Source organism: Ochotona curzoniae, unplaced genomic scaffold (assembly GCF_017591425.1).
Source record: "Ochotona curzoniae isolate NIBS_2020 unplaced genomic scaffold, NIBS_Ocur_1.0 contig_1274, whole genome shotgun sequence".
Classification (NCBI taxonomy): Eukaryota; Metazoa; Chordata; class Mammalia; order Lagomorpha; family Ochotonidae; genus Ochotona; species Ochotona curzoniae.
Window position 1 is genome coordinate 30441668 of NW_024465023.1, and position 283205 is coordinate 30724872.

The 283205-nt window shown below is 44.5% G+C and overlaps 7 protein-coding genes and 1 non-coding gene across 15 annotated transcripts; 2 read left to right on the plus strand and 6 right to left on the minus strand.

The window, feature by feature from the left end:
• Positions 1-6583: 6583 nt before the first annotated feature.
• DLG3 (discs large MAGUK scaffold protein 3) lies at positions 6584-67469 on the minus strand. 8 transcript variants are annotated; one of them, XM_041000720.1, is made up of 21 exons: positions 66763-67469; positions 63582-63635; positions 63265-63315; positions 62736-62860; positions 62359-62528; positions 61928-62064; positions 61466-61610; positions 60666-60825; positions 58982-59138; positions 58436-58538; positions 31450-31564; positions 17020-17196; positions 16724-16799; positions 13855-13900; positions 11906-11947; positions 10750-10800; positions 10137-10238; positions 9465-9637; positions 8613-8722; positions 8178-8269; positions 6584-7183 (listed from the first exon to the last, which is right to left on the minus strand). In XM_041000720.1, the coding sequence occupies exons 1-21, from the start codon at positions 67117-67119 to the stop codon at positions 7077-7079; spliced, it is 2550 nt and encodes an 849-aa protein (XP_040856654.1). In that variant the 5' UTR covers positions 67120-67469; the 3' UTR covers positions 6584-7076. The 8 variants fall into 8 exon arrangements, with proteins under 8 accessions (XP_040856654.1, XP_040856664.1, XP_040856673.1 ...); XM_041000730.1 differs by lacking the exon at positions 11906-11947; XM_041000739.1 differs by lacking the exons at positions 11906-11947; positions 63582-63635.
• Positions 67470-82163: 14694 nt separating this feature from the next.
• On the minus strand, positions 82164-89962 carry GDPD2 (glycerophosphodiester phosphodiesterase domain containing 2). The gene is made up of 15 exons (XM_041002205.1): positions 89858-89962; positions 89430-89533; positions 88973-89066; positions 88748-88807; positions 88400-88498; positions 88205-88298; positions 87902-88047; positions 87752-87834; positions 87125-87275; positions 85726-85947; positions 85391-85542; positions 83173-83320; positions 82913-82995; positions 82641-82669; positions 82164-82531 (listed from the first exon to the last, which is right to left on the minus strand). The coding sequence occupies exons 1-15, from the start codon at positions 89960-89962 to the stop codon at positions 82479-82481; spliced, it is 1623 nt and encodes a 540-aa protein (XP_040858139.1). The 3' UTR covers positions 82164-82478.
• Positions 89963-94330: 4368 nt separating this feature from the next.
• On the minus strand, positions 94331-214377 carry KIF4A (kinesin family member 4A). Its single transcript, XM_041000782.1, has 31 exons — positions 214292-214377; positions 213833-213973; positions 213606-213720; positions 208292-208482; positions 205703-205795; positions 201233-201399; positions 200581-200675; positions 179384-179500; positions 178595-178770; positions 172145-172206; positions 165235-165367; positions 162803-162861; positions 162593-162698; positions 157001-157057; positions 155822-156007; positions 143824-143927; positions 139220-139364; positions 138376-138486; positions 122760-122843; positions 121533-121646; positions 115615-115770; positions 115398-115498; positions 110542-110671; positions 108910-109080; positions 108414-108521; positions 107296-107373; positions 106530-106628; positions 105812-105991; positions 97458-97574; positions 94998-95120; positions 94331-94755 (listed from the first exon to the last, which is right to left on the minus strand). Exons 2-31 carry the CDS (start codon positions 213950-213952, stop codon positions 94555-94557), a joined length of 3699 nt encoding a protein of 1232 aa, XP_040856716.1. The 5' UTR covers positions 213953-213973; positions 214292-214377; the 3' UTR covers positions 94331-94554.
• LOC121171875 lies at positions 119869-119979 on the minus strand. Its single transcript, XR_005886171.1, has one exon. It is a non-coding gene; the product is annotated as a U6 spliceosomal RNA (small nuclear RNA).
• Positions 214378-214505: 128 nt separating the features above from the next.
• Positions 214506-218622, plus strand: PDZD11 (PDZ domain containing 11). The gene is made up of 7 exons (XM_041000791.1): positions 214506-214581; positions 215228-215327; positions 215921-216004; positions 216231-216287; positions 216560-216658; positions 216855-216915; positions 217366-218622. The coding sequence occupies exons 2-7, from the start codon at positions 215241-215243 to the stop codon at positions 217398-217400; spliced, it is 423 nt and encodes a 140-aa protein (XP_040856725.1). The 5' UTR covers positions 214506-214581; positions 215228-215240; the 3' UTR covers positions 217401-218622.
• Positions 218623-221810: 3188 nt separating this feature from the next.
• Positions 221811-233166, minus strand: ARR3 (arrestin 3). The gene is made up of 16 exons (XM_041003395.1): positions 233150-233166; positions 232853-232883; positions 232643-232703; positions 232400-232444; positions 227108-227307; positions 226940-226999; positions 226689-226756; positions 225891-226026; positions 225635-225719; positions 225303-225375; positions 224767-224904; positions 223250-223333; positions 222954-222977; positions 222721-222773; positions 222435-222444; positions 221811-221904 (listed from the first exon to the last, which is right to left on the minus strand). Exons 1-16 carry the CDS (start codon positions 233164-233166, stop codon positions 221811-221813), a joined length of 1179 nt encoding a protein of 392 aa, XP_040859329.1.
• Positions 233167-244419: 11253 nt separating this feature from the next.
• On the plus strand, positions 244420-245406 carry P2RY4 (pyrimidinergic receptor P2Y4). Its single transcript, XM_041003405.1, is given in 4 exon segments — positions 244420-245011; positions 245014-245178; positions 245181-245204; positions 245207-245406. Coding segments are annotated over 4 exon segments (981 nt in total).
• An 11569-nt stretch (positions 245407-256975) lies between these two features.
• AWAT1 (acyl-CoA wax alcohol acyltransferase 1) lies at positions 256976-262738 on the minus strand. Its single transcript, XM_041002218.1, has 7 exons — positions 262663-262738; positions 261016-261123; positions 260715-260785; positions 259761-259965; positions 258984-259155; positions 257854-258053; positions 256976-257130 (listed from the first exon to the last, which is right to left on the minus strand). Exons 1-7 carry the CDS (start codon positions 262736-262738, stop codon positions 256976-256978), a joined length of 987 nt encoding a protein of 328 aa, XP_040858152.1.
• Positions 262739-283205: the final 20467 nt, after the last annotated feature.

The following is a 283205-nucleotide window of genomic DNA, read 5'->3' on the forward strand; positions in this document are numbered from 1 at the left end:
TTCTTTGCACTAATCGAACTTGTCTTTTCCTTCCATTTTCTCCGAAGTTCCCTCAGATAATGGACTCCAATTTTGAAGGTCCCTCTACGACCTTTAGCATCTGTGAATATTTTCTCTCTGGAATGGCCCAACAGCCTGGTCCCTCTTTGGATGGCTCATTGTGCCTCTGCCTCCCCATTGTTTAGTCTGTTTGCTTGTGCGCATTTTGCCCCTCTTCCTGCATAGCGGCATCTCCACCTCTCTGACAAAAACCAGACTAAGGAGGCAGTTCACAAGCCTTTGCACTTGGTCCAGAAAAGGTAAGCATCCATGTAATCTAACGAACTTGAAACCCAGAATCGCTGAAGTACAAGAATCCGGCATCCTAGGCCCTCAAGGGCCTGGGCAGCTGCCATAGCTCCGGCTTTGGGTCCTGCCTTGTGAGCCCAGCCTCCATGCCACCCTGCCCCCAACTCATCGCCAGAGCCCTCTGCAGTGGGGTGGGGCCTCAGGAGCCACCGTGACTAATGTGGGGCACCTCAGTTCTCCTTTGAGGTCATCTAATAGCACCTCCACTTCCTGTATTTCCCCAGCACTGGGGTTTTTTTTTTTTTTTTTCCGGTCCAACTCAAATCAGTGATTCTGTCATCAAGTGTGCTATTTTATTCAAGCTGTCCTGGAATGCAACGCCTCTGCCCAACTAGGAAAAGGCAATTTCCCCTGGAGCTCAGCCAGGCCTCCCCCTCCTAGCCGGCACTGAGCCTGCCTGTGTGTGATGTTGGGTTGCACATCAAGCAAAGGTGCCCGCACGCCGTGCTCCTTGGCAGCTGTATTTAAGTCTGTGAATGTCATCCGCATCACTGTGTTCTTTTTTAACTGCAAATTCACAAAAGACATGAACCATCTTTTTGTGAGGGAGTCAGCGTAATACATGCCCTTTAGGAGTCTCCTATTTTGCCATCCTCTGTGTAAGTTTTCAAGCTGAGAGGGGCCTTCTGTTTCAGAGTAAGAGTGAGTCCCAGAAAGGGGAGCTCCACAACCATTTCTCAAGCACCTGTCATGTCTGAGGCACATGATGAACTTATCTGAGGATGGTCAGATAGACCAGGTGTGCCTCCAGCCTTCTAGAAGCTTTTGTCTCATTGGAGGAGTATATTACGGATAAAATGCTACAGTGTGAGGCAGGGCCAAGGATGCTCAGTGTCAGCTGCTGGTCTAGTACAAGAGAATTGAAACACAAGCTCTTACGTTCATGGAAGCCACCATTTTAGCTGCGCTTCGAGGGCTTTTCTCAATAATGAGTGGGGAACAGGTGCTTTGAGCCTGGTAGGCTGCCTACATCCTGGATTTGATTCCCAGTTTGGGCTCCTAACTCCAGCTGTCTGTTCATGCAGGCTCCAGGAGGCAGTAGCGATGGTTTCTTGGAGCAGAATCCCTGCCCCAGATCATGGGACACCTGGAGTTAGTTTCTGTTTTCGCAGCTTCTAGCCCAGCCAAAGCCACTGCAAGGCATTCGAGGAGTGAAATCAATGGATGGAACTCTCTCAAATAATTTTTAAAATTATAAGAGAGACGGAGACTGGAAATATTCCACACTAATGTCTTGTTCACAGGTTAAAAAAAAAAAAGTAAGGAGTCTAGGCTGGGTTTATACAGAAATAACAGGAAATAATGCTGGAAAAATGAGGGCCAGCAACATCAAGGGCACTAAAGACTCCTCCCCTCCTGCCATCACCACGCCCTGCCCCTGCAGGCTACTTCCACTGGCCCCACAGGTCTCCCTCGGAATGGCATCTCCTCTGGCAGGTGCCCTTGCGGAACAAGCCTCTATCACCACCTTCTGCAGGCTTCCTGCCTCACAGGTACTGTGTAATTCTGCCTTGCCTCCTGCCTTTCTTCTCTGTCCCCTAAGATGGTTACAGGCCTCTTGAGAACAGGACTGCATCTGTTTTTGTCATTGCTTCTCCAACACCAAGCACAAAGCCTACGGTAAGCACTCATACCAAGCAATAGATTTTAACATGCACGGGGACGGTGGTAACGACAACAAAGGACTACTGTGCTGAAAAGAGTGTGGAAGTAATCAACAAGTAGGAGGCCAGATGTGAAGGTCACAGAAGAAATCAGGGTTTGAGCCTGGCTGACTAGCACAGCGGTGGTGAGGGGTCAGAGCTGCAGGCTGAGAGAGCCTGGGCAAGGACAGGACGGGAGTCGGAGAGAAAGGGAGTCCAATAGGAATCTTTAGATTTCCTGCCTGGAAGATAATGGTTGGCCTACAAGATCTTTCCTATGTCCCATCAACTTGTGTTGAATGAACACCCGCTGCTCAGTTAAGAGGGGATGATTGGACAGGAGGTTTGCTTAGGGTGAGAGGCTGCAGAATGAAAAAGGGAAAGGTGCTGAAGGAGCGCAAGCAGTCACAGACGATAACGAGAGGAACCACATTTGTGGAGCCGGATGCAGAGGAAGTCCCAGGCCTCCTGAAAGGAAGCCAGCTCTCCACAAAGAAACCCGCCACTTTCTTTGCATCCGCCGCAGGCTGGGATCATGTCACATCACTTCCTTCACGGCTGAGCCCGAGACGAGCGCAGCTATTGTCTGACCACTGTGCATAAATGCTAGGGGAAAGGGACAGGAGCAAGAGAGTGCTCGCAGGGAGGTGAGGGCAGGAAAGGGTTCTGAACATGGCAAAGTTCAAGGCAGATGCTGCGCTTCCAGAGCCCTCATCTGGAAAACAGAGTCGGAGCATGCGCCCTGTCGGCCCATTAAATATACACCTAAAGCATTTGATGCGGTACCAGATACAGTCAGTGGGAGATACATGAGAGTGGTTACAGGGGTGACAGAAACCTTCACAGATCCAAGAAGACCCAGTCAATCCCAACTATGGGTAAGAGGTGGAAGAGATGGCAGCTCAGGAAGGCAGCATAAAAACAGCAACCCTCACATCCAGTCTGGGCCTATGAAGAGGAATCTTCCAGATGTGGAAGCACGATGGGGGTTGGGGGGAGGGTACAGTGAGAGCTTTTAAGGGTAGAAAAAAAGAAGTGGCGTTTGGAAAACTGACATGGAGGGGACACAGAGTAGCACCACTCCCTAGGAGGGGTGGAGCCCTTGGCTGCAACTTTCGGTAGAGCTGGCTCTAGGACAAGGTCAGCCTTGGCATGGGCAGAAGGGCTCAGCAGTTTTCCCTTTGTGCATGATGTGAACTGTGGTGTAGACAAAATGTAGTTGGGGTTTCAGTGTCAAAGATGCTGCTCTACTTCCTGGCAAAGTCCAAGGTATCAACACCGTGGCCGTTGGAGAGGAACTGAGGTGTGTGTGGAGACTGGTTCTGCTGTTTCTTGGAAGTGATGGTGGAAGAAAAGAGACTTTGGAGGAACTTGGAATTTTGACTTCAGAATGATTTGCAATAATTTAAAATATCCCCAAGGTGCCAGGGAAACGGCTGAATGGATGAAAGCATCAGTGGAATTAAGGCCATGAAACACATCCCAGATGGGAACAGAGATGAAAGACAAACCTTGGGAATCCCAAGGTGGAATGCCCAGCTCCAGGTCCTAGCCGGGGTTGCCCGGCACCTGGGCTCACTGCTGACTATGTGTTCCTTGGCCTTGAGAAGCCTCGTGGCTCTCTGACTTCACTCCTGTCTCATCACAGCAAGTGCCTGCCAGCTGGACCTGCAGCACTTGGCAGCAGGCAGGCAATGCCCCTGTGGAAAGGACTCCACGGGCCTTTATTCCACACCTTCTCACCAGAGCCCAGGGTCCCTTCCCTATCCTAGCCTCTTGCGTGGCCATGGCCTTGCCCTTTTTGGGATATCTCCTCTCTAGGCTCTTGACTCTTAGTTGGTCTGTATCCATATCAGCTTCATCCTTGAACCCTTCAGCTCCCACGCTGTGAGCCAAGGCCTTTTCTTTCATGAGCTAACTAACTTGTACAAGCACGTTTGACTTAAGCTCAAGTTGGTCATTCTGTGTCTGAATATTTTCTTTAGCCCTGGGACTCATTCTGGGAAGATGATCAGGTTTGGTCCCACAGTTCTTCCTCTGAGAGATGGGGCAGAATCAGCTGTGCTATTCACAGCCAGCCCCGGGAGGAGACCCTGGGCTTGCTCCTCCGTGTGGCCACAGCACAGCGCAGCCAGTGGGCACGACCCCCCTCTTGGCATCTCCAAGCTGCTCATGGCTTTATTGTCTAGGAGGGACAGCAGCTGTGAAGACAAAGTCGCAACACGGTGGGATTAACAGGCCACAGCTTGCACCCTGTGCCTCCGGGGGCTGGATTTCCTTACCCCTGCTCCCCAATAGGGCTCTTTGGGGATTCCCTTTCCTTGGGCTGCCTTCTAGCAAGTGAGAGGATGTGGAAAAGAGGGCACCCCGCAAGCCATAAACGACCACACACAAGCCAGCGTAATCGCCGGTTTTCGCTCTTGGGCTTAATTACAGCTGCCCTTGCTCAGACTTCATGGCAAGTTGGCAGTGGCGTCAGCCATGGTTGCAACACCTGCTCTAAGTGCTCTTCTCCCTTCAGGGGCCTCTGTGGGCACTCTCCACCCTGCTCTGTCCAGGGGGCCCAGCGCACCCTCATTCTTGGAAACTGATGACTGGCAGATTAGCAGTTTCCTCACTCAACTCTCTTACTAAGCTGGGCCATGCTTTCTCTCAAAACAAACGCCCTGGCAGCTCCCACCTCGGATACCTTTTGGGAAAATGGCAGCATCATGCCACCAAGTATGTGGCCACCCACCCGGCCGCTGTTGGAGGCAACATCCAGGGCTGTTATGCACAGGACCTGTCACGAGCCCGGGGCGGCTCTACTCATCCCAAGCATTGTCCCCTGTGGGCAGCTGACTCATCGCTAAGGAGAGAGAACATCAGGGCCTTCACATTCTTCCCACCGCTTGGTCCCCGCCCTCCCTTCTCAACTCCTCCAAGAAGGTCTCTGAGCCACAGTTCATTGCAACTATCATTTATTAAAAAATATATGTCTCCTTGGAAGGAACACTGGTAAACCAACTAGTGTCATGCTGACTTTGCCCACTTGACTCTTCTTCCCTGGGAGGGGAGGCTGAGCACCATGCAGACTCTATCACCCAGTTAACACCAGAGGACCACTGCACCCTGCTCACCACCCCTCCACCGGAGTCAGACCTGGCCCTCGCCGTGGCCCTCCTTGCCTCAGCTCCAGTGTGCTGCCCAGGGAAAGCTGCTGCCCTTTCTTTACCCTTCCAGGGCCCCACTTTACAGTTAGCCTATGATGCTGGTGGCACAGCCGTGAACACACTTCCCGGAGTTGGCTGACAGTATTTAAAAGCATCCTCGACGTTGTCTCGTTCACACCAGTCCTAACCCAGCGGGCTCAACCCCAGGGCTGAACAGCTCAATGTTCTCCCCGGCGGCATCCCTCCGGCATGGAGGTGAGGGAGGCACGTTGGCTTCAAAGGAGCACAGTGGGGGTGGGATAGGGCCTGAGCCACACCTGCTCTCTGCCGATGTGGTGGGAGGCAGAGAACTCCCTTGCCCACAGTCACTGCCATCAGACTCTGGGGACAAGCAACAAGGTTTCACACGTCACCAGGAAGCAAATCTTAGCTCGACAGCTCAAATGTACAGCATTAAAGTCTACTAGCTTCTTCAGGGAACAATAAGCAATGGGCTGCTGGTGAAGGGCCTGGGTAGCGCATACGGAGCAGCTGCGAACAAAACAAAACAAAAACAAAACAAAACAAACTCACTCATTGGCTGGCCAAGCCCAGGGCTGTGCCACAGTCCCAGCATGGAACTGGGAGGCAAGTTGCCTCCCCATCATGTCGGCAGCCCCGGGAGGGAACCTCAGCCAGGTCTGGCCTGCTCTTGGCCAGTAAGCAAAGGGCCAGCTTGGCAAAGCAGAGCCCGGGCTCCGACTCCCACCCCTCATCAGTTCCTGCTTAGCCCTTTGGCTGGCTCTGGCCCAGCCCGCGTCAGCTACTCTATCACAAGGCCCTGACTCCTTCACAACCTCCTAAGCCTTCAGAACACTGGCAAACTGGATTCTACGCATTCACTGAAAGAGGAAAAGCAAAAATTGCAATAATGAAAAGGCTGACACAGTAGCACAACATGGTTTTGGTTTAACAGCAGCTTAAAAATGAACAAAAAGGAAAACTCTCATGCAGACACATCAGGTGGCATAAAACAATAGGCCATTTCCTATGGAGCATTGTTAGCCATTCTCTTTGCACACACAGGACTGACTGTACCTCATGGGCAGGGAACGCTCCCCGTGGGCAGAGGAGCCCTCCTGCCCCTGGGCTAGCCCCTCCCCCACCTAAAAAGACCTCTGCTCTCAGGAGAATGACAATATGTGGGTGCCCTTCATAAAGCACTTCACGACTGCTTTCCATTGCTTCCTAACCAGCTGGGACCTAAGATACCATCTGATTGGAATATGAAAATTAAAGCATTTCTCTAATAGCATAGTACCACTGATGAAGTCTCCATAGATTTTTCTAGTCTCAATGTGTGTGGAGATATATATATATATATTATATGAGAGTGTATAATATATATATATAATAATTTCTATATATTTTATATAAATTACATATATATATATATATATCTGTATATAAATAAGATACTTTCTGTTGCCATTATGTTGCACCGTTCGGAGCTGTGCAGACGGGTGGAAATGCCCAGGACGCCTCGGCACGCGGGGCATGCAGCTCACTTCACAGGCCGGGCAGCCGTCTGGAGTTTGGCCATCAGTCCTCCCCTCTTCTCCTCGCTTCTGCTTGGTTTTTATGAAAACAATGGCTCTGATGGGTGTGCACCTGTGCTAGCGCTTGGGAAGGGTTCATGCAGGAAAGGGGCACAGTCACGTGATGAGTGAGATGGCATCATCCCCCCCAAAATAAATCAAACCAAAACAAAAATTTAAAAAAAAAAAAAGAAAAGGAAAAGAACAGGACTAGAAAACTCAATTTTCTTGACATATCTAAAAAAGGAGACGAGAACGGTAGTCACTGTTCCCCCCATGGGGACATGAGGGAAGAGGGAGGAGGGAAGAGGGTTTTGATTTCTTCTGTTCACGAGAGAATGGTTGGAGGGAATTCTTCAGAGTTTTTCAGGGGATGGGACCCAAATGTAGTGCCCAGACTGGTCCTCAATGATCTGTTTGATTTTGTTATAAATCTCTTCCAGTGAGTCACCCTGTACAATGGCTAAAGGGGAGAGGAAAACACAATTATTATGGTGACCCCAGCACACGTCCAATCCCCCCAGCAATTCTGCCTCTTCCAAGGATCCTATAATCACCCCCAGGCACGACGAGTTGGGGCCCGTGGGGAAAGTGGCTAAGGTGTCTCTGAGCACCAGCAAGGGTCTGGAAGTCCACTCGCTCAGCTAAAAGACTGGGAAGCATGGAAAAGTGTGTTTTCATTCACATGACGTTGACTGAACGCCCAAGCAACACACACCCTGCAGCTCATGCTGCTCCATGGCCAGCAGCTGGTAATTCTGAAGCTGGAAACGCTCCTGGGGCTATGACAACTGCTCCAGGTCAGAGGTCAGACCAGCATACACAGACAAGGATGCCAAAGAGAGCACCAGAGACCCGAGGAGTCCGAGTCCATCCATGGATTCTTTCTCCCAGGAACATAGTAACCACCCAGCCAGAATTCTCCAAGAGCTTCGCCATGCAGGGACACGTGTACCACTACACTTCTGAAGGTAAGGAACGTATGACCTAGGAACCTTCCCAATCTTTCAGGAACTGACCTTCTAAAGGTAGGGGATCTCTCTCTCTCTCTCTCTCTCTCTCTCTCACACACACACACACACACACACACACACACTGATAAACAACTTGAACAACACAAGAAGTCACCATCATCAATAACATTTACTCAGCACCTAAAACCTACAAGGTGAAGTGCTGGGGTGGACAAAAGCCTCGAGGAAGGGAAGCAAAATAATACAGGCAGCCTACGACCATCGCAGCAGCCTTTGTTGAGTGGCTGATACTCTCTACCAGCTAATCAGCTTTGGCTGGAAGAAAAGCAACTTGAGGGTGTTGGATGGGTTTGAGCTCAGAAGCATCCAGAAACCCTATGCAAAGTTTCTGCAGTCTATCTACACCTCTGAGACACACTTACAGAAACAAGTGTCTGGCTGGTCCCGTGGTCTCCTCCCCAGCTGGGCAGCACAGCTTCTTACCTGTAAAGTATTCTCCAAACTCCTGCTCCAGCTTCATTGCTTTGTCATAGATCTTATTTGCTTGCTCATATGTCTGCCGTCGGTTCATTTCCCTGCCAGACACAGAAGAAAAACAGTTCCAAACTATAGCCTATGCTGTGTTTAACATAAAGGATTGCCTCCAGTTTCCTGAAAGTTGCTAAGCGACCCTCTCAGGGAGGCCCATGGCTCTTTTCTTCAACCTTTCTTGCTTCAAAAGCCCCACTGGGAACATAGGGACAGGTATTCCAAAAGGAAGGAGTACCAAGTGACAGGCCTGGAGCACAGTCTCCTTGGAGCTTCTGCTTCAGCTGGGTTCTACCCTCCCTCACTCCTCCCCCAAGTCACTTTATTCTGTATTTTCCTTCCAGGGTCCTATCCTAGCTGGGCACATCTGAGATCCAGCAAACCACTTACATAAGCGCTTCAATGGACTTGGGTTTGATGAAAATGGCAATGGGGTAGAGTTGTGCTTGCTGCAGTCTCTTGATAGCGTTGCCGGAGACATCTAAGATGCAGTGCTTGCCCTGCAAAAGCAGACCTGAATCAGCCCACCCACTGCCTCTTCACCCAATCTCAAACCAGCAGCACTCCAGCCACCACCTAGAATACCCAAGGCCACCCAGAGTGGCTTGAAAGACCCTATTCCTGGGTCAAAGGCCCCACTTTTCACTCCTACTACATAGGAAAGGCCATGCATGCCTATAGTCCCTGTTCCCTGGGAGGGGATGCTCTGGGGTGAGTCTCATAAAGACAGACCCTTTCATCAAGGAACTGGGCATATGGAAAGCAACCACAGCTTCAGTCAGCACTACCACAACATACGCGGCATAGTCCCATAGTCCAGGAGGAAGGAAGTGGATCCAACTGGAACATCAGCCTCAACATTTATTTATTTATTGTTTTTATTTTGTGTGTGTGTATTAAGATTTAGTCACCTATTCATTCAAAAAGCAGAGTGAATGAAAGAGAGGGATTTTTTTTTTTCATTTACTGGTTCACTCCCCAAATGCCCACCACAGCCAGGAACCAGGAATTCCATCTGGGTTTCCCATGTGACTGGCAGGGACCCAAGTAGTTGGGCCATCACCTATTGCTTCCAAGCACATTAGCATGGAGTTAGATCAGAATACAAGCTGTTGGGACTTGAACTGACACTCTGGTCACACTGGCTTGTCCCTTGCAAACTGAGGCTTCCACTCCTAGTCGCAGCCTGAGCATCTTCCCTTTGAGGCACATGCTTAACGGCACCATCTCCTCTCTGCTTACCCTCTCTGCGACTGCTCGCACGGACTGGATGCTGGTCCCATAGAGATTATCATTAAATTGGCCTGCCTCGATGAACTTGTTATCCTGAATATCCTTCTCCATTTGTTCTCGGGACACCACAAAGTGGTAGTCTTGTCCATCTACTTCATTGTCACGACGAGGACGGGTAGTGTCTGAAAGGAAGGAATGAGATGCCATGGTGGGGGTGGAAGAAAAAGTTGGGAAGAACCTTGTGTTGTCTACTTCCCTTCTTGCCTCCAGTTTGCACACAAGGGGGCTATCTGTTTCCACTTAAAGTGTACTGAAAAAGTAGGGTTCCCTAAGCCAAGACCTGGTAGAAGATGCTAAACTTGGTCCGGGAGTCAGTGAATCTGTCAAGCCATTTGTTGAATCATATCAACACCTCCTTACCTAGGGTTCCCCGTTTGTTCCATCTTTCACAAGCCTCCCACTATAGATTTCCCTTCTGTACCCAGCAGCCAAGACTCATGCCTCTCCCAGCACCACCAGCTTTGGGGGAATCTTTTGCTCTCTACTTTCTTCCAGGGTGTCATATGTATCCTGTTCTCCAATAAGCCTAGAATCTGATCCCAAATTCTTTCCATAAAACATGAAGGAAGCAACGCCTGGGGCACTAAGCTGCACTCTTTGGGGCCTGAGCCAGGCTCTTACGTGGTACGCAGGATCCAAATTTGTGTGGGAACTCGGAGATCAGATCATCATTGACTCGGTCCTTCATTGAGCCCAGAATGATCACAGGCCTTGCGTAGTGAACTGGGGAGGGAGAGCATCGAGACAGTGAGCAGCTCCGGAGGGCAGCCATGCCTACCTGTGAGTCGGGCTAGAACAACGGATGCTCTGGAACCACCAGTCTGACTGGGTAAAACATAATTGCCATCCTCTGGCTTCTAACCAAGACATCAAAGCAGCCTTTAATCGGAGAATAGCTAAGTCCAAAGCAAGTCCGATACCAGAAACGTATCTTCTTCCAACAGTTTCAGGAGAAATCTGCACTGACACCAGTAGCCGAGGAAGGTTTCTGAAAGTGATCCCCAATGGTGGGGACTGGGACCCCTCTTCAACAAGTAGCTATAAAGCTCTTGCCTTCCTCCATCAATTTTTCCTTGCCTCTGGGAGGCACCTGGCAAAGGCATACTGATAGGTGCACATGAGATGCCCTCTCGCTTCTCTGTGACAGTAGTAGGAGGAACTCAGGGACCCAGGGTGCAGTGAACCCCACAATCATAAGATCAGCATGAAGGCAAGAATCTCAAAGGGGGCTTACTTTCTTGTCGTGTTACTGGCTCGTATGACAAAATGGCATCCTCTTGTCCTTCTGCAACAGAAGAGGAAGATACATCAGCACTTTAGGACCAGCTTCTTTGTGTACAAGGCTCACTGCCTCCTCTCTCCTGCTACCCACCAGCCTTATCAAGTGCCACTTGCTGACACCTATCCTGGGCTCCTTTTAGCTTCCCAGGGTCAAAAAAAAAAAAGCACAGGAAGTCCTTCAGGGCCTGGGCGAGGAGTCAGCGGTTCTCTCCTTCAACAATGCATTGCTGAGCCAAGAGCAGGACCCAGAAGCCATGAAGCTGCCACCAAAACCCACCATAGTGCCTCAGGAACTGTTTTTAATAGTTGCTATGTTTAGTGGGCCCCTTGCTCAAATTAGAGTCACACGGACACTTGAACTAATTGGAGACATACCTGCTGAGCCTCCCCCAACGCCACATCAAGAGTCAGGTACTCAGGCAGTCCCCCAAGGCTGCAGACTAACTTGGCATTCCTAAGGGTCTACTCATCTCGCTACCCACAGGAAGACGTCCAGAAATGGTGTTTGCCTGGGCTAAGGTCCCTGGTGCCCTTTGAGAACAAGTCACTCTCTCTTCTTGGTGCAGCTCTAGTTAGACCAGACTGGCAACCATGTGAGTTTCCTAACCAGCTGCATAGCTACTTGGTGCTGGTCCCCTAGAACTCCCCAAGTGGCTGATCATTTAACTCCCGTCCGAAGGAAAGGGGGTCCTGAACAGCCTGGAAAGGTGGTTCAGGACTACGCCCAGTGGAGGTATTTCTCTTCTGGTCTCTAAACAAGCCTGTAGATCCGACCTCCTCTATAGCCCACAGAGCCTGTGGAAGGGGCTTGGCATCAGCCACTTCACCCTTCATGGGACCCTGGGGATGTATTCAAGTCAGTTCCTGGCCAGAACTATAGGACTCAGCCTCTCCTTCAGTCCACGGGGCAACCCCCATCCAAGCAGGAGAATGAGCCGGCCACAGCATTTCCAGTCTCTCAAAGTGTGCACGGCTAAAAGAAGCACCAGCCTCAGCAGCGATGGCGATGGTGCCACACTGGGATGAGCATGGCTGGGACACATGGCAGAGCTACACGACATGGTGGGTGGGTGGGTGGGTGGGCGGGTAGGGGAATGACACACACTTACTGGAACTGCTTTCGCTGTCACTGGTGTTGGATGTCACTCCCTCTGCAAGCCAACAAAAAAGAGACTCCAATTCAGAACACACTACTGAGAGGTCACATGCAACACACAACTCAAATGGTCTAGGACTGAGACAACTGAACTACCAACTGAGTCAGGCTGCAGGAAGCCTGCCACATCCAGGCTACCAGCTAGGGGGCATAGCTCCAGGCCTGAGGCCCTGCCCATGTCCTGTTTGTCCCAGGAGCTCTCTTCTCTATCTGTTGAGCCCCTTCCTATTTACTACAAGTCTTCCTTCTTATAGTAACATCCTCTTCATCGGATCCCTACAAACTTTATTGGGATGTCTTCCAAATCTGATCTCAAAATGCATCTTCTGGGAATAACGACAGGAAAGAAAAGGCAGCAATAGGAGCAAAGAGAGGCCCAGGAACCAGGCTGCTCATGGATTTGCTCTACAGACAGGATCTCTGAAGTCCAGAAACATGTACCAAAAGGCTAAGCACTGGATGAGCTGAGGAGGCACAGGGAAAACTACCCTGTCCATGGGGTGCAACCTGTACACAGTCCCCCTGCCAGCACTCTTGAGAAGTGGGGGATGGGCTCCCATCCACCGTCAGACAGGACAAAACACAGACACAACAAACCAACAAGAACACCTCCAGGACAAGATGGCCCTCCTGTCTTGAACCACTAGGATCTGCCACCTCTGAGCAGCCGTAGAGACATGTCAAGCAGAAGAACCACATTCACAGGACATGCCAAAGAGCCTCTCTCCCAGGCCACCCCCGTCCAGGATGACAGGTAAATGAGGATGAGACATGGACACACCAAGCCATGGAGTGAGTCGCTGCTAGTTTCAGCCAAGACCACACTGTTCCAGACCGTGAGATGCTGTGGCCCTACCCCAGGAAGGACTAACTGGCTGAGTTCCCACACATGGCAAGTTTCAGAACAGCCATAGTGGCAGCTCCTCTGCCCCTGGCTTCGTTTGTTGAAGGAGAGTATATGCTGATGGTGCCCATGTGTCTTTGCACTGCCCCCTCACAGCTGGTCCTTTTTTCATTGTATTGTGACTTTCCCAAATAGAGAGGTCGTTTCCCTGAGGCAAAGTGCTAGACATAAATGGTCCTGAATTGGTGCTGAGGTGCCCACTTGACTACCTGCAGAGACCCTGCATCTACTGGGACGCCACAGACATAGGCAGAGTTAAGGGGTTCGTAGTACCCTTGCCCCTATTTAGACCATAAGAGCTGAAATTCCTAATCCCAATTCTTTTTTTTTAAGATTTATGTTCATTATTTACTTGATAGGCAGAGTGACAGAGAAAAGGGGAGATACAGACAAAGAGAGAGATCTTCTATCTGCTGGTTCACTCCCCAAATGGCCATAAGAGCCAGAACTGGGCTAGGCTCCCATATGGATGACAGGGGCCTAAGAACTTGGGGCCATCATCTGCCACCTTCCCAGACATGTTAGTAGGAAGCTGAATCATAATTGTAACAACTGGGCCTGGAACCAGCACTCCAATATAGGATGCTACCAGTGCCTTACCCTGCAATGCCACCATCCCAGTCCCCTAAGCACAATCCTTTAGTGTGGAGTCAATGGGGAAAATAATCTAGCCAGCAGGCTCCCCTTTCCTGCAGATTAACTTCTTCTTGGAGAAACACATGGACCACCTCACTTCTAAGGTGGGACCCCCAAGCTCATGCCCTACACTTAGAGGTGCAAAAGCAAAACACGAACGATAGGGGTTAATTAGGGCACCAGGGATCCAGAGCAAATGTGTGACATTCGGAGCCACATGCACTTCCTCTTGCTGTGCGGACAGAGTTTTCCACAAATGCTGCCCTCCCTTACCCTCACCCTCACCCATGTCCCTTATATCCCACCCCCTCTATCTCCATTCATGCCACAAATATAGTTAAGGGTGTGTAAGTTTGACTTACTCAGGTTCTTTGCTCCATAATAATCGTCACTTAACCCAGGGAAGTCCTGATTTCACAGACAGGAAAGACCGAGAACGGGAGAAGGGAAGGAAGGGGAGGAAAAGAGAGGGGAAGGGAGGATGGGGCAAGGAAGGGGCGGGGAGGGGAAAGTAGGAGAAGGAGAGGAAGGATAAAGGAAGGGAGGGGAGGAGAGGGCAAGGGAGAAGAGAGGGAGGGGAGGAGAGAAGGGGGAGTGAGAAGAGGAGGAGGGGAGGAAGGAAGGATCAGCAGGTGAGGGGAGGGGAAGGAATTGGGGAGAAGGAAAAAGAAAGAAAAGACAAGGGGAAGGAAGAATACAGAGGCAGGTGAACATTAGTGAAAGAAGTATGAAATACTATGAAGACCTGTAACTTGCAGTGAGGTTAAGAACTGTGCTACAGAAAGAACCCCCCGGTCAGATAAGGTATCTGGTCTTCGGGCTGCTTGTTCTTATGGCAAGGAGGCATGGAGTAGGCAGCTCTCTGAGGCCGCCTATGGCCCGTAGGCCGACAGCACAGGACAGGTGACATTCCAAGGCTTGGAGCATGTGCTTTGACCAGTTTGGAAGTTGTAGATCCCAGACCCCAGCTTTGTCCCTGGAAAAGGTGATTTACCTCTATGGGTGCTGGAAAGAGAAATGGCTGTGTGTGCCAAGTAGTCACACAGAGCTACCATCACCTTGAAGAGTTTCTGCTCTATTCTGGCTCCTGTGGAATCAACCCTTAAGGAAGATTTCCCGTGGTCTGGGGTGTGAGCTCGGCTCCTGGAGAAGGTACCAGGTGCTTTGGGCTCTGCCCCATCCCAGGTACTCCCAGGCCAGGCTCTGCGACGCATCTGTTGAACCATGGTGGTCTCCCCTAAGATCTGGCTGAAACAGTCTCCTCCTTGCTCATGAGCAGAAATCACTTCAGCTATTGCTTCTCAGTGAGCGACTGCGGGAGGATGAGCCACAACCTGTATCCTGACAAGAGCACTTGGTGGCTCTCAAGTACTCAGCACACAGCAATGACCCACACACAGCACGATCGAGAATCAGGCGGGCCTCTCAAAGGGCTGTCTCCTCTTTGAGCTCATCAGTCTCCTGCCAACAGCTCAGGGTCGCAAGATCCCTCCATTTAAGACAGAGGAGTTGCTGGTAAATGAGAGACATACAATTTACAATGAGATACATGAGGAGATATTATTCAAAGGTGCCCTGGTGCTTAGGGTTAGGGCCAGAATGGTTTGTTTCTGTGGTATATGGTAGAGTAAGAAGATGTGTTGAGATCAACTTAGTTCTTAATGTAGTCCAGCATTATGGAGAAGCTCTTCTCCCAAGTAAGTTCTGTGTGTTTCCATGTGTTTCTGTTTGAACAACACTGAGGATTTTTCTTGTGAAAACTGGCTTAGTTGCACTCTGGGATAACAGCGAGTACCTCACGTGCTTATGCACATGCTGTGGCATTCCAGGAATGGCCCCAGTGCCGGGAATCTGGGGGAGCACAGGCTCTTCTCTTGACATAGACGAATGAAGTTCAAGGAAAAGAAACACAAGAGGAAGAAGCCAGGAGAGCAACATTGAAGGAGCTTCCTAGACCTTGTGTTCTTGAAAACCCATTTTTTTTCCTAGCCCTGGCACTCTGGCTGCAAACCACTCCTTACCACAACAGAGCACCGTCTGGCACTTCCAGCACCAGTGCCAGGGACTTCCTGGAGGCTGTCCCAGGGACAAGTCCCACCTCAGAGCCTCCAGCATTCATTGCAAGCAAGGAAGGAGCTTGACAAATATGACCCAACATCTCCCCGTGCAGACCAATTTCTGCCCTAACTCTGCAGGTAAGCAGGCACCTGCCGCATATGCCCTTGGCCAGACTTCTCAAAGGGATAGGGGCAACTGAGGATGAAAGCACAGGGCTGCAGACGGTCTGCTTTGTGGACTCTGCTGCTACTTACGTTCCTGTATGCTGCTTTCCTGGGCCATGTTTTCTTTGCTCTTGTAAAATGGAAACTTTCGAGAGAGGCGGAAACTCTTTTTACGTTTCGTTTTGACCGACTGTGAAAGAACATGAAGATGGAGGGGAAGGACAAGGGGGGAAAAAAACAGAACAATGGATTTTAAAGCATGCAAGAAAAATAAAAATGGGGACAATGGTGAGCTAAATCAAAGACCATCTCACAAATGGAATCTATGAGATTAAATGAAAGTTGATGTAGGAGGAAAAAATACATTTACAGGGAAATGTTGTGGGGATGTTAGAGGTTTCTAACCTAATCCACATTCACAGAACTCACTGGCACTTCCTAAAGAACAAAAGGCATTGTAGGCTCCTGGACACACACCCTAAGGCGCTACTGACATACAGAGTCATCTACTCCATGTCTCTCTTTCCTCTATTGTTCCGGAAGTCCTTTGGCCTGCAAAGCTCATAGAAGAAAATGGATGAATGGAAGAGGGCTCTCCTGTCTCCTCGGGTCTGATGGAAGGTGGCAGCTCTGGGGGTAGCCCTCCAGGGTTGCATGATGAGGCCAGGTTCCGATTAGGGTCCCCATGGTTCCAACAGAGTCTGTAGTCAGGCAGATACCCACATATGATTTTGTCATCCCCAAGTCAGTAAGCCTTTCAGACAGTCCAATTCTAATACACCTTCAAGAACTAATAAGCTAGGGGGGTGTAGAACACAGGCAAGTTGTGCTCTTAAAATGCTCCCTCTCTGCCTTCGGAACAGAGTCAACATCCTGAGAGGACAGAGCCAGCCCTGAGGAAAAAGCATATTCTTTGGTGCTCCCCATTGCTCTGATACAGCAGACCACACTCCAAGCCTTGGATCCTCTTTCAGGTCCTGGCTGCCATCCCCAGGGGTCCCCCACTTACCCTGTTGGATTCGATCATCCCTGTCCTGGCATGAAATTTCACAGTTTTCAATCGAGCTCTTTCTTTCTTTTCCACCCTGTTTGGGAGTCAGAAAAGATGATTCTCATTCCTGGGACACAGTCTCAGCAGGTGTAGCAGCCATTCCCTGGCTCACTGAGTGAGGACCAACTATCTCCCAAAAAGGAGAAAGAAGGCATGTGAGTGGCTTTCCAGTTAACTTGGACTTCATAGGGAACAAGCAGGCACCATCGGCAAAGAGAGCGAGCCAGGCCTTGCTGCTGACCAGGACAACTCACCTCTTCTTACTGGGAATCACGCCGATCTGCTCACTTTCTCCATGGGGAGTCACCAGCCTTGCCTGCCACCACTCATCATCAGAGGCATTGATGACATGAAGGATGTCACCATAAGAGAAACTGAGTCCCTGGCTGGGCAGGCAGCTGTCCCGAGTCCGGTCATAATCAAACAGGGCCCTGAAACACACAGCACATACATGGCAGCCTTGCAGCGCCCAGATCTCTGGGACATTGCATTCTCTGTTCAGTCCCACCCAGGTAAGCACTGCCACCCCTCCACCTTTTCAAAGAAAAAGCCCATTTGCCTAACAAGGGGCACAAGAAAAATTTCCATGAATTAGTCATGGCTTTGTGGTACAAGGTGGAATTCAAAGTAAGGCACATTCAATGGCCCTTTCCTTCATCCACATCCTAGGAAACTAGCTTGACCAATGGACAAGATATAAACGTATCTTCAAAAGGTAGTTGAAGATACATTAAAAAATACACACACGCACACATATAACGAGATACAATCACAAACAATGAATCGAAAATACCACAGACACAAAACAAGGTATCCAAGGTGGCCAAGAGGAAAGAAAAGGCTGATGCTGGGCCACACAATGACAAAATTGAAAGGGATCCTAGAAGTCTCCTAGCTCAGTCACTTTGCTTTCCATACAGGGAAACAGAAGCCAGGTAAGGAGGAAGTATTTGACCTTGGTCATACAGCTAACTAATCTAGGACAGAACTCAAGTCCCCTAATGAAACATACTGTGACACGTGATAAACCCAAGTGAAGAGACAGAGAGCAAAGTGGGAGAAGGTTGGTGGGGGCGTCATTCAGACTTGTGGAAATGGAGGAGACAGAGTGGGCAGCAGCTTATGTCATAGGAAACGAAGTTGGAAAGAACCCTAGGAACGTTCATCTGAGCTCACATGCAGTGGAAGGAGCGGGGAGTGGGGATTTGGAGGGGACTGAAAGCATCCTTCAGGGCCAACATCTCTCAGGTGCTGCTGCTAGCCCCAGCTCTGGAGAAGCTGTATTGGTATGTGACAGCTGAGCACCCTCCCTAGGGAGCATCAGCTTGGACACAAGTCCCCTTGTTCTCATCCAGTGAAGCCTCTCCTCCTAGGGTGTGAACTCTGGAATAAAGTTGCATTTTATCTTTCTTTTTTTTTTATAAAAAAATTCTTATTGGAAAGCAAGATACACAAAGAGGAAGATCTTCCATCCAATGATTCACTCCCCAAGTGGCCACAATGGCTGGAACTGAGCCAATCCAAAGCCAGGAGCCAGGAGTTTCGTCCAGGTCTCCCATGTGGTACAAGGTCCTAAGGCTTTGGGCCATCCTCAACTGCTTTCCCAGGCCACAAGCAGGGAGCTGGATGGGAAGTGGGGCCGCCGGGATTAGAACTGGTGCCATATGGGATCCTGGTGTATGCAAGCTGAGGACTTTAGCCACCAGGCTATCATGCCGAACCTGAAAGCTGTATTTTTTCCAACAGCAGTCTAGGCTCTGTTTTCTTCATGTGTGTGCTGAGAACAGATGGGTTTTAAAGATTTGTTTGCTTGAAAAGTGAAGTTTGAGAGAAGGAGTTAGACAGAAAGAAAAACCAAGATTTTTTTTGCTCGCTGGTTCACTCCCCAGATGGCCACAATAGCCAGAGCTGGTCCAAACTGAAGCCAGGAGCAGGTAATACCATCCTGGTATCGCAGAAGACCTAGGGCTTGGGTCATCTTCCATTGCTTTTCCAGGTACATTGGCAGGGAGGTGGATTGGAAAGTGGAGCTTGAACAGATGCTCACATGGAATGTCAGTGTTGCAGGCGGCAGCTTAACTGACTTAACATGCTGCGGCACAACCCTGGCCCCAATATGTATTTTTAACAAGCCATCAGAATGCTCAAGCATGACTACTTTGTGCACCCAACACGAAGGACTGCCTAGACCTCTGTTCTAATCCTTCAATCTCTACCTACAATCTGGTGCTCTTGTGGCTCAGCTGGAAGCCATGAGTCAAACATACCATGTCCCCAAGAGCAAGTCCAAATGAAAGAGACACTGCAGCAAACCTACTGAGAGTAAAATGCTTGTGTACCTTTTAAAGTTCTTGAAACTGAGTCCTTAAAAATTAGTAGCAGGTGATTTGAAAAAGCAATATTACCCAAACTCCAACATGGCCTTTATTTTCCTCAAATGCAGTAAGTAAGGAGAGAGGTGGGGACTAGTACACAAGTAGGCTTGCTTTGAGTTGCTTTCTGAGCTGTGTTTATGACAATCAAATCGGAATGCATGCGTGTGTGTGTGTGTGTGTGTCCTAAAGCAAGGCAGGCCTTAGTGGGCCATTCTTACAAGAATGAGTGTGAAGCAGCAACTTCGTTCTAGATGACAATGAGATGCATTACGTGTCATGATGGACTTCATAAATCAGAGCAAACATTGTAAGAATTTGAATTGAGCAGAAACTATGGGAAGGGAAGGAAAGAAGATGTTAAAAAATTAATTAGCATGTCTGTAGAAGATTAAAAGAGTTCACTGGTTCAAGATTTCAAACAGTATACATTTTAGCCCCTAATGGAATCATTACTGGCCTTGGCAAAAGCACTAACAAGCTGGAGTACATGTGTAAAAGTTGACGTAAACATGCTTTCTGATGCCAAAAACCCAACTATTTGGTTTTTATTTTCTTAATATCTGAGGTTTAGGAGCCAGCAGCATGACTCAACAAGCTAATCCTCTACCTGTAAGCACCAGCATCCCATATGGGCACCAGTTCATATCCCACTCCCACATGGGTGCAGCGTCCCAAGGCTTTTGGCCATCCTTGACTACTTTCCCAGGCCACAGCAGGGAGCTGGATGGGAAGTGGAGCAGCCGGACATAAACCAGTACCCATATGGGATCCCACTATTTGGAAGGGGAGGTTTAGCTAATGGAGCCATTGCACTAGGGTCTCATATTTGTTTTATTAAAAAGTACCTACAGGGCTCAGCACGGTAGCCTAGTGGCTAAATTCCTCTCCTTGTATGTGTGCCAGGAACCCTATAGGTGCCGGTTCACATCCTGGCTGTTCCACTTGCCATCCAGCTCCCTGCTTGTGGCGTGAGAAAACAGTAGAGGACAGCCCAAAGCCTTGGGACTCTGCACACATGTGGGACACCCAAAAGAAGTTCCTGGCTTCAGATCAGCTCATCTCTGGCTGTTGCGGCCACTTGCACTATCATTCCCAGTTGAGCAGACAGAAGATCCTTCTCTCAGTCTCTCCTTCCCTCTGTAATTCTGACTTTCCAATAAAAAAAAATACATACTGGGCCCGGCGCGGTGGCGCAAGTGGTTAAAGGTCCTCGCCTTGCACGCCCGGGATCCCATATGGGCGCCGGTTCTAATCCCGGCAGCCCCGCTTCCCTTCCAGCTCCCTGCCTGTGGCCTGGGAAAGCAGTGGAGGACGGCCCAAAGCCTTGGGAACCTGCACCCGCGTGGGAGACCCAGAAGAGGCTCCTGGCTTCGGATCGGCATGGTGTCGGCCCGTTGCGCTCACTTGGGGAGTGAATCATCGGACGGAAGATCTTCCTCTCTGTCTCTCCTCTCTGTATATCCGCCTTTCCAATGAAAAAATAATAAAAATAAAATCTTAAAAAAAAATACATACAAAAAAAAACACCCTACAGCATGAGCTAAAAAAAAAAAAAAAACCACAGATCAAAGCCTCTAGGAATGCTAGTAGTTACCCTGCACATTGGGACTTCTACTACTGATTTTTTTTTTTCATTTAAGATTTATTTATTTGAAAGGCTTAGTTACAGAGGGAGCTTCATTCAGGTCTCCCACATGGGTGTGGGGGTCCAAGCAATTGGGCCATCTCCCACTGCTTTCTCAGGTGCAATATCAGGGAACTGGATCAGGAGCAGAGTAACCAGGACTTGAACCAGCATCCACATAGGATGCTAGCATCCCAGGTTATGGTAGCTTAATATACTACATAATAACACCAGCTACTGGCTTTGCTTTTTAACCATGGCTTGTGTTGCTGTTCTGTTTTTTTTTTTTTTTAATTAAGTCAATCAAACACAAAATGGGGAAACAGATATAGTAGGCAGTGACCTGAATCATTTATTTCAGATAAGGGACATATTTGGCTCAATGTTCTTTGGCAGAAAAAAAAGAAGAAGAAGAAGAAGAAGAAGTAGTTGTATAATTTCAATTTCCTAATAAAAGGTAGTACTCAAATCTATCTGGACTTTGATGAATTTATGAATGGTACATGAATGAGAAATACAGAAGAAGGCGGACAATGCTTCTTTTAGCTGTAATTTTGTTAAAGGACAGGCAAGCATAACATGAGTTTGAAATTCTCAACTGCACCATTATTCCCAGTTGAGAATGTTAAAAAGAAAATTAATTAATGAGAATTTCCTTTTCTGACAGAACTGAAAATAGGAGAACTTTGCAGAACACTGCAGCCTATAGGTCATTTCAGCAAACTTTTTATCTAATAAGAGAAATTCCTTAGATATTCTCTAAGTTTCTTTCTAGCTCTTAGCACTACATGAATCAGGGTCTGTCTTAGTTTTTTTTTTTTTTTAAACAAGCTGAACATTCTTAATACCTCCAACAAGTCCTTTCTTTGTCAAGATTCTTGATTTGTTTTCTAAACCCGTGATGTGGATTTTTCTTTAAATCTACTTTGCCTCTTTTCCTGCAGAAATTTTATTGGATTCAAGAGCTAGAAAATGTCCTCACAGGCCAGGTATGCACAGGACATTTCCTGCAGAAATCTAAGCTTTAAGCCATCGTCATGTGTATTTTAAAAACAAAATAGAAAGCTAATTCCCCACTTCACAGTGCCTAGAAAATACCATTCTTTAATTATTTAAATACTTTCTGTGTACTTTATGTGGAATAATAGCAAAGCATACCTACAGACTTGTGGGGATCCTGTGGTATCTAACAGAGGGGAATGCTGAGTGTTGGGGTGGACAATAGGCACAGGTCACACGGCCACTTAGGATTCTCACATCTTATATCAGAGAGCCTGGTTTGCATCCCTGCTACTCTACTTCCTGCTTATGTCTACACGGCATCAGACATTGGCTCAAGTACTTGGATTCCTACCATACATACAAGGGTTTTAGATAGATTTCTAGGCTCCTGGCTTCAACCTGACCTAGTCCTGGGCTGTTGCAGCCATTTGTGAGGTAAGCCAGCAGATGGAAAAGTTCTGCCTTTTTCTGCTTTTCAAATAAAATGAAAATAAATGCAAATAAAGAAGCTGTATTTCTTAGGGGGAAAATGCTAAGTATGTTGTAACAAGAGGCACAAAAGAAGGATAAACCAAGGCCTACGGGTATTTGCAAGGAATAGAGATTATATCTACTTTGAAGAAGCTATGAGGAGGTACTGCTTTTTGAACTAGGCCTCAGGATTTCAAAAGGGTAAGCTAGGTAGGGGTCCTTCCAGCTGGAGAAAACAGGATAGGCCAGGCCCAGCCGTAAGAAGTGCAGGGAGTGTTCAGGGATCAGCACAGGTCCGTATCTGGCTGCACTGTAAATGGTAACAGGCTGGAGCCTAACTGAACTGCCAGGCTAGGGAGTGACGAACTTTATTGCCTTGGACTTTATTATTAATCATTATCAGGAAAAAGAGAACATTACATATTGCAGTTAAATGATCTCTCACATGTCAGGTAGGTAAATTAAATCTCAATAAATGAAAGCATATAGTAACTACCGTCTTAAAAAAGCATGCTAACCTAACCTGGGACTCTATAAACTGTGATAGATTCTCTCTGGAACAACCAAGTGACAATAGTTTGGTACCTTCTGATAAATGCTTCCTGTGACAGGAAGGAGTTTCTTTCTCCGTAACACTGCTATGCCCTTCTCCTACCCTAGTGATCCTTAGCACAGGTATTAGAGAAAGGCAACATAGACACTTCCACTTAGAAAAAAAAAAGATTTATTTCTATTGGAAAGGCAGATTTACAGAGAAAGAGATATTCCATCCATTGTTTCACTCCCCAAATGGCCTCAATGGGCAAAGTTCAGCCAATCCAAAGCCAGGAGCTTCTTCTGGGTCTCCCACTTGGGTGTAGGGTCCCAAGTCTTTGGGCCATCCTCCACTACTTTTCCAGGTCACAAATAGGGAGCTAGATCGGAAATGGAGTGCCCAGTTCATGATTTTGCACTCATGTGATATGGGCAATTATAGGTAGAGGATTAACCTATTGAGCCACTGCATTGGCCCTAATACTTCTGCTTTTAAAATCACTGTTGAGGGGTTAGCGTTGTGGTGTTAAGCCACCACCTGCAAGACCAGCATTCCATATGGACACTGATTGGAGTCCTAGTTGTTCTACTTCCTATCCAGATCCCAGCTAACGTATCTGGGAAAGCAGCAGCAGATGGCCTAAGTACTTGGGCACCTGCACCCAAGTAGGAGATCCAGATGAGGCTCCTGGCTCCTGATTTTGGCCTAACCCAGTCCTATCCATTGTGGTCATTTGCTCTTTCTCTCTCTCTGTGTCTCTCTCCTCCCTCTTTCTATAATTCTGCCTTTCAAATAAACACATCTTTTAAAAATAAAATAAGGCTTAATAAACCTTTGTCCCAGAACTGAGAACCTCTGAGAACCTGTACTTTCAAGGCCCAAGCATTTCAAACTCTGATTCACAAAAAAAAAAAAAAAGGAATGAGGAGGGAAAAAACTAATTTATTTGTCTCTAAGACACCTAAATAAAATCTAAAGAAAGGATATAATTAAGCAATCTGTCATCCAGGTCTCATCTTGAGTGTGTGTGAGAGAGAGAGAATATGAGTGAGAGTTTATCTGACACTGTGGAATGTTGGGAGACCAGAAGCCTTAGAAACCCCTTACTCTTTCTGCATCTAGATACAATAACTTCGTGGATGCCTTAGAACTAAGGACTATCGGGTATCACTGTCATGAAAGAACAAAGCTTAGGAAAATATTACCAACTCCAGTGCAATGTCAGAGGGCTTAGGACACATGACTGATGCTTTCTCACCCCTGAATGTGCTCCTTCTTGAAGCATACTGCCATGCACCTGTGGGCCATTCCTAAAGATTTCCAAATATGAATGCCAGGCCAGAAAAATGATTATTTTATGAGCAAGTAGAGAATGCAACCAAGAGAAAATATGACCTGTGAAAAGAAAGTGACAGAGGCAAAAAAGCTTTCTGGAGCCCCTTAAGTCCCCACCACCAGAGAGAGCAGATACCCTCTCCCAGAGTCCAGAGGTTCAAGTTCTCAAGCTAATCTTCAGCACTTCAGTTTTTCTCCCTCTAAGGAGAAAGTGCTTCCAAAGGTCTTGAAAGATACGTTAAGAGGTGACCTTTAAAAAATCCCCTATGAGGTGCACATGCTCTGGGGGCATTGCTGAATCTTCCTTTCAGCTAGCTCTCTCTGCCCAATGGAAAAGCAAGAATATAATCAACTCCAAGTAAACAATTAGTGGGCCAGAGTGTTTATAGTTCAGATGTGAAATTGTGAGGTTTGGGTCTTAAAGATCCAAGGAAATCACAAGCACCTAGCACAGCCACCTGGGTGTCTCAGTGAAAATGGCAACCTCCAAGAAAACTGGTCGGACAGGTTTTCTGATGCAAAGCAAAGCAAACAAGAACACTTTAGTACTACAGCCGCAAAGGCTGCACCCAAAACTGTGCCCATTTCTCCAGCTATGTAGCCTGGGATGCTCTGTTAATACCCTCTCCCTGCCCTCAGCCACAACTCTGAGGCCCAGCCCACGTCGCTCTGCTTTACAATTCTACCCACTCCAAATGTACTTTTCCTTAATTCATATCATAAGCCAGGCAGCAACCTCTTTTTATATTTGCTATGTACTGCTATTTCTATCCCTCAGTGTTCCCCACTGTATTTCCCTCCCACTGATCAGTCCGTGCCTTGATTAGTCCCTATAGAGCACACACAGAAAGCTCTAAAGCAGTAGCCATTTATCAGCCCTTGACCTTGGTGGGAGCTTTCCAGTTTTGGACAGCTTCTAAGGAGCATCCTAGAAGCCCAACTGCCAGTGCACAGGCAGATACAGGATGGGTCATCAAATGAGGAGAGAGTACAGTTAGTGCCAAGTTAGGGCACCCAATGCATCTTAAACATGGTTGCACAGAGCAATGAGCATTTGTCTCCCGGGCTGCCTGAAAGTTGCAGGTTTCAGATGGTGATTACAAAGTTGGAGAGGCATTCAAGGACTAATCACTCCATCAGCACCTGACTGTCAGGGGCTCAGAGCACTTAAAGAGAACAAGATAAGTTGAGGGATTCTGAGTCCAGGCCCAGGACCAATGTTTGGGAACAGGCAGTTCCAGAAGTCAGTGTTGCAGGAAACTCTGCCTGGCCCCCTGGCAGTATAGAACACTTACATACATTGTTGTTGCTTTTAAAAAACGCATATTATTATCAGCTCCAAACCCTGTCAGATCATAAAGCCTGCCAATATTACCTTGCTGGCACCCTAATCCACCACTGTTACTCACTGATGAATAAGATCAAGTTGGGCTCTGCCAAGCAACACCTTCAACAAAGCACTGAGTAGTTGCACAGTTAATATCTACTTGTTGACAGGAAGGGATATTCTCCAGCCGTCCTGGATGACAATGCCAGTATTTCTGACACTATTTTTGAATCAAGACTATGGCTGCCCCAACATGATTTCCTCCCAAAAGCAGGTAGTTGACTTGGGTGACGGAGACTCCCAAACTGTCTGAATGCTGTCTGGTGACTTTCATTAATGCGGCCTGGCAAGCCTGAACAGACTTGCCAAAGGTGTTTCCATGACTGCACTATGAAGTGTCTTGGCCACCTGTGGAGGACAAGATCTGTCATTCATTCACTCAATCAATGGATGGAGAAAATGACTGTAGAACCAGGTCTTCCCAGGACCTCTCTGTCGGAGTCTCTGCATTTCCTTCCTTCTTTTACAAAGGCCTACCATTAACCACCTAGCCAGCTCGACCCTGAGCAGAGAAGGCTCCAGCGAGGCCTGTTCTACTTTCCTAGTGGGCAGCACAAATTCACCAGCAGAGCACAAGCCCCGGGCTGCACAGAGGGGCTCTGCTCAGCCCACCCATCCATTTAAGGAGTAATCTAGTATTGATGACAGGTGGGGGAAGGCCCTTCTGCTCAAATCGCTGGTGACTTAAAAGTGCAGTTTCATTTTCCAAACACTGTTATCTTTCCTTCTCCCTCCAGCTCCCTGCTCTACAAATCTCATGTCCCCTATGGTTAGTACAGCTGCAGCTCCCTGAGGTTTCACCTGCTGTGGCCTTCGTGCAGCTGGAAGAGGGTGTTATTTGCTTCAAAACAGATTTGCAAACCATGCACACCAGAGGGGCACAGATACTCAGGGGGAAGGCAGTAGAGGAGAAACATGTCAGAGGGCAAACAGCAAAAAGATTCAGAGGCAAAACCCACACTGGAAAGTTTCCTTCACTCGAACCACCTGAAGCTCACTCTCTCAGGGTCGACGGCAAACCAGGAGAGAGCAGGAACCACACCTACTGCTTCTTTGAACCCACCTCTGCAACCATGCCTGAATTCTCAACACTGCGCTTCACTGCTTCATAGGAACTAAAGCATAATGGTTAGGTATTTTGGTGATGAGGAAATAAATGTCTATTGTGATACATAAGCAACTTTTCTTAAGCATCCTGATTGCCTGTTAAAAAATACAGATTTTGGGCATCCAGCATGGTAGCCAAGCAGGCTAATCTTTTACCTGTGGCACCAGCATCCTGTATGGGTGAGGGTTCTAGTCCTGGCTGCTCCACTTCTAATCCAGATCCCTGCTTATGGTCTGGGAAAGCACTAGAGCAGGGTTCAAAGCCTTGTAACCCCGTACCCAAGTGAGAAACCTGGAGGAAGCTCCTGGCTTCAGATTAAAAAAAAAAAAAAGTCTTTCCAATAAAATCAAACAAATTCTAAAATGAAGAGGAAGGATGGAAGGGGAAACCCCTATAGCCTACAACACTGTATCATGGGAAACAATAACAATTTTTAAGAAAACTAAAAAAAGAGAAAAAGAATGTTAACATCCATAGTAGAATAACGAAGCACCTGACATACACTGCTTGTTCCCTTTTATCCTGAAGACACTAGGGAATCATGGAATGCTCTCGAGCAGAGCTAGTCCAGACTGTTGCTTCAGCTTCACCTCCCTGTGCAACATGCAAGCACACAGTTGCTGGGCCTCCTCTGTTAACACCTTCGCTGACAAAAGATCAAATTTACTATCTCCGGAAGCAGTCCATTCCATTTTCAGACAGTTTTAATCATTAGCTCTCAGTTTTAATCATTAGCGCTTTCTTCCCCACATTGAGCTGAGATATGCCGTGGGTGACAGAACAAATCTAATCCGCTTTCCACATGATGGGGTGAAGCAATTAACTCTGATACAGCAACTGAGGAGGCTGAGGTGGGGAGGGGAATCCATAGTGAACATGTTACTTGTGGAGTCACTGGGAGTGGGTGGGGTGCAGCCTTCTCTAGGCACAAGTAGGTCTGGAGCTCAGTGACAAGATCATTTAGCGGGTACAGCTAGTAAAAGATATGGAGGAATGGTCAGCCAGGTAGACGGAGAGCAGCCTCTCAAGAAGAAAACAGGAAATTCGTGGGAGCGAATGTGCTGGAGAGGTCAGAACAAGATCAGAGAACCAGTGAAGTGAATTGGTGACTGAAGGTAATGAGCAAGCAGTCACACTGATCTCTGACCGAGTTAGCCTTCTCTTCCTCTGGTCTTCCAGAACTGCTTGGAACCACCAGGCTGAACAGCAGTGGTCCACTCCTTCTGTGGCTGCTCAAAGCAGGGATAAGAATTAAATGAAAAATAAACATAGTCCCAACATTTGTCAACCTGGATGTCAAAACAGGTTTCTCAATAAGACCCCATGCTCCTATCTTTTGGGGCGATATTAACTAGTATGGACCCTTCTGGAGACTAATTGCAGTGAAGAATTTTGGTCTCCTCTGCGTAAGCCTTCATTTGCCCAATTTTTTGAGCCATCCATTTTTTCACAACTCTTATAAACATTTTGAGAAATGACTGCTGCCCAGCACATAATTTGACAACTGAGGTGAACAGAAAATGGGTAAGATAATAGTGATAATAGTTTAAGTGATTACTGGTATCAAGAGAATTGTTTTTCTTTTTAAGAATAAGAAATGGCCTCAGGTGACCGGTGAAAATGATTTACTATTCACTTGCTCCGCAAAACCCCCATAAAAATCATGCACATCCAGAGGTTTCAATCTCCATGTTCACGTTAAGCACTTCCATGAACCTGCCCAGCCCATCAAGGGTCTGCATGCCAAAAAACCACAAGCACTAAAAGACATCATGTTAGAGAAGCAATACGTGCTGTTTCAACATCACAAAAGCACAGCTGGTGGGTGTACCCAGGCCAGACACTGGGGGCAGATACAGGGTCAGTGGTCCAAAAAGAGTGCTGGATCTCTGTTGCCCACATTTAAATACGGAGACACTATTGCTGAATTTGAGGCTTTGGATGCAGATCGCCTAGTCCTGAATCATATTCAGGTGAACCAAGCATCCAGGGTGTGCTGTCCCTCAGAGCTCAGGGTCAGATTAACCTGGACATGAGCTCCCCCTGCACACAAAGAGGACGCCTCCTAAAAAGGAACAAACTGTTCCTCAACCAGGACAGGAGGGGGCATGGAAGAGAAAGGCATTCCGGAAAAAATTGAAGAAACAAAAAGTTACAGCACAGGAATAAATTCAAGTATAAAATAAATGTGAATTTAAAAAGAAAGGAGGATGGGCCCAACAGCATGGCCTAGTGGCTAAAGTCCTCGCCTTGAACGCGCTGGGATACCATATGGGCAGCGGTTCTAATCCCGGCAGCTCCATTTCCCATCCAGCTCCCTGCTTGTGGCCTGGGAAAGCAGTCGAGGACGGCCCAAAGCCTTGGGACCCTGCACCCGCATGGGAGACCCGGAATAGGTTCCTGCCTCCCGGCTTTGGATCGGCGCAGTACCGGCCTTTGCGCTCACTTGGGGAGTGAATCATGGGATGGAAGATCTTCCTCTCTGTCTCTCCTCCTCTCTGTATATCTGACTTTGTAATAAAAATAAATAAATCTTTAAAAAAATAAATAAAAATAAAAAAAATGGAGGAAACTTACACGTGCTTAAGTGCCGAAGGAAAGGAAGCAAATGTAGATTGACAGGCCCAAATCAGGAATGCCAAAGAATGTGAGCCAAGTTCCAATGAAGGGTTTAGCTTTGCCAAGGCCCCCAACTCACGGCCTTACCACAAAGAAGTATTTCCTGGTTAAGTCCAAAGACCAAAAATAGCTACTGTTCTAAACCCTACCTACTTTCCTCAGAGGATACAGATGTTATCTCAGTGAGGTTAAGGGCGGATTATAGAAACTGATTCACTAGAGGGCACAGAACCCGGGTCTCCACGCTGTTGCCCAGAGTCCGACTCAATGGAGCCCTCACCTGGACCACAGAAGCATCATCCAGCTCAGGGAGCAGTGCCCTGCTCCCCCTGCCCAGGCAGGGAGAATTCTAGCATAGGATAGGCAGGGGAAATCTAAAAATAAAGCTCTCTGAAGAAACTGTCTTGCCTAAAGAGCAGCTTCCCACACACACTGGAGTGCCACATCTGCGGGGGCTGGAAGCAGGGGAACGGAACAATCCTGACCAAGTCACACAAGTATTACTGGGGGATTTGTTGGGGTGGGTGGGGTGGGGGTGACAGCGCAGTGCTGACTCCCTCTGTTGGCACCCCAGTGTCTGGGCTGTATACCTGGAGAAAGAGCTTCAGTGATAGACTCGGGATTTTATTTTCTGGGAAAACAGAAGGATGGCTAGGGACTTAGGCTGGCTTCCTTGCCATTCTCCTCCCCTCACAGTGGGACGTGAGTACAGCACAAGCTCTCATAACACACACAGAGCGGGGCTGAGGGCTTTCGTGGGCTTCAGGTTCAGGGATGGTCTTTCTCGGCTCAGCTCCCCTACAACAGGGTCAGGGACTACTGACCGGGGAACAATAAAAGCGTGCACTCTGAGCAGAACTGCAATTAGCATTGACATTCGGTTTGCTATCGTCATTTCACACCCCAAGGACAAAGCAGTTGTCCTGTTGCCAGGCAACGAGCAAATGTAGCCTCCCCACCCCCAATAGGTAAGAGGCCACTAGAAAAATTTCAACCTATGAGTTGGATAAAACCCCACCCAGAAACATGGAACACACTCAGTGGCCACTTCTGGTTTAGGAGAGTGATTACCCCCGCCCCACCTCTTTCTGTAAGCATTTTAACCTTGGAGACATACAATGTCCTTGGTACCAGATTGCTGGAGTTCTACCAGGAAGCCAAGGGACGGAGGAAGAAACTATTTCCCAGCTCTTATATGAGTCCACAGCGGTCATGTATCAGCCTTCCTCCCCAGGAGCTCTGTACTTTGGCCTGACAAAGTATTACACTAAGTCTCAAGGGTCAGAAACTCAACCTTGGCCAATGTCTCCAAATAGCTTTCAGCAGCAGTACATTCAATGCTGTATGTTTGCTCTCTCCACCCCTCCCTTCCTAGGGACCATCCACCATAGAATGCCCTGACTCATAGGGATGGCAGACCAATGGGGCGGGTGGTGAGAGGAAGTGGAAACATAATGAGACACCCAGAAGGCAGCATCCTGACAGGCCTTTGGCACTGTGCTGCAGACTGAGCCTAGTTTGCATGGTAGCTCCTTCGCTTCTGAGCCAGCTTCCTGCTAAGGTGCATCCTGGGAGATGACAGATGAGGGCCCAAGTACTCGGGTCCCTGTCACCCAGGTAAGAAACTCGGAGTTCCTGAGTCCTGGCTTCAGGCCCAGCCTCAGCTGCTGGGGGCTTCTGGGGGAAAGCCAGTGGATGAAAGATCTCTTTCTTTTTTGTATATGCATGTCTTTCTCTCTGTTTCACTCTGCCTTTCAAATAAAATAAACCCTTTCCTTTTTTTTTTTTAAGAGAGACTCCCCCTGTACCAGAACACTGTGATAGCTGCTATGCTCAGACACCAATCCTGAGGTCTGTTACACATAGATGGTAGGGGATGGGGGGGTGCCAAGTTTTTCTCTCAAAACACAGATTGCAAGCAAAGTACTTTGAACATTTCGAGAGCTATTTGAATGCTGACTAGCAACAATCACCCAACAGTCTTTTACAATTAGAGCAAACTGAAATTTTCCCGTACTGAGTCATTCATGAGTGAAAAGGAAGAAGCCAGCTCACAAAAGGGAGGAGATACTGACCATAAAATACACAACCTGAGCATACACTGAGAAGGGTTATTTTAGCTGTGGGAGTACACACTCCCTACCCCACTAGTTACACAAGAAGGGCTGGGTTGGCACAGGGCTCCCCTGGCTCTGCACAAGGGCCTGGTGTTCAGAAGGGCAACTTACCTGACATACAAGGACCTCTTCTCACTGGTTCGGAGGGACCCAGACCCAGAGCTCATGCTGCTGTTCATCATTTGTTCTCGCAAATCATGTATCTTTGATTCAAAGCGACTGTACTCTGTCAGGCAAACAAGGGAAGAAACAGGAAAAGAATGAATCCAAGGATCTCCCCTGAACCCGCATGCAGTGGCCAAAAAGCCAGGAGGACGCTTGGTTTCAAAGCAGCCAGAACCAGCCCAGTCAGTCTTCACTTTGATAAGCAGAGTCCCTCCTCCCAGCATAGAAAGGCAGACTTCGCTCCACTCCAGAGAGGAACAGAAGGAAAGAATGCACCTGGAAATGGAGTCCCATTGGAGCATGTCAAATGGAAAAATGCTTTTATCTGCCTCAAAAATCGCACTGAGCATTAACCACAGAGACAGACAGACAGACAGAGAGAGAGAAACATTGGAAGGAGGTTCCAGAGCTGCCTTTATAAATCTTTAGAGCAGGCACTGAGGCCCAAGGAGAGCAGATGGGAAAGGAGACTTTCCCAAAATGCGGACTGCAGAGAGCAGATGGCCCTGAGACAAAGGGGTGGGGGATGGGGGCGGGAGAGGATGGTGGCTGGAAAGGACCTGAGGTCATCCTGTCACCCTTAAACAAGGATGGGGGTGGGGGGAAGCACTATGGCCACACAGTAGGAAGGTAAAAACAAGCCTCATACCCACATAAAAAGGAAAGCTCTCCGGAGCTATTGCCTCTTGGACTCGAGCAACAATTAAGCAGTGACCACGAATTCTCCCAAACCTGGAAGTGTGCTCATACCACTCACCTCCAAAACTCTCTAGTCAGTGAGGGCCTAAGTCCACATCCAGCCTTGCAGCCTGCTGAAACCATTGCAATGGCCGGAAACAGGCTTATCGTTCTGCCACCACAGGTAGCTATAGGTTTATGGCCAATTTAAGAAAACCTGATATAGGAAAATTAACTCTAGCTGTATAATTATTGTAAAAGGCTTTTTATAGTGCTGGTTTACTGTGACATTTTCCTAGTACATTTAAAATACAATATTCACACTTACCACACATACACACAATTACACAACATGTTTCAGGTCTATAATTACTGCAGAAAATGGGGGTTATATCTAAGGCACAGGGTGTGGAAATGGCATTCCTTTACCAGGACAAGCTGACTGTAAAGCGAATCAGAATGTATACTAGGGATTGCAGGTTGGGGAACTGTTTTTAAAAAGACCAACACGATTCCAAAGGGGAAAAAAAAATTCCACAAAAGCATTTTCATGCACCATGGAAGGCTGGCAAGAAACATCCTCACCCAGTCCGTATGGCTCTACAGGGGAAAACCAAACACCTGTTCCAACACCTGACACTCTCCTCTGCCCCAGCAAAGCGGCCTGACCTTCAGGGGGGTAGAAAAGGAAATGCTAAAAAGCCTAAAGGGGAAAGAAAATTGAGTTCTAAGTCATGAAAATAAAGCCAGTTTCCTTTTTCTTCGCTGAGGTATTAGTGGAGTCAACTGGTTAAATTCCTGTGTTCTTTCATTCATCACGCACTGGCATTATGGTGATTTGTCCTCATTACCTACTCCCGTCCCTGAAATCCTGGAGGAAGCAGTGAAATCACTGACTCACTCATTAAAGGGGGGGGGGGGGGAGGAGAGACAACAGCTGGACAATGTTGCCGTTCTGAGGGTTACAAGGCAATGCATCAATATCAATGAAGGGTCCTAATCTAAGGTAGAGAAGGTGGTGACTGCTTGGTTGTGAAAGCCTTGGACTGCCCCCAGAGTGCAGCCAGCTGGTCCACCTCTAGCGATGGCCCTGGCACTGGCCCCACTTGAGGAGTCAACCCTTTAACCTGGTTACAGATTGTTTCCCCTCCCTTCCTTTCTGGAAGCCTAGGAGGCTCCAAGCTACCACTAGGACTTCAGGGAGGAGAGCTGAGAGAGATTTTATTTCTGAACGGCCGGCCCTTTTTGGGGAATATAAGGAAAAGACAAAGCTATGCATTGAACCCCAAACACAAAAACACAATGTATTTTTAAGCCTCTCTCAAAACCTGTTTATATATTTCCTTCTTTGGAATTGCCTTGCCCGCTGAACTCAAACTCAGCAGCAGGTCATCACAGTTGCTTAGTAACTACATTTCTTAAAAAAAAAAAAAAAAAAAAAAAAAACTTTAAAAAATAAATAACCAGCAAACCACCATTTCCTCAAAGCTTCCAATCCAAGGTTGGTCTCAGCCAGTAAATTCACTTAAAACAGACTACACAGAGAGAACAAAGCCACAGCTTTAAGGAATCTACTTTTTTTTTTCTGTGCTAACAAGAGTTTCTATTTAATAATTTTTATTAGTCCTTTTTCTCCCCATTTAGAGGATTCCCTTAGAAGTCCGGTCACTCATCATCCGTCTCTAGCTTCTAATTTGCTAGGCACAGAGTAGCCTCAGAGTAAATGATTCTTGGGAAATGAGGAGCAATCTAGGAAATTGTGTCCAAGTTGATGCTTGTGTGCTCTTACGAATTAGCCTAATGACTTAGTTGACCCATGGTTGCCAAAGGCCATTAAAGAAGTATTTCCATTTTACTTTTATTAAAAAAAAATTTTTTTTTTATTGGAAAGTCAAATTTACAGAGAGAATGAAAGAGAAATCTTTTGTCCACTGATTCACTCCCCCCCCCACACCCAGCAAGTGGCCCTAAAGGCCAATAGCCAGGAACCAAGAGCTATTTCCGGTCTCCCACGTGGGTGCAGGGTCCCAAGGCTCCGGGTTGTCACAAGCAGGAAGCTGGGTGGGAAATGGAGCAGGTGACCTTACTGGAACCTCCCATTTTACTTTCTGTTCTGGAGGTTAATAGTTGGGAGCAACTGGAGTTTATAAACACCCTTTAGAGATGCAAAATAACCCACAATAGGCATCTGGTTAACAGACATCAAAAGAAAAAAAAAAAACATTCTAACAAAACATTGTCTTAGAATGGGCTTAACGTAAATAGTATCTCCTCTTAGTAAAGAGGTAACATTTTCCCAGGACACAGGTTTCCCTGAAAAACCTTCAAAACAGAGCTGACGCAATAACCTAGTGGCTAAATCCTCTCCTTGCAGGCACTGGGATTTCATATGGGTGCTAGGTCATCTCCCAGCTGCTCTACTTTCCATCCAGCTCCCTGCCTGTGACCTGGGAAAGCAGAGGACGGTCCAAAGCTTAGGGACCCTGAGCCCACGTGGGAGACCCAGAAGAAGCTCCTGGCTCCTGACTTCAAATTGGCTGAGCTCAGGCCGATGAGGCCATTTAGGGAGTGAACCAACAGACTGAGGATCTTTTTCTCTGTATCTCCTTCTCTCTGTAAATACATGTGCCATTCCAAAAAGAATGGATAAACTTAAAAAAAAAAAGCAAAAAGCCTTCAAAACAGGAGCTGGATCATGGCGTTGCCTACAGTGCCAGCATCCCAACTATTCTCTGATCAAGCTCTCTAAGGAATGGCCTAAGAACTTGGGCCCCTGCACCTGGTTTTGGGCTAGCTCAGCCAAGACTGTTGTGGCTATTTAGGGAGTGAACCAGAGAATGGAAGATGTCTGTCTCTCTGTTATTTTGCCTTTCTAAGAAAAAAAAATATATTTTTAAAGATTTTTTTTTTAATTTCAAAGGTAGATATACAGAGAAGAGAAAAGACAGAGAAGATCTTCAGCCCAATAATTCACTTCCTAAATGACCACAATGGCCGGTGCTGCACCAATCCAAAGCCAGGAGCCAGGAGCTTCTTTCTGGTCTCTCACACAGCTGCAGGGCCCCAAGGCTTTGGGTCATCCTTGACTGCCTTCCCAGGCCACAAGCAGGGAGCTGGATGGGAAGTGGAGCTGCCGGGATTAGAACCCGCGCCCATATGGGATCCCGGCATGTTGAAGGCAAGGACTTTAGCCACTAGGCCACTGCACTGAGCACCAAAGAAAAACTTTTAAAACAAAGGCATTATAATAACTATAGGAGAGGAATTGGATATTATTTCAGTAGATGGAGATGCTAATTGTTCTAATTTGATCACTACATATTTTATACATATATTAAATTATAGCACTGTACCCATAAATACAATGACATGAATTTAAAAATTGAAATGCATCTAAATTTTGAAACTTCACAACTTGCCTATGTCCCTCCTTTTCTCTACTCAAAACCAATACAGGGCCCTGCATGGTAGCTTAGCGGCTAAAATCCTCGCCTTGCATGCGCTGGGATCTCACATGGGCACTAGTTCAAGTCCCGGGTGGCCCCACTTCCCATCCAGCTCCCTGCCTGTGGCCTGGCAAAACAACCTAGAATGACCCAAAGCCTTGGGACCCTGCACTGGCTTGGGAGACACAGAAGAGGCTCCTGGCTCCTGGCTTTGAACTGGTTCAGTAGCAGCCACTTGGGGAGTGAATCATTGGAAAGATTTTCCTCTCTGTCTCTCCTCTCCGTATATTTGTCTTTCCAATAAATAAATAAAGAAATCTTTAAAAAAAAATATAGTTCTTGCTGAGGGTTTCTCCTTAGTCAAGGTCATTGCCTAGGAAGCCCACCTTGACCTGTCTGTAACACAGAGCGCCCACTTCAAATAAGCTACTTTAAAGACACAGCGTTTTGAGCTGGTATCTTGTCATGGCGGGTCAAGCTGCCACCTGTGACTCCAGCATCCCTTATGGGCACCTGGTCATGTCCTAACTGGTCCATTTTTGATCCAGCTCCTTGCTAATGGCCTGGAAAGCAACAGAAGATAGCTCAAAAGTTTGGGTGCCCCACACCCACGTGGGAGACCTGGATGAAGCTCCTGGCTTCAGTCTGATCTGGTCCAGTTCTGAATATCGTGGCCACCTAGGAAGTGATCCAGTAGATGGAAGATTTCTTTCCCTCGCCTTCTCTTTGTGCCCTCCTTCCCCCTTTGGAGCTGATTTTCCAATACATCTTTTGTTTTAGTAAAGATGCAATATCATTAAAATCTAAACTCTATCAAATTGTGCTTTATTCATCTCTTCCATTCAGATTGAACCCAATCATTTGTGACCCACAAAGATATCCACAGTGAGTCATCCTTTGCTCTCTCACTCCATTTTGCCAGTTGCTAATTACAGAGAGAGAACAAGTGGGAGGGGACGCAGCCAGAAGTGAGTGCCAAAACAGGGTTTCTCACTGACCACCCTGGGGTGCCTCTAAAAGATCAGGATTTTTGGACTCCACCCCAGACACAAGAAATCAGAATCTACTGAATGGGACCCAGAAATCTGTCTTTTAACAAGCATCAAGGTGATTTTGATGCCCAGTACATTTTGAAGCTGTTGGTCTTGCTTTACAGAACTGGGTTTTGTCAGCCCAGAGGAAACGTAAGATGAGGATCTTGTGGTGCGTCTCAAATGGCATACAGGGAGGAGAAAGAGGGTTGGGAAGCCCTCAGAAATAAGATTTGCCAATACAATTTTAAGTCCCAGGGAAAAAGAAAGTGGCCACTGTCCAATGTACCAGGAAAGAAAACTGACCTTACACTTTTGTTTCTTCCTTATAAAAGTATGACATGGCCTGGTGTAATGGCTTCAATCGCTATTCCTTACCTTGCAAGCACCAGTTCACTTCCCAGCTGCTCCACTTCCCATCCAGCTCCCTGCCTGTGGCCTGGGAAAGCAGTCGAGGATGGCACAAAGCCTTGGGACCCTGTACCTACATAGGATGCTTGGTAGAAGCTCCAGGCTGCTGACTTTAAAGTGACTCAGCTCTAACCACTGCAGCCACTTAGGGAGTGAACCAGAAAATGGAAGAGCCTTTTCACTGTCTCTCCACTCTGTACATATCTGCCTTTCCAACAAAAATAAATGAATCTTTTCTTAAAACAGTATGATATCCTTTGTTTTTTAAATTGAACTTTCTTCCTCAAACATGTCTGTATCATTTCTCCATCCCAACATTCAAAAGTAATCACTGTTAGTTATTTTAGTACGTATCCTTCCAGGCTTTCTTTCACAGATATATTGTTTATAGAGATGTGCTCAATTCACATACCAATTCACATACGTACCCTTTTTATTCTCTGATAAATCATTGAAAACCATCCATCTCAGTATATACAGACCTTATTATTTCACTTTTTGCTTCCATCTGAAAGAGAGATATCTTCCATCTCCTGATTCATTCCCCAAATGCCTATAGTGGTCAGCACTGGGCCAAGCCAAATTCAGCATCCTGGAATTCAATTTGGGTCTCTCATGTTGGTAGTAGAAACTCAAGTACTTGGGCCATCATCTGCTACCTTACTGGTTTATTAGCAGGAAGTCGAGCCAAGACTCAAACCCAGGGCCTCTGACTGAGGATACGGGCATCACAAGTGGCATTTTAATCAATCACCAGCCCCAGACCCTGTTATTTTTTAACTTGTAGAATTCCAAATTACAGGCAGACCACAATTTATTTAGTTAAATCCCAACTGATACACATTTAAAATGATTTACAATATGCTGCATTGTATATTTGCATGAACACTTCTATAGAAGATTCATTCCTGCAAGTGAAACTGCAGGGTCACATTATATGCACATTAAATTTGTGATTGGTACTACCAAAGTGAACCCCAACATTCCGAAATCTTTCTGACTGTGAGGTTAAACTATTATTCTAAAGCTTCCAGCAGCTTTCCTGTTTCTGAAGTGGAGGCAGAATTTACCTTTGAGGACAGATTGATCTTTCGTTTGTGGAAAAAACCCTTTAATGAGCATTACTTATACAAAAGTAAAGCCAAGATTTTATTCTGGACAAAGAGGAGCTAAACTGTGTTCTCCCCACATACTAATGGAAAAGGCTGTCATACTGACAGGTGGAGTTGCCAGTTCTCCCACAGAACTTTCTTCTTTCTCTCCCTCTCTCTCTCCCTCTCTCCCTCTCTCTCTTTTCCAGGAGTTGTTTCCTAACTCACAGCTGGTTTTGGCTTCCACCTATAAGACACTTAACAACCTCTGTAAGGATCTCCCTCTAGACATGACCACTTTGTCTCTCCCTCACTTGAAAACTAAACTTTTTCTCCTTCACATCAAAACACCCCATAATTCTTAAAGACGACTCCTCTTTCCCCTGCAGGCCACCCATGTGTTTCCTCCAGTTTTGCTAATGATTCTCCCAAACTGCTTCCCAAATTCATCTTTCTGACTTGCATTATTTGCACCCTACTGTTGATTTTACCTCTTACTTATGAGTGCTGGATATTTGAGCCTCCTATGCCTTGCCGTGATCTAGCTCATTGTCTCATCTCTTCTCTGGGTCATGCTAGAATGTTCTAACTGGACTTGTGTCCCCCCCCCCCCGCCCCAAAGGCTTTTAGAACTCTAATCTAGCCTAGATTCTTATTAATAATCATTCCTGAAACTTCAACTTATAGTCACTTTGTCCAAGAGACTATGTCAACTCAACAGAAACTAAAGCATGTTGAGAGAGAGAAAGAGAGAGAGAGAGAGAAAAAACAAGAACTTCCACTGTCTGATTTGCAACAGCATGCACTAGGCTGGGATGAAACTAGGAACTCCATTGCAGTGTACCCCATGGGTGGCAGAGTCCCAAGTACTTGAGCATCTCTTCGTTACCCTCTCCAGAGCTAGATCAGAAGCAGAGCAGCCAGGCCTTGAACCAGCACTTAAAAATGGGATGTGGGGATCCTAAGCAGCAGCTTCACTTGCCGTGCTATAACACGCGCCCCAGAAACTAAAGCATTTTACTTCATCTCTCAACTCAACGTTAAAGAGCTGATATATACCCGTTCTGCCATCACTCCCAGCCTACCTAGTGCATCTCTCATTATAGGTCCCCTTTTGAGCTAACTTATTTGGAATATTTGAACACAGCTTGTTCATTTCTGCCTGTTTTCTCCTGCTCCTGGAATTTCCTCCACTGCCTGACAAATGAACATCCTTTAGGTCTTTCAACATATTTCTTCCCCAACCCCAAAGTCTCGTTCATTTGAATGTGTATTTATTTAAATATTTATTGAATGCTTAATATTTGCCACTATGCTAGCTCCTAGCACTATAATGGTGATCAAAATTTTCCTGGAAATTACAGTCACACAACAAAAACTACTTAATTACTATTTCAATTGTAACTGTGATAACAGCTATGCAGAAAATGCTGAGAGACACTGACAGGGTGATGTAACCTGGGGGTGGGGGCATGGCAGGGGAGGTTCGGCAAACGTTTTCCTGAGTGGCATTTAAGCTGAGACCAGGGGAAGGGGGTGGTGGGGGAAATGAAAGCAGTCCTCACTGCGGGAACAGCATCATGTGAGGGACAGGAGGTATGCGGTCAGACCACACAAGGCCTTAAAGGCTGTGGTGAGGGTACTTGCCTTTATGTTGGCAGTAACGAATAAGGCGAAAAGCATGAAGAATTTCAAGGAAAGGCAGGACACGATCTGTGTATGGGGGGTGTGAAACAGAGACAGACAGACATCCTCTTGCTACTGTGGGGAGAAATAATGCGGCCTCTCACATCTAGGCTTAGAGGACCCGACTGCGAGTAGCCCCTGTTCTCACGGCACCCAGACCAGCTAGTCCTTCTAGATTCTGCTCAAACATGCCCAATGCTGGTAAGCTAATTCTTAAACTACTAAAGAGAAAAATTCATGTGTTGAGGGCTATTTCTTCCGTCAGCTTGTCTTAGTTCTGACATCTAAAACAGCATAAAACATGGTGGCTTCTCATCTTCACAACATTGTGAAGGAAGAGTTTGAAGAAGGTTGAATAAGTAGAAAAACCTTAAGACTGAGTGGCATGCAGAATGAAAAGAGGGGAAGGTGAAGTGATGGCAGGCTGGAGGCCAAATTATGAGTTTAAGATAGGACTTATCTTCCTAGGCTAAGGGAACACGGTTGTTTTTTCTTGTTTTGGGTTTTTTTTTTAAAAAGATTTATTTATTTTTATTGCAAAGTCAGATACACAGAGAGGAGGAGAGATAAAGAGGAAAATCTTCCGTGCAACGATTCACTCCCCAAGTGACTGTGCCGGTGCTGTGCCTATCCGAAGCCAGGAGTCAAGAACTTCCTCCAGGTCTCCCACACGAGTGCAGGGTCCAAGGCTTTGGGCCGCCCTCCACTGCTTTCCCAGGCCACAAGCCGGGAGCTGGATGGGATGTGGAGCTGCCGGGATTAGTACCAGCACCCATATGGGATCCTGGTGCATTTAAGGCAAGGACTTTAGTCACTAGGCCACTGCACTGGGACCCACTGTTGTTTTAAAAAGTTAACTTGGGGCTGGCATTGTGGCATAGTGGGTTAAAATTGCTGCCTGCAATACTGACATCCCATATTGGCACGAAGATTAAGTCCCAGCTGCTCCATTTCTAATGCAGCTCCCTGTTAGAACAGCAAAAGATGACCCAAGTGTTTGAGTCCCTGCACCCACTTGAGAGACTCAGATGCAGCTCCTGGCTCCTAGCTTATGCCTGGCCCAATCCCACCTAGGCCGTTGTAGCCATCGGGGGAGTGAACCAACCAATAGAAGGGCTCTCTCTCTCTCTCATTCCCTCACCCCATAACTCTGCCTTTCAAGTAAATAAATTAAATAAACCTTAAAAAATGTCAAGTCATACAATCAGAACTAAGTTTGAAAAAATTATGCTGGGAATACAATAGAAACTGGAAGACCAAGAGAAAAACATCAGCGTACAGGAAGCCATTGTATTGGTACAGACAATAATTTCAAAGGGCCAACCTAATTTGGGGCTGATAACAATAGAAAAAGGGAACTATATAGGAGATAGAAGAGATTTGCCTTCTGATTAGAGATATAAGGTGAGAAACGATCAAAGGCAATTTGAGTCCAGGAAAACGTGGGATAATATCAGGCATAATAGAGAATGGTCATGATGTTCTCAAAATAAATTATTCCTTCTACAAGCTAAATATTGTTATTTTCCTAACTACTGTTCCTCCAACATGATTTCCAGACCTTCTGCTACTTCTGCCTTTAAAATCTCCTGCACGAAATTGGTAGTGATGTCATTTCCTTGAGTAAACTACAAGCTCCTTGATGTGGTTTTTGTTGCCGTCTTAAAAGTTTAGTTTGATGACCTGTACCCTTACCGAGCTGATGAACTCCGACTGCATGTGCTAACTCACTGCAGAGATCTGGCAGGCCAAACATGGACTTTTTGAGTCTTAAATGCTGGTTCCTAGAGCAAATTTAAGAAAAAACAATGCAGACTTTCTCCTTCTACCCATCCAAACATGCTAAAAACTGCCCAACAAAACCACAAACCACTTCTGCAAAACACTGACATGTCAGAGGTTTCAAGATATAATTAACAGTCCAATAAACACCAAAGGAGACTGAAACTGCAATGCTCACTAACATAAATTGGACACACACCCAAGTCTTCAAAACCAACTACTCCAGGACTGCTCTGAAATCTATCTACCTGCAAATGACATGAAAACCTGTCTTTTAACAATTGAAAAGAGGCCAGCGCAGTAGCCTAGCGACTTAAGTCCCCGCCTTGCCATGTGCCACTGGTTTGTATCCTGGCTACTCCACTTCCCTTCCAGCTCCCTGCCTGTAGCCTGGGAAAGCAGTCTAGGACAGCCCAAAGCCTTAGGAAACTACACTGTGTGGCAGATCCAGAAGAAATTCCTGGATCCCGGCTTTAGATCAGCTCAGCTCTAGTCGTTGTGGCCACTTGGGGAGTGAACCAGTATATGGACGGAAGATCATTCTCTCTGTATCTCCTTCTCTCAATATGTCTGCCTTTCCAATAAAAATAAATCTTTTTTAAGAAGGAATTTCAGGGCCCGGCGGCATGGCCTAGTGGCTAAAGTCCTTGCCTTGAACATGCTGGGATATCATATGGGCACCGGTTCTAATCCCGCTGCCAGACTTCCCATCCAGCTCCCTGCTTGTGGCCTGGGAAAGCAGTCGAGGACGGCCCAAAGCTTTTGGACCCTGCACCCGTGTGGGAGACCTGGAAGAAGTTCCTGACTCCTGGCTTCGGATTGTCACGGCACCAGCCGTTGCGGTCACTTAGGGAGTGAATCATCGGACGGAAGATCTTCCTCTCTGTCTCTCCTCCTCTCTGTATATCTGCCTTTCCAATAAAAATAATAAAATAAATCTTTTTTAAAAATTATGGCATGTGTCATTAACCTGAAGTAGTTGATAGGTGCTTAGATTTTCAATGTACATTAAGTTTTTTTATTAAGGTAGTTTTTGATTACAGGCAGGGAAACATTGAAGGAACAGAAAACAAATGGTAGCAACAAAGGGCATCTATTCTGCCTACTGTATAGACTAACAATGATTTGAATGAAGATATAAAAAGGAAAAGGTATGAAAAAGAATAAAAGTCATGCCTATCAAATTGGAAATGACAATGTTGGGGAGACAGCTGGATGACAGACTTCCCACACACGGATTGTGACAGGAACAATCAGAATACGCAAATAAAAATAAAGTGAAAAAGAGAATTATCATTTCCTGACCATGAGTCCTCCCACAAGCACCAAGTATGGAAGACATGGCTGAACAACAGCTCGTGTCTTGGGTCACTAGAAATTCAAAACGAAGCAACAGCTACTGAAAATGTTCCTTTACACTTGTAGAAGTCCAAGTATTCAAATCTCAACCTAGAGCATACATTGGGCTTTGCTGCTAGGACACTCTTATCCCCTGCAGAGTTCCTGGGCTCTGACTCCAGCCTGCCTCCATGGCAGACCCTGGCTCAGCCGACTGCATTCCCGCCACTCACACACTGCAGACCTGCACTGTATTCCTAGCGCCCAGCTTTGACTCTTGCTCAGTTCTGGCCTTTGCAGGCATTTGGGGAACAAGCCATCTGACTGGGAGCTCCCTGTTTCTTAAATAACTAAATTTCCAAATCTCAAAGTTACACAGCATTCAATTCCCTTTGTTCAGCGGTCTTGAGGGTCCAACGAATCACTAATTGTGAACAACTGCCCCATTCTGATGAAAATGAGCTTGGAACCTTAGAAAACACTCACAGACTCTGATGAGTATAAATACTATTTTAGGTTTATAAAGTGATCTCTGAAGCAGAAACCCTCAGGAATGTGTCTGAATGACAAGTGCCTGTCCCGACACTATGGCTAATATTTCCAAAAGAAATGGATGGAATTGAAAGTAAGATATGACCATTAAAAAGATACTCATGAGTATGGAGTAAATGTATGAATTACCAAATATCAACATATCTAGGTATCACAAACTTGCCTCTATAAAAATAACTATGATTCCCATCTTGGGTTAGTTTCTAATTATCGATCTACTATTTAGTCTACAAGGATTGGTATTGTGGCATAATAGGTTAAGCTGCCATCCTTAAAGCCAACATTCAATATGGGTACTGGTTTGAGTCCTGGCTTCTCAACCTGGATCAAGCTTCCTGCTATGTGTCTGAGACAGCAGCATAGGATGATCCAAGTACTTAGGCCCTTGTACCCACATGGGAGACCTGGATGAAGCTCCTGGCTCGAGGCTTTGCCCTGGTCCATCCCTGGCCTTTGTGGCCGTCTAGGCTGTGAACCAGCAGAGGGAACATCTCTATCTCTACTCCCTCTCTCTGTAACTCTGCCTTTCAAACTAAAAAAAAAAAAACTTAAAAAAAATAAAGTTGTTGACACCTCTAAATAGCTAAGTGCTAATGTTGCTCTTTTTTTTTTAAGATTTGTTTTTATTAGAAAGATGAATTCTATAGAGAGAAGGAGAAACAGAAAAGATCTTCCACCCACTGGTTCTCTCCCCAAATGGCTACAATGGCCAGAGCTGAGTTGATCTCAACTCAGGAACCAGGAGCTTCTTTTAGGTCTCCCACTTGGGAACAGGGACCCAAGGACTCAAGCCATCCTTGGTTGCTTTCCCAGGCCATAAACAGGGAGCTGGAAGTGAAATGGAGCAGCTGGGACACAAACTGGCCTCTATAAGGAACGGAGGCATCCAGATGGAAGATGAACCCATTACGCCACCATGCCAGGCCCCCTAACGTTGCTTCTAATACTGACATACTTATGATTTTGTAAGCCAATCAATGAGGCTCATAAGGAATCAACCTGGGACAAGTCTAATTTAAACATAATCTAGACGAATGAAATTCTTACATTTGTAGATAGTATTAATCTTTGTGGCTTAAAATTTTTAAAATACCAAATCACTAAGTATAAATTTTAACAAAAGTTCTTAAAGCTGTATGAGGCTTAGGGTAAAATAATGAGAAAATGCCATACAGATCTCAATATGGAAAAATGCTGCTTGAGGAGAAATAATTTAAGCTCTGCCTTTAGAAAAATGGCTGAGAACTATGACTAACCTACAGTAGAAACCCAGGTAACAAGGCCCTGGTCCCTGTCCTGTTACAGTGTGGCTCCTCACCCATATAAACCACAGTCAGGCTTCTAGGTAGCAGCTTGCATGGTACTGACAATCCAAGAAATAGCAAGGCATGCTAGATCAGCCATTAAAAATTCCAGTTTAGGGCCATATGGTAGCCTAGTGGGTAAAGTCCTCACCATATATGCACCGGGATCCCATATGGGTGCTGGTTCATGTCCCTGCAGCCACACATCGCATCCAGCTCCCTGCTTGTGGCCTGGGAAAGCAGTTGAGGATGGCCCAAAGCCTTGGGACCCTGCACCTGCATGGGAGACCCAATGAGAAGCTCCAGGTTCCTGGCTTCAGATCAGTTCAGCTCTGGCCACTTATCCCTGGATGTTTTTGTCCTCCAAAAAGCTTTCTGTCTACAAGTTTCATTATATTCAGTCACCTACTCTGAAATTAGGGGGAGATGAAAGATGTCTGGGTTCCGCATGAAGCTAAGAAAAAGTCTCAAGGACCACACCATTGGCTCTTTTCATCTATTCCAGATCACCCAGGGAGGGCCATTTGGTGAGACAGCAGGACATTGTTTGATACATCTCAAATCTCATACCCGAGTACCTGTGTTCAAATCCCAGCTCTTCTTCTGATTTCAACTTCCTGTGAATGTGTAGCTTGCAAAACAGCAGGAGATGTCTCATGTTATTGGGGTTCCTGCCACCCCACAAAGGTGATTCAGATTGAGTTCCAGGCATCCAACTTCAGTCTAACTCAAACCTGGGTGTTGTGGCATTTGGGAAGTGAACCAGCACAAATCTTTTACCAGAAAATGCTGGTAAAAGCCTCAAATATGGCCTATGCTCCATCTCAAAGGAATGTCAAGTCATATATGCAAATAAATTAACAAGCCTTTGTCTCCGTTAATCCATAAGCCAAAGTATATGTAAAAACTACTGCAAGATTAAATACCTCATCCAGAAAACATGAGAATAAAGACAGTTATACCCTTTCCCTGTTCTCAAGGTAGTGGGTACACTTGTGTAAAGCAACTTAAAAAAAATTTTTTTTTAATTGGAAAGGCATGTATACAGAGAGAAGGAGAAAACAGAGAAAAAGATCTTCCATCCATATGCTAAGTGGCCGCAAAATGAGCCAATCCAAAGCCAGGAGCCAGGAGCTTCTTTCAGATCTCCCACAAGTGTACAGAGTCCCAAGGCTTGGGACCATCCCAGGCAACAAGCAAGGAGCTGGATGGAAAGTGAGGCCGTTGGGACAGAAACCAGTGCCCATATGGGATCCCGGTGGATGAAAGGGGAGGATTTTAGCCATTAGGCTATTATGCCAGGCCTGTATAAAGTAATCTTTTCCACTTAACAGCAATGCTACAACACAGTAACCAAAACATATACATCTTAGGTCGACATGTGCTAATTGGAGCTAATATAACCGATGTCTACATTTTACCAGCTCCATGCAGTCTAGATTCAAACCTTCTTCGAAGTAGTCACTCCCACAAGACCACAAACTCTGACACCCTTGAATGGGGAAATCAACGGAATCTCCTTTTAGGTCAAGTTTCTGAAGATACAGCTTAGAAAGTGGCACCAGGGAGACTTCCCACATTTACAGCTGTCAAACACAGCTGTGCTCATTTTTCAGTACCTAGTAAACCCAGAATCAAATATTGCAGGACAGAATATGAAAACCAACACCCAAACTGTGTGTGCACATAAAAGAATTTCATTTATTATAAAGGTGGTACTTCAAAACAGCAAAGGAAATTATGGATTATTTAATAAATGATACTGAGGTAATTCATTAGTATTTCATGCAGAAGTTAAGTTAGTACCTTATGTTATAAATAAACTGTAGGCAGGTTAATGTTTTAGATTAAAGAAATGCAGAAACATTAAATAATGAGACTTTAACAAGGTGAGTATTTGCTCTCTGGGCAGGGAAGGCCTTTCCAAATCTATGGGCAAGAAGTAAAATACACAAAAGAAAACACTGATATATTTGACTGTATAAAAACATATAATACCTATACATCGAGATAAAAATCAAGTGAAAAAGCAAAACAGAAACTGGGAAAAGGCTTCATGACATAAAGTGTTAACATTCTAACTAAAGTAAAGCCCTTATCTATCAATAAGAAGTGATGAACACACCTGGTACAGGAAAGGGGAAAGGATACGAACAGGTAATCCAAACCACACAAGCACAAGTTCAATGCCATTATTAAGAAATGCATGTTAACATACAAATTAAGTAACATTTACATCTATTAAATTTGTAGATTGTCTTAAATATCCCATGTTAGAGAGGATCTTGAAATAAATCCTACACTGTCAGTGGAGGTGGTAGCCAATTTGGCAAAATGTATCAAAAGCCTTAATTAAACATGTTCTACCTTGTGACTCAATAATTTCACTTACAGAAATTTATCCTGAGGAAATAATCACAGATTCACAAAAACCCAGTACAAGGATATGCATCAAAGTGCTTTGTGTAAGATCAAAACACTGGAAACCACCTAAATATCACCAACAGGGGAATAGCTACATGAATCAAGGGAACTTCAACAAGTTCATGGAAAACTGGAATTAAAAGTCACTTTTATTCTGAAGCAAAAAATGGGAATACATGCATACCTATGTTTCTAATACACATTTTCCATGAATTTTTTGAAATACCCTCAAATTGTGGCTCACCCAATACACAATATTATTTAACTTAAAAACTAGGTTTTGGGCCCAGGATGGTAGCCTACTGGCTAAAGTCCTCGCCTTACATGCGCCAGGATCCCATGTGGGCGATGGTTCAAGTCCCTGCAGCCCCGCTTCCCATTCAGCTCCCTGCTTGTAGCCTGGGAAAGCAGTGGAGGACGGCCCAAAGCCCTGGGATCCTGCACCCACATGGAAGACCCTGAAGCAGCTCCAGGTTCCTGGCTTCAAATAAGCTCAGCTCCGGCTATTGTGGTCACTTGGGAAGTGAAATTAGCAGATAGAAGATCTTCCTCTCTGTATATCTGCCTTTCTGATAAAAATAAATATTAAAACAAAACAAAAACCTTTGGTTTCCAGGGCAAGTGTCTAAGTAGTGTCTACATTCCCATATCACAGTGTCTACATTCAAGTACCAGCTCCACTTCCATTTCCAGCTTCCTGCTAAAGTGCACCCTGGGAGGCAGCAGGCAAGGGCCCAAATGCTTAGGTATCACAATGGGGATAGCCATACTTTCAGTCTTCTAGCTTCAGCTTGGCCTAGCTCTGGCTGTTGTGAGCATTTGAGGAATGAATCAGTGGATGGACAATGAATCATTCAGTCCCAATCTCTCTCTCTCCCCATCCCCCTTTGCCTTTTTCTCTTTGAAGAAAATAAATAAATAAATAAAACCACCATTTTGTCACAGCATACACAATAACCTAGGAAAATATTCATGATATGTTACTGGAAAGAATATAAAATCAGCTAAACAGAAAAATTCTAGCCTTCAAAAAATTCTTCTCATTTTTATTTGGATTATAGACATATATACAGAGAGACAGAAGAGAGCTACTTCCATTGGCTGATCAGTTCCCAAATCAGTTCCCACAACAACCAGGGCTGAGACATGCCAAAGCCAAGAACTTGGAACTCAATCAGGGTCTCCCACATGAGTGGCAGAGACCCAAGTATTTGAGCCATCTCCTTCTGCCTCCTAAAGTATGTACTAACAGAAAACAGAATTGGGCATAGGGTCTGGATTGGTTAAAAGATGTTATTGTTATTCATTTGAAGGGCTGAGAATCACAACAAGAAATAGAGCAAGAGCAGGGAGAAACAGAGAAAAATTCTGCTGGTTCACTCCCCAGGCCGAGCCAAGTGAAGCCAGCAGCCAGGAGCTTTTTCCTGGCTGCAGAGGCCCAGCCATTCAGGCCATTCTCTGCTGCTTTCCCAGGCCATTAGCAGGGAGCTGGATCTTTGGCAACAGAGCTTCCAGGACTGAATTGGCACCCACATGGGATGTGGCTTTACCTGCTAGGCCACATCGCCAGCAGTGGAACGTAGACTTCAACCCAAGCACTCTGATAGGGGATGCGGGTGTCCCAAGCATCACGGCTACGTCAAATGCCTGCCCCGAGTAACTCTATTCTCAAAAAATATATATATGCATACACATATTGTATGCTATGTAAAATAAAAATGTATAAAAGTTTGAAGGGAAATAAACATACGCTAGTGGTAATCTCTGGAGGTAATTTTAAATATGATTTGAAATTTTTCACTTGTACTGTGATGTATTTTTCCAATTTACCACAAATCTAAAGATAATATTCATATCCAGGAGAAAATAAATATAATTAGAGAAAAGTGGCAAGGCAGATTGAACAGCACAGGCTGAAGGACAAAGCCATGTCATATATATATGAAACTTCCCTCCATGTTGCTCTTCACTCATTAATCATTTCCTCTGGAACCGATTATTCAGCCAGCTCCGGACAAATCCATGTACATATATCACTGTTCTTACCCACACATCTTATCCAAAAGCATACTCAAGAAGCCCAATGCCCTGCTGAAATCTAGATGTATTACATCGACCGTATCGCCCTATCTACTGCACACTAACCCTGTCCACTGAAAAAATCTGGTCAGACTGCCATGACTTGTTTCACTTTGGTGAACCAATTCTTCCTTGTGCTCACCACTTTCTTCTGTGTATTTACTAAACAGAACATGTAGTCATAATGATCTATGGAATTTAACCCAACTTGCACAGTTTTGTTGTTTTTTTTTTTTTTGTCTTTTGAAAATCTACATCCCTATTGCACATGTTTACAAAATCGTCATTTTCCTCTCTTGACTTTTTGAATGTGTTATCGTTTAGTTCCATCAAGTAGAAAAGTGAAAGAAAAAAAAAATCTCTAGGGCCTTTGTTTTGTAAAGATGTCTAAAATTCAGAGAAAAGCAAACAAGAATTTGTTTCAAGAGGATGAAAGCCTTATCACTGGAAAGGGAAGGCAATTCAGGGCTGTAATAAGCTCAAGAGTGCGAATTAGTCTAAATACAAATAGGAACGTGTAAACTGAATCCGAAACTTAAGGTTCACTTACTGAACAAAGAATTTGTGTTCGAAATTCAAATTGGAAAACTAAGAGTCCCTACTAGGTAAGCTAAGTACTATAAGATCATTGAGCTACATAAAGTTTCAACTAGAATACCAGACTCTGGCTTCTCTCTCATGCTTTTACACACAGAGATCCACATTTTATAATGAAACGACATCATTCTTATGTAAAGGGAGCAAAATTGTGTTTTGTTTTTTTTTTTTTAAATTTCAGGGACAGCAGTAGGACCAAATTATTCTACTTATCCAATTTCTCTATTTAAAATAAAAGAACAATGGGCCAAGTGCAGCAGCCTAGTGGCTAAAGTGATCGCCTTGATTATGCCGGGATCCCATATGGGCAGTGGTTCTAATCCTGGTAGCCCCGCTTCCCATCCAGCTCCCTGCTTGTGGCCTGGGAAAGCAGTCCAGGACGGCCCAAAGCTTTGGGATCCTGCACCTGCATGGGAGACCGGGAAGAAGCTCCTGGCTCCTGGCTTAAGATCAGCTCAGCTCCAGCCATTGCAGCCACTTAGGGAGTGAATCAACAGATGGAAGATGTCACACTCTGTCTCTACTATTCTCTGTATACCTGACTTTCCAATAAAAATAAAATAAATCCTTAAAAACCTATTAAAAATAACAAAACAATAATCTTATTGTAAAATAGAAGACTAAAGCTTTAAACAGAGCAGCAGTATCAATACCAAGGGCAAGATTCCAACAAGCAACACATTTAGTTAAAAAGAACTTCCAAAAAGCTATAATCAAATAAATAATTCAGTCTCATTACGATATATTATTCTAATCATTCTGTATCATCAGGAAAAGCACTGGATTCCAAAAATCCTAAGAATTTGCCCCAAACCATCTAAACAAGGATTTTGCCCCAAACCATCTAAACAAGGACAAGAATGCTGCTGTCTATCTAGAATCAGAATACTTTGCCAAATCTAGTTATCATGTCCTCAGGCTACACGCAACACAGCAAATCTAGCACGCACACATCCAGCTCCAGGGGGCAAAACTGGAAAAAAAAAAAAAGCTTAATGTTTAAGCCTCTTGTACATTTACAAAACAGGGTAAGCCTAAAAGGGTATAGTCACTTTGGAAAAAGAGTCTCGCAGTTCATCACAAATGTTAAACATTAAGTTACCTTATGACGCAGCAATTCCACTCCTTGACATCTAATTCAAGAATGTCAAAAATACATGTTCATAAAACTTACACATGAATGTTCAAAGCAGTAATACTAACTGCTATCAAAAGGTACAAACAAACCAAATGTCTACCAACTCAAAAGCAGATAAACACAATGTGTATAACCAGAGAATGAAATATTATTCAGTCGTTGAAAGGAAGGAGACACTGAGATATGCTACCCATATGAATGAACCTCTGAATCACTGGAGATTCTTTTCAGGTCTCCCACGCGGGTGCGGGGGCCCATGGCTTTGGGCCATTCTCAACTGCTTTCCCAGGCCACAAGCAGGGAGCTGGATGGGAAGTGGTGCCCCATATGGAATCCCATCACGTGCAAGGTGAAGACTTTTGCCACTAGGCTACTATGCTGGGCCTAAGTCTGGTAATTTTAAAACCATTGAACTGTGCATTTCAAATGGGTGCATCATCTAGCAGGTAAATTGACCCCCGATAAGCTTTTTAAAAAGATAGGCCTGATCTTTTTTATTCGTTCAGTACTCCCAGCTATAACTGTCCACATCCAAGCCCTAAACTCCTCTAACACTTAGAACAGTAAGAATAAGAGGTAGTTATCCTCCTGGTTTCTTCCAATGACTGGAGTAGTAAAATCATTGGCTTGCTCTGATTTCAAGTGAATTTGGAAAACGGATGAGGAGCAAAACAGGGGACCAAGCAAAGCAAATGCAAAACAGAACAGTAAACAACGCGTACATGAAAACACTTAACACCACTAGCCATCCGGAAAATGCACATCAAAACCACAATGAGATATCATTTCTCACCCACCTGGCTGGTTAAAATCAAAAAGATTAACAACAACAAATGCTGGGGAAACTGTGGAAACACTGCAATCCTTACACACTGCTAGAGAATCTGAAAAGGTGCAGCGTGTCCAAAGGTTAAACACAGAGCCATCATATGATCCAGTAATTTTGCTTTGAGGTAAAACACACACCCAAGAAAATGTAAACATCTGTCCATGCAAATATGTACTTACTGATGTCCTTAAAAGCCTAGTCCTGATAGTCAAAAAGTAGAAACACCCAAATACTCATCAACTGATGGGAAATCAAAAGGTGATGTATACATAAGGGAGCACTATTCAGCCAAAAACAGGAACAGAGCACTGGATCCATGCTACAACAGAGACGAGCATTGACAATGCTATGCTAAGTAAATGAAGCCAGTCATGAAAGACCAGAAACAATGCCAATCCATTTATTTTTTTTTTCAAGAATTATTTATTTTTATTGGAAAGGCAGACCCACAGTGAGAAGGAGAGACAGATCCTCTGTCCACTGGTCTAGTCCCCAAGTGGCTTAAACAGTTAGAGCTGAGCCAATCCAAAGCCAAGAGCCAGGAGCCTCTTCTGGGTCTCCCACATGGGTGCAGGGTCTCAAGGCCCTGGGCCATCATCCACTTCCCTCCTACGTCACAAGCAGGGAGCTGGATGAGAAGTAGAGCAGCCAGCACATGAACTGGTGCTCACATGGGACCGCAGCACACGCATGACGGGACCCCAGCCATTAGGCTACCACGCTGGGCCAGACACCAATCCATTTACACGAAATGTCCTAAATGGGTAAATCTGTATTGACACAAAGTGAATTAGTGGTTGCCTAGGGCTAAGCAGGATGAGAAAATTAGGAGGTGACGGCTGAAGGGTACGGCCATGGCAAAAATGCCAAAATCGATTGTGGTGATGGTTGCACAACTCTGTGACTATTATAAAAGCGTTCAAATAAGTGAATTAGAAGGTCATAAAAGAATGAATGACAAATAGAACAAGAAATGAGAAATGCCTACCTACTGCATTAATATTCTTAAGTCTGCACATGTTTGCTATTAAGTCAAACAAACCAACTCCTACTCTGGCTCCTTGGGATTCTCCCCCACCTCCAATATTACTACCTGGCAGTCTTTCTACCTCTTCTCTCTTGCAGGAGAGGAGGGTCACCCCCAGGCTGCCAGCAGCCCCTTTTCCTCCAGATTACTTCTGTTTGGGGAGCAGGGGTTGCAAGTCATCAAGAGAAAAAGGTTATAGTTTAGGAGTTGGTTTTACTCTATTTTTTTAGCTTCGGACACCTGAAGCATCCTAGACCAGTCATTTTCTGCTGTGTCCAGATACAGACATGGGTAGGGAAAGGAGGCTCACAGCAAAAGCCCTAGAGCCAAACTGCTCAGGAAATCTGACTCCAAATGCTCACTCTGCTTTTAGCTGTAAGACCCTCCCCCGCCCCCCCTCCCCCGCGCCAGCAAATCCCTCAGCCTCTGGGATCCTCATGTTCCCCACCTGTACTGTGGGGGTAACCATACTGGTCTCACAGGGATCTCCCGAAGCCTCATGATTACAAAAGTTATCTGGCACATGGAGATACTCAATAAACCGTGTACCAGGCTCCTGATGAGGTGCTAGAGATGCAAAGATGAATGCAACAGCACTTTAAAAATTGCTCACAGTGGGACTGACGCACTGGTGTAACAGGCTAATCCTCTGGTTTCACGTACTGGGACCATGGCATCCCAAATGCGTGCCAGTTCATGTGCCAGCTGTTCTACTACCCACCTGGTTCCCTGCTAACAGGAAAAGTAGAGCAAGATGGCCCAAGTCCTTGGGACCCTGCACCCACATGGGAGACCCAGAAGTCTCCTGGCTTTGGACCAGCTCAGCTCTGGTCACTGTAGCCATTTGGAGAATGAACCAATAGAAGATCTCTCCCTCTTCTCTGTAACACCGATTTTCAAGTTAAATAATTCTTCTAAAAAATTGCCCACAGTGCCCAGCTGTTAATAGGAACTCACGTTATTTCTCCCCCACTTCCAACCCTCATCAGAACTTTGCTGCTTTGCCTTAGTGTATTTTCACTCCTATGCTCTCCAGAGAGCCTGACAATACGGTAGCGACTACCTTTACAGGCTTCATTCTCAAACAGGGACAAATGGCTCGGTTACCCAGATGTTGTAGGGCAAACACCACCTGTATGTTTTCAAGTCACAGTCAGCACTGATCCCCTAACTCTTCCAGGCCTTTCCCAAAGGTATTTCCATGGTGAAAGTATGCTTGTTTGGCACTTTAAAGCTATGGGAAAAAAAATCTCATCTGGATTTACATTCCAGTTGAAAAGTCTGGTCACAAAGGATCGGTTCCCAGTTTAACTACCTTAGTGACCAATTTCTGGCTCATTTCCTGATTTTGAGATCAGGTTCTATTCTAAAAACAAAAGAGCTTTCCAGAAAAACACCTCGTCAGTTTATAACCAGAGACTGACACAAAGTAAGGCGGGGGAGAGATGGAGGAGATCTTCAAATGTTATAATACAAAGCCATCCCCTTTTCTTAATGGAACAATTCTACGAGTCACAGAAAGATACTTTTCATTTTAATAGACCGGAAGAGTACTTTTGATGAGAGGCAGTTGTTGAAATTTTCAATTTGAATTTTAAGCAGGATTATACATGCCCAAGAACATCCTGCTATTTTTAGCTAATAGGTAGGATTTCTGTGTCCACACAGTTTGGAGCAATCAGGAATGAAACTATTAAGCAGCGTCTCTCACTGTGGTACCTTATCATTTAGTATGTTTTATTTTTACTAGAAAGGCAGATTTATGGAGAGAAGGCAAGACACAAAGATAGATCTTCCATCCGCTGGTTCACTCCTCAAATGGCCACAACAGCCAGAGCTGAGGAGATCTGAAGAAGGAGCCAGGAGCTTCTATTAAGCCTCCCACATGGGAGCAGGGGTCCAAGGACTTGGGCCATCTTCTACTGCTTTCTCAGGCCACAAGACCGAACTAGATCAGAAGTGGAGCAGCTAGCAAACAAACTGGTGTCCATATAGAATGTGGCACTTGGAGGTGAAGGATTAGCCAGTTGAGCCGCAACAGTGACCCTGGTAGTTTTGTTTCTATTGGATTATATCCCAAAGCTTCATCATAAAAACATTCATAGAGCACTTACGCTATGCGTGGTACAAAGATCAAATAGAAAGACAAGGTTTCTTGACTTCATTGTGGGCTTAACCACATGAAGTAAACCAGATCTATGAAGGACTCTCGAGGTTGGCATATTCCTGGGTTGCTATCCAGTACTTAAGATTCCAGAGAGATATATTAAGAAGTGACTGTCCTAAACCTATCACCCTTGTAACGCCTTAACTTCCCCTACATGCAGCCACAGGAGAGGCTCTGAAAACGTCCCAAAATGGACCAGGAAGGTGGAGACACAACTCCATATCACTGAACTGCAAACCTAAATGAGGAGCTGCATGGTATGTGAGTTCACGTGAGCTCAAGGAAGCTTTCAAAGAGGAAAAATGTCCTTACCCTGATTGGTGAAGGCTACATTTTACTGTTTCTTGCTAAAGCCACAGTAGCCACTGAGAAGAGCATGCTAACCTTCCGTCCACCTCTACCTTTCTTTTCTACAATCTTTCCTTGGTTTCCTTCCTGCTGGTCATCCACTCTCAACCAAGTTGCGGGTCTCTCTGGTGTCCACAACCACAGTTAATCTCAACTGGTAGACCTGAGGATGCAATGTATTGCTGACCCTTGGCCAAGTTTCCCTTCATGACCTTACGCGAGTCATGTCCTGGCTCTGGTGTAGCTCTCCAGTTTATACAATGAGGGATTGGGCTATGTCATCTCTTCCAGCTCCCACATTCTATGTGGAAAAAATGTCAATAATGAACACTTCGCTTGGCCAATAACATGCCATCCTCACCAATTTTACCAACAGACATATTTGGATCATTCCTTTTGCAAACACCCACTGCGACGCAATCCTCCAAAGAACTGTATTGAATACATTTATAAAACGATCAACATGGAGTCCGTAGTTTTAAAACCTAGCACTTTATCAAAGGAAATGCAGAGCCCAACAAGGAATGCTTGATAGTCTCTCTGGACCAGTCTCCAAGGGTTCATTTTCCAATAGAAAAAAAAATAAAAGCTTTTGCCTGCTGAGGCCCTGTTGAGCTTACAAAACCGAAGAAAGAAATAAGACTGGAGTGGTGGAACCTTAACAATAGTGGCTCAACTAAGCCTTAAGAGAAGAAATGCCTGTTGTAGAAAGATCTAACAGGAGACAGCACGAGTCTCCATTCCAAACTCTCAGAAACAGAGAGCAATAAACAGCCCAGGAACCCTTTCACCCTGGGTAACTTAGAGCTTGTTGCACAGACCAGTTGCATTCCCCCAACCAAAGTCACAGAAACACGTAGTCACCAGTTTGCAACATACCACCACCAGACAAATTCGCAGTATTGTTTCCATGTGGGCCACATCAGAGAGCAAAACCGAAAGAAGCAGCAATTTCTCCCCCCACTACGCACGCACACATACACAAATATGCAAGAGAAACCATTTCCTTTGCACAACCTATGTTGTTTAGGCTGAAGGCACGAAACGGATAAATATTAGCTACTAATAAAAATCAGCCGCTTCCGCTCTACAGAGAAGTAAAGGGCGCGCATGTAAATCATAAAAAAAGAGAGAGAGAGAGAGAAACCCTAAGGTTCCGTCCCTGTCAGGCAACTGAAGCCCAAACACAGGGAGTGCTCCAAGTCAGCATTTCTGTCCCTCTTCCCCATTTACCTCAGCCCCACAAGCCCTGCTGCTAGCGACTTCCCTCCACTTCTGCAGTGCTTGCAAAGCCCCTCGTGCAGGAAGGTGGCAGTCCTCTGGCTTCTGGGCTCTGGATCCGGCACGGGAGGGGGTGGGGGTGGAAAGGACAAAGGTAGGCGCTCGCGTCCCTAGCTGCCAGGCCACTGCGCTCCCAGCCTCTCCCCTTCTGCTCACGGAACTAGAACACCTGCCCGCCCAGGAGGGTTCGCTTCCTCCACCGTGGGAAGTGGCCCGCCTGGCCTTGGTGGACCCGGGACCGGCACTGCAGTCCTAAGCGACAAAGGGAAGGCTACCAGAGGGGCAGGGGCCAAAGAAGTCGGGAAAGGCTGGCCAACAAAAGTCAGGGGGGGTTCTGCGGGCACCCTGTGCCCAGAGGTTAGGCTGGTCGGGTGTGGGGGGAAGGGAAGGCTTGGCCAATGTCTCCAAGGAAAAGGACCAGGGAGGTGCTGCGGGCGCAGTGGGCAGCGGGAAGGAGCCTGCGGGCAGAGCTTGCGGTCCTGCGGTGAGAAGGGGGCACAGCTGGCGGGTGGGCAGGACTGATGGCAAAAGAGAAGGCCAGCCAAGAACCCCGACGAGGAAGGGTGGGCCCGAGAAGGAGCCCTCGGAAGGGACTCAGGATGAGGGCTGAGACTTTCGAGGGAGAACACAGAGTTGGGGGGTAAAGCAGTGTTGGAAAAGGAGCTGAGAGCAGAACCGTAGAGAGGCTAAGGGGGACTATGAGGGGACTTCACCGCAGTCCGTCCCCACCTCACCTGGCGCCGGATGGGAGTCCAGGTCTAAGGCTGCGAAAGCGCCCGCTCCGGCCGGTCCCTCCGTCCCGCGCGGGAGACCACGGACACAAAGCGGGGCGCGCGGGAGGAGAGGAGGTGGGCGGCGGGGGAGGGGAGGGAGGAGGAGGAGGAGGAGGAGGAGACGCCTGAGGCGCGCGAGGGGGGGGAAGGAGGGGCGCCCGGCGCCCAGGGCCCGGGTCAGGGGGCGGGGCGTGCGGCTGCAGGCCCTCCGCGGCCGGCCAATGGTCAGCACGCCGGCAGGCAGGCTAGGGCGCGCCTTCCGCAGCTCACCTCGGCACCTGGGCCTTGGCTGGCTGCAGCCAATCAAAAGCCTTCATTTCCATGGCCAGCTCCGCCCATTCTCCCTCCGCCCCAGGACTGCTCCTGGAGACTACAAAGAAGGCCCCCCGAGAGGGGAGGGGTCGCCGTGCGGTCCCCCCTCCGCCCCCCGCCTTAAGGGCTTTGTAACACCTTTCTGACGCCTTCCTCGGGCTTTAGCAAACATCTGCATGAGGGGAGGGGCCTGAGGGGGGGGGGACGTCTTAGAGGCCTGAGCTGAGATCCCCGAAAAGGTCGGACCTCCCCTCCTCTCCCAGTGACCCGAAAGCCACTCTGCTTTTCCAGGGAACGCGGTTCCTCTCTCCGTCTCTGAGCCCCTCCGTGTCTCCTCCTCCCCTTTTCCAGTTGCCCAGTTCGCTTTGCTTCTTCCCAAGGGCTGCTGCCTACTACCGGCGCTGTGTTGCATTGCAGCACCGATGCACAGGCTCAGAGCACAGCCTGGGGTTGATGCTTCCAGGCCGCCCCAAAGCCAACCCTCTCCTCGTGCCACGGTCCAGAATGAACGGGAGATAGGAGGTTACTGACCAAGGGCACGATGGAGCTGCTCAAGTGGCTCTGTTATCTATGATGGCCAAAGGACAGCACTTAGCGAGCTGCCCACACCATCCTCTCTCCACCTTCCCTTCTCCTACCTTCAGGTCTGTACTGGGCCACAATGGTGACTGACTGGCCAGCTCGTTTCAGAGCAGCTGCGGCCTGTTCATGAGTTGCGTTCCTCAAGTTCACTCCATTCACCTGTCCAAAGAGAGGAGCGGTTGAGTTACCCCAAAAGCACAAAGGGAAACGAGCTTTCTGTGCTAGCATTTAGCAGAGAGAGAGAGATCCATAGCCCATCCCTGCGCCTACTGAAATCCTTTCTCTAATATTCCATCTTTTCCCAGAATACAAGGCCTAAAGGATATGACCTCTCTAGTGTAGTAACTATCCTTGTGGAGGTCAAAGGCCGATCGGGATTGACATCCAAGAGACATCCCCCCTTGAGAGTAAGGGGGGGGGAGGGGGGCCTTTAGTCCCTCACCCTCACTGAGGCCATCCAATAAAGACAAAAGCAGGCTTCTCCACTCCTCAGCCCCTCTCTCGCATCTCCAGAAGCATTTCCCCACAGGAAGCAAGGTCTCGCCTCCGTCTTTCGAGACTGGCACCGCTCCCATCCTCCCACCTTGCATTTGTCTGCTCACCGATAAGATCCGGTCTCCCCTGCGCAGCTCCCCACTCAGGTCGGCTGGGCCTCCTGCCAGTATGAAGGAGACAAAGATGCCTTCCCCATCCTCTCCTCCCACGATGTTGAAGCCCAGGCCTGTGGAGCCCTTGTGCAGGATGATCTTGCGGGGCTCTCTGGTGGGAAACAAGCGGAGGGGTCAGGAGGAGCACAATAGCAAGTGTTTGTTGTCTCCGTGCGAGCCAAGGTAGAACAAGGCATACCAGCTGCAGGGAGGCAGGGCTGACGTCCCTGGACGTGATACCCTGTTCCTCCCTCCATCTCCCAAAACCGGCTTGGCTGCTATTTTCTGGCAAGTGCCAAGTTTCAGTTCCTCTTCCCTCCCTTCTTCCCCAGGGCTTGGAGTCAACTTTCCAATGGACAAACCTCTACCCTGAACTCTAGTGGCCAAATATCCCGGGTCCTATTGCACCCCCGCCCCCCACGTCCTCCTACCCTACCAACCAGTGTGATGGACCCTGGGCCACAAGGCAAAGGAAGCAGTTAGCGTCGGCGGAGCCGCCTTGGGGGCCGAATGGTGCTCACCATCCCCAAGACGTACACCCTGCATTCCCCCACTGCCACCCCCATCGACTCTGACCCGTTCCGCCTTCAGCAGCAGCATATTTAGTCGGCAGCTGCTACCATGCATCCCTGCTAGCTGATGTGGGAGGCAGAAAGACACCCTAGCTCCCCTAAAAGGAGTTTAGGGGCTGGACTGCAAAGAGGAGACAAGAACTTAAAGAAGCGCTCTCCGAGTGGCGGACGCCAAACAACCGCCAGTGGTGTCCATCCAAATCCCCCTCCCTCCCCTCCCCTCCCCTCCCCTCCCAGTCCCCCAGCACATGCATCATTCCTCCAGGAACCGCAGCCTCAAGCCACACGCTTCCTATATCGCGCTCGCGCGCAGTCTCAGATGCCGGGCTTCCTCCCAGAGTCCCTGATCTTCTTGCTCAGGGCCCTTCACTCATACCTGACATCCCCTCCAGGCCGCAGGGAGCGAAGCGGCCAGGCCCATCTCTGCGAAGCCCTCCTCCAGGCCGAAGCGGAAGCCGAGCCCAAGCCCAGGGTCAAGCCGGAGCCTGAGAACTTTCGGGTTCTCTCCATGGCTCCTCTGACTCTACCCAGTCCTCCTACCCTTCCGGCTCCACGGCAGCTTGCCCAGCAGCCTACCAGGCCCCACCCCGCAAACCTGTCCCCCTGGAACCCCAGCCGGCCCGACCAGTTTCAAGGTAGGCTACGGCAGAGGCAGGTGTGTGGGGGGTGTTAAGGTGGGGGCGGACCGTACCCCCACCCCTCCCACTTCCGCCTGTCCTGGGTGGCAGCCCTAGTTTCTTCACTAATTCGCAGAGGGGAGGGGGCTGTAACTACTGCAGAGCAGGAAGGCTAGCAGCCCACACCATCCTGAGCCCCTTAAACGTTCCACCCCACGCTTTAGCGGCACTTCCCCACCGGGGCTGCTCACTTAGCACTCCCCCTAATGGCCGAACTGGCTCCTGCAGCCACCTCTGCACCTCTCCAGCGGAGGCCAGAGAGAGGGAGGGCCAGACCTAGGCTCTTCATGGCCATGCCACAAAGAGGCCCATAGCCAACCACAAATGGCTTTCTTCCCCACCCACCCCCACCCCCTGACCTGCGTAAGACAAACAGGGCGAGGGGCTTACCTGGTGAAATCCTCCTCCGCCAGCATGTGCCTGGGGATAGGCGAGTAGCGGGTGGGCGGAACCTGGGGGGGAGCAGGGTAGCTGACCTTGCTCTCCACAGCCCCTAGATAACCCAGGCTAGAATTATGGCTTATATGGTTGTCAGCCAAGGCAGTAAAAGCTACAAACAAGGGGGAGAGAATAAACAGTCAGACACCGATCCAGTTGGGTACCCTTCCCTGAGCCCTTCCAAGGACTTAGCACCACCACCCCTCACCACCCCCTAACACCTCAGGTGCACAAAAGACCCCAGGATGCCACTGATTCCTCACACCACTCCTCCCCACTCCATCCACCCCCCAGTGTTCCTCCTCCGCAACCCCTTTCTAAATGCTGGGCTCACTCCTGTGACGCTTCGAAAAGGTTGAAGTCAAGGCAGTCTACAAAGAAAAGCATGACTACAGGTGTGACTAATAATCTCTCACATCTCTATAGCCTAATACAGTGTTCCAAGGGTTTTCTCTGCCATGATCTCATTTGATCATTGTACCAGTCCTGTGAGGAAGGCAACACGTGTGTCTATGTCCTTAGCACCTTCTTGCCAAAGAAGAACGCCAAGGCAGGGGAAGGGGACTTGTCCAAGGTACCTAAATCTGGGCTCCTCTGACCAACTCTCCTTTGCCCTTGCTCTCTCTGAGGGGTTTGAGCTGAGCTTCTCCCCTTCCAGAAACCCCAGGGTTTTTTTTGGGGGGGGGGCTGCGGGGAAGGGCAGAGCTTCAGGGCAGGAGCGAGGGAGTGGAGGGTGGCCAATGGGTACGTACTGCTGGCGTAGTCGGGGGGAGCGTACATGTCGTTGAGGTGGATGCTGCCTGGCTTGGCCACCTTCAGGTAGACCATATCAGATGTGTTCTTCAGTGAGGCCACAGCTTCCTCATGCCTCACGTCCTGCAGATTGGTGTTGTTCACCTAGAAGAGGAGAAGGCCTCAGAGCAGGGCCCTGGGAGAAGGGAAGCCTGCCCAGGGGTTAACCTGGAGGGAGGCCTTTGCCAAGAGATCCAACAGAGCTCCAAGGGTAGTGCTACAAAGAACAGAGAAGCAGTAGGTAGGAGTATGGCATGCATGAAGGGCCCCTAGCCAAGACCAGGGCCTTGATATCTGGGGCACCACAATTCCTGAATCTCCCATGATGCCTCAGCCCTGAGTGAGGTTTCCATAGAGTGAGAGGGTGCTGGAACTCCTCCTCCCCACCCCGGCATTTGGCCATCCCTGTGGATCTGTCTCACCGCCAGCAGCCGGTCCCCGATCTGTAGGCGTCCATCCTTCTGAGCAGCTCCGCCCTCGATGATCTTGGTGATATAGATGCTGTTGTCTCCTGGGATGTGCTGGTTGCCAATGCCCCCAGCAATGCTGAAACCCAGGCCTGCTTAGAAGCCAGCAGAGAAGTGGGAGAGAGCCACAAAGAAAGGTTAGAGCACTTAATTCAAGGTCACATCTCACCTGCTGGTTCTGCAGTTCCTCCCAGGGATCCCCAAGCACAGGCTGCCATCCTGAACTCAGTCAGGGGGCAAATCCCAGGTCAAGAAAGAGAGGCATGAGCTGGAACTGCAGGTGTCAGGCTAGGAATTGGGCCTTTCCCCTCCAGTTCCCTACAGGGCCAACTGGGACCTGGGGCCAGGGGCTCTGACTAGAGCAGCAGGAAGCTGGAGGGCCGCACCTTTGGGTCCTTTGAGTAGGTTGACCTCCATGATGGTCTCAGGCGGGGGCTGTCGCCTCCGCACCACCAACCGCACCACGGGGCCTGCCTCCTTCAGCGCCTCAACAGCCCGGCTGTGGACCACCTCTGACACGTCCACCTCATTCACCCGCAGCACACAGTCGTTCACCCTGAAAGAAAACCCAAGAGGCGTGACACTGTGCCACCACCCCTCCCCCCCTCCCCCTCTCCCACCCCTTTGTTTCCTCCCCGGCCCCCCTCCTCTCCACTCTCCCCATTTGGAGATTTAAGGCAAGGATCATCCTATCAAGCCAGTCCTCTTCCCCTCATCTCCTTCCTGCCGTGCCACCCACAGCTCTGCTTCCAGGCCATCTCACCCCAGCCTCCCGTCCATGGCGGCTGCTCCCCCAGGGATGATCTTGGTAATAAAGATGCCAGGGTCATCGGGGACATGCGGGTTGTCGATGCCACCTGCAATACTGAAGCCCAGGCCAGAATTGCCCTGCAGAAGGGAGTGGAAGGGCACAGTCTGTTCAAACTGAGGGCACAAAGGAGGGTTTGGGGCATTCCAAGTCCCCTTACACTTCAAAGCAGGGTCTTTGAGCCAGAGAAGGAGCCATGGCAGGCTAGAGCCTGTCAAGGCAGGCTGGGGCCATTCTGGCCAGGAGACCTCAGGAAACCCATCTCCCCTCACCCCCAATTCCCCAGGCCTCAGCGAGCAAGGTCAATTAATATTTGTTAGCGCTTGATTGATCGACACAGCGATGCAGCCTCAGAGGGCTGCTGTTTCCCCATCCTTTCAAACAGGTCCCCCACAAGCCTGAAAACCAAGGTTCAAGGCCCACCCCCATCCTCTGGCTCCAAGCTTCTCTTCAGTCCTTACCCCCTGTGTACCGGCACACTCACCCTCTCAAGTACTATCTCCTCGTATTTGAACATTCCATCGCTGCCGTTGACCTAGGGAAGACACGGGCAGCTCCCTCAGTGTCACCTGCCCTCCCAGCCATGGGCCCCTTGGTCAACCCACCACCTCCCCCTGCCAATTCCCACAGAGTGGGAGAGCCCAAGCATACCCCAGGGCACATCTTTGCCACAGATGGGGACAGGCTGACCCCGAAGAGGCCACTTCCCTCCCATTGCTTCCAATCATATCAGGCCAAACCCAGCTGCTCATTTTGCCCAGATCAATGGTTCAGGACTGAGCCAACCAGTGACGCACTCACCGAGAGGCTGGGCTCCAGGGCCTCGGGGTTCACTAGGAGGGGTGCAGGGCTGCCCTAAGGGGGATGGCAGAGATGGAGGATGGCGGGCAAATCACACCACACCCAGCATCCATAGGGGGTACCCAGCTGCCAGGACGGAGAATCCCTCCCCTTCTGACCCATGACACTCCCTGACCTTGGGGTCCATAGACTCTCACACTCATGTCAGAGCAAGTAAACCAGCAGACACCATCTTGTCCAAGCCCTTCTCGTGTGATGGATAATGACACTGAGACCCAAAGAGGTCATAATATGTGCCTAAGGGCACCCTAAGAGTGGGGAGCCCAGTGGGGAATAGTCCATGGAATTCTGGGTGCTCTTTTGTGCTTATAACAAGCTGTCTGAGCCACTAACGTTTTGATCCCTCATTCTCTTGCCCCAGCAGAGATCATGGAAAAAAGGAAAGTTGCTCCCCTTTCAGAGCATCTTGTGAGCCCCCATTCTACACCTCCTTCTGTGGCTCTGAGAACCCAGTTGCTCAAATGGGCAGAAGGAGGCATTTTTCTACCAAGGGACTTTTGATATGGAGCACTTCAGGCTTCCCAGTGCAAAGGGCCAAAATGGGATCTGGGCAGGAGGCAGAGGCAGGGCTAGGACTAGAGTAGGACAGACAAAATTCTTCATGAGGGAGAAGCTGATGACCCACACACTGATGAGCAGCACGGCAGCAGAGTCCAGGGCCTTCGCCAAGATTGCAACAGCCACAGGGAGACAGGCAGGGGAAGGGGTTGGAAACACAATCGGGGTGACTGATCCACAGAGGAGCTCGCCTTCGTACAGAACACACATGTAGCCACTTGATGGAGAAAATGTGATTCTGGATTGACAAGTATCACCTGCTTCCTGACTCCCACTCACATCCCCCGAAACAGCTCCTTTTTTCTCTACCCCCAAGTATCTCATATCTTAGAACCCCTATCCCTCTCTCTTTCTCTCTCTCGCTATGTTAGCCCTTCCCTGACCGCCACCCCTCCACATCAACCTCATCCTCTTCTTCAGAAGGGAACTAGAACTCAGGCGGGGAGGGGGCTCCTCCGCATGCCTTGGGTCTGCTTTGCCCTCCTATCTCCACCCCACGCAGTTTTGGCTTCAAGCAGCAGAGAGGAGGAGAGGGCTGGCTAGTCAATGCCTCCACCATTTCTGGGTCTAACCCCGGGGACTTGATGCCCTCAAGCCTTAGGAGCTGGTGGGCAGATTCCAGCTATAGCTTCAGCCAGGCCCTGCTCCCGGGAGGAAGAACCCGTCTGTGGTTCTTCAGGGACACAAAACCAACACAGCTGCCTGGAGTAGCTTGCAACAGAACCCCCCCCCCAAGCAAAAGAACACCCCTATAGCTCCTGAATGCATCAGCTGCTCCGTGTGTGATAAGCCATGCCTCACATCCAGCCTGGGTGCTACCCAGAGGCGCCCAGTTCCAGCACCTCCATCCTCATGCCTCCACCCCACTTCCACTCAAAGAGCTTGCTCCCATGGCCAGGAGCCATCTAGGGATCAGCCCTGGCAAAGAAACCTTGGCCAACTGGCCCAGCCCTCAAATTGGCACTCGCCTCTCGGCTGGGCAGGACAAGTATGAGAAGGTGTTGGCAAGGAGCGAGCCCCAGGACAGAGGTGAGAAGGGGGACATGCTGGAAGAGGGCAAGGGGCCAGAGCTAAGGGATGAAGGAAGCCGTGAGTGTGGCTAACAGAAGGCAAGGAGCCAGGGCTCCTCTCTCCAGCAAGTCCCCACCTTAGCTTTGGAGCAAGAACACATCCGATCCCCAGAGGACAGAGGCAACCAGAATGGTCACCAGCTTGGGCCACTCAGCACCTGCTCTCCACAGCGAAGTCTCCTCCTCCTCCTCTCCCCCACCCTGGGGGCTGCAGAGCTGCCTTAGCAGACCGGCCCTCCGCCATGCGTGCCAGGGACCTAGCTCTGCCGGCCCAGCCTCCATTTTGCTGCTTCTCCCCACAGATGCTCCTTCCATTTTCTAAGCTGCCAGTTTAAGCTGGGAGTGGAAGCCGGAGTTGTGTCCGGCACCCAGGGGCTCTCAATCTGTGCCAAGTCAGGACTGGGGCTGAGCTCTCCCACATCTGGGGGGTGGCCAAAGGGGACATGCCCCACTGGGAACAGTCCCTGCACCCGAGCAGCTGCCTCTTGTCTGCTTCCAGGCACCATGCCTGTTCCTGAAGCAAGGGAGCTTGCTTCAGTGCCCCCCCCCCGTACCCCTTCACCCACTCCCCCCCCCCAGCACATACACTTCAGAGCTGCTTGGACAAAAGCATCCATCCTTCTCAGCAGCCTCTCAGCCTAGCTTGGGACGTGTCTCTTGCCTCCTTCCTTCCTCCCTTGCCTGTCAAGCACTTCTCACCAGGGACACCACACACACACACACACACACACACACACACACACACACACACACAGGCACATACATGCACACTCTGGCAGCTGCATGCTCACACACATAGACATGTAGCCACACACACACACACACACAGGCAAACACAGCTCTCCCTGCAGCCCCGTCTACATAGATACCTCCAGGTTGAGGGAGACAGCTCCACACGTCCGTGCGCACATTCACACACAAAGGGACTGGGACGGAGAGGGACTCATGGCATCGAGCGATGAAGCTCAACAACCCCGGGCACATGGGTGCCTCTACATGGGTTCACAGGAGCCTTCCTCCACACACCCCGACATGCACACACACACACACACACACACACACACACACATGTCCCCCCCACACTCACAGCACCATGCCCCCTCCTCCCCTCCTGTGGAGACACACACCATCCACAGCCCCTGCAGAAACCTCCCGCCCCCTGCCAGACACAGAGACACTGCCAAACCCCCGCACTAAGACAAACCCAATTCTCCATGCAGGAAAATGGGTCCCTCCGCCATACCTTTACCCCTTGACACACACAGCTCCTCCCAATCCCCTCTAAATAGAGACCCCCTTTCCCCAAACAAATATACACAGGGAGCCACACATTTCCCACCACCTCTCTGTGCCCTGCTGCAATGCTAGGGCTCAGGGTTCACAGGGATTGGAGCCCCCACCAATCCCAGCTGCACCCCCAGGTCTCCAGCCCCCCAGTCTCCAGCCCCTCCTGGGTTGCCCCCACCAGCCCCCTCCCCTCCGTTGATCCATACCTGCTCATACCAGTCCCGGTTGGTACAGGTGCACTCAGGCCACCAGCCGGGGCCACTGCCGTTGAGTTTGGGGGTGCTCTTGCCCGGGACTGGTTTAGGGGGCACTGGCCCCACATCCCGACCGGTGGGGATGAGCTTGGCCTTGGTGCGAGGGGTGGGGGTGGCCCCCGCCTGCGAGGGCAGGGTCTGGGAGCTGTAGCCTCCATAACCGGTGCTGGCCCCATTGCCCCCAGCTGGCCCGTAGGGGTCGGGCACCTGCCAGTCCCCGTAGCCCGGAGGCTCGAGGCGCCGCAGGGCGGCCAGGCGGGTCACCTCATAGCACTCGGGGCACTTGCAGCAGTGCTGGTGCTTGTGCATAGCACTGCCCCCCGCAGCTCGGACCCCCCAGCCCACGCCGGTTTCCACGCCGCCGCCGCCACCACTGGGCTCCCGGGCACACTCACACTGCTCGGACCACGAAGGGGGGGGCACCCGTTGGGGCGCCCGGGCGGAGCGGGGCCTGGGGCCGGGCGGGCGTCCCGGGGCTTCTGCCCCCACGCTGCCCCGCACCCAAGGCTCCCCCTCCAGCACTGGCGGCTCCGTGTCGCCCGTCGTGGCTCCTGGGCCGAGGCCCAGCGGCTAAGAAGAAGCGGGAGCCCTGGCAGAGGCTAGGTGCTGCGAGGACCGCTTCTGCTCTGGTCCCCAGGATGGATCTGAGTGGAGTCTAGAGCATCTCTCCCTGGCTCCCTTCTCAGTTGACTCCAGCCAATCAGCGTGCAGAGTCAGGCAGCGGCAGCAGCAGCGGCAGGAATGCTAAACAGCGGCTCCTTAAAGGAACAGAGGCTGTAGCGCCCCCAGGCTCAACCCCAGCTCCCCGGATCTTTGGAGTATTGCCGACCCTAGGGTGGAGTCAGGGGACTCTGGCCGAGGGACAGCTCAGGCACAGGGTCTGGGGCCTCGTTCCCCTAAGATTGAAACCGTCCTCGGCCCGCTCCACCCCACCCCCACTCCAAGTGGGAGTTGCTGCGAGATGCTCAATGGGTCCCCGGGCTTGCGTTGAGCTGGGGCCACCAGAAGTGAAGAAGGAAGCAGAACAGACCTAGGGGACTGTGGAGCCAACCTGGGGAGGGGGAGTGTTCTGTCCTGCAGGGAATCAAGAAAGAGGGGGGAGCCCAGGGGGCTGGATCTCTGGTCATTGCTTCCTTTTCAGGACTATTGTTCTCTCAACCTAGGCCCAAAACGGAATGTGACCTCATGCTAGACCTTCTCCCAATTCCAGGGAGGAACTCCACACAGAGACCCCAAGTAATAGAAAACTCAAATCTTTTCCCTGGTCCACAAACCCCTTTCTCCTCTGCCTCCATCCTCATGGTTACGATGATGGAAAGAGCATAGAGATGCTAAGCGGAGTCCAGGATGAAAAGAAAGGCAAAACGACACTGAAGCGAAAGAACTGTGCACCGATACCCCCTATCCTGGCTCAGCCTGTTGGGGGGGGGGGCAGAGCAATAATGACATATGAAGAAGACTATATTATTCTTTAGTCTTTAGCTACCAATCATTGAATCTTCACAAAGCCCAAGCGCTTCGCAAGCAGAACCTCTCCCAAAGCGACAATAATATATAGTCTTGATTTTACCTGTGACAAGCTGAGGTCCAGAGATGTGAATATAGTTAGGTGACACAGCTTGAAGCCACAGAATGGGGATGCAAATCCTCGCCACCTGAGTCCAGAAGTCAGGCTTTAAGCCACTGCAGCGCAAATCATCTATTGTAAATCCTCCTGCAGACCTTAGAGCTTAGCTCACAGCAACCAACATCCAGAAGAAACCCCTGGCTACAGACTGACAGCTCTGACCATTGTGGCCACTTGGGGAGTGAACCAGAAGATAGTAGATCCATCTCTTTCTCTCTCCCCTCTAATTCTGCCTTTCAAGTAAGAATAAATCTTTTTTTTTAAGATTTGTTTTTTCATTTATTTTTATTACAAAGTCAGATATACAGAGAGGAGGAGAGACAGAGAGGAAGATCTTCCGTCTGTTGATTCACTCCCCAAGTGGTTGCAATGGCCAGAGCTGTGCCGATCCGAAGCCAGGAGCATCCTCGCAGCACCCAGCCTCTGCCTAGGCACCCGCTTCTTCTTTGCCTCTGGGCCTCAGCCCAGGAGCCATGACGGGCCCCCGCTCTACCCCACCTGCACTCCAAGTGGGATCCCAGCATGTACAAGGCAAGGACTTTAGCTGCTAGGCTACCACGCCGGGCCCAGAATAAATCTTTAAAATTTTGAAATTCATATATATAAGCAGTCTTCAAAAAGTTTATGAAATTATGTGTTATGCAAAAATTTATATGGCTTTCAAATTTTTTGCATCTATCACTTAATTCCATTTCTCATGAACCTTTTGAATGATCCATGTACTCATGGCAATAAATGCTACCAATAAAAGAAAAAAAAAGTAAAGTCCAATAAAATGAGTTGGGAGAACACTAATCTGTGATTTTTTTTCCTTTAAGTTTAAATATATATATATATATATGTATATGATTATTGAAGGGAGTGTCTGATGGCTGGGGCTGGGCCAAAGGCAAAGCCCGTAACTAGAAACTTACTCAGGTCTCCCACACAGATGATAAGGACCCTAATTACTCCTCCATTATCACTGCCTCCCATGATTTGCATTGTCAGGCACCTGGATTCAGCAGCCAGCGCTGGATACAGCCCTCTGATGTGAGGCATGGGCATCTTAAACTGCTGGCTGAATGCCTGGCTCCATTCAAGTGTTTGTGATTGTTTGAAAGGTAGATTCCTAGAGAGAAGGAGACAGAAAGATCTTCCATCTGCTGCCTCACTCCCCAAATGGCTGCAATGGCCCGAGCCCGACCTATCTAAAGAAAGCTAGGAGCCAGGAGCCTCTTCCGTGTATCACTCAGAGATGCAGGGGTCCAAGGCTTTGGGTCGTCCTTCATTGCTTTCCCGGGCCACAGACAGGAAGCTGAATGGGAAGTGAAGCAGCTGGGAAATGAACTGGTGCCAATATGGGATGCCACTGCGTGCAGGTTAAGGATTAGACAATTGATCTATGTGCCAGCTCCTCCATTCAAGTCTTTTTTTTTTTTTTTAAAGACTTATCCATCTTTATTGGAAAAGCAGATATACAGAGAGGAGGAGCGACAGAGAGCAAGATCCTCAGTCCGATGATTCACTCCCCAAGCAGCTGCAACAGCCAGAGCTGAGCCAATCAGAAACCAAGAACCAGGAGCTTCCTCCAGGTCTCCCACGCAGGTGCAGGGTCCCAAGGCTTTGGGCCGTCCTCCATTGCTTTCCCAGGCCACACGCAGGGAGCTGGGTGGGAAGCAGGGCAGTGGGGACCAGAACCACAGCCTACATGGATTCTGGCGGGTTCAAGGTGAGGACCTCAACCACTATGCTATCAACCCAGGCCCCATTCAAGTCTTCTTTTTTTTTTTTTTAAAGATTTATTTATTTATTGGAAAGTCAGATATACAGAGGAGGAGACAAAGAGAGGAAGATCTTCCATCCAATGATTCACTCCCCAAGTAGCCACAACGGCCGATGCTATGCTGATCCGAAGCCAGGATCCAGGAACTTGTTCCGGGTCTCCCATGTGGGTGCAGGGTCCCAAGGCTTTGGACCATCCTCGACTGCTTTCCCGGGCCACAAGCAGGGAGCTGGATGAGAAGTGCCGGGATTAGAACCAGCGCCCAAATGGGATCCTGGCGCGTTCAAGGCGAGGACTTTAGCCACTAGGCCACGCCGCTGGGCCCCCCATTCAAGTCTTTATCCTCACATTTTAATGTGAAAAATGTTCAACAGGAAATTTTAAAGAATTTTAAAGTGAACACTCCATTATCCACTAACTGGATTTTCATTAATATTTATTATATTTGCCTCAGTACATGTCTGTCCTCCACATATTTCCTCTAAGTTTTTTTTAAGTGAAAATTTAGAAACATACAAAAATGTTGAAATGATAGTATAATGAATATTACTGTATATCATATTCATCCAGTTAACAATTGGTATTATGGTGTTGTCTTTGATCTATTTATCTGTGTATTTCTCCTGACTTATTTCAAAGCAGGTTTCATTATACTTTAAATTCTTCAGCATGTACCTCTCTTTTTTAAAAAAAAAGATTTATTTTTAAATTGGAAAGTCAGATTTAAAAAGAGAAGGAGAGACAGAGAAAGATACTCAATTCGCTGCTTCGCTTTCCAAATGGCCATAGTGCTCAGAGCTGAGCCAATAGGAAGCCAGGAACCAGGAGCTTCTACCAAGTCTCTGGGTCTCCCACACAGGTACAGGGTCCCAAGGCTTTGGGCCATACTCGAGTGCTTTCCCAGGCCACAAGCAGGGAACTAGAAGGGAAGTGGAGCAGCTGGGACACAACTGGTTCCCAAATGGGATGCCGACACGTGCAAGGCAAGGACTTCAGCGGGGGGGGGGGGGGGGGGGGGGGGGGGGGCGGGGGGGGGGGGGGGGGGAGGGGGGGGGGGGGGGGGGGGGGGGGGGGGGGGGGGGTGGGGGGGGTGGGGGGGGGTGGGGGGGGGGGGAGGGGGGTGATAGGGGGGGGGAGGTGGGGGGGGGGGGATGGGGGGGGGGGGGGGAGGGAAATGTGGGGGGGGAGGGGAGTTAGGTTGGGTTTTGTTTTTATGGGGGTGGGTTGGGGTGGGGGGTGGGGGGGGGGGTGTTGGGGTGAGTTGTATTTTGTTGGGGGTTTGTTATGGATGTAGTGTGGATGGGGATTTGGTAGAGGAGGGGAGGAGGGGGGGGGGGGGGTTTGGTAGGAAGTATATGGTAAGTGGTTTGAAGATAAGGGTTGTGAAGATTATTATAAATGTGAAGGGGTAGTTGAAGGATGGATAATATTAAAGAATGAGAGAAAGGAAGGGGGAAGGGTTTGATTTAGTTGTTGGACAAAACATTGTCAATGATGTAATTGGGGGGGAAAAGAAGAGGAAGTGGCTCAGGCTTCGGATTGGCTCAGCTCTGACCACTGTGGCCACTTGGGGAGGGAATCAGGATCTACTCTGTCCTCCTCTCTGAGTATCTGACTTTCCAATAAAAATTTTTTTTAAAAATAGATGTACTTATTTTTATTTGAAAGGGAAAGAGAGAGAGAGAGAGAGAGAAATGTATCCACTGATTCACAGAGAGAGAGAGAGATCTTCTCAACAAGCAGAGCTGAGTTGGTCTGAAGCCAGGGGCAGGAGCTTCCACGTGGTCTCCCACGGGAATACAGGGACCCAAGGTCTGGAGTCATTCTCCACTGCTTTCCCAGGCCATCGACAGGGAGCTGAGTTGAGTCAAAATTGGAGCAGCGGGACAGGAAACTGATGTCCCTATGGGATGCTGGCAGGCTCCCCAGGCAGAGGGTTAGCCTGTTAAATCACAACACCAGCCCCTAATTCTTCTATTTCTCAATCTTTAAAATTCATGTATTGGTTGGAGAGGAGAACAACAAAGGGGGACTGAGAGAACAAGAGCCAGAGACTGAGCACTCCTTTTTTCCACTCTTTTTTTTTTTCTGATGCACTCTCCCACACCGATGCTCACAATGATCCCAGTCGGGCTGGGCTGAAAGCAGAAGACGAGCTCTGAACCCACCCTCCTTCCGCGTCACCATTGCTGCCACTCAGGGGCTGAACGGGCAGGGAGCTGGCACTGGCAGTGGAGCCTGCATCCAAAGTCAAGATGGGATGCGAGTGTTTCAACTGGCATCTTAAGCAGTAGACCAACACCTGCCACTTCCTTTTATATCGTTAAGAATCCGAACCCAATTTCATTTGGGGTTTCAGCCACTTTTGATCTAGAACAGCCCCCAAGTCTCTGAAAACAAATTTACTTTGAAATACTTTGACAGCAAGTTGTAGAGATAGCACAGGGAGGGCCTGTGTACCCTTTGCCTCGTTAGCCACACAATGATTAGGTATCTTAGGTAGTTGTATCACAATGTCAAAACCAGGAAACTGACATCAATACAATGTATGTCTGATTCTGTGCTATTTTACCACAGGTGGAGAGTCCTGTAACCACCACGGCAATCAAAATACAAAACCATGTCATCATCACGAAGATCTACCGTTGTCTTCATTCCGCCAGGCTTTAGAAGAGGAACTTCCCTTCCTGTTAACTCTTCCTGTTCGCCCCCACTTTCGGCAGAATTATTTAAAATTTTTTCTTTATATGTAGTATTTCACTTTATACTTTATATGCAGTATTACACTTATTTCAACTATCAAACATAATTTAGACTGAAGAGAAGGAACGTCTACAGCATTTTCTTTCTTTTCTTTTTTCTTTTCTTTTTTTTTTTTTAATTGCAAAGTCAGATATACAGAGAGGAGGAGAGACAGAGAGAAAGATCTTTTGTCTGTTGACTCACTCCCCAAGTGATGGCAACAGCCGGAGCTAAGCTGATCTGAAGCCAGGAGCCAGGAGCTTCTTCTGGGTCTCCCATGTGGGTGCAGGGTCCCAAGGTTTTGGGCCATTCTTGACTGCTTTCCCAGGCCACAAGCAGGGGCTGGATGGGAAGCGGGGCTGCCCATATGGGATTCTGGTGCATTTAAGGGGAGGATTTTAGCTGTTAGGCTACAGTGCCTGGCCCAGCATTTTTTCTTTCTTTTTTTTTTTCTCAGCATTTTCTTTTTTCCCTTTTAACATCCCAAGATTCCTCAAAATTTTCCTTTAACCATTTTTTTTTAAAGGATTGCTTTTATTTATTTGAAAGGCACAGTGACACAGAAAGAGAGAGGGACAGAGAGGGACAGAGAGATTCTCCATCTGCTGGTTCACTCCCCCAAATACTGCAAAAGCCAGGGCTGGGTAAGGCTGATGCCAGGAGCCTAGAACTCCATCTGAGCCTCCTACATGGGTGGCAGGGACATAAGTACTTGGGTCATCCTTTACTGCTTTCCCAAATGTATTAGCAGAAAGCTGGATGGGAAGTGGAACAGCTGGGATTTGAACCAGCACCCCTATGGGATGTCAGCAATGCAGGGAGAAGCTTTACCAATCATGTATGATGCCGTCCTCTTCCTTTAGAGTGATTCTGGCCGGTAGAAAATTCCCTTAGCTTTCGTGTTTCTGAGAATGCCTTGATTTCTCCATTTTTTTGAAAAAAATATTTTCACCATACACAGCATTCAGTGTTAACAGCTCTCTTGAAAAACAAGAATATTGAAGGGGACCTGACTTTGCGGCATAATGGATTAAGCTGCCTCCTGAAACAACGATATCACCTATGGCTGCCAGTTTGAGTGTTGGCTGCTCCATTTCTGATTCAGCTTGATGTTAGTGTGCCTGGCAAAGCAGCAAAAGAATAGCCTAGTGGTTGGCCCGTGCCATCCGTGTTGGAGACCTGGAAGAAATTCTTGGCTCCTGGCTTGTGGTCATTTGGAGAGTGGATGGCAAAATCTCCATCTCTTCCTTTCTCTCTCCGAAGCCCTGAATGTCAAATAAATAAATGAATGAATCTTTAAAAAAAAACAAAAAGAGCATTATAAATACATTGTGTGACTTCCTTCTAGCCTCCATGATTTCTGAAGAGAAATCCAGTAACACTTTGCGTTTTTTTCCCAGAAGGTAGGTTATCATATTTTCCCTGTTACTTTTGAAATTTCTTTGCACTTAGTTTTCTGAAGATTGATTATGACGTGTCTTGTGGATTTCTTTCAGTTTATTCTGCTTAGGATTTATTCAGCATGTTGAATCTATAAGTTTATGCCTTTTGCCAAATTTGGAAATTTTACAGCCATTGAGTTTTGTTTTTTTTTTTTCCAGTCCCATTATCTTTCTGTTATTCTTCTGGGTCTCCAATGGTATGTTATTAACTCTTTAGTTCTAGACCCATAAAGCCCTGAGACTTTGTTCTCTCCTTCCACCAAGTTAATTTTCTCACCGTTGTTCAGGCTGAGCAATCCTTAATGTTCTATCCTCAAGTTCACTGATTCTTTCCTGTCTTCTCTATACTGCTATTGGGTCTGTCCGCTGACATTTTTAATTTGGATACCCTGGTCTTCTGTTCTATTTGATTGTTCATTATATGTCCTTTTCCCGTGCCACAATTTTATTTATGTGTCACAAATGTTTGTAATTGCTCACTGAAATATTTTATTTTTAAAATTTATTTTTATTGGAAAGGCAAATGTACAGATAGGAGAGACTGAAAGATCTTCTATCCGCTGGAATGGCCAGAGCTGAGCCAACCCAAAGCTAGGAGCCAGGAGCCTATTCCGGGTCTCTCATGTGGGTACAGGGTCCTAAGCCTTTGGGCCGTCTTCTGCTGCCTTTCCAGGCTACAAGCAGGGAGCTAGATGGGAAGTGGAATCCCTGGAACATGAATCGGCCACCATATGAGATGCCGACACTGCAGGTGAAGGATTAGTCCATTGAGCCATCATGTTGTCTCTTGAAGCATTTTTAAACGTTGACCATTTAAAATTTTTGTCCGATAATTGAAACCTGTCCTTTCAGTGTTGATGTGTGTTGATTTTTTTTTTTCTCTCTCTCTCTCATTCAAGTCAAAGATCTTCTGGTTCTTGGTATGACTGTTTTCTTCTTTATTATTATTATTTTGTTTTATGATACAGTTTAATAGGCACTGGGGCTTCCCCTCCCCCTCCTCAAGTTCCCTCCACTCCTCACCGATTTCCTCTCCAGTTTTACAACGGGCGCCTTTTGTGAGCATTCGCATGCCCATCCTGCTGCCATCGAAGTGTTTCCCGACAATCCAGGCATGGACAATGTCAGAGAGTCCAACATCCAACTGTCGGGACGTTTTCAGCCATTTCACTGGAAGTCCATCCTTGTACTGTATGCATATAGACATACTGCTGCTCTGTCTCAACCTCTAAACATATCAGTTTCTGCTATACTTCCATCATGCATCCCCTTAAATGCAGAGCCGGTGTACACAGTCCACGGGGAGAAAAGTACTCTCTCCCCGGTGTGATGATTTTCTATTGCAACCTGGGAATTTAGGGACACTGAATCATGAGACTCTGGATTCCACAGAAATCTTTTGTGTTGGGTCGACTTCTGACGTCATTGCCATCCAAGGAAGTCCTGATTACTGTCAGGTGCATGTTCAAGTTGAAGACTCTCTTTGCCTTGGAGAAGTAAGGACAACTTGTTACTTCTGCACTGGGTTGAAGTTGCTACTCTCTATCTGACTTCCACTCAACTTCCTGGATGGGAGAAATTGAAGTACTGTTCTCCAGACCAACTTCCATCGACACCACACAGGCAAGAGGCGGATAAAAGGTTGGCGAAGGGAGAAGGCCGAAGTTCCTTAATACTCCATTGTGGTGAAAGTCCTGACCAGGCCTCCTCTGACACTGTTGAAAACACCCCACACGGAGGAGAGAGTGCGTTACCCTACAGGTGTGGAAGTCCAAGCTCCCTACTCGGCCTTCTCTAATCTGAGTTCACGGCTTGGCCTTCTCTGGCCTGGGTTGTTTTCCTGGTGTTTGATTCCAGTTATTGCCTAAAGCATTTTATCTCAATAGGCTGACCTTATGACTAAGAGCAAGTTTTGACTGGGGCATGTTCTTATTCTAGCAGTGTTTTGAGACTACTCAATTCTCTGGCATCCAGTATGGGATAGGTGAGGCAACAAGAAAACTCAAGGAATTCACCACCATGGTTTCAGGTCACTGAAGTTCCTGGTCAAACTTTCCTCTTGTCTTTCAGAGACGTTTTGTGTTTTCCATATAACATGCATTGTTTTAGCCTTAGTGTTAGAAACAGGGAGAAGTGTATCTATCGCAATGGGATCCAAAACTTGAAGTCCTCTCCCTTTTTAAAAAAAAAAGATTCATTTCTTCATTTGTTTTCATTGGAAAGTCAGATTTACAGAGAGAAGGAGGTACGGAAAGATCTTCCATCCGCTGGTTCACTCCCCCAAGCAGCTGCAACAGCCGGAGCTGAGCTGATCCGAAGTCAGGAGCCAGGAGCTTTCTCCAGATTTCCCACATGGGTGCAGGGTCCCAAGGCTCTGGGCCGTCCTCCACTGCATTTCAGGTCACTGGCAGGAAACTGGAAGGGAAGTGGAGCAGCTGGGATTAGAACTGCCGCTCGTACGGGATGCAGGCGCATGCAAGGTGAGGACTGAGGCCTTTACCACTAGGCTACTGCACCAGGCCTGGTTTATTTATTTTTATTGGAAAGTCAGATATACAGAGAGGAGTAGAGGCAGGGTGTAACATCTTCCATCTGCTGATTCACTCTCCAGGGGGCTGTAACAGCCGGAGCTGAGCTGATCCAAAGCCAGACACAGAAACTTCTTTCAGGTCTCCCACGCAGGTGCAGGGTCTCAAGGCCTTGTGCCATCCTCCACTGCTTTCCCAGGCCACAAGCAGGGAGTTGGATGGGAAGCAGGGTGGCCAGGATTAGAACTGGCACCCAAATGGGATCCTGGCACATGCAAGGCGAGGACTTAAGTTGCTAGGCTACCACACTGGGCCCAGTCTTCTACCTTTATTAAAAAAAAAGTTAATTCTACTGATTTTTAGGAGTACAAATCAGTTGTTTCATAGAATATCTTAGATTCTGAATAAAATTTCCTGATGATATCATTTATTTCTCTCCACCCTGTATTTATTGTAAACTGGATATGAGAAAAGAGTAGATCTTAAATAGGTTGATGAGTGATGATTTAGGCCTTATCAAGAAGCCATCATGTGAACCAGAACTTGCAAGAGGTAAAGAAGTAAGGCACACAGTAGAATAAAGCTGGCAAGGGTGCCATCATTGCAAAGGCCATGAGTATGAAAAAGCAGGAGCAAGTGGCTCCTGGAGAGTACCAGGAGATGAGGTCAGACGTTTAACAGGGAACCAGACTGTGTACGGCTTTGTAAATCGTTATAAGGATTCTGACTTTCATCTCAGTAAGACAGTAAGTTATTGGATGGTTTCCTACAGGGAACTAACATGCTGTGACTTGGGTTCAGCAGGATTGGTCTGGCTTCCTTCTGGACAACGGGTCACCAAAGTCAAGGAAGGAAGCAGTGAGACCCAGTCAGAAAGCTCCAGAAGTAATCCAGTTGCCAGGTGATTGTGGATTGGACCATGCACTTAACATGGAGGTGATAAGAGGCAATTGGATGCTGGATGCCTTTTGCAGGGAGAATGACAGGATTTGTTTACAGTTCCAGCTCTTTTGTGCCATAGCAACTGGAAATGTGAGAGTGCTATTGACTGAGACAGGGGACATGTTAGGAGGAAAAGCTGAGGTGCTCAGCTTTGGACTGTTGCATTTGACATGTGTGTCAGACCTCCATGTGGAGATGAACGCAGGCCCTTCCATCAAGGAGTTCCAAGTCAGAGAAATGAAAATATAGAAGCAGAGTGTTACAATAGCTGTCTGTCGGGGCAAGTTATCAACTTTGCTGTGTGTGTGTGTGTGTGTGTGTGTGAGGTAGGGTGGGGGTGGGATACTAAAGAAGGACCTATAAATAAAGGACAGGGTATTTTCAGTTTGCTCCTGAAAGGTGACAAGGTGTTCCTTAAGCAAAGGACAGGAGAATCTTGTTTTCTGTATTCTGGGGCCCTGGTATCCAGTGGTTGCTTCATCTGACCCAGCTCACTTGCTAATGGGGTAAGTTTGGACATTATTTAACTTATCTGTGACTCGGTTTCTTAATCTGTGAAATAGAGAGGACTGTTTTGTTGCAGGGAGCATTAAATGGAAACACACCTGGCACATTATTGCTGAATGAGTGAAACAATTTTTTTTTTTTTGACAGTCAAGTCAAGGCTAGGCTGTCAATCAGGGGCTTAAAGCACTTTGTCCAGCGCTTGCTACACTCTCTAAATACTCCAAGTGGCTCAAGGGGAAAAAAAGTCCCGACAGCCTGAGCCCTCTGAAGGGTTCTGATCGGAGACCAAGCATTAAATGGGGACGAATTGGTCTTCCTTTGCCCTCCCTCCTCTCCTGTTCCTTTCCTGTCTCCTCACCTCCCTCTCTCCACCCCTCCCTGCTTTCCTCCCTTCTTCATTTTGTAATGAGCCCGAGTAAAATCCGTCCAAATTCATAATAAGCATCTCCGTACTGCCAAAGGCTGTCTGTCACTCCGACTGGACTGGGTTGACAAGCCTGGGAAGAAGTCAGCAAACGCTGAGACGCTGTGACACTTCACAAGGGAATCCCCACCCAATGGCTAGGGCTCCAGCTCAGGGCCCCAGGGAGTCAGGCGCCCCCTACGGGCGGAAAGCAGCCTCACGCCCCTGCAGGCGGCTCTGGTTGCTAAGCGACCAGGCGGCCTGCCTTCGCCGAGTCTGAAGCGATGGAGGAGTTCCGTCAGGGATCTGAAAGGAGACCATTTCTCTCTGCTTCCATCGCCTCTCCCGCCGCCTTCAGTAAACAGCCGCGGCTGGGGCGGTGTGGCCCACTGCTGTCTTCATAGTGTGAATTCATTCTTAAAAATACAGCTTCCTGGGGGTAACCTCACTCTTTGTGTGCGGAGAAACGACCACTCTGTTGTGAAATGTGAGGCCACGCTTCTGGTCGGCAAGGGCGGAGGGGAGGGTCACTGTTGAAAGATGCGTCCTTAATCCACGAGATTTCTACCAAATTGCACATGGGTGAGAATGGTTTTGGTCATTACTCATGTAAGGTATCAAGATACTTCAGCATTCCCAACGTATGCATCAGGAAATTCCCACTTCCGCTCATTAGACGAAAAAAGTCCCACAGGAACAATATATAAGGGACCAGTCACACCTCACTGGCTTTCTTGAAATGCATTTTTCTACAGAGGAGGTCTGAGGACCCTTGGGAGGACAGAGCCCGGCACAGTGGGAGAGGGGATACACTGAGAATCCTGCAGCTTTCTAGTCCAGATCTCATTTGGGAGGACGCCAAGTGTGACCTTTCTGAAGCACCCCATCTTTATGAGGGTCTTGGAGGAAGGACCGGAAGCAGACATCCATCGCCTTTTCCTCCCAGCAACTAAGCATTTAAGGTCGGGGAGCAGCCGCAGGCAGGCCAAGGCCACAGTAACCTGTCCGCATGGAAGTCCTCTCTTTCCTCTCAGGTCACTGAACAGAGAGACTCCACCGCGGCAGAGTCTCAAGCCATGGCCAGCTTAGGGGACAGCTGTGGCCTGCAGTCTCCTCCCCGGGCTTTCCCTCAAGAGTTCCAAGGCAGCAATCACGGCAGCCAGAGAACGTCCGCCCAGTCACAGGCTCAGGTCCACAACATCCGCACAGGGCAGGGTGGCAGGGGCAGGCTCCCTGCTCTCTTTGCAAACTGAACTGGGTCGGGGCTGTGCCTCTGCTCTATTAATAGCCCCCTAACCCAGCCTGCTAGCCCCAAACCCGGATGCCAGGAGCTGTGAGTCAGCAGCTAAAAATAACGGAAAGCAACTGCACCCGAACCCCAATGAGCAGCTCCCCCTGGTCCTCCGCCCTCAAGTTTTTGTCAGTCTGTTTCCACTTCAGGGCCTCGTAGAGGTTAAGTGCGCTATAGCTTGCCAGTCCTGCTGGGAACACCACAGCAGTGGCAGGCTAGGAGTTGAGGACCCAAATCCTGGGGGCGGGGAGGGGGGGGGCGGAGGCGAGGCAGGGAGCCAGGCGCAGGGGCACCGGGGCTAGGGCTGGGACCTGAGTGCAGGCATCTGGGACGTTCAGCTTAAAAGACTGCAGCTGAGAGCTTGGGAACTGCAAGCTGAGGCTGCGGGGGTGGAGATGCCGGAGGTCGTGGGCGTGCGGTGGGAAGGGGAAGGACAGCCAAGGGTGCAGGGCTGCGAGGTGAGGCGACTTGAGCCGGGACAGAAAAGTAGGGATGGGGGAGGAGGTACGTTGCTGAGCGCTGGGAGCCCGGCAGTACCTTTTCAGGCTGGGGGGCCCAAGAGCTGAGGTTGGTAGTGGGTCTGACTGAGGGGGCGGGATCAGGAGACGGGAAAAGTAACACAAACGTAGCTCGAATAGGCGGCAGGTGGACACCTGCCCCAGGCAAGGCGCCGTGGACCCTCTAGAAGCCTAGCACCGGGGCAGAAGCCGCGCCGTTCGCTCCCCGGTGCGCCCCCGGCCTGTCCGCGCGTCGCCTGCCGGGCCAGCTGCAGGTCTGGTAGGTACGCTGGCGTGGAAGGCCGCCCGAGTGCGTGTGCTGCTGTTTGAGTGTGCCAGGGTGTGCGGGCGGGGGGCGGGGGCGACGCCGAAGGGGAAGGGGCGGTGTCCGCGAGGAGGAGGGGGCGGGAACACAAATTCAGACGCGTCTTGGTCGGCTCGAGACCGGAAATGCTCAGGGGCACCCTGGGGATTGTAGTTTCCATGGCTGCCCAGCATCGCGGGGTGGGGGGCGGTGAAGGGTCTTGTCCCGAGGTGGCAGTGTTGCCCCAGGTCCCAGTCTGGCGAGACAGGAGGAACGGAGAACCGAGCCTCTTGCCATTGCCAGCGCTTTAGTTCTACTTCCTTTGGTGTGGAGACAAGAAGCAGGATGAATGTCAGTGCACGGAGGATGCTGCGGGGTCAGTCACTGAACCCTCCTCCGGTCCCCATTTTTGCCTCAGCCATTCACCCCTTGCCACTCACCCTAGTCCGGCTGTGCACTGGCCACCTCCAGTGGTTAGTCCAGAGGCAAGTACCTAGCCGATACAAGTACCCTGGAGCAACTTGGGGCCTGGACGGTTGAGCCAAAATAGCCCCCGCGAGCAGCCCCAAGCAATGGAAACTCGTGGAACTCGGAACCGTGCCCTTTTTCACAGAACAGAGTCAAGGACAAAAGTCCCCGGTTGGTGTGGCTAAAAGGTGGCAATCTGCAAGGACGTCCCGGGGACAACGGGTGCGGCCTTCCTCTTGGGAGCAGGTGACCACAAGGTGGAGCTATAATGCAACCCGGCACAGGGAGCCTGGGCCGACGGCAACGCCCCCTCAGGAAGGCCACTATCCAGCTTGCTTCTGGCAGTCCTCCCCTGCCACGGGTGGTGGCCTCCCTTGTACCCCCGCCCCCATCTCTCTGTGATGACCCTTCAGGGTCAGGTCCCATCGAACTGAAGATGGCAGGTGCACCTTCTTTCCAGGCCCTGAATAGAAAAGATTAGATCATGACCAAATGGGAATTGAATTCATTGAAGAACAGATTAACACGCCTGATACAGGAGCCAACATGTCTGAAAGAAAAGGCTTGGCACAGCAAAAAGCCACCTGTAGGCACTGACTTGCAATGGCTCATTAGACTTTTTAGCTCCTTGCCTCTAGGCAGGAAAGTAGCTACACTGTTAAGGTGTGTGTGTCGGGGGGAATTGTGCAGCAAGGAAGGATGGGGTCTCCAACGCCCTATAGTTCTCCAGGAAAGACCATTCCATCATCTCCTTCCCTCACTGACCCCAGCTGACCCACCCCGACACACCCCGTCCCTTCTATACGAGAGAGCTTGCACGCAAACTCCGAGACAGTATCTTGACATACTACTCTCTTTTACTTCCTCATTCTGGCTGCGCGTTAGGAGAAACTGCTCATGACTCATACAGTCTTCCCAGCCACTTCAGGTCAGAACCCCAGAGGGAGCAGATGCCGTGGCAGCATGTGGGCATGCCCGCTCTTGGGGTGGAGAGACCTGATGGTGCTTCCAGTTCTCTTGTTGGCAAACACCCCCACCCTCGACCCAGTAGCTCCTGGATATAGTCCATGTCAGCCACTCTCTCTGCCTTGTTCATGAACAGTACACACAGGTCTCAGACTCCAGTAGGTGACAGCTGTGGGGACAGGCCATTCATTCCCTTGTGAGACTGTTGATTCCGGTGAGTAGCACCGCTGTTTCTAAGCCTGGGGAGAGAGGAGGGGCAGAGAGAGAGAGGCTGGTGGGCCACATGAAGAGCCAGCAAGCAGGAGGCTAACAGGAGGTGAGTTGGCATGGGGGTGTGGGAGTTCTCACCAGTTCTCTCTCTCTCCTTAGCACACCTCCTAGGGGGAAGAAAAGCTTCCTATCATGAGTTCAGCCAGCTTCAGGTAGCACCTTCTGACCCTGGGGCCCCCTCCAGCTACCTGCCCCGGGTCCTAAGGAAGTTGGTGGCTTAAGGAAGTGCCAGAGAATCTTGAAGGAACCAGGAAGCGGGCTGCAAGTGCTGGGCAGTGCGTCTGAGTCTGGATGGGCCTCACCAGAAGGGGAAGGAAAGGACTCGGAAGGCTCCGACAGCAGATACTTACACTTGGAAGTGGAAGATACATAAAAACAGCAGGATGGAGACGCAGTTCGTGATGGTCCACATCATTAGGTAGGTCTGAGGGGACTGTGGGAAGAGGGAAAGAACCCTGTTGCCCTGCTGGTGGCCAGGGCCCTAAGAGCTGTATATAGGGGGTGAGGGTAAAGGGGTTGGGAGGCTCAAATAGACAATGCCAGTAGGATTAGAGAGAAGGGGACTCAGGGAGGGGGAGAAGAGGAGCAGGGATGACTCCAGAGCCCTTACAATAAGCCAGACAGGGTAACGCATCTGCTGCAACAGCTGGCAGTCATTGGTGGTGACCGAATCCACCCCTGCACACCAGAGCAGGGAGAAGAGCCAGGCCTTGTTCACTACAAACAGGTTCACGGAGACGTTATCCTGGTGCAGGGCCCTGTGCAGGTGGGAAAGTCACAGGCATCATCCAGAATCACGGTGTGGGAGGCATGGGAGGCAGCTTCCCACATGCGCTCTCTGACGGTCACTGCTGAGGAGGCAGCACTTCTACCTTTGCCTAAGAAATCCCTGACCAAAAGAGGTTTCTTTGGCTTAGCTCAGCTCTAACTTCCAGTGCACTTCATGCACAGGTCCTGGCTTTGGTATCTGGGGTGACATGACTTGTTGTCTCTCCTCGGTCCTGTGACACTCCTGCAGGGGCCACGGCTCCCTGCATCTTTCCCGTCTCCAGCACCAGTCCCTTCCACTATTACTCTGCGGGCTGGGGTGATTATTTCCTTCCCTGGTAAAAATCTCTTCGATGTGATCTTCCTCTAACTTACCAGTGTTCCTAGGAGCCTATGGGGCCTCCCTCTGAACTGCAGAGTCCAGATAGGCCCGGACTGGCTTTGCATGGAACAATATCATTTCCTCCTACTTTCCAGACACTTAGGTCTTTAGGAAGGCGGACCAGTGTCAGGTTGGTCTTCAGTGATGTTATGTCCCCCTTGAGGAGTCGCTGTGCCTGTTGCTCTGTTGAAGCCATGCTTAGTTGTCATACCTGTTCCTGCTGATGCCACTGTCTCCTCTCTGGTCTTTGTACAAGTGAAATTCTTTTAGGCCTCAACTTCAAGTCTTTGCATCTCTATCTCTGTTTCGTTTGATCTTTTCGGAGCCTCTGTTCCACTACCAGTGTGTTTATTATCAATTCTCATCTTTCAGAAACAACAGCAGCAGCACCTCATTGATGAGGACAAGACCGAGGCAAGGGCTAAACTCGACGTCATGTCTCCCTCCACGAGGACAAATTGGAGAAAGGTCTATGAAATCCTTAGGGTACCTTGGCCGGTATTCAGCGCACATCTGACCCACACGGACATTGCCCGAGACCTCGGGCAGCACATGCTTTGAAGTGTAGCATGTTTACTGGTTCCCTTGGCTTCCTGCAGCCCGACTCCCACCTGGAACTCTCTCTCCATTGGGTCCGTCCTCTCTTACACACAGCTCTTTGGTGTCAAATAAAAACTGAAGGCTTTCTAGAAGATCCCATCTGATTAGATCCCTGTTTCCCTAGCTTTACCATTTCCTTGTTGACCAGGCTGCTTGTTGCTAGCTCCTTGTGACAATTTGGTACAGACATCAGCTCTTCAATTCTAGCACCTTCCCTGCCCACCATCCCGCCATCCCAGCCTCACACCCCCCACCCCCACTTCCAACCTCAAGCATGCTAGTTCATATCCCCATTTGGTCTTTGTAACATGTATCACTATCCAGTATATGAGAGATCTGCAGAAAATTCATGCAGGATACACATTATTTTTGTGCCAATGGGCACCAGTGTTATGGTGCAGCAAGTTAAAGCTGCTACTAGTAATGTCAGCATCCCATACCACAGTGCCAATTTAAGTCCCAGCTGCACTGCTTCCAATTCAGGTTTCTGCTAGTGACCGTGGGAAGGCAGTGGATGATGTCCCAAGCACTGGGCCCCTGCACCTATATGGGGGAACCACAAGGGATTACTTGCTCCTGGCTTTGGCCTGTCTCAGTCCTGGCTATTGAACCCATTTGGGCAGTTAAACCAGTGGCTGGGACAATGTCTCTCTGTGTCTCTCTTCCTCCTTCACTACCTCTCTCTTTCTTTCTGATGCTCTACCTTTTAAATAGATAGATAGATAGATAGATAGATAGATAGATAGATAGATAGATAGATAAATTTTTGTGCCAAAACCCAAATTTTCTTTTAATTCTATTTTCCATGAACTTTCTGAGTTATCATTCATTGTGTGTCTGTTTTGTGAGGTCTCTTTTCACTAACACATAACTTGTACAAATGCAGGGACCTTATTTATGTTGTGTCTTTAAAACCTGCAATGACTACTCCCTATTCCACAGCAAGAGTTCCATAAGCCTCCTCCGAGTGAGTGAGCAAGTGAAAAAAATGAATGCCCAGTTTTTGCTGTCCCCACCAGGGTTCCTCCCTGCCACTGAGCCCCACGTGCTGCCTCCCATCCTTTCCCTGAGCACTCACTTAATGTCCAAAAGTGGCAGATCTTGATAAGGAAGATTGAGATACTGGGGCTTCTCAGTGCCGTTGCCTCCTCCCCGGTGTCCATATATCTGGCGCATTCCGGGTGCCCGTTGTTGGACATTAGCCCGATCCTCATCTGGTAACCAAAGGACCTGGGGTTCGGGAATGGTGGGTGTGAGGCTAGAGAAGACTGAAGGACCCGGGGGTGGAGGATACGGATAGAAAAGGGGGTGGTGGGAGCTGGGACACAGCCCTAACATGTCATGATGGTAGCTAAGGGAGGGCAGGGTGGAGAGTGAGGCCCGGGGGTGGGGAGGGCGCCCTGGGAGCATCACCATGGCTTGGGGCACGCTTGCGCTCAGCACAGTGTCCAGGGTCTGATTGACGAATGTGTCATAGTATGTGTGATTCCGTGGGGGTCGGCGCAGGTCAAACATGATGGAGAGGTTGAGGGCCGCTGCTGCCTTCAATAGTTCTTGCAGTGCTGGCACGGTCTGGTTCTCAGCCTCTTTGCGGTCTGCACCGGACAGCTGCTTGGTGCCCCAAAATGGCTGCCTCTGGAAGATGGCAACACTATTTCAAGACCAGAGGTGAGGCCTCAAGGCAAACTTTGTGTTTAAAGCTCTTTAAAAAGTTTTGGGCCTGGCACAGTAGCTTAGTGGCTAAAGTCCTTGCCTTGCATGCACTGGGATCCCATATGGGATCATGTCCTGGCTGCTCCACTTCCCATCCAGCTTCCTGCTTGTGGCCTGGGAAAGCAGTGGAGGATGGCTCAAAGCTTTGGGACCCTGAACCCATGTAGGAGACCTGGAAGGAGCTCGTGGCTCCTGGCTTCAGATAAGCTCAGCTCTGGCCATTGTGCCAGATAGAAGATCTTTCTGTTTCTCCTTTTTGTCTGTAAATCTGACTTTCCAATAAAAACAAATAAATATTTTTAAAAAGTTCATGGCAGGGGTAGGCATAGCCCATCCAGCTCCCTTCTAATGGCGTGGGAAAACAGTGGAAGATGGTCCAAAGGCTTGGGACCCTGCACCTGCATCGGAGACTTGGAATAAGCTCCTAGAGTTGACTTGACCCGGTTCTGGCCGTAGTAGCCTTGTGGGGAGAGACCCAGTGGACAGAAGGTCTCTGTCTCTCCCCTGACCCCTGTAAGTCTGACTTTGAAATAAAATACTTTTTTTTTTTTAAATAAAAGCAACAAAAACTTTATGGCAAATAAAATGGAAACATTTTTCACACAGGATATACTTTTAAAGAAGTCCTGGGAGGAGCCATTATGAAAAAAGAAAATCAACTATGCCTAGATTTCAGTAAACATGGGTACCAGCACACACTCATCTTTGAATGTCATTTTTCCCACCAGGTTTTTGAAGTCACCTGTGTTCTTCCCTCTGCCTATGCCTCTTTTTTCCTTGCCCTGCCCATCTCTCGGGAAATGCTCATGTTATATGCTGCCCACGTATGCTCTCCATCCAGCAGCGACCATCAGTAAAGCAATGACTTCCCTGACTCCCGCTCTCCTTTCTGGCTGCAAAAAACATTTTAAAATGATGTTTAGCTTTTTCTATCTTAATTATCTCTGCCTGGGTTGTCTTCTTCACTAAGCGTATGTGTGTGGAGTGACTTGAAGGCAGACAGCACTCCCCTCACCCTGCCCAGACCCCAGTACAGGCTCGTCCATGGAATGAGTTTGGCCCTGCTGCTAAAGTACCTCCTGCCAGAAGCTGTCCTCACCTGTAGGAACCAGGCCCCAGCGTTGAGTCTCTGCAGTTCAGCCCAGGAGAAGTCACTGCTGTGGGCGGTGACTCGGCTTGGGAATACTGAGGCCACATCTGTGGTCCTGCTCAGGTGCTCGTCATGCATGAGGAAGGGGACTCCGTCGGAGCTGAGGGCACAAAGGGCGTCAGGGGCCAAGTGCAGTGCTGCTCATTTAGTCCTGTTTGTTCTTTATATTTCAAAGGCAGAGAAGGACAGAGACAAAGGCAGAGAGAGAGAGAGAGAGAGAGAGAGAGAGAGAGAGAGAGAGAGTCTCCCATTTGGTGGTTTATTTCTCAAACGCCCACAGCAGGCAGGACCAGGTCAAAGCTGGAGCCAGGAGCCAGGAAGTCTATCCAGGCTTCCCTCCTAGTGGGCAGAGACCCCCAACTCCTGACTGCCCCCCAGCTCCTGACTCATCAGCATTGCCTCCCAGGGGGCTCAACAACAGGAAGCTTGAGTCAGGAGCGGAGCTGCTTGTGGATCCCAGGCGCTCACTCTGACCAAGTATCACAAACCATTAGGCTAAAGCCAGCCACACCTGGGCATCTTGCACTGCACTCCCGTGCTGTGTCCCTCAGCCCTCAGCCCCGCAGCCTCTGTCACCTGACCATCACATCTGTCTCGAACACAGTAGCTCCACATTCTGCTGTCTTCCTCAGGGACATCAGAGTGTTCTCAGGGGCTAGCTGCGGAAAGAAATCAATAAGGTGACCCCCATGCTGGCCTGCTCCCAACCTCCTGCCCAACACTCACCATGGGGGCGCCTCGGTGTCCTATCAGTTCAGGTTTGCGGGGTAAGTCACTGGATTCCATGATGCAGGGGGAGGAGATGCATAGGGGTGCCAGATAGATGACCAGGGTGACCCCCAAAAACAGGAGCAGTAGCAAAATCTTGGGACCTGTGGAGTGATGGGGGGAAGGGAGGGGACAGGATTTGGGAAAGGGCAAAGTGTGTGTGTGTGTGGGAGGGGCAGAGTTGAGCTCAGACACATATGCAGGAAAGCAGGTAAGTTAAGAGAGACAGAGGCCTTGCAGTGGCCCGGGCAGAGTTGGCACCTCTTCGGTCCATGCGGTGGAAGGTATCAGCCACAGGCCAGGCCAGGAGGGTAATTCCAATGACTGCTCCAATGTGAAGGAATGGCGCTGTGGCCTGTGCACACAAGGGAGAGTGAGGAGGGCTCCTCTTCCCAATATTCTGGAGCTGACCCCAACACAGGGGCTTCGCCTAGGCCCTGGGGCTTGGCCACTCACCTGCAGGGACAGACGTAAGCTATGCCACTCCTGCCGCCACTGAATGTCCAGGCCCACAAGGCCAGCCACCACAAGAAACACGACGAGAAACAATAGCACCTGAGAGGGCAGGGAACAGCAAAGCCGGGGAAGGGGTTTTTGGTTGACGTGGTCGATTTGTGGATAGTGGGGGGAGGGGAAAGCCTTTTTCTTTTTTTCTTTTTAATCGACCCTTCCAACAATGCATCATTTTCCCCTTTGGATCTTGGGTCCGACTCCAGGCATAGAGAAGTGAGGTTCTGAGAGTGAAAGGCAGCCAAGGCTGGGGCCCAGGGACCCCCTCTCCCGCTCACCCCACCCCAACTCTACCTTGTGCATACAATGCAGGTGCAGGGGCTGTCCGCAGAGCTGCAGGAACAGGGCCAGGAGCTGGTGGGAGAAGGGGGAAGGGGGAGGGGACAGTGACAGGTGCTTCCCCGCCAGGCCCCTCCCTCCCACTCATCAGTGAGCTTCCCCGTCCCAGTGGCCAAGGGGGGAACAAGCGGGGAGGGGAGCGGGTGAAGTGGCAGTTAGCCCAGCAGCCCCTGGACGCACCAGTAGCAGGGACGCGTAAGTGGCCAGTAGAGAGATGACCAGCAGCAACACTAGGGACCAGTCTACCCAGTGTCCCCAATGGCGAAAGAGGAATCTGTGGGAAAGGAGGGGGGGGTTGTCCAAGTGGGGGAAGGGGTGTCTGATTAGTAATCCCTAGGGCACTTGGGTAGGTGAATCCTGGAGGACTACCAGGTGGAGGTGAGGGCAAGCTCTTGGTGATGTGTGTATGTGGAAGAGGCAAGGGACCCCCGGGGATTGGGAAAGTTTCCTGGAGGGTTTTCCTAAGGCGGCGGAGTAGTAAAAGAGCGGGGTTGGAGGGGCTGGGCAGGGCTGGGGGCTAGGCATCCAGGCTCCCTCTCCACAGCGCCCCTCCCCCCCACCCCAGGAGGGGCAGTGGGGAATAGTAGGTTGATACGTATGCTGAGGCACGGGTAGGGCAGGGGAGCTTGTGACACACTCATTGAAGTTGTGGAGGTCATTGAGAAGGATGAGCCCGATGTACAGCCAGCCCAGGGACAGGAGGAAGGTGAGGAAGAGCAGGCCAAACCACACGCAGTCGCACTATAAAGGGAGGAAGGAGAGAAGCTCAGGACCCAGCCTGGTGTCCTGCTCATAATTTCCCAAGGCTGGCAGTTCCAAGCTTCCTGCTACAGGAGGGGCTGCCCTGCTTGTGTATGTGTGTGTGTGTGGGGGGGGTGTCCCATTCCATGGGTGAGGGATGGGACACCCCATCCTGAGAAGAGAAAGCCCCTCTTCATCCCCCCTCCCCCGCCCACTGCCCCTGTGTCAGCTCCCTCTGAGCACAGGTGGCCTCCTTGTCCCCAGCAGCCTGTCTTAGGTTTTTCAGCCTCTCCCCACACACCACCACCCCCATCCCCACCCCACCTTGCTGGTTTGCATCCTCTCTTTGGGGCTTTTCTTCCAGTGGCAGCTATACAGGCAGTGGAGGCAGCGGGTCCAGGCAGAGCAGCAGCTGGGGGACTCGGCCATGATGAAGGCCTGGGGGAAGGGCCACTTTGACCGAAGGCAGACCTCAGCCTCCCTCCCAGTGTGTCTGAGGAGCCCAAGGGAGGGCCAGCCCGGGTGCTGCTCAGCAATGGAGGTGGCCCTGAGGGCCAAGACAGGATGAAGGGAACAGGGCTCATTATTTCTGGGTTCTTCCTTTACCTTTCTTCTCCGTACCTGGGGAGCGCGAGTGAGAGGGAAGCCCAGACCTGCAGCCTCTGTGCTGGCAGAAGGGATACCGGCTCTTTGCAGCTCCTCCCTACTTCCTGGACCTAGCCCTGGGGATGGGGTGCTTGTCCACGATAGGGAGCAGGAGGAATTGCCCTGGGCAGGAGCCGACTCTGCTCAGCCAGGCGGGGCTGAGCTGACGCAGCTGGAGCTTGCCCCTGTGTCCCTTGGCCTTCCAACCCAGGGAGAGCAGGAGTAACCTGAAGCAGAAGCTCCAGCTTTGACCTGGGGCTATGGGAGGCCCAGCTAGTTGGCCAGTTGCTATGGATACCGAGATTGCACAAATCACCAAGCCCTGACTGAAAGATTCTCGCTGTCCACTACCCAGAGGGCAGAGAGTGCTGTCAGCAAAGAGGAAGACTCCAGGGGCCAACAGGTGGCCTGGCTCATGCCCGGGAGCCTGTTTTTTAATGTGCACACCTGGAAAGCCAAAATCTTCTCCCCGCTGCTCCCAACTCCCTCCACCCCAGTCCTGTCTTTTCCTGCCTAGTCACTCCCCCCCAGCTAGAACCCCAGGCCCCGCCCTCCCTCTTCCAGGGGCCCCACCCTCAGAGTTAGCTTTGGTGAAAGTACAACACATGCAGGGCAAAGGTATGTGTGTGTGTGTGTGTCTGTGTGTGTGTGTGGGGGGGGGTGTGGTTGTCTTCGGACAGGGAATCCCTGGACCTTGTGCTGCTGGGGCTGGTGGAGAGACCCAGCTGATCTCCAGGCCGGCTGCTTGTGTGTAGTTGCCCATACTTGAGACAGCGGTGAGCGTCTGCTGGCAGCTGGCAGTGTGAATGGTTTGCTGCGTGACTGTGAGTATGTAAAGAGCCCTGTCTATACACTAAGTTTGTGTGTGTGTGTGTGTGTGTCCAGGGGATGGTCTGAGCTCTTCTGAGGCTGTGGAGTCCTAGTGAGGTGCATAGCACAAGGCGGAAGGGTTTGCGGTTCCTAGAACTGCCCTTTCTTACTCTACGCTTGCCTTGAGAAGGGAGGGTTGGGGTAGGGGTGAAGGAGTTAGGGGTAGCAACCCCAAGATCTGAGCATAGGAAACCTCTTCCCTTCCTGATACCCTTCCCAGAAAAAAAAAAAAAAGGAATAAAAAGAAAAAGGCAACCCAAAGGGAGGCCCCTGCCTCTGTCCTGCCCGGGACTGGATTACAGCAGCCTATTCTGAACCACAATCTGTACCACTTGTACTCCCTGACCCCAGCACCCCAGGGTCCTATCCCTGCACCGGAAACACTGCCTCTGAGTCCCACCTCCCTCCCTCGAGGAGCGGTGTGTAGAATGGGATCAGGAGCTGAGTAGCCTGAACCCCACCCCCCAAGGCAAGATTGGTGGGAAGGGGGGGCTGACAGGGGGTGCCGTTCACTCCCTGAGCCCAATCCCCACGGGGTGGAGCTGGCCTCTGGCCCACAGCTCCCGCCTGCAGACCCCAGCCTTCCCCGGCCCTCACACCTTTTCTCAGGCGCAGCAGCTCAGCTCTGCTCTCGGCTCTGCACTCCTTGCAGGATCCTCTGCGAGTTGTCTGCCTCCTCCCTCTTCCAGTTCTTGACTCAGTCACACCGGTCAAACAGGTGACACTGTTGCCACCTACAGGAGGATGTGCAGGTCCTGTGTGCAAGCCAGCCCCTGCTCCGTAGCCTGGGCCCAGCCCCGGCTGGGAAGCTGGGAGGTGTGTTACGGGGAGGGAAGAGGAAGGAGAGCAGATCTACTTCTTTACTTGCTGGCGGTCAGGGGGCTCAGGGTGAAGAATTCCTTTGTGCAGCCTTCCCCATCCCCTCGGTCCCCCCTCCTGCTTCCCTCCCAGTCACTGCTGGGGCTTTGTCCTGGCTCAGGGAGGCGAGGGCTGAGGGCACAGGCGGGCGGGGAAACTGGGGGGAGGTGACCACACAACTTTGCAACTTGGCAGGGAGGAGAAGGGGCCCTGCCAGCCCCCTGGAAAGGGGTGTGTGTGTGTGAGAGAGAGTGTCAGAGCAGTTTCCCGTCAGCTTTGATTCGGTAGCCTCCCTAACCCATTGGGCTCCCTCTAGCACCTCTAAGAGGTACACAGATGACAAGCTGAGTCTTGTGGCTCTTGGTGACACTAGTAGCCCCTGCCCCACCTGCTTCCTCAGCCCCTGCCGAGGTCTGCGTCCTCCCCGCTGCCTTGTCCACGAGGGGTGTGAGGTCTAACAGTCCTGGGGTGAGTGTACAGTGCGTTCGGGTGACAGGCTTTTGGAAAGTGCACCCACACTAAGTTGCCTGTTACTGTAGCCTCAGTAAGGAGAGGGCTGGAGGGTGAGCTGCGTGAGAGTCAGCTTAGCCTTCTGGCACGGGCGTGGGTCTGTGTGGGCTGGGGTCTGGGGCTGGTGTGACTGTGCTGCTGTATCTTTTCTGCTGCAGGGGACTAATGGGAAAGGGTCTTCTCTGGGGAGAAGCCTGGCTGCCCCTCCCCCCAGGCACGCCAGATTTCTAACAGTGAGAAGGAAGACTGGCTCTCTTATGCCAAGAGCCAGTCCCCCCGCCCCTCCGCCTTCCCATTGTATACAGGGGCTCTAGTTGGCAACAGCAGAGGCACCCTTGCTCCCTTGGAATGAAAAAGCACGGAGAAGCAGGGTTGCTGCTGGCAGGGGGCCAGGGAGGGCCAGCAGGTCACCTCATCCTCTGCAAGCTTCAGCTTTCTTTCCCTCTGCTTGGGCTCTGCGGGGGGTCTATAGCAGTTCTTGGGGGCGGGGAGGGGAGGGGGCCTGGGTTGGGAACTCTTCTGCAGAGGATGCTGGGACTCAGAAGGCACATGTGCTGAGACCCAGGGCTTCAGGGCTCTTCAGAAAGCTCCCCAGTCAGTGAGCAGCCTGTGTGGCATTGCAGGCATTGCAGCCTCCTGTCAGCTTTAAGTAGGAATGGAGAGCCCTGGTGCATAGTAAGGAGTAAGCCTCATGGCTCCTGTTTGCTTTCAGAGAAAGCAAGGAAGCAGTGCTGTTCTGTCCTGGGACTGAACAGCAGTGTGGTCCCAAGCCCAAGCAGGCTGAGAAGTCAGGCTGCCGGACCTCAGGAAGGGGGTAGTGCTGTCACTCCCATCACACACAAGTTCTAGGTCTCTTTGAGAGGCTATGGAAATTTAACTCCATACCCTGATCTCACGTGCACAACGGGGATGTGTGTAGTTGACTTTCATTTGCAGGGAGTGAGGGAAATCGTGGCAGGAACCTGGGGATGCTTGGGAAACGTGGTTTCTCCCCTCCACATCTGGAGGCCACAAGGATTCCACAGCGGAGGTCAGACCTCTCTCTGGTCTTGTGAACATTATTTGTTTGTTAAGGCAGCAAAGCAACAGAAAGATTAACACCATGCTCCACACTAGCGTCGGGAAACTGGGCAGTTTCAATAAAAAAGGCAGGAAGGGGTTGGTGTAGAGGGTTAAGCTGCTACCTGTGATGCCTGCTTAACATATGGACTCTGGTTCAACTCTTGGGCTATTCCACTTACAACCAGGCTCCCGATAATATACCTGGGGGAAACACTGAAGATGGCCCAAGGGTCTGGGTCCCTGCTTTCCACGTGGGAGACCTGGATGAATCTCCTGGCTCTTGGCTTTGGCCTGACTCAGCCCAGGCTATTGTAGCCACTTGTGGAGTGCCCACAGGTGGAAGTGTCTGTCCCTCTCTTTGTACCTCTTTCAAATAAACAAATACATCTTTTTAAAAGGCAGGGAAGGGGGGAACAGGTGCTTGCAGTGAACTGACAGCTGACCCAGGGCCGAGGAGCAGAGGTTGGCATTGGCCGTCTCTCCGGATAGCACAGAATGAAGGCTCTTCCCATACAGTAGGCGCACGAATGTTTATTTCTTTACTTAACGTTTAAAAATATTTCATTGACTTCAGTTAACACAGCAGACAATTGAGGGAACTAGTAAACATTTCAAATATAGGGTAGGGTAGGGCAGGAAAGATCCCAGGTCCATTCCTGCAGTGGGATAAAAGCCTGAGGCAGGTTTCTCCAGTGACCTGGGGCATCGTAGAGAGCAGAGCCCCAGGCTGCTGCCTGGCACAGGGCTTCCTTCTGCGCTCATAGACAGCGCTGCACCGTGCTGGGCGCTGGCTCCCAAGATGCCTTGTGTCAGGCGGGCTGGTCTCTCTTCGGCAGGTGGCGTGGCACCTTCCGGAGCAGGCTGATGAGTTCTTTGGGGCTGGAGATGGAGGTCGGAGCCAACACAAGTTCCCTTCCTTTCAGCACCACTCCGGCCCTTTGCCAGAGAGAAGCCTGAAACCCAGGGAAATCATTAAGTGGCAACGACAGCACCACCACCTCCACCACCGCGCACACACGCACACTTCCGGCTGCCTTGTGGAAGCATGTTGCGGGCCCCAGTGGTGGCCTTGGACTTCAGTGGGCCTCTTCTTCGATGGGGGAGTAGCCAGCAAAGAAGCTGGTGTTGCTGGCCAGAGTGCGCTTCTTTTTCTTGCCCGGAGCCTTATTTTCTTGGGGTTCTCTTGCTATGGATTTCTCCTCTGGGAGGTCGAAGGAGAAAACTGGAGCAGCTGTCTTTGCCAAGACCTGCTCCTCCTCACACATCTCCTTCATGATCTACAGAGGGTACAGACAGGTAAGAACACATCCTTAGGGCGGCTGCTTGGGCCAGCTGCGCCACCGTGAATGCTTAGCACTCTCTCAGCAGTTTGTGGTGTCCCCACTGATTGCTCTAGCCTGTGTGCCAGATTCCCAAATTCCCAGCAAGCTGATGGTATCTGTCTCTTCCACGCCCTGCCTGTTTCCCCCCCACCCTGCCCCGCAGCTGTCGCAGCTAATACAGATAAGGAGGCTCATACCTTGCTGTTAGGAGTGGCACAGACAGGGTTGAAGAAACTCAACCCCGGTGTCACCTCTGTGGGATCCTCCAGTCTGCAGGAGCCTTCAGAATCCCGGGTCCGCTCAACAGCAGCTGAGCTATCCTGAGGGTCAAGCACACAGGCATCTCATCAATAAGATCAGCCTGTGCAAGTTTTCAAGAGACCCTCATGGGCTGGGGATGGCAGCGGTTGCCAGGCTGTGTGCTTGAACCAGTGGAGCAATGCTTGGAGGCAGCCTCCAAAAGCAAAGGACTGGGTAGGATGGTGGCACAGGACACATCTGTGAGGCAACGTTTAGAGCAGAGCCAAGCCCTGCTGGTCTCATTGATTACCCTTCCTCTCACTACAAACTGCACATTTTTTGGTAGCTCTCTGCCCATCTTTTATTCTTTTCGGATACGGAAACTGAGTCAGGGAGAGGAGAGAAAGCGAAAGCAAAAAGTTGCTTAGATCACAAGGTAACTGCAGTAGAGCCCGTGTGAATATGTTTGCCTGCTGACATGGAGAGAGCAGGACTGACAGGCAGGAAGCCTGCGATGCTTGTGAGGTCCTGTGTATACTATCAATGGCAGTCACTCAAGTTTATCTCTGGGCCTTTGTTTTCCTTCTCTGTTAAATGGAAGCCCTGGACTAGCTCAGTGGTTTGCACACCTGAAATCCTCAGAGCAAGCTCAAGATAGGGAGTCCAAAAAGTTTACGGAAAGCTATGACAAACTATTCATGGACTGCAAAGATTTTTATGCTAGAATAAACTTTTTTAAAAGAATTCATTCTTTTCTAGAAGGAGCGGAAGAAGAAGGCAGAGGTGTCTGTGTGTGTGTGTGTGTGAGAGAGAATGAATATCTGTAACACACTGGTTTCATTCCAGATGGCCACAGGGCCAGTGCTGGGAGCCAGTAAATTTTTCCAAGTTTCCAGGTGGGTGCAGGGTCTCAAGGACTTGGGCCATCCTCTACTGCTTTACCAGGATATCAGCAGGGAGCTGGATCCAAAATGGAGCATCCAGGACATGAACCAGCGCCCAAAAGGGATGCGAGCATCTCAGGTTGCAGCTTTACCTGCTATGCCACAATGCCAGTCCCTTAAACATCTTTTAATTCCATTCTTCCAGGAGCTTTTTGAAGTGCTCGTATATATAAACAAGAGCAAGTTGCTTTGGCTGAAGGGGAGTAGAACCACCAACAGGCCTCAAGGATTCAAATAAGAAACCCCAGGAACAGAGCAGCCTTAGAGTCCCTGTTGCTTCTGTGATTCTCAGCCTCAGCTCTGGCTTGCTACTTTGGGCCGCTGGTGCTCATCTAACTTAGGTGTCTTTTTAATAGCAGACACAGGACAAAACTGTTCACATGTAACTGTTTCGGAAATGCAGGAGACCATGCTCACTGGGATTACCAGTCATCATCTGAGGAGCTGCAGGGCCAAACTTTGGCCCCGGGGGCAGAGGCTTGGTGCCTGGCACGGACAGGAATCTGATCTGTTTGGTGAAGCACTCCTCAGGGCACATTGTGCTGTTCCGGGTTCATTATTCCTGGGGGGATTATGAAGGGGGTCTTGGAAGAGTTCCTGGAAAATGTGATATGAAAAAAAAATGCACATGGATTTTAAAAAAATTGTTTTTTTTTTTTTTTTTTTGGCAGCACTGTGATACAGCCAGTTAAAGGTTGCATCTGTAATACCTGAATCCCACATGGGTGCCAGTTTGAGGCCTGGCTGTTTCAATTCTGATCCAGCTCCCTGCTAACGTACCTGGGGAAGCACGAGATGGCCCAAGTCCTTGGCCTGGACCCCTGCCACCCTTGTGGGAGACTCGGATGGAGTTCCCTGCCTCTTGGCTCTGACCTGGTCCAGCAGCCCTGGCTATTGTGGCCTTGTGGGGAGTGAACCACTGGATGGAAGGCTTCCTTCCTATCCCACCTCTGATCCCCACATCACTCTGCTTTTCCAATAAAGAAAAGTTTTTAGAACATCTTGTTTTGCCTGAACTTTTGGAAGTACCCTCAGATAAAGAAGACAGCTCTAGGTAACTGAGTCCGCAAGAGTGGCTGTCAGAGGGCCCTGGCTCCTGTGGATCTTTGCCAGGATCTGTGGAGTAGCTCATTCCTGTGGAGAGGGTCTAACAAATAATGCCTCAGGCAGCAGAAGGATTCACTTTCTTCCTGGAAGCTGCCACCTTAGCCCGTGGCTCTCACCAGAGTTCAGTCAAGGCCCCGGACTTGTTGGATCCCGCCAGTGTGCAGCCCTGTAGCTGCATGCTTTCGTTTGTCTTGTGGCTGCCACGGAAACTGCGGAGATCTCCCAGCCCGCGCTGGGGGCAGGGACGTGCACACCTCGGAAGCTTCCGGGAAGGCTGGTAGTGTCCAAAGGGGATTATGTGCACTTGTGGGGGTGGGGGCATGCAGGAGACTTCAGGTTTCCAGAGAGACACAGTACCCATCCTACCTTGTCTTGCTGGCGGTTCCGACACTTCGCAGGGTCACAGCTGCAGGTTACACCACAGTCTAACTTTTGCTTCCTGCACCCACACTGTCTGTTTCCACACCAGCCCTTGCAGGAACACTGTGAAACATATTCGCAGAAAAGCGCATTAGAAAAATCAGAAGACGACCTCAAGGCACGTTCCTTTCATTTTGTAAGGCTTGAGGAAAAAAAAATGGAAAATTCCATCATCTTTACCAAGCTTTGGTCTCCTTAATCCTCTTTTCTTCAGGTGAAGCAATGATTATCAAGAACCAGCACCGGTTTACCAAGAACAAATCATGCCAGTTAAATCCACTGGCTTTTGGGGAGAGTAGTATACTTGAAGGAGAGATGAGAGAAAAACTGCAATAAAGCAAGGCAGGAATGCCAAGTCTGAGGACAGTTTTATGGCCAAACTAAAGAACTTCAAGCTGGATGGTACTAGAGTTAGATCTATTTAAAGGCAGTAGAGTTGGGGTCAGCACTGTGGCACGTATGTGAAGTCATCATAAGTAAGCTACATCACCACGCTGGTTCTAGTCCCTGCTGCTCTGCCTCCAATCCAGCTTCCACACCTGGCAGGGCAGCAGAGGATGGTCCAAGTGCTTGGATCCCTGCTACCCATGTGGGAGATCTAGATGGATTTCTTGGCTCCAGCCTGTTGCAGCTGTTTGGGGAGTGGACCAGTGAATGGGAAATTTCTTTCTCTTTGACTGTTACCCCATCTTTTAAATAAATACATAGACAAATCCACTTAAAAAAAAAAAGCCAGTATAATTGCCTGTCATCTCTGTCATTATCCTTTCATCTGGCTCGCATTTCTACAGTAGGTCCGGTGTCAGCTAGGCTTTGTCCTCAGCACTTTAATCATTCAGCATTTTAATGAATCACTGATGATATGAAATGTAGTCATTTACATTTGAGAGCACTTTAATTTCCAGAGTACTTTCATGATTCTCATTGGAATTTCACCACCGGTCAACAAGGTGGGCACATTTATCAGTCTGAAGCACGGCGCTAAGCGGATAGGATGATTAACATGTAACAGAATCACAAAAACCAAAACTATGTCGATAGGCTGAACTGACGGGCTGAGGGTAGAAAGAAAAGAACAGGGAGAAATATAAGCTTGGTATTTGGGTTTTCCCTTAAATGAGACAGACATACAATATGGGAGGATGGGGAGAGATCTCGGCTTAACAGTAGTTTGTGGAAACGGGGCCTAGGGATTTGAGGTGTCAGCAAGTTTTGTGAGGCAAAAGAAATGGTTGTCAAGAAGAGAATGTAGTCAGGCAGAATATGGAGCTCGGGAAACTTGGGGAGCAATTATTTCACTACACCCTGGACCAATCAGATCTCATTTGGGACACAGGATCCTATTTTAGGGTACTATGTTTTTTTTTTTTCCCTCATGCATGAAAAAGGAAAGACAAATTAAAAGAAAAAAAAGCAGCCACTCATGTACCTGCTGTACTCTCCCCCCTCTCCCCACCCCATGGACTCCTAAGGCCAAGGCAGACAGGAGTCTCCCGTGTACCCACTTCCTGATCCTATTTGCCAACTTCCCTCCCAGGGAGAGGCTCCTGAGTTAGATGTTTATCATTCCTTCACAGGTCTTCTTTTTTTTTATCACATGCGTTTTGTTCAAAAGAAAATGAGGAACTGGGCCCAACACGGTGGCCTAGCGGCTAAAGTCCTCGCCTTGAACGCGCCAGGATCCCATATGGGCGCTGGTTCTAATCCTGGTGGCCCTGCTTTCCATCCAGCTCCCTGCTTGTGGCCTGGGAAAGCATAGCATCAGCCATTGCGCTCACTTGGGGAGTGAATCATCAGATGGAAGATCTTCCTCTCTGTCTCTCTTCCTCTCTGTCTATCTGACTTCCAAAAAAAAAAAAAAAAAAAAAAAAGAGGAACTGGCTTGCATATTTTCAAACCAATAATAAACGGTCTCTTATTGTTTATTGAGTCCATTCATTTTCTGTTTGCGCGCGTGTGTGCACGCATTTTGGGTCTTTCTTAATTTTATGGTATAATTCCATAGACAATTTTTCATTTGCACTCTAGGACCACACCACGATTTCTCTGTTCTCCTGATAGTGTCATTTTTCACTCGTTACAAACAAGGCTGCAATAGCGATAGCTATGTCGTAAGGGCTTTTGCTAAGGCAAATCTTGAATCAGGAAGGAGATTTTGTTGTGCACCTACCTCAGGGAGTTTGCTGTGTATATATTTAAAGATAAAAACAAAAAGGGGTGAGTGACCAAAATGATAGGAAACAAAACTAATATAAGAGAAATGGTGCAAAAAAAAAAAAAAAAAAAAAAAAAAAAAAAAGAAGGGATAGTTAGGCTTGGAAAAGATGTGGAGCTCACAGGATGAAGTGTTAAGGGTTTGGAGGGTCCTTGGCAACTATCTAAAACATGATTTGAGGTATGAAGCCCCTCTTGAATGTTTCTGGTCTAATTAGCCAGAGCGCTACATATTATGAGATGATGATAGTTCCTACAGAATTTCCAACTGCAGGAACTGATTCTGCCATCCAGAATGACATGGCATCACTTCATCCTCACTCTCACGCGTAATTTTGCTCCTGATCCCCCCCCAGTCCAAATCCTCTCAAAGCTAAATATACCTTGTTTCCTCCATGAGTCACCACATAACATGGTTTCCAAGCATCCTCATCACTGTAATGATACACCAGTTTGTTAAAGTTCATCTCTAATTGTGAGAGCCAGAAATGAGCACAACTTCCTCTGGGTAGTGTGACCGTTTGTGAAGTGGATGGGGACAAACACCCCATCTATTATGAATCCTAAGATCACAGTTGTCTTCCTCTTTGTGGATTCATACCAAGTTTACAATCAAATTTAACACTTTAACTCTTCTTCTTCTTCTAAGAATCATCACTTTTTTTTTTTTTCTGGTCTTGTGAAGATAGCATCTTTTTAAAAATTTTGATAACCTTTACATAGCTGATTAGGGCACACAGGGTCAAGGGTTAAGGAAAGTGGGTAAGTGCATCTTTTTTTTTTTTTCTGACTGTGATGACAACATGTTGATTTATAAAAAGTAGAAATCATAAATATGATTTTAATGATTGCACACATTATTTCACCATGTGGCTACACCACTTTTTAAAAAACACATTGTAGTGACTCCCCTTGTGTATAAATCTAATGTAAATTGTCCCATGGCTGACAAGGCCCTCCATGATCTGACCTCTGAGTATCCCTCTGACCTTACTGTATGCAATCCTCTCTCACTTCCTACACTGCAGACACAATGGCTATTTTAGCCGTTCCCCGAGACACACAGCCCATTCCTGTGCTAAGGTCTTTGTGTTTGCTGTTCCCCTTCTGTGAAATGACCTTCTGTGCCTATTCTGACTTTCTCCTTTGCTTTGTTATGTTTTCAGTGTAGATACCTCTTCCTCAGAGAGGTCTCTCTTCTGAGGTGCTCCTTCCTCATCCACACATTTTCTAGGATTTCACTGTATTTTCATTTCTTCCTCCATATCACCATCTAACAGTATTTTGTTTCTCAGGCTATTGTGCACTCTTCCCACAAGAATGTATTTCTTGACAGCAAGGGTCTTACTGTCCTGTTTATTATATTTTCAGCCCCTAGAAATAGTGCTTGGCATACAGGTGCTCAGAGAAGCTGGGCTCAATGAATAAACCTATTTACATATCAATATCTACTTCTTAACTATAAGTGCCCATGGATACAATTACTGGGTCAAAGGTCAGAAGCATTCTTAAGGCTTCTGATCTGTATTTTTCCTAGTTCCCTTCCCGGGGAAAGGTCTATTCATCTCTATTCCCAACTGCAGTAATGGGAATGTCCATCTTAGTCACCCTTGCCAATGCTAAATGCCAGAATTAAAGGATCTTTGCTGCTTTGAATAAATTGGGGCACAAGACAGAATTCCAGAAGAGCGTTCAATAGACACTGGACAACTGATTGTTGTGGCCTGGGTCTGGTCCTCTGACTGCTTACACATTTATCTAAAGGCTCTTACCTTGTTCACATTTCTTTGATCTAAAAGGATCATCACATCCTGAAAGTGTTATGGGAAAGGTTGTCACAAAGAAGGATTACATTTTTCATAGCCAAATCCAACCGGGATGAAATAGAGGACAGTCTATTTCAGCTCAGCAAAGAACAACTTTCTAATAGAATGGCCTGTCCTGTGAGAGGGTGACCTTCCTCCTCCAACGCTTCTAGCAAGCAGAGGCTAGATAAACACTGGCTAATGGCAGTACAGGATACACACAGCAGACTAGCTGCACGAATGCCACAGAATGTGTTAATTTCAATCGATTCTCTCTCGCACCAGGAAGCAGAACACAATGTTAAGAGAAGGGGACCAGTGTTGTGACAGAACAGATTTAAACTGCCACTTGCAATGTCAGCATCCCATTCGGGACTCTCGGCTGCTTCACTTTGGATCCAGCTCCCTGCTAATGTGCCTGGGAAATCAGCAGAAGATGGCCCAAGTGCTTGGGTCCCACAAGGGAGACCTGGCTGCAGTTTTAAGTTCCCAACTGTGGCCGGGCCTGACCCTGGCTGTTGTGGCTCTCTGGGGAATGAACTAGCAGTTACAGATATGTCTCTGTCTCTTTGCCTTTCCAATAAATAAATAAATAAACCCTAAAAAAATACACAGGGTATATGCATGAATATACCACAGCTGTTGGCAGCTCACTGGGGTGACCGGACACCACAGTTGAGAAGCAATGGAAGGATTCTTTATATAGAATGAAAAGCACAGCTGCAGCATCTCTGGGGTTCCCTTAAGCTTCTGGTTCTTAACCTTGGCAGCATGCAAGAAATCTCTGGGAAGCTTTTCAAAAGGGCCAGATATTACCTCAATTCAATTCAATTTAGAATATCTGGGGCTTCCTGCGTTTAAAAGCTCCCCTGGGGATCCCACTGCGGTGCTAAGGCTGAGAACTTCTGCTCTGGAGCCTGCACCTCTTCTAGCCTGAGTACACTGCTTTGTGTCTTTGCTTTTCCTTTTAAAGATTTATTTATTTTTATTGGAAAGGCAGATATGCAGAAAGGAGGAGAGACAGACAGGAAGATCTTCTGTCCGTTGATTCTCTCCCCAAGCGACTGCAACAGCTGGAGCTGAGCTGATCCAAAGCCAGGAGCTTCGTCCGGGTCTCCCATGTAGGTGCAGGGTCCCAAGGCTTTGGACTACCCTTGACTGCTTTTCCAGATCACAAGCAGGGAGCTGGATGGGAAGCAGGCTGCTGGGATTAGAACTGGTGTCCATATGGGATCCTGGAGCATTCAAGGTGAGGACTTTAACCGCTAGGCTATCGCACCAGGCCCCTGAGTTTATTGTTAACACTGTATCTCAGAAGGATAGATCTGGTCAAAACTATAACACAGCACATTAAGCTGCTGCCTGTGACACCAGCATCCCATGTTGGAGTGTTGGTTCAAGTCCCACCTGTTGTTTCTGATTCAGCTCTTTGCTAATGTGCCTAGGAAGGGTAGCAGACAGTGGCCTAATTGTTTGGGTCCCCTGCCACCTTTCAAATATTTATTTATTTGAACAGCAGAGTTACAGAGAGAGAGGAAAAAGACAGAAAGATCTTCCAGGTGCTAGTTCACTCCCCCAAATGGCCACAATGGCCAGGTCTGGGTGAGGTGAAACTAGGAGCCTGAAGCTTTATCAGGCTCTCCAATGTGGACTTAGGGTCCCAAGCACTTTGGCCACCTTCTGCTGTTCTCCCAAGCCATTGTCAGGGATCTGGATAAGTAGAGTAGCTGGGACTTGAACCAGAGGACATCTGGGATATTGGTACTGCAGGAGGTGAGTTAATCCATTGCCCCATAACACCTAAACAAACAAAAAACTCAGAAAACAGGGTAAGAACTGGGACACCTAGACCCTATTCCTATTAATACATGGCATGACCCAGGGCAAGTTATTTTACTAATTCTTTTTTTGTTTGTTTGTTTCTACCAAATTAGACAAATGGGAATATTTGTAAAATGCTGACAGTATTTTAGCAACAATATTTGAATGGTATTTTGTATGTATCCCTTCTTTTACGTTTCAGAGGGCATATAAGGCTGTGTATAAATATGCATCATAAAAGCATTTTGTACAATTTTAACTGGTTCTTTGACTCAGGATATTAATGATGGGAGAGATCTTATGTGAGGACCAGGAGACTTACTCCAAACCACCCAGTGAAACAGTGGCCAACTCTAAACCAGAACCCACGTCTATCTGGCTTCTAGGTCATTACCTTTTCTACTATAGCACGTGACCTATCCTTCAGCATCTCCATAACAAGCACGGGAAACATGACTGAGCAAAGAGCTATTCACTCGAACAATCTGCTGCGGTAACTTAAGCAATAATAATTAAGAAGGCTTTTATGCAAAGCATTCATGTCTACAGCTAATGTACCTGTGACCAGTCTGATCAAAAGACCTGTGCTAACACCCACACACTCTGACGTTGCCAAAAGGGAAAAACTAGACTTTATATGCCAGCTTGCTCCCCGTAAAGTCCAGTTAGACTCAGCTCGCACATTATAAAATCAGAAGAAATGTCGAGAAAAGAGTCATCTCTTACTGTTCTAGAAATTGGATTTATCACTGATAACACACACATAATTTCCGGCAATATTTGTTATACTTCCAAACTTCCCTTTTAACCTTAGGGCAACAGTGCTATAACAAATACGCTTTTCTCAAGGACATCGACACCCACATGTGCCTGACATTTGGAAACTCCTTTCTAGAGATTTTTAGGCCCTTTATCATTTGTTTTTCTGTGTGCTTCTTAACCCTGCCTCCAATTATTTGGCTGACCTTTTCATCTACATTCAGCTTGCATTCTCCACTTCAACCCTGGCAGGGTTTTGTCAAGGAAATGAGAGACCGACACGTTCTGTCCCATTTTCTTGAAGTATTCGAACCCTCTGTTCCTTTACTGTCTTCAAGTGTTTGCAGTATGCTATTCATCTGTGCCAGAAATGTTTTTCTAGTCACACTCAAGGCTGTATTTCCTTTCTCATCTCATGGGGCAGCAGCAGTTACCTCTGTTCTGGAATGTTCCTAAATGATATCTTCCTGGTTTGACAGTATAGGTGCTACTGAAAACTCCTTAGTCTATTTCCCTGAGATGTATATACTGAGGTTCTATTGTATGCTTCTATTCTTTGCTCTGTTTTCCTATTAGATTATGAGCTGTTGTGAGGCTGTGTAAGGCTAAAGATGAGGCCATGGTCCCACCGGAACACACCATGCACAACAGACTGGGTTCTGATGACTGACCCTGATGTCTTAGCTCCATAAGGTTGCCTTGGAAAAGGGTTTAAAAAGCTCATGTGGACAATGGGCATTATGAGAAAAAGAACTGTAGAGATTGAAAAAAAAAAATGCTTTGTACCTGAAATGATCTTTCCATTCTACCCTTCTGCACCTTAGGACTTGCCTGCTCTGGTGGTGTGGTTTTAGGAGGCTCAGTTCCCCATGGGGTGTGCTGTCAGCTAATCAAGTCAAGCAGGCATCTGCCAGGCAGGCTAAGGTAATTTGTGAAGTGTTTCCTGTAAGTGGAATGTGGCTGCAGGGCACAGCTAGGGTAGTGGTGGTGAACCATAGGACCTGGGAGGTTAATGTTTCAACATAACACATCAGCGTTTGAGAATTATGCAGGACTGCCATTGTTCAAGTAAACAAAGCATGCCTCCAAGTCAGTCCGTTCCTAACTAGCCTTAACTCTATGTGTTCGGTTTTCATTATTAGCTTTTTTCTGTAATTTCCTTTGCTCCTTTAGTTGAGTGACCAAAATCATTCTATTACAGGAGAAAGACAAAGTGGCCACTCAGTTTCTGGCATATAGTATTTACTGTCATGACCACCCTGCGGTAGGAACAGACTGGGGCTAGGGTCAGAACATTGATTTGTTTTCAAGTCCTGGCTGTCCTTTGGCTAGATGACCTTGGACAAAGTCATTTCCCTGCTGTGGGCCTGAAGTCCATTCTGGAAAGCAATAAACATCTCACTGGATTCTTGCTGATAACGGAAAGAGTTAACATGTGTGAGAATGTCTGAAAAATTGCTATAAAAAGCTGAAGGACTGCGAGGACCACTTTGGAATCAGCTTTCTATTCAGACTGGTAAGAAGCTGAAACCAGATGAGAAGTATGCGCACACAGGCAGCCCTTTCCAGAGCCCCAACCAGCTCCCGCAGATTGAACTTGATGCCTGTGACTCAGACGTGGGGGGTGTGGCCAGCGTGTTCCCAGCTTTCTTACTGGCAAAGAATGCTACGCATGAGACCCCTAGTGGAGCTGGTGCCTACCCCTTGGATGTTCTTCTTGGACATTTTAGTTAATTTTGTTGGCTTCCATTCTTCATCATCGGCATTGTCATCGTCGCCATCAGTGTCCTCAGGATCATTCAGAGAATACTCTGAATATTTGATATCCTCAATGTCCATGCTCTCCTCTGGGAACTTTTCTTTAATGCGAGAAGGTTTTGGCTAAGTAAAACAAGTTGGAATGGTTATTTAATAAGATTTTTAAGAAAATACATATGGCTTCCTATCTTCCCAGTAGCTGTCGCCAACTGTATTCTCAGAGCAGAGATTTTAAACGCCCTCGGATATACCCCTCTTGGCTTTACCAATGAGAAGAACTGTGCCTCAGCCTTTGACATCAGTCTTCGGAGGGCTAGAAGCTGGCAGCTCATCAATCGGACGCAGGAAGGGAGGATGCACGGTATAAGAGATAAGGATCTTTGGATGGACAGCTGAACATTATTTTCTCCTCCTCTACTTCCTCCTTAGCTGTGTTACGTAACGTCTTTGCATGACGCAAACTGAGTCCTCTGGGAGACGGGAGGAATGCCTATTTACCTTAGGATTCTACTCCAGTTTTATCTGAGACTCCCAGGAAAATCGAGATGTCAGAATTTCGGAAGTTTAACTCTCAACTCCTTAAAAATAAACCCTGCAGACTCAAACACTCACATGAAACCGGGACCATGCAAAGGCATCTCACAGGCACCGAACACTTTACCTTAGGTGGGATATATTCAAAAGATGAGTCTGGAGACAGAAATGAATCTCTAGGCAGAGGAGGTTTCTGTCTGCTGGCTACTTGGAGGAGGGTCAGCTTCTGTTTGAAAAGAAGAGACAACGTGTGTAAAATAAGGTAGCTCCTGGGGAGTGTTTGTGGCGAATACACCAACATTCCAGATTTAAGCTAACTCAATTTGAAACTATGGTCAAGTGAGGCAGGCTTATGGTAGAGGAGCTTGAAGGACCCTGACATTATAAGATCAGTATTAGATTTAGAAAAGGGCATGAGGGGCCAGTGTTGCAGCACAGCATATTAAGCCACGACCTGCAATGCCTGCATCCCACACAAATGCCTGTTTGTGTCCTGGCTACTCCATTTTTTATTTAGCTCCCCACTAATGTGCTGGCAAAAATGGAAGACAATGGCCCAAGTACTTGGACTTCGGCCACCCATGTGAACCTGGATGGAATTCTATGCTCCTGGCTTCAACACGGCCAGCTATTGCCAATGCAGTCCCATGGGGAGTGAACCAACTAATGGAAACGTGCTTTTTCACTCTCTCCTAACTCTGCTGTTCAAATACTATATATATACATATATAAAGAAAATGACATTAAGAACTTGTATTTGTACTACTTTGAGATTTACATGACTAGATCACATGGAAACTCACTAGAGATTTCATAAAATAGAGCTCAACCACCAAGCTGATGCAGCAACAGGCTCTTCCAAGGCTCGTGAAGTGGGTAGGAAACTGTATTACCTGCTTGATGAGTTCATTCTCACGGAGAAGCTGCTGATTTTGCTCACACAACTCTTGCATCTTCTTAAGTTCTTCATCCTATTTACAGATAGTGCAATGATAGGTGCGGTTATTTTGGGTATTACATGTGGGTTACCAAACAACTCACAAAGATGACAACATACTGCTGCCAAGTTGCTGGTAACAGATGGTTTTGGCACAGCAGGCATTGGCACCCAGAAAAAATGTCTTATTCCCAGTTTCTAGGTGCCCTGAATGTCACTTCTATTCCAACGCTGTCTGGCAGTCCTGGCCACACTCGTAGGGATCACGGCTCTGCCCTACCAGGGTAATTCTGTTCTCTAGCCTCACAGGTTCTCTTCACTTCAGGATTCTGGCTAGGAAGCCCAGAGTCAGCTCTGCTTCTTGTAGACTACAGATGCTTCTGTTGGCCCTTCTCAACATGGGCGAGACAGTGTATGTGCTATTCCAAGAAGCCTGAATAAACTTCCTGGCCCTTAAGATAACCGTATTCATGCATATGAAGGCACTTCAACAAGTTTGTGCCAAAACAGAATTAGAAGATAACGCCCATTTTTCTATAAACCTTTTTGAAGTGCTCTCATATAATCCAAACTAGTTTGGTTATGCCTTGGATGGGAAGTGCCAAGGAAACCCTACAGACTTGGGAAAAATGATTCCAAGTTGTACTAAAATAGTACTCAACATGCTACTAAAGGGTGTGGTGTTCCCACCCCCTGGAAGAGAGTCAGACCCCAGGCATTTTACCAACATGTCAGGTCTCAGCTCTGAGCAGGTTCAGGAAGACATGGGTGAATGCTCCTGGGAGTCTAAGATACTTTGGGATGACTTCACTTGCTCAGCTCTTAAGAGCTCAGGTTAGGGCAAGGAACCAGGAGGCCTCAAGGTCTGGTCTGAATGGGGTTCTGCTGTTTCCATTCCAAAAGCAGGTTTGGCTGATGTGTGGCTACACTCTGGGCACCCCTCGCCAGATCAAACAGGGCCAAAAGGCAGGAGAGGCACCCGCTGCAGTTCATTGCTCTCTGCTGCCAGGAAAACGGGTTAAATGAAGCAGGACGCCGGGTCAGGGGTGTGAAACCTTTCCCTTGTTCTCTTACCTGACACTTGAGTGTGCTCAGCAGCTGCTGCTCCTTGCCACTGGTGGACTCCTCTAGCTGCTTCTCGGCCACTTGGCTTTGCTGCAGCTGGCTGAGAAGGTAGAGCACCTGCGGAGAGACACCATCTGATGCATGGCCTCAAAGGAGGAAAGGGAATGTTGACTTCTTTCAAGCAGTGGCCCAGTGACTCCTCTGCGATTTGGGAGTCGAGTGCTCTGTCCCGGGGCTCTCAGGGCCTGAGGTAGTAGGCGCAGCAATGGCATTTCCCATTGTGTGCCTCCTGGCATCCAAGCTGGGTGCTGGCAGCTTTTCTTGGCTAGTATGTGTGAGCTCAGATAAATCATTTCTCTCTGGTTCTGGTTGGCTATTTGCAAAATTCGAAGATGAGCACATGGCCCTTCAAAGGAAACGTTATATGCCCCCACTACATTTTAACTAACCACAATCGGCACCGATTGTGGCTTTCTCAGGGTAGTGTGTCAGCTCGTCAGGCTACCTTCTCCTGATGCTGCTGCTCCACTCGCACCAGCTCAGCTTGTAACTCTGTCTCTATCTCAGCAAAATGGTTGCGCTCCTCAAACAGCATCTTCTGCATGTCTGTGCAGCTGGCCTTGCTCTGTTGCAGGCTGCTTTCAAGCTTGCTGACCTGTATTTTGGAGGAGACGAGCTGGAAAAGATACAAGATCAGTTTATTCGGAGAATGGCCACCTTTGCCAGCATTCATTAGGCACAAAAGGTCAGCTGTGCTGAAATGCTCTATGTGGAATTCTTCCACATCCAAGTCTGTTCATATTTTTTTCAAGTCGTTTGGATTCTAACATTGATTACCAAAAATATGACTGTTCTAGTCCCAGGCCAGGAGTCCAGGTTTCTGCTGAGAGATGTGTGTCTTAAGGCTAGAATCACCACTAAGGTCCTTTTATTTTTTGCTCAGCCTTAAGGCAATAAAAAACCTGACACAAACAGTAACTGACAAATCCAAATCCTGACATTTAAGAAGCTCTTACTTCATTTTAAAGAGAAATCCACAGGACACACCCTATGGCCAATTATGTCCTGTCTCGGAATGCCTGTTCTCACGTGTCAGAACTCGTAGACACACTAGCTGAGACTGCAGATCAGGTTCTTTAAGCTAGATTGATATCCTACACTGGCCTACTTTTACATCCACTCCGAGCTCAGATGGCGAACATCACAAATACCAATGTTCGCAAAACGAATCAGGATTTTCTTAGTAGAACATGTGTGCTCATCCCACACAAAAATATAGAAAGGCTAACATGCTCAAACTAGTAGATTCTTGAGTGAAAGAGCCTCCATCATCAGAAGTGATCAACTTTCGTCTCTCCTGTGACCATGACATATGTTATATTATTTGAAGGTCAGGGAAGATTTTTCCTTAAATGAATATTTATATGTGAAAACGTGCTTAGGTTTTCTCTTTTCTGGATCCTATGTCAAGCTTTCTCAATGTACAACTTACAGGTCTTAGAGGTATTTATAAAGAGTAGTACATATGCCAGCTTTTTTAAAGATTTATTTTTAATTTTTAAAAGGAAGATTTACAGAGTGAAGAGACAGTGAGAAAGTCTTCCTTCCACTGGTTCAATCTCCAACTGGCTGCAATGGCTAGAGGTGAACCAATCTAAAGTCAGGAGCCAGGAGCCTCTTCTGGGTCTCCCACATGGGCGCAGTGTCCCAAGGCTTTGGGTCATCCATCCTTTACTGCTTTCTCAGGCCACAAGCAGGGAGCTGGATGGGAACTGGAGCAGCTGGGACATGAACCACTGGCCATGCAGAACACTGGTGCATGGAAGGTGAGGATTTAGCCAGTAGGTCATTGCGCTAGGCCCACCAGCTTGTTTAACCAGTAGTCCACCATGGCATCCTGGTGCTTTCCTAATAGCTGTTAATATTAATCGGGTACTTCTTATGCATGAGGCACAAAAAGGTTTGTTTTTTTTTTTTTTAAGTGACTGGCATGCTATTGTTTCTATCAAGCTTTACCTCAGTGTATTCTCTGTAATGCTAGGTGACAATAAGCTGACAACAGAATTCCAAGCCCAATATCTTATTTGAAAGCTCCCTCACCAGACCCCACCCTGCTGGCAGGAAGAAGGATGTTTACCTCTGCGATTAAATATTTGAGGGCACACTTGGCTTCCAGAATGGTAGCAATATTTTCCCACCGTTGCTTTGGTCTATCTTCGCTTTCTGCATCCAGCAGCTTCTGCTGTAGGTCAGCAATCTGTGCACTCCTTAAGGGAGAGAAACGGTCAGCCCACTGTGGACAGCCCAAACACCAGCGAGAACGGCAGGGACCCCTCAAGAGCTATCAGGCAAACGTCTTTTGAGCAATGATTTAGAACTTTCTATAATATCTCAAATCCTGTTACAATGGAATGCCAAGAGATTACACAAGTTGTACTACTTTGTTAAGTGCAGGTAGAAATAAATGACTCATGGAGTGGGAATTGGGAAAATAATAGTAAGACTTGTGGTATAACAGATTGGTTGTAATTCAACTTTATCTTGACAGCCTAAGAGCCCAGACTGTGATGTAACCCACCCATGCAGGGTGAGATTTGGGTTGGAGACCTGAAGGAAAAAGCTCCAAAATAAAACAAACAGGTAGGTACACTATCTAAGCCAGAATCAAATATCAAATTGATAAGATTTTTTAGTTATTTGAAAGGGAGAGAAAGGGAGAGAGAGAGAGAGAGACAGTCAGCCTCCCATTTTGCTGGCTCGTTTTCCAAATGGCTGCAACAGCCAGGGCTGGAGCTAGGAGCTTCATCTGGGTCCCTCACATGGGTGCAGGGTGCAATCACTTGAGCCATCTTCTGCTGCTTTCTCAGGCACATTAGCAGGGAGCTGGTTGGAAGTGGAGGAGCTGGGACTTGAACTATATCCTATGTGGCAGCTTTACCCACTAAGGCACAATGCTGGCTCTCAGATCTAGACTTTCTAAGATTAGTGATGCGCTGACTGAAGTGATGGCTTAGAGATACTTTCAAATCAAGTATGGCCAAGGTGCATACATTATTTCCACTTCATTAACAGTCTCCTCAGATTTGTTCTGTGTCTGGTGAGACAATGCATACCAGCATATGATTAAACATGCAGTGCTATGTAAGTAAGGTGGGTACAAGACCAATCTTAAAGCAGTACTTTTCAATTTTAGGGATCTTAGGACCCATTTATGTTTTTAAAAATTATTGAGGATTCTGAAGCAATTTTGTTCACATATATTTCATCTATAGACATCAATATAATTAGAAGGCAAAACTAAGAAAAATTTTAAACAATTATTCACTTAAAAGTAATAAGCTCATTATATCAACATAATTTAATACTATCTTTTCTAAGACAAGAAACAATTTAGTGAGAAGAGTGGGATTATTTGACATTTTGGCAAATCTCTTTAAGGTATGATGATTTACTAGAAGACAGCTAGGTTCTCACATCTCTTTCTGCATTCAGTCTTTTGTGATTTATTGCTCAGGGTGACGTCAATTAAAACAGTCTGACCTTATGTGGATATATAATTAGAAAAGGAGGAGTATTTTAATAGCTTTTTTTTTTTTACATAATTATAGGCATTCCTGTTTAAGATGACACTGAAACTCAACAAGTGTTAGTTTCAGGGCCGGTACTGTGCTACAATTGCTACTTCTTGGAGTCCCTGCAGTGGTGTAGCACGTTAGCTGCTGCCTGCAATGTTTGCATCCTAAATGGCTTCCAGTTTGAGTCCTGGCTGCTCTACTTTTTTGTTTTTTAAAGATTTATTTATTTTTACTGGAAGAACAGATTTGCAGAGGGAAGAAAAGATAAAAAGATCTTCCATCCGCTGGTTCACTCCCCAAGTGGCTGCAATGGTCAGAGCTGAGCTGATCCAAAGCCAAGAGCCAGGAGCTTCTTCCAGGTCTGTCACACAGGTGCAGGGTCCCAAGGCTTTGGGCCATCTTTGACCGCTTCCCAGGCCACAAACAGGGAGCTGGATGGGAAGTGGGCCACCAGGACATAAACCTGTACCCATTATGGGATCCTGGCATATGCAACACAAGGATTTTAGCCAAACAGCCAGCAAATATGAGAAATGGTATCTCATACCTGGCACAAGAAGTAGACATCCTCAGGACATTCCCCACCCCCTTCCTAAGAGTCCCTGGGATGACACAGGGGACTATCTCTGTCCTTTGGTATTGATGTGATCTGGCAGCAAGGAGCGGCTTAACCTCTCTACCTCCCTGCCCCAGTGGCCATAGCAGCGAGGGCGGCGTCTTTTCCCTCATCCTCACGCTCCCGCCATCCCTTCCCATCCTACCCTACATGTGTCTGCAATCCCCTCAGCTATGTAACAAACATTTAAAATAAATAATTTAAATAAAAAACATTGTTGCTGTGACGCTGGAATCTGACATCAGAGAAATATTTCTAGATCTACCTTCTCTGATTCAGCTCAAGCTTCCTGCTTAAATGTGCTAGGAAGGCAATGGAAGATGGCCCTTAGGTGGCATTCTAGGCTTCTGGCTTTAACATGGCCCAGCCCCAGGCCTTGTAGCTATTTGGGGAGTGAGCCACTAGATGTACGATCTTTATCTCTTTTTCTCCCATTCAAATAACTAAATCCTCAGCAAAGTACTTTAGCTATCAACTGCTGCCTCCCAGTGTACATATTAGCAGGAAACTGGAATCAGAAGCAGGGCTGGGTCTCAAGGCCAGCACTGATACAGGGTGTGGGTGTTGTACACAATTTCTTTTCTTTCCTTGCCTCTTCCTACCTCTCCTTCCCCCCCCCCCAGACTTGTTCTATTTATCTGAATGGTACAGTTCAGAGAGAGTGGGAAACACAGAGAATGGAGAGATAGAGATCTTCCATCTGCTGGTCTACTCCCCAAATGCTGCAACAGCTGGGGCTGGACCACAATAAAGCCAGGTGTTTAGAATTCCATCAGGGTTTCCCATATGGGTGGCAGGGGTCCATGTCCCTGGGCCGTTTTTTGCTGTTTTCTCAGGAGTATCAGTACGGAGTGGAACATCTGGGACTCAAACAGGCACTTCTATGGGATGCTGGCATTGTAGATGGTTCTTAACCTGCTGTACCACAATGCCAGGCCCATATAGAATCGTTTTCTTAACTGCTGCACCAATTCCTGTCCCCAAACTTACGCTTTAATTTCCCATTTTTTTGATGCACCCTCATAGTGAAATCTATATATTGAGTTAATTTTTTATCTTTAAATTTCCAGGACATAAAATATCTCCAAGTGAATATGGGAGTGTGTGCTTAAAACACATATATGCATATATGGATTCAGTCTCAGAAACATCAGGAAAGGCCCGGCGTGATAGCCTAGTGGCTAAGGCTTGCCTTGCACCTGCCAGGATGGTTATTAAAGTGCTGGTTGTTAAGTCTTTACCTCCATACACGTACTGAGTAAATGGGTCAGCAATTTTGTCCGCCATTACTTTTGCACTGTAAGTGTAACTGCCAACATAGTAAAAACAAAAACCAAAAAAACCCGGAAAAGGTTAATTGTGAATTCATGTCTTACTTCTATTATGAAACTAGTTTTGATTGCATGCAATCCTGAAAGGGTATCAGAACTCCTTAAGAGTCTGCAGATCACACTTTGAGAACTCTAGTTGAATGTATAGCCCTTCCCTTCAATAAGGTTCCAAAATATCTATATATTTGTATTTATATATACAAAATTTGTACATGTAAAACAGAACATATACATGACATATACCATTTGCAGCATATAAAACTGAGTGTGTTCAGTTGTGAAAGGGCATACTAGAAAGGAAGATTAGTGAGACGGAGTCATCATCTAATCATATGCCACATTCCTTATTTATTCCAAAATTTCATTTAAGACTCATCAATTTCGTGAAAACTTGCCTGGTCAAACTCACCTCGTTCTAATTCCTTCTACTTGGCATGGTATGGAGGTAAATATTTAACAACCAGCATTTTAAATAGCCAGCTCTGATTTGCCAGTTGCTGTGGCAGAAACACCTCACCATAATTCACTGTAATATATCCGTTGTTTATAACAATCTTGAAATTTTCACAACTTCAGCCCTATCACTGTAAGTAATTAGTCTATTCCCATTTAAGAGCAAGTGTAATGCCATCTACTGTTTCTGTATGTCCTAATTGCATTCAACTCGGCACAAAGCAAGAAATGGAAGGTTACTTACAGATGTATGCCAATAGCTAAAATCAAATTAAGTTCCCTCTCTGGCTGAGCAATCAAACTCTATTGTCATAAGTTGGTATAAAATGTTAAGGCTCTGTTCTTTCTAGATTTCATTAACTGCTTAAAAGATAATAATAGTGATTAGAGAAGCTGTGTAGCATAATGTTTGGCCTTAAAGCCAGAAGGGGAGAGAGCGAGCACCTAGCAAATACTTCTCACAATGCCATGGACGATGCTATGCAATTGACTTATTAATCTCATTTATGCTCATGATAAGTTGACTCATACATCATGTGCATATGAGTATTACAGTATCTCAACGTGTTCCACGTTGCAGTTTACCGTGCTGTGCCACAACAAGCACCCCCACTATTGCTCTTCTATGATTACGTCTTGAGTTCCTCTAAAATTCTGTTCGTACGTTCTACATTTTGGAGATACTACTGAATCAAAAAATTGTGGCATGTGGTAGAAAGCAGGAGCTTGGGAATTAGATAGTGGAGTTTGAGTCTCAGTTCTGTGTTGCATAATTTCTTAAACCCTCGGAACTTCATTTCAGGTCTCTAAAAAGAACGATACTTCATTGGGTATCAGTGGGACTGAATAAGAGAATACATGTAACATGTCTACCAATGCAGTTTAAAAAAAAAAAAACAAAACTGCGGTTTCTCATATTGCAAAGCTACTGAAAAGCAAGCTTTCCAATCCTTGGATTATTAGGTTCTATTTTTATTCCAAGCATCAATTGGTATTGGCTCAGAGACAGTGCCTTTACCTGAGTTCCATTTCCGTCTCTAGGCTTTCAATCTGCTTCGTAATCGAATCGTCTGCCTCAGAACCTTGATCACGCACTTCAGCGAGTGAGAATGTGCGTCTCTGTAGAGAAGAGAACGAGGGTGAGGACCTACAAGGCAATACTCCTTCCCAGAGATGAGGATTCTGGGGGAAAGCAGAGTCTGCGGATTGCTAAGGCTTCTCCAGAGGGCACTTACTCGCAGTTTAGGAGGTGGATTCTCTCCTGATTCCTTTTTTTCTTTGAGTTGAGCCACATCCTGAGCCAGGATCTTTCTGTCCTCAAGAAGGTCATTCAGGTGGCGCTTGGCTTCCTCAGTACTGACCATAACCTCAATTTCATTTGCAAGCCAATTCTAGAAGAGAAATCAGCGTTGTCTGGTTTAGGGATGAGGAACCAATGGCATGATGGGCCAGATTTAGCTCCAAACTTCATTTTATTTGGAGCCAACTTACTAGAAATAAAATTTCCATTAGTTCCTATAATCACAAATGGGAATACCTCCTCTTTTTTTTTTTTAAAGATTTATTTATTTTTGTTGAAAAGGCATATACACAGAGAGGAGGAGAAACAGAGAGGAAGATCTTCTGTCTGATGGTTCACTCCCCAAGTGACTGCAATAGCTGGAGTTGAGCCAATCCGAAGCCAGGAGCCAGGAGCCAGGAGCCAGGAGCTCTTCCGGGTCTCTTGTGTGGGTGCAGGGTCCCAAGGCTATGGGCCGTCCTCAGCTGCTTTCCCAGGCCACAAGCAGGGAGCTGGATGGGAAGCGGGGCTGCTAGGATTAGAACCAGCGACCATATGGGATGCTGGGACATGCAAGGCAAGGACCTTAACTGCTACGCTATCGAGCTGAGCCCCAGGAATACCTCCTCTTTTAAAGCCTGCAGTAGCAGTGTCCAAAAAGGCCACAAAAGATTTTTCTCGAGAAAATTTTTCTCTAGACACCTTATAATTTCTACCTGTTCATATTTGTTTTCTTTAATTTCTCCTTAACATTGTCCTTTACTACTCAGGATATAAAACTGAATAGTTTTTATATATTCTATTTACTAGATATCCATTCATTCTTTTCTTTTAAAATGTTTATTTTTTTATTTACTTAAAAGAGGCACACAGAGAGAGTTCTTTCATCCACTAGTTCACTCCCCAAATATCTGCCACAGTAGGGCTAGGCTAGGCATGAATTCCATATGGGCACCAGTTCGTATCCTGGCTGTTTCACTTCCTATCCAGCTCCCTGCTTGTGGCTTGGGAAAGCAGTTCAGGATGGCCCAAAGCCTTGGGACCCTGTACTCACATGGGAGACCTGGAGGAGGCTCCTGGCTCTGGATTGGCTCAGTTCCAGCCATTGTGGCCATTTGGGGTGTGAATCAGTGGATGGATGATCTTTCTCTCTGTATATCTGCCTTTCCAATAAAAATAAATAAATCTTAACAGAAATGAGTAAACATAAGCAAGCAATCAAAAAGCTCTGCAGGGTAGGGGCAGCGTTGTGGCATAGTAGGTTGAGTTGCCCCTTACAGCACTGGCATCCCCTGTGAGAGCACAGGTTTGAGTCTCACCTACACCATTTATGACCCTGTTCTCTTTTAATACTTCTGGAAAAGCAAAAGAAGATAGCCCAAGTACTTGAGTCCCTGTCAGCCATGTGGGAGACCCAAATAGGAGCTCCAGGCTCCTGTTTTCGGCTCAGTCTAGTCCTGGCCACTGTGGCCATTTGGGGAGTACGTCAACAGACTGAAGATCTTTCTCGCTCACTTATCTCTTTGTCACCCTGCCTCACAAATAAGTAAATAAACCTCAAAAAAATTATTGGAAAAATTAGACTTTTTTGTTAAACAAACAAACAAAAACCCTCCTCTCCATAGGGCAATACGGCTTTATTGGTGAATTCTGTCTAACTTTTCAAGAGGAAACAAATGTAATTTTACAATTTTCCAGAAAACTGAACAGGAAGGACTGTATCTTGACTTCATTTATGATGTCAGCACTGTCTTGAGAGCAAAATTACAAACTACAGCCAGATATCCTACCTCGACACAGATGGCAACAGTTTTCTACAATTTGTTTTTATATGAGGCAGATTTTGAGAGATAGAAGAAGAGACAGAGAGTCATCTTTCACCTGTTGATCCACATGCAAATAGGTTGCAATAGCCAGAGCTGGGCAGGCCTGAAGCCTGGAAGCCAGGTTCCCCACATGGGCACAGAAGCCCAGGCACTTGGGACTTCTGCTGCTGCTTTCTCAGGCACATTAACAGGGAGCAGAATCAGAAGTGGAGCAGCCAGGTCTCAACTGCTGCCCATATGGGACGCTGGCACCACAGGTGGAGGCTTAGTTTACTATACCACAGCACCAACCCAAACATTTTAAACAAAATTTTTATTTTATGTACAGATGGTCCTTGACTTGTGATGGGGTTATTTCCAAGTCAATCCGCAGAATGCTAAAAATATCCTAAACCAGAAATAGATTTAGTGCACCTCACTCAACAAACACCAAAACTTAGTTGAATCTTCTTCAAGATGCTCAGAACTCTTGGACTAAAAAATCTAACATGAAGTGCATTTTATGTATGTATTTGATTTCTTTAAAAGGGATAGCTACAGAGAGAATGGGAGGGAAGGGGGGAAAGGGAGAAGGAGAGGGAGAGAGAGAGAGATCCTCCTCCATCCACTGATTTACTCCCCAAATGGCCCCAATGGCTGGAACAGGCTGAAGCCAGGAGCTTCTTCCTGGTCTCCTATAGGGGTGCAGAGACCCAAGAACTCAGGCCATCTTCTGCTGTTTTCCCAGGTGTACTGGAAGGGAGCTGGATTGGAACTGTAATAGCTTGGCCTCAAATGGGGGCCCACATGGGATGCTGGGATATCTGGTGGTGGCTTTACGTGCTATGCCACAATGCTGGTACCCAAAGTTCCTTTTATAATAAAGTATATACTATCACAGATGATTTATTGACTATTGTACTGAGAATGAAAATCAGCACAATTATTTGGGTACAGATAACCTAGATGGGTGCTGTGTAGATGTGATGGGATATGAAAACACAATATGCAATACACAAAAAGTTCCAGCAACACAGCACGCACTGTAGGGTACTGGTTTGCTTACCCTGCTTATGCCATGACAGGCTGGAGCTGCAGTCTGCTGCCACTGCCCGGGACCACAAGAGCATCATATAACATAATAACATCCCCCAAAAGATCAGAATCTAGAATTCAAAGTATGGTTTCTATTGGGCCTGTCCTTTTCACACCAATGTAAAGTTGAAAAACGGTTAAATCGAACCATCTTGAGTCAGACATTTTTTTTGTATTTTTGAATTCAACAATATATACCACAATCAGGTGGAGTTTATCCAAAAAATACAAGGCTGGCTGAAAGTAATTTATCACATCACCAGAAAGTCACTTGGCAACACTGGACAACCTTACATGACCAGCGACGACAGTAAACTGAGAATAAGTTAAGAATTTCCTCAACTTGATAAAGGGCAGTTATGAAATGCCCACAAATACCAGCACACACAATGAAAAGAGAGAACGTTTCCATTTAAGATTAGGAAGAAAAGGTACCTACTTTCAGCAATCCTGTTGCACATCATCCTGAGGGCAATGCAATAGGCCATGCTATAAAACTGCATGTACAGACAGCATGACTGCCCATGCAGAAAGCACACAAAGAATCAACGAAGAAGCCGGCAGACTAGTAAGGTCATATGAGCAAAGGTTAATAGGCAGGGAGTTGGTGCAGTAGTGTAAGAGTTAAACTACTGCCTGTGCTGCTGGCATCCTGTATCAATTCCAGGTTGAGTTGCAGCTGCTCCACTTCGAATCCAGTTCCCTAATTATGGCCTGGAAAAGTAGCAGAGGATGGCTCAAGTCTCCCATGTGGGAGACCCAGATGAAACTCCTGACTCCTGGTTTTGGTCTGGCCCAGCTCCAGCTGTTGTAGTCATTCGGAGAGTCAACCAACGGCTGGAAGATCTCTGTGTCATTTTCTCCATCTAACTCTTTCAAATAAAATAAATAAATCTTAAAAAAAAAGGTCAACTGTTTTTCACATACCAGCAATGGAGAACTGGACAATTTGGCAGTTTCTTATAAAGTTAAACCTACATTTATTGTATGACCAACAGCAGTCCCAGCCCTAGGTAGTTACTCCAGTAAAATGATTATCTTTTATTAAAAAAAAAAAAAAAGGCTGCTATGCATTTTATGGAGGGAGGTACGAAGTGCTTCAATGCATCAAGAATGTCTTACTTCCTCATTAGCATAGTGACTCATGTCAATGACATTTTCATAATGTAAAGTACAGTGTGTTAGACCTCAAAAAGGAAACTTCACAAAGTTTCCTGCAACCTAAGACACCGGAATGGTTCCTTAAGTTGTTTTTACCCATCATATTTATTCTAATAGTTCCAAGTGGTATCTAAGGGAATTAAAAAATTAAAAATATGGAACATTCCAAAAATTTGCATATCATCCTCGCTCAAGGAGGGGCCATCTTAATGTTATCTGCATCATTCCAATTTTAGCATATGTGCTGCCAAACCAAGCACTTACTTTTGTTTATATAGAAACTTGTATGCGAGTTTCTTAGAGCAGATTTAGCTACGTGATAGTCAATTTTAGGTGTCTGCTTGGTTAGATTAAAGAAGCTGGAGGCAGTTGGTGAAGCAGCATTTCTGAGTGTGTCTGTGAGGGTAATCCCAGGGGAGACTGGTGTGTAAATGTGAGAACAGAGTGAGAACGATCCATACTCCACATGGGTAAGAACCATCCTGGTACCCAGACAAGACAAAAATGTACAGGAAGGGATACTTTCCAAGTCTCCCCTGGAGATGAGAAAGTCTCCTGCTCTGAGGCACCAGCATGTTGGTCTCTCCGACTTTCAGATTCCAGAACTTAGAGCAGAGGCCCCACGCATTCTCTAGCCTTCAGACTGAAGGGGCCACGCTGCTGGCATTCCCAGGTTTCCAGCTTACACATGGTCTATCACGGGACCTCATAGCCTCAATAATCATGAGCCAGCATCCCTAACAAATTTCTTTCATACAAGACAGTTTCCAAAAGATTGTGAAAAATGTCTAATATGAAGAAAACTATGCGCAGTTTTCAATTATTTTTGTAGCAAAAACAATCTTGTCTTTTCAATTCTACTTTCCATAGTTTTTGTTGAGATACTATCCTATGCAACAATCCTATTGCTACTACTTCTTTCGAGAACCCTAATACTACTCACAGTTGTTAAAAGTTGGGAAAAAAAAAAATCCTGACCACATCCTTTAGTAGGTGACTAAGTTGTGGCAAATATACACAATAGATAACTGGCCTGCAAAAAAAGGGCACAGACTGTTAAAACACGATAACATGGACGCACACTGCCGATGCAAAGGGACAGGTGTAATGGCACAATACAGATCGGTGTTTGCCAAGGGACAGGGTTAAGTGAAGCATTCACTACAAAGAGGCGAGAGAGGGAGTGTTGGGGACAATAGAACTACTCTTATTAGAGCTATAGAAGAGAGAAATGTCTTCCATCCATTGACTCCCATCCCAGATGGCTGTAACAGCCAGGAATGGGCCAGACCGAGGCTGGGAGCCAGGAGCTTCTTCAGGGTCTCCTCTGTGGGTGGCAAGGGCTCAAGCACTTTGGGCCACCTTCTGCTGTTTTTCCCCCAAGCCATTAGCCGGAAGCTGGGATGGAAGTGGAGCAGCAGGGATACAAACTGGCACCCACATGAGATTCTGGTGTTCGAGGTGCTGGCTTAACAGCTATGCCATAAGGCAATAATGAACACTGTCATCACCTTGATTGTGTTGATGTCATGGATGCATACCCAATCCGTGTCAAAAGCCATCACGCTTTAAGTGTGTGTCATTTATTAAATGTTAATCCTACATCAATAAAACTGTTTAAAAAACGAAATGAAACTCAGTAAGAACAAGCGTAGCAAGAATTCTAATACTCCTTGTGTTTACCAACAGCGTTCTCATGTACGACTTCAGATCTTGCCACGTTAATTTCTAACCCAACAGAAAGCTACTTCTCCCTTTTTCTTTCCCCATCCTTTGTGAAAATCAAAGCAACGGCAGTTCACTGGGCTCATACCTTCACTCGAGCCGCGGTGCCTTCCATCCCACGGCTCTGAGTCTCCTTCCGCTTCTCCGCAACTTCCCGCTGTTTCTGGAGAGCATCCTTGAGACGCTTGTTGGCAGCAGCTGCCTAAATAAAGATGGTAAAGAGTTGAGCAAAGGCTGAAAATGAAGAACATTTTAATTTAGAGCCATTAGAATAGTAAGAGAAAAATTCTCTGGGTTTGACATCTATATGAACTACATTTATAAACCTCCATGGCTATAATATTGGTGAATAGTGACTGCTTTAGGGCCTATGGGAGGAATGTATTTCAAGCTAGTTCTGTCAATGAAAAATGTCAGGAAATGTCCATACATCAATGTTACTCTGGGTTTCTGTTGAAATAATCAAGCTCAATTAAGACAAAACAAAAACTGTGCCCGGTGCAATAGCATAGTGGTTCAGTCCTCGCCTTGAACGCGCAGGGATCCCATATGGGCGCCAGTTCTAATCCTGGCAGCCCTGTTTCCCATCTAGCTCCCTGCTTGAGGCCTGGGAAAGCAGTTGAGGACAGCCCACAGCCTTGGGACCCTGCGCCCACATAGGAGACTGGGAAGAGCTCCTGGCTCCTGGCTTCAGATCAGCTCAGTTCTAGCCGTTGCGGCCACTTGGGGAGTGAATTATCGGACGGAAGATCTTCCTCTCTGTTTCTCCTCCTCTCTGTATATCTCACTTTCCAACACAAATACATAAATTTTTTTAAGATTTATTTTATTTTTATTGGAAAGGCGGATATACAGAGAGGAGAGACAGAGAGGAAGATCTTCCGTCCAATGATTCACTCCCCAAGTGAGCGCAACAGCCGATACTATGCCGATCCGAAGCCAGGAGCCTCTTCCGGGTCTCCCACACAGGTGCAGGGTCCCAAGGCTTTGGGCCGTCCTCAACTGCTTTCCCAGGCCACAAGCAGGGAGCTGGATGGGAAGCGGGGCTGCCGGGATTAGAACCAGCGTCCATATGGGATCCCAGCGCGTTCAAGGCAAGGACTTTAGTCACTAGGCTACCACAGAGGGCCCTAGTATCAAGTTTTTATCTGCCCACAGTTAATAACATAAACAGTAATCAAGATTTAGGAATTATTGATCAATATCAGTATCCCTGGTATCTTCAGATGATGGTTCATTTAAATGATATTTTGCTGACATCTGGCTAAAAAAACAACAGTTTACTTTGTATACTTAGTAGATTAGATTTTCTTACCTCCTCCGTTTTACGTCTGAGTACATTAGCCTGTTTCTGGAAGTTTCTTTCAAGTTTGAGCAGCTCATATTGTCTCTTACGGTCCTAGCAATAAAAAAAGTCAAATTTTAATTATTGTTCATTTAGCCAAAATAAAATTGCATGATATAATTAGTCTTTTCAAACACCCCTGTTACATAAGACTAAAGACAACAGAATAATCTACCTTTATCTTCTGAAATTAGTCTAAATCTGAGGTTCAGAAATCATGGTTTAAGAATGGAATGCCTGTATCATATATTTCCTCTATGTTTACTTAATATTTTAAAGAATTTAATTCCTTTTCCAAGGAAGCATCACTATCTTCTCATCCCACCACCAAAGGACTAAGTTTGCAATATCTCTAAACTTTTGCCAACATTGCATTTTGGCAGCCATCCAGTTGTAAATAACATTGAACATCTTTTCATGATATCATCAGTCACTCATCTAAAACCTTTTTCTTTTTACTGTATTATAGGTTCTTCATACTAAGTATATTCTATATGCAACATGTATATCGGCTATATCATTTGTAAATATTTTCTCCCACTCTGTGGGTTGAATATTCATACTTTCTTTATTGTAGAGTTTATAATTTTGCCTTATTTTTGACTGCCTGTGCTTTAGGTTTGACAATAATAAAAACTTGCCCTGGATCAAAATCACAAGAATTAACACACTTTCCTGTAATAGATTTATGGCTTTAATTTTTACATTCAGGGCTTTGATCTAAGAGTTAATGGTTGTGTGTGATATGAGGCAACTCTAACTTCATTATCTTGCATGTGACCATTGCTTCAGTACCGTAAGTTGAAATGTACTTCATTTTCAGAATACAAAACCTGCCCATTCATGAACATGAGATGTCTTTCCGTTTAGATTTTAATTAATTCAATGTTCTGTAGTTTTCAGCACACCAGTCATACATCTTTGGATAAGTTTATTCTTTTTTTTTTTAAATTAATGTTATTTTTTTAATTGGAAAGGCAGATGTACAGAGAGAAGGAGATACAGAGAGAAAGCTCTTCTGTTTGCTGGTTCACTACCCAAGTGGCCACAATGGCCAGAGCTGAGCTGATTTGAAGGCAGGAGCTTCCTCCGGGTGCCCCACCTTTCCCAGGCCATAAGCAGGGAGCTGCAATGGACACGAACCAGCATCCATATGAGATCCCAGTGGATGCAAGGAGAGGATTTAGCCTCTAGGCTATCATGCCAGGATCTGGCTAAGTGTATTCTCAAGCAATTTATTTATATCAATGCTATCCTGAATGAAATTGTTTTCTTAATTTCAGTTTCAAGTTATTAATGTCTAGTTTATGGAAATACAATGGATTTTTAAAAAACACTTCAATGACAGTGAACTTCTTTGTGTAAAGATTTATTTTTTTAAAGACTTTATTATTTTTATTCGAAAGGCAGATATAGAAAGGAGAAGAGACCGAGAAGAAGATCTTCTGTCTGATGATTCACTCCCCAAGTGGCCACAATGGCTGCAGCTGAGCCAATCTGAAGTCAGGAGCCAGGAGCCTTTTCCAGGTCTCCTATGCAGGTGGAGGGTCCCAACACTTTCCCAGGCCACAAGCAGGGAGCTGGATGGGAAGCGGGGCTGCCAGGATTAGAACCAGCACCCATATGGGATCCCAGTGCGCTCAAGGAGAGGACTTCGGCCACCAGGCCACAGCACCGGGTCCAGGGTCTCTCTCTCTCTTTTTTTGTCTCTACAGATCTTTCAAATAAAAAAAAAATCTTTAAAAAATTATTTGAAAATCGTACATACAGAAAGCAACACACACACACACACCTCTTCCATTTGCTGTTTCACTCCCCAGATGGTTGCAGCACCAGGGCTGCACCAGGCTATAGCCAGAAACCTCATTTGAGTCTCCCACATGTGTGGCAAGAGTCCACCTTCTGATTCCAGGTCATTAGCAAGGAACTGGATTGGCAGTGGAACAGCTGGGAAATGAATCAGCCCCAAAGGGGATGCCAGTGCAACAGGTGGTAGCTCTATCAGTTTTGTCACAATACTGGCCCATGTATTATCCTTTTATATTTTGCTGGATTCATTTTGCGAGTATTTTGTTGATGAAATTCATACATATTTTCCTGAGAGATACTGGTAAATAGGTTTTTTCCTTGTGCATTTTGGGGGAGAGGGGGTCTGGTTTTGGTGTCAGAATGAGCTGTAATATGTTTTCTCTGCTTTTATTATTTTTTTTTCAAGAGCTGCTGAAAAAACTAGCATTTGTTCTGTATATGTCTGACAGAATTCACCAGTGAAAACATTTGAGCCCGAGTTTTTCATTGCTGGAAAACACCTAATTGAATTTCTCATTTTAAGTCTACAAAGATTTTCTATTGCTTCTTGAGTTCGGTTTGTCTTTTCAGGACTTTGTCTATTTCATCTATGCTGTTTAATTTGCTGGCATACAGTTGTCCACAGCTGTGCTTCTACAAGGCTGGTAGTGATGTTCCTTCTTCATTTGTAACTTTGCCATTCTTTTTGCTCTTGTTAAGTTGATCTATGTGTTTGTCAGCAATTGGTCTTCATTTCCAAGGAAAAACTTTTGCATTCACCGATTTTGTCTATTGTATTACTATTCTCTATTTTATTAAGTTTCAACCTCATCATCTAACATTTCCTGATAGCTTTGGGTCGCCTAATGTGAAAGGTTGGGTTGTTGATTTGAGGCCTTTTTTCATTTTTAACATATGCATTTGTAAGTATAAAATTCCTTCTAGGGGTCAGCATTGTGGCACAGAAGGATAAGCCATCTATTGCAATGCTGGCATCCCATATAAATGCTGGTTCAAGTCATGGCTTCTCTGCTTCCTTTCCAGCTTGCTGTTAATGTACCTAGCAAAGCAGCAGAAAATAACCTGAGTACTTTAGCCCCTGATACCCATGTGGGAGATCTGCATGGGGTTCCTGCTGTTGCGAGCATCTGGGAGTGAAGCAGTGGACTGAAGATTTCACTGCCTCACTTTCTCTCAGAGAAACTCTGCTTTATTTCAAATAAAAATACATAAATATATGTAGAATAACTGGAACAAAAGTTAAAGATTCCCTCTAGGCACATCTTATCTGTATTCATGTTCTGCCTTTTTTTTTTTTTTAAACCTATTCATATTTCTTTGTAAGGCAGAGTGAAAGTGAGAATCTTCTGGGCCCAGTACAATGGCTCAGTGGCCTAATACTTACCTTGTAAGTACTGGGATCCCATATGGGCTCCGGTTCATGTTCTGGCTGCTCCACTTCCCTTTTAGCTCCCTGCCTGTGGCCTGGGAAAGCAGTCAAGGAGTGCCCAAAGCCTTGGGACCAAGCTCCCCTGTGGAAGACCTGGAAGAAACTCCTGGCTCCTGGCTTTGGATCAGCTCAGTTCTGGCCACTGTGACCACTTGGGAGTGAACCAACAGTTGGGAGATCTTTTTTTCTGTTTCTCCTTCTCTCTATAAACATGCCTTTCCAACAAAATAAATATTAAAAGAGAGAGAGAGAGAACATTCCATCTGTTGAATCATTTCTCAGAGTAAAAGCTAGAACTGAGACAGCTGAAGCTAGGAGTCAGAAACTCCCTCTTGGTCTCCCACATGGGTAGCAGGAACAAGTACTTGAGCCATCATTGGTTGTTTTTCAGATTGTGCATCAGCAGGAAGTTACACCAGAATTGGCAGCAGGACTTGATTTTAGGCACTTCCGACACTGGACTCGTGCATATCCCAGGTGGTTGCTTAACTGCTTCACCCACACCTGCCTGTCCCTATGTCCCAACTTTTATTCATTTCCAAGTATTTCCTAACTGCTCTGTGACTTCTTTGACACCAGCATTTACTTAGAGATATGCTTGCTACCTTTTTCATATTTCAAAATTTCTTTCTGCTATTGATTAAATTCCAGTGTGGTCGGGGAATAGATTCTGTACTGTTTTAATCTGTTTCAACTTTGAGGCATAAGTTCTACCCTGGATAATACATATTTTGGTATTAGCTGAAGTGTTTTATAGGTATCTGTTAGGTCTTGATTATAGCCAATTGTGGTGTAACAACTACAGACTCCTATCACTTAAGAACAGGGATGAGAAAATCTTATAGTATTGTTGATGTCTTTTTGATCCTCGTAGTTTGATCCAGTGTTGAAAGTGGGACATTGAAATCTCCTGATCCCAAATATAGTGTTGATTTGTCCATTTATCCCTTAACTTCTGCCAGTATTTGCTTCACATAAATCGGGAATATGCTGTTTGGTATACATTGGACTTCCAAAAGATTGTGGGAAGGGCACAGCAGTTAAGTTGCATTTTAGCATACTTGCATCGCATATCAGAGTCCATCAATTTGAGTCCTGGCTCTACTTCTGATCCGGCTTCCTACTACTGTACACTCTGGGAGGCAGTAGGTGACAGCTCAAGTACTTAGCTTACTGTCATCCATGTGAGAAACTTGGATTGAGTTCCTGGTGCTTCGTTAAGTCCCAGTTATTGTGGGCATTTTGGGTAATGAACCAGCAGATGGAAAATCTCTCCCTCAGTGAAACATATAATAAAAGGCAAAAAAGTTCATAATGTCTTTTACTTCCATTTCCTTATGAACTTCATAAATAAATATATAAGTATGAAATATATATATAAATATATATTTATGAAATATATAGAATTATATACCACTTAAAGAATGTTTCAGTCAATGATGGACCACGAACACGATGGTGGCTTAATGATTATGATGGAACAGAACAATTCTTATCACTTACAGATGTGACAGCCATCATCACGTTGGTGTGCAGTACGTTACCAATGTGCTTGAGGTCATGATGGTGTAAACCAACTTTAACTTAGTATGCTTCCAGCTGTATAAAAGTACAGCACCTACAATTACGTATAGCACAAAGTAACAGATGACTATGCTACCGGTTATGTATGTGTAACACTTTCTTTTTTAAAGTTTGTTTTCATATACTTGATAACTTCAGAAATGTTTCATTCATTGATTCACTTCCCAATGCCTGCAATACCCAGTGGTTGGCTAGCTTGAAGCCAGGAGTCCGTAATTCCATTTTGTCTCCCATGTGGGTGGCAGGAGCCCAAGCACTTGGGCCATCATATGCTGCTTCAAAGAATGCATTAGTAGGAAGAAATTCTGAAAGTGGAATACCTGGGATTCAAACCAGCACTCTGATACGGGATGTGGTCATCAGAAGTGGTAGCTAAACCTGGTGAGTGATAAAATCTGTCCCTATTACACTTGTAATTGTTTGTTTAGAGTGCATACTTTCTACTTAACATTTTACTGAAAATCAGTATTTTATGCCAGCAACAGCCTCACCCATCTGGAGTTTACTGTGTTCCTTGATTGTATCAAGAAGCTATACTATGTAACTAATCTATAGCATCTAGGTTTGTTTAATAAAATTGCCTATAATGTATTGCTTAGGGTACTTCCCCATGATTAAGTATTGCTCCATATCTCTAATAACATTTTGTATTTAAAGTCCCTCAGTTAATTATAGTATAGTCCCTTCAACTTTCTGATGGCTGATGTTTGAATAGTGGGTTCTCTTTCTATCCTTTCACTTTCTTTTTTTTTTTTTATTGTTATTAACATTGTATTATGTGATACAGTTTTATCCTTTCACTTTCAATTCATATCTTTTCATCTAACTGTATGCTTTTTTGTAGATAACTATCTGGTTACAGAGCTTGTTTCTGTAAATTCAGTCTGGCAATCTGACTTTTGGATTAAATTGTTTAATCAAAACTGAAAATAGTGCTTTCTCATATATAACTTTAAGGAAAAAATTCTTTCCTTTTTATATTAAGTCTAATAAATGTGAATATATTATACTTTGGGACATAAAAATAAGACCTACTGTAACTTTTTTTTATAAATAAGTGTGATTTTACTCTTTTCAGGAAACAAAAACAATAAACATAAATTAATCCTAATAGAATTTCTCAAATGCTTGCTCATGCTAGGAAATAGCTTACCATGATCTCCAGTTCGGCAGTAACAATCTGGTTTCTACCTTCTGGGGGCCTTACTATATACAATCCAATTTTTTTTTGAAGGTAGATTTGGGCTGTTGCTCTCTGTTTTAACTAGTACTTTATTCCATGAAAGACAGAACATAGAAAAGTATGAGTTTCTGGCACTCATATCTGCTGGGAAGATCATGACAACACAAACAGCAAAGAATATATTCTGCTTTCCCCAATTATCAGAAATTCACACGTATCCCTGCATACATGTCATTAACATCCCTACTTATTCCTTGAATCTAAGACTTCCATACTCATTGGGGAATGGCAAAGGGGCAACCAATATATAAGACTGTAACAAAGAGTCTTACTTTAGCAGCAATCTCCCTGATGTGATGAAACTTTCACACTTATTTTTCACTATTTTTAAAAAAGATTTATTTTATTTTTATTGGAAAGTCATATATATAGAGAGGAGGAGAGACAGAGAGGAAGATCTTCCATCCAATGATTCACTCCCCAAGTGGTCACAATGGCTAGAGCTGAGCCAATCCAAATCCAGGACTCTGGAGCCTCTTCCAGGACTCCCACGTGGGTCCAGGGTCCCAAGGCTGTGGGTCGTCCTCAACAGCTTTCCCAGCTCACAAGCAGGGAGCTAGATGGGAAGTGGGGCATCTGGGATTAGAACCAGTGCCCACTTGGAATCCCAGAGCGTGCAAAGTGAGGATTTTTAGTCGCTAGGCTACGCAATGCCATTTCCTCCTAACTTTTTTTTTTTTTGCTATTAAAGAATTGATTTACTATAGCTTATACACAAAAATTGAGTACTTATAAAAAATTATACTTCAGTAACAAAAGTTTACTTCAGGGCGGACACTGTGGCACAGTGAAGTTAAGCTACTGCCTGTGATGCTAGCATCCCATAAGAACATAGGTTCAAGTCCTGAGTGTTGTGCTTCTTAGCCAGCTCCCTTGCAATGCATTTGGAAAAGCAGTACAAGATGGCCTGAAAAACTAGACCCCTGCCACTAAATGGAAGGCTTTGATGATGTTCCTGGCCCCTGACTTCAGCCTGGCCCAACTTGGGCTGTTGTAGCCATTTGGGGAGTGACTTAATGGTTGCAGAATTTCCTTCTGTGTGTCTCTGCCTCTCCCCACTCCCGCCCTCTGTAATCCTGCCTTTCAAATAAAGCAACAAATCTTTAAAAAAAGATTTAGCATTCACACAAGGGTACAGCTTGTTGGAACACTCAGAAAGGCGGTGTATTGTCTAATCCAGAACACTGATAAAGATAACTTCCTGATGAATAAACTGTTTCACCAATACTTCTATTCTGTCCAACATCTTAATGATTGTGCTTGCGTGCCTGGAAAGAAATTATTAAGTAAATCTTTTCTTAGGCTAAACAATACAACTTGGTTTATAATTCAGGAGAAAATCAAAGTGCTAAGTGAAAAAAATTAAGTGTTCTTTAGAGACGAAGGTAAAATCAGGCTCATTATAGGAAACTCAGCCTCTGCATGATAACAATTCAATTTTCAGTGTTTTGTTTGCTTTGGGAAAAAAAATCAAACAAGACAAACCCTAACCTAGGTCTTCTTAGAGCATACTATTCAAATCTTATGAATTCAAATGATTAATGTTTTAAAGTCTCCATGTGTATCACTGCTAGGAAGATTATCACCAAAAGTCACTGACTTCTACAGTTCAAAGAATAATGATAGTTTTAGTCCCAAGGGAAGGAGGCAGTGTAAGATTTTAGATTTGCTAGAGACAGCCTATACTTATATGTGTCAATCATATAATACTGACAAAATAACTATTTTCAAGGTGTGTCTCTATTTAGACCATTTCCACAATAATTCTGCTTGTCAGATTTTGCAACAGGTTGACTAACGTACATCAGTATGGGAGGTGTGCTAGATCCTGGTGATCCAGGTTATCAGCATACGCCATTGCCTACTATGTTCATGTCAGGCTTGGTCCTACACTGTGAACCTATGTCTCTCCAGTCCTGGTCAGATTCTTGAGTTTCTTAGCTTTGCCTCTGATGAACAGGCAGTTTGTAGGAATGCTAATCCCATCTTTCATAGCTTTTCATTTTCACATCTTCTACTAAATTAATTGCATGTTTCAAATTTGGTCCCTTTGAAAAGTATCCTGAAGTTAACACTGGCTGTGAGGTGTTAGTCTCTGAATGATCCTTCCAATTCTTTGTTGGATGTAGCAGGAAGGCTTAGGAGAGATGCTTAGGAGAGGGCGATGCCAGCTCTCCAAACTCTGAGCCAAATAAACCTCTATCCTTTAATAAAAAAAAAAAAAAACAAAATAAAACAAAACAACAAAAAAGCAAACCAAAATAAAACCCTTTTTGTTTATTCTGATCACTAAGGATCCTCCTTACTGTTTTAATCTCTTTCCACATGGATGATACAGTAATTGCAGAATTTTCTCCCAGACAGCATTTAAAGCCTTCCTTCTTCCAATATCACTAAGTATCCTTCAAGGTGCTCATTAAGCTACTTTTTCTTTCGAACACCCAGATTGCCGAGGATTCTTACAGCATTTTCTACTAAACGATAATACAGCTAAGCAACATACCTCAACAATCCAGAGTAGTGAAGGAGGACTGTCCAAGGGATTAAAAGGTATCTCCTGGGGTTAGTATCACATCCTGTTTCACAGAGTTGTGCAACTAATGTCACAATCTAACTTTAGGATACTTTTAATTACCTAGACAAAATCCATACCTAGCACAAGTTACTCTCCATTTCCCCCACACTCCCAGACAACCACTCTTGCTATTCTGGACATTTCATATCAATGGAATCACACAACACATGAGCTTTCATAAGTGGCTTCTTTCAGTATAACACAACTCCAAAGTTCATCCATTAAATCCTGTTGCAATCCTTCATTCCTTTAAATTGCCAAGTTAAGATTTTATTGTATGAATTACAGTAATTGTATATATAACCTTTGGAAGAACTGACAATCTGTTTTTCAAAGTGGCTGCACCATTTTACATCTCTAACAGCAATATGTGAGGGTTCTCATTTTTCTACATCTTCGCCAATATTTATTATTACTCCCCCGTTTTTGATCACCTCTTCCATTAACTCACACATAATCATGTCTCCTGAACTGGTGAAGCAGTAAGTCAGATATCATTTTCCACAATAATGTTTATCAAAGTGGCTGGCCATAAAAAACGCCACGTATACCTCAAGAGTGCTCTTAACAAAACATTGAGTAATTTTGCCATTCTCCTTATTCTTATAGTTCTTCTAGTAATCCAGCATAACCATCTAACCTTTCTGTTATGCTTATTCTTCTTTAGAGTGATGTAAGAGGCTTTTTTTTCCTTTTATAGGATGTATTTATTTGAACTGAACAACAAAGTGAGAGAGGAAGAGAGAGGTCCAGTAGGGGTTGAGAGATAGAGATAGATAGATAAATCGATCTTTTATCTACTGGTTCACTTCCAAATAGCAGTCAGAGCTGGGCCAGGCCATAGGCAAGAGCCAGGAATTCTATCTTAGTCTCCAAAGTGGATGGCAAGGACAAGTATTTGGGCTATCATCTGCTGCCTTCCCAGCTACATTAGCAGGTAGTTCGATCTACAAGCAGAGGAGGCAAGGACTGGAACTGGTTCTCCAATATGGGATGTGAGTATAGTGTACAGTAGCTTATCCCAGTGCACTACAATGTCTGCCTCGGGGTTTCTTTTCATTAGCACTACCATGAAATCTGAACACAAGATGTAGAAAGGACTCGTTTTGAATACTGAAGCTAGAGTATGTCTTATAATTGCTTGCCTGCAAAGATCAGTCTGATGATCAAGATGGGTTCCCTCTTTAGTGTAGGTATTGGCTTTTGCATTTTTTATTGCATCTGAGTCTTCAAGTTTGACAGTGACAGTCTTCCTGGTAAGGGTTTTTATGAAAATTTGCATGATGATCACAGTTCAAAAACAGATGGCAGCCTGGAAACAGTTCTGTTTTTCTTTTTTTCTTTCTTTTTGCAATGTTAATTTAGTCTCATCTAATTGAGTGATGGGGAGGGAGAGGAAGAGAGGAAGAGTGAGAGGGAGGAGAGAGAAAGGTCTCTTCATCTGCTGGTTCACTCCCCAAATGGCTGTAACACTCAGGCCTGGACAAGGCAGAAGCCAGGAGCACAGAACTCTGTGCAGGCCTCCTACCTAGGTGGCTGGAACTCAAGTCGTTGGCCAGCATCATCCATTCATCCCCCCCACTCAAGCACATTAGCAAGAAGCTGGATAGAAATTGTTAAGTAGCATGCTTCACAAAAGGCAGCTTTTGTTCTGGTCTTAATGATACACATTACCCTGGTGATTGTGTTGGGCATCTTTTCGTTAGCTAACTGGCTACTTGGTATATTCTGCTGCCAACAAAAACTATTAACACACATAGAAACATTTTCAAGACTCAAGAGTATGGGGACTGGCGTGATGGCCTAGTGGCTAAGTTCTCGCCATTCATCCACTGAGATCCCATATGGGTGCTGATTCATGTCCCGGATACTCCAGTTCCCATCCAGCTCCATGGTTGCGGCCAGGAAAAGCCGTAGAGGATGGGCCCAAAGCCTTGGGACCCCGCACCTGCATGGGAGACCCAGAAGAAGCTCCTGGCTTTGGATCAGCTCAGCTCCAGCCACTGTGGCTATGTGGGGACTGAATCAACAGGTGAAGATCTTTCTCTGTCTCTCCTTCTATCTGTAAATCTGACTTCCCAAACAAATAAACAAGAAAACCCTCAGAGTATGTTTTGCAGTGATAAGGTGACTGTTTGATAAACTTTTCTTTGCTTTCTATGACATACTACACCCCATCTTCTGTTATTTTGCCCAAATATTGTATACAGTTTTATTTGGCTTTGGATTGTCTATTGTGAGGCCTAAACTCAATAAAACGCATGAAGACTTTGAAAATCCTTCAGCACAATGTCATCATTATGATTTTTGCTCAATCAAGTGTTTTATTCCCCCACACTCTTAAGCTGTATATTGCTTTGAGCAATCATTAAGATTGTGTCCTCTTCAATGGCAGTTTTGTTTCTTTTGAATTCTTCTCTTGCTAGTCCTTTAGGTATTTGTAGCCAGAATCATTTGGAACTTGCCTGCAAAATTCTTCTGCTTTAGCTTTAGGGTTATTGGGGGTAAGTGGGAACCAGCCAATTTCATCAAACAGGTTGTCCTGCTTAAACCTCTGTTGTTACTGATATGGGTAACTTCACATTTTCACATTTGCCTTTTGTTTCCTATATGTCTCATATTTTCTGTTTTTTCCTTCTCTGCTTCATTTTACCTTAAGCAAATATTTCCAGTTTAACACATTAACACTTCAATTATTCATTTACTGCATCTTTTGAGCTATGTTCATAGTGACTGCTCTATTGTTTATAGTAAACATCTGAACTCATTAGAATCTACTTCAGATTTATACAAACTTAAATCCAGAGAAATATAGAAACATTTATTTCTATGTAACTCTGCATCTTCTTCCCTTTTTGTACCATTGTTAACATATCAATACATAACCCCAAAACATATTATTAAAGTTATTACTTCATATTCTGTCTTTTGAGTAAGCTGAAGGAATAAAAGAGAATAAGTATATATTTACAGTTTGTTATACTGACTTTCTTATTTACCTTTTCTCGTTCATTTCTTCCTACAGATTCACAGTACCGGCTGATAGCATTTCCTTACTGAAAAACTGCTTTGCTCGCACCCACCTTCTCTGAGCTGTTACCATCATACATTACATTTTTATGTTATAGGCCCATCAAAAGAATCAGATATGTGTATGTGCATTATTGCGTGCATACTAGTTTCTGTGATTACTGCAAAGAGAAGGGGAAGGAATGTGCAATTATATTCTCTTCTAGAATGCCTATGTAATCACCTTTACGGTACCCTTTGTTCCTTTTATTATTGTGCTGATTCAAACTACCGTCTGGCATAACTTGTTTTCAGCCTAGAGGAGTTCGTTCAGAATTTCTCACGAGGTAGGTTTGCTGGTAATACATCCTCTTGGTGTTTATCTGGGAATACATTTTGCATTCATTTTTGAAAGGCAGCTTTACTGTATATAACCTTCTTGGCTGACAGTTTTTACTGCAGCATTCTGGGTATGTCATCTCACTGCCTTTTGTCTTCCGTTATCCCTGATGAGATTTCAGCTATTGATTTTTATCATGATGAATTGTTCTCTCGGGGCTTTCAAATGTTTTGTCTTTGTCTTTCAACATTTTGACTGTGATGTGCTTGCTGCAGATCTCTCTATGTATCCTACTTGGACCTCACCAAGTTTCTTGGATGCACACATTCACACTATTCATCAAATCTGGAAAGTTTGCAGCCACTAAATCTTGGGATATTTTCATCGCTGCTTCATTTACTATTCTCTTAGGGCTACTGATCTCCTCTTAGTTGTCCACTAGCAAAATCGACATTGCTCTAGTCAGTAAATTTATGTTTGGACTTTCCTAAATTTTGTATCTCTCAGAGACATTGTCTCCTATGGCCTGCCTCCTCTGATGGTAAAATCTACGCATCACTGCTCGGAACCTGGGGCTGGAACCAGCATACCCCATTTTTCTTGGCTTACCTCTCCTGACACAGAATCTACAGCCTATGATTAAGTGGGCTTGAGGTATTCCTGGCCTTCTGCTGCATGCGTGGAGCTGCGCCATACTCCAGGGAAGAAGTGACTGCCAGACTTCTGAGGTGTTCTTGCTTGAAATAGGGCTTTAATAACACAGAACTTGAGGGCTTGATGTATGTTGCAGGCTTGTTCTTACTAGGAAGAAACCAGTCACAGACTGGAAGCTGGTGGTTGAGGGAAATGAGGTTGGCTGGAACTCAACTGACCTAGATACTTGTTGTTCTTAACAAGATTCAGTAGATGTTCTGGAATAAATGTTTGTCCATTTGTTGTGTGCCCTTAAGACAGTTTCCAGAGACTTTAAATAACTATTTTTAAAAATAAATGCCACCAGTTGTGACTTTTTCTGGGAAGAGAGTCCATGAAACTCTGAGCTGCCATTCTGGAAAGTGCTTTTCCTTTCTTTAGCTCCTGACTCAACATATTATATTTTGGCCATTTCTCATAAGACTATTCCCACATGACTTTTCTTTCCAAGAACATTGTCCCTACTCAAATTCAGGCGCCAATTATTTTCTTGATCACACAGTATATTTTCTTATGTTCTAGACTCCAGGTTCTCAATACTTTACTTTATTCTACAAATTATTCCTAGGTATATCTTTCTAAAGTAGTATTTTGCTGATTTCACTTTCTCAAAAGAACATTAAAAATGTTTACTAACATGCTTCAACGTTCTTGGCATCTTTAAGAGTGCAGCTTCAATTTGCCTTTAACAGAATTTTCTCTTACTATTCTTCAATTCACCTGGACCACTTGCCATTTCCTCTGAATACAGCTTCAAAGTTACCATTTCTATATTTTTGCTTCTACTGTTCCCTTCCATCAGGAATGCCTATACTTCTCTCCTTCAACATTCTCCCTACTAGAAAGGCACCCTCCTTCACTGCTGGTGGGAGTGTAGGCTAATACAACCACTGTGGAAGTCAGTATGGAGAGTGCTTGGAGAATTGCAAATAAATCTGCCATATGACATAGCTATCCTGCTGCTAGGAATATACACAATAGAAATGAAATCTGCATACGAGAAGGGGATCTGTAATCCTATATTTGCAGCAGCACAATCTATAATATCAAAGACATGGAAACAATCCAGATGTGCGTCCAAAGAAGAGTGGTTAAAGAAACTGCGGTACAAACAACCAGGTGGTCCCAGGAAGAGACCATTACGCTCACTGAAATGAGTCAATCACAAAAGAACAAATACCACATGTTCTCTCTTAGATAAGGAAACCAGCATGGCAAGTATAACTTCAATAATCTGGTCCATACTGTTTTTTTTTTTTTTCCACCCATGTGTTGGTTACTCAGTGTGCATTTTTTCATGGTGCTGTAATTTGTTGTTGATGTTGTTTTTATTATTGTTGTTGTGGCTGTTGTTCTAACTCATACCAGTTGTTGACCTTGTTTCATGGCTTCTCAATTATGACAATGTATAGTGATGGAGTACTGGGGTCTACCATATCCAGATGTGGGGGTATAATGCAACATGCATCCCTGCTTCCAGACGAAAGATGGATTCCCAATGAAACTGTTGGGCCTGTACAGACAATGGGATGCTGGACTGTCTGACATTGTCTGTACCAGCAATGTCGGTGTAAACTTAAATAAGAGACTGACGGAATTATGATTCCTTATGAAAGAGTATACCAGTGTAGTAAAATGGGGAAAACCTGTTGGGGGTGCAAGTTTGGGGGGAAATCCCAGTCTATATTAAATTGTACCGCATAATTCAAAAAATCAAAAATATATATATATAGTGAAAAAAATTTCTCCCTATGATTCAGGGCTTGTTCAGATATCACTCTTTAAAACTCCATTATTTTAATTGTACATATTTATGGTACAATGTGATAACTCAGTACATGTATTCAATGTATAAGGAAGTGATGATCACTTTTCGTTCCCATTAAAAGAATGTTTTCACTTCTCTTAGTTATTTTATATCATTCCGATAGCCCAGATCTTTCTTTTTTTAAATTATGCATGTATTTGAGTAGTTGAGACAGAGAAAAAAGACAGACAGCAGGAATGCTCCCATCTACTAGTCAGCACCCCAAATGTCCACAACAGCTGGGAAGGGCTAGGAATGAGGCTGCAAGCCAGGAATTCAAGCCAGGTCTCCCTTGTGGATCACAAGAATCCAGTTACTTGAGCTATCACTGCTACCTCCCAGGATTTATGCTGCCAGGAAGCTAGAGTTAGGATACGGAGGTGGGTATGGAACCCATGCACTCTGCCAATGGAAACATCAGCGTCTCTGCTGTTAGGCCAAACAACCACCCCCTAGACTTCTTTATTCCTTGCATTTTAGAAATTCATGCTATGCCTTCCTTGCCTTTTAGATAAGCCATTCTCCAAGAGAAGCACTCACTCACATGCTGCTCATCTTTCTAGTCCTTATGGTACCAAGTAGGAAGTCCCTTGTACACAGCAGGTATCTAATATGGAGCTGTGAAAGTCATGAACTTGTTATATATTTTTCAAGATACGAGGTATGTGGGGGCCCGGCGCAGTGGCGCAAGTGGTTAAGGTCCTCTCCTTGCATGCCCGGGATCCCATATGGGCGCCGGTTCTAATCCCGGCAGCCCCGCTTTCCATCCAGCTCCCTGCCTGTGGCCCGGGAAAGTAGTCGAGGATGGCCCAAAGCTTTGGGACCCTGCACCCATGTGGGAGACCCAGAAGAGGCTCCTGGTTTTGGACCGGCATAGCATTGGCCGTTGCGCTCACTTGGGGAATGAATCATCGGATGGAAGATCTTCCTCTCTGTCTCTCCTCTCTGTATATCCGCCTTTCCAATAAAAATAAAAAAATAAATCTTTAAAAAAAAAAAAAGAAAGAAAACATAGGGTGAAAAATTCTTTAAAAAAAAAAAGATACGAGGTATGTGAAGGGGGGCATATTAGATAAGTTTTTGAAAATTTTACTTACTCGTTCTTTTAATTGGATTACTTCTTTGTCTTTTTGTAGTTTCCACTGTCTAAACTTCTCAGCGTCCTCTTTCATCTGACGCATTAACTGTACTCGCTGGCTTTTCATCATCTGCAAAGACAAAAAACCAGTACAAGTATTAGTCATCTGCATTTTATTCAAGGTTGATGTATACCTGGACAGGCACACCAATAAGAGAGAAAATCCAGAGCTAATCTGAGAAGGTTTCCTGATTAGGCTTATAGTATTTCTTGCTATGGTTGCACAGGGTTTCTCAGCCTGGACTACACAAAATTAGCAATATAAAAAAAACAAATCAAAGAAAATGTACCCATAAGCTGAATTCTGCTGTAAAATCACAGTATATAAAATGAAACATAACAGAAGTATCTACTGATCATAAGGGCCAAGTCTAACTAGCAACCACCATATTTCATAACTCTCAGTGCAAGCAGCTTATAATCACATGACAGATATGAAAAGATGAACATTCAATAACCAATAATTTTTTCTAGATGTCTGTCACCTTGCTAGCTACTTTATAAAATCATTCCACATGACCATGCAAGCTGATCAGAACATCAGCATTAAACACTGAGATGTCTTCATACTTTGGTTTCAGAGAAGCTAATATCAAACTCTGAATGCCAAAGTGGGGTTTAATTATTCAGATTCTAGATGACATCCAGCACAGTGTCCTGCAAAGGGAACATCTATGGTGATTCACACACTTGAAATAATTGTTCTTCTGATTGTTTTCTCACCCAAAGACACCTCTGTATTATAATTTTTAAGTAGAATGACTATGCTTTTACTAAGTTCGAATGGGATGTGAGTTCATTACCCGTATCTCCTGGTTTAGTTTGGAGACAGTATGCTCTGTGGATTCTTTCAGTTTCAGAAGTTTGGACTGTTCATTCAGTTTCTTCTTCAGGTCAGCTATTTGACCCTCCAGCTCCTGGAGACGTTTGCGGCGGCGCTCGCTCAACCTAAACACAGAGGCTGTGGGAATGACCAATACCAGCAGCAAAGGCAAAATGCTACATTCCCAGGCTCACAATCCATAGGTTACTAGTCACAGAGCTAGCCATTCATCACACAGCTAGCCCAAACTGTCTCAACAACAGGGGTTTAGCATAAGAGTAAAGCAACGATTTTTTTCCCCTGAGCATGTAACAATGCAAAGTGCCTTAATACCTGTGTCCTTTACTACCATTCTAAGGAAAGGATGGTTCTTTGAGGGAATTTTGTTTCATTTCAGCTGTAAGTAATAATTCTGTTTATTGTACAAGTGAGAAGCATAAAGTAAACATCCAGCACAATTTTGAAGAACATGAGCTTTAGAGTCAGCAGAGAAGAGTCCACTGAGTAAAAGGGAAGGTAGAATAGTTGTTATAAACGTTGAAGGAAGAGTAGATTATTCTAGATATCTGCCTTGGTTTTGTCCTTAGCTGATTAAAGGATGATGATTTGTTTATTTTAAAATTCTTTATGGGAATCCAAGGTGGCTGAGTAAGGTGTAGGTACACTAACTCCAGATGCTCTGGGATAGGCCGAGAACAAAGGAAGGACCACCTTTCCAGGACTCTGTTGGGAATTTGCAGCAGCAAGTGAAAACAAAACAAAACAAAATGAAGACTCCGTGGTACAAGAGCCATCTGTGAGCTGCTATCTTCCCAGATCGAGGTAGGAAGGCACTACTGTACGCCCCACTACCTGCAGTTTTAGCAAAGAGGGAATTGCAGAGTCATGTACTGATTTACTTCAGCCTGGGGAGTGCCGGGGTTCTGAGCAACAGTTGGGCTCAGAGCAGAGAAACTTCCTTCCCCTGCACTGCTGTCGCACAGCACCAAACCTGGCAGCAAAAAGTAGAGCAGCACGCCTCTGTTCTGCTCCTACCAGCATCAGAGTCAGAGTCTGGGCAATGTGTGGGGCAAAGGACAGATTCCCTGCATCCTGCAGCTCTGGGAGTTTGGGGCATTAGCCCCTGAGCTACACTCACACACTCCACCTGAGCCCGGCTGATTCACCGCCTCTGGGGGTTAACACCAGAAGCAGCCCATAAAAAAAATCTTCTCTTACCTTAGGAGACTTAGATAATGATCCTGCTATATCCTGCAGCATCAGGACTATAACAACTAGTTCTAAATTTCTCAGTGCCACTGCAAACTACTCAATGAACATAGGGAAGAACGTGCCTGCATTCCACTTCTCAGAATTCAAACCCTCCCGAACAAAATCTCGTATATACTTTGTAGCCACTCTGTAGAACTGAAGCAGAATTTAGTTCATATTCCTAGTCCTAAGATTAGGGTTGCTGGTGTGATAAGCCACAGCAACAATTTCACTCTCCCAGCAGGATCTAAGGAAGGGGCCATCTCATCCACCAGTCCTAGAGCCACAGTCCTAGTGTCACAAGCCCTGGTATCACTCAGGCTTGCCTGCAAGAAAAGAGGATAGCCATCTTTGTCTTAGCACCAAGAACAAAGCCCTGGCCATCACAATCACCAGATACCAGACTCTGTGAGCCCAAGATGCATACCTAAGAAACTATATTCATTCAAAACTACACTTATATTCCTACTAGCTGCAGTTGACTAGACCACCATGTCACTTACAGATACTACTGGTTAAGACAAAAGAAATAACTCAGAGACTTTGGGCACTCCTAGAGCCAAAGCTACAAGCCAAGAGATACGCTTCATTCCATAAACTTTTTTCCCATTAAAATCTACTTCATAAGAAAGGAGTGATTATTCCAGATGTATATACATCAATATAGGGACACAGGAAACATAAAGACATCTCTAAAAAACACAATAAACCTCCAGAATTCTGAATTAAAGGAAGTCTATGAAATGATAGAGATAGAATTGAAAACAGTGATTGTAAGGAAGCATGATAAGTGACATGAATGAAAATATCACTGAAACATAATTCATTAAGAAAAACCAAACAGGGGCCAGTGCCATGGAAAGCCAGGGGAACCAGTGGAGAATGCCTGAGGTGCTTGCATCCACTTGGGAGACCCAAACAGGCTCTTGGCTTTGTATTAGGCCTGCTCCAGCCACTGCAGTCATTCGAGGAGTGAGTCAGAGGATGGGAAATTTCTTTGTCTCTCCCTCTCTCTGTAACTCTGACTTCCAAATACATTTTTAAAAAATGAACCTTAAAAAAAGGAAGAATAAATTTTGGAGCTGAAATTTTCAATCAGTGAAATAAATGCAATTGATAGCTTTAACAGCAAACTAGACCAAGTGGAGAAAAGGATGTCTCAACTAGAGGTAATCCATCAGACAAAACAAAAAGAATGAAAATAAAGAAATGACAAAACATCTATGTTACAGGTATTTTTGGAAGAGAAGAAAAGGGAAAAAGGAGTTGAGAACCTGTTAAATGAAACAACAGCTGATAATTTCCCAGGTCTTGAACGAGAGACATAGATATTCAGATATAAGAAGCACGAAGAACCCCAAGCCAACTTAACCAAAAAAAGATCTCTAATGCATACTGTTGACAGTAAAGGGAAAGACAGACTTCACCATTCTAACAGTGGGTGACTCAAACCTCTACTGCCATCAATGAAAAGATCATCCACCTAACAGAAATCCAATAAAGATATATCAGAGCTGAAACATGATATTCAGCAAATGCACCTAACAGAAATTTACAGGACATTTCACACATTCTTCCTATCAGCACATGAAGTATTTTTTAGAAGAGATCACATATTGTGCCACAAATCAAGTTTCAGAAAAAGACTGAAATCATACCATTTATCTTAGACCATAACGGAATAAAACAAGAATAAAATTAGATCCACACCTCTCACCATATAAGCACCTATTTTAAGACCCCAAGATTATGAATTTGCTGGAAGAATGTAATGGAAAAATTTCAAGACACGGACAATAGAGGACAACTTATTAGACAACATCCCCAAAGAAAAGGCAACAAAAGTAAAACTAAACAAGACTATCAAATTCAGAAGTTTTTGCACAGCTAAGGAAAGAGACACTCGAAAGGACAAGCTAAAATAAATGCCTCTATCAGTATTGCTGTAAATATATCTATGTGAGACATTTTTTTTACATCTTTGTCAGATCAGTGGTTAAGAATGATACTATAGTTCTGGTATTTATAGCAGCACTTTTCACAACAACCAAACCTTGGAATCAACCAAGGTGTTCATCATCAAATGAATGGATAAAGACCATGAGGTGTCTATACATAATAAAATATTAGTCAACTATAAAGAATGAAATTCCACCATTTCCACCAAAATGGATGCAACTGACTGAAACAACCTGATCCTGAAAGACAAATACCACATTTTCTTCCTTATACACAGAAGCCAAAATTTAAAAAGAAAAAATGCCTGTATCAGTATTGCTGTAAATATATATATATATATGAGACATTTTTTATGCCTTTGTCAGATCAGTGGTTAAGAATGATACTATTGTTCTGGTGATCTGTGACTACATTTGCTGTATGCAGGTCAAGTAGTCATTTTTTTCCATTCAATTATTGTTTATAGTCATTGCCTATATTCCCACAAAATTGAAGAGTCTGTTTTTAGCAAACTCCTTCCTGAGTGAAGATATTAAACCTTAAGTTTAAAGCATGCTATCTAAAAAACTAAAAAAAGAAAGGGAGAAGAAACAGTGGGAAGGAAGGACGGAAGAAGGGAATGTCGTATTTTTAGAATTTTTACCTACAAACAATATTGATCTGTTAAGAAATAATTTTAAAAATTTAAAAGATCTTTTCAATGCTTTAGTTAGAAAATATGAATGTGGGAACACTTGCATACCTTTTGGAAAATCACAATAAGAGGGCAGAGCGCTGGTGGATTGCCCTTTGACAAATATCACCATTGATTTGTATGATAATTAAAAATTATTAAATTTACTTTTGAAGTATCAATAAATTATTTATTTATTTGAAAGACAGAGAAAGGAGATCTTCCATCTGATGGTTTATTTCCCAAATTCCCAAAAGAACCATCACTGGGTCAGGTTGAAATCAGAAGTCTGTAATTCAATCTGGGTTTCCTACATGGTGGTAGGAAATGGTTTACTTGAGCCATCAGCTGTTGTCTTCCAGGGCATGTATCACCAGGAAGCTGTGACTTGAACCCAGGCTCCCAAGCAAAGAATTAACTGCTGTCCTATAGCAGATGTGATAATCTCTAAAGCCAGCAAACTTAACCTTTCATATGGCCTTCCTTGATGATGTCAGCCTGAATTGCCTCAATTGCTGTGTTATGGCATTCTGTTACTGCCACCTTTAGTACATCAGTTAACATCTCAATTATTTAACTTTATTTGTACTTAGATCTCCTCTCCACACTAGGTTTAGAACCTGGGACAGCCAGAAGAGCCTTCTCAACTTCATCTAAACTTTTTGCACTCAATAGACACTTAATATCCATTGACTTCTTACTTCGCTTGGTTGGCATCCTTCTTCGCTGTCTGAAGTTCAAGAACCAATTCTTCTTTTTCCTTTTGCAGATTGATGACTTCCAATTCAAGATTTTTTATATTGTCCTGGAATGTAGTCAAAGAGAAAGAAAGCATTACAAGACATAGGAAGCAAACTGTCTCAGCTTTTGATATCTCAACAAGCTATGCGTGAAATTTTATCATTCAACTTGCACATTAAAAACAGTTCTTGATTTGATGGAGATTAAAGCTTCTGTGCAGAAGCCTTGATGTACTAAGTCTGAGACTGCTAGCCTTAGGAAAGTCCACTTGCAAGCTTGGCCCATGGCATATGTCTAGGAACTATGGCTTCCCCCTGCTGCTAAGACTGGCTCACTGAGAATCTTCCTGTTGTATCACAGGACTTCACATATTTTCCTACCCATGCAATTAATTAGAATGTCTAACTCACAGAATTATTGGGAAGATCCTGTTGTCATAACCAAAAAGATTAAAGGAAACTGGCTTAATCAGTGGTTGGCAACTAAACCAGATTAGCCATAGGCTCCAATATAGTGTCAAATGGACACAAAGAAGCAGAGGGGGGGATTGGTGCTGTGGCTTAGCCAGTTAAGCTTCCACCTGCAGTGTCAGTATCCCATATGGATGGAGGTCCAACTCCCAGCTGTGCTGCTTCTGATCCAATTCTCTGCTAACACACCTGGAAAATTAGCAAAAGATGACCCAAGTTGTTGGACCTCTGCAGCCACATGGGAAGCCTGAAAGAATCTTCCGGCTTCAGCGAGACCCAGCCCTGGCTGCTGTGGGTTTTTGGAAAGTAAACCAGGAAATGGAAGACCTCTCTTACTCTGTCTCTCCCTTTCTCCCTATACAACTCTGATTTTGAAATAAATAAAATCTTAAAAAAGGAAAAGAAGGGCCCAGCACAGTGGCCTAGCTAAGGTTCTCGCCTTGAACGCACTAGGATCCCATATGGGCGCCAGCTCTATTCCCGGCAGCTCCACTTCCCATACAGCTCCCTGCTTGTGGCCTGGGAAAGCAGTTGAGGATGGCTCAGGGCCTTGGGACTCTGTACCCATGTGGGAGACTTGGAAGAAGCTCCTGGCTCCTGGCTTTGGATCAGCTCAGCTCTGGTCGTTGCAGTTACTTGGAGAGTGAATCAACAGACAGAAGATCTTCCTCTTTGTATATCTGATTTTGCAATAAAAAAATAAATATTCAAAATCCTAGCCATGAAAAGACAGAGGACAGAACATGTCAATCAACCACCTCAGCTATGTCCATCAGTGGGTTCCTCAACGACCGCATAGTGCTTGGAGTGGCAAGATTGGCAGCGATTCATAAATGGTGAACTATCAAAACTACTTGAGCAAGTATTTCAGAGCATGCCCCACATCCAGGACTTGGGGTGGGTGCAAAACTGAATGGGGCTTCTCCTCAATATCCTCCTTTATCTCAGATACATGAAGGAAACAATATGGAAATGGTGGTCTTACCCACTTCCCTATAGCCCTTGAATGTTTTTGACTGGTTAACTATGTAAGGATTGTCAAAAATATAATATAATAAAAAAAAAGAAAAATGTGTTTTCAACTACAAAAAAAAAAAATAAATATTCAAAAAAAATTTAAAAAGAGAAAAGAAGCAGAGGTAGATTGGGTGGGGCTCTATTACTGAAGCTTTCTAAATAAAACACAGCTGCTTTCCAAACAATATATTGAGTCACATTGGTATAACCTATGGAAATAGTACACTTCATAGGATCCTTTGCTTATTTAAACTGGTCAATAGTATGTATGCATATACATATATATTCTTTATTTTTACTTGTATAAGTTATATACGAATACGTTCTTAAAAAAAAAAACCGTAATCTTCCTGACTGTCTTACACCTGCAGAAATTCTAGTCCCTTCTAGAAGTAACCAGCACCACCAACTTGGTACATATCTGCCAGATTCTTCCCCAGTACTTACACATTACATATACATAATGTATGCATACATGCTATATATAATCAAACATACAAAGATACATGTATACAAGTGTCTAGATCATATGTATAATAGTACATATATGAAATATGTATTACATGTATATGTATGAATGAGGCACTTTACAAAGTTCATCGAAATTGGAATTAAAAGAGTTTATTTTGGTGCAAAAAGTTTTGAATCTTATGTATAGTTTCCTTAAAATATTTATTTTTCCTGAACTCTTTGAATATCCCTTGTATGTACAACCTTTTTTACACCCAAATACACTTATTTTTCAGTTTTTCTCATGAACTTTTTGAAGTATTCTTTTATACATGTGAATGTGTGTATACCAACGTAAATGTGCTAAATTATTCTGTAATATTCCTTACATTTAAAAAAAGCATTGTTATTTATTTTCATTTTATTTGGAAGGTAGAGAGAGAGATGTTTGTAACCACTGATTTATTCCCAAAATTGCTGCAATAGTTAGGGCTCGGGCAAACCAAAGTCAGGAGTTGGGGACTCTTTCTGAGTCTCCCATGTGGGTGGCCAAAAACCAAATTCTTGAGCCAACATCTGCTGCTTCCTGGTATTTGCATTATGAAGAAAATGAATCACAAGTGGAGCCAAGTTTTGAACCAGGAATTTGATATGGGATGCAGAATCCTAAGCCTCTGTTCCAAAACATCCACCACTATAATTTCCTATCTTAAATTTGACTTGATTTTTGGAAATTTATTCATTTCAGTGCACAGAGATCATTATTTTTGCCATCCTGAAATACTTTTTTTTTAAAAAAGTAAATTTTGTTTATTTTTCTTTTTAATTGGAAAAGCATTTACAGAGAGAAGGTGAGACAGAAAATTCTTCCATCCACTGGTTCACTCCCAGAATGGTTGCAAAGGCCAGAGTTGAGCTGATCCAAACCCAGGAGCTTCTTCTGAGTCTCTCAAGTGGGTGCAGGGATCTAAGGATTTGGACCATCCTCTACTGCTTTCCCAGGCCATAACTAGGGAGCTGGGTGGTAATTGGAGCAGCTGGGACATAAACTGACTTCCATACGGATGCTGGCAGTTGTAGGTGGAGGATTAGCCAATTGAACCATTATGGAATATGGAATTATTCCTATATATATCTTCTGTGCACATAAACAGCTTTACCAGAGTAGAGACAAGTGGAATTACAGGGTCATGAAAGAACACATTTTCAATTCTAACAGACACTACCAAATTGTCACCCAAAGTAATACTTCAATTTCTCTTCTCTAGCTATATATGAACACTTGACTCCCTGTACCCCAGGCAACATTTAATATTATACTTCGGACTTGCTAGCAAGCTTACGAATGAAAAATAGTATCTCTATGTTACATGTACCACATTTAGCCAGTAATTTTCTCAGCAGCTCCATTGGGGGAATTATTCAAATATTTGAGTCTTGGTTTGCTGTAACTTAAGGTAATTTAGATTAATCAGAAGCTATATCCTGTCCAAATTTTCCTCACCAATTCTTCAAGGTAATAGGAAAAACATGATTTAAAATGAAAAACTGCCTTATTTCTCAGAAAAAGAGAGAAAATGATAAATGTGACTAAAAGGTATTTTTTCAAGTTTTCTTCTTAGTTTTCAGATTTAGGAATTCAAGCAAATTTAATTCCAATGGGAAAAAGACTGGGTCTCTCATTAGCACTGCTTCATGGGATTAGAAATGCACTGGGAATTTCATGTACCCGTGTTTCTTGGCAAGACTATAAGAGAGCAATAATTTTTCAGCCTTATTGGTAATCCTTTGTTTACCCTATAAAAGGGCTGCATTGTACATATTGAACTTGCTCCCTCCTGAAACCCAAAGTCATAAATTAAAAAAAAAAAATAGAGCAAAATAATTGAGAAATATCAGCATTTTCAAAAAGAAAACAGTTTGGTAAAGTGGTAACAGACTTCTAGAATAGAAAAATTTAAAATGTAACTCTGATAAGAAAGAATGACTAGGCATTAAGGGCACAAAAAACACACAGCAACAGAGAGGAGCAGAGAGTGCCTTTCTGGAAGGGCTGAACCTGACAAACAGCAGACAGTCACAGGCAGCAGCCATAGAGACTCACAGCAGTGACAGGAAGTAAAGCATGCAGTGATGCAGCGGCTGCACCCTCCCTACAGTCCCCAGATTCCAAGGAGCATGCAAGCCACCACTCTGCCCACATAACACTGGCAGGAGACTGGCTCAGCAGAAACCCGTGCACACACAAGGTCTTGCTGACTTCAGTGCTGTGCTCTTCAAAATGGACAGACAGCCAAACAGCATTAGAAACTTGAGGAAAGTGACTTAGGAAAAACAAACCAAAACTAACTAAAGAAAAGAAATTTGGGGAAAACAGGTGAGACAGAGAGAAGAAAAGTGTGACTAAATTTATTTTTTATTTTCCTATTCAGAGATGGGTAGGATCTTCATGGAAAAAAAAAAAGTGGGGCTGGTGTCATGGCACAGCTGGCCAAGCCACCGCCTGTGGCACTAACATTCCATAAGAGCATTGGTTTAAGTTCCTGCTGTACCACTTCTGTTCTAGCTCCCTGTTAATGTACCCAGGAAAGCAGTGGAAGATGGCCCAAGTACTTTGGTTCCTCTTACCCTCAGGTGGGACCCAGAGGGAATTCAAACATCTTGACTTTGGCTTGGTGATTGAGGCCAGTTGGAGTAAAACAGTAGATGGAAGATCTCAAACTCTGCCTCTCAAATACATATATCTTGGAATGAAAAATGAAGGACAATAAATAGAAAAAAGGAGGGATGAAAGAAGAAAAACAGAAACTAAATTTAAGAGATCCAATATTGGGGGCCAGGGCCTTGGCATAGCATCTTAAGCCTCTGCCTTTGATGCCAGCATCCCACATAGGCAGCTGTTTGAGTCCTGGCGGCTCCACTTCCAATGCAGTTTCCTGTAACTACACATGGGAAAGCAGTGGATGGTCCAAGTCCTTGGGCCCCCATACGCATGTGGGAAGAAGGTCCTGGGATCAGACCAGCTCGGTTACAGACATTTCAGCTAACTAGACAATGAACCGGAAGGTGGAATGGGTTAGTCTCAGTCTCTCCTTCTCTCTCTCTGCAATTTTTTTCTTTCAAATGATAACAAATCAATCTTAAAAAAAGAGATCCAATATTGGAATAAGAGGGGTATAAGAAAGAGCAAACATAGAAATGTACAGAGGTGGCATTATCAAAGAAATGATACAAGAAAACTTCTGAGAAAAGGGAAATACAAATTTTCAGATCAAAAGGACCCATTTAAGCACCGAGCACAATAAAGGAGAAAAAGAACCATACCAAAGCATATTATTGTGAAATTAAATAACTCTTGGAGACCAAGAAAAGATACTGAAAAGTTTCCAGTTGCAGAATCAACAAATCAAAATATCAAGACCCCTTAACAGCAACAATGGAAAGAAAAGACAGTGACACAAAGCTTTCAAAATTCTGAAGCAAAATGATTTTCACAGAATTCTAAACCCAGCTAAACTATCAAGTATAAGGGGGAAAAGCCATTTTTAGCTAAGCAGAGCTTTAAAACATTTTCCTTCCACATGTGCTTTTCCAGAAAGATATCAGGTTATATTCCACTAAGACAAAGTTATCCCAAGAACAAAAAAGACATGGATTTGTTTCAGGAGAGAGGAGAAGTGAAGCAAATACACAGCATGATAGCTCCAGGTTGATGGTCAGGCAGTGGGTATTAGAGAAAGCAAAACCAGGACAGAAGGTTCCAAGAGGGTTGTTTTCTTTTCTTTTCTTTTTAAGATTTATTTATTTATTTTATTGGAAAGGCGGATATACAGAGGAGGAGAGACAGAGAGATCTTCTGTCCGATGGTTCACTCCCCAAGTGGCCACAATGGCTGGAGCTGAGCCAATCCGGAGGTAGGAGCCTGGAGCTTATTTCGGGACTCCCATGTGGGTCTAGAGTCCCAAAGCTTTGGGACTGGAGGGAGCTGGATGGGAAGTGGGCCCACGAGGATTAGAACCAGCGCCCATATAGAATCCCGGTGCATTCAAGGCGAGGACTTTAACTACTATGCTATCATGCCAGGCTTGTTTTCAAGAAAGAAAAGCCCTAATAAAATTATCTGGTATAAATTAGATCATAATATGATGAGTCTTACCAAAATGTTTTTTTTTTTTTTAAAGATTTATTTTTTAATTATTTTTTATTGGAAAGGCGGATATACAGAGAGGAGAGACAGAGAGGAAGATCTTCCGTCCGATGATTCACTCCCCAAGTGAGCGCAACGGGCCGATACTATGCCGATCCGAAGCCAGGAGCCTCTTCCGGGTCTCCCACGCGGGTGCAGGGTCCCAAAGCTTTGGGCCGTCCTCGACTGCTTTCCCAGGCCACAGGCAGGGAGCTGGAAGGGAAGCGGGGCTGCCGGGATTAGAACCGGCGCCCATATGGGATCCCGGGCGTGCAAGGCGAGGACTTAACCACTTGCGCCACGGCGCCGGGCCCGTCTTACCAAAATGTTTGCAGTAAAAATGATAGGCACATAGAAGATTAAGTAAATTTTAAAAACTGAGATGATTAGCACAAGAAAATACAAAAAGTTGAACAAGAAATGTCATCACATTACACTATGCAGCTCATTTGTAAAGTATATTTAACAGAGTTAGAAAAATTTAAACACAATGAATGTGTGGAGGAATATGGTAAGGACACATTTAAACAGACAGAGAAACACGAGCCAGTGTGAAACAGAGAGGGCACATTCCAGGAAGTAGGAGAGGACATAAAAACAGCAGAGGGGCACCTGGAGAATGACAGACCTGGGAAAGCAGTGGATACAATGGTTTGGTGTTGCAATGACCAATACCCCAGCAGCATTCAGCAAACAGCAATTTGAACTACAAGAGCAGGTGGGAATTGACCAGCCAAAAGGTGGGAAAGTGTATTCATTGGGAGCTCAGGGGGTGAACCTAGACAAACAACTACCCATCCTGCTGATCTGTTTGATTTGACCAGGAGCAGAGACAGTGTGGCAGGTCCCAGCAGGGTGGCGCGGGAACAGGGTGAATTTCACAGTCCAGTCCACCCTCTACAGCCGAACTGGGCACCATTTTGTATAGGGAGGCAAAAGCTATAGGATGGTACTGCTCATGTACTAAGCTGAGAGTGAGCTCATTTCTGCCTCAGTAAGCTGTAACAACATGGCATCCTACAGGTTCTACCCAAGATAGGTCTGGGTAGCCCTCAGACCTGACAGCCAGAATATCAGGAACTCTAGTAGTGGCATGCCAGGCACCATTTTGTACAGTTTGGCAAAGGCTTTAAGACTGCAGGGACAACAGTGAGCTGCACATGTGAAGAGCTGGGAGTGAACTCGCTGAGCTCAGTGCATTGCTCTAGTCCCACAGGGAAAATAATACTAACTTAGCGTCGTACGGGTCAAAAGAGGTCTGTGTAGCTCTCAGACCTAACAGTCAACAGGTTCAGCAAGACCAACACCACCAACAACCTAGTTATATAGGACACCTGGTGTCTCCCTAATCCTGGGAACTGCTCTAGCAGGAAGTGGGAGAAAGGTTGTACACAAAACAGTGTAGCCTAAGGATGGTATCACAGGAGGTGAAGAGTGGTGAGCCAGGAGCTGGGGATAAAGAGACCATGAGGGAAGTCTAACATAAGATCCCAGATCTGGAACTCGCTGGAGGGAGTGGCACAACTGCAAACACAGAGCCGTGTGCCAACCATAGTAAGTAAAATCGAATTGTAGATTTGTGAGTGACACAGCTTAGAAACCTGCCCCAAGGAGAAAAATCTGCTAACCAGAAGTACAATGACCAAGAGCAAAGAAGAGACAGAGGTACAATGAACATTACTGAAGACGCCCCTGCAAAGGATTGGCCTTTGCCAATCTCAGAGTTCACTGAAGAAGACACTGAGAAAATAGGGGATGCAGAATTCAAACACTTTTTTTTTAGATTTATTTTATTTTTATTGGAAAGGCAAATATACAGAGAGGAGGAGAGATGGAGAGGAAGATCTTCTGTTCACTGACTCACTCCCCAAGTGGCTGCAATGGCTGGAGCTGAGACAATCTGAAGCCAGGAGCCTGGAGCTTCTCCCGGGTCTCCCACATGGGTGCAGGGTCCCAAGGCTTTAGGCTGTCCTCGACTGCTTTCCCAGGCCACAAGCAGGGAGCTGGATGGGAAGTGGGGCTGACCAGGATTAGAAGCAGTGCCCACATGGGATCCCGGTGTGTTCCAGGCAAGGACTTTAAAGATTTATTTTTATTATTTTTTCATTGGAAAGGCGGATATACAGAGAGGAGAGACAGAGAGGAAGATCTTCCGTCCGATGATTCACTCCCCAAGTGAGCGCAACGGGCCGATACTATGCCGATCCGAAGCCAGGAGCCTCTTCCGGGTCTCCCACGCGGGTGCAGGGTCCCAAAGCTTTGGGCCGTCCTCGACTGCTTTCCCAGGCCACAGGCAGGGAGCTGGAAGGGAAGCGGGGCTGCTGGGATTAGAACCGGCGCCCATATGGGATCCGGGGCGAGCAAGGCGAGGACCTTTAACCACTTGCGCCACTGCGCCGGGCCCGAGGCAAGGACTTTAACTACTAGGGCATTGCCTGGGCCCTGAAAACACTTGTTATAAAGCTTCTTATCAACAACAAGAAGCACATAATACAGGAGTTCAAGCAATTTAAGCAATATGTCATACAGGAAATGAATCAAATGAAAGCTGATATATCAGAAATGAAGAATACAGTGGAGCAAATTAAAAGTACAGTGGAGCGTCTCCAAAATAGAATGAAGGAGGCAGAAGAAAGAATCTCAAAATTAGAAGATTTCCTGGGCTTGGAGACATGGCCTAGCAAGCTAAAATCCTTGCCTTGAATGCACCGGGATCCCAAATGGGTGCCGGTTCTAATCCTGGAAGCTCCACTTGCCATCCAGCTCCCTGCTTGTGGCCTGGGAAAGCAGTTGAGGACAGCCTAATGCTTTGGGATCCTGCACCCGTGTGGCGAGACCTGGAGGAAGATCCTGGCTCCTGGCTTCGGACTGTTGCAGCACCCGCCATTGAGGTCACTCGGGGAGTGAATCATTGGACAGAAGATCTTCCTCTCTCTATCTTTCCTCCTCTCTGTATATCTGACTTTGTAATAAAAATAAATAAATCTTAAAAAAAAAAAAGAAGATATTTCCTGTCACCAAAGGGAAAAAAAACCAAAAATCCAGAAGCAGAGCTGGATCAGGCTAAAAAAAAAAAAGTATTCAAGAGTTGAAAGACACTATTAAAAGGCCAAATGTAAGAGTTATGGGAGTCCCAGAAGGTACAGAAAGAGAAGCTGGGTTTAAAAATATACTCAATGAAAAAATAAGGGAAAATTTCCCTAATCCTGAGAAATTGTGAAACAACATGCAGGAGGGGCACAAAACTCCCATTAAGGTTGAACAAAAAAACAATCTTCACCACGACACGTGATCATCAAGCTCTCTGCAATTGAACGTAAGGAAAAGATCCTTACATGTGCATGTGAAAAAAAAAATCAACTGATATATGAAAGAATGCCAATTAAATTCACAGTTGATCTCTCACAGGAAATTGCAAGCCAGAAGAGAATGAAGTAATATATTCTGGATTCTAAAAGAAAAACTTGTCAGCCCAGGATAATGCAACCAACATAGCTTTTCTTTGTCTTTGAAAATGAAATTAAATTCTTCCACAGTAAAGAAAAGAAAAAAGAATATGCCTCTTCCCAACCTGCCCTACAGATGATACTTAAAGATGTTCTCTTGACAGAGAAAAGGAATAGCGCCACCAAAACCAAAGGAAAATGTGAGGAACATCCCAGTAAAATAACAACAGAAGACTAAATCAATGAACAACCCATTCCTAAAATGACGAGACCAAATTACCACCCATTCATATTAACCCTGAATGTGAATGGCTTAAACTCATCAAGCAAACGTCATAGATTAGTAGGCTAGATTAAAAAACAAAACCCATCTACCGGTTACCTACAGGAGACACAGTTCATCAACAAAGGACAGTGGAAACTGTATCTCATGGATTTTGATTTTTTTTTTTTATTTTCATCTCATGGAAACATTTTCTCATTAAATTCTCCACTGACTCATAGATCATATAGTAGCACCATTTTCTTCAAGGTTCTTTATTTTCTTTTTCATTTCTTCAGCAACACATTAATCATTCAGTAGCATGTTATTTAACTTCATGGCATTTTAAAATTGTTTTTCTTTCTGTTGCTGATTAATAACTGTGTAATGGAGACTATCATATCCAGATGTGAGGATACAATGCAGTATGCATCTCTACTTCCAGATCAAAGATGGACTCCCAATGAAACTGTTAACTATATCTTGACAATAAGATGCTGGACTCTCTGCCATTGTCCATGCCCGCAATGATGGACATATGACTATTCATGAAGTACTATAATGTAGTAATAATATAGGGGAACTCATTGTGGGGGAGAGGATTTGGGGAGAGGGCAGGGGAAATCCCAGAGCCTAGGGAACTGTATCACAAAATGATAATAATAAAAAAGAAGTAAAAAAAAAAAAAAAAAGAAAAGAAAAGAAAAGAAAAATTTAAACACTAAATAATCATCTGACCAAAAATTACAAGTATTTTGAAATAAAAAGAGATATGGTGTGCAGGGTGGTGGGATAAGAGAACTATCTTCTTGCCTTCACAGTGGGAAGTCAACACACAATGTCTAAATGTTTTAAATTAACACAATTATATTGTCAATTCTTTGCTAGAAATATGGAGGTGAATGTCAGAATAGCTTGAAGAATTAAACATATTAGCCTAAGAAATAGATGGGAAGGTAGTAGGGGAAGATTGCCTTTCTTTATCTTTCTGAGTACTGAACTGTTTTGACTTTGAAAATCATGTACACACATTTGTTTGACAGAAATAAAACTAAGCTTAAAAAAGTTTAGCAAGGCTAAATAAAAGAGAAAATGAAAATGCCCCTATTGAAAACTAACTTATCATTTAGGAAATAGTCTCTACTCTAGAGGAAATAAGGGTGAAAATTTATTTGGAAAAATACCTTTATTGCTTTTCATGATTTGTCTTTACTTTAAAAATGAGATAGAGCTGGTAAAGTGTGAGCATTGTTGCACTACATGAACTGGATAGGAAAGCAATTCACTCTTTCACTACCACCCACCTCACCATATCTTTGGGATCACATAAACCATTGAGGACAACCTGAAGGCAAAGACTCGCCTTTACATACAGACTTGAGTATTAATTAGCAAGGGTCATTTACAACAACCACTAGGGGGCCCGGTGTGATAGCTTAGCAGCTAAACCTGACCTTGCATGCACTGGGATCCCATATGGGTGTGGATTCATGTCTTGGGTGCTCTATTTCCCATCCTGCCTCTACTCACAGCCTGGGGAAGCAGCAGAGCACGGTCTGAAGCCCTGAGACCCTGCACCCATGTGGGAAACCCAGAAGAAGCTCCTGGTTCCTGGCTTTGGATCAGCTCAGCCCAGGCTGGTACAGCCACTTGGGAGTGAACCAGCCGTTGTTAGATCTCTTTCTGTATGTTTGCCTTTCCAATAAAAATAAATAAATTTTTAAAAAAGAAAGAACCCCTAGGACAAAAACGTTTAATCATTTGCCAATTCATGTGATGTCTACTTTCAGTCTCTTCCCAATTCACACCATAACCCAAATAATCTGTCGGGACAAACTCTTCTCAGAATCCAATCATTTATCAGAGTACCATGTCTTGACAACTAGGGACCATGTTTATTCAATATTCTCAAACTTAAATGTCTGTGCATAAGGGAAGGTATCAGATCAAATGGAATAAAAAGTACAGGTCCTTTACTCTGAATTATATTTCCTTTATAAACCAATATAACTCGAGCTGCACTACGCATAACTGTGTTGTTTTTTCATCGCCAAAAATGGCGTGGTGTCCTCTTCATGTTCAGTTAGACACAAACGGCAACAAATGCTGCTCTCGGAAACAGTTTACCTGGTACTGGAACTGAATGGGCTGTAGCTGGCTGTCATTCTGGGTGATCTTCCTAGCCAGGGCCTCCTTCAGAGCAAGGGCTTTATTCAGCTCAATCAGCTCCTTGGACATCTGAGCTTGCCGCAGAGCATGCTGAGTGGTGAAAGCATCAGACGACCTGCTCGTGTCTGGACTGCTTTCTGCCTGCTGCAAAAGAACAGGGTGACGATTTGTAAGAGAAATACAAAGCAACTGCGGTTTCTGAGGCACCATGTCACCAAGTCTTGGCCACTCCTCCCCTAGCAGCATGCCTGCTCCTTCAGCACTGTGGCTTCTCATACAACATTTGCGTCAAACATTTTGCAATCAATGGAGCTCGCCTATGCCTCTACTCTCACAAGTACTGATTTCCTGCACGTTTTAATTGATTCCTTTAGATTCAACTAAGTTTGTTGCTCATCCATCAAGTGATCTGGTCAGCATTTTTCACGTACAGCTTATCCCAGGGAGTTCTCAACGTAAATGGTGGAAATGAAGGGCAGGGCTCATCCTATCTTACATAGCTGACCTGCAGCACCTGAGTGATTTCCTACCTTCCTTCTTGCAGAATACAAAAAGTATCAAAGAAAATTCATTTTAGAGGTAAAAAAACAGTTTTAGTTTGGCTAGTCTTTGATTTTGACTTTATAACTTTTATTCCATATAATACATTATTCTATTCTTGCAATCTGAGCTATCAAAATATTTTCCTTGGTTCTTTTACCCCCTAATCATTTCATCTATAGAAAAGTATGTGGAGGGGGAAAAAAAGGCGTCTCGCATTTTTCCTCTAATGATTTTCTGCCTTGACCATAATTCCCTAGTATTTTTCTTCTCTTCCTACTAACTTAGTCAATAGGTGATAGAGCTCACTAGCATCTGACAAGAACTTAGAAAGCCAGATTGTAAATACAGCTGTGGCATACCTGAAAAGCCCTCCAATCCATCACCAGTTGCTATTACTGTGACAGAGCAAGCCTGTGCCTATCCATAGCTAGGGATTTTATGAAGCTGAGATTTATGCTAAGGATTTCTGTATTTCCATGGCCTTCTATGGAGAATGGTAACAATCACAGATTCTTTTATTTAGTCTAGTAGTAAATTATGGAAAGTGGCACAATTAAGAGTTCCCAGTTTCCCACAAAGGGACCCATTACTTACAGCTTCTGGTTCTACCGCAGTATCAATGGCTGCAGCCATGCAAGCAGCAGTTTCATCCTGCAAAGACAAATAGCTCAATTTAGGAAAAGATTTGGAAATACAGCTAACTAGTGGAGCTGATCCTGGTTACTTAATTTTTTTTTCAATTGTACATAGTCTTAGATACCCCAACAGCCACAAGTTTCCATCCCCTATCTCTCAAGAGTCTTTTCTTCTTCATAAAGGGCAAATGTGTGGTCTTTAAAAGAAAATAAAATCACGCGGCAACTAACACATTTACAGAGCTTCTGCTCTGCCATCTGCCAGAGATCACTGGGCCAGAGTGAAACACTTCGCCATTCGAACAAGCCAAAGTTTAAGCCATTTTATAAGCGCTAGCCTTTCTTTTTATGCTCCCACCACCAACTGTCCTATTAATATACAAACCTAGCCATTTCTTATGGGCATAACACATTAACAGTAGACACACAAGATAATGGCAATGAAGCAGAAAAGTAAATAGAAAATGTTAAAGCTTAATTACAGGTAGTCAAGGTAGCAATATCTTCATTTATGACGAAATAAATTTTACAGGGTGAATACCCTGAAAAAATGGGCTCGTGAGATCAGACAAATGTACTGCAGCCTCTGTGCAAATAACATAGATAGATAGAAACTGATAATACGGAGTTATTCCGTATGTAGTTACTACAACTGGTTGTTGCTAGGAGGGAAAAGCTAAGCACTGATTTCCTCCCAGAGGATGGCAAATTCCTTCTCAGGGCAGTAGAACAACCACTGTTTAGAAAGAAAATCTGAAACCACTTATTAGCACCAATTTGTTTATAGACTATCATACGAGCAAGCTCTGGTCTCACCATTGGAATTCAGGCCTAATTTGGTATTCTAATATATGGATTACTGCAAAGCCTTTGATTCTTCAAAGCCTTGGGAAGAATGGATTATTTCCAGGAAGTCATGTGGTTAAGGAGGTCATAGGTCAAAGAGCTATTAACTTCATAGCAAAGAAAGAATTCAGGGTCAGTACATGGAATAACCTCTACTTCAACTCTGAGAAACAAAATGTAACGGTTGAAATTAGAATTTCAGTCTCTTTAAGATAAAGAGTGAAGCAGTCCTTATTAAGGGCTACTCAGAAAGATTCCCTTATTCTCCTAACGAGGTGCAAAGAGAACTTAAAGGAAAGCTCCGGGGTTCCTACCTACTTTCTACCATGATTGCAGTACTGGTGATCCTCCAACTACAGGACATACTACATCTTTCTTTAAAAAAAAAAACAGTGCAGTCAGTTGGTTAGTGGGTAACCATTGCATCCTTCTGCATTACAAGCTTTAGAGTAAGAACTAGCTAGACACACATCCTAGATTATTAGGGATTATTGTGCTGGGTATTGGAGATTTTTTTTTTCCTAATAACTTTCAGTCAGGATCAAAGTAGATGGATTAATCCTTAAAGAAGCCATGTTGTCACTGTGGGGTTTTTCCTTTGACTGTTGGCCCAGTGAAATTTCACAGTGTTAAGGTTTAAGCTTAGGGCAGGTGACATGTTCTGTGTGAATATGGTAGGAATGTGTCATCATAATCCAAAATGTAAATATGTAACAATGGGATCTATTCACTTTTCTCTGTGTGCCCACATTCTAAGGTCATATCTGAGAACCTCTAAAATAAAAAAAAAAAAAAAGAGAGAGATTTAAAGGATACCAGGGGAATGAGACTAGGGTACATTATATTACATTAATCAGCAAAACTCTTAAAAATGAGGTTTGTGCTTGTAATAAGTAATATCATTACGGGGCATGCAAAAATGCTTGATATAGAACTGGTCTTGGAGGAAGGAATCTAAACGACCAAAAAAATGTTTTGATTTTGTGGGACTGAAATGACTGCATGAATTTCCTCCTAGGTAACTGTAGCAAGGAGGCTTGCTCGAGTTATACTTAAAGGAAGAAATGGCACAGTTTAGTACTCAGAGCCCCAGGAGGAATATCCAGGAACAATAGTTGCCTTCCTGACGAGAAAAGGGGTATTCACCCATCACTAAAAATAAAAAATGGTTTTAATCTAGAATGAAGGGCACAAGCACTTACATTTGAAACATTTTGCTTTTACTGTAGTGAGCCTTAATAAAAGCCACAGGATACACTGTTATGTATTTTCAAAAAAAAAAAAAAATGTAGCTAGGCGGGCCTACAAACAATAGATGTGAAGAATTCGGATTCGAGAGTCCAGCAGGAGCCAGGGATAAAAAGGTTTACTCTGCCTAAGTGTGAGAGTGGATGGAAGCCAGGGACTTTATCAGCTTGTGGCAATCTTTACAACCCTCCTACTGTGTGTGCTGAGTGCATTTTTTGTGGCAGACAGCAATTGTACAACATTCTCTTGAGCCAGGCACCAATAGCGACTCTCTCTACGGGCGCACCAGGAACCAGTCAGACTGCCAGCTCCTTACTGAGGATGCTTTACCTTATTTTAGTAATTTGATTCCATGCCTTTCCTACATGTTTCCCATGTGGCTCAAAGCCCCAGAAAGCAGGTGGTGGGAAATCCTCTAAGATTGCTGTGGTGGCTCTGAACAAAGGAGCCCGGGATCACTACTGTCTGAACTTAGACATGTTGGCTGCAGCGGGATTCTGCAGCTGAGGTTCTCTTAATCCTGAGGCAGCTCACGTGATGTTTGTATATATCAGATGTTTCAAATATGTTCAAATAGAATTACAGATGGTGAAATTAAACCTTGATAGTTATTTTCTAGCTCACGCACAGCTTCAGCCACACTGAAATTCTTACCATTTTCTAAAACTTTTAATACCTCTTGGTTTTTGCATTTGCCTTTTCCTCTATGTGGATTGTCTTTATCCACTAGTCCGCATGGCAAGCACTATTGTTTTCTTTCAATTAATTATCTTTTAAGTGAAAGGCAGACCAGAATTACAGAGAGAAGGAGAGACACAAAGATCTTCTATCCATTGGTTCATTGGTTCAATGAATCTTCTATTTGTTGCAGTCCCCAGATGACTGCAGTGCTGGAGCCAAAGCCAGGAGCTAGGAGCTTCCTCCGGGTCTCCTATGCGGGTGCAGGGTCCCAAGGCTTTGGGCCATCTTCTACTGCTTTCCCAGGCCACAGCAAGGAGCTGAATAGGAAGTGGAGCAGTCAGGACACAAATAGGCGTTCATACAGGATTCTGGTGCTTGCAAGGTGAGCATTTAGCCATAGAGCTATTGCATTGGGCCCAGCTCCTATTCATTTTTAAGACTCTATTTCTTCTATGATGCCTTCCTGATTGGAAGCAGAGGTGTTGGGACTTCCACAGATCCTCCAATATAGGATTTGGGTATCCCAACCTGCAGCCTAACCCACAATGCTATAGATGTGCCCTTTCATTTACTGCTTTTTCTTTAAGATTTATTTGTATTGGAAAGTCAGATTTACATTTCGAAAGGAGAGACCTGAAAGAAAGGTCTTTCATCTGCTGGCTCACTCCCCAAGTGGCTGCAATGGCTGCAGCTGGGCCAATCTAGAGCCAGGAACCAGGAACTTCTTCTGGATCTCCCACATGGGTGCAGGGTCCCAGGGCTTTGGGCCGTCCTCAACCGCTTTCCCAGGCAGGCCACAAGCAGGGAGCTGGAATGGAAGTGGAACAACTGGGACATGAACCGCTGGCAGGATGGGATCTCGGCAGATACAAGGTGAGGATTTAGCCACTAGGCTATCATATTGGGCCCAATTTTACTCCTTCTAAAAATTGTTCGTTTATTCATTCTACTGGCTTTTCAGGGTTATTTTCACTTTAGAGCTATCTGAATAATGCAGCTTGAAGCATTCAGATACAAACCCTTTAGGGACATAGGCACACATTTCTGTTGAATCACAGTGAGGGAAGGTCATAAGGCATGTACATACTCTTCCTTTTTGAAAAAAAAAACATTTATTTTGAAAGTTATATAGAGAGAGGGAGAAATAAGGTAAAAGGTGAGATCTTCCATGTACTGGTTCACTCCGTAGATGGCCACGACAGCCAGGGCTGGGCCAGGAGCTTCATCCAGGTTTCCCCACGTGTAGCCAGGCCATTAAGGGAGTTGGATCAGAAGTGGAGCAGCTGAGATATACACTGATGTTCATAGGTGATGCTAGTATCACAGGTAGTGGCCTTATTCGCTTTGCCATAACACCATTTCCTTATATGCTCTTCAAGGGTAAATCTATGTGTGGATCATTTTGTGATAACCTTATTTATAACCCTACAAAACACTGGGCAAAACCAGGCAATGGGATAGTTAGTGTTCTGGTAAAAATTGAATCTCTGTCCAAGGATGGGGACTGGCCTAGTGGACAAGCCTCTGATTCAGATGCCTACATATCACAATAGAGTGCCGGCATTTGACTTCTGGTTCCAAGCTCCTGACTCCAGCTTCCTGCTAGTTAAGATCTTAGAAACACCAGTAATTGCTGAAGTAGTTGTAACTACACTGGAGACCTAGATTGAGTTCCTGGCTCCCAGACTCAGGCCCCTGCCCCACTCCCTGTTGTCGCAGGCATTAGTGGATGACATGGAAGATCATGTATACAGATATATATTTAAATAGAAGAAAATTTAAAACATCTGCTCAAGAGCTAGAAATTATCACCAGACATTCAAATATATACTACTTTTCCAGAGTAATAGATAAGAGAATTGGGGCTGGCATTGTTGCATAGTGATTTAATCTGCGGCTTGCAATGCCACCATCTCATATCGGGGTGACAGCTCAAACCCAGGCTGCTCAGCGCCTAATCTAGCTCCCTGCTGATGTGCCTAGGAAAGCAGTGAAGGAAGAACCAAACACTTTGGCTCCTGCCTTCCACATGGAAGATGCAGATGGAGTTTCAGGTGGCTGGCTTTGATCTGGCTCAAGCATAGCCCTTCTAGTCAATTGCGGAATGAAGTTCAGGATGGAAGATCTCTTCCTCTCATTCTGCCTTTCAAATACATTTTGTTTTAATTAAAAAAAAGAATTCATATGTAATAAAACCACACTGCATGTTATGACTCCAATATTTATGAGACGGATACATGATTAAAGATTAATACAAAAAACCATAACAAAAATTCAATTTTTAAGGTGGTTAAAAGGTAAGATTTTTTCTTTGAGGACAAAAAAAGAATTACCTCATCCCTGAAACATACCCACAATGACTATAATAGTTTGAAAAATTAAATAAAAATGGAACTTATAGCAGAACAATCATACAAATGTATTCATGGTCATAAAGGAGAGTTATGGTATTAACCGGTCACCTCTTATTAAGCTAGCCTACACTAAGAGGACAGCAAGTCAATGCCTATATGCTTTTGCTATCTAGACAATTTTGTATTACTATGCAGCCACTTGTGGCATTTGATTAGAATACTGAAAAACTAATGTGTCATTACATATGCAAGCATGAAGGTTTTAACAGATCCTATCCAATGGCCTATGATTTTTTTCTGTTCTCAGGTAGCTCAGGTAGATCTAGTTGTTTCAGCATAAAGCTCTGTTAGAAACGCTTAAATGCGTCAAGGGAAACAGCCAGGACTGGTACGCTTGCTTACGGTGCCCTTACGTGGCTTACCGATAGCTGAGTAATCACTTGCTGCAGGTTACGAATTATCTCTACGTTTTCTTTTAATTCTTCATCATCCACAGTCTCCACTAGCTTTTGCAGATCCAGCTTGCACCTGAAATTTCAAGCAAAACAGCCCAAGGGTTAACCAGATGATGCATGATCATATACGAAAGCAGTAGATGGCACTAACAAATATATATCAGGTAGGACACTTACGCTGCGTGCTGCCTGAGCTCTTCTAGCTTGGTGTTCATTTTTTCATTCGCTTGCTCTGTCTGCAACAAAGACCCAGGAGATCATCAGTGGCAGTACCTTGACAGCTTCTCCTAATGACGCTCTCTTTCTCTTACTCCTATGGATTAAAACCTACGTAGAAAGACTGCCTTCTGGATCATAATAGAGGATTTAGTGAGCTTTGGTTATTTAGTGAGAAATGTGTTTGTTTTTTTTTAACATTCATGAAAATTAGCCCTTCAGTCAACATGAGCTACTAAAGATAGCATCCAAGCAGCTGGGTTTTATCCCTGCCTTCTAACTGAGAGTACGGGGTGGAGTGTGAAGTCTTAATTCCATAGAGAACTTTGCAACTGGGGATGGGGGAGGAGGAAGCAATAATTCCTGGCATGCTACTCCTTGCTGCTTGCAAAAGAAATAAATAAATCACTTTAAACTGTCTTTTACACTATTCTGTTCCCTAGCCCCAGTAAAAGGGCTCTGGGAATATTAAGGTGCCTCACACTAAATCTGAGCCAAGATTTTTTTTAATGTTACGCTATTTGATAGGGTAAGCTAGTTTTAGCAAAAGAAAGCAAGGAAAAGGGTGAGGCCCAAGAACGATGTTAGAGAAAACGGAACGGCAGAAAAAAGAAACAGCAGAAGGCAGCTACGCTTTGGGAAGAGCGATTGATATTCTCGGTTTTATTTCAATCACAGTATCTGTAACATGCTGGATCGCAACAGATTTGGGAAGGACAGCTTATATAGGACAAAATGTTGTGCTTGTCATGAAGTTGCCACAGAATCTCAAGCAATAAGCCTATCAGGCAATCATTGTAACAACCTTATAAAGGTCAGGTGTGTACGTGGCTAGATTAACAAGTGCTGTAGGTTAGGTCAGCAGCACTCCCAGACGTGTAAAACATGCCTTCTACAGTGCCGCAAAGGCTTGAAATGCAGCACTGGACACAGAACACTGGATATGAAATTCCTCTAGATCACATTTTCACTCTTGCGCTAGTAATGGACAATACAGTGGATGGAAAATTTGGCTCCATTCAAAGAAACCTTCTCGCAGTTTACCTTCCCTGTTTAGAGAGCACACCGATGCATGCACATGCATACTCTGCAAAGGTTCGGTTACATTGCGCTGAAAGCTCATTTTTGTTCCTGGCAATAGTTGTGCTATCAGAGACCGAGCTGCACTCAGACGAGTAGAAAAATGTTAGTGACAGAGCCAGCACATATGGACCCAGGAGATTAGCTATTATCAGACAGACAGGTAGCAAGATTCAGATCTGGTGTAATCAATTACATAGTGATCCACTATTAGAAAATTAACCATATGGAAAATGAATTGAAATTAATTTCCCAGCTGTTATATTTCACCATGGCAGCTGTTCAGAAGGGATACGAAATGTGATAGCATGAGGGGAAGCAAGACACGTAAGAATTAAAATGAACGAGGAACAGTAACTTGGTACAGGTTAAGAATCTCTTAATCCCAAGTGTTTTGGATCTCAAATTCTTAAAAAAGTTTTTGGAATGCTCATGTATGCATACACATAATGAGATGTCTTAGAGATACGGCCCAAGTCTAAATGTAAAATGTATTCAACGTTTCACATATGCCACATATAACATACCCTGAAAATAAACACATGGCAGGGCCCGGCACGATAGCACAGCAGCTAAAGTCCTCGCCTTGCACGCACTGGGATCCCATATGGGCGCCGGTTCTAATCTTGGCAGCCCCGCTTCCCTTCCAGCTCCCTGCCTGTGGCCTGGGAAAGCAGTTGAGGATGGCCCAAAGCCTTGGGACCCTGCACCCGTGTGGGATACCCAGAAGAAGCTCCTGGCTCCTGGCCTCAGATTGGCTCAGCTCCAGCCGTTGCGGCTACTTGGGGAGTGAACCATTGGACAGAATATCTTCCTCTCTGTCTCTCCTCCTAATAAAAATAAATAAGTCTTAAAAAAAAAATCATGGCATTTTAATGTACTCATATTTTTACTGTAACCTGTCACAAGAGGTCATATGTGGGCTTTCAACTTGTGGCATGGTATTGGCATTCAAAGAGTTTCAGATTTTTTAGCGTTTTGAATTTCAGATGAGGCACATTCAACCTGCACTAAGGAGAAAAAACAGGCAGGACTTAAGTGACAGGGGGACTTGGTTCTTTCCTTCCTGGTCTTAAAGGGAGATACATGTAGAGTCCTGGTGGTGCATATTACAGGCATTCACTGCTTTTGCAACTTTTCTATGCATCAGATGACAAGTTCATGTGTTTATATGCAAAAGACTGCCCTGCGGCGACACACACACTTCTCTTTCCACATAACTCATCTCTCACAATGAGAAGCAATTGAAATATTTTGGAAACCACAAGTTTTAAATTGTGCAGGCTGCTGGTAGTTTCCTCTTGGGGCCTCACCAAAATGATCCTCTCCAACATCTGAGCTGTCTGACCAGCTGCCTCACTCAGCCCACGACTTAATTTTTCATTCTCCTCTGCCAGGGATTGATTCTTCTCCATCAGGGATTGTAGATTCTCGGATGGTTCCACACTAAAACAAAGAAAGTGGTGGATTAGAAAAATATCTGCCAAATAATGCATATATCAAAAGTGAATAAACACATAGCCTATAAAATCTGTTGGTGGGAGTTAGGATAAAACCACCTCCCAGAAGTCTGGGGAAAAGGCTAAATTTTCCTAACCTCCCTGTAAGGTGGTATATTACATAAACAGGAAGCACATCCCTAACGTTCTTAAGTGGTGAGCCTGGAGCAGTAGCGTAGTGCCTAATGTCCTTGCCTTGCATGTGCCAGGATCCCATACAGGCGCTAGTTCTAATCCCATCGGGTCCGGTTCCCATCCTGCTCCCTGCTTGTGGCCTGAAAAAGCAGTTGAGGATGGTCCAAAGCCTTGGGACCCCACACCTGCATGGGAGGCATGCAAGAAACTCCTGGCTTCAAATTGGCTCAGGTCCAGCTGATGTGGCCACTTGAGGAGTGAATCAGCAAACAGAAAGATCTTTCTGTTTCTCCTCCTCTCTGTATATGCCTTCGAATAAAATAAATGAATCTTACAAGTTCTTAAATGGTGTGAGGAAGGTACTAATACAAGTCAGAAATCATTTTTAATGAGAATGCTTTTAAAAAGATTTAGGAGCTAGCAGGCAGGCATGGTATTTCAGGCTAAGCCTCTGCCTGCAGCACTCCATATGGGCACCAGATTATGTCTTGATTGTTCCCATCCAGCTCCCTGCCTGTGGCCTGGGAAAGCAGTCGAGGACGGCCCAAAGCCTTGGGATTCTGCACCCACATGTGAGGCCAGGAAGAAGCTCCTGGCATTGGCTCAGCTTTGGCCTTTGTGGTCATTTGGGGAGCAAGCAGATGGAAGATCTCTGTCTCTCCTTCTGTTTCTGTCTCTTTCAAATAAAAATCTAAAAAAAGCTATTTTAAGAATCTTATTTGAAAGGCAATGTGACAGAAAGGGAGCAAGTCCAAAGCGAGGAGCCCTGAACCCCATCCTGGTCTCCCCCCCCCCGAGTGGCATGGACTCAGGCACCAGTGACATCCTCTGCTGTCTTCCCAGTAATATCAGCAGGAAGATGGATCAGAAGCAGAGGCGTTAGGACTCGAACTGGCATTCTGACATGAGATTCAGGCATACCAACTGACAGCCTTGCCTGCTCTACCATAATGTTTACTCCAACCAGAGTGATTAATCGTTAGCCTGGCTCTTGGTTTAAGGTCTTTCTATTTTATGTTATATAAGTAAGTAACTGACTAAATACTGTTAAAATATGTTCTTTGCTTCTTCTTCCTACCTTAAATCTTTTTTTTAAGTGAGAGATTAATTAATGTATGTATTTGAAAGGCATAGCTACAGTAAGAGGGGACAGAGACAGAAAGAGGGGTAGAAAGAAGGAGGGAAGGAGGGAAGGAGGGAAGGAGGGAGGGAGGGAGGGAGAGAGGGAGAGAGGGAGAGAGGGAGAGAGAGAGAGAGAGAGATATTCAATTCACTGGTTCACTCCCCAAAATGTTCACAATAGCCTGTGCTGTGCTTCGGCAGCCCGCAGCCAGGAGCTCCTTCTGGGCCACTCATGTGAGTTCAAAGCCCGGTTATTTGAGCCATCTTCTGCTGCTTTCCTAGGTGCATGAGTGAGGAACTGCAATAGAGCAGTTGGGGCTTGAACCAGAGGCCTGGCATTGTAGTTAATGGCTTAACCTACAATGTCACCCCCTCAATTCCTCACTAAAGGCTAGGGAAGTAAGAAAGGAACAGGTCTGGAGCAGGCAGAAGGGTAACTACTGAGGATTAAAATTCAACCTGACCAATACAGGCTGATTATGCATTTGCTGTAAAGTTAGGAAAATAATATTTAAGAAGTCAGAAAGCTGAAATGAAGTCCAGTGGCCACTAAAAACACATCTCATACATTTTTTTACCAACAAGTGCTCCCTTCTAAATTCATGTGTAGCTTGGAAATGATAATCCATGGTTTCCCAATTTCAAACTGCTTAGAATGGTTGGTGGCCACAATCATATTCATTACAGATATGATTAAAAGGGAGAGACAGAAATAGCTTGAAGGGATACATGCAAATAAGAATCTTTGGAACATAAGCAAATTGCTTGATTACATCAGCCCTCAACTAATGAAGTGGATCAATAAAAAGCAGTTTTGCTTTGCCTAATCCATTGGGATAAAATGTTCAAAGGGCTAGAAAATCTGGTTAAAAAAAGATCAGAAGAAATACGAAGATTTGATCTGAAGAAGACCGAAGGGAAAAGGAATAGTTGTCAAGGCTATGATAAAGAGGAAAAAGGACAGGGAGCAGCTGCTGTCAGTCTCAATAAAGGACAAACAGGGATTTTAGGAATAAAGTCAATGCCCTCTTGCTCAGCTTAAGGCCTCCATCAATTTCGTGTAGAGTATCTTCCTGCCCTTTCTCAAAAAGTTAATGGTAAGGTCACAGAATAAGGCTTTATAATCACAGTAGTAAGACTTCTGAAGGAATGTTCAATTAAATATGTGGATTTTAAACTGTTAATAAATTTCATATTATTTCTGATTGCTCTTTGTTTTTCAACTGAAAGCTTCCATGTGTTATTCATGTAAGTCAGCAAGCTCCAATGTAATTGAACAGTTTTTGTCCTCTGAAAAACGTTCAAGGTTTCTCTAAATTGAGGACTCACATTTAAGTCAACCGTTGATTTTTGCAGGGAAAATCCAGCACTTAGGGGTGGCCTCTTCACTGAAATCTGAGGCTTATATCTGAATATTTCAGTATTACAGGGATGAGCATTTAACCCAGTAGTTCCCAACCACATCATTATCCTAGGATGGAGAACAGCCACCCGAAGCCATGTAGGGCATAATCCAAGGGCACTGCTCAAGAGGTGTTGATAGTTCAATAGCTCTGAATTACTGCCGATCTTGCCATTCCAAGCACAATGAAATCTCTCCAAATCAGAGTAACTGGGTTCAGTACCCAGCTAGGGCTCTTGACCCCAACTCCCTGCCAATGTGGACTCTGGGAGTCAGTGGTAAGGGCTCAGTGAGGTCCCTGTCACTTAGGCTGGAGACCTGGACTGAGTTTCCAGCTTCTAGGTCAGGCATCTGGAGAGTGAACCAGAGGATGGTAGCTCTCTCTTTTTGTGTCTCAAGTTAAAAACAAAAACTACAAATCTATATACTTCTACAATTGATAACAAGAGCCAATATTCTTTTTAAAAACAGGTATCTTTGTTCTTGTTATTGGAGAAGCAGGCTACAGAGTGAATGGAATCAGTCTTCCACATACTGGTTCACTCTGTAAATGCTCTCAACAGTCACAGGTAGGCAAGGTCAAAAGCAGGAGCCATTTAGGTCTCCCATGTCACAGGTGGCAGAGTATTTAAGCCATCATTTGCTGCATCTCAGGATGTGATTTAGCAGGAAACTGGATGCAAAATGGACTTGTTGGGACTTAAATCAGGCACTCTGAAGCGGGATGTGTGCATCCCAAGCAATGGCTAACCCACTGCACCACAATGCCCACTTCAATAGTGGCGTGATGCTCTTACACAGCACTATGTGATCAGCTATATTTTAAGTGTTTTTCTGATAATAAACATTTTTCCCTCAACCGCCCTATGAAGTAGGTTCTATTGTTGTTACAATTTTACAATCAAGGAAACTGAGGCACGAAGAGACTAAAATAACTTAAAATGAAACAGTGAAGCTGGGATGTGAGCTCAGTATTTAATCTATGCAGTTAGAGATACTATGTGAACACAGAGAATATAGACTATAGAAGCTCTCAGAATATTAAGGACAAAAGAATTCTTTGCACAAGTTTTAAAGCAGTACAGGACCACCCCATGAAATAGGACACGCATATGATGGGGAAGACTTTAAGAGTTGCATGTGGATGTCTCAAGTGACTACTGTACCAAATGCCTGTCCCATGAAATTATTTTTTATAGTACATTCTAGATATTCAGAAGTCTAGAATGGTTTTCTTTGATCTTGTTTTTGTTACTCTGTCATTCATGAGATACATTTGTGTTAGGTTGAAAGAAAAGGAAGAGGGGCCAATTGCTTCTAAAATCAGTGCAATGAGATTAAGGTCTTTAAGAAATCCTATGGGGCCAAATTCTTTTCACTTAATCCATCATTCTTTTTTTAAAAAAGGTTTATTTATTTTTATCGGAAAGTTGGATATACAGAGAGGAGGAGAGACAGAGAGGAAGATCTTCCGTCAGATGATTCACTCCCCAAGTGGCTGCAATGGCTGGAGCTGAGCCGATTCAAAGCCAAGAGCCAGGAGCTCTTCCGGGTCTCCCACATGGGTATAGGGTCCCAAGGCTTTGGGTCATCCTCGACTGCTTTCCCAGGCCACAGGCAGGGAGCTGGATAGGAAGCAGGGCCACTGGGATTAGAACCAGCACCCATATGGGATCTTGGCACATTCAAGGCAAAGGCTTTAGGTACTAGGCCATGGTGCTGGGCCCTAATCCAACATTCTTAAAATAGTATTAGAAAATTCAGATTAAATTATCCAAAGGGGAAACATTAGAAATGAAAAGGAGGTTATCGATGGATTTTAAAATTATGGCAATTTTATGTGTTATTAGCACTTTCACAATTGTGCTGCAAGAGCAATGCACTACATGAAAAAATGGGTTATTGGAAACAAGGACAGTAAAAGAAAGCAGGCTCACATTATGTACAAGAATAAACTCCTAACAAAAAATAACATGCAAATAAATTAAAAGATAAATAGAATATTAATACTAGATGTAAACATGAGATAATTCTCCTTTTAACTCCGGTATAAAGACTTTCTAACTATGAATCAAAATCAGAAGTCTGGGGAGAATGTAAACAGTGTAGCCACTCTGAAATGTATTTTGGCAGTTTCAAAAAGAAGTAAATACACCACGAAGAAATTCCATTCCTGGGGATTCACCCAGTGCAAACATATGTTCACATAAAAACCTACAAGTGAATGTTTACAACAGCAGTATTTATCATAGCCCCAAACTAGAAAGAATAAAAAAAAATCTATTAACTGGTAAATGGATACACAAAATGTGTTCTATCCGGATAATGGAATACTACTCAATATTGGGAATGAACTATTGATACATGCTGTCATAGGGATGAGTCTGAACAACAGGAGTAAAGAAGCCAGGCAAAAATCAGCACAAACTGGATGATTCCAAGGATAGGAAATGTCCACAAGGGGCAAATCTACTGAGACAAAGGCACATTAGTAAATTGTCTTGGTCAGCAGTGGAAATGGGACGATAGCAAATGGGAATGAGAGGCCTTTCTCAGATGATGGCCATGTTCTACAACTGGATTATGGCCTAAGTCCCAGCTGCTCTGCCTCTAAAGCAGTGCCCTGTTAATGTGCCTGGGAAAGCAGCAGAAGATGGTCCAAGTGTCTGGGATCCTACCACCTACATGGGAGAGCCACATGGTGTTCCAGTCTCCTGCCTTGAGGCTAGCACAGCCCAACTCTTTCTGTTGCAGCCATTATGGTAGAGCTCCTCCTGTCTGTGTGTCTCCCACTTTTTAAAAAGATGTATTCATTTTTAATTGAAAGGTAGATTTTACAGAGAAGGAGAAACAGAAATCTTCCACAAGCTGCTTCACTCCCCAAAGGGCTACAACAAGTCAGAGCTGTGCCGGTCCAAAGCCAAGGAGTCTGGAGCTACCTCTGCATCTCCTGACGTGGGTACAGTGGTCCAAGAATCTGGGATATCTTTTGTTGCTTTCCCAGGCACATGAGTCAATCACAAAAGAACAAATACCATATGTTCTCTCTTAGATAAGGAAACCAGCACGGCAAGTGTAACTTCGATAATCTGATCCATACTGGTTTTTTTTGTTTTGTTTTTGGCTGCATTCCATGTGTTTTGATGTTTTTCATTTTAGTTTTATTCATTCCAAATACTTTCTTTTCTCTTGTTGAATCCATTGCTGGCTCATGGATTTTATATATATATTATATATTATTATTTATATTCACATATATTTGTATATTATATATACACATATACATGTACATATATGTAATACATATAATTATATAGTAATATAATTATATAATATGTATATAAAATAGCTATTTAAAAAGATATAAAAAATATGCTGCTTATGCATATACACATAGGGTGGTATAAAAAAGATGTTGCCACGCTCTACCCACGAGCAGGCCTGGAAGCAGTAATGCTGCAGTGAAAAGGAGTATATACAGTTAATGGTAACTAGCATTCAGATCTTGGTTCTGAATACCACTTTCCAAAAACGAAACCAGGGATCCTTAGAGATATGATTGATTCTAGAAGTGGGACATGGAAAATATGAGTTTGAGAAATCTTGTTACAGAATACAGGAAGCAACTGGAAAGTCTTGCTCAGAACAATCTGAGCAATAATACAAATGATCATATGGATATTAACCCATAGACTAAATATCCACAAGCCTATGCAAATACAACTAAATCATGTAATAAACAAACAGGGGAGAAGAGACAGCTCTTACTCATAGTAAAATTCCTTAACAAATTTTTGAGGCCAGAAGATCTTCCTAAGTGTATCAGGCTATTTCAAAAATAAAGTCCCAAATAACCAGCAAGGCTGGTAAAATACTTACCTTGATGCCATGTGCTGCCAAAAACCTGAGCATAATAAGAACAACAGCTCTCAGGATAAACAGCATCTACTAGAATACATATTTAAAATTGATCTGATTTTTCCTTCGGTTTCTTTTTCATATTTATTAATTTTATTGGTGTTGCTTGCATAGCTGACAAGAATGTAGAATTGATGTAATTCTTACTTTATAGATCCTGGCAGGGTACCTCCATGGGCTTGTAGCAACATGACCTGTAGCTGTTGTACCTGGAAGAAACAAAGAAAACTAATCAGCTAGTCACCAATCAAAAGCTATTCATCCATCCCTTGGCAATGAAATTAATACAATCAGCACCAGGGTAATTTTACTTAATGTCTATGAATTCTAAGGCACATCATCACAGATACTCCAGAAGGCACCAAAGGCTGATGAATCAAGCATAAGTGGTCAATCAGCGTTAATGAACAACTATTTAGAGTGAGTTGCAGCTTTTAACTAAACATCTCGATGAGCTTATGTTGAATGCCTAGCTTTAACATCAAACTGAGGACCAAGGTAAGCATTTGTGGGGACATACAAAAATCAAGTATGGTCCCTACTTTCAAATTCGTAATTTAGTTGAGGAAGACAAGCCTGAAACCAGAAATAGGAGGAAATAATGTTAAAACAGACATTGCCCGAAAGGTTCTACCTGAGTTATCAGGTAGAGTTCAGGGCTTTAGGGTTCTGAAAAGAAGCAGAATTAAAGAAACTCCACAAGGACCCAAAAGAGGCTTCCTAGAAATGGACCTTAAACTACAGCACAGGTGCAAGCTTCCTCTCCCTTTTCACCTGTGAAGGAAGGGTTGCTCTGTCCCCCGAGACAAGTCTCTAGGCTTGTGCTTTGGGGCCCCACTCTTCCTGCCTCCTTATGGAATCCTGTCTGTGTTATGCCTTATATCTTCTAGATCTTTAGTTTCTCCTTTTTCTTTAGGATTGTTCCGAGTAAGTTTCTCTCCATCTTAAAACAAAAGCACCTTCCTCAACCTCACTTCCTATCTTGCTTGCACTATTTCTGTTTCCACAACATTTGAGAATAATTTCCACCAATTCCCTCTGATTCCTTTGGCTCCTCTCTCTTACTTGTTCTAATTTTTTTTGGGGGGGGGCAACATCATCCCAACGAAATTCCTTGCTAAGATCACCAATGACTTATGTATGTTACTAAATCAGCAACAATTTCCAAGTTCCACATTTCCTGGCTGACTGGTAGTATCTGGGCTTAACAAAACACTATGCGTCACTGGTTTTCTTTATGCTCTTCCAGTTGATCTCCTGAGTCTCCTTTTTGGTTCATTATCACTCTACCTGTTCTCAAAGTTTACTATCAGTTTTCTCGCTTTAACGACTAGGGCTAAGCTGATCTGAATCCAGGAACTTCCTCCAGGTCTCCCACATGGGTGCAGGGTCCCAAGGCTTTAGGCCATCCTCGACTGCTTTCCCAGGCCACAAGCAGGCAGTTGGGTTGGAAGTAGAGCAGCTGGGACAAGTACCAGTGCCCAAATGGGATCCCAAGGTGTGCAAGGCAAGGACTCTACCACACTGGGCCCTAAAGACTCATCTTAAAGTTTCAACTCTGCCTATTGTTTCAATTACTGTGTATAAACTGATGATTCAAATTTGGCTCTAATACAGATCTTTTCAAACTCTAGACCTTCATATTCAACACTGTACCTGCCATTTCCACAATGTTCTGTGCTATCCCCAAACCTGGTGCTCTTTCAGTGCACACCAAGTCAGTGAATACCCAATTCTCAATTCCACAAACCTGAGTGTCATCCCCACATCCCTTATTTAATTCTGATTACTTCTGTCATCAACAACAGCACCAGTATAAAACCAGTATCCCTCACTTGGATTACTGAAGCCCTTCTTTAATGATCTTCACAAATCTAATCCTGTGGCACTAACATCCATTTCTATACAGCAGCAAAATCATCTTTTAAAAGTGAAAATGAGTGGGGTGGTCATTTGATACAGTAGTTTAGAATGCTGTTTGGGATGTCTATGTGCCATACTGGAATACCTAGGTTGGATTGCCCCTAGGCTAATCCTGGCTAGTACAGAGCCTGAGCAGTGATGATGGCTCAAGTAGTTGGGTTCTTGGCACCCATAAGGAAAACCTGCCTGGGGTTGCAAGCATATGGGCTATGGATAGATGGCAATTTTCTCATTCTTTCTCTCATTGCTCTGACCCTCTGCATCTCAAATAAATAAATACAAAATTTTAAAAGATGTAAGTGATCAATTTTAGCACTCAGTGGAAGCTCAATTTAAAATTTATTTTCATTTTATTTGAAAGGCAGAGACAAAGACATGCATGGATAGACTTCTTCCAATTGCTGGTTTACTCTATCAATGCTTCCAATTTCCAACAGCCAGGGTTGGGCCATCCCAAGACAGGAACTCATAATTCAATCCAGATTTCCTACACAGATGGCGTCAACCCAAGAACTTCCTCTGCTGCTTCTCAGTGTGTGCATTAGCGGGAAGTTGATTAAGAGGTAGAGGAGCTGGGATTTGAACCAGGCACTCTTATGTGAGATGTCTGCATCTCAGGTAGTAGCTTAATTGTCCTACCCCATTCTCACTTCTTAAACCATTTTTAACATGGCCCATAAACCCTTGATCAGGACTCTCTTGTCTAGCCTCATACTGTTACATTCTGCGTTTAGTTTCTACATTCTAATCTCACTGACATTGTGTCCTTCAAAGGCTCCTTAACTTAGACCCTTTTGGTACTTTCTATACATCAGGTACTGTCCTCTAAGTATTTTATATATATATTAATTCATTTAACCCTCACAAAAACCCAGGGAAGCAGGCACTATTATTTCCGATGTACAAATAGGGAAACTAAAGCACAGAATGCTTACCCAAGGTACACATATATCTAATTTTAGAGCCAGGGGGTAAAACTTGGGCAGTTTGGTTCATAAGCACACTTAGCCACATACACACTCTTATGTATCTAATCTGAGATATCTTCCCTGTGTTAGTGCTATTTGATGTGAGATATTTGGAATTGGGTAGAACTATGCAGAGAAGTAGGACAATCAAGGAGAAGCAGAGTATATGGTAATGTTCTCCTAACACATTATGTGTAGTATACTATCGCGGTTTATAATTACATATGATGATTATGTGGTTAATGTTTGTTTCGTACCAGACAATAATCTCCATGCTCCATGAAGCCAGAGACTATATCTGCTTTGCGAAATAATGTATCTAGCATAGTACCAGGCATGTAATAGTATCCAACATATATTTATTGCAGGGAAGAAGGACCAAATAAACATCAGAAAGAAGGAAGAACATCTTGGACACAGGAAAAAACATGAAAGGAAATGGGGAGTAGAACTGAGTATGGCATATTTTTGGGGAAAAGTTTCATTTATTTATTTATTTTCCTGAAAGAGAGAGCCCGCTGTGGTAGCCTAGTAGCTAAAGTCCTCACCTTGCATGCACCAGGATCCCATATGGGTGCCAGTTCGCATTCCGGTTGCTTTGCTTCCCCCTTCTAGCTCCCTGCTTGTGGCCTTGGAAAGCAGTCAAGGATGGCCTAAAATCTTGGGACCCTGCACCTACATGGGAGACTGAGAAGAAACTCCTGGCTCCTTGCTTTGGTTTGGCTCAGCTCTGACTGTTGCGGCCACTTGGGGGTGAACCTGTGTATAGAAGATCTTTCTCTCTGTCTCTACTCTTTCTACATCTGGCTTTTGAACAAAAATAAGATAAATATTAAACACAAAGTTACAGATAGAGAGGAAGAGATAGAGAGAGAGAGAGATTGAGAGAGAAAGAAAGAACCTGCATCCACTGGTTCACTCTCCAGATGGCCACAATGACTGGGGCTGGACCAGGTCAAAGCCAAGAGCTTCCTCCAAATCTCCCACATGAATAACACGGGCCCAAGCACTTTAGGCTTCCTCTGTTGCTTTTCCCAGGCCATTGGCAGAAGTTCATCAACCAGGATTTGAGCCAGCAGCCACATGGGATTCTGGCATTGAAGCTGGTGGCTTTAATCTTGATTCATAACGCCAGCTCTGAGAATCGTATTTTTAACATGTAAATGATAATTTCAAATACACTACTTATATAAAGGGTCCCTGGCCAAAGTTCACAAAGGGGCAGGATTTAGTGCAGTGATTAAGAAACTCCTTGGACATGCACATCCCATGTCAAAGTGCCTAGGTTCAAATCCCAGCTTTGTTCTCCATTCCAACTTCCTGCTAATACACATCCTGAGAGGTAGCTCATAGCTTTGGCTGGGCCCAGTCCTAGCTGTTGCATGCATTTGGTGAGTAAACCAGTGGTTGGAAGATCCATCTCTCTACCTTTCAAATAAATAAGAACTAAAAGAAATATTGATAGAAAATGAATATTACGAAAAAAATCAATATGGATTGTAAAACTTTTCTTTATTAAAATGAACATCTCTATAATTTCATTTTGCCCTCTACTGTGGCCACTAGGAGAGGAAGTATTAATGGAAAAGAAAAGAGAAAAGAAATTCATTTAACAGTATTATCACAGTGGAGGAATATCATGAAAGGAGTAGGTCTGGGCAGCAGGAAAATGCTAGATTTTCAGTGGAAAGAGTATTCTAGAAGCTGGAACGCAAGAAAAACTGACTTCTACAAAAATGTATATACTTAATTCCCATCTGCTTGGCTCTTACCAAGGCTAACAGAGTTGTTCCACAACCAGTCATACTGATAGCTCCTAATCAGCTACCGCTTCCACACCTGTAACAACGATCTCAGACCATGTATGTACTTTGCAAGCCACCCCTTTGCCTTCTACTTAACAATCTGATGACCTTACATTCTATCCCACTGAGAAGATTGGGCTGAAAATCCTTCCATTTCCTTTCCCCTCCCCCCTCCAAAGTAGCCTTGGTGTATTCTTCCTAACCTAACCTCTTTTCTTCTAGCCTTGGGAACAGATAGCATCTTCACTGCCTGGAGCAAATCTTTCTTTGTGTTTAGGATACCAGCTACTTATGAAACTAGTCCTTGGTCTCAGTGCCAGCCTTTCCCTACTGGCTCTTTAAATCATTTAAGTCTCTTCCATATATTAAAGACAGAGACCCGCATTTCTTGATCCTTGGCTACCAGCCTATTCTTTTCTTGCCTCGCCTTCTTGACAAAAGAGCCTGTCAGGGATGGTGTCATGACAGAACAGGCTAAATCTCCACCTGCAGTGCCAGCATTCCATATGGATGCTGGTTCGAGTACTGGCTACTCCAATTCCAATCCAGCTTCTTGCTGGTGTGCCTGGAAAAGCAGTGGAGGATGGCACAAGTCCTTGGGCCCCTGACCACATGGGAGACCCAGAAGAAACTCCCAGCTCTGGCTTCAGTCTGGCCCAGATCCAGCCACTGTGGCCATTTGCAGAGTGAACCAGCAGATGATCTCTATGTCTCTCCTCTCCGTAACTCTGCCTTTCAAATAAGAATAAATACATCTTTTAAAAGAAAAGAAGAAAGAACCTGTCAGCAGTGACCTTCGCTTATTCCCTGACCGTTTTCTCACTAAGGTCACTGACAGACCCCTTGCTGATCAAAATCCAGGAACACACTTCAATCCTTAATTTACACTTCCTTAAATGTATACTTTTGACCCCACTCCATGAAATGTTTACTTGGTTCCCATGTATTCTTTCTGTCTACTCCTTATTAGTCACTCCTTTCGTCATTTCTTAGATGTGAGTTCCCCAAAGTTCTGATCTTGACCTTGTTTGCTTTTTCAATCACTCATTCAGCAAACATTTGTTGAGTACCTTTAATGTGTCAGACACTCTTGGATCTCATCTCCATAGCTTCAGATACCATCTAAATGCTAATGACTCTCACATTTCTACCTTCACCTCATCACTCTTTATTAAACCCAGCTAGCCAGCCTCCTTTGACTATTTCCACTTGCATGACCCTCAAGCCCTTCAAATTAAAATGCCCCAAAATGAACTCATCATTGCTTTTTTCCTGTCTTTCCTCCTGTAGTCCCTGATTTGAATGATTAGCACTATCATTTGCTCAGTTATCCAAGCAAGAAACTTGAGTACCTTGACTCCACTCACCCCTCTTTTCCCACATCAGAATCACTAAGTAAGACCTATACATTCTTTTTTCTTTTTTTCCCCCCTCTTATTCTTCCCTTTCTCTTCATGGCTACTGCTACTGTTCTTATTTCAGGTCATACTCTCATTTGGTTTATTTGAGCAGCCTAATTTATTTTCCTACTGCTAGTCATGCCTACTTCTCACCTACTTTCTCTACACTATCTGGGGTGATCTCCCTGAAATACACATTCCATCATATTGCCCTCTCAAAAATCCTGGTCTTTATTGCTGTCGGGTTGAATTCTAAATTCTTCAACAAGTCATATAAGGAGCCCAGGGTTCAGCCTCTGTCTACCTCTACTGCCTCATCTTTCACTGCTCAGTTCTTCATCCCAATCTGAAATGGACAGTGAACATGATAACAGGAGTTATTTTAGGAGGCCCCCAAACTAACATAATGCTTAACCAACATCTCAAAATTTCCAATAAGAAGCTCCATCATCCCGTTCACATATCAGTAATTTTTCCCACATAAGTTTAAGTTCTTCATACCTGTTGTTTCAGATGGTTAAGTTCAGCTGTCTGGGGATCAATATTAATAACGGGTTTGTTCTTGATTTTTCTTGCTCTGTCAGCATAGCGAAGGGTATTCAATGTTTCCTCTAGATTGGAATCAGCAGGACTCACGCAGGCTATCATAAGAGTATGGCTGTTACCGCCCAGAGAATCTGAAAAAGAACCATAAAGAACAATGGAGGGAAATGAAACCAAAAAAGTAGGATGCAAGCAAAGCTGTCCATTTGGGTTGATGATTTCAAACAAAGAGATACATGAAAATTCTTTGCTGTCTGTGTCAATACAAAATAAAGATTTCTGATGTGTGAAATGATATTGTTTAGGAGCCTATCACACGTGTTCCCATTCATAAGCAAGACTACGATTCAGTAGTTAACCAAGTTAAAACTAGGGCCTGGCCCCAGTAACATAAGAGCCACTACTGGGGTAAAACATCCTAGGATGCCCTCTCAAGAAGAGTAACTCTCCAGGAAATTCTATTTGGCAGTGCTGATCATTAAAGAAAAAGCAACCAAGTTCATTTTCAGGTATAAAGTACGAAGTACAGCTGGCACTCTGAACATTTCTTGGCTCTCAAAGTCTTATATGATGACATCCTGTCTATTATTATCATAGAAACCTTACTGCCAACAGTTGTATGTATCAATTAGACAGCTGTGAAGCCATCATCAACGAACAATTGGCTTTTTAACCTGTTGTGTCTTTGCTTTCTTAGCACTATCATTCTGAATTATTCTCTCATATTTAGGAGCACTTTGGGCTTACCTTGAAGTAGTCGAGTCAGCTTGGAATCTCTGTAGGGCACAAAGCCACCCTTTTTATCATCTCCAAGTGCACTGATTACATTTCCCAAGCAAAGAAGGCCTCGATTAATATTAATACCTAACAGTAGGAAACAGAATTTAAATCGCTTGGTAAAGCATCTAATAAATACTGACACGGTCTGCTGAGAAAATTTTGAGAAAAAGATTCTATAGTAATATTGTCATCAACTGAAAGGAAATTTCTTAACCCTGTTCACTTGTGAGACTGCCTCTTAAAGTTTAAAAGACAAAAGTCCAAATGTTGGGTGGGTATGCACAATTGAGAACATTAGTACTTCTCACCCTTTGCCATGGAAACAAAGCAGACAGATAAGTATCACCATGACAACCACCATCTGTATAATTATTTACTTTTTATAATCATTAGCACAGTCCTTAAATGAAAGCCATGAAACTGGATAATTTTCAACCCAATTTTTGCCATCCTGTTATTATTTTTACTATCATTCTCAGCTTACCTTTATCTCAGAGGTTAAATGGCTTGCTTAAGGCCACTTCTAGAAAGTAAGCAGTGGGTCTGAGATTCCAACCTAGGATTTCAGTCAGGTCCTATACTCTATCATCCCAGAATCCATGTCCCCTTTGCTATAAAAAGGTAAAATTCTTTTCCACCTAATTGCAAGGCTTGCTTTTTAAACAGTTTACTAATCTCTGAGGTCCCAGTAAAGAACCTACCTCCCCATTAAAGTATCTGTGGAAAGATTATACAGTATAATGGCTAAATGTATGGCTTTGGTGTCAGATGGGTCTGAGGTCTGATCCTGGCTCTGTCACTGATCAGCAACATGATCTGGGGTAAGTGCCTTATAAAATGAGGTAAATCTGGGGAAGGCATTTAGCTTAGTGGTTAAGACACAGGTCAGGATGCCTGTTCGCCACATCACAGTACCTGGATTGGATACCTAGTCCAGCTCCTGACTCCAGTTTCCTGCTAATGCAGACTCTGGGAGGCAGCAGGGATGGCTCGAGCACTTGGGCTCCTGCCACCTGCGAGGTCTGGATTGAATTTCCAGCTTCAATGCTGTGCAATCTCAGCAGCTTCAGATGTTTGGAAGACAAACCTGTGCATGGGAGCTCTGTTTCTTTTTCTCTAAAAATATTAAAACGAGGTAAGTCTATCCTTAAATAAGATATTAGATAAAAGAGTACTGCAAAATGCAGTATGTGTTGCAATGAGTAAAGTCACTGTTTACAGCACCAGCATTCCATATGGGTGCCAGTTCATGACTCAGCTACTCTAGTTCTGATCCAGCTCCTTGCTATCGCACCTGGGAAAACAATGTGGGGTGGCCAACTGCTTGGGTCCCTGCACCCACGTGGGAGACTAGCTCCTGACTTCAGACCTGCTGAACTCCAGTCATTGTAGCAATTTGGGAAGTGAAATAGTAAATAGAAGAGTGAGTGTTCTCTCTGTCTCTCTCTCTTCTTGTCTGTTTCCCAATAAATACATTAAAAAAAGAGAAGAAGAAAAAAGAAAGTAGGCCTAATGGGAGGTCATCAGATGCTCTTTGGAAGGCAATGCTTGTGAGAGGTTGCTTACAGCAGACTGAGTCAGGCCCATTCCGGTCCCTGGGTCCGCACGGGATCCTTCCTCTTGCATGTCTTCTGCTACCCACTGCCTTTGTCAGATGCCAGACCAGTGAGGCTCCCTGATCTTGGACCCTATAAAACCATGAGCCCATAAAAGTTTTCTTCCTCGAGAAGTAGCTTTTCTTGTGTAGTTGTTATAGTGATGAAAAGCTGAATAACACACACATTATGAGAAAAAAAAATATGCATAAACTTCAGAATTTTTCCTACTCTCAAACCTTTTATATTCTATTTTCTACGAACATGTTTAAGTTCATGGAAGTAGGGCATTGAGGAAGGCCACAGCCTCTGCTGCCATGGATGGTACTGTAATGGCTTATGAGGTCCTGGAGGGCACTAGCCAGGACCCCTTTTAAGATTTACTTGTTTGTTTTGAAAATCAAAGCTACACAGAGAAGTAGGGAGAAACAAAGAGATCTTTCATTCAATCTTTCATTCAATGGTTCACTCCCTAGGTGGCTAAATGGCCAGCGCTGGGCCAGGCAACAGTCAGGAGCCAGGAACTGCATCCGGGTGTCCCATGTGAGTGTCAGGGAAACAAACACGTGGAGCAAACCTCTCACTGCTTTTTCCAGGCCATCTGTTACCGGATCAGAAGTGTAGCTACACCAAAATATCTGTCCCAGCTAGGCTAGTGCTGGTATCCCAGCCACTAGAAGCATGAGCAATACATTTCTGTTCATCAATGAGGTCATCTAAGGTATTATAACAGCACGAATGGATTGACACAAACGACATTACTGTAAGCTCTACTTTACCTTTTATTTGTTGAGACATACTTAGTATTACATCATAACCTGAAATTATCATACTTACAAGATTTCAAACCTCAAATTCCTGTCTACATCCTTCATGGATCCTGTTTTTAACCCTTATTGTCACCACCAGTTTAAGGACATTTTATAACATTCTCAGTAGATTAGGCTCTTCCTGTCCTAAAAGTACCTATTCTAAACCTGGTGGTCAGTCATTTCAGTTCACAGGGTTCAGGGCCTTGATGCCTTCCCACCATATCAAGTCCTAACCATAGATTAAACCAGTTGCGTGTATGTCCAGGTACACACATGCACACATGGGCCTATTGGAGGCTATAGTCTTGAAGAACTAGCATAACTAAATGTGTTGGATCCATCGTAAGCATGCTATGTGACCTTAGCTGCATCCTTAGCAGTTAACAGTTCTTTCTTTCTCAGTTCCACCTAACCTAGTCTAACTCACTGTGGCAGTTATTTGAAAAACTCATCATTTTCAAGACTGGGGGGCTACATTCCCTCTTTATTAGCAGACGATTTCACCGAACATTTTGCAAGATGAGAGTGATCCTTCAGGGCTCCCTAGTCTGCCCTCTCCTCACCTCGTACTCTTTCCTTTGCTGTTACTCATTTCCTCTTCCTTCCTCTTTCAAAGTAATTGCCTTTATTTGCAGGGCTCTGCTTTTTGCCTCTGCCTATGTCTCTATTTCCTCCATTTTCCCTGGGACGCAGGATCCTTTGAACTTCCCCCTCGTTTACTTAGATCTTATTTTCTCTTCATGAATTCCTTCCTTTCAGTCTACACGCATATTCAAATCTCCCTAATCGAAAACAAAAACAATTTTCTAAAGAAACCATTCCTTTCATTTCGTTCATTGCCAATGGAAAGAGATGCCATTTTGCAGAGCCATTTATTCTACCTCAAATGGGAAAGGAGAGCCTGTTTGGATTTATCAAGCCTATTTGCCAATATCTGTACTATTCTCTGTATCAGACCATTCCTTTCTTTTCCTTTTAAGCCAAACAGAACATTGTGTGATCTTATCGGTCCACATCCCATTCAGACATAAACAAGAGATGACTGAGGCTTTGAAGGCTTTCAGCAAAATTTCCACCTTTGATTTTATGCAGAAACAAAACAAAACTCCAGATGAACCCTGAGAACAGTCAATCTATAGCTAGTATGATCTAAGCAAGAATTATACAATTGGGCCTGCTGCACTAGCCTAGTGGCTAAAGTCCTCACCTTGCATGCACCGGGATCCCGTATGGGCATTGGTTCTCATCCTGGCAGCCCTGCTTTCCATGTGGCGTGAGAAAGCAGTAGAGGATGGCCCAAAGCCTTAGGACCCTGCACCCATGTGGGAGACCCAGAAGAAGCTCCTGACTCCTGGCTTCAAATCGGCTTAGCTCCAACTGTTGCGGCTACTTGGGGAGTGAATCAGTGGATGGAAGATCTTCCTTTCTGTCTCTCCTCCTCTCTGCATATCTGTCCAAATAAAATAAATAAATCTTAAAAAAAAGAATCATAAAATCATAAGACTTATGGATAAAGTGAGTTATTCCCCACTCCACTGAATGGGAGTCAAGGCTTTGAAATAGAAAGGAGCTAAGAGACCTCAATGTCTCTCTGGAAAGAAATCATCAGAAGATAGGTTGCGATTCAGCAAAAATAAGGCATTAAAACAGTAAGCTCTAGACAAGGATGGAGTAAACAGCATCAGCCTTAAATGTTCTGAGCAAGGATGACTTTAGAGAAAAATCTCCAAATACAATTCCACAACCAGAAGTTTTCTGTACGACTGAGAACAGATCAAACAGTAATAAGGTTGAGAACACTGCCCAATAGATTTGGGTGTTTGTTCACTATGGCAAAAAAACAAAAGATTTTTAATTTCTTGAGAGTAGGGACTATGACTTACTCATCTTTGTTATCTCTAATACCTAGCATAGTCTCACAATTACATATAAATACATTAAACGTTCAACGAACAAAGGACTCAAATGTTTGGCGTGAGAAGAGACTCCAGGACTGTTCAGTGTTTTTATGCAATGCCATGTGGGCATAGCTCATTGCAAGTATTCAACAGGCACGGAAAATAAAGCTTTGGGCATCAGGAAAGTATTTGGTTTGATTTAGGAAGTCAGGCTGACACATCCTTGCTGTTTGTTGGAGGATAGGTTAGATGGTGAGATAATGAAGAAGGAACACTGCAGGAAGTGGGGTAGGTCTGCATTTATACTGCTGAATAGTATTTCATGACATGGGTATACCGATTAAAGCATTCACCTGCTGAAGGATATGTGGATTCCTCACAATTCTAGGCTGTTTTCAATTACAGCAGCTGTAACTTTCATCTACGGGTTACTGTGTGAACACACATATTCATCTCTCCAGGATAAATGACCAGGAGTACAAAGCTTGTACGTATGGTAAACACATGTTAAAGTTTGTAAGTAACTGCTGGGCTAATTTCCAGAGTGGGTGCACCATTTTATATTCTCACTGGCAGTATATAAGTGATTCAATTTTTTCATAGTCTCATCAGCAAATAATATTGTCACCAGTCATCCTTGAAAAGAGCAATGCAGTGGTAGCTTTTTATGGCTTCTATTTGTATTTCCTTAATGAATAAGATGTTGAACATCTTTTGATGGGCTTGTTGGCAACTGTAATATCCTCTTTGGTGAAATAAGTGTTAAATGTCTTTTGTCCATGTTCTAACTGGATTCATTTTGCTTCTGAGATTGGGGAGATATTAATACAATTAAGATACAAATCCTTTGTTGGATGTATTGAATTTTTTTAAAATGGAAAATTTTATTATATTCAAGTTAACATAAAGAAAGAAACGATGATCATAAAATAGCTATAATATTCCTATGGTTTAAAGATTGACTTAATATTATAACTTTGAACTTACAAAATATATTTACATGAGTTTAAAATCTGTTTTTAAATTTATTTTAAAGGTTAGAATTTGTTATAAAATTTCATTAAAAAAAAAAAGAAACACAGTTCCTCTGATTTAAAAAGAAGGCAACTGAAAATCTGTTGTGGATGAAGAGAAACAAACGAAATGTTTTAAAGAGGGAGTAAATATGACCAAGGTTGGACTTTAGTTATGCTACTTTGAAATCATTTGCAAAGTAGATTTCGGAGTAAAAACTGATAGTTAAGAAACTAAGTTTTTAACAGCTCAGGTGAGAGGCCTCTTAAGGACTACAGCTGTGGAAATGGAATGCAGAGGATGGAAATCAGGGGTCTTAGGTGAGAAAAAAAGATTGGATATGACATGTACTAATATCCTAGAAATAAGGTTGATGTTCATTTGTCTCAGTACTCAACAGTTATTGAACAGCTATTATGTGTGAAGAACTACGTTGGACATGGGTGACAGGGAAATAAGAACTGCCAGGGCCAGTGTTGTAGCATAGCAAGTTAAACTACTGCCTGTGGCACCTATATTCACACAAGTTCAAGTCCAGCTTGCCTCAAATCCCTTCTGGCTATCTGCTTATATAGTTGAAAAAGCAGCAGAGGATGGCCCAAGTGCTTGGATCCCTGCATTCAAGCAGAAGGGAACTCCTGGCTTCAGCCTGGCCTACTCCAAGCCTTTGTAGCCACTTAGGGAATGAGCCAATGCTTTAAAGACCCCCTCCCTCTGCCATTTCCAACTCTCTTCTATCTCCCCGTGCTTGTCCAATAAATAAAATAAGCCTTTATTTACTGCTAAAGCCTTTATAAACTGCTAATTAGGTTGTGCAATTTTATTTCACAAAAGATGGCCCAATGGCCTTTGTATACACAAAAAAAAATGCTGTGGCTGAGAAAGGACTTCTAAGAACAGTCTATAACAACAGCTGCCAAAAAAAAAAAAAAAAAACTTAAATATCTTGAAATAAATTTAACACAGGACATGAGGGATCACTACAATGAAAATTACATTAAACATTAAAGAAACAGAAGGCCACTAAAAGTCGCAAAATTGTCATGTTTGTGGATTGTTTAAGTTAATTTTTCAAAATGCCTATAATACTGAAAGTATGGACTTACAGACTCAATACGATCTCAATCAAAACACCTGCAAAATTCATTTTGGATCTAAGGAAAAATGATGCTAAAATTCATATGGAAACATAAGGGACCTATGTTTATTTATGTTTATTTATTTCTATTGGAAAGTCAGATATGCAGAGAGGAAGAGACAGAGAGGAAGATCTTCTGTCCGATGATTCATTCTCCAAGTGACCACAATGGTCAGAGCTGAGTCAATCTGAAGCCAGGAGCCAGGAGCTCTTCTGGGTCTCCCACATAGGTGCAGGGTCCCAAAGCCTTGGGTCATCCTCGACTGCTTTCCCAGGCCACAAGCAGGGAGCTGGATGGAAAGTGGGGGCGCCGGGACATGAACTGGTACCCATATGGGATCCTGGCATGTGCAAGGACTTTATCCACTAGGCTACGACGCCGGGCCAGCTAGAGCAATCAAACAATTAAAGCAGGGACTGGTACAGTGGCATAGCCAGCTACTCCACTGCCTGTGACACTACCACACCATATGGTCACTGTTTCATGTCCTGACTGCTCCACTTCCCATCCAGCTCACTGCTTATGGCTTGGCAATGTAGTGGAGGATGGTTCAAGTCCTTGGGACCCTGTGCCTACGTGGGAGGTCCAGAAGCTCTTGGCTCGTGGTTTCAGACTGGCTCAGCTGTGGCTGTTATGGTGATTTGGGAAGTGAACCGGAAGATGGAAGATCTTTCTGCCTCTCCTTCTCTCTGTAAATCTGTCTTTCAAACAAACACAAAGCTATAGATACTAACAGACTAATAGACTGTCACACTAATAGTCTTTAAAATGTACTATAATAATAAATGTTGATGCGAATGTAGAGGAAAAGGCACTCTATTCCACTGTTGGTGGATATGTAAACCAGTGCAACTATTATGGACAGTATGGAGATACCTTAGATATCTGAAAATAGATCTGCCATATGACCCAGCCATCCCACTCCTGGGAATTTATCCAAATGAAATGAAATCACATATGAGAGTTATGTTTAGAGCAGGTCAATTCACAATAGCTAAGAAATGGAGTCAATCCAGAAGCCCATCAATAGATGACTGACTAAAGCAAATGTGGTATATATACACTACAGAATACTACTCAGTCATAGATTAATGAAATTTTGTCTTTTGCAATGATGTGGATATAACTGAAAACCATTTTGGTTAGTGAAATTAGCCGTCCTCAAAACACAAATATCATTTTTTTAAAAAAAATTTGTGATAATACACCAAATACAAAAAAATGTAATTTATAGGTGTGAAAGCAACATTCTGGGATTTGATTATAGTGTACAGCCTTTGTTTTTTTGTCATACTTTGTTATATTTGCCATGTGTTGATATCTTTACCTAATGGAGTGTTAATCCAGTGATTGAAAAATGAGAAATATGTGAAATTAGTCCCATTTCTATAAATAAACAAAAGCTTTAAAAAAGAATATTGATTGATGAGTGGATATACATGTGATAAACCAAATATAGTAAAATATTAATGGTGGAATCCACATGCTGGGTATTGGGTATTCTTGTATAACCTTTCTATATTGTAGTAACTTTGAAAATTTTTATTATAAAATCTTAAGGGAAAAAATACAGTTGAAAGGTCAATTTCTGAAAAGACCCTGACCCAGAGAAGAAATTTCTTAGGTGGGTGCATCTGAGTTATGATTTGAAGTACTAGCAGGTGTTGCCTGCCAGACCAAAAGGGAGAAAGAGGCCAGGCATCCAATGAAGACCTACAACATGGCAGGTGCTATGCCAGGCCCTAGAGATTCAATGATGAATCCAAGCTGTGCACTGAGGGAGTCAAGGGAGGGAATGCTGTCACACAGGGCTGGGGTAGTGTTCACAAGGGACAAAGATGGGCCCTGAATGAGGGGCACCTAGTCCACAGTGGGGACACCAGAGGGAATCAAATGCAGTTTCCTCAAGGGGATGATGTCAGAGCTTTAACATCAGAGTGTTAAAAGACACAACTGAGTTGGCCATGTGAAGACAGGGGGAAGGCACTTTAGGTACAGGGAGTGGAGGGTACAAAGATGCACAGGATTATCCAGGCACACTGTGGGGCACATGGACCTGCAGTAGAGAATGGGTAGGGAAACCTGAAAGATGGCTGAGGAGGTAGACTGGGATCAAGGAACAAGGGTTTAGCAGGCCCGTCTTTAGACTTCATCCTACATGTAGTGAGTGACATGCTGCTTCAAAGTTTCTATTCAGCAGAGGTTCCACAATGCAGTATGTTAAGGAGCTTAACCCAGCTCCTTAACATTGAGAATGGGATGCTGCTAGGTGACAAAAGAGCTAGGAGGCCACAGTCCAGATATGCAGGAAAAAACGAAGGACTTTGGGGCCTGGAGTGGTGGCCTTGTGGCTAAAGCTCGCGTCTTGCACATGCTGAGTTCCCATAGGGGTGCCGGTTCATATCCTGGATGCTCCACTTCCCATCCAGATCCCTGCTTGTGGCCTGGCAAAGTAGTTGAGGATGGCGAAAAAGCCTTGGGAACCTGCACCTGCATGGGAGACCCGGAAGAAGCTCCTGGCTTCAGATCAGCTCAGCTGTGGCCATTGAAGCCACTTGGGGAGTGAGCCAGCAGACAGATCTTTGTCTCTCTTTCTCTCTGTACAATCTGACTTTCCAATAAAAATATGCTTAGGGCACTAGCTGCATATTTCAACTATAGCTTATGTGTTATTCATTTGTAATCTAATTATAATCTATCTGACAATGACCTAAATATGTCCTATATTCAAAATGACAAAAAAAGTAGGGAGAAACTTAATAGGAAATATATAGCACCCACACTGACTAAAGGGAGAACATGCTGAATAGGTAATTTAATCAGGGATGCAAATTGTCTGTAAATACAAAAATATATTCAACTTCACTAATGACCATAATAATGAAAATGAGATACCATTTTTACTTAGGTTGCTAACAGCACTTAGTAAAGAAGTCAGAAAAGTGAATAATCTTATGTCGTGCTTTTGTGGGAGGTTTTTTTTTTTTAAATATTGTTTACATAGTTGACAAAGATGCACATCCATGAGGACCACTGATTAGAGTGGGGAGGGTTGAGCTATGGGGGAAGGTGGGTGGGACAAATGCTTCCAGTTTTCCTTTTCTTCCCTTTCCTCCTGTATCTGGGTGGGGGAGAGGAAGTGGGAGGGGGCCAGCCTTCTGTGGGTGTTTGATAGCATCTATTTTAAAATGTACATAGAACTGTAGAAGGTGGTAAGTTGAAGATATTCCAGATTCCCACCTTTGATTCACTCACTGCTGAGCCAAACAGGCACCGAAGCCAGCCAAGACTGAGGTAGCAGGACTGAGCAGGGAGTGAGGCAGGTTTGTTTCTCTGATTATTCTTCAAGGGTCTGTCAGACTGACTGATGCCGTACCTGCTGCTACAATGAGAGGTCCTGGCAAAAACACTGTACCTTGTCCATACTGGCTGCTATGACTTCAGGAGCCCTGGCAATAGAATTGAGTCTCAATGAACAGGCAAGAGACAAGAATAATAGACTGGGGCTAGTGCTATAGCACATTTGGCTAACCCTCTGCCCTATGGTGCTGGCATCCCATACGGAGGCTGCTTTGAATCCCAGTTGCTCGACTTGTGATCCAGCTCTCTGTTTATGACCTGGGAAGTAAGCTCAAGTCCCTGGGCCCCTGAACCCACATGGGAGATCTGGAAGAAGCGCCCATCTCCAGCTGCGGATCTCCTCAGCTCTGACCATCGGGACCATTTGGGGAGTGAACCAGTGGATGGAAGACCTTTCTCTCTGCCTCTCCTTTTCGCTGCCTATCAAATAAAAATTAAAAATTCTTTAAAAAGAGCAAAGAACAATACACCTAGAAAACGCAAAAGCCAAAGAGAATACTTTGCAAAGGACTTTAAGGAAGCAGAATTGCTAAAGGAAATAGGACAACTGCTCTAAAGCGTCTCTTGATCTAAAAGAATTAAGTATAACTTACCAAAACCATTAGTGATTATCACTCCAAATAATAAAGCACTAATACCATTCTAGTTCCAAATCAGAAACCAGATTCTCCTGAGGAAAGCAACTTTAGAATAGCCCAGGACTAGGACCAGCGCGATAGCTGAATGATTAAATCTTGCATTGCATGTGCTGGGACCCCATATGGGCATCAGTTTGTGTCCCAGCTGCTCCTCTTCCCTTCCAGCTCCCTGGTTATGCCTGAGAAAGCAGAAGAGGCTAGCCCAAAGCCTTGGGACCCCGCATCTGCATGGGAGTCCTGGAAGAAGCCTGTCTCCTCATAACTTTGCATTGGCTGTTGCAGACATTTGGCAAGTGAACCAGTTGATAGAAGATTTTTCTCTGTCTCTCCTCTCTACAAATCTGATTTTCCAACAAAAATAAAAATTAATAAGCAAAAAACAAGATACATGAAGTAGGAAAAAAACTTGCAACTTCATTCTCATCTATGAAAAAAAATACTAGAATAGAGCTATATGATCAAGATGATTGAATCTCAACAGCATAATATTGAGCAAAGACAGTCATTTACAGATGAAACCATGTGTGTAAAGTTCAGAAAAAAGCTACAGATCACTCCAGATTGTTAACAGATACAGGAAGAATTGATCAAAAAGGGAAGCATCCTTTAGAATGGTAATTAAAGTCCCCTCAGCCTGATGCAACTTGCTCCAATCCCTCATCACCCAAAGTACACTGCTCTGGCTAAGATGACTAAAAACCACAATGGGGCCTGGTGTGATAGCCTAGTGCCTAAAGTTCTTGCCTCGCATGTGCTAGCATCCCACATAGGTGCCAGTTCTGCTTCCCATCCAGCTCCCCGCTTGTGGCCTGGGAAAGCAGTGGAGGATGGCCCAAAGCCTTGTGACCCTGCACCTATGTGGGAGACCTGGAAAAGGCTCCAGGCTCCTGGCTTAGGATTGGTTCAGCTCTAGGTATTGCGGCGGCTGGGGGACTGAATCAGTGGATGGAAGATCTTCCTCTTTGTTTCTCCTCCTCTGTACATCTGACTTTCCAATAAAAATAAATAAATCTTTAAAAAAAAAAGAAATTCACAATGGACAAGCCCATGTGCTGCTTCTTCTTTTTCAAGACATACTTATTTATTTGAAAGTCTGAGTTACAATGAGAGATTCCCTTCCAAAGAGAGATAGAGAATGTTTCATTTGCTGGTTTGTTCCCCAAATGGCTTCAGTGGGCATAGCTGGGTCAGGACAAAGACAGGAGTCAGGAGTTTCCTTTAGGTCTCCTGCAAGGGTAGAAACGGCCCAAACACTTAGAGCATCCTCCACGGCCTTTTGCAGGCCATTAGCAGGAAGCTGGATCAGAAGCATAGCAGCCAAGACTTGAAGTTACATCCATTCAGAATGCCAGTGTTACTGGTGGCAGCTTTACCTGCTATGGCACTTGCTTGCCCTTTTCACCTCTTTTCAACTCCCACCCTGTATAATCACACGGATGATGTTAATACTTAAGTGTCATCCTATGCTCTCAAATGGGAATGAAACTCTTGCTAGATACAATTTACTAGATACAATTCTCTACTGTCTCTTTAACCTCTTTGAGTCCTTTATCTTGGGTCCTGGATAATGCACATTCCATGCTAATATGTAGTGTTGGCTCCCTCATTATGTAGTCTTCTCCTACACAGTAATTCCAAAAATTGATTCCAATATTGATCTCTGGCGCAGATGCTGCCTCTGAGCTACTGTCTTGATGCCATTTTTTCTCTGGACTACTCTAACACGCACACTGGATCAGTCACGTCCATATTCACGTTCATTATCTTTCCCTCTGCTGTCTGCTTCCTATATCTAGCCCCACGTTACTTCACGGCAGGGGATACAGTCTGAGAAAAGCACCATTGGGCAATTTCATCACTGTACAAAGATCACAAGTGTACTTCTACAAACTAAGATGGTCACTACATCACTAGGTGTGACATCATCTTATGCGACTCCTGAGAGATATGTGGGTCACCACTGAGTGAAATACCATTATGCTGCACATACTTCTTGCTTTCTTTCTAGCTTTCCTTCAGTTCTTGGCATCACCTTCCACTTGATCTGAGACTCAACAGTGATGCTGTCGTCAACTTCTTTGCCTCACAGATCAAATCTAACCCATCCTCTTTCTCATACCCCCAAGTAATGCAATATGTGACAAAGTCAGGATGGGTTGTGTCACCCTCTGAAAATACCGCAAAGAGGCTGGCAACTTCCCTGTCTCTCCACAGGCAGAAAATTATTCCCTCCCACAGGAGAGGACTTGCCTTTGGGAATGGCAAGCCAAAGAAATCTTAACTTCCACGGGTATAATCCACACCCACAAAGGCCCTTTTCACCCTCAAAATCGATTTCAAATGTTGACAAGTATCCTAGAAAGCTTCAAATGGTCTTAGTTTAGGTGAGATTGTGTAGATGAGCATTAGTATAACCAGTATTCTTTATTAACTACACAGTGCAAGTAAACACAAACAAGAAGGAGTCCATTATGAACAGGCTAATATTTACGAGAAGCCATACAATGTGCTTTACAAATATGAACTCGATTAATTCCTTATGGAGGTATATATTTAAATTTTACTTTACAAATGAGAAAAACAAAGTTCTAAAGCGAAGATATGAAACCCAGAAGGGGTATGTAAAAAAAACCCTTTAATGCAACTGAACGAAATTCCTGTAGGAATCTCTGAACTTGTAAGCAGATGCTGCCAAATGGGAAAACCACCAGACACCTGTGAATCCATCACCTATGGATTAGAAACTGTAAAATCCCTGAGAAACTGGCCCAGCACGGTAGCCTAGTGGCTAAAATCCTTGCCTTAAAAACGTGCTGGGATATGGGCACCGGTTTGTGTCCTGGCAGCCCCACTTCACTTCCAGCTCCCTGCCTGTGGTCAGGGAAAGCAGTAGAGGATGGCCCACAGCCTTGGCACCCAGCACCCATGTGGGAGACCCAGAGGAAGTTCCTGGTTCATGACTTCAGATTGGCTCAGTTGTAGCCATTGCAGCCACTTGGGGAGTGAATCAGCAGACGGAAGATCTTCCTCTCTGTCTCTCCTCCTCTCTGTATATTCAACTTTGTAATAAAAATAAATAGATCTTGAAAAAAAAAAAAGCAGGGGGATGCTGTGGACAACGGGTGTGGCACCAGAGCAAAGAGTAGGCAAGGGGGCTAGTAGACAATGAAATGGCATGAGTAAATCTAAACAAACACGTAACAATACATAGCTTAAAGCCCTTCTAGGAACATTAGATTGGGAATAAGTGAATGAACGCATAAGTAAAATCAAGTTACATAAGACAAAAAACACCAAGCAAGGACTAACAAGTAGGTAAAGGAGTATTAATGAGATAAAATAGCTACCAAGTCATAAGATATATGGCAGGATACTTTATGTAGCTAGCAGCAAAGCTTCGAACCATGTAACATGGCATTGTGGCTTAGCAAGTTAAGCTTCTGCCTGCAATGCCAGCATACCACATGGGCATCGATTTGAGTTCCAATTGAATCCCTTTCTGATGAAACTTACTGCTCGTGTGCCTGGGAAGGGCCAGGTCCCCAATGGCTCAAGTGTTTAGTCCCCTGCCACCCACTTAGGAACCTGGGTTGCATTCCTGGTTTCAGCCTCACTGAGGCTCAAGTATTGTGGACATTTCGGGAGTGAACCAAAAGATGGGAGTTCTGGCTCTCAAATAAAATAAGCAAATTTGAAAACGAACAAGAAAGGTAAATAGCAATGTATTTAATAGCCTACACAAAATGAATACATTTCTAAGAAAATGTCAATTACCAAATGGCTCAATATATAGAAAATCATATCATCAAAATTTCTTCAGAGGTAAGTAATTCCTATGTTATATAAATCCTACGAGGGGGGGGGGGAATGAAATCTTCTCAACTTGCTTTATATTTATATTTTAGTTCAAAGCTAAAGCTGGTCAATGAAAACACATACAAAAAAATAATAAAGGCTACTCTCATAGGAAAAAAATTGTTAAAGTCCTAAACAAAAAATTAAATTCAGTACTATACACACAAAAAAAATCAATCAGATTCAGTTTTGAAAAGGACAGAAAATACGTTCGTTTTAAAGATTTTATTTATTTGAGATGTCGGGTTACAGAGAGACAGACAGACAGACAGACAGAGACCAATCTATCTTCCATCCACTGGTTCACTCCCCAGATGGCTGCAACGGGGAATAGGCCAAGTAGCAGTCATGCGCAAGCATTTGAGTCATTTTGTGCTGCTTTCCCAAGCACATTAGCAGGAAGCAGGATCAAAAGTAACTGGCACCCAGATGACATGTCAGCTTCTCAGACAGCAACTTTACAGGCCATGTCACAGCTTTAGTCCAGAAAATATATGTTCGCAATCTGTTCTCTCCATAAGTTAAAAATTGAAAAACTATGTAATTATTCATTCTCAGTGATAAAACCCAACACTCCTTTCCTATTTTTAAACTATGCAGTTCCTGGAGCTGGTGTAGTAATATAATGAGCTAAATCCTCAGCATGTGGTGCCAGCACCTCATATGGGCACTGGTTTGGTTTGTGTCCCGGCTGCTCCCTTCCCATCCAGCTCCCTGCTAATGGTCCCAGAAAGCAGCACAAAACGGCTCATAAGACCTTGCATCAGCTCCTGGCTCCTGGCCTGCACAGCTCTGGTCATGGTGGCTACTTGGGGAGTAATCCAGCAAATGGAAGATCTCTCTCTGTCTCTCCTCTGTCTCTCAGTAATTCTGACTTTCAAGCAAAATCAGTCTTTAGAAATATATATTTCTTGGGGCCTGGTGGCGTGGCCTAGCAGCTAAAGTGCTCGCCTTGAGTGCGCCAGGATCCCACAGGGGCACTGGTTCTAATCCCGGCAGCTCCACTTCCCATCCAGCTCCCTGCTTGTGGCCTGGGAAAGCAGTCGAGGACCACCCAATGGTGCACCCATGTGGGAGACCTGGAGGAAGTTCCTGGCTCTAGGCTCCAGATCGGCACAACACCGGCTGTTGCGCTCACTTGTGGAGTGAATCATCGGACAGAAGATCTTCCTCTCTGTATATCTGACTTTGTAATAAAAATAAGTAAAGCTTTAAAAAATATGTATTTCTTTTAAGATTTAATTATTTTTATTGCAAAGTCAGATATATAGACAGAGGAGTAGAGACAGAGAGGAAGATCTTTTCTGGTTAAAGATAAGGACATCTACTACCACTGATAATATTCAATTGGAAAAAAGCAAGATATTAAATATTAGAAAGGTAGAGGCAGTATCTACATAAAAATAATATCAATACCCACCCAGAAAAATCCTACAAATCATAAGGCAATTCATCAAAGTGGTCAGATGATACAAAAGCAAAATTTAAAAAGTAATACTTTCCCTAGACAAGAACAAAAACCAGAAAAAGTAATATTCAAAATAGTGACAAAAGCTGTAATATCCTGATATAAGCCTAGTAAGATACTTGGCATATGAATTACATAAGAAATAAATATACCACTGTTGTGGACCAGTGTTGTGGTGCAGCACATTAAGTTGCCACCTGCAGAGCTGACACCCCACATGGGTACTGGCTCAACTCTAGCTGTTCTACTTTTGATCCAGCTCTGGGCTAATGTGCCTGGGAAAGCAGCAAAGCTGGTCCTTGATATGCTTGAAACAGACAGAAGATCCCTATCTCTCAGTCTTGTCCTCTCTGCAACTCTTTTCAAATAAATAAATTAACCTTTCAAAAAGAATTACATTAAGATCACAGAACTTACTAAGGGATATCAAATAAGAATTGAACAAAACGCAGAGAGATCATGCTTCTGGATGAGAAGACTTGATCCTATAAACTGAATTCAGCTTGCCATAAAGATACTGAAAGGAATTCATATCACTTGACAACCTGATTCTGAAATTTATCTGTGCGAGAAAATAAAACAATTCTGATAAGAGGGAAAAAGAACTTGCCCTCCCACATATCAAGAAAAGTACAAGCTAGACAAGTCTAAGAATAAACGAATCCACTAATAGAGTACAACAGAGTCTAGAAATAGACTGCATAGACAGACAACTCAATGAACCAAGACACTAAGTTAACTCAGTGGATGAAGGGACTTCTTTTTAACAAAAGGTGCTGGAACAACAGCCTATCCATCCTTGGGAGGTGTGGGAAATATGATGCTCAATCCATTTCTCACATTCTAACCAAAATCTATGTTAAAAAAGATTATAGAAGCTAAAATGATAGAGTTTCAAGCAGGAAACACAGGAGAATACATATGATTCTGCAGTAGGCAGCTGTCTTAGGACACCAAAGGCACTAAACATTGAAAAAGTTTTTGATAAATTAGACTTCACTGAAATCAATACTTTTATTTATCAACAGGCACCATTAAAAAGACAGACAAGCTGCAGACCAGAAAAAAAAAAAAACTGTCATATACAGAGCTGACACCACTGGATCCAAATTATATAAAATATTTCTATAAATCATCAAGAAAATGATGAACAATTCACCCTCTTAAAACGGTTGAAAGACAAATGGATACTTTAAAAAGATATACAAACATTCAGAGAGGACATGAAAAGGGGCTCAACATTTATGATCTCAGAAATACATATAAAAACCATAATGAGTTGGTATTTGACATTAGTAGAATTTTCATGAAGTAGTGGAAAACTGGAATTCTCATCACTGCTGGATATAAAACAGTAAAGCTAGGTGAGAGAACTGTTAGGGACTTCATTATAAACTTGGGCTTACATTTACCCTTTTTCATTACTAGTAATTTATTGGAGTGGGCATTATGGCACAGGGCATTAGGCCATTGCATCCCATATCAGTGTGCCAGTTTGAATCCCGGTTCTTCCACTATTGATCCAACTTCCTACTAAAGTGCCTGGGAAGGCAGCAGATGATATCAGGTACTCAGATCCTTGTCACCTACATGAAAAAGCCAAAGGGAGTTCTGGGCTCTGGGCTTTAACCCCCCCACAGTGCTGGCTGTTGCAATTGTTCAGGGAGTCAACTAGTAGATTGAAAACTGATAAACTGATCTTGCTTTTTCCTCTCTCCCTCCCTGTCATTTTGCCTTAGAGAATGTATACTGAAAATAAAAAAAATAACAGTGCTACAGATATAACCATAGAATGGAATAATACCCAGCAATAAAAATAAATCAATCACTAATGAAACAGGAAGATGAAAAAATTAAAAATGTATATATTAAGCAAAAGAAGCCAGGTGGACACAGACATAAGAAAGCATTCTATCATCATATTTCTATGAGGTCTGCAAATATGCAAAACTAATTTATGGCAACAGAAATCAGAAAGTGGCCGTGTGACATAGAATAGGGAAAGGGTACTGGAAAGGGCTGTCTCCTCTTGGGGAGACTGAAACACTTCATATCATGTTTTGGGTGGTAAATTCACGAATGCATATAGCTATGAAAAGCCCATCAATTGAGAATTTAAAATGTTCAAATTTTACTGCATATAAATTTTACTTCAAGAAAAAATATATTAAAATGTAACTTCAAGCCCGGCGGTGTGGCCTAGCGGCTAAAGTCCTTACCTTGAACGCCCCGGGATCCCATATGGGCGCCGGTTCTAATCCTGGCGGCCCCGCTTCCCATCCAGCTCCCTGCTGGTGGCCTGGGAAAGCAGAAAGAGGATGGTCCAAAGCCTCGGGACCCTACATTCACGTAGGAGACCTGGAAGACTATCCTGGCTCCTGGCTCTGGATCAGCATAGCTATGGCCATTGCAGATATTTGGGGAGTAAACTAGCAGATGGAAGATCTGTCAGTCTCTCCTTCCCTCTGTAAATGTGCCTTTCCAACCAAAAAATAAATTTGAAAAAAATCTACACTCTGGAAATTAAAATTATTACAAGATATTAAAGAAAACTTAAATAAATGAAAAGACCATGTTCGTGCATTTAAAGACATTGTTAAGATGGCAGTATTTCTTAAATGATCTGTGGATTTAACAGAATTCCTATGAAAATCCCAGCTGGTGTCGTAGCAGAAATTGACAAGCTAATCCTAACATTCATATGGAAATGCAAGGGACCAAGAACAGCCAATCTTAAAAAAGAACAGAGTTGGGGAACTCACATTTCCCAATTTCAAACCGTACTATAAAGCTAGGCAAGTACGGATGTATAAAAGACTGATGGAATACAGACTCTAATTGCTTCTTGACAAGGATGCCAAGACAATTCAATGGGGAAAATAGTCCTTTCAAAAATGATGTTGAGATAACTGTATATCCACATGCACAAAGACTGAACTTGGACCTGTGTTTCACATCACATACAAAATTAACTCCAAATGAATCAAATGTAATACGAATGGACAAATTACCAATAAGCATATGAAATACAAATTGCCAAAAAGCACATGAAAGGATGCTCAACATCATTAGCTGCCATTGAAATAAAAATGAAAACCATAATGAGATACCACCTCACACCCACTGGACTGGCTGTAATTAAAAAGACATAATAACATGTGAGAATGTAGAGAAATTAGATCCATTTTACATTGCTGGTGGGAATGGAAAATGGTATAGTTGCTTTGGAAAACATTCTGGCAGCTCTTCCAAAAGTTAAACATAGCATTATCAATATGACCCAGCAATCCCACTCTTAAATATACACCCAAGAGAGATGAAAACATGTGTTCATGGAAAAATATGTACACAAATGTTCATATAGCAGCATCTATAGTAATGGAAAACAGAAACAACTCAAAATGTCACCAGATTAATAAAAACACGCCATTTCCATATAAAGGAATGTTGTCTGACGATATAAGGGGATACAGTACTGACAGTGCTGCAATGTGGATGAACCTTGATAATCTCATGCCACGGGAGGGGAAGACAGTCACAGAACAACTCTGAGTGTGATTAGATTCACATGAATTATAGGTTAATGGCTGCCAAGGGTGAGGGAAGGAGATGGGGACTGGGGAGGGACTGCTAAGTGGGTGTGGAGCTACTTTCTGGGGGGATGAAATGTTCTAAAGCCAAACTGTGGTGACAGACTTCTGTGAACACACTAAAACCCACTGATGTACACAGCTAAATGAGACAATGTTACAGCATGTGAACTGCATCTCAATAAAGCTTCTAAATAAAATAACCTTGAAATGCACAAAAAGGGAACGAAGACTGTGTAAGAACCTTTAAGATAGTATTAAGGTTAATTCTCAAAGTACAAACATTGAACAAAAAAAGCTCTTTTAAAAATGTTTAGAACAGGGCCCGGCGCCGTGGCCTAGTGTAGTGGTTCAAGTCCTCGCCCTGAACGCACCAGGATTCCATTTGGGCGCTGGTTCTAATCCCAGTAGCTCCACTTTCCATCCAGCTCCCTACTTGTGGCCTGGGAAAGCAGTTGAGGACGGCACCTGCGTGTGAGACCTGGAAGAGGCTCCTGGCTCCTGGCTTTGGATTGGCACAGCACCGGCCGTTGCGCTCACTTGGGGAGTGAATCATCAGACGGAAGATCTCCCTCTCTGTCTCTCCTCCTCTCTGTATATCTGACTTTCCAATAAAACTAAAAAAATAAATCCTTAAAAAAAATGTTTAGAACAAAGAGCTGAATGTAAAACAGGTCTCTGCCCTGTCTCAGCAATATAATAATGACAAATGACAAACAGATGCCAACTCCTCAATTACTATTTTTGCTTTGGCTTTCTCAGTTCCTACACGAGAAAGGAAGCCCAGTATAATTGGCAGTGAGAGTGCAAGCACTTTTAATAAGAGTTCAAATATTTCAAACTACATGACCTATAGCCCAATGAAACTGGGAGTAATTTCAAATGAGACCACTGAAGCTATGTTGATAATTTTTGAGGAATCAGAGAGAGAAATGTTCCAGGAGATTGGGCAGGTGTAATTTTATGTTTCAAAAATGGGGTAAAAGTTAACTTCCATAAATCACAGATGTGTGACTTCAATGGAAGTCTAGAATAGATTATTACAAGGATGGCCTGCAAAAACCTCAAAAAGGAAGAATAAGTACTAGAAGCCAGATTGAATCCACCATGGAAAACTCAATTTAGGTTAACTCTGATTTTTTTCTCTATACTGTTACTAAGCCAGTAGCTGCAAGAAAGGCAATCAACATAGTACACCTGGACTTAGCAAGGCAAGGCATCTGACAAGATCTTTTATTATAAAATCCTGGAGCTCAAAATTGAGAAATAGGATCTAAATGTTAATTTTTGTTAGCCTATGTTAACGATCACTTGAAGGGCCATTCTCAACGCATGCAGATTATCAGAACACTCCCATGCTAGATGAAGGTTTCTAAGAGCATAAACCATAGGGTTCTTCTAGCCTTAGGAGCCTCATCATTTACATTCAATGACTTGAATGACTGCACGGAAGCCATGCTGATGAGATTTATGTGATAACATCTGGAAGGGATAGTGAATACTTGAAATGATAGGACCAGGACGTTGATTTTGATTAGAAGTGGTTGCAGGTAAAACAAATCAAAAACTAAAACTGGCTTGGACCGGATGAAATCAAGCCAAGGGCCAGATCCAAATCTCATACCTGAATTAGAAGAATGAGTGCAAGGGAAAGAAACAATTTTTCACATCTTCTGAAATCATCCTCAAATGGAATAGTTTCTGTTAGAATGCGATCTAAAATAACTCAGGCAAAACATCAACAATAGCAACAATAGTAGTAGAAGTTCTGCGAGGATCTTAATTACTCTCTCACCCTCTTTTAGACGATCTCCTTCAGCCTTCGTTTTTTTCTGCCTTTCTGATCCAGCAAGGTCTACCAGATGCAGCTTGGAGCGAAAGCTACTATTCCTGTGATAATGATAGAAAGACACATATGAGAACCGTACACAAGTCTGACAGTAGCTGAGTTTCAAAGCTGATGCTCTCATTTATTTCCTTTTTAAAATATTTATTTCTATTTGAAAGGCAGATTTACAGAGAGGACAGATGCAGAGAGATTGGCTGTTTTTACTGCTGGTTTACTACCAAAACGGCCACAACAGCAGGAGCTGTGCCAGTCTGAAGCCAAGAGCCAGAACCTTCTTCCAAGTTTCCCATCCTCCCAGGGCCTTAAGCCATCCTCCACTGCTTCCCCAGACCATAAGGCAAAGAGCTGAACAAGAAGTGGAACTGTCAAGACACCCACTGGCGTCCATGTAGGATGCTGGTACCAGACATGGAGCATTATTCTACTATGCCATGGCGCTGGCCCCACATTTTTCAAGTCACCCCAAATGGCTTCATTGGTCACTAGTGCTCACAGTACTGATGAATGCTGATTTGTTAAATCAACTAAAGAAGCTGTCCTAATTTCAATGTTAAAAGAACTAACATTAAAAATCTTGACTCCTTCAATTTGAACTTACTTGTCATTTTTCTTTCTTTGCTCTATGGAGATTGTAAAGATGGCATGAGAACGTGACGACTGGGAGTTCATGGCTGTAGAGGCCACAGTCCTGGAGTTGTTGCCCTGCTCCAAACAGGAAACAGTATCCAGTGCAACAAAAACAGTCTTCTCGGTAAGTCCTACAATCTAATTCCAAGGGGAAAAAAAAAAGTTAGGATTCGTACCTCAAATGCTTAATCAGAAATTTAAGGATTGGTTGTTTGAAACAAAGGCTTTATTTAATAAATATAAGTCATGGTAATAGAGCTGTTTGAACTAGCAACTCTGAAAATCAGTGGGAACCAAGGTTTCTTTTTTATTTTTTTTTAAATTTATTTATTTTCATTGAAAACGCAGATATACAGAGAGGAAGAGAGAGACAGAGAGAAATACCTTTTTTGTTGTTGTTGATGAAATAATTTTATTAATCTGTAAGTCTTATTTCCAAAATAAAATGAGAAAACAATTCTGTGTTCTAATTTTTAAAAAATACATATCTGGAACCAAGGTTTCTGATCTTCCCTAGGAACCCCACTAACAATGGTGACAGCTGAAAGGAACTAGCGAAGATCTTTAGATTTCAAAACAAACAAAAAAAATACAACAGGTTGATTGTAATGCTTCTTCTACATACACATGTACCTACTACTAAAAAGCGAAAATGCACATCAAAATTTGCTTTCATTGCAATTCTAACATTTGAAAACTAGAATATTTAATCATCTGCCCTAACTATTATACTCAAAATATCCAATGTTTTCCAATGTTTACTTTCCCTTAGCACAAGTGACTTTGCACATCAGTTCTGGGTTCTGGATTTCATCTCACCGACTTTAGTCTTCTAAAACATGTGGAAGCACCTGACTCAAGGGCTCAATGGTTAAATCCTTACCTTGGAAATGCCAGGATCTCATGTGGGCACCAGCTTGTGTCCCAGCTGCTCCACTTTCCATCCAGCTTCCTGCCTATGGCCTGGGAAAGCTATAGAAGATGGCCTAAAGCCTTGGGACCCTGCACCCACATGGGAGACCCGGAGGAAGCTCCTGGCTTCAGATTAACTCAGCTCTGGCCATTGTGGCCATTTGGGGAGTGAACCAGCAGCTGGAAGATGTTTCTCTCTGTCTCTCTTCTCTGTAAATCTGCCTTTCCAATAAAAATAAATAAACCTTGAAAAAAAATCATTGCGTGCTCTTTTTTAAGCTGAGAGTACATGTATGTTAACAGGCATCTTGGATTGACCAGTCATTCTCTCTGATCAGGTAAAAATGCCCTTCCCTTATCCTCTCCTCATTTTGGACCTCTGGCATACCATCTGCACACCTCCAGCAGATTGTTGAGGTGGACCTTCTGTTCCAGGGCAAGGGAATTTGGCTGTAGAATTGAGCATCAACTTACTAAGGTCCTTAGTTCTTAGAACTTTCTCCCAGAGACATGCAAAAAGACTCTGGGCCAAGGTTGGATTATGTGTATGAGGTGGGTTCATAATAGTCCAGTTATACCTCGGAGGTGTTTGCCTCTCAAGTAAAGGAATGCTGAATTCTAGTTAGTCCAAAGTAGGTTGAAAAGAACTAAACATCCCCGAAAGACACAGAAAGAGCAGCCTCCAACACCAAGTATGAAATGAGCCAATCTACGAACTCTAGATTTTATGTTAACCAGGGCTAAAGGGCTCTCCCGAGAGCCTGTGTAAAGGCAAACTTTGGCTCCAACAACAGTACCAACAACTGTGGGATTTCTTCTTGTTTTCTGATACACTTGTGATCCCATCCATATTCCTCCTATAACTCTGATTCTTTTAATATTTTAAATTTCTTCACTTATTTGAAAGACAGCCGTCAGAGAAAAGACAGGTAAAGTTAAATCTTCCATCTGCTGGTTCACTTTTCAAATATCTGTAATAGTGAGGGCTGAGATGGGCCAAAGCAGGAGCCAGAAATTCAATTTAGGTCTCCCTAGTGAGTAGTAGGGATTCAATTACTCCAAAAAGCACTTGCTACTTCCCAGCGCGTACCTTAGTAGAAAGCTGGAATTGGGAGCGGAGCCACTATTCAATCCCTGGCACTACGACAGAGAATTCAGGTGTCCCAAGCAGAGACTTAACCACCAGGCCAAATGCCCAGGCTTGATGCATTCTATTCCTCATTTTTACCAGAAAGAAATGACACGGTACAGTATTCACTGTAATGAGGAGGCAAGGAAAAAATGAACCCAGGCTTGTATCTAACTAGGGGAACTTAAGTCAAAATCTCGTGGAGGCCTTTGGGCAGACTGAACTCGATGGTTATGATTATTAGCCCCAATCTACCAGAGCTACATCTGTGGCCCTCATTTTTAACCCTTTATTTTTCCTACCTCTACTTGCCAGCTACTTACACATTGGAGTCAGTAAATTTATAAACTAAATTCATTTTCTGTCAATACGGATTCTCTCTACTACCGCTCCATTTCTATTAACATCTCTCTCCTCAGTCTGAAAAACTCAGATTATGTTCAACTCCTTCCGTTCATATATTCCACCAACTCCTAGTCATTCTTCCTTCATTCTCCCATCTTCTTTTCCTTTTCCCAACTACTTGCCAAGTAAAAAGTTCACATTACTTCATGCCTGAAAAAATAAGGTGACAATGTCCTCAACTGGTCTTACTCATTCTAGTCTTTCTCTTTTTCAATCCATTTCTGCCTAGACTTCCCAACATCTTTTCTCCTAAAATGTCATCAAACTACCAACCCTTGGGCAACATGACAAAGAGATTTTCTAAATATTGGAATCTCTTACATGAAGAAAAGCTTTGCTTAAGGGTTGCATACTTTTATTAGCGTAAATGTGAATGATCCTACTCCTTTGGAGTAAAACGCTTACCACTTCCCAATTATATTAAGCTTCTGATTGGAATTTGAAAAAATGGAAACCTAAATAAAACAGGTGAAAGTTTCCTGACTATGCAGGTGCATACATACACAAATTGTAATTTCTAGGAACTGATGTGCTTACAAAGACATACACATTAAATAAAATTTAGTAATAATAAGTATCCACAATAATCCATGATTTTGAGGTATTCCACAGTTTATGTACATTTTTACAGGGACAGATATAAATTAAGCTTTCAGCCTGGCTTCCTATTCTGGTCCCAACATACCTCCTTTTACTTACCAGCCCAGATCCTCCAATCAAGACACTGAACTAGTTGTATTAGCTTAGATATATATTACCTGCTTTCTTGCTGAAGTCGGTCCTTATGAGAATGCTCTTACTTCTTTTTACTACTTGTTAAATCCCAACCATCCCATCTGAAGAATGTTTATAAACTCAGCCTTATTCACCCTAGTGTGTGTCAGCAACTCATATCTGCTATGCAAATTTCACCTCAAACAGTGGGTAGGATTTAATTTCTTAGTAGGGGGCACATTCAAACAAAAAGCTGGCTCTATAGCAACGTTCTTTCTGGGCAAATGTGTTTGCCCAGGTTTTTTATTTTCACCAAAAAAAAAAAAAAAATCATATTCCCTGTCTAATCCCTGAACCCAGATTTTAACATCTGGTTAACAACTTAATGATCAAGAAGGAAAAAAAAAAATTCTAGACAGCATAGATATTTGCTCCTAACCTGTAACACAAACCTTCAACTATCTTTTTTTTTTCCCCTCTGTTTAGAGAAAGAAGGGAATAAGCAGATGAGTAAGACAGTATTTTTCCAAGTTTCCCTAAGTTTGACTATCTATTTTCCTTACTTCCAGCCTCTGGTTTTCCCACAGCTGAATACTGCCTGTTTTAAATTGGGCCCAGCCCATATAAATAAACTACCAATCTTACCTCAAACTTTTTTTTTTCCAGCTCTAGCTCCTATATCCTGCATCTGTACATATGATAGAAGGCGCTCAAAGAAGTCACCTCGTCCTCCTATGGTACTCTTTTTTTTTTAATATCACCCAAGAGCCTAACACCCTGTCTATCACAGTGCTGACAGAATGTTGTGTGATCATAGACGCATTCTCTATCCATGCCGTCTACTAGAGCTGTCACTAGCCACATGTAGCTATTGAGCGTCTGACATATGGCTAGTGCACAGAAGGAACTGAATTCCAAATCTGATTCAATTTTCATTTAAATTTAGTCATTTGTGACTACTAGCTACCACAGTGGACAGCTCAGCTTCCGAACTCCACAAACAATGAACTATTACTTAGTTGACATTAGGATCCCTTCAAGGAGTCACAGGCAGGTGATAGAAACAAGTGTGACCCTTCCACTTTTCTCGCTTCCCTCTCTTCCTTCCTCACAAGAGCTCCCAGGTAGGAACTCCACATTAACAGAAAGAATTAGGATCATACAAACTCCAAAACACTAAGATGCTAGTAGGCGTTTAAAACCACAGTGACGAATGAAAGGGGTTTAAAGTTCAGTAGTGACTTTCATTTTAAAATAGCATCAAATGACAGAAAGACACACCTTTATGCCTTCCTTAGGATCTTCTCGAATGTTTATTTGACCGGCTTTCTCACGAGATGGGCACAAAAGATCCAAAATTTCTTCATTGTAAATCTAATATTGAAAACAAAGTGGCAAAAACCAAAATATTAATAGAGGTAATTTCTGGATGGCAAGTCAGTTAATTTTGAAAACTCTCCGTGACTTCCAATATTTTATTCTTAAAATATTTATTCATTTTTATTAGAAAGTCAGATATACAGAGAGAAGAGACAGAGAGGAAGATCCTCCGTCCCATGATTCACCCTCCAAGTGGTCACAATGACTGGAGCTGAACCTGGCACACGCAGGCAAGGACTTTAGCTGCTAGGTTACTGTGCTGGGCCTGTGACTTCCAATATTAAAAGATTTCTTTATAATGAATTTGTTAATATATAGAATTAAGACAAGGGGCATGGTGCGGTAGCCTAGCAGCTTAAGTCCTCACCTTGCTTGCGTCAGGATCCCATATGGGCGCTGGTTCTAATCCTGACAGCCCTGCTTCCCATCCAGCTCCCTGCTTGTGACTGGGAAAGCAGTCGAGGATGGCCCAAAGCCTTGGGACTCTGCACCCTCATGAGAGACCAGGAAGAGCTCCTGGCTCCTGGCTCCAGATCGGTGGAGCTCTGGTCATTGTGGCTGCTTGGGGAGTGAATCAATGGACACAAAATCTTTCTGTCTATCCTCCTCTCTATATATCTGATTTTGCAATAAAAATAAAATAAATAATAAAAAACATATTAAGAAATGGATGTTAGCACTGTATGTGACATTTGATATTTCAGAAGACTGAATTCACACTATTACCTATAACAAAATTGAGACTGCTTTATTTTTGAAATGACATATATATTTTTATTTGAAAAAGTTACATAGAGAAGAAGAGACAGAAAAAAACTCTTCCATCTGCTGGTTTACTCCCCAGATGGCCAACAGTGGGCCAAGAAGAGATTCATCCAGATCTCCAACGTGGGTAGCAGGAGCCAAAGCACGTGGTCCATCCTGATGCTTTTCCCAGGCTATTAGTCGGGAGCTGGATCAAAAGTGGAGTAGGTAGGACATGAACTGGCAATCACATGAATGCTGTCATTGCAGGACACATACTATGCCATAGCTTCCTTGGCTCCAAGATTGCTGTTATCTTAAGACAGATTCTTTGGGCTCAGAACAGTAGCTCAATTAGTTAATCTTCTGCTCACAAGCAGAGGGAACCCTCATGGGCACCAGTTCATGTGCCAGCTGCTCTACTTTCCACCCAGCTCCTGGATTATGGCCTGGGAAAGCAGTGGAAGATAGCCCACAGCCTTGGAATCCTGCACCCCCAGGGGAGACCGGAAGAGGCTCCTGGATTCGGATCGGCTCAGCTCAGGTCATTACATCAAACAGGGGACTGAACCAGTGGATGGAAGATCTTTCGGTCTCTCCTCTCTATAAATCTGCCTTTTCAATAAAAAAAAAAAAAAACTAAATCTTAAGAAAGACAGAATCTTTTAGAAGTAATGGACACACTCAGTTGCACAGGTGCCAAAATTCAGTTATTTGATTAGTGTCACCAATTTTGTTACAACGTGAATAGCAGATTCTTGCTAAGAGGGTGAATCAAAAAGCAAAAGAGAAGTGACAACTAATACTTAATCAGCAGGACACTGTTGAGCCATACTAAACACTAAGCTTGCTATTATTGCTGTTATTTTTATATTCAATTGCTTTGGCCACAACAAAGCTAATCGAGACACAAGTGGACTAACCTCAATGCTGCTTAAATCCCTTCCAACTCTCTGTACCTCCAATATCTGCTCACATATGAAGATTCAACTTCAGCATGAAGTACTCACATACAGTATCTAACTGCATGCTTAAATGATGTAAGCTGAGTTTTTGCTCCTCTTCCTTAACATATTCCTACTATATAACCAACCAGCTGGTTGCTCAAAAGCCATATAACAAATTTCTCACGCTTGTGTTTTTGCTGTCACGAGGTTAGATGTAATTTGCCTATCTACTTGTACACTACACTAAAATGCAAATCCCCATAAGGGTGGGGACTTATTTCTGTTCACTGACATGATCCCCCTGCCTTAGAGACCCAAGTGCCTAGAACGGAGATGGGCATACAGTAGATGGCCAGTATATATATGTTGAATAGAATCTCATTATTTTACCCAATCCGTGTATTCATCAAGCAGCAGCTTGATTACTTAGGCCTCAAAACACACACACACACACACACACACAAATAAAAAATAAAAAGGAAATCAAATACTTTTCTGCAGGCTTTATAGGGAATCAGAAATGGAGGCCAAAATTGGAATCATAAAGAATTCCTATCATTTTTTCATACAGCAATGCCAATTCCCCTAACAATCAGATTAAAGAATCCTAACAAGGAAAGAACTGGGTGGGGGCCAGATCCTATTGAGCCAGTAAGTTTTCTCTATCAATTTATTAAAATGCAATTTAGTAAAAATGCTGTTTACCCATGTGAGTCATGCCAGGAAAAATCTAATTTTGATTTATTTTCCTACCCATAGATAATTTTGAATTCAGAAAAATTCAAAATAAATCACTTACCTCCAAGTAAGATACTTTCAAAGTAAATTCGAAATCACTCTTTTTATCCATTTCTTTGAACAGCAGCTGTATTACCCTAGGAATGACCCCAACTGTTGGTTCATTCTCTTGATCTGCAGTATATGCACCCCCCATCGAGTAAGTTTTTCCAGAGCCAGTCTGCCCGTAGGCCAGGACAGTTGCATTGTATCCTGCCAAAATACAAGTTACATGCATGGTGGTACTCAAACATTTTAATCCAATCCACATACTCCAGTTCCTTCAACAATTCCTTACAACACTGAGACTGCTCTCTGAAGACAAAGAGTTTCCTAAGGAAGATCAGATGTACAAAAAAAGTTCTGAGGGCATCATCACTTTCAATCATCAAAATAAGAGAAGGAAAAATACAATCTCTGAATGTGTATCCTTATAGATAATTCTTAGAACGTTAGGTCAGGGTCTGCTGCAGTAGCCTAGCGGGATAAAGTCCTTGCCCTGCACACGCTGAGATTCTATATGAGTGCTGGTTCTAGTCCCAGCAGCCCAGCTTCCCATCCAGCTCCCTGCTTGTGGCTTGGGAAAGTAGTCAAGGCTGGCCCAAAGCCTTGGGACCCTGAACCTGTGTGGGAGACACGGAAGAGGCTCCAGGCTCCTGGCTTCGGATTGGCTCAGCTCTGGCCGTTGTGTCCACCTGGGGAGTGAATCAATGGATGGAAGATCTTTCTGTATATCTGACGTTCCAATAAAAATAAAATAAATCTTTTTTAAGTTGGGTCAAACACTTACAGAGATGACTGAAATCATGAAAGTGGTCAAGGCACTGTCAAAAGGCATTCAGATTTCTAATTCTACTATTTCCCTACCTGAAGCAATTTCATGGAAAGTAAAATCTTAGAGGCTGCATAAACAGAATGGATTCTAGCATGTACTGCTGAGATGAACAATGCTCATATAAAAAAGGCAACAATTGTTTTTCATGCTCAATGAGAGTATTCATATCTGAATTCTCACAGCACATTTGCCAACATTTTTACCTAAGTATGATTTACTGTCGAGCATGTTCTTTGCCTTTTATAAAAAAACTAAAGAAGAATCAAGCATTCAAAGATGTTCATGATATAGTTAACAGAAAAAAAAAACAAGCGAAAAGTTCATTATTAGGGGCTGATTCAGCACAGCAGTTGAAATGCAGTTGCGCATGCCTGCACTGCAGTGCCTGGGTTTCAGTCGAGGATCTCTTTAAAAAATAAGTTTTTGAGTATGTATATACACATAAGCATGTATATATACACACATATGAAAAAATCAAAAGGACAGCCATTATTGATATGTTGACATTCATCTCTGAGTAGTAGGAAGTAAACTAGCTTCTGTGTTTTCCTTTTTTCTTGGCTGATTGTAGTTTTCCAAATGACTAATTAGAATGTCCTATTGAAGGGTGGTGTTGTTGTAGTCATATGTGATCAGTACTATTTGCAGAATGATCCACAAAGTTACATTCCTGTTTGAGTTCAGTTCCTGTAAAAATGTAGATCAGTATATATATTTGTCAAAGAATCCAAATTACTAGCTACTTGTGCATTTTTCTTGCTCTGTATAAGTTAAGCTTTGATTAAAATTAGAGGTAGATAAGCCCAGCTACAACTGAAGCAAGACTAAAACCAGAGTAGGCACTAAATGGGCTATTCTCACTGTAACTTCAATTGTTTTTTTTTTTTTAAGATTTACTTTTATTATTTTTTCATTGGAAAGGCGGATATACAGAGAGGAGGAGAGACAGAGAGGAAGATCTTCTGTCCGATGATTCACTCCCCAAGTGAGCGCAACGGCCAATGCTATGCCGATCCGAAGCCAGGAGCCTCTTCTGGGTCTCCCACGTGGGCACAGGGTCCCAAAGCTTTGGGCCGTCCTCGACTGCTTTCCCAGGCCACAGGCAGGGAGCTGGATGGGAAGCGGGGCTGCCGGGATTAGAACCGGCGCGCATATGGGATCCCGGGCTTGTGAGGCAAGGACCTTAAGCACTTGCACCACCATGCCGGGCCCTGTAACTTCAATTGTTACAACTCACTGACAACAGGGTAGTAGTTACTAAACAATAAAGCATGGTATTGGGAAGGAAACACAAATCCAAATTTACTTAAAGGCTAAAAAAATATAACCTTAGGGAAGTTGATCACCAAAGTGGCAAACAAAGTCTAAATTTGAATATAAGGCAGGGTCAGCTTTGCGACACATTACGTAAAGCTATCACTTGTGATGCCAGCATCCCATATTGGCTGGATCCCCAGTTGCTCCACTTTCAATCCAGCTCCCTGCTAACATGCCTGGAAGGCAGCAGGTGGTGGCCCAGAGACTTGGGCTCCTGCTACCTATACAGAAAACCCAGATAAAGTTATCAACTTCCGGCTTCGGCCTGGTCCAGCCCCAGCCACTGTAACCATTCTCTCATTCTCATTCCTTCTCTCTCTCTCTCCTCCTTTCAAATAAATAAATCTTTAAAAATATAAAAATAAGGCAAAGTCTCTCTTAAATGATCATCATGTTCGTATTGCCATATTCATATTCACATTCCCATATTCATGTCAAAGCTATTATCTACCATAATTTTGGAGTCTGAATTCAAAACTTTAAAATTGTTAATAAAATCTTTAAAAAAAAAAACAATGTTAATACAAATGAAAACCTTGAGGTTTTGAAAAGATTTGCTGGTAAAATTAACATGCTAAACTGGGATTCTCAGGGTACTAAATTGTTGGTGTCACCTGGCATGACTAAAGAAAGTCATATTGTATAATTTTCTACAATGCCACAGATATGTATAGATAGTAATAATTTGGAAACGAAGTCCTACTACAACTTATAAAACATTCAGGGCCCTGTAGTAATAAAAGTTAAAAGTACGAGAGGGTGCCACTGACTATGCAAAATACAGACTTTGTTCTTGTAACAAAGGGCAATGTTAACCAAACGGATGTTTATTACCTTCTACTTTAGATTGCCTTTCTAAAGGCTAAAATTCAATTTTCAGGTGCACTAGAACACAAAACTTAACTAGAAGAAAGGATTTAGGATGGTTTCATCATAAAAAGATGTTAAATGGCTGAAGACAGCCATTACACAGTGTATATATGCATCAAAACATCACATAGCACCCCATGAATAAGCATAATTTTTACGTATCAGTTAAAGGGAAAGGAGGAACATGAAAGTAGAAGTACAGTGCTCTGACTGGAGCTGTGGAGGTACATTCTAGGCAAGATAATCAGTAAAGATCTAAAAAAAAAAAAAGTATTGTTTCAGGAATGGATAAAAGAAAGGGGGTGATTAGAAGAGAAACAGAATCATAGAATGGTGTTCCAAATATGTAACAAGACGAAAGACTATCTTCATAGTGGAGAAGCCTGGAAGAATGACACCTTAATCCCAGGACCAAAAGGAACATTAGCAATAATGGAGTAAGTCAAATCCATGCACTGTCTGATACGATCCAAAGAGAAAACCATAGCTTCCCTCCTGCCAGAAGAGGCACAACCCGAATCCCATCAGAATCATCACATAAACTAAAGAAATTGTTTACAAAATAATTGGCTATAATCTTCTGAAGTGTGAAGATTATCAAAGAAAAAAAAAAAAGAGAGAGAGAGGAAAAACCACTGTAGAACGGCTCTTTGAAACAGCACAGCTAAATAGAACATGAGTCTGAACCATGGCTTAGAAAGCTGATGGAAATAGAGATGAAATTTGCTTCGCTGTGATGCTAACTTATCCCTTGAGACAAACCAAAAGCATCTTCCTGGAAATACCTATTCGTATGTTTTTTTTTCCCCACTTTTGCTATGCTACTCTGTAGGAAATCTGAGTTACTTCTACAGCAAGACTGACTGTATTGTATATTTTTAATAGTTAAACATTTAAAACTTAAAAAATCGATGCTGTGGCTCAGGGCATATTGAACGGTTTAACAATTTTTTAAATATTAAAGTAACAATCTCAAATGTATGGAAATGTAGCAAGAACACCACAAAGAACTGTCTTTTTCCTTAACCATTTTTAGAGGAGATACTGACTTGAGAGTCCTGGAAGCCTTTAGTATTTCATGTGTACAGAGAGGGATTTTTTTTTTTCCCCTAAATTACCAAACTAAAAGCATTGGACTCTTGACACTCACATGGCTCTGTTACAAGCATCTAAGCCTCAAACCCCATTCCGGCTTAGCCAGTTTTCCTGAACGTGTCCTTCACTGCAAAAGGACATGGTTCAGACTCAAATGTTAGATGTGTCTAATTGTTTTGGAATGCCAGCTCTTCCGAAGCAGACGTTCCTCCAAGAGAAGTAGGACATGTCAAACTAGGGGCTACCTGTTAGAAAGGGGCACTTTGCACATCATCTAGTTGAACACCCCAGGTAAAGAAATTGCCTCCTAGCAATATCCCTATTTTGTGAACTTCAAGTGTCTGCTTTTGTCCTTCAGGAACTCTGAATCACACGGTGGGTTTGGTTGACATCTGAGAGTTGGTAGCTGATATTTGCCATCAGACACATCTAACAGGCACTAGGCCTTTCTTTAGAACCGCACTCTTAGTCAGTCAAACTATGAAAGCCTTCCCTTCTGCAACAGAGATTAGTTACCAGCTAGAGTAGGGACCTTTAGGAAAGCTGCTTGCTCCATTTAAAAGCATTCTACTCAGCACTGGAAAGCTATCTCCAGGGGGCTCTATTCTGTGAAATTCGTCCCAGCTCAAGTAAGCAGTTAGTTGTGTCCTTTTTATTTGCTATGCTACTTTAGGGGAAATGTAACTTACTTCTACAGCAAGACTGTATTGTAATTTTTACCATTTCAAACTTATTTTCTTAAAGATACGTGTGAACAATTTCTAAAACCTTTTCTGTATTCCACGTTACTTTTCTATTCACAAACCCACACTTCCTATTCAGTGGACTTGAATCGTTCAAGGCCTGGGAGTGATATTTATCTATGTCTGAGTAAATAATACTGAATACTGAGGGCAGAATTCCAAGTAAGTGGGCACCGACCACAGGGCATGCAATCTAATGAGGTTCCAGGACAGACGAATGTAAATCCAAAACGAACAGAACTAAAAAAGAAAAAGGAAGGACAAAAAGAAAAAGCAAATCGTCTAGAAGGAGCTTCAGGGGGACACAGAGTTCCAGCAAATGTTACTGAGGACAAACCTTTGAGATCACATCAGCGTTTCAGAAGATGTGATCAGGCTGTGCGTCTTTTGTCCCTGTATTTTCAGCACCCAATCACCATTCCTGCTGGCACATAGGAGATGCTCAAGAAAACATTAGATGAATTAAACAGCCTCACCTTTAAATATGCCTCTTATGAGTGGGGCGACTGCTGTATTGAAAACCTCTTCCTGTTCAGTAGATGGGTCAAACACAAAATCGTAGGTAAAGGATTTATCGGTACCAACCACCACCTAAGAGAGGGCAAGGAACAAGGCATAAGAAAAAGAGAAAGGCTAGAACACGCCCCTCATTGCCTTTTTGGCCCCAGCTGTTCCGAGATAGGTGGTGGGCTCGGTTACGCACCTGCGGCTCTCCGGGCACGAAGGAAAGGCACATCTGGCAGCCCTCGCTTATCTCTTTGGGGACCAGAGGGCGGCAGCGCAGTGCCACTCGTACCGGAATGCCTTTCACCTCTTCTTTCATGATCCTACCTCGGCACAGTCTCTAAGTGGGTAATAAGAGGGAGCTTGCCGATGAATTTTGGTAGCCCGACTGGTCGTCCTCCTGAGAGCCTGCGGAAAGTGCGGAGGGTTCCGGAACTCTGCAGTAGTGATGGTAGCTTTCCCGGGAAACCGGCTCGCTGCCTCCGGAGGTTCACTCGTCCTGCCACGATGGACAGCCAGTCCACACTGCAGAGTCAAATGGCGTCTGAAGTGGGGGGCGGGGGGAACTTCCAGGGAGACGGTGACGAAAAGCCACAGCCCCAATGTACCAGACCAGGGAGAGTCCGAGCTAAGATGCGCCCCCACTCCCTTAACTCACCAAACTAAAGGTCCCTTTCCCGGTCTTTCCTGGCTTCCCCCGTCTCCCGCAGCCCTTTCCTAAACGGAGCTTTAACCGCCAAGTTTCAAATCAACTCCCGAGGCGCCAGCCAATCGGAACACCCACAGCCTGAGGGCGGAGCAAGCGCGTCTGCGCGCACTGATGCCGCGCTGGGAAGAGAGAGGAAGCCGCGCCCCTTCTCGACCCCGGCACTCGGCCGAATATCCGCTTCCGGTTCCCAGGCTTCACCGGCGGTACCCCAGCCTGGAGGTGGTGCGTCTGGCCCACTGGTAAGGCGGTTCGGCGTTTACGCTGTCTTGACAGCGGGCCTCAGGTTGGATGCGGGGCGGGAATGTAGAAAATGTGCTGGTGGAGAAAATGGGTCCCCACGATGTGGTGGGGAAGATAAACTAATTGCATCCAGGAAGTGCAGGGCGGGGCTTGACTCCCGAGACCCTGGAGCAAGATGGAGTTAGCTTCCCTTGGGACTTCCAGATCAGGTTTTTTTTACGAAAAAAAAGTTGTTGTTTTTAAGTCTTAGTTTAAAGAAACTAAAACAAGAGGCATGGAGTGGGATTGAGGAAATGAAATGTAGTTAACTTCATAAAATTGTACCTGTGATATACATAAAATCTGCTTAGGTTCATAAACACATTTTTTAAATTCAAAAAAAGGATTGTTTTATACACGACCCCAGTTTTCCTTTTCTCTACGATGGAGACGTGGAAAATGAAGTCGTCTCCAGAATACCTAGCAGATTGCTTGGCATCCAGAACCTGTTTAGCAAAGGAACTTGTTTTCTTCGGTCCTACAGCTTAACACATAGATGTGGGCTGGGCCCATACACTGACAGCCTGGCAGTGGGTTGGACCTGCTTTGTAAAACTCCCTTGACTGTGGTGCAGTTCTTTGGATCTGACCTTCCCTTCCATTCCAGGGCCTCCCCAGAGATGGACAGTCGCATCCCTTACGATGACTACCCGGTGGTTTTCCTGCCTGCTTATGAGAATCCCCCAGCGTGGATCCCACCTCATGAGGTGGGAATGATTTGTATTCTTTTTTCTTTTAATTGATTTACTTTTATTGGAAAAGTAGATATACAGAGAGGAGAGAAAGATCTTCCACCCACTGGTTCACTTCCCAAGTGACCTCACCCGGCCAGAGCTAAGCTGATCTGAAGCCAGGAGCCAGAAGCCAGAAGCATCTTCCAGGTCTCCTACGCGGGTGCAGGGTCCCAAGGCTTTGGGCCATCCTCTATTGCTTTCCCAGGCCACAAGCAGGGGGCTGGATGGAAAGTAGGGCTGCTGGATTTAGAACCGGCACATTGGATCCCGGTGCATACAAGGCAAGCACTTTAGTCACCGGGCTATCGCACCAGGCCCCTGTTTGTATTCTTGCCTATGCTAATCCTCCCCCGACGTTCCCCTCCCCAGGTGTGAGACGATGGTGAAAGGTAGCATGCTAGAGTTAGAAAGATCAGTGTTAATCTGGATTCACTGTTTATGAAGCTTCCTACCATGGTCCGTTCATACCAGAGTTCTAGTTCCCTTTGGCGTTCTGGATAAAGGCAGAAGGTGAGAAGTCTAAAATGGATAGTAAGATTTCTGGAATTGCTATTACTATGTTGCAGAGAGTGTACCACCCAGATTACAACAATGAACTGACCCAGTTTCTGCCCCGAATTGTCACACTGAAGAAACCTCCTGGAGCTCAGGTGAGCTGCTAAGAGCCCCATTCTCTTGCCAAGCGAGATCCGTCCATGTTGGAAGTTGGTCATGTTTAAGAAGGATGGATTGGGAAATTGAAGAGATATTTTGCTTCTTACCTGCAAAGCTAAGCTTTCGCTTTTACGATTGACTTCCTGCTTAGGGTTACACTAACTCGATGTTCCTATGTCTGTATTCTGTATTGAGTACCTCTTCTGGGCTCTTGTCTTACAGTTGGGGTTTAATATCCGAGGAGGAAAAGCCTCACAGCTAGGCATCTTCATCTCCAAGGTACGTGTGCCCATAAGCAGATAGCTAACTTGGTTTTGTTAATTAACCAGCTTACATCCGATGTCCCAAAGACTGAAAAAAAAAAAAGATGATTTGTCTTCCAGAAAAGGGGTATGATGAGGGCACCTCTTTCCACTTAAAAGTTCTTGTTTGATAAGCCATCTGTCGAGTTGTCAGAAAATTAACAGCACATTGCATTTGGATGACCCTGGCTCCCTTACAGTCTTCTGGTCTACCTTTATCCCAGGCACACATGTTCTCTTCCCCAACAGGTAATTCCTGACTCTGATGCACATCGAGCTGGACTTCAGGAAGGCGACCAAGTACTGGCTGTGAATGATGTGGATTTCCAAGATATTGAGCATAGCAAGGTGAGCACAACACCTGGGCTGTGGTGATAGCAAGGGATCATCCTAGGTAGGACAAGTCCTGCAAGCCTCACCCAATGTGTAACTTGACAAGGAAGTGTCTTTCCTGGAGTAGTGTACCAGAGGAAAGCAGCTGTTAGTGACCCGGAATGCGGGATAGTTTTGTCCTCATTTGTATAAGCTGTTGTGTTCCTTCCAGGCTGTTGAGATACTGAAGACAGCCCGTGAAATCAGCATGCGTGTCCGCTTCTTTCCCTATAGTAAGTTTCACCCTTTTTTTGACTTTTTTTTTTTCTACTTTAAGATTCAGCTAGAAAAGAGAACTGTCATGGTGGTTTGGTCCCTAAATTTCCATAGTGGCCCCAGGCAGTGGGCTGAGGCAAGGATCCCAGAACACAACCCAGAATTTCCATGTGGGTAGTAGAAACCCAATTAGTTAAGCTGCCACCATTACCTGCCAAGGTTTGCCTTAGCAGAAAGCTGGAATTGAAACTCGAATCCAAGCGCTCTAATGTGGGATGTAGGCATCTTGGACAATGTTTTAACCACTAGGCCCAATGCCATACTCCCAGTTTTTTCATTACGTGGCAGCGCCCTAGGTACAAAATGCTTATGTACCAATGGCTAGAGGTCCCTCAAGTTTGGGGTGAGGAATTGGGAGCTCAGGCCTGTGAATAACCATCTCTCTTCCTCTGATTTTCTTTTTATAGATTATCATCGCCAAAAAGAGAGGACTGTACATTAGAGATTTGCATCCCAGAACCCTCCATGTATAATCTGCCAGGATAAGCTGGCCAGGTCCAAAGGAAGCCACTTGAGACATTCTCTCAATCTCTCCCTAACATAGTGGAGTGGGAACATCCGGGCAGCTAGCCAACTATGTCACCCAAACCATATTGTACTTTCAGTTCCCTAGTTTGCTAGGTGAGCTTCATTCCCTGAATGGGAAATGGTGATGGTGTTTTATACAACCTAGCCTGAGGGGAACCCCGCTGGCAAAGGCAACTGACGTTTTTATTGGATACCATGTACTAGGACTTACCCATGTCCTATCATTTTAATTATAGAAATCATTAGAAAAAGAATCTTGGGGACCTTCCATCTGATTTGCCTAGGCATCTCATCCTCTCCTTGTATTGCCAGAGGTCTCATACACTTGAAGGACTCATGAGATGCCTGCCCCTTCCTCTTCCTGTTCTCGCAAGCCAAAAAAAAAAAAAAAAAAAAAAAGTAAAGCACAATGCTGAAGAAATGTTGGTATGATTTTTGAATATTACTTATTGGATGTTAGATGCTATTGGGGAGAAAAAATATATATATATTCTAAAGAGCCACTGGAAGAAACAGCAATACTAATACCTATGTCACAATTGTCTGGCCAGAATATTAGGCCCAGGGACTTTCACCGCAGCACAACCAAGTTAGAGCATAGAATGGAGGGTCCTGGAGGGAACAGTGCTTTGTCCCCTCAGCTTTGGACGTTTCTCTGCACAGGATGATAGTAATCCTCTCCCCTTACCCAGAGTCTTTGATCTAGAATAGAAGCCAAAGGAGGGCCTTAAATGATTTCCTTCTCAGAGACAGCAGTAAGGAATTGATTCTCAGCCTCTTAATTTGTAGGCCGAGTTGTGTTAACTGCTAGCTTCCAATCCTTTGCTTCCCTCAAACCCTGAATAACCTCTTCCCATGTTCTTAGACCTTATGTTCCAGACGCATTGTTGGTGTTCCCCTGCTCACATTCCTCCCAGCTCCTTTGGCAAGTTCAGGATGCCTATTCAGAATTGAAATTTTTCTAGGGAGCTGTATGAGGTGAACTGTCCTTAGGATGAAAGGAGCAAAAATCGCCGTGAAAGGATTTGGGGAACTTAAATAATTTCTCTTAGGTCTCTACAATGGAATGTGATTCTATTGGTCTGATGTAGAACCTGGAAATATGAATTTTTAAATAAAGAAGTCTTCAAATACAAGAAAACATGTTCAATAGTAATAATGCATCTCAATGGGGAATTGCTGTCTTTCTGTATACCCCACCTCAGTTCTAACAGAGGCTCTGCCATTGTTAGGGAGCAGCATCCCTTGTGAACAGAGCTGGAGGCAGAATCAGTTCAGCTGTCTCTAAGCTTCCTGGGAAATCCATGCTATGCTCTGCTTTGCTTTCCTGCTCCCCATCCCCTCAATGGCCACCTGAGAAAGAAAACAGGCTCAGATACTTTCAGAAAAACAAATTGGCCAAGTCATCTCTCTCTTCGGTTAATGGGGTTTAAAACAACTCACCTAAAAGAAATACGGTCAATGTGGTACAAAGAAAAGTCATTTTCACGTGCTAAGGATATAAGACAGAATCCCTCCTCTGCCTCAGGTTCTTTCTCAATTTTGCGTGGTTTTGTAGAGAAGTAACAGCACGAGGCAGTTGTGAGGGTAGAAGTCTGGAGAAAGCACAGGCAGTAGTGGGCTGAGGTGTAAGTAGCAGTCATTTGTTGAGGGTAGAGATAAGGAAGTAGTGGGGAGTAAGTTGAGTTGGCTTTTGAGGTAGCTCAGCTGTAGAATAGCATCCCCTACAGATACCTTTTAGCTGTCAGAGAAAGGTGGAATTCCTAGGTACTGCAAGAAGCTTCTACCCAATAGCTGTGAGATGCAGTCAAGAAGAAAAGCACTTTGAGGCGTTGCACTTCACTCCTAAATCTGGGAATTGGCCAAGGGCTTAAACCTGGGAGGCACAGAGTATGGGATGGAACACCCACATTGCAATCAATGCAGCAAATTGGGCAAAGATAGACTAAACTAGGAACAGAACAGTGGTTTTTGATGCCCAGCTCCTTGAAGGGCTCCGGTTTGATTTTTTTTTTTTTTTTTCAGTTGGATTTCAACCATTGAAGTGCATGTTGAAGTAATAGAGTAGAGTGGGGAGCTAAATCTTGACTTCCAGAAGAATTTTGATCTCAATGATACCATGGAGCTTCTTGGGGTTAAATTTGGTCCCATTTTCCTTCAAGTACCACTCGGACAAAAAAAAAAATTGACCTGGTCATCAGCTTGGCAAAGGAAACCTGCCTTCTCTGCTAGTACCCTCCTACCTCAGCAAAGCTGGTAGAAAGGCTGTTCCCCTCGACCTTCCATGGAGGCTAGGTATTCCTAGAGGGAAGGGCAGAAACTATGTGATAGATTAACTCTGTGTGTGTGTGTGTGTTTAAAGGTGAAGTTTAAAGGCTAAGATGGTTCTGGGCCTCACACCCCATGGTACGACAAGCTGAAGTTACCCAAAAGAATAGCTGGTGTTGGGAAGATAACAGGGTACCATGGAAAGAGAAATGAGCATTGCATTTTTCATGTAACTAATTATAGCACTGGTCTTAAGAAACATCTGTTGAGGTGGCTGGGTTTTTTTTTTTTTTTTTTTTTTCCTTCGTCCTCTTCTGCAGAACTTGTCTGGACAAGTTAGAAATGATGAAAGGGACCAGAGAATGGAAACACAGTTACCTGGGATCTCTGAGGTCTAACAATACTATGCTAGAGCCAGGAGCCCTAGAAACCTTGAACATAAACTTCAATAAAATATTACTTAGCACCAACTTATGATGTCCTGCACAACGACTGAATCCAGGAGCTGCAGCCAAAGCTGTATAAAACAAATGTTCAAGAGGAACACAGGGAAAGGTAGAACCCAATAGAGAAAACTTTAAAAAGCAGACGAGTTCCCTGAAAAGTGGCCAAGATGGGCTCAAACCAAGGGGCCTATTTTTCCAGGACGGGTCGAGTCAATCTTGCTGTACTATTCGGGTTAATTAATGAATATCCTAGAAATACCCTAGAAAACAGCATGTTCAGGGATTCAAGGGCTCTTGAACTTTAACAGGAAACATCTTGACCAAGAAACATCATGGTATTTAGTAATTTGGAAAAGCTTCAGGTTCTCTCTCTCTCTTTTTTTTAATGTTTATTATTTGAAAAAGGAAAAAAAAAAAAAGATTGATGCACTGGTTCCAGCAAATGCTCACAATAGCCAGGCTGGGCCAAACTAAAGCCAAGAACCCAGAACTCCGTCTGAGTCTCCCACATGTATAGCAAGGACCCAATAATTTGGGCTGTCATCTGCTGCCTCCTAGGATGCATTAGCAGGAAGCCGGATTAGAAGCTGAGGAACCAGGATCTAAACACTGGTACTCCAGTATAGGTTGTGGGTTTCTTATGCAATAGCTTAACCAGATGCATCACATCACCTGCCCCAAATGGGCTTTTACTTCCTTTTGTTTTCCCACAGATAATGTGGGATGGTGCTACCCTACTGTGCTGAATAGGTCTAAGGAATTGAGACCCAGGGTTCATAAGTGCCATGAGCGTGCACTCTCATTATTCAGCTCTCTAAGTGCATGGTGTTAGATGAGCTGTCACTCCCAATAGTTGCCTGCGTTAAAGACACTCACCAAACCCTGCCTCTCTGCCCCCAGTTCCAGACAGTCTTAGAGCCAGAGAGAATGAGCCTTGAGGTGGTTCTGATTCAACTTCTCAATGCTTATAGTTGATAACTTTGGGGAAGAAATGCCCTTCCCCCCTGCCCCTGGTGCAGTGAGAGCCAACATTGGCTCACCTGACAGGCACAATGGAAGCTGTCCTGTGTGAGTTGGTTGATAAATGATGGCCAATCATCACCCTGGTGCCCTATTTTTTCACTGTGTGTCTCTGAGTTTCCCCTACTTATATGCTTTACACACTTTTACATGCAAAAGTTTCCCAAGAGAAAGAGCTAGATTCCCCAGAGAGCCCACCACCTCCCACCTTCCCTTTCATATTTTCCCCAAAGTCCAACCCAGGCCCACTGAACCTGTTTCTTGGGGGCCTCTGCGTTCTTCCCTACTGCAGATGGGGGGTGGGAGGAAGCTCTTGCATCTTGTACTCAGCCCAGTGGGGTGACTACCAGTGGTTGGGAGATAAGGTATGGGCAGGGGTAGCCAGGACTTGAAAATTTAAGAACCTCGGGAGGTGAGTGACTGTCAGAAGGAAAGGTGGGGAGGGGAACCTGTGTAGGGGCAAAGCACAGGTTAAGGGGGCAATACCCTCCGGGCGGTGAAATTTTGCAAAGAAAGCACCTGGCACTTGGGACTGGTCGGTTTATTAGCATTATAGTGGAGGCTCTCAGGGACACCATAGCCAGTGTGGCTCAGCTCCTTTGTTCTCCCCCCACTGCCAAATTCTGGCTTTCCTCCTCGCCGGGCTCCTGCTGTGCAAACTCCTCGAAGACTATGTCCTCAGAACTTGCAAAAGCCACAGAGGAAAACACAAGGTTAGGAATTGCTTTCCCAGCGCCCTCCACAGTCACTCATTCTTCCAATCCATAATCCCCAGCCCAGCCAATCGGTCCATCTCAGTGGTTTACTTCCTCTACCACTGTCCCAAGCCTCTGTGGACCATGCTGCCTCCTCTACTTTTATTCCCTCCTGAAATCTCCCAACACAAAGGTTCCCCAGGCACACTGGAAGGCAAGAAGAATGGTAGTTGCGGCGGAGAGAGGACATGGAAGAACGGAAGGCAGGAGGAGTAAGGGTGAGGAGGGCAGGGGAGAAAGAAAAAAGGAAAGTAGAAGGGATTGAGGGGGGAAGCAGGGTACTGAGGAGAGCAGGGGTGGAAGGAGGGCACATGAAAAGCACTGAATTGCAGTATGAAGTGAAAGCTTGTTTTCACTGCACACATATTGAAAGCGACACCCAGGGAAGCCGTTTTACATCCCCCAGCATCAGAAAATGGGGGGAGGAAAGCGGGACTTCCAGGCTTCTCTTTCCATTACCTAGCAGCCTCTGTTGCAAGCATGGAGAAGAAGCAAAAAAATGCAGCCTAAGTTAGTAAAGGGCTCTCCAGGTTCCTGAAGAAATTTCTTTGCTCCTCCCCCTCCCCCTTTCCATCCTTTGGCCTGGCCTCCTGTGCTTGCTCCCCCAGAAAACCTAGACACTCCTACCTTCCTGTGGTTTTTCCACTTCTACCCAAATTACCAAGTTTCAAATTCATGAGATCAGAATTGTTTGCTCCCCAACCTTCAGAACTGCTGCTTCTATGAGACCCACTTGGTCACTCACTGTGTGATGGCTTTGGATGGCTCAGGATCAAAGGCAGCTCCACAGCAACATCACTGCAAGAGTTCCGAGGTGGAGCTACTGAGCTTCCTGCAAGCCCAATCCCTGAACCCACTTCCCTGGGCTTTCCAGACGTAGGGTGGCCTCAGACTAGCCATGGTCATTCTTGTGGCCTCCTTATTCCTTCATTCTCCTCTTCTATTCCAATCTACCCAGCCCACCCTGTAGACTCTCACCTGGCTGTCAGATCGCCTAGGATGCTGTGGGTAGAATGATACTGAAAATTAACTGCAGGAAATGGGGAGGGGACAGCTTCTTTGTACTGGGAGATGAGGGATCCTAAGGGTAATTCAGACACAGAATGGATTTCTGGAAGGGTAGTTGACTTGTTCACTGTGCTCACAGGTTTGGGAACCTGGTCTGGGAGACAGGGAACAGCTTGATTGGATCAATCCAACTGGGAGAAGGATTGAAGTGACTAATCCTTTGACTTCCCAGCCCCTGCCCAGACAGATCCAGAATACTCACTCACCCCCCATAGGACACCATCAGGCTGACTCTGACTTTGTAGGACACCAGGATCCCCAGCAGCTCCTTGTTCACTCCAGGTCGAAGACTGAGAGCGATAATATTCATTTATAGGTGCTTTGTGTGTTCATGGTGTAATCCCTTTAATTCTCCCATTTCCTTCCTGTGTGTTCCCATCACCATACACTGGTTTCTTTCATCAAGAACCTCCTAGAAAATCTATTCTCTAACCCATGCCACCCATCAAGGCCATATTTGTCTTCCAAATGTTTAGTTACATTGGACTGCTCTCTGCTTAAAAGCCCACTTTATTGAGTACATGACTCTGCCTGACTTTTCCAGGCCATCAACAGTCTGCTCCATTTAGCCTTTATTTCCGTTCTAACTCCCTAACACCTGGGATACAGCCAATGTAGATCCAGCCTCTCTGTGTGCTCAGAACATGCAGTGGCTCCCCACCTTCTAGCCTCTGCCCATGCTGTACTCCCAGTTTGGAACATTCCTTTCCTTCTCTGTTGGTCTCCAGATCTTCGAGATCTAGCTCATTCTATCTCCTTCAGGAAGCCCTCAACCAACCCTGCTGATTTCTTTGAACTTCTAATGGATTTATAATCTGAATCATCTGTACTAACATTCAACTGTTCTTTTATGTTTGCATTTCTTTTTGTTCCTCATTTAGGCCATAATTGCCTGAGAGGCGAGACTGTCTTAAAGGTCCTTTGCATCCTCCACATTGCTTAGCATTAGAATGAGTGCTCAGGTGCTCAATAAAAGCCTGCTCATTGAAAAGTCAGACATTGGAAACTGAACAATCACAGAAAATTCTCTTCATTGCCCTGGGCTGCTGATCCCCTAAGTATTAAAAAATACTTTCTGGATGAGTTCTGAAAGTTTTTCCAGTGATAAAAGTCTGTGATTACTTGATTGATAAAGCACAGGGAGAGGCAAAGGCATCAAGGCTTGTCAGATGGCAGCAGGCAGCTTTTGGTAGGAGATATCTAAACATCTAGAGACTATGAGGGCATAAGACCAAAGCAATGACAGTTCCTTCATTTCTCATCACCTAGTCTTCCACTCCATTTCTATCATCTCTAAAGAATAGTGTTTATAGAGACCACAGTGTCACATCTAGATAATGTGTGATACACTCTTGTCCACCTCTACCACTCTGAGCCTCTGAGTTCTTATGGGTAAACTGGAATAAGAACACCTATCCTGCCTACTTGAATGGGATTCCTACAGAGGCAACATGGCACATTTGTTTAGGAACTGTGAACTTTTATACAGGCTAAGACTTTTTCCTCCCTCATTTTTTCTTCTTGCTGCCTAGGACCTAAACCTGTCCTTGGTCCCATGATATTATTTCGCTTGCTGCTGGCCCTCAGGTCTGGAGAGCTCATTGAATGTTGACTTAAAGGCCATTTAAAACTAGGTAGACTTCACAGCAGATGAAGCCTCTAAGCTATGCATAGACTAGGTTAAAGGTAGGAAATGGAAAACTGAGGTTACATTTGAGCTTACATTGTGCTGGAGGCTAGATTGGTATCTTCATGCTTGAGTTTGCCGTCCAATGCCAGACCCTGTTTCTGGCAGTTGTTAGCTAGGAGTGGGGTTACTGCAAAACTCTGGGTAAAGCTGGAGTTAGCAGCTATGGTCTCCCTTTGAAAGGATAACAAGAGAAGAACTCAGGCTCTGCTTGACAGCCAAGTGACCTTCCACTCCCGACAGGATCTGGCAGAATCCCAAGAGCCTAGAGGAGTGTCCATGAGTGGTCTGTCTAGCAGTGAGGAAGAGGAACCAGCTCCAGGGAGAGGTCCTCAAACCCCTTCTTCCCTCATAGTGCTGTGACATTCCTCCTGTGGGGAAGTCATAGCCCCTCCCACTCATCCTCCTGGAAACTCCGCCCTTTCTCTGCTTCAGCCTTCACCTCCCCACCCTTTCCTTCACTCAGGCCATTTGCACCCTTTCTTTTTTCCTCAGCCCCCTCCTCTGCCTGCTGGTACTTTTCTCAACATCCCACCACTTGCTCTGTGACCCCAGCCCCAGCAGCAGCTCACGTGAACTCTTGAATGAACACAGTCTTGGTGTACTTGTCTAGGGAATACAGGACAACATCTGTAATCTGGTCCACTAAAGAAGCAGGGAAAGCACATGACTAGAATCAGTCAGTCATCTTCCAGATCCCAATGCACTTCCTCAGATGGGACCTTACAAGGGCACGCTCTACGTGATGCAGTAAGATGTGCACATTGGCCAAGAGCTTGGCTGCTTTCATCAGCCCATTTTAAAGGGAAAGCCATGGTGAATGCAGATGGCTAAAGGGGCAAAGACACAGAAACAGACCTGTGACTTTGAAGGCATGTGTAGGAAGATAGGAAAAGAAGCTCACCTGAAATCTTGATTTTTTTAATGACCTTGCTGGTGCAGTTGTTGATCGAAACATTGACAGGGATGGGTTCGCCATGGTAGTGAACCTGAAGTAGGAGGAGAGGCCCAGTGCAAAGTTGAAGGAAAAACACCCAGATGAAAACCTAGTGTTCTCAACACCACTGCTGCCCTAAAGTAGGAAAGCAGTAGAGAAGGGATATTGGAAGGAGGGACTTGTGGGGAGGGGGACAGGAAGTGTGGGGGCAGGTGTCACAAACCTCCTTGTCCATCCAGGCCTGCAGTTGTAGTGGTTGAGCCGACAGGAGGAAACGACGGGTGGTCTCAGCCCGGGGCCCGGGGCCTGGCTCCAGGGGTGCAAACTGTACTTTCCGGACAACCAATCGCACAGAGTTTCTGAGTGCCAGGGAATTAGCCAGAACATCTTCTTTGGGATCCACAGACCTCTCCTATGCCACCCCCATAGTCCAGGTTTTGCTTCTGAGTAGGGGAGGGGGACGGCCTCCCTCCCAGAATGCCTCTGGGGCCTTATTGTAGCTGCCTAAACCAAGGGTCAGCAAGCTAGGCCTCCCTGGCCAGATCTGGCTTGTTGTCTTTTTATGTATGGCTTATAAGCTAGTGATTACATTTGTAAATGGTTGAAATAAATCAAAGAACAGTAATGTTTCATGACACATGCATATTATATAAAATCCAAATGTCTGTGTCCATAAATAAATTTTTATGGGAACCCAGCCAGGCTCACCCATTTCTGTACTATCTGGGATTGCTTTCCCACTGCAGTGGCAGACTTCAGTTGTTCCAACTGAGATGCAGTAGCCCACAAAACCTAAATCTTTATTTATGTTTTTGGCCCTTTATGGAGAAGTTTGCCAACCCCTGCCCTGTAGCAAAGAAGAGATGTCAGAGAAGGGACTCAAATTAGGCATCTGAGCGGGCGGCGATGGTGCTGTGGAGGTTAAAAGTAAGGCTGTTCGTGGTCTGACACCAGGATCTACTTCTGGGCAGAAGCTAGAACAAGGAATTGGGAGGGCAGGAAGGAGAGAAGCAAAGAATACCCCTTGGGGATTTTCTCCTCCAGATTTTCAGCACAGAAACTCTTCACTTCAAAGTCAATCCCACAGGCCTGTAAAAAGGTAGGGCAAAGAGAGCTCATTGCCAGTGTTGTCCCTGCTTCCCTCCTGGGCCTTTAAGAAGCATGCCTAGCCTCATTCCCTAGCTGGTCGTTCCTTTTGTCTTGCCTATTCCTCCCTGTGCTTCTTCCCTGATACCATCTGTCCAGCTCTCATTCTCAGGACCCAGACCTCACCTTTCCTGAATCCTCGGGACCTGGCTGCAGGGTCATCGAACAAGGCAGGTTGGCCACCATCTAGGGGACCAAAAGGAGGTCAGTGGACAGGAGAAACAGAGACTCCTGTCATCTGCTCTCCTTCTTGCTCTTCCCTGAAAACCATGCCGAGGACTTTGGGGTACATACTTGCAGGGTAAAGGGGTAGGCATTTTCCCCCAGCTTTTGCAGTAGTCGCTCCTGTAGGACTGTGAGGGGCACCTGGGGACTGGTGGGGTCAGCTGGAGCCACTTGCTGGACCTGTACATATAGTTCTTTGTGGAATGTCAGGCCAATCGTATCCAAGTCTTCGCGGCCATAGTGAAAGGCACAGGTCAACATGACAAACACTGCAGGCAAAGGAGGAGGAAGGGAGTTGTCAGGCCTGAGCAGGAAAGATCTGAATTGGGTCATGGAAGGACACAGAGACATGGTGTAATACCATATAAACAGTGTGACCACAAAGAAAAAAGACTAATACTCCTACATGTGACTACATGTGAAAGAACTTCAAATGGTTTGTGCTAAGTGTAATCAAAAGAAAGCACATGGCCCAGCACGATGACTCAATTGGCTAATCCTCCCCTTGCAAGCACCACGATCCCATATGGGTGTCGATTTTTGTCCCAGCTGCTCCACTTCCTGTCCAAGTCCCTGCTTATGGCCTGAGAAAGTAGCGGAGTATGGTCCAAATCCTTGGGCCCCTGTACCCACGTTGGAGACTCAGAAGAAGCTCCTAGTTTTAGATTGGCTCAGCTCTGGCCATCGCAGCCATTTGGGAACTGAACCAGTATATGGAAAATCTCTCGTCTTCCCTTCTCTATAAATCTGCTTCAAAAATAAACAAATTTAAAAAGAGATTTAGGGTCACAATAACTGGGCTTCAATAGGACTTGAGCAAATTCCTTGAGTTCTCCAGACTCTAGTTATTTGGCCTGTCCATAACAGGATGAACCTAGGATCTCTACATATGTTATCCAGACTATACAACAAACCTCTGAAATGTTTTGTTTGAGATTCATTTAGAGTTACAGAGAGAGGGAGAGAAAAACATCTTCTATCTACCGGTTCACTCCCAACATGGCTGCAAAAGTCAGGGCTAGGCCAGGCCAAAACCAGAAGTCTCATCCAGGTCTCCCATGTGGGTGGCATGGACCGAAACACTTGGACCATACTTCATTGCTTTTCCTAGGCTATTAAGTAGGGAGCTGGATTGGAAATGGAGCAGCCAGAATAGAAACTGGTATGCATGTGGGGCAGCAGCTTTAAGCACTATGTCACATGGCTGGCCCGAGTCTTTGAAGTATTATCATCCCCACTTCACAGGTAAAGTAAATGAGCCCAGAGTAGTTATGACGCAGGATTTCAATTCAGGCCTATGTGACTCCAAAGCCCAGTCTGATGACTGCTTTGAACAGCCCAATGGGATGATTGTGAGTAGTTGCTGTAGATGAAATCCTTTTGGAAGTATTTGTAGATGTGGATGCTAGTGGTGGTGGTGATGATGATGGGAATCTTGGCAAATGTGGAGAAATTATCAGTTGAATTCAGACTTAGCAGTTATTGCCTATGATTAGGGACAGATTGAAAGTCCAAAATGTACTGCTGGAGTGTGAAGCATCCATAGTCAAAGTGACAGAGACTAAGGCAGGGAAAGACATGGAACAGAGGAGAATATACCTCCATCAGGGGCCCTGACTCAAGGGAAAGGGAACTGCCAAGAGGTCTTTATTTTTGTTTGTTTTTGTTTTTTACTATTTTGAGATCCAAATATTAAATACCAATTTGACTTTTAAAAGAATGCAGAAAATGAATTTCTATATATCCCTTTCTCTGTCTCTCTGCCCTCCCCACCCCATAACTCTGCCTTTCAACTAAATTGCAAAGATAACAAAGGTTAAAAGCAATAACACTAGGGTTGTAACTAAGGACCAGGGCAACAGTCCTTATACACTGCAGGAGGGAAAGTTAATTGGTACACACTTTGGGAGAGCAAGTTGGCAACAGGTATGGGAATCATTAAAAGTGTATGAATGCCCTTTGATTGTTAATTCCTCTTCTAGGCATTTAGCCTAAGGAAATAATTGGGCAAAGATGAAAAGATGCACATACACACACAAATACAGACATGAGCACACACACACACACACACACACAAGGATGTGCTTTATAGGGTTGTTTTTATAACAGCAAAACATTGAAAACAAAAGGAATCTTCAACAAAGATTGACCAACTATATTATGGTACACCCATGTGTTAGACAACTCAAAAACTTATAGATTTGAGGGCCAGCAATGTGGCATAGCCAGTGAAGCCACCATGTATACTACTGGAATCCCAGGTGAATGTACCTGGGAAAGCAGAGGATGACAGCCTGAGTCCTTGGAACCCTGTGCCCACATAGGCCACCTGAAATAAGCTCCAGGCTCCTGGCTTTGGACCAACCCAAATTTGTCCACTGCAGCCACTTGGAGAGTGAAGCTGTGACTGGAAATTTCTGTCTGTCTGTCTGTCTCTCTCTCTGTGTATTTGTGTCTGTCCTTCCCTCTCTGTAACTCTGCCTTTAAAATAAAATTAAAAAAAAATAATAAACCTTTTAAAAAGGCTGAGTGGGTTAAGTGTAGATGTTGGCATCCTGTTTGAGCACCAGTTAGAATTGTGGTTGTTCCACTTCCAATACAATTCCTTGCTATTAGCATGGGAAACAGCAGAAGACAGCGCAAGTCCTTGGCCCCCTGCTGTGTTTGGGAGACCTGAATGGAGTTTCTGGCTCTTGGCTCTGCCCTGGCTGATTGTAGCTGTTTGGAGAGTGAGCCAGTAGATGGAAGAGTGTGTGTGTGTGTGTGTGTGTGTGTGTGTGTGTGTGTGTGTCCAGACACCCTGTTTTTCCAATACATACTTTTCTAAAAAGCTACAGATTGGGGTTGGTGTTGTGGTGTAGTGGGTAAAGCAGCCACCTGTGATGCTAGCACTTGTTGGGCCCCATGCTCCATTTTTGATCCAGCTCCCTGTTAACCTGACTGGGAAAGCAGTGGAAAGTGGCCCAAGTCCTTGAGCTGTTGCACCCACTTGGGAGACCCAGAAGAAACTCTTGGCTCCTGGCTTCAGCCTGATCTAGTCTTGGTTGCTGTAGCAATTTGGGGAATGAACCAATGAATGAATGATCATCCTTCTCTCTGTCTCTCTGCCCACCCCCATCCCATAACTCTACCTTTCATCTAAAAAGAATAAATATAAAAATATAGAAAGTTACAGACTATTACATATTTGCATAAGTTCAAAAGATTATATAATTTATAGTATAACATTTTAAAACACATACAACCACCTTACATGCTATGACTTCTCTTACTGTCTTTTTAAAGTTTTGCTTTTAATTTTGAGATTATTATAGATCCATTTGCAGTTAGATGATACAGATGGTCAAATAATTTGTTCACACCAGCATGTACTCACACAGGCTTCTTCTAAGTTCATTGAAAATTTGTGTCATGAAAAAAACCACACATGGATTTCAAATTTTTTGCACCATACTTTCATTCTGCTTTTCCATAAACTTTTTAAAAAGTTTGCTTATTTATGTATTTTTATTTGAAAGGCAGAATAGCAGAGAACGAGTGCAATCTTCCATTCACTGGTTCACTCCCCAAATGCCTGCAATAGTCAGGACTGGACCAGGTTGAAGCCAGAGCCTCAACCTTGATTCAGGTCTTCCACATACGTGGCAGGGATCCAAGTACTTGGATCATCTTCCATTGCTTTCCTAGGTGTATGAGCAGAGAGCTTGATCATAAGTAGAGGCAGGAACTCGAAGCCAAGCACTCCAACATGGGTTATAAGTGTCACAAGTGGCAGCTAAATCTGATGTGCTACAATACTTGCCTGTCCATGTACTATATTTTAAGATTGATTTATTTGACAGAGATAGAGATCTTCCATCTACTGGTTTGCTCCCCAAATGGGTGCAACAGCTGGAGCTGGTCCAGGCTGAAGTGAAGAGCCAGGAACTCCATCCAGGTCTCCTATCTTATGTACACTTTGATGTACCTTTGTATACTGCTCATCACTGGTATGTATCATTGAATGATATAGAGTAAAGCATATTTTACATCAATAAATGCACCTTGATAGAAAAACGCATTAGAAAATCCATTACAAATGAGATGATCTTCATAAAAGTAACAAAACATTTTAAATAGCTAAAAATAAACCTTGAAATATTTACAATTTAAAGGAATAATAAAACTCTACTAAGGACATAAAGATTAGAAAAAAAAAAGAAGGAAAAATACATCTTATTCCTAAATCAGTGTATGTATCTTTTAAACTGGAGATTTGTTTCATAATTTTTTTCTGAAGTTTTTGTAGGAATGTAAGAAAACATTAGAGGTTTTAGAAATATAGAGTCTTTGGAAACTTTAAAATAAGCTTGTTAATTTATGGCTATATCCATAAGTTGCTCTGATATTTACAACGGAACAGATTGCTTATTCACAGTGCTTCAGTTAAGAGATGAAAGCTGCTTTATCGCTCAATATTTGAAAGTTACCTATCTGAACTACCATTTGTCAACTTGTTCTTGAGCCTTTTCCGAATCAACCTCAATTTTCAGTCTTAGTTGGATCACAGTGGGGTTAATCCATAGTGAGAATGAAAAGGAAGAAAAAAAGAGTGAAAAATATTTCAGTGCAATCTTGATCTATAGTGCTGCTGCCAGAGTAGTGCCTCTTGCTGTTACTTCCTGTGGTGGTTGTTTTAGTTCTTTGTTTGGGGCTTTTTAATAGGAAAGGTTAGGCTGTTTCCCTACATATACCAGAGGCTGCAAAATGGCAGCATGATGATCACATCCAGCCTACAGAAAAAAACATATTTTGATCTATCCAGGCCTTTAAAATCTTTTAATGAGTTGCCTACATGTGAAAATGGGGAAATTTGCATTAAAATATGGATTTCTAATGTATTGGATCATTCCATTGGCGGACTAAGCCCATATTCAACTGAATAGCAAAGCAGGGACACCATCAACAATAATGGAGAAAACCAAAAGTTTTAGCAAGAGGCTGTTTTAACTTCAGCCCACACATAAATTTTGTGTGATTTAAAAAAAAAACAAAATTCTACTTCTACTTGGGAAATGTATTCTTTTTGAATCTTGATTGAGGAAAAGTGTCCATGGTCTTTTCAGAGTTTAGGTATCTAAAGATTGTACTCTCACCTTCATTTCTAGCTCTTCTTTAACAACCAGAATAAGTGGCCACGTTGGAGCATAATTCTCAGCTGCCAACCCCTATTAGACAAGGCATTGACACAGTCCCTGTCATTCTCTGGCTTTCTTAACCCCCCTAACCCATTCCACTCAATCAGGTTATCTGTCTGGAATGGAAGACATTTCAGTTTGGGACCTCTGAAACATACAAAGAACAACAAAGCTCTTCACTTACTCTTGCGACCTTGTAAGTAATCAGGGTCAACTAGGACTACACCATCTGTGGAAAGAGGCAGAGATGGCATCCAAGTAAGGGAAAACTCAGACTACCAAACAGAATTTGATCCCTGAACTGGTTTTCCCTATTTTCTCCTTTAATTGGCCTCCATTTTCAGCATGGTACTTTCTGTGATTTCTTCTACTTCCCAGCTCCCGTTCCCTTCTCCCCCAGGCTCCTGTGCTTTCTGGACTCACTGACCAATGGGTTCCACTGTGTCCACATGGTCCACGAAGTCCCGTTTCCCCAGGTAGATGGAGATCTGTTGTGGAACAATCTCCCCTGTTAGTTTTGCAACCATCTTTGATCAGACTCCCCTGACATCCCCAACCCAAATCCTTGAGACAAAGGAAGTACCCATCTATATCCCCTTTACCCTCTTACTTGCCCATCTGGGTAAGGTTCTCTTACCTTCCCATTGGAGCTAGTCTTCTTAAACACTCTATGGGGAGAAAACCAGAAAGATGATAGGAAGTGGTAATGGGAGAGCAGGAAAGAGAAGAGAAAGAGACAGGAAAGAGAGAGAAGTGGAGAAAAGGAAATATTCCTAGGGTGGAGCAAAGGTAGAGGTAATTGGGGTAGAGTACCAAGGCCACAAGTTAAGAAATAGTTGAAGGCTCACTCCCCACTCTCTTCCCCAAAGCAAATACTTGGGTTTGGGTGGGGAGCAATTCACAGGTTTAGAGCATGAAAATAGTTCTTACTTACTTGGTGCTCTTGGCCATGGAGTTTATGTTGAGCCTTTTCTGGGAAGATGAAAACCAGAATCAGTTTGCTGCTGTTTTCCTTCTGTACTCCAGTAAAGCATCCAGACACATACAAGAAGTGTGACAGAATGTTTCTTCCATAGTCACCTCACCACCAACAGTTGCCTTTGATTCTCCCTCCTGGCAAGGATGCTTCTCCAGCCACACTCTCACCCATGTCAAAGGGCAATGACCCTCCCTACTTTGTCCACATCATTAACTACCATACTGTCTATTCTAAAGAATGGACTGGTTTTCTGGAATAACCGGGGGATTCTCGAGATTCTGCAAAGGGAAGAAACACGTATAGAAGGGGGCTGCATGGAGTCTTCCATCCAGAAGAATGTGAGGGAAATGCGCTTCTTGGACTGGAAGAGGCTGAGGATCACCAGACAGCAAGGCATGTTTGTTGGTTACATGGGTGAGTGAACAAATGGATTCTGTCTCCTTCTGCTCTTGTAATGGATCTTGAGCCAGAGTGAACTGCATTATGACCTTGACCCTCATCTGGTAAGGTATGAGAGAGAAGGGATTGATACTCTCTTAGGGTTTAAGTTGTTGGTGGCAAAGATCTTTGTGGCAGTTGAAGCTGTGCATCCCTCTTAGCACCCTCCCCAGATTTTTCCCATCCTTATCCCCATCCATGTTCCCAGGTACTATGCTTTGGGATAAGGACCCTTGGAGAGAAGATGTCTTTAGTGCTTTGCTTTGAAGCTTACTAAGCCTGGCTGAAGGGATGAGGTTAGAAGAGCTTCTAGAGACCTCTTGCAGGGTCTTTCAGCCTGAATGCCTGCTGGTTGTGTCAAGAAAGGTGGTGCTCCCCCACTGGCTGCTGATAGATAAATGGGAATGCTCAGGACAGGGGATGCAGCGCCTGGCATGGGATGGAAATAGGGGGATTGAAATCTTACCTGGAGAGAGAGAGAGAGATGAAATTCACATCAGCCTCAGCTCTGACTGCTATGCTTACCTCCCCAGCCTCTTATACCCACAGTGTGCTGAGTGTTTAGATTGGCAGGGGTCTGAGGAGAAGAGTAAGGGGCCGGTGGTGGGGGCATAAAATACTGCTATAAATAACTCAGGTACCATTAGTTTGAAAAAGCAGCTTAGTGGCTACAAGATTAATGTCTAAAAGATTAGCAGGCTATTGCTGCTGGGACAACCTGGTGAGGATGAGGGATTGTTTCTGATGATGTTGTAAGCAGAGGAGCTTGTGAAGGAGAACTACAGAGTTTGGGCCTTATGAGGTCTTGAATCTGAAGCCTGGGCTCAAAGTGGAGTTGGCGGCCTGAAAGGTGGAACATCGTGGAGAATAGACACTGGAGGGCTCAAAGTATAAATGCTTGTGTTTCTGAAAGGAGAGCTTGTGTCACACTCTAGTTGCTGTGTTTCTTGATCGACTGTTATAGGCCACATAAAAGTCAAAGGGATTGGAAGGAGCTCTTCCTTTATCCTGGCATCCCTTGAACTCTTGAAGATAATGACAATCAGGAAGCTTGATTATCCCAGCTTATGTGCCCAGCAGGAGTCGATCCTCTGTAGACGGTGGGGGTGGAAGGGGATGGGAGTCATGAGTATGTTGGGTTATGTGTGCCCATGACTATGACCCTTGAGCATTTTTTTTTTTTCTTAAAGGAGAGGAAGACAAAAAGGAATCCTAGTCTGAGAGGTTGCATATGGAAGGTATAGGGAATTGAGAGGTCTGTTGCCCCACCTAGATTAACCCCCAGCCTCCTGCTTTTGACTCCCTCCAGTCCCTGAAGCTAAGTCTCTACCCTAAGCAGCTTCCCTTGCCTCATATGACTACTCATGGAATTAAGCTATTTCTGTGTCTGCAGCTGCCAGGACGCCCACAATGGCAGCAACACAGTAATCTTCCTTTAATATTCTTCTTGTACAGCCCAAGCCAAGGCTTTGTGAGCCTGGAGAACATTGAGATAGAATCCTTCAGCTCTGGGGAACCCAGCACCTTGACCCCTCTCAATTCTTACATCTGGCTGATCTATGATACTTGTCTACCGACAGCCCTCCGTACCTCTGGCCAAGGCCTTCCCTAACACTGCTCACCATGGGTCCTGGAGGGCTGTCCTGCATTTCTCTTTCTGTGTCATTTCCTTCCACTCTTTGCCAGTAGGCACCCTTGTCATTTGTTTGCTGTAACTCTGTCCTTCTCAGGCGTTTCTGGTATTCTTCAGAAGCCACAGTGATTTAGAAGCTAATGCTGGACATCCGGACAAGAGTCTTGCACTCATCACTGTGGTATCTGCGGGGTAGGTGAAAAGTCAAAGTGAATCGACCTGTGGACTAGTCTGTATCAGATCCATATTTTGAGATTCCTGTTTCCCTTTAAAGGGCTTGACTCCTAGTTCAGTGCAGCTCCATGGCTCCCTCAATAGGAAGAAAATAGACTTGGAAGGCCCTTAATTTGTTGTTATGACTGAACTTAAATCACTGTGTCTTCTAGGAACATATGCATTTCTTCAGTAACAGTAAAACGCACACATCTTTTAAAAAAGTATTTATGTTGGAAGTCAGAATTACAAAAAAAAAAAAAAAAAAAAAGGAGAGAGAGAGAAAGAAAGAGTCTTACATTCACTGATTCACTTCCCAGATAGCCAGTGCCAGGCCAGGCAAAGCCAGGGACACAAGCTTCATCCAGGTCTCTCACTCAGGTGACAGGGGTCCAATGACTTGGGCCACCTTCTGCTGCTCTTTTCTTTCCCTTCTCAGGGATCTGGATCCAAAATGGGGCAGCTAGGTCTTGAACTGGTGTCCATATAGGATGCTGGCATCACAGACAATGGTTTTCCCCACAATGCTGCGATGCTGGCATCCTCATTTATTATCTTACATGTCGGAAGTGCAAAATTAGTTTCAATGGGCCAAAGTCAAAATGCTGGTCAGGCTATGCCAAGACTGTAATAGCCACTCTGACCAAGAGACACCACAGGGAGAACCCTGAACCTTGCCTTTGCCAGCTCCTAGAGCTGCAGTCCTTGCATGCCTTGGCTGTTGGTCCCTTCCTTTGTCCTCAAAGACAGCAGTGTAGCTGCTTGGGAAGAAGCTCCTGGTTCCTTGCTTTAGTCTGGCCCTAACCTGGCCCTTGTGGCCATTTGGGGAGTGAACCTGAAGAAGGAAGAGTGCTCTCTCTCTCACTCTGTCTCTCTCTCTAACTTTGCCTTTTAAATAAATAAAAGAAATCTTTAAGAAAAAGAATAAATGCATATTGTTTTAAATCACCAAGTGTGGTAATTTGTTACAGCATCCATGGGAAGCATAACCATCACACTCATCAAGATCCTGAACATTCCCATCTCCTTTACAAAAAACAACTTCCTTTGTACCATTTTGTAGTTAGAAGTCAGCCAAAGAGAACTCTTGCCATAGTTTCCCATGAAGGTGCAAGGTCCCAAGGCCTTGGGCCATCCTCGACTGCTTTCCCAGGCCACAAGCAGGGAGTTGGATGGGAAGTGGAGCTGCCGGGACTAGAACCGGCGCCCATATGGGATCCCAGCACACTCAAGGCGAGGACTTTAGCTGCTAGACCACCACACCAGGTCCATCCCTCCCACCCACCTTTTTAAAAAAATCAAACTGAGTTGGGATTTTCTGTTGCTGAAACTGGAAGCATACCAATAGATTCCAGTGGCTGTGGACAAAGGCTCTAGCTCAGTAGGAGAGGATAGGAAAGATCTAGAGGGTCAAATGGTAGAAACAGACCACCTGTGCTGTCTTAGGTGCTGGGCAAAGAAGTTCCTGTCTCTGCTGTAAAGTTGATAGCCTTGCTAGAGATAAAGAACAGACGGTTAGAGAGACAAAATGTGCACTTGACAGAGAAGACACATGGAAAAGCTAACGATTCTATGGAGTCAGTTACAATTCCCTGCATCATTCAGGGCTTCAGATTCCTGCCCCTTCTCATTAAGGTCGAGCAGGTTTCTGGTCCCTCTTACTGTGAGCAGAGGGCCCCACTTTTTCAATGCGTAAAGAAAATGCAGATCATTGAAGTGAACCTCTAGCACCCTCCAAATACACCTGCATGTTAATTCATAACAACCATGCAGAGGACAGTAAATACCACACGCCATGCTAGGTCCTTCACATTCATTGTTTCATTTTCTCTCCTCAATGGGCTCAGTATTCATTCCTTGTTCCACCTGCAAGGACTTGGGGAATAAAAAAGACTTAGCCATAGATACATAGCTGGTAGGTGATGAAGGACCACCAGGGGTCGATCTGGCTTCAGAACTTGCGTTTGCCCCATATCAGTTACCATCCTGCCCTCTCTTACTTTTCTGTCCTTTCTTCTCCCTCCTTTCCCCCATTCTTTCCTCAACCCTTCTTTCCTTCCTTTTGACCTCAGAGAAACAGGTTAGAAACCATGCTTTTCTCCCCCTTTCCTTTTTTCAGGCTCCAAGGAAATAGCAAACACTGCAGGAAAACTGTCATCAAGACATTTATCAATATCAGATATAAGGAGCCAGGAAGGAGAGGACTGGAAAACATGGTGGTGGTGAGAGTAGGGAAATGGGAGGGTGTCGGCAATAATAGTAAGCATACTTCCTATTTATCTGTCAGGGCAAAGAAGACAACAAACTTCCAATGTTTTCCAAATTCCATGGTCCCATTGAGGTACCAAATAGATGTGTCCCATAGCAAACAACATAGATGTACAGGACTTAGATTAGAGATTTGGAAATCATTAAACTCAATAAACTATAGCTACGGTATCTCATCCTAGGCGGTCTGTAGCATGTGCCATGGCCTTTGTAGAAACTGAATATGCTAAGAGTGTGAAGGGGGAGACATTCCTGTCAATGAGAGAGTTTTGGAGCTGGAATTTCTGTCATTAGAATCACTGATAACCTCTTAGTGGCAGCTGAAACCTTGTGAATGGATGTGCGGAGGGGGCAGAGAGGGAGGAGAGAAGAGAGAGGTAATAGAGAAGAGGAAGAGAGGGCACAGATGAGAGAAGAAGCTCCTTGGGGAAGGAAGACAAAAGGAAGCCAGAGATAAGTTAGAAGGAACAGTCAACGGCCAGTGCTGTGGCAGTGAGTTAAGCTGCCACCTGTGAGGCTGGCATCCTATATGAGTTCAGGCTCAAGTCCTGCCTGTTCCACTTCTGAGCTAGCTCCCTGCTCTCTGTTGCCTTGAAAAGCAACAAAATGGCGCAAATGTTAGGGCCCTGCTACACATGTGGGAGACGTGGAGCTCCAGGCTCCTGGATCTGGCCTGCTGCAGGACTGATGCGATTAGAGCCACCTGAGGAGTGAACCAGCGGATGGAAGCTTGCTTTCTCTCCCTTTCTCTATCACTCTGCCTTCCAAAGAATAAATCTTGAAAAGAAAAAGGAAAGAAGCATCATCCAGAGGACCAGGAGAACTAGAATAATGTAAAGTCACAGAAATCAAAATCAAGTTTCCAAGCTGAGGGCTTCTGGTGGGGGATGCAGAAAGCGGTCTTTTCCCAAAGTAGCCACTGGGTGGCAGTGGAGGTAGCAGTAGATGCTGTACTACCTCCAGGGAAAAACCGGAACACCAGCTATGCTGTCAGACAGGGTACAGCTAAACCAGCTTGCAGCAGGAGGAGCAGGAAGTGGCTCAGGCCAGGGCTTCTCTGGTGTAATACTTCTTCTTGGGTGTATAGCAAGCCTCAAGTCACAGTTACCCTCTTCGGCAGAGGCCAGGCTCATCCAGGGCAGTGTAGTTGTAGTAGTAGTGATGGTAATAATAATAATAATAATAATGATAATAATACCTTGTAGATTTGCAGCATCTTCTGGTTTGCAAATTTTTTAACGATTTTTATTTATTATTTTTATTGGAAAGGCGGAAAGACAGAGAGGAAGATCTTCCGTCCGATGATTCACTCCCCAAGTGACCCAAAGTGCTGCACCAGTCCGAAGCCAGGAGCCAGGAACTCTTCTGGGTCTCCCATGCAGGTGCAGAGTCCCAAGGCTTTGGGTCATCCTCTACTGCTTTCCCAGGCCACAAGTAGGGAGTTGGATGGGAAGTGGAGCTGCCGGGATTAGAACTGGCATCCATATGGGATCCTGGAGCATTCAAGGCAAGGACTTTAACCACTATGCTATTGAGTCAGGCACTGCGGTTTGCAAATGTTTTTACATCTATTAACCAATTCAGTATTTAGAGAACCCTAGAAGATTGGTGATGAAACTAAGTTACAACAAGATGTCGGGGGTCACACAACTAAGTGGAAGAACAAGGACTTGAACTCATGTCTGCCTGACTACAAGAACCTGGGCCTTTTATGCATCGTACAGCAGTCAGCTTCCCAGTCTTCAGCTCTATCACTGCATCTTCTACTCCTGGCTTTGATCTCACTTCTTGCTTCGCCACAGAGCAAGGAACTCCTGATTTCCCTGTCCAGGTGTTGGGGCCTTCTAGGAGCTCTCAACCCTGAATTCCAAGAGGCTGTCTTGCAGGCCTGCTTCCTCTTCTCACTCACAGGATGCAGCTGAGCAATAATCTCAGGACCTGAAGATCAAGTTCAGAGGTCTCATTGCTTCTCAGCTGTACTCAAAGTACATTCCACTCCTGTCTGCTCACCCTTCCCCAAAGGGCACGGCCTGCTTCAGCCTCGAGTTGTCCGGTCTTAGAGTTTGTCTTAGACAGCCGTACCCATGGGGCCTCACAGCTGGAACTACCAGCCATTGAGTGTTTCCTTGGCACTGGGCTCTCAGTTGCCTGGGTTTGCTCTCTGTGCCATCTCCACTGTATTCAGACCACAGTCTCTGGGAGTGAGGAGAGAGGTGGGATTGGGGTGGGGAGGGCAAAATCTGTAAGGGAAGCATGTTGTCTTGGCTTTTTAGACAGGAATGAATTACCTCCTGGCCATCTCTTACACATGTAACAGTCATCTCAAAATTTACAGTCTAGAAAATGAGTTCTGGCTCTTTCCCCAAACCTCCTCCTTCTCTATCAGCCTTACTCATCCCTGTCAGCTGAAACTATTTTTGCAGTTGCTCAGGCCAAGAATCTTGCAGTCATTCTTGATTCCTCTTTTTCTTTTCTTTCTTTTTTTTTTTAAGCAAACATTTATTTATTTTTATTTCAATGGCAGATTTACAGAGAGAAAGGCAGACAGAGAAAGGTCTTCTATCCACTGGTTCTTTCCCTAAATGACCACAAAGACTGGGTCAGGCCAGGCTGAAGCCAAGAGCCACAGACCTTACCTGGGTCTTCCACAAGCGTGCATGTACCCGAGTACTTGGGCTATTGGCTGTTACTTTTCCCAGGCCATTAGCAGGGAGCTGGATCAGAAGTGGAGCATCTGGGATGTGAATCAGCACCCATATGAAATGCAAGTGCTTGCAGGTGCAAGATTAGCCTGTTGACCCACTGTGCCAGCCCCTTAATTCCTTCTTCTATCATACATCATATTATTAAATCTTTTAGCCTCTACTTTCTTCTTTTTTTTCTTCTAAATTTTAGTTAGAAAGGCAGATCAGATTTACAGAGAGAAGAAGAGACAGAGAAAGCTCTTCCACCTGCTGGTTAACTCCTTAAATGGCTGCAACAGCCAGAGCTGAGTTTATCTGAAGCTTGGAGCCTCTTCTGGGTCTGCCATGCGGGTGCAGGGTCTCAAGGCTTTGGGCAATCCTCGACTGCTTTTCCAGACCATAATCAAGGAACTGGATGGGAAATGGAGCAGCTGAGGCATGAACTGGTGCCCACATGGGATGTTGGTGCCTGCAAGGTGACGATTTAGCCATTGGATCATTATGCTGGGCCCTTGTATTTAAAAAAATTATTCATTTATTTGAAAGGCAGGTTTATAGAGAGGACACCCAGAGAGATATTTTCCATCTGTTGATTTACTCTCCAAATGGCCACAAATACCAGCCTGGGCCAGACTGAAACCAAGAGCCAGAAGCTTCATCCAGAGCTTCTCCTACGTAGGTCCAGGGGCCCAGGTACTTGGACTTATTTTCCGTTGCATTCCCAGATACATTAGCAGAGAGCTGGATTGGAAGTGAGGCAGCTGGGACTTGAACTGGCACTCATGTGGGATGCAAGTATTGCAGGCTATGGCTAACCTGCTGTGCCCCAGTGCTAACCCTGCCTCTACTTTCAGTCTGTTTAGAATCTGGCCACTTTTCCCAAAGTCCACCACCCTGGTCCAAGCTACTATTATCCTTATTGGCAAGATCTCTCTCTCTATATCTTTACATTTATTTGAAAGGCAGTGTTACCAAGAGAGAGATTGAGAGAGAGAGAGAGAGGGAAAGAGAAAGAGAGCCAGGAACTCAATCCAGATCTCGTGTGTGAGTGGCAGGGACGCAGTCCCTTGAGCCAACACCTGCTGCTTCCCATGGTGTCCACTCTCAGGAAGCTGGAATTGGAAGCAGAGCCATGTTCACCTCAGGAATTCAGATATGGGATGTGGGCATCCAAAGTGCCAAATGTGCATCCCACTCCTTCAGCCCCAGAAAGCCTTCTAACCTATAAATTAGATCATAGTACTTTTGTCCTCTGAATCCTCAGTGGCTTCCCATTGACTTCCTAAGCCAAAGAGCCCTTACCATGTCTTCCAAGGACTTTCACAATCCAGTCCCTACCAAACTCTTGGACTTCCTCTTCCACATTCTCCTTCACACACTTGGCCCTCACTCAAAAGTTACAACAAGGGGTCTGCGTTGTGGTATAGCAAGTAAAACCTCTGATAGCAATGCTGGGATCCTATTTGGGCACTGGTTCAGGTCCCAGAGGCTGCTCTTCTCAGATCTGTGCTAACAGCTCAGGAAAGCAAGGGAAGATGGTCCAAGTCCTTGGGCCTCTGCTATGCACATGGGAGACCCAGAAGAAGCTCCTGCTTATGGCCATCTGGGAGTGAATCATTCAGTGGAAGATTTTCTCTCTCTCTCTCTCTTTCCATCTCTCTGTGCAACTATTTAAAACAAATCGGGCCTGGCGCGATAGCATAATGGTTAAGGTCCTTACCTTGAATGCTCCAGGATCCCATATGGGCACTGGTTCTAATCCCAGCAGCTCCACTTCCCATCCATCTCCCTGCTTGTGGCCTGGGAAAGCAGTCGAGGATGGTCCAAAGCCTTGGGACCTTGCACCTGCATGGGAGACCCAGAAAGAAGTTCCTGGCTCCTGGCTTCGGATAGGCACAGCACCGGTCGTTGTGGGCACTTGGGGAGTGAATCATCGGACGGAAGATCTTCCTCTCTGTCTTTCTTCCTCTCTGTACATCTGCCTTTCCAATAAAATAAATACATCTTTTAAAAAAGTAAAATCAATCAATCTTTAAAAACCAAGAAAATTGTTTTTATTTTTAAATTTTTAAAAGATTTGTTTCAAAGGCAGAATGACAGAAGGCATGGGAAACACAGAGGGAGAGAAAAAGAGCTTTCTTCTGTGGGTCCACTTCCCAAATGACTGCAGAAGCCAGAACTGAGCCAGCCTGAAGCCAGGAGCCTGGAACGCCACCTCAGTCTCCCACATGGGTGGCAGGAACTTGGCTTCATATACTGCCTCCCAGGAACATTAGCAGGGAGCTGAATGGGAAGCAGGGCAACCAGAATTCGAACCAGTCCTCCAGCGTGGGATGCAGACATCCAACCAGTGGCTTAACCCATTGTACCACAATGCCTACCACAATATTTGTAAAAAAAATTAATGAATTAGCTATTATTCATGAAGCAGAGAGACAGAGAGAAGGGAGAACATGCTTTCACCCATTGATTCACTCCTCAAATGCTTGCAAAAAGGCCAGGGACTGGGCCAGATTGGATTTAGGGTTGGTAACTCAATCCAGGTCTCCCACTCACACATGGGTGGCAGGCACCTAGCCACTGGAGTCCTCCTTGCTGTTTCCTGGGCTGTGATAATCCTAACGTTCAAAGCAGTCATCCTCTCTCCCCCTTTTCCTTCCCTCTATTCCTCTTCCTTTTATTTTTCTCCATAACAATTGTGACAATTCACATATTAATTTTAGGGTGGGAGTTTTTGTCTGTTCACTTCTGATGAGCTATCAGTGTCTAGAACTAGCCCAGGCACATAGCAGGCTTTCAGTAAAGCACTTGGTGATCCTTTCCAGGGCTGTGGCACAGCAAGTAGATGATGAATGCTGGAGCCTAGCTCTTAGGCAGGTTTGCCTGGGTTCCAGTCCTGACTGTATCCTAATTAGCAACATACTTAAAAGTCTCCATGCCCTAGTTTTCTTATCAGGTGCGATAGAGGGCCCGTGGAGCTGTTGATAAGTATAAAGGCCATAAAACATTGTCTGGTAAATAAGTGTTATGGAAGCATTTGTTATAACACTATGCATGTAGAGTTAAGATTTAGATCTCTAGAGTTTCTAAAGTCTTCCAATATGTTTTCTTACAGATGTCCATGTTCAAAGTCTTTTCCTGTGCTTCTGCTCACTCACAGACTTGCATGATCATCCTGTAGTTTGGTTATCTCCAGTGGCCTGGCTCTCCATCTGTAACCTTGGATGTTTCCTTGTGTACTCTCTCCTACAGTCGGTTTGAAGCTGCTAAATAGTAATCTCACTGGTCCCTGGTTACCCAATCTATACACACAGTGGGTGGAGCTAGCTAATGTCCAAGGGCCTTTCTAGTTCTGACAATCTTCCAGGGTGGGAGGAGGGGCAGGTCCTACCCCTTCGCACTACCCCCCTGGGATATGCCCTCTGGCTGCCAAGGTAAAGGGTGACAGAGTCAGCTGGGCTCAGCCTCAAGGGGACCGGGTAGGAGATGTGCCAAAGTTTTCGGGGAGTGGTAGTGATGGGCTGTAGGCAGGTCGGGGGAGACATCCGAGGAGAAGAATGTTGTATATACACAGACACTGGAACCAGGGTGAGGGGAGATGGAGGCAGGCATCAGGGGTCAGACAGCCTTCTAGCTAGAGGCATAGCTGTGATGGGAGCTGAGGAGACACTTTGGGGCTGGGCATCTCCCCACTCTGGCTGGTGCTGCTAAGCTGCCACCCTCTCCAGCTAAGCAGGTTCTGAAGATCATGGTTGGCTGCAGAATGCCAACATCCAAGCCCATTGACTGCCCTTTTGGATCCCAACACTCTTCGTTGCTCACCATTCCCCAGATTGGACCAAGACAGCTCCAGTAAGGGTGAGCATCCGAAGGAACTCCTTTCAGTCTTCCGTTTAGTCCTTCAGTCACTGCTCCCCCTCTTCTCTACTTATTTGGTCTTCAGTCAGGGCTGTGGAGGCAGCAAATTTTTTTCTCCCTCCAGGGGGACCATGAGCAGTGTGGAATTCTCACTGTTCTGATCCCTGGACCCCAGCCCAGGTCTCGGCGATGGTGAAGTGGAGCTAGACTGCTGGTTTGATGAGGAGTTCAAGTTCATCCTGCTACCTGTGAGCTGTACAATTGTCTTTGTGCTGGGCCTGGGCATCAACACCCCAGCCCTCTGGCTCTTCCTCTGCTGCCTCCGATCATGGGGTGCAATAGCCACATACATGTTCCACTTGGCTTTGTCTGACACCTTGTATGTGCTGCCGCTGCCCGCCCTCATTTACTATTATGCAGCCTGCAACCATTGGCCCTTTGGCACTGGCTTCTGCAAGTTCGTGTGCTTTCTCTTCCACTGGAACCTCTACTGCAGCATTCTTTTCCTCATCTGCATCAGTGTGCATTGCTACCTGGGCATCTGCCACCCACTGTGGGTACTATACTGGGACCGCCTTTGCCTGGCAGGCCTTCTCTGCCTGGCAGTTTGGTTGGTCATGGCTGGCTGCCTTGTGCCCAACCTCTTCTTTGTCACAACCAGCACCAGTGGAGCCAGCATCCTGTGCCATGACACCATTTGGCTGGAGGAGTTTGGCTACTACGTCACTTCAGCTCGGCAGTCATGGGGATGCTCTTTGGCTTGCCTTGCCTGGTCACTCATGCTTGCTATGGGGTCATGGCCTGGCACCTGTATTGGCCCTTGCCTGGAGCTGTCAATTCAGCTTCTCGGCTCTGTTCTCTACACACCATCGTAGTGGTACTCAATGTCTTGACTGCTTTGTGCCTTTCCACATCACCTGCAGACAAGATTGGCAGAGGCTGATTGTTGAGTGCTGAACGTCGTCAATGTGGTCTAAAAAGTGACTCAGCCCCTGGCCAGTGCTAAAAGCTGCCTGGACCCTGTGCTCTACCTGCTCACTGGGAACAGCTGTCAGTTCCGGCAGCTCTGCATCACTGGCAGGCCTCAGTCCCCCACAGCTACTTCTTCCTGGCGCTGATGTCCCTACTTGAGGAAAGCACCTGCAGGTGGCCAGTCACTTCCCAGGATGGCTGCTGCCCTGCCCCTGCGGATGGCAGATCATAACTTTGGATGCTGGTAAGTGAGCAGGAAAGGCAGGGGTGGGAGTTGCTAATAGTGACACCAGATAAGTAAGGCTCTTGCTCCTCTTTTAGAGGCTCTGGAGAGAAGCTTCCCCATCTCCCCACCTCCAGCCCTGAGGGCTGGGAGCTTAGCAGGGAACTCCTGTGTGGCCCCATCTCTCTCATAAACCCCTCTGGGTGTCTTTTCCTCATGAGCCAAAGGCAGCAGTGCCTACTCCTCTGCCTCTGCTGCTTCTTTCTTTTTGGACTCTGTCCATTCTTGGAGTCATGGGGTCTGCTTCTGGATCCTTGCAAGGCTCCCTGGAATCTTTGTCCCCTGTCCCATCTCTCTCTCACATAGCTTGTGTTTCTCTGGCCCCACCAGACAGAACATACAACTGGAAAGGCAGAGAAGGTGGACTCTTTTGGGGATCAGCCTGGCTCATCTGATGGCGATAGCTAGGATCGAGTGGATGTGAGGACCCTGGCATACCCAGATGCTGAGGCTATACCAGCCATAGCACCTATGCCCACCTCCTGGTTTTCCTTCAAAGACAAGCCAGTGCACAACCCAAGAGAGACTGCATGCCAGAGTGCCCACATACAGCTGAATGCTTTGTCCTGTTGAGCTGGTATGCAACCATGGGATAGAGTTCTAGCGTGGGAGTTCCCCCCACCCCGCTTAGTGGCAGGGGAAGGTCCCAAACTGATTATAACAGCCTTTGAAATACAAGGGGCTGGGCCTCCTGAAAAGCTGCTTGTTGAGACCATGCTGGGCAGCTCTCCTGTGCTCGCTGCATGACTGAATGGCTGGGCTGGAAGGAGGAGCTCATGAGTTCTGGCACCTAGGGTCAGAACAAGTTTTCACAGGACAGGGATGGGTGGTGGCAGGAACTGACGCCCAAGGGTGGCTCTTTCCTAGTCACTCCCTGTTCTCTTGTCCCTGTCCCAGATAAATGAGAAATCTAGTACTAACTCTTTCAGATCAGACTTCTGGACTTGCAGGCCATGGTGGAGTGCTGAGTATCAGCAGGGTTCCCCTCTGAGTTTGCCACCTACTGACTCCCCTGTCTCTCAAGTTCAATGGATTGGGTAGGCCTGGTGGAATTTGAGACATTGACACCTGCCTCTTGGGAGTGAGGATTTCTGAACAGTGGAGATGCCTGAGAAGGGGACTCCTTCTGAAATTGCTCCTGACTCCCACTGCAGCTTGCCTTTCTTTCATCCTGTCTACACTGATTTGTCACTTATTTCCTATTGTCTAGTGATACAAAATTGTTCTTGGCCTCTGAGGAATCTTTCTTGGAGAGTTAAGAATGGGTCTGGGGCCCGGCGGTGTGGCCTACCGGCTAAAATCCTTGCCCTGAATGCGCCAGGATCCCATATGGGTGCCGGTTCTAATCCCGGTAGCTCCACTTCCCTTCCAGCTCCCTGCTTGTGACCTGGGAAAGCAGTGGAGGATGGCCCAAAGCCTTGGGACCCTGCACCCGCGTGGGAGACCTGGAGGAGGTTCCTGGCTCCTGGCTTCAGATCGCCATTGTGGTCACTTGGGGAGTGAACCATCGGATGGAAGATGTTCTTCTCTCTGTCTCTCCTCTATGTATATCTGACTTTCCAATTAGAAAAAAAAAAAAAAGAATGGGTCTGGACTGCAGAAAGGAAATGACTTCTTTGTCCTACTTTGTCCTCTTGTCCCCCTTTCATTCTCTGATGGTTCCCTCCTTCTTTCTAGGCCCCAGCCTGCTACCCAGGACCCTTCTTTCATTGGAAATAACTTGAAGTGGCCTTCTTCTCTCTTCACTCCTCACTGATCATGAAGTCGGAAGTCTCATGACTATTGCCTAGAGTGTCTCTCACCTCTCTCTCTCTCTCTCTCTCTCTCTCTCTCGCCTATGACCACAGCCTCCTTGCCATCAGCTCTCATGCCCTCCAGCCCCACTCAGGAAAGCAGTTGTCTCCATTAGAACTAACTCAGCTTCCTTCATTTCTTAACTGCCTAGGCCTCCTGGTCTGCTGCTTTGTGGACTGCATTCTCTTGCCTACTAAGTTGAAAACACTTTGACTTTCACCATGATCTAACCTTCTCCTCATTCCTGGGACTGCGTAGCAGATCAAGCCACAGCACAAGAATGGCTTGACTTACTAAAATTTCATGACCTGAAATTTCACCTAAGCCCTCATTCCTCTTAACCTGCTGCATTCCTGACAAATATTTCACAGCAGCTCTTTCCTATCTTTTATAGTTTCTCAAGGTACCGATCTCATCACATCTTATGAGTTACTTTGCTTCTACAAAACATATATGGTATCTCAACTTTCCTCTGTTTTGTTTGTGATAACTCTGCTTTTATTTCTGCCTTGTCTTTGTTCCTTTTTGTCGGGTAGTTTCAGAGTAAGAGATGATTCTTTTTTTTTTTTCCTTTTTTTTTTTTAACATTTCCAACCTCTTCTATCAGGTCCCATCTTAAAAACAAACAACGAAATCTAACCTGATAAACACAAAACATCACCATTGGACCTTTAAATCTGCATGGCTCTTCCACCTGCAAGTCTACCCACCTTTGTTCACTTAACTGGCAGATTTCTAGAAAGAAGCCTACTTACCTCATTTACTCACCACACAATGACCCCTTACTTCACTGAATCTTGTTTTTTTCCTACACTTCCCTGTACTTAGAACACAAATGACCTCTTAAGCAAGATCGTTAACACTCTTTTCTTTATTTGCATCATTTTTCATTTCCTTGCTTCAGTGGTAACTGTTTTTTGTCCTCTTTAAAGCTTTTTATAGAAAACATTAAAAAAGTCAAATGTGGTACCATTAAAGGAACTTCTGAAAGGAAATACCTATACTTCCAAATGATTATTTTCCAGTCAATTATTTTCATTTATCTGTCTTCTATTCTTTTTCAGCTCATGTTCAAATATCTGATTCATAGACATGCGATTATCATAATGTACATATTTTTTAAGAAAAGATTTACTTATTTTTAAGTGGAAAGACAGATATACAGAGAGAAGGAGAGACAGAAAGATCTTCCATCTGATGATTCAGTCCCCGATTGGTCGCAACGGCCAGAGCTGAGCAGATCCAAGGCCAGAAACCAGGAACTTCCTCTGAGTCTCCCCTGTGGGTGTGAGGGTCCCAAGGCTTTGGGCCATCCCCTACTGCCTTCCCAGGCCGCAAGCAGGGAGCTGGATGGGAAGTGGAGCAGCCAGTACATGACCTGGCACCCACATGAAGTCCTGGCACTTGCAAAATGAGGATTTAATCACTGAGCCATTGTGTAGGGCCTGATTTATATATTTTTAAAAATCCTGTTCTTCAAAAGCTATTGTGGGGGTGGTGTTGTGCCACAGTGAGTTAAACCATTACTTGTAATGCTGGCATCCTATACTGGAGTGCTGGTTTGAGTCCTGGATGCGTTGCTTCTGATCCAGCTCTTGGCTATTGCTCCTGGGAAAGCAGTAGATGATGACCCAAGTGCTTGGGCTCCTGCCCTCCATGTGAGAGTTCCTGTCTCCTGATTTTAGGCTGGTTTACCCCCTGGACATTGCTGTCATTTGAGAACTGAACCAGAGGATGAAAGATTTTTCTCTCTGTTTCTCCCAAACCCCTGTCTCCTGCCCTTTCCATAACTCTTTCATATAAATTATAATAAATCTTTTGAAAATCGTGTTGTAAACATTCTGCCTCCTATTATAATATCTCATATTTATCATTTTAATGATACCATTAAACAGTATCTATCACTGGTTGATATTTTATTTAACTATTCTATTATTGCATATTCAGTAATGCATATTTTCTGTGCTTTATGTATCTTAATGCTTAAGGCTTTTCTTCTTTGTAGTTCCGTCTTTAGGACAAGTTCCCAGGAGTGGGATTTGCAGAACTAAGAGTGTAGCCACTTTTATACATTATGACTTCCAAAAGGGCTGCACACAATTTTAGTGTCACAATGATACATGAGTGTTCCAGTTCCCTTGCAATTTTAGCATTGGTTTTTATAGGAAACCTTTTTGGATGGTTAATAATTAGTGTGTTAATTTCATTTCTTTGTTTACTCATGGAATTGAACGCTTGCTCACATGGTTACTCATTACATCCTTCTCCAATAGACGTCTTAGTGGCATTCTTTTTAAAAAATAATATTTTAATAATATTCTTTTTAAATAACATCTATTTTGTTTATTTATCTATTTATTGTTTGAAAGGCAGATTTACAGAGAGAAGAAGAGACAGACAGAAAGACAAAGAAAGATCTTCCATTCACTGATTCACTCCCCAAATGGCTGTGATGGCTGGAACTGAGCCTACCAGAAGCCAGGAACCAGGAGCTTCTTCTGGGTCTCCCACATGGGTGCAGGGTTCCAAGGCTTTGGGCCGTCCTCGACTGCTTTCCCAGGCCACAAGCAGGGAGCTGGATGGGAAGTGGAGCTGCTGGGATTAGAACCAGCGCCCATATGGGATCCTGGCGCATTCAAGGCGAGGACTTTAGCAGCTAGGCCACGCCTCTGGGCCTGAAAATTAAAATGTTGAAGGCTGAAAGTACAGCCCAACATCCTATTTGTTATTTGTAAATCATTAGTGATCTGCCCAAATGTTGCTGCCCAGCTTGCGTTGTGTACTTCCGCATGGTTCTCCTATTCACTCTGATTTGTGTGTAGGCTGCATCTTATCAGATTGCATTCAGCCTCCTCTGGTTTCTAACATGCTCAAGTTAACTGTAATGATTTCAACTCTTATTCTACATCATTGACTGGTATGGATATATAAAACATTGAATCCTAGGGGAACAAATGCAAAGCAAAGGCAAGACCACGAGCAGAGTCTATCATAGTGTATTGGAGTCATATTTGATTGGATGTGTGTGGTATGATTCATTTGGAAAGGAGGTTTTTAATTTCCTTTTTACCTTATTTATAAAAAATAATGTGCTTTTTATGAACTTTGTGCTTTGGTTTTGGGAGGTTTTTGAATTTGGTTCTAGTTTGTAGTATGATTTTCAAATCAGAATGTATATTTTCCCCTTTTCCTAATAAAAAAGCAAAATATTTTTCCTGTACCCTTATGGAAGTAATGCAACAGGACTGCATTTGACTGCATGTTACAGAAATCCTGGATCTCCGTCATATATGGAGTTTTTAAGAAAAGCTCATCTAATAGAAGCCGAGTGTATAATCCTGAGTACAGTGGCTGGAGAGAATAATGAAGAAGGAGGAAGGAGGACGGGTAGGCTAATGGGTACTAAGTTCTTGTTAGATAGAAGTAAGAAGTTATGGTATTCTATTGCATAGTAAGGTGACTGTAATTAATGGTACTGTACTATATGCTTGCTTTTTAGAGCAAGCTAAAAGGAGGGCTTTGAATGTTTTCATCATACGGAAATGATAAATATTTCAGGAGATTCATGTGTATATCCTGATTTGAACATTACATAGTGAATCTATGTTTTAAAATATTACATGGCACCTCATATGTGCGATTTTTATGGGTTTGTTAAAAATGTGTTTGTTAAAAGGACTTCTAATATGGGAACTCAACAAAACAGACATTTTTGTTGTTGTTGTTTAAACAGAAAATTCCCAGGTGGGAAGTTCAGGGTAGACATAGCTACTCAAGAAAATCTTTACAGGTTCTTGCATTACCATTTTCTTAGTGTCGCGCCCATAATCTGCACGGGAGGAAAGAGCTAAGAGCATAAGCATAGGGCTAAGGAATCTGGCATAGTAAATGCCATTTTGTTCACCAGAATAGCAATAGCCTTTCCAAAAACTTCTAACCAGTAGACTTGTGCTTATACTTCAATGGCCAAAGCTAGGTCATGTGGCCACTCCCAGCTATGTGTACGGGAAGTTGGATGCATTTTTGCCCCAAAGTTGAGATTCTCTGAGTGAGGAAGATGGAGGGAATGGGTATTGTGTACAAGACTAGCAGGGACTGTTATGTCCTATTTCTGATGTACAAGCAAGGTTTCCCATGGCAACTTTCTGTAACACAAGCTCCTTTCTGAGAAAGCCAAAGTTGCAAAAGCAAGATTAGCAACATACAGGTTTTTTTTTTTTAAATTCATATCCATTGTGAAATTAAGTAAGTTTTTGAAACCCAGAAAATTAATGAATCTTGGGTTCAACAATTTAAACTCCTCCAGATTATTTCGAATGCATTGTGTACACAGTCTTATAGTCTGACGTCATCACACCCTTTTTACATGCAAAGCCTTACATGATAAAGTCTTCATGTGAGGATGATACGTAGTCATTCAGCAATATGTCATCCAAAAGACTGAGCATTCATGCAAAAGACTGAGCTCCTTGAGGACACGGTAGGTGTCTGACCTATTTCTGTGTCTCTCCCAGTGCCTCACACATAACATGTCATCAGTAAATATTATTGAAGTGATTACAGAGTGAGTCCCTGAGATTTCCAAGAAATACCTGTCAGGTCAGGGCACTAGGTTATCAAGAAAGATTCAGGCCTGAAGTAGTTAAGGATCAGTCAATCTAGTAGGTGAGAAGATAATAGAAAAACAAAGTGGTCAGTAGTTGATTTGAAAGAATATTTGCAATTGATACTTCACATGGTGGTTTCAGATGTTTTTTGTGACCTTTTATGTCTCTTTTGACATTGTATAAAATTTAGTTTTTGAAATTTTCTTCATTTATGAAACCATCACCAATCCAGCAGGACTTGGCATAACTATGTAAAGATGAAGTGAAAATAAAATTCCAAAAAAGAAGAAGAATCTCGCATCTGAAAAATTACAGATTCCTTTTATTCAGTTCACCAAGATTGTTTTTGATGATTACAAAAGAAATGTGTTCTCATCACAGAAGGACCAGAAAACACAGACATGCCAAAAGAATCCCATCTGGGTAGGCAAAACTTCCCCTTCCTCTGGACACAGAAAACAATAACCACATGAAATAATTTGATCAATTAGCCTTCATCAAAACATTTTTAAAATTTCCTGGAGACAAATCTCCAGCAAGGAAAAATTCCAAATAAATCCTGTTGGTGCTGCCCCCTTGGGGAAGGGAGCATATCCCCTGGCTTCCTACTTTGGGACTTCTCACTGTGACTTCTTTTCAAGGAGCAGTGTGGAAGGGTGTGAGGATTGGGGCAAGGGGAAGAGTAACTACACCAACTCAGTCACATGACAACATCAATGCTGCTAAGTCATTTTGGTAATATGTATCCCAACTATGATGGGATGCCAATGGCACTTTCCCTGCTTAAAACCCGTAACTAGGGCTAGTGCACTAGCATAGTGTGCTAATCCTCTGTCATGTGGTGCTGTTTTGCACCTTGGCTGCTCCACTTCCAGGCCAGCATGCTGCCTGTGGCCTTGGAAAGCAATGGAAGATGGCCCAAAGCCTTGGGACCCTGCACCCATATGGGAGACCTGGAAGAAGTTCCTGGCTTCTGGCTACGGATCGGCAGAGCTCCAGTTGGGGAGTAAAGCCAGAAATGGAAGATTTTTCTGTCTCTCCTTCTGTCTATAAGTCTGACTTTCCAATAAAAATAAATCTTAGAAGGGAAAACTCATAACTCCAGTCTAATCATGGAAAACAAACAAACAAGCAGACAAACAAACAAACAAAACCAGGCAAATCCCAATGCAGAACTATCCCGCAAGGTACTTGACCAGTTCTCTTTAGAAGAATTGAGGCCACTGAAAAACACATTTTCAATTTCTCGTACATCTAAAATTATTCCATCACTAAATTCTATGAGAACACAAACACTTTCTCATTGAAGGAAACATTGATGGATGTCAGACTGGTGGAAAATCTTCACAATATACTTATCTGACAAAGTACTCTTGTCTAAGATATATAAATGACTGCTGCTAAAATGTAACAATGAAAGTGCAAACTCATAAAGTAGGCTAAAGAGGTAAAAAGATGCTTTAAGAAAAAAGCTGTATGAATGCCTGCTAAACAAGTGAAAAAGTGCTCAGCATCATTAGTCATCAAGGAACTGAAAATTCACACCATGATGAAATAACACTGCACAGTTGCCAGAGTGATGAAAATTAAAAAGATTGATAATACCAAATGTTCGTGAGAGTGTGAAGCAGCCCAAAATTTCATATTTTAGTCCTTGTTGATGGGAGTGTGAAAAAAAATGGTACAATCACTTTGGGGAAAAATTTGTTAATTTGTTGTAAAACTAACCATCTTCCACTTATTCCATTAACCCAGAAATGAGATTGCCAGGTATTAACAGAGGGAAATATATGTCCATGGCAAGATGTTCATTGTAAATTCGTTTATAATTGCCCGAAATTGGAAGTATTGCATGTGCCTAAGGAACAGGCTAGTAGAGTACAGTATATTTAAACTATACAGTAATAACAAGAAATGAACCACTGAGTTACACAACAGTATGATTGCATCTTGGAAATATTAGGCAGTGTGAAATGAGCCAGACATAAAGAGTGTGTACAGCATGAATTCCATTTACTTGGGGGAAAAAGGTGGACAAAATGAATATATACTCATATATGTGGCTTTACAAATCCTTTTTGTGCACCCAGATAAACTTATCTTTTAATTCATTTTTTTTCCATGAACTTTTTGCAGTCACCATTGAAGTCCACTCCATAATGGTTGGGCCTCAATGGTGAATTCTCTTGTTTTTTTAAAGAGCAGTTGCATGAGCTATTTTTAGCTTTGGTAATGTGGGGGTGGGGGGAGGCAAGCAAGAGGGGAATCAGAAGCAAATACACAGTGGTTAGTTTTTGGGCTATTATAATCCTTGCAAATTCCTGAGTTGTTACAGCCAACATTTCCTTATCTCCTTCCTTATCCTCAGCATTCTGGACTTTACCTGACTTTGCTGTTCCTGAGAAACCTGCTGTCTTGCTAAGTGACTGCTGTGTTCTGCATGTGAGCTTGGTTTTTATTCATAGAAAGGCCGACCAGTTTCCACTTTACTATCACATGCCAGGCCCTGATCTAGACATTGGGGATACTAAAGCAAAATACAGCATTTCTGCTCTCAAGAAACATTTAAGCTATGATGAAATTTCTGCGTAGAAGCAAATTATGCTGTAGTACATTATGCTAAGTCCCAGTGTAGAGACAAGTTAAAGGTGGTGGAAGAATTAAGGAGCAGATAATTCATTGTGCTTAGTAAAGTTTTCATTGAGAAGCAGTATTTGGTGTTATCACAGAACATTAACCCCCAAACTAGCTGGAGGTGTGCTATAGAACCCCAAACCAGGATCCTCTCGGCTGATATGCAAAAAGCCAATCACTAACATCAGTGTGGTGGAAGAAATTAGGTATTTATTGCAATGTGCCAGGCAGCCTTCATTTCATTTCTAGGCTCCCTGAAGGAGATAGGGGTGAAAGTTTTTATAGCTTGAGATTTGGGCTCAGAGGCATGTGTTCAGCTCATGTTCAAAGCTCATGGTTGATCAGTGGTGCTCATGATCTTTCTTTGGTTGGTCAGTGGCATGTGTAGGTTAAGGAATTTTTAATGGTTTCAATTGGTCTGGGCAGGGGACTTGCCTCAGATCTGGAATTTTCCTACCTGAACCTGGAATTTCCCTGTCTCATCCTGGAATTCCCCTATACAAGCTACTTGGGGTAATACTGGCCAAGGAGGTTTCATTTACTGGGGAAGCAAATGACTCTTATAGACTCCTAGCTAGACAGGGACTGGGGCAGGTGGGCAGGGAGTACTATCTGGAGCTGAGTCACAGAGGACCTGAGAAAAGTCAAACTGACTTCTATGTAGGACTTCTGTTTTTGGTGACTTAACTTTCACCCAGTTAACCAATCAGAAAAGTCACTCATCAATTTTCTTTATATCTCCAGTTTTGACAACTTAAATCTGTGATTGGAAACTTCTCAATGTCTCATTTGCATTCCTCTTAAACCAATCAGGCTCTGCTAGCTCCCTGGCTGGCTCATGTTGAATCCTCCATTTATATATTTTCTGATCAAGCACAAGAAATTCCTTTTTTCCCCCATGAAAACCTTTATACTGGGATTGGCATTGTGGCATAGTAGAGTAAAAGCTACCATTTGTGATATTGGCAACCTATATAGGCACTTATTCATGTCCTGACTACTCTATTGCCTAACCAGCTTCTTGCTAATAACCTGGAAAAAGCATTTATAGATGGCCCAAGAGTTTGAGATGTTTCTACTTCTGGTTTCAGCCTGGCCTGCTGCTGGCTGTTATGATCATTTAGGGAAGTAAACCAGTGGGTAAAAGATCTCTCCCTGTCTCCGTTTCTCTCACTATAACTGTGTCTCTCAAATAAGTAAATAAATCTTCTTAAAAAGATTTATTTTATTTTTGTTTGAAAGAGCTACAGAGAGAAGGAGAGATAGAGAAAGATCTTCCATCTGCTGGTTTACTCCTCAAATGGCTGCAATGGCTGGAGGTGAGTTGATAGGAAACCAGGAAGAAGGGGTTTCTTCTGGGTTTCCCACATGAGTGCAGGGTCACAAGGACATATAACCCCTTCTGTTGCTTCCCCAGGTGCATTTGTAGGTAGCTGAGTAAGAAGTGGTGCAGCTAGGACTTCAGCACATTGCCATGTGGGATGCCAGCATTACATGTGGCAAGTTAATGTGCTGCAGCACAATGCCTGTCTCTTTGAATCAAGTGCCTTTTATCCATCCCGTTGGTTTCCTTGCTGTGGGTCAAACTCTTTATGTTTCGGGACAGCAAATTATTACATGAAAATTTGTGTATGCATGTTTATAGCAGCACTATTTGTAATAATGAAAAGGAGGAAACAACTCACACATCCATCTACTGGTGAATGAATACAGAATACACAATCTATTGGGAACACACAATAGACTATTATTCACGCATAAAAAGTAATGATGTATGCTACAACATATATGAACCCTGAAAACCTGTTAAGAGAAAGAAGCTGGTCACAAAAGACCACATAGTATATTGTTCCATTTACATGAAATGTTCAGAATTGGCAAATCCATAAAGACAGAAAGTAGATTGCTGGTTGCCTGGGTCTGGGAGCTTTGGGGGAGACGAAGAGTGACTGCTAATGGGTACTGATCTTAGACAAAGGGTGCTGAAAAATGTCCCCAAACTGGACAAAATATGCTGAACTGTATACCTCGAACATGTTTGATTTACAGGATGCAAATTATTTCGCAATTTTAAAATCGTGTTAAGAGTAACAATGAACAAGGAGTGGTGGCTTCCTGGCCATCATTTAAGTCCTTCAGGGGTCCTTTGGGACCTGGGTGTCAGGCTCAGGAATGAGGGTCTCAGGGATACCCTGCTCTGGGGAATGACTTAGGGCGAAGGCGACAGGGAGCATTCTCCTGAGGACAGAGTGGCTACAAGGCAATCCTAATGCCCTCCCCCGCCCCACAGCTCCCTCAGCGCTCTTCTTCCCCCATGTCTCCCTTTGGTTAGTGTTGGCATTGAGTCTCCATTCCAAGACATGTGCTCTCATACTGTGGAGTATGTGGTCCCTGCAGTCACAGGAAAACCAGCTTTTGGGTCTCTGGGCAGCCATGCTGAGTCTTATGCTCATCAAAAAGCTTATGTAGGGCATCCATGTAGAGTGCGTGGTATTTATCCACCAGCTCCTGGCTTGGCTTTTCAACTTTGGGCAGTGATAGAGGCTCACCAACTACCAAGAGAGATGGGAAAAGAGAAGGAGTGTTAGAATCTCTTCTTCATTTTCTTCCTCCCCTCCCCTCCCCTCCCCTCCCCTCCCCTCCCCTCCCCTCTCCTCTCCTCTCCTCTCCTCTCCTCTCCTCTCCTCTCCTCTCCTCTCCTCTCCTCTCCTCTCCTCTCCTTTCCTTTCCTTTCCTTTCCTTTCCTTTCCTTTCCTTTCCTTTCCTTTCCTTTCCTTTCCTTTCCTTTCCTTCTCTCCCATCCTCTCATGCCCCATCTCAGCACTTAGTTTCTCCCCCTCAGGTATAATCTTCTTCCATGGGCAGAGGAGTGGGAAGGAATGACATGCAGGTAAAGAAAGGGCTAAGTAAGGTGGGGCTGGGGAGTAGGTAAAGCTGCTGCCTGCAGTGCTGTCATCCCATATAGGTGCTAATTTGAGTCCCAGTTGCTCCACTTCCAATCTAACTTCCTGCTAATGTTCCTGAGAAAGTAGTAGAGGGGACCCTGTACCTATGTGGGAAACCTAGAAGAAGCTCCTGGCTCCTAGCCCAGCTCCAGTCATTGCAGCCATTTTGGGGAATGAACCAGCAGATGGAATCTCTCTCTCTCTCTCTCTCTCTCTCTCTCTCTCTGTCTTTCTCTCTCCCTTTCCCCTCCCCATCATCTTTCACATTAAAAAAATTAAGTCTTTAAACAAAGGAGCTAACATGATCTTGGGGCTGACGATGACACTCACCCACAGTGACGATAGGTCGGGAGTATGGCAAGAGCCCAGTGGAGTCTTGGCTGAAGCCTTGTCCGTAGAAAACACAAAAATAGAAGCCAAAGACCCGGCGGAAGAAGCTCTGGAACTTATACATCCTGCTGTCCTTATGGAACAGCACTTGATCATACACCTCTGTTTCTCCAAAAGTGAAAGTGGGGACCAGATGAGCCCTGTAGAAAAACCCAGATTTAGCACTCAGACACAGGGTGGGATGGAAATCACCCTAGAGAAACATTTGATGCTAGTGAGCCCTTTTATATCATAAGCAAATCTCAGTGGGTTAGGGCAGTTCATCTTGTTCTAAACAGGGCTCCCTGGTTTAGGGTTCTCTTGTCCTGAAATATTCTAGGCCAATGAGAGTACTGTCTTGGGCAGGATACAAGAACCCAAAATGGGGGTGCAAGGTGGGAAGAGGGCTTGGGCAGGGGTCCCTGGAGGCTGACATTGTGAGAAGTTTCCAGAGGTGTCCAGGAGGGGAATGCGTGCCACTGTTCCTAGCAATAGGAAGCACAGATAAGAATGATTTCATCTAGATGTTCGTATACTAGAGTACTTCAACAAGTTCATGGAAAATAAAACCAAAAGATAAATTTATTTAGATGCAATTTTTAAAAATCCATGCATAGAAGGAGTCTTCAGAAAGTTCAAGGAAAAAATTTTCAAGCAGGTGTGATTATTAGTAATACCCTTAAGAAGATTCAGAATGATTAAATAACTTGTCCCAGAGGGCACAGTAAATACAAAACTAGGATTCTACATCAGACTCCTCCCTCCATATCCCACCTCTTGCCCTTATCATTGAAACACAGATGTCAATAACAGTATTGATAATGGGGTCATCATCTATATGCTAGTGCAACCCTAGACTGCCCCCCACCTCTGATACTGAACCTGAGGTGGCAGTTTAACTTCCTGGGAACTGGTCCAGCTGGCTCAGAAGGAGTCGATGATCTCAACCATTTTGAAATTCTATGCCCATCTCCCCTATTTAGCAATAGATTTCCTGAGGGCAAGACTCACATGTGATTCACCTTGGCATTGCCTGCAGGGTCAAGGCGCTCAGAAAAGGCCACCCACCCCTCCTATAGGGAAACACTTACCCATGCTGGAGGGCTGTGCGCACAAAGCCCTTGCGCTTCTGGAGAATGAGGGTGGTGGTGTTGGGCACGCTCTGCAGGGCCTCTCCCACACCTCCCACTACCACACCCACGAGGTTGCCAGTGCCATGGCTCAGCAGGTAGTCAATGGAGGGCTGGCTCACGGAGCACAAACCTGGGCGGAATCAAAGACCAGAAGAGAAGCAGCAGTTCAAGAGAAGAGCAGATGGCTCAGCGAGCACCCTCATCCTGCCTGTTCTCCATGGGCGTGTTTATATGCCCTGGGGTCCCAGGAGGAGGCTTGGTGAGATGGGGTTGAGGAATATGCAGGAGAGAAGGCTGCGGATCAACAGATCAAGCCTCACTTGGTGTTACTAGCTTCACTTCACAGCATGCAATGAATCAAAACTAAGGTAGGAAGGTCTCTGGTGGGATAAGCGGAAGGATTTTCTGACTCTCAATTGTTGTTCCTGATGAACCTCAGGCTGTGACAGGCTTTCTTTGCATGGTCTTACTGAGTCATCATATCACATCTGAGGTCAGACTATTTGTCAGTAGGACTAGTTTATATGGATCAGGGAAGTGAGGCTGTGAAGATTAGCTGGTCTGCCCAAGACCTCAGAGGAAGTGACAGAGGTTGGATTCAAATCCAGGCAATTTAGCTGCAGAACATATGTTTTGGACTAAGAGGCCACGATGCTGCTGAGTCAGTGTGGAGGAAATCGGGCTTAAAAGTAGAGAAATGCACCAAAAGCTCCAGCTAAATGTGGCCAGAAGCACCTTTGGCCATGAGGTAGTCCCTAATAATGGGGACCTTGAAGAACCAGGACAGCGTGGCCAGGTGAGGTGTGATGCCTGGGAAAGTTTTGGAGAAGCCTGTGGCCTCGGTGCAGAAGTTGCAAAAGGCGCCAAAGGTCAGGAGGCCATGAGGGTGGACGCCCATGAGGTAGTTGTTCTCAGGTGGCAGGTCTTGGGTCTTCAGGATCTGTGGGTAGGGGAGAGGAATGTCAAAGATGGGGACATGAGAGCATGAGGGAAGCAGAATGCAGACACCCCAGGGGTAATGGTGTTTTCCAAAGTGGAATTTTCCAATAGAGAGACCATGAGTGGACCTGGGGTGGGAGGGAAAGGAGGAAGGCAAGACGTTCTTCCCAGCCCTTGGGAAGCAGGGTAGGGTGCCAGGCAGCTAGAGCTGCCAGCCTCTTGCCTTTATCAGCATGCTTTATGCATGTTACTTATTTATTTTTTTCTATGAGCACCATCATTATGTGACAAAGGTCAGGAAGCTCTGCTCTAAAAATTAGGGAAGAGTTTGTAATCATCTCGAAGGACAGCCAGGATGGGCACAGCATTGCATTTTCAGAAACTTTTTTGGGTACTGTTCCTGCCCACCCCCCTCCCCCCTCCCTGGAACTTTTATTGAGCTCTGAAGAGCCTGCTTGCATAGTACCATGTCTGGGATGCCTTTCTTTATGCCCCCATCTAAGTTGTCTCTGTACTTTGAACCAGACTATAATTCTTCTCTTGTCTGCCCACTCCATTGTGTTGTGTCCCAGATAACAGCAAGAATGTCCAACGTATCCTAAGAGATTAGAGAGTGCTCCAGGGAGATGTGGGCTAGCCTGCACTGAGATTTCTCTAGGATGCTTGCCTTCCTTACAGATAATTTCAGCCATCTGATAGAGGTGCTTAGTAGTTTGGAAGTTGTGAAGGGTGCTGAGAAGAGATACTTACTGTAATGGGGAAATAGTCCCTCATGTATGTCCACAAATTCCAACTTCTTACCCAGGCTGAGCGTCTGCCACCTGAAACAAAATGATCAGCAGGGGATGACATCACAGTGTGCCATCAAGTAATTCCTACTCATCCAGGAGGCTCTGCTAGAAAAGAGGCAAAGAGAGAGATCCCAGGATGGTCCCGCTGGCTCAGCTCCTGCAGCTCTGAGAAATTAGATGAGAAACCTGTGGCTTGCTCTGTGATGCTTACTGGGCTTCAGATACAGGTGGAACATTCTTTATGGGTGCATGAATCTTACCTTGATCTGGGGTCTTCCAGTCCAGGAACAGCCAGACAAAGTAAAGCGCTGGGAGTGGCCACAAGCGTGTAAATAGCAGGGAAATGAACAACGGCTGCAAGATCCAAACTGACAAGGGATTGGGTCAGACTAAACTTGTGATACAGAACTTGACCATGTCCAGTCCCATTGCCAGCTCTCCATTCTAGCCAATCCTTTGGTATTGGCCCTCAGCACAATTGGGATCCTGCCCCATGCTTCACCTATGTCCTGCTGTCCTTCAACAGTGTCTCTTGGGACTGGCATTGTGGTGGAAAACAGGTTGAGTTGTCACTTATGACACCGATATTCCATTTCAGAGTGCTGGTTCGAGTCCCAGCTGCTTTGATTCCAATTCAGTTCCCTGCTAATGGAGAAACAGTGGATGATGGCCCAGGTAGTTGGGCCCCTGCACCCACACTGGAGGTCTAAAAGAAGCTGCTGGCTTCTCGTTTTGACCTGAGTCAGATCTGACTGTTGTGGCTGATTGGGGAATGAACCAGTAGACGGAAAATCTCTCTCTCTCTCTGTCTTTCTCTCTTCTACCACCCTATCTTTCTTTTTCTTTTCTTTTTTTTAAAAATATTTATTTTTGTTACAAAGTCAGATATACAGAGAGGAAGATCTTCCGTCCGATGATTCACTCCCCAAGTGACCATAACGGCCAGTACTAAGCTGATCCAAAGCCAGGAGCCAGGAACTTCCTCCAGGTCTCCCACACGGGCGCAGGATCCCAAAGCACTGGGCCGTCCTCAACTGCTTTCGTAGGTCATAAGCAGGGAGCTGGATGGGAAGTGGTGCTGCCGGGATTCGAACCAGCACCCATATGGAATCCTGGCACATTCAGGGTGAGGACTTTAGCTGCTAAGCCACGCCGCCGAGCCCCACCCTATCTTTCAAATAAACAAATGAATAATAAATCTCTTTTTACAAAATTTCTCCTATCATCTACTATACAAAAGCCCCTTTTCCTTGTCTGCCCACTTTCCCACCTAACTCCCTGCCCAGCCATCATCCTGCCACTAGCTCCTCTTGCATTGTTACTTCCACTTACCCACCATTGTTTTCGTTCTGTTTCTGTCACCTTCCCCGCTCATCACCCCTGACTCTTGGTTAAGTCACTAGCCAACCCTCCCATGCCCCCGTGCCATCCATATCACCCTCCACTTGGCCCACCCGCATCTGTGTCCCTCCACTATTTTCCATTCTCTTGCCGTTTCTCCAGTCCTTCCATCAACTCCTGTAGTACCCTTCCTAACCCCTTCTGGCTTGGAGCTCTCTGTGGAGCAAACACAGGCTAAGCCTGTAATGCAAATGCTTCCTCTGTCTTAGTCCACACCACAGCAAGGAGACTTGTCTGTGTGCTGTGGGTTTGTAAGTGGATGAAATGAGCTAGATCTAGCTACATCTATCAGGATCCTTTTCCTCTGCTCTGCCTGCTCTCACTCTTCCTTGGGGCTCTATCTTTCCTTACCCAGGATACTCACAGAGCTCAGGACTCTTTGGCTTTACCCTGTAGTGCCATCTCACATGATCCAAAGGCCAGAGATCAGGCTTCCCATAACCACCACAACCTCCTCAGCCCCTGTCCTGGTCTCTGCCTGTGCACATGCTTGGATTGGTACTTACAGATGGCAAGGTAGCTGAGGGGCCACTGCAGAAGCATCAAACTCTGGAAGTGATTCTGTTGCTTGCAACAAGGCATGATGTGCAGGAGCAAGTGAATGGCAGATTCCAGCACAGTGTTCCCAGCAGAAGTGCAACCAGCCTCTGGAAGCTCATTCAACACTCAATGCATAAGACTGACTGCTTGTACCTGCCCTCTCCCCTTCATGTCCTGCCTCACAACCCCCACCCACTGCAGGGGGGCAGGCTCTCTCAAGGGCCCAGCACTGCCCTATCCAGTCTGACTCCGCCCATCTGCCATTTGACTTGCTTTCCTTGGATCATTACCTCATCAGGATGGAGAAAGGAGAGAATGACTGTCACCCAGTCAGAGTGACATAGGGACCCAAGAAGGAGAAGCACAGTTCTGAGGCCACTGAAAGACAACAGGGTTTATGGGATTAAAGGGTTGACTGGTGGGCCATTTGTGGAGTGGGGAACCCCTGGCTTTATAACTCTGTTACCTTAATACCGCCTGCTTTGAGGCTTCCCTCCTCTCTTAAATAAATCTTAAAATTTTTATGAAAGAAGGGAAGGAGAGAGCAGGGATCTCCCAACTGCTGGTCCACTCCTCCCACCACCCACCCACCCCACCCTGAATGCCAACCACAGAGCCAGGTGGAAGCCAAGAATTCCATCTGCGTCTTCCATATGAGTGGTAGGCACCCAACTACTTCATCCATCATCTCTGCCTCCTATAGTGTGCATTAGCAGGAAGTTGGAATCAGGAGCAAAGCTGAGATGCGAACCCAAACACTTCCATATGGGATACAGACCTCCCCCACAACAGCATCTTCAACAACAGCTAGCATTTTGCTGCATTTGTTTTGAGTATCTCCCCTTTTCTTTTTGCTTGGAGTATTTTAATATGATTCTAGGAGACTGCGTCTTCTTGCCCCAATATAATTTTCATTATGCATCTACTGAAAAATACACATTTTCCTCTATAATAACAATGCTACTAATAGCATTAACAAATTTAATAGTTCCCTGATAATATGTAAATATTTGTATTCAAATATCTTTTTATAGATGTTTAACTTGAATCAGGATCCAAATGAGGTTCAATTGTCTTTGCATATGATGCCTCTTCAGTCATTTTCTCTTTCTCTGTGTGTGTGTGTTTGTGTGTGTTTGTGTGTGTATGCTTGTACAACTCACTGTAGAACATAAGGGACTTCAAATGTTTGCAGAAAATGGAATGGAACGATCAATGTAGTGCAAAAACAATGGAATCAACATATAATATTTCTATAATATGTGTTTTCCACAAACTTTAAAAAAATTTCCTGTAGAACTTTGATACAGGAAACCACTTAAAACAAATATATGGCTTAATGAATATTTTAATCACTTTGTAACAGTCAATAGGCGAGGAAATACAATGTGTCTACCCATCCCAGAACCCTCTCCACATGCCCCAATCCAGTCAAAGCCTTTGTGTCATCCCAAAGGAATGTATGCAATCATCATTTCCTCAGTTCTGTGGTCTTCGCTTTGTTTCACAAAATGTCCTTCCCTAATCACTATTAGCATAGTTTTACCCACTTAACAACTTGGTATGTACTTTTTCTCTTTTTATTTTTGCTTTTTGTGTGGGGATAGTTTTAAAAATATGGGAGTTTGAAAAGATAGTGCAGATAGTTTTTTATATCCTTCACTCAGCCTCTCCTTACATAGTCATGATGTATCTTACATAGTCTTGATGTATCTATCACAACTAAAAAATCAGTGTTGCGCATTTCTAGAAATTAAGTTCCAGCTTTCACTAAGATTGCATGAGTTTTTCCATTTTCTGTCCCAGTTTCCCATCAGGATCCCACATGGCATTTAATCATTGTATCTCTTCAGTTTCTTGCAATCTGTGATGATTTCTAGATCTTTTCTGGTCTTTCATGACCTCGGCACTTTTGAAGAGTTTAAATCAAAATTAGAGAGGAGAAATTTGAATAGAATTCAAACTGGAATTGGAGACCTGGAGTTAAGTCGGTTTAAATATTCAGGTTATCCCTGCATCCCTTTCCATTTGATTTAGTCGTTAAATAACCCAGTGTCTGGCCTGTAGAATTTCCCACAGCCTGGATTTTGTATATTATGTACTGCACTTTGGGCATGTTGCTCTGTGTTTACTTGAGTCAAAGACTGGGTAGGATTCAGCCGTGATCCTTTCAGCAAGATCTTTGTTTTTGATATAGGACAATCTCCTTTTCCACTTTCCTGGGAACTTCAGGGGAGGACAAGAAGCTATACAGGAAAGAGGACAAAGGACATGTTAAAAGGGGAGAAGGAGGCATGAAAGAAGGGAAATCAGGTACTGACCTTTGAGGCACTTTGGCAAAAAAGTTCTGTGCACTTTGCCTCCCCTCCCATGAATGCCCTCCCACTCTAGGTCTTCGTGCTGATTGGAAAGCAGTCTGCCCTAGAACAAATGTTAGCACTCAGGTATTGCAGCACCATGTTTCTGCCATTGTGTTGACACCTGTGGCTGCAGGTGGGGCCTAGGGCCTGGCAGTGCAAGTGGGAGATAAGCACTTGGTCTTTCTAGAAGAGACTGTCCCAGGAAACTATTTTCTTCCCACACGTTTTCATTCTGATAAATTCTCTTCTCCAGGAAGCAAGTCTCTTGGGTCAACTTTTAATTATGTGTGAATTCAGTTTCTCTCCCCTCTTTCTGCTTGCTCCTTCAAAAATGAGGAAAGTTATTGAGAAGATATTGAAGCTACAGAGTTGGATTTGTATACATATTTTCCCCTACAGCACCAATCCTAACCTTTGATTACTTATTTCTGAGTTACTGACATTTTCATTCTGTCCTGATTTATTAAATTTTATTCTCAGTTTATCACTATATAATTGACAAATAGGAATGAATAAACTTAATTAGATGTTTTAGAACAGATTTATTTATTTATTTATTTATTTGAAAGGCAGAAAGAAGAGGGAAGAGAGAAACAGAGAGAAGGTGATCCCTCGCCCCAGAGTTCACTTCCCAACTTTCTGCAACAGCTGACAATATGTCAAGCCAAAGCCAGGAGCCTCTAACTCCACCTGGGTCTTCCATGTAGATGGCAGGGGCCCAAGTACTTGGCTCGTTATGCACTGCCTTCCCAGTGCATTAGCTGGGAGCTGGAGCAGAAGCAAAGCAGGTGGGATTCAGACCAGCACTCTGATGTATGACGCTGGCTGGAAGGGGCATCGCAATGCAGGACCTCGATGCTTTGCTATGTGGATACACAGCGAAATCATCATCAAAATCAAGATAATTAACATATTTTCAACTAAAATTTTCTTTTTTGTAGTGAAAACATGATATGCATCTGAATATAAATATGCACACCTGTTCTCTGCCTCAGGACATTGTTTTCTTCCTTGTCCAATTTCTAGTACCATTAAACATCTTTTCAGGTCTCCAATTCCAGTTTGAATTCTATTCAAATTTCTCTTCTCTAATTTTGATTTAAAGATTGATCACTAATATAGATTTCTGCTTAGCTTTTGAACATTGTAATTTGTTTAGAAATGAAAGTATGTGTTTATTACATATTGCCAGCAAGAAAATTATACATTTTTTATTTAATTTAATTAAAATTTTCTGATTTAAAGATTAGTATCTGTTTGGTAGCTGTTGGGTAAAATTTTAGAATATTTACATATTTTGTATGGGTTGGAACTATTTACTTTTCATTTATAAAAGATGTGTTTATTTATTTGAAAGGCAGAGTTACACAGAAACAAAGAAAGATCTTCATGCAATGGTTTACTCTCCAACTGGCTACAATGGCCAGGGCTGGGCCAGGCTGAAGCCAGGAGCCAGGGACTTTTTCAGGGTCTCCCAGATGGGTGGCAAGGACTCAAGCACTTAGCCATTGCCTTGTGTTTTCCTAGGTTCATTAGCAGGGACCTGGATTGGAAAAGGAGCAGCCAGAGTTTGAACTGGCACCCATCTGGGATGCCAGAGTCACAGGAGGTGGCTTTACCCACTCTGCCAGAACATTAAGGGCATGGACATTAAGATGCTGGACTCTATGCTTTGTAGATGCTTGCAAGGAAAGAATCTCAACTGAATTTGAACTGTGGTAATGCAACAAGGTGGAAGAATCCACCATGGGGGGGACAGGTTTTGGGGAGGGGAGGGGGAATCCCAGTGCCTATAAAACTGTGTCACATAATGCAAGGTAATCAATAAAAACCAACCAACCAACCAAACAAACAAACAAAACCAAAAAACCCCAAAAAACTTAAGGGCCCAGTGCAGTAGCTTTACAAGCTAATCTTCTACCTGAAGTGCCAACATCCCTTATGGGCACAGTTCACATCCTGGCTGTTCCACTTCCAATCCAGCTTCCTGCTTATGGCCTGGAAAAGCAGTGGAAGATGGCCCAAGGCCTTAGGACCCTGCATCCACACAAGAGATCCAGAGGAAGCTCCTGGCTCCTGGCTTTGGATTAGCTCAGCCTTAGCCGTTACAGCTCTTTGGGCTCTTTCTCTGTCTCTCCTTCTCTCTATGAATCTGCCTTTTAAACAAACAAAAAATCTTCTAAAAAAACTTCTAAAACCACTGAGCTACTTAAAAATTATTTTTAATTGATGTGTAGTATTTGTGGGTATTTGTGACAACCCTTGCTTGCGTATTTTAATGTTTAAAAGGCCATGGACCTCCCAATGATAATGGCTATACTTACAGTATCCATTTATTGGGAAACATATAAACAACTAAAGCCATTGTGTGTGTGTATATCATGAGAGTATTTATATGTAATTGACATGTAAGCACATTATGTATTCATTCCAGAAAATGCTTAAGCCAGGTAGGGATTCCAGTCTATAATTATTTACCTCTTCACTTCCCAGCATTTTGCTGAAAAATGGCTAGTTTGTCTTTTTCAAAATAGACATTTATTTATTGTTTTTTCTTTATTATGCAAACTAGAATTTTCAAATTACTCAGGACAGCAGAAAGGGAACAAAGGTCAGTCATGATTTCATTACCTGGAAATAGCCAGTCTTAACTGAAAACCTCCTGATGTCTTTCTTGATCTTTTTCTGTATAAGCATAGGCATGTAGTGGCATTGTTGAGAATTCAGGCTCTTAATTCCAAATCTCTAGCCTTATATCTCTGCTATGCTACTTCAGTGAGCTGTGGCAAATAATTTAACCTCTCAGTGGCTAAGTACCTGTAAAGAGATAGTGATAATACTTACCCACGTCATAGTGATAATACTTACCCACGTCATAGGGTTGTTATGAAAATGAAATAATCTATATAAAGCACTTTGCTAAGTGCCTTGCTTATATATGTATCTATTAAATATTAAGTATATTTAAATTAATTATTAACTATGTTAAATTAAATATATATAAGTGTCAAATATATATTAAAAGTACAATGAATAATATTTATTACATGTTATTAACCCAAATGGAATCCTATTCCATATCCTGTCATGTAACTGAATTTTTCACCTAGCAGTATATTGTAGACATTGAAAAGGTTATTTATGTGCTCGCTTCGGCAGCACATATACTAAAATTGAAAAGGTTATTTATTTATTTATTTAACTATGGCATCACTCCCCAAGTGCCCTCAATAGCCAGGGATAGACCAGACTGAAGTCAAGAGCCTGAAGCTGAATCCAGGTCTCCTAAATGGATGGCAGGAACTCAGAGCCTTGAGCCATCACCTGCCTCTCTCCAGTATGTACTTTAGCAGGAAGCCAGGATCAGGCATGCAGCTAGGAGTCAAATTCAGGCACTCCAATATGGGTTGTAGATGTATCAACTGGCATCTTTTATATATAAAACTGGTATCATATATGTATATAATTTATATATATATAAATAATTTAAATATATATATAATTCGAAATATGTTATATACATATATAAGTTAAAAAGCAAAGTGTAAGAGAGAAGCAGAGAAAGAGAGAGATCTTGAACTTGTTGACACAACCTCCAAATTCTCTCTATAAGTTAAGACTGATCAGGTCGATTTCAAGAACCTGGAGCTCCATCTGGGCCTCCTAATGTGGGTGGCAGAGGCTTAAGCATTTGAGCCATTTTCTGCTGCTTTTCCAGGAACAGTTGCAGGGAGCTGGATTAGAAGTGGAGCAGCTGGGACTTGAACCAGCATCTGTTTGGGAGGCTGTGTCACAATACCAGACCCTCATCTGGTGTTTTTATTCTCTATGTCAAATGCCTGCCTCTGTGGGCACAAATGTATACAGAGGCCATTCGTCATGTCAATTTTCCTGTTACATTACACACAGCATTTCATTTTATGGATATTCCATAAACCACTCAATGAATTCCCTATCATGGAGTCAGCACTATTAGACACATCTCTTCTATACTGTGATCAGATTTTGAGCATTTTTACTGGGAGGCTAAATGGCATTGGCCAGAAAGTCTCCTTCAGCTGCAACCTTTTAGCAGTACTGCGCAGCGACCCTTTCCCCAGGGCTTCTTGGGAGCTAGTGGCACAGACAGGGTCTCATTCTTAAGCTTCTGTGCAACTGAATATGTTTGAGGGACAAGATAACCAGGTGAACAGAGTTGGCCTGTCTGTCTGGCTCTCTGTCCAAGAGAAGTATGTCTCATGTTACATCCCACTAGCCCTGGCAGGGCTTCTGTTTTGCTTCACATCAGCTTAAAATGAGGCAATGTGCAAGTGCAAACCAAGTCCAGGGCTGAGAGCAACTCTGCAAAAATGAGCTTTATAAGCACCATGGGCCATTGAGGTCAACCTGCATGCAGAATCAACTGGGGGAGAACAGCTGTGTTTTATCAGCGTGTTGGTATACAGGGCTTTGTGTTGTTTTCCTTTCGGGAGAGAGAGAAAAAAAAAATCTAGTCTCACTTGAGCTAACGGTGAGAGTGTTTTGTACTCTCCTAAGCCAGAAAATCTGGGGGCATCCGAGGACTTTTTGGTATGTGGGTGGACCTGGCCTCTCTGCACTGAAACAAAGGGAAGGAAGTAATTGCCAAAAGAGATTAGGAAACCTCCAGAGGTAGGGACCTGGTTGTTAGTAAATTTGCTGATCCTCTCTTGTTTTGTTAACATGACCACAGAATTGTATTAATCATCTTTGATTGATGAAACACTGTCATTGTTTCATGGATGTTCTTCTCAAGCACCTATCTATCATCTCCTATCTTTTATTGATTCTCTTTCCTGGTAGCAATTTCACTTTTTGTGAAATACATGTAGTAAGTACTACGTTGGCCCTATAACACAGATGAGCAGTTAGTTGTCTTGGCCTTGACCTTCTTGTCTGAGGAATGAAGGCTTCTTCTTGATGCTGCAGCTTTGTCAACAGAATTCTTTCCCTTATCTTTAGTCCTTAGCCCCAAAGGATTCATTAGAACATCATCAGACTCTCAAATGTCTTCTGTCACAACAGGCTGTGGGCAGCACCTAGTTAAAGTAGGCCACAGAGAAGGAGGCACAGCTATTAACCTTCTCTGAAGCCGACAGCAAGTTGGAATAGAGATTGAGATATTAAATATTAAGAAACCAGTTAATATTGTAAGATCTGGGAGGTCAGTCTGGTGGGGAGGTCAAGACAGAATAAAGTAAAAGGCCAGTCCATTCCAAAAGATGACAAGCCCAGCAGAAATCCTCTCTGTTCCAGCCCTAGGTCCAAGGTTAGTGGAGGTGAAAAGAGCAAAAGATTTTGACCTCTGCATCCGCATGATTAGAGCACTTTGAAAGGAATCATGATCTGGCATGCTGGGCTAACATCCGCGTGTTCTCCAAGTTAACCTGTCTTTCTCTAGCTATCTACATCTGCTTTGGAGCATCTCTTGTGTGCTAAGCAATTGGATGATGCCTGTGGAAATAGCCAAGCTGGGAGTGGCAGGGAACTAGGCTTTGTTCAATGCTCTGTGATATGAAATGATTTCATTAAGTTACGTAAAGTGGAATTAAAAGCTAAGTTTTGGGTCAGTATTGTGACATAGCAAGTTAAGCTGCAGCTTATGACTTGGTGTCCCATACTGGAGGACTGCTTTGAGTCCCAGCTACTTTGTTTCCGATTCAGCTCTCTGTTAATTCATCTGAGAAGGCATCAAATAATAGCCCAAGTACTTGAGCCCCTGCCACGCATGTGCGAGACTGGAGTGGAGCTGTCACTCCTGGCTGCAGCCTGGCCCAGTCCTGGTTGTTGCCACCATTTTGGAAGTGAATCAGTAGATGTGAAATCTCTCTTTCATTCTGTCTCTCCTTCTCTCTATATGTGATTCTTTCTTTAAATGAATAAGCAAATCTTTTAAATAACAGATTTGGGGTCTGGCATCACAGTACAGTGCATTAAGCCATCACCTGTGATACTGGCATCCCATATGGGCAATGGTTTGATTTCAACTGCTCCAGTTCCAATCCAGCTCCCTGATAATATGCCCGGGAAAGCAGTGGAAGATGGACCAAATGCTTCAGCCCTGTACAGCCATGTGGGAGACTCTGAGGGAACTCCATGCTCCAGGATTCTGCCTAGCCCAACCTTGGCTGTTTTGGCCATTTGGGGAGTGAGCCAGCAAAGGGAAAATCTCTCCCTTTTCTCCCTCTCTCTGTGATTCTGCCTTACATAAATAAAATATATATTTTTTAAAAGAAGCGTTTGGTGCAAAAAAAAAATGTTGAAATCTATGTGCTGTAGCATGGTGGGTAAAGTTATTGGCTGCAATTGGACATCCCACATTGAGTGCTGGTTCCTGTACTGACTGCTCCACTTCACATCTAGCTCCCTGCTAATTCATCTGCAAGGGCAGCAGAAGATGGTCTAAGGGTTTGGGCTCCTGAAAGCTACAATTTGCTAAGACAATACAAGGCATCATCAGTGTGACAAAGCAAGGTCTACCTGAGGTACTGCTTCTGTTTCCACAAAGTGATTGGACAGTGAAGGACTTAGATGCAATCCATCTGAATAGGGACAGTTTATTGGCTGTAGACTCCAAGCGGTCTTTGTACCCTTAGTGGTCTCTTCCTAATTCCCGAGTCCAGAAGCAGCTGTCTGTGTCCACCAGCAAGAAGCCACTCATCGTTCAAATAAGATCCTTGAAACCATAGCTTACCCCCATGGAATAAGTCCTGTATGTTTCTGGAAGATCTTCATTTCCCATCCTTTGGTGTCAGAGAGGCCACAAGTTATAAAGAATCATGAAACATTTCATCTTATCTTCTGGAAGAAGATTTCATTTTATCTGCCTGGTGTGGATTGGCTTTTCATCTACTCCACCTTTATGTCCTAAGATATGGTCAACTCACAATGTTCCTGGCACTGCCTTGCTGGGGGTGGGTGGAGACGATTATCCTTCACCACAGGGTAGTAAGGAATTACGTCAGCTTTTATTGTCTTTAACCTGTTCTAAAAACTCAACTGCGTATGTGGTTTGTTCAGCCTACATGAAGAACAGCATCTGGCATGACCCGTTTGTATGTGGGAGGCAGTGCAGTGTGGGAGTGGAGGCTTGAAAGCTGAGTCAGAGGTTGCAAACACTAACGTTTCTGGAGCCCAGAGGTCTTGGCAGTGAGGGCATCAGGTAAGAGCTGCTAATAGGGAGAGATGGTGAGGGAGGCGACCCGGAGGAGGCATGCTGTTTCTAAACACCTTCAGGTTTGAGTTTTCCAACTTTTTAGAAAGATAAAATTATTTGTTTTTCAAAGGCAGAGTTTCAGAGAGGAGAGAGAGAATCTTCCATTTCCTGTTGATTCCCCCAAACAACTGCAACATTCAGCACTGGGTTGGTCTGAAGCCAGGAGCTTCTTCTGAGTCCGCAACATGGGTGCAGGGGCATAAGCAATTGAATCATACTCCACTTGCTTTTCCAGGCTATTCATGGGAGCCGGATTAGAAGTGGAGCAGTCAGGATTCAAAACAGCACCTACATGGAATGCCAATGTCAAAGGGGGAGGTTTAACACGCCCATAGCATTGGTCCTCTTCAGGCTCCTGCCTCCTCCCCGCCCCCATAATCTTAGTCTCAGTGTCAAGTTCACCCATCTTCCCTCTTGCCACCACTGCTGCCCCATGTTTTCTCTAGCTAAGATTTCTGGAAGAGAAGTCCTAGTAGAAAGACTCAAGTGAAATGTATTTTTCCTCCTAATTCTTAAGGTTTCATGATACAATTCCCTAGGCACAGGGATTTCTCCTTCTGCCTCTCCTCCCAGTCCTAGTTTTCCCCTATATTGTAACAATAAGTTTAGTCCCTCAGCAACAGTCAAAAGTCCATCATTCTGCTATTGAAGTGTATCTTGATATTATAGGTATAGAGAATGATACAAGTCCAGCATTCTAGTGTCAAGATGTATTTAACAGTTTCCTTGGGAGTCAATCTTTTATTCAAAAGTAGGGATGCATACTGCAATGCATTTTCACTTCATTGTATACTTGCCTCCATTATACAGATCCCCTAGATGAATGTATGTATATACATGTTTACCTATACATTTATTGATCTTTCATGAAGGTTGCTTTGTATCAGAGAGAGCATATGGTATTTAGCCTTTATAGATTGGCTTATATCACTGAGCATAATGGTTTCTAGTTGGGGCATATTTTATAGTATATTTATTCAATAAACATGTGTGCTGTGAAGAGGTGAGGTAGACAAAAATCTGCCCTTGTGATGCTTATATCCTAGGAAGGGCAACCAATAACAAACAATATAAGCTAACACAATGTGGTGTTACATGCTGTGAGGTCAAATAAACATGGGAGAGCCATTGCAAAAAAAAGGGGAGGGGGCGGGCAGGTGCAAAAGTCCTGGGAAAAAGCATGCCTGACTTGTTCAAGGATCAGCAAGTGGGTGAAGCGCAGTGAGAAACAAGTAGACAACACAGCAGGCAGTGGGGTCAGAGACTTGATGGTGTTGTTATTCACGGTAAGCCTTTGAAGTAGTATGCTCTTGGATCATCACCAACCAACTGTTGGGTAGAAGCAAGACCTCTTTCCTTCATTACCCATTTAAACTTTTGAAAATGCTTCTTGCCCTTGTTACTTTTAGACACAATAACCTATGAAATAAAGGCCAATTTCTACAGCCTCTGAAATCTCACCGATGCTGTTGGCTCTACCTGGAATAAATTCACCTCTTCTTTGTTCAAGATCACATGGTCAACACAGTCAAGACAAGAAGCCAGTGGTCTTAATGTCAGTGCATGTTAGAGCTAGAATTGTTTGTGTGAGTTACAGTGTAGGATCAGCACATGACACAGAGAGCTTTAAAAAATACACAGATCTCCTTTTCCTGTGGCAGCTATGCTCAGTGAAGTTCTTGGAGGCCAAGAACCCTCCATCCTTATCTGTTTGCCCCCCATATGCCTGATCCAAACTGTTTCATTACTGTTTCTCCATAGATCTCTTAGTGGTCTTTCACTTTGCTTCTTGCTCTTTTTAATTCTAGTTTCTACAAAGCAGTTGAAGGAAGATTTCTAAATCCATGTTAGATTTTGCCATTTTTTTTTAATGAAACTCCAATGATAATGATAGGGAAGATGTGGACACTGACAGATAGGATACTGATGTTGGGCGATTTCCAGGATATATTTAAGTGGGAAAAAAAGCAAGATAAAGGACAGCATATTCAATAATGCTGCCTTCTATGCTAGAAGAGGAGAGGAGATACAAATGCACGTGCACACACACACACACACAAATATGTGGAGCTGGCATGATGATGCAGCAGGTTAAGCTACCACCTGTGACATTGGCATCACATACAATTGCCAATTTAAGACCTGGCTGCTCTGTTTTCCATTCAGCTCCTTGCTGGCATACCTGGGAAAGCAGCAGAGGATGCCCTGAATGCCTGGGCTCTGTAGCCATGTGAAAGACCCAAATGGAGTTCCAGCCTTCTGGCTTTGGCCTGGACCAGCCTTGCCTCCCATTTGAGGAGTGAACCAGCCAATGGAAGATTCTTTTTTTCACATAAAAATAAAATAAATAAATCTTTTGAAATATATTAACATACCCACATATATTAGGGTACTTCACAATGTTTATGGAGGGATGGAATTAAAGAAAATTGTACTTTGGTGCAAAACCTTTTTGAAATTCGTGCATAGTATTTTCATAATATATATTTTCCATGTATTCGCTGGTGACCTCTCCTAAACACAATACATCTCATTGCAAAAAGAACTCAAGAAACATTAAAAAGTCCTAATTTAGAAAAATATTCCCTTGTAGGGAGATGGAAGGAATAAGTTAGAAGGGATGGGTTTGAAAGTGAGATTTTTTTCCCTAAATATACTATATAATATAAGCTAGTAAGTATAGCGGGAATGATAGCAATAGGAAAACATTGTGCAACCTCTGGTGAAATAACAATGTCAGACAATGATCTGGCTGCTAAACTCATGAGGTAAAAGGTTGATGCTGATTATTACCATGAACAACTCAGGCTGCCACCATTTGCCCTTTAAATCATCTGTGAGAAACCCGCCTATACGTGCCGATAAAGTACTTTTGCCTCTGAAGTTGAACTGGGTTAACTTCCAGTTTATGGGAAATAGGAGGAATAGAGGAATAAGTTAAAAGAGATCATATGGAGACAAACAGACATATCCATGATGTGTGATTAAAAAAATTAACTGGGCGGTAATCTAGTATCTTTAAGAAGTCAGTGGTATGGAACAAGTGAAGGAGGGAAGACATTTTGCAAATGTTTCTAGGTTGAAGTGAGCACTGTAGACATTTTACAAACAATAAGGGGAACTTGGCTGTGGACTGAACACTAGATGATACACAGGAATTTTGTTAATTTGTTACATGTGACAATGACTATTTCTGTTTACTGAGATTGTCATTTAAAATATATAATAAAATATTTAATAACTGTGTATGGGATACAGTATGATATTTCCATATATGTATATAATGTGTAATAATTTCTCAGGATAATTTCCATGCACCTCACCTTAAACATGGATCGTTTTTTTCATGTTGGGAACTCTCAGAATCAATTCCAGCAGCCAGCACTGTGGTGCAGTAAGTTAAGCTGCTTCCTTGAAGGGGGCAGCCCATATTGGAGCACTGATATGAGTTTCAGTTGTTTCCTGATCCCGCTCTTTGTTAATGCTAGAGGCCCTACCAACCACGTGGCTGACTAGGATAAATTTCTGGGTTAATGGCTTTGGCCTTTATCAACCCTGGCCATTGTGGCCATTTGGGGAGTGAACGGGTAGATAGACATTTTTTTCAGCCTCACTTTTACTCTTGCCACCCTGCTTTTCAAATAACGTATTTTTTTAAAACAGATTTATTTATTTTTGTTGGAAAGTCAGATATACAGAGAGGAGGAGAGACAGAGAGGAAGATCTTCTGTCTGCTGATTCAGTCCCCAAGTGGTTGTAATGGCCAGAGCTGAGCTGATCTGAACCCAGGAGCCAGGAGCTTCTTCCAGGTCTCCCATGTGGGTGCAGGATCCCAAGGCTTTGTATCATCCTCGACTGCTTTCCCAGGCCACTGAGACTAGAACAGGTGCCCATATGGGATCCTGGTGCATGCAAGGTAAGGACTTTAGCCACTAGTTTACCGCACTGGGCAAATAACTTTTTGTAAAAAGGTGATCTTTTTGTTTCTAATTTGAAAGGCAGATCTCACAAAGAGAGAAGGAGAAATAGAAAGGTTTTCAATCTGCTGGTTCATTCCCCAAATGACCACAACAGCCAGAGCTAGGATGGTCAGGAGCCTGAAACTTTTTCTGGATCACCCATATGAGTACAGGGGCCCAAAGGTTTGAGCCGTCCTCCACTGCTTTCCCAGGCCATAAAAAGGGAGCTGGATGGGAAGTGGAGCAGTAAGGACATGAACTGGAGCTCATATGAGATGCCAGTGCTGGCAGGTGGAGCATTAGCCTGCTGAGACAACACACTGGATAGCCCCAAAGCAATATAATCTTTATTAGCTATTTTAGAATATACCGTGAATTATTGCCATTACTATCCTGTTATGCTATAGAATATTAGAAGCTATTCCTCCAATGCAGCTGTACTCTCTGCCCCTCCCGCAACACACTCTTTCCAGGTGCTGGTAACACTGTTCCACTCTACTTTTATGAGATAAATTTTGAACTTCAACATGTAAGAACATGTAGCATTTCTTTGTCTGTTCCTGACTTATTTCACATTCCATGATGCCCTCCACTTTCATCTATGCTATCTCAAATAGCCAGATTTTGTTCTTTTTGTAAAATGATTTATTTATTTGAAGGGGACAGGAAAAAAACACACACACACACGGAAATAGAGAGAGAGAGAGAGACTGATCTCCCATCCATTGGTTTACTCTCCAAATGACTGCGTGGGGCTGAGCCATGCCAAAGCCAGAGGCTAGGAACCCCATCCAGGTCTCCAGTGTGGATGCAGGTGCCCAAGCACTTGGTCCATCTTCCATTGCTTTTCCAGGATCATTATAGGGAGCTGTATTGGAAGTGGAACAGCTCAAATTCCAATCTGCCACGATACTGAATGCTTAACCTACTGCACCACAATGCTTACCTCAAGATTTTTGTTGCTAGCTCCTCTGCTTGGCCTGTCTTGTCATGATAGCTTGGTAAGATTCCTTCACTTCATTCAGATTTCTGTTGAAGAGAGCACACAGGGCCTCACTACTCAACTGAAATAGCACTCTCTACCCCAAGCTGATCCCTCACTGGCTTAATTTGCCTTCATGGTCCTTAATATTACCAGCGAGTGCTGCTTGCTTGTCTAACTTCCCCAACTAGCACACAAATTCGACAAGGGCAGAGTCTTTGTTTTATTCAGTGCTGCAATCCCAGCACCAGGTACTTCGCCTGCCACATGGTAGAAATTCCATAAGCACAGTTTAAATATGGGAAGAAGAATGTAGTGATCGCTTAGAGACCCTAGTGACATGACAGGCTGGCACAGCCAATGAGCTGCTAATCCTGCAGGGACACCATGTGCTGCAATGACCTCTATATGTCATATGGTGTGAATGATGCTGGAGATAAAGAGGGAGGCATCTCCCTGGCTCTGCTTGTCTTCAGGGAGGATTTGTTTGCACAGATGCTTTTAGATAATCTTACCTGGCTCACTTTCAGGTGGTGGGGTTTGTGAATGGGGTGGAGTCCTCCCCAGCTATCAGCATGACTGCTCTATTTCCTGACTCGCCCGTTCCCTGTCCTAGGCCATCCCTGAGCTACTTAGTGGGGAAACAGAAAAGCTAGTGACTGAGGAGAAGCTTCGCCAGGTTTCTGGAACCAGGCATTACGCCCTCACAAGTCTATTGTTCTTCTTTGTCATTTTGCTTTGGGACAGAAGTGGTTTATGCTGTGGAGGTGTCAAAAGGGTGAGTTCCCTGGGGACAGTCTTGGCCCTTAGGGTCGTAGGGAGTATGGGTCTATCAGTCATCTAACTATCATCTATCATCATGCATATATTTAATAAAATATCACTCACTTGTCAATCTATTTATCATCAATCATCTATCTACAATCAATTACCTATCAATCTGTCATTGTCTATATCATTTCTCCGTCATCATTTGTCAGTCTAGCATTAAACATCTCCCATTATCTATCCGTCATCAGTCATCTAATCTAGTTCTGAACTTTGTGCTCTGTTTGACATATACATCTATTTTTATACAGTCCCATTCACCATTCTGTACTAATGTATGTATATTTATCATGGCTGTTAATATCTAGCTAAACTAGTTCCTCCTAACTACATTTCATTTTTGACTGCTTATCCTTTCAGATGAATTTTACATAACTATTTCAAGTTCTAAACAAAACTTTAACAGGATTTTAATTGGAAGTGCATTAAACATTCAATTTAATCTAGAAACCTCTCCATAGCATTGAGTTTTCTCATCCAAGAGTGTAGTATAGCTTGCTATTTACTCACATACCCTTTACATATCCCAATAGAGTTTTGTATATTTTCCCTATTAAATATTCTAATTAGCTCTCACTGACATGCAAGATTTTTGTATTATCTTGTATTTAGCCCTTGCCCGAGCTTTCCTATTTCAATTCTAAGTATTTATCAGTTTAATCTCCTGAGTTAACAGCTATATTATTTGTAAATAACTTACAGCCTATTGGTTCTTGGACAAATTCAGGCTTTAAACTATTGTGAAGTAAATTCACATTCTATTAGTGCAATATGATGATACACCATAGTTTTTCCTTAAAAATTCTTCTTATGGTGTGAAAGTATCAAAATAGGCTAGACAATAAATGCAGAGAAGGGCCATATATTTTTAAAAATGTTAATAAAAATTATTTTATTATTTTATTAATTTATTTGAAAGGTAGAGTTACAGAGGAAGGGAAGGAAGGAGGGAGACAGGGAGTAAGAGAGAGGGAGGGGGGAGAGAAAGAGAGGGAACAGGGAGAGACAGAATCAGTCTTCCATTTGTTGATTCATTCCACAGAGGTCTATCAATATACAGGACTGGTCCAGGCTGAAGCCAGGAGCCTGGAACTCCATCTGAGTCTCCCATGTGGGTAGCAGGGGCCCAAGCACTTGAGCCATTATCTTTTGCCTTCTTTCCCATATTTTATTCCCTTCATTTATGTTTCATGTTACAATTTTGGCCTAAAATTTGAAAATAATTAGCTGTATTCAATAAATAAATAAAATAAATAAAATAAATTTTAAGAGCATTTAATTGGAAATGAACTTAAAGTTTATCTTATGCTTTTTTGCACATACTAAAATGATCATCCAAGATTTTAAGTCTGATCCGCTGTTATATCATAGGAATAGGCTTCCTAACACTTAACTGAATTTGTGTTTCTGGGAGAAGCCCTTCTTGGAGGCAGAGCATTGTGATAAGGGAATTCTGAATTCAGTTAATTATTACTTTATTTAAGTGAATTATATATTTGTTTATAAGTTATATTTTTACTCTATAGTTTCCTCTTCTGGCTTATGTACTTATTATCTGTTTGGGATCAGATCCTAACATGAACGAAAATACTTGAAAGAGATGAAATACTTTGATGGCCTTCTCCTGAGCATATTCAGTGGTTTCATTTGCTCTAAGATGGCACTTTGAACATACCACAAATTTACTGAGGTGGGTGTTTGGTCTTGTGGTGAAGAGGTCATTGGTGATACCTGAGTCCCGTATCAAAGTACCTGGATTTGAGTTCTGGCTCCATTTCTGATTCTACTTGCCTGCCCCTATAGACCCTGTAAGGCAGTGAGATTTTCTTATTAGGGAGACCTGGATTGAGTTTGGTTTTTGGTTTGGCCTGGCCCAGGCCTGACCTTTTAAAAACATTTTGGGGAATGAACCAGGAGACTAGAACTCTCATTTTCTTTATTTCTGTCTCTCTCTGCCTCTCAAATACTTTCAAAACTATTTGAAATTATAGAAGTGTATAGAAAACACTTAGAAAAACAGTAGTTTGAAATGGATCGTGGGCTTAAAATGAACAATGTAAAACTGAAAGCATTATAGGAAAAAATAACATGGGAGAAAAGTTAGTTTTGTGAGGAGTTCACTTGTGACATCAAAAGAAAGCTCTTGTGGCACAGTGGGTTAAGATGCTTGGATTATCTACATCCCATCCCAGAGTGCCTGGCTCAAATCTGGCTAGAATGCTTCTGATTCAGCTCTCTGTTACTGTATCTGGGAGACAGCAGATGATGGCCTAAATATTAGGGTCTCTGATACTCTCATGGGAGATCTGAATTTACAGGCATTTGGGAAGTAAATCAGAGAACAGAAGATCTCTCTCTCTCTGTCTCTCTGTGTGTGTATGTTTGTGTGTTCGTGTGTCCCTTTTTCTGTATCACTCTACCATTTGAATAAATTTATCAATTCATCTTAAAAAAAAAAAAAGAAACAAGATTTAGTCATAGGCTTAATAAATGCCCCCCTGTCCCTGCCACCCAATATGGCCCTGCTCTAATCCACAGAACTTGAGAGGCTGCACGTTACCTAACGGGACCTGGCAAATGTGATTAAGGTAAAGACCTTGGGATGTGGATATTATCCTGAAGCTCTTACGTGGGCCCAGTGTAATCACAAAGAGGAGGAAGGCAGCAAGATCAAAGAGTGACAAGGAGATGTGACAATAGAGGCCAAGGTCAGAGTGAGGCCATTGCTGGAAGAGGGCCATAAGGAAAGCAAATTGGGCAGATTCTAGAAGCAGGAAAAGGCAAGGGAATGGATTCTAACCCAGGAGCCTTCACAAGGACTGAACTCTTAATGAACTCTTAGCAACACCCTGATTTTCACCCAGTGGCACTCTTTTTAATGCTCTGAATCCAGAACTGTAGCCAATACATTAGTGTTATATGCCACTGAGCAGTCATAATTTGTTACGTAGCAATACTAGTGAACTTACACAACTCCTTAAAAAAGTGAAATTACATTTCATCAAAACTAACAAAGTTTTTTTTTTTTTCAAATGTGGAAACAATATAGATGTCTTTCAGTGTACAAAGAGTGAAGTAGACACTGTGGACACATACCAACCTAGGTCTTTTTCAATTAAAAAAAAAGATTTATTTATTTACCTATTTATTTATTTGAAAGGCAGAGAGAGGGAGAGAGAGATCTTCTATCTGCTGAATCTTCCCACATGGGCATAACTGACCAGGTGCTTTTCAGGTCTCTTACATGGGTGCAGGGCTCAAGCATTTGGGGCATCTTCCACTGTCCTGCTAGGCATAGTAGCAGAGTACTGGATCAGAAATGGAGTAGCCAGAACTCAAATCTTCACCCATGCAGGATGCCGGTGCCCCAGGTAGTGGCTCTACTTTCTGCACCACAGCACTGGTCCCACCATAAAACTTAGCAGCTTTACGCTTGGTCAAAAAGCCAGTTCAAAAGCTTACATACTGCGTGATTCTGTCTGGCTAACATCCTTGATAAGGCAATGCTGCCTAGATGGGGAGTAGATCTGTGATTGTTGGAGAACAGGACCCAAAATAGGGGGTTCTCCATATGGGTAATCTGAGGAAGTTCCTCTGTGAGATAGGATGGCTCTGCATAGTGCTGGTCATAGAGGTTACAAGTTTCTGTATGGCTATGTTTGCTATTTTGGAGTGTGTATCTAGGAGCGGGATTGCTGAGTCCTCTGGTAACTCTGTGTTTATGTTTTTCAAGTAGCTGGCTGCACCATTTTAGACTTCCACCAGCAACACCTGAAGGTTCAAGTACTTCCACATATTAACTAGTAGTTGTTATTGTCTGATTATTTCATTATTGCTCTTCTAAGGAGTGTGAAATGACATCATGGTGAGTTTTTGTTGTTGTTGTTGTTGTTGTTTAAAATTCAGAATTACAGAGAGAAACGAAGGGGGGTGGGAGGAAAGAGAGAGAATATCTTTCATCCATGACTGGTTTGCTCCCCAAATGGCCGCAATGGCTGGGATTAGGCCAGGCCAAAACCAGGAGCCTGGAGCTTCCTGGGGATCTCTCATGTGGGTACAATGGTCCAAACACTTGGACCATCCTCTGCTGCTTTCCCAGGCATATTAGCAGGGAGCTGAATTGGAAATAGAGTAGCTGGGATGTGAACTGGTGTCTGTATGTGATGTCAGAGTTGCAGGAGGTGTCTTTATTCACAACACCACAACGCTGGTCCCTCCTGGCAGTTTTGATTTGCATTGCATTATGATGAATGATTTGGAGCACCTTTGCATTTGAATATCTTCTTTGGAGAAGTATCTAGACAAATTTTTTGCCCATTTGAAAAATTAGATTGTCTTCTTGGTGCAGGGTCCTGTGACTTATTAATATTCTGGCTCTTAGGCTGTTATCAGATATATAATTTGCAAATATTTTCTCCCTTTCCATGGACTGTCTTTTCACTTTCTTAATAGTGTCCTTTGAAGAAAGAAAGTGTTTAATTTCTGTGGAGTTTAACTTATCTACTTTTCATTTGTTGCTTACAGTCTTGGTGGCATAACCAAGTAAACATTGCCTAAATCAACATCATGACCTTTTACACTTTTATTTTCCTCTGAGAGTTTGTTCACTTTAACTTTCATCTTAGGCCTTTGAATCATTTTAGGGGAATTTTTCTTAATGGTGTAAAGTAAGGTTCTACCTTTATTCATTTCCATGTAACTATCCAGCTGCCCTAGCTTCATTTGTTAAAAATTCAATTCCTTCTCCCAATGAATGGTCTTGGTATCCTCAATGAAAAATCATTTGACTACAAGTGTGTATTGTTGAGTCTGACACAAAAAAGTTTTTAAAACTCCTCAGTTCTTTTCTCTGAGGTCTAGCCTGGGACCATTCTGAGCAGAATTCAGATCATTTGTGCCCATACTTGGGAGCTAATTTGGGTGGAGTGCCATGGACTTCATTTAGGGAAACAAGGCCGAGAAGCAGGTTCCAGAAAATGGGGAATGGGACGTGTAGTGATGCACTGGGCAGAAGTTTGGTTTGGAATTAGTAAGGCCTGGGTTGCAATGCTAATTCTAGCTGGGGTGATGTGGCTTTGGGTGTCACTTAACCTCTAGAAGCTTTAGTTACTGAGCACTGGATATGAAGGCAATCTTAATCTCACAG

Bases quoted from the DNA above. Each gene is read 5' to 3' on its own strand.
- DLG3 (XM_041000720.1), bottom strand. From the start codon at position 67,119: ATGCACAAGCACCAGCACTGCTGCAAGTGCCCCGAGTGCTATGAGGTG. The intron at 63,316-63,581 runs GTGAGTGCGTCA...TGTCTTCCCTAG, and splicing joins CCCTGGAGCCCAGCCTCTCG to GTCAACGGCAGCGATGGAAT. The intron at 58,539-58,981 runs GTGAGCAGACAA...CTCTTTGGACAG, and splicing joins GGGGAGACCGGATCTTATCG to GTGAATGGAGTGAACTTGAG.
- GDPD2 (XM_041002205.1), bottom strand. From the start codon at position 89,962: ATGGCCGAGTCCCCCAGCTGCTGCTCTGCCTGGACCCGCTGCCTCCAC. The intron at 89,067-89,429 runs GTGTGTCACAAG...CCTTTCCCACAG, and splicing joins GACCTCCACAACTTCAATGA to ATTCCTCTTTCGCCATTGGG. The intron at 82,996-83,172 runs GTAAGGGCTCTG...CTCTTCCCACAG, and splicing joins GTTACCCTGTCTGGCTTATT to TCCCCTCAGACCTACCTAAT.
- KIF4A (XM_041000782.1), bottom strand. From the start codon at position 213,952: ATGAAAGAAGAGGTGAAAGGCATTCCGGTACGAGTGGCACTGCGCTGC. The intron at 165,368-172,144 runs GTAAGAATTACA...TCTTTGTTTTAG, and splicing joins ACCCTGCCAGGATCTATAAA to TGTGGAACCATCCGAGAATC. The intron at 106,629-107,295 runs GTAATACAGTTT...CTTTTCAAACAG, and splicing joins AGAATGAACTCATCAAGCAG to AAGCTGACCCTCCTCCAAGT.
- PDZD11 (XM_041000791.1), top strand. From the start codon at position 215,241: ATGGACAGTCGCATCCCTTACGATGACTACCCGGTGGTTTTCCTGCCT. The intron at 216,288-216,559 runs GTACGTGTGCCC...CTTCCCCAACAG, and splicing joins TAGGCATCTTCATCTCCAAG to GTAATTCCTGACTCTGATGC. The intron at 216,659-216,854 runs GTGAGCACAACA...TGTTCCTTCCAG, and splicing joins AAGATATTGAGCATAGCAAG to GCTGTTGAGATACTGAAGAC.
- ARR3 (XM_041003395.1), bottom strand. The intron at 227,308-232,399 runs GTAAGTGAAGAG...CTTTGCCTGCAG, and splicing joins TTACTTACAAGGTCGCAAGA to TGTTTGTCATGTTGACCTGT. The intron at 224,905-225,302 runs GTGAGCTGCTGC...ATCCTTTCAAAG, and splicing joins GTGTTCATTCAAGAGTTCAC to GGAGACCATAGCTGCTAACT.
- AWAT1 (XM_041002218.1), bottom strand. From the start codon at position 262,738: ATGCCTTGTTGCAAGCAACAGAATCACTTCCAGAGTTTGATGCTTCTG. The intron at 260,786-261,015 runs GTAAGATTCATG...ATTTTGTTTCAG, and splicing joins CTGGAAGACCCCAGATCAAG to GTGGCAGACGCTCAGCCTGG. The intron at 259,156-259,760 runs GTGCTTCTGGCC...GATTCCGCCCAG, and splicing joins GGACTACCTCATGGCCAAAG to GTTTGTGCTCCGTGAGCCAG.